Source organism: Strix uralensis, chromosome 4 (genome assembly GCF_047716275.1).
Source record: "Strix uralensis isolate ZFMK-TIS-50842 chromosome 4, bStrUra1, whole genome shotgun sequence".
NCBI classification, from domain to species: Eukaryota; Metazoa; Chordata; class Aves; order Strigiformes; family Strigidae; genus Strix; species Strix uralensis.
The window spans coordinates 72,568,048-72,856,405 of NC_133975.1; the positions used below are offsets into that span (position 1 = coordinate 72,568,048).

At 40.3% G+C, this 288,358-nt stretch overlaps 1 protein-coding gene across 1 annotated transcript; it reads left to right on the forward strand.

The window, feature by feature from the left end:
- The first annotated feature begins 10,414 nt into the window (after positions 1 to 10,414).
- Positions 10,415 to 161,891, forward strand: FAT4 (FAT atypical cadherin 4). Its single transcript, XM_074864950.1, has 17 exons — positions 10,415 to 15,700; positions 88,293 to 88,424; positions 92,799 to 93,060; positions 95,795 to 96,145; positions 100,417 to 101,339; positions 102,090 to 102,264; positions 118,946 to 119,126; positions 123,384 to 123,628; positions 126,469 to 130,818; positions 138,835 to 138,939; positions 141,055 to 141,362; positions 145,199 to 145,284; positions 146,692 to 146,871; positions 147,764 to 147,888; positions 149,023 to 149,240; positions 153,967 to 154,228; positions 158,443 to 161,891. Exons 1-17 carry the CDS (start codon positions 10,415 to 10,417, stop codon positions 160,317 to 160,319), a joined length of 15,066 nt encoding a protein of 5,021 aa, XP_074721051.1. The 3' UTR covers positions 160,320 to 161,891.
- Positions 161,892 to 288,358: the final 126,467 nt, after the last annotated feature.

A 288,358-nucleotide genomic window follows, 5' to 3' on the forward strand; every position in this document is an offset into this window, starting at 1 on the left:
GAAGTGGGAGCTCCTTCTGGATGATGCTTTCAGCTCTGCAGATCAGCAGTTCAGTGACTGGTGGAGGCAGCCCTTGAAAACATCTAAATTATGGTAATGTATGTCAAAAATTTTTCTAACCAGACCTTCTTAGCTTTTCTTGATTTATTCTCTAATTATGTCCATGCTGAAATAGCTAGCATTGTAGGCCAAATTTACACCAAAATTTTATTATTCTGATGTCCCAGTCACTTTGACATTAATGGCTTTACTGCTTCAAACACTGTATTTGAAATATCATGGGTACTTTATTTCTCTTCCTTGAACAAATGGCATTGTGACAAGAGAGTCAGTAAAACACAACTGAGAATCAGGAAGACTATCAGTAAAGCTGTTGGACTCCAAAGAACAGGTTTAACTTTCAGGTTTGTAGATTGGCAGAGCTGTTTTGCTGGATAATAGGCTGTATTTCTGACTTAAAGGCAGGTTTTTTTTTAAATGAAGACTGAGTAAAAGCTCAGCAGCTCCACGGTAACTGGTGTACTAAGCTGTATTACAGATTTACTGGATTCGAGACAAATAGTCTGTTTTCTCAGTATCTCACTGTCAGTAGTTGCATCCTATTACTAAACACATCAGATGAGAGAATGCCATCCAAAGAGTATGGTATACAGATGCTTGAAGGAGTAATGAGATGCATGCATTTACTTTCCTTCAAATAGATAACAAAGGCTACTCAAGAAAGGAAAATCTCTCTGAATGTTTATTACGAAAAAAAAGGTTGAAATTGAGCTTCTGGAGCATTAGCAAAATTAATTAGTAATTAGTTAACAATGATGTATGTTCATGGTCCAGGCAATAGTAGCTTGGTGTAGATTATGCTATATGCTACTACTCAGCTGAACTATACCATCTTGTGGGTTCCCAGGAAATTACAGTTTCAGTATCAAAATCATCTTTAGTAAGTTTGACAGTCTAAAATTGTTGAAAGCATTGCTGTTTTTTATGACTAAGTGGCATACTATGAACAGAACAGTATTAAAGCTTTACTGTAATTTGCACTTTCCATTTGACTTTCCAAGCCATAATGCTATCTATACATCCCATTTATTCCAGTATTTTCCAGTTATTTTACAAGCTTCTAACTTGATCTGTGGAAGTCTTATAGTGCAAATAGAAAAAGAGAATGTTGCAAACCTTCTGTTGCTATTTAGGCTTTTAAATCTTGTGACAAGGGAATCAGAACAACAAAAGTTAAAAGAAAGAAGTGAACAAAAAAGAAGCACTAGCAATAACTTTAGGAATCCCTTTCTCCTGTGCAGCTAAGGTGTCCTAAATATGTGTTGGAGCCAGAGATCCATTTTGTCTGGGAACTGTAGGATTTCTACTTGGGGTGGAGGGGAGAGAGTTGTGTGGTGTTTTCTGTTGTTGCTTTTTCTTTTCTGCTTCAGAAGCAATGGTAATCTTCTGCTCATTTGATGAGAATCTGACTTTGAGTGGGATAATTCTGAATTTAGCACCTGACTTGTAGAGGATGTCTTTAAAAATGGGTCAGCTGCTGACTTCAGCAGGGTTTCACCAACAGCCAGGCCACGAGCTATTAAAAAAACCCCAAACCCCCTTAATTTAAAACCAAAAATGCCACAGCCACAATATACAGTTAAGAGCACTGCTGAGTACTCTAACTGTTAAAAGAAAAAGAAAACATACTGTTGCAGACAGGTCTTGAAAAATAAAGCTACCAAGTTCAGACCAGTATATTCCTAGGCTATAAAACATGGCTGGAAAAACATTTTAATGTTTTTTTTCCAAGCACAGCGAGTCTATTAAGTGTGAAATATCAAAAGACCAATTCAGCTTTCATTAGTGTGACTGGGAAGGCAACAGAGAATTGAATCAGACTTGAAAGAGCTGACGCTTCTGTCCCTACCTGTGATGACATGATCCTCAGTAACACATTGCAACTATCTCAATCTAAATTCTTTAGTGTCAAAGCAAGTAAAACTTTCATGTTATGAGGATTAAACATGGCATATCAATAACAGGGCTCCATGATGTGCTACCTGTTTTGCTTTTTTTATTGACACGCTCTGCTTAGAGTGACATGTGAGCCCTAGCAAGCTCCTGTGCAGCCTTGGTAGATGACAAGTGGACAGCTGCATCAAGGGAAAGAAAAAATAACTGACTCCTGCCAGCTCTTTCTGTAACCAATTAAAAGGGGGTGTACATGTTGAAAACAATAATGCTGCCCATGTCTGCAGACAGTATTTCCCATATCCTATCAATTTCCAGAAAGATTTCCTTCATTGAGATCATAGCTCTGAGCCACATGACAGTGTTTATCAGAGGGTCCTGAGCAGGGCTGATTATGATGATGTGAGTCCCAGGGAGCCAACTCTCCCTCTCTTTTCCAGGAATAGTAACAATCACATATCTTCACATTTACAGACTTAAAAATGTCTTTCAACTGGTGACACGTGGCCCTTCCGAGATCCATGAATGATTCCTGAAAGTCCCCATGAAAGCCAATTGTGGAAAAGCAACCCTCTTGTCAGGAGATTGAAATTATCTGTGGTTATACTGCTGCCTTGCTTGCTCTTGGCTACAGGCTGACTTCTGCTATTTCTAACTCACCTGTCACCCTACATTGGTCACCTGTATTCAGACCTCTGGTTTTATGCAGAATAATAATGAAAAGGTTAGGTTCAATACCTACTGATTTAAATCAACTTTTTTCTGCCTTGGTGACTGCTAAACTGCATCTTGAGAAAAATGTATTATAATATTTCATTCCTATAACATCAAAAGAGGAAGCAATGGAGCAAATGTGTTTTCCACTGTATCTGCCCCTAACTGAAATACTAAGTGTTACAAACTTGAATGCAGTTAGTAAAAGGAGTCAGTGGAGAAAAAGCTTAGTAAAAGAACCAAGGAGGATTAGATTTACTCATTTATCAAGCAGATGCTGCACTCTCAAGAAAGAAATGCTTGGATGAGGCAGAGGAATAAGACAAATCAATTTTCAGATAAAAGCTAGGAAAATATTTGAGGAAATCAAGAAACTGAATGAGAAGCTGGTAAGAAAAGGTGGGAAATTCTTTTCCTTTACCACTGTATATGCAACAGAATACAATTAATAAAACCCACATTTGCCATCAGGTTTTGTAGTGGGAAATCCAGAATTTTATTAAAAGACTTAAAAATTCCAATTACTGTGCTAGCCTAGGGCCTGAAATAACATTTCTGGGGGGAAGCAGATTCCAAAATGTGCCTGTGATAAACCAGTCTGAAGCCTGCTCTCTTGGGCTGCTTTGAGGATGTTCACAATTCTCAAGCAATTTGGTCGTCATAGCACCTCCAATAAAGTCCTGCCAGAACATAGAAATATCACCTTGGAGGGGTTTTATAGGCCAATAAAACAAGCTGGCTTGGACTGGCATTGAGACATGGAATATAGGATTTAACAACAAATAAAGAATTATCAAATGTTGCTTTATGCGAGTGATGACAGGACTGGTCCCATGGTAAAAGCTCCTAGAAAAAAATCACACTAGACCACTGATGAGGAAAACATTTATTTTCTTCAAACACAAAAAAGAGAAATATAACAAAAAGCAATATTTAATATACAAGTTAAGAATTGTAGCTCTCATCTTGGCTGCTGTAAAATGATACAGCTATACGAAACACATGAAACCCTAGTGAGCTACATAACTGGAAATTTATTCTGTCCTGCCTGAAATAATTCCCTCCCCAAAACTGATGAATAAAATGAAATTAATGCCCCCACATAAAAGGAGTATAGACGATCGACCCCAAATGTGGACACCTATAAATGCAACTTCAAGCCTAACCTCAGTATCAAGTGCTAGTTTGGACGCCTATATTCTATTTTGAGATCATAAAATTAGGCTTATTGACTTTCTACTTAACACTAAGCCTATAAGGCAGTATAGCCTGAAGAAATGACTGATACATGCTGATATAAGCATGTGCTTTAAATTTTGACTGAGGTATAATTCTGCCAGGAAAACAAATATTTCTGTTAACTGCTTTCAATGATCTGAAAGATCTCCTCCATTCTTGGCAGCTGCTGTGGACTCACTGTATAATTTGTCTCTCTTCCTGGCATCTGATAGCTGGGTACAATAATGTCAGCAAAGCATTTATTCTGGATTCTGTGCATTAAAAAAAAAAGAACAATATTAGAATAATTCTTGGCTTCCAAGACCTGGAAAGCTCATTTTAAACAAATCCTTGAATACATCAATGAAATACTAAAAGGCAGTCAAATATTAATACTCTACATTTACACAGGCTGGAGAGGACAAACTGATTAGTCTGTTGTCCATCATACAATCACAGAAGGCTTCTGTAGTGTGCAAGCACAGAATTAAAGCAATGAATGCCAAGCTGGTTTGTAACATATTTAAAAATAGGATTTATTTAAGAAATCTAATAAAACAAATCTAATAAAAATTGAGTTTGATATTGGTTTTGTGAGTAGTGATACTAGGGTTCTTTACAGTATTTAATTTAATCCCATCTGAATCCTGATAAAATATCACCACTCAGAGAGCAGTTCAATACTAACAAGTGGACTGATAGACCTAAAAAAATGAGTTATGCTCATTCTGCTGAGGTGTTTTTAGTGGCTCTGCCAGGAACCACGTAGTCTCGGTCAAATACCATTCCAGATCTTTATCAATGGGCTAGAAGAGAATAAAATTAATTATGATAAAAACATCAGCTGACAGCAAAATGTGTGGTGTAGCAAAATAATAAGCCAGTTTTTCAGAGCAACTTGGATTGCTTTTTGACTGAGATACAGCACACACCTTATGAAAACATAAAAATGAGTGGTCATGTCCCCAGACAAGCTGCATTATTGGTTATCTTTACCTACTGGGAAGCTGAACTTGGACCAAAATGCATTTTAATATAGCATAAAGTTGTGTATATAGGACAAGGAGCATATCTCACATGGAGAGGGTAGATGTTAGTATATCTCTGGGACACACTAAGATTTTTAAAAAGATACCTGCCTAATTTCCTGACTACAAAGTTCCCCAGTGCGGTGCTGATGAGAAGTAAATGGATTCGATTGCTGCGCGTAGGAGTACAGGAATATCTTCCTGGAGCCGTGTGGTGACATTTCCTTTATATATCATCCTAGTGAAACTAGAAACTACTTCCTGGGAAGGCCTAGGCTGTCCTCTGAACAGCTTCCAGCTCCACCACATCCCTGTGCAGGAGAGATATTAGGCAGGTGAGAAGATCAAGTCCATCCTAAAAGGATTCTGACATCTCTTACTGTAAATGAAGCTGGGGTCTGTAGATGAGCATAGAATCATTTAGGTTGGAAAAGACTGTTAAGATCAAGTCCAACTGTAATGATGTAAGTGTGGGCAGGATTCCAGCTGCCTGCAAGGAATAATGAAAATGCCCAATGCCAAGTCCCACATTACTCAGGACTGCGGTGCGTTGAACAGGGCTTTTGTGGTCTCACCTTCAGCTCATCAAATACAAAACACAGAAACCTACCCACCAGATCTACTGAGTTCGTAACCAGTTCCTGTTCTGGCTGCAGAATAAAACTCTCTGCCTGTCATAATACCTGATTACAAGCCTGAGACTTCTTAGGACTGTGTGAGATAATAGGTACAAATCCAATTTTTGTTTAGCTTATACAGGAAGAAAATGTGCTCAAAAATTTTTTTCTTTCCTGTAAGGCTTTTAATTTCATTCCTCAGCCCTCCACTTGCTTCTCTACTTTCTGGGCCTTCCAGCACAACATTTCAGCAGCATCCTTGGCCACTTCAGGCAAAGCAGCATTGGAAACACATTAAAAATGACAGCCAGATGTGTTGATCTGTTGACACTGGACACTATGAGGTCACTATTAAGACTTTGCAGTGGAGTGTGAGCTCGATGGTGCTGGGATTAGGTTGGGTTTTTTTTATCTGGAGGTGAAAGCCTGGTGAAGTGTTGGGCTGTGTTATCAACAGAGCTGTAGGCAAGATGAAAAGTGCAAAATGACTTTTTCTTCACTTTATTTCTGTTCTTACAAGTTATGAGTGGTGGAATACTTCCTAACACAGCCTTAACTGTGTCTAAATTTATTTGTGATAAGCTAAAAGTGGTCAAAACTCTATCTACTTTTATGCTGATGTACCACCAGAGTAATTCTACTGACATGAGCAGAGCCTACTCTGGACTTAAGCTAATGCGATGTGAAGTAGAAGCTGGCGTAGGATGTCTGTCACAGTTTACTCATAGGCTCTAAGAACTGCAAAGAGGAAACAGAGCTATATGTAAAGTTTCCAGTGGGCTTCAGGGAAGAATTTGGAGAGTTTCCCTGAGTTTTAAGACCTCTCTTCTTTTTCTTCTCTCTCTTTATTACCTTCTTGCTAAGCAAAAAAAAAACCAAAAACTTTAAGTGCCCAGAATTTTAGTTTTTTGAAGCAACTCAGGTAGCACTTCCACTGGAGATGGTCACGGTTTCCACAAGCTTTAGTTCTGTAGCACCTTTCCTATGCCAACAAAATCACAGGGTGGTTTTAGTTTCAGTCTGAATAACAGGGGCAAACTCCGCTGGGGGTGATGATTTCTCTCCTGCTTCCTACCCCAGCAAGTTCCTCATAACTACACTTTCTCAGGGCAAGATGGGGAGTCCTCACCACAGCTGACGCTACTTTCATCTGAGCTGCTCAGTGAGACCTGGCCCCAGGGGAGCTGCTGACCATGACCCTGTGGCTGGCAAACAAGCTTTCCTTATTGACTTTTTTTCTTCTGTCCTGGCCTTTTTTATCACTGATATGTAGAAATATCGCAGTGTCTGTGACAGTCACATCCAAATCTTCATATTAACAAATTGTTCATCTTTCAGGAAGCAAAATTAGGGGCAGTGACAGAGGATAGAATGGATCCAAAGGATTTATCGCACTGTTCCACTAACTTGTTTGACATGCATCTTGTTGACAGTACCAGTGACAGCACAGGGAGGTTTGTGTCGGTTTATATCTACCATGGCTGCTCCAATTTCAATGGAATATTTTTTTCTTAGCCATTAAAATAACTTTTTTCAAAAATAAAAGAATGGAGTAGAATTGTTTATCTTAAAACATCCCCTAACTTTGGCTAAGTTTCAAATAGAAGCTCACATTAAAAATATAACACAGCTGCAATAAGAATGTTATAAAATTTTGTTGCCCAAAATTCTTTTGGTAACTGAAAATTGGCTGTAAAATTTTATATAATTTTCTGAAAACATTTTGATTTAAAAAAACCCCTTTCTGAATCCTATGAAATGGAATTTTGATATACTGAAACACTTCAGGAATTTAAGCGTTGTTTTTTTCTTTTGTGGGTGTCTTGTGTCCAGAAATACATCTAGGATAGCTTTACATTTTTGGATACAACAGGCTTAAGCAAATTCTGTCTCTGAAAAAACTTGCTGATATTTACAGTCATCATATTAGATCAGAGATATAACTCAAAATATTAAATTACAAGGCCTGTAAACCGACACATAGGTATTACTTGATTTATTATCATATGTGAGTTGCAAAATTTTGGAATGTATCATTTGTGTTAATATAATGCGAGGGGAACATCATAAGTCTGGCATCTGATATTGAGAGGCATTTTTTGTGAGTGTCTAGAATAGCATAAACCTGGTGCTTTAAAACCTGTTGTCTAGGCATTCTTCTGTTTTCTAGATATTCTCTTTTCCAGAACGTTATGCAATTTGCTTACCTCAGATGACCAGCACTTAAAAGACTGATGTTGAGTTTTCGTATATCTGAATTTGCATATTTTTGTAGTGACGTTTTAAATTTTGACGTCTGAGGAAGAGAGAAGAGCCCAGAGGAAAGTGCAAACTGGGCACAGAAAATCTTGAACAATACTAAAACAAGATTGTGTCTGTTCCACACATAAAATACTTGGTTAATGATTCATTGTGACCTATTCCTTAGTGAATGGACCAAAGTCCTTCCAGGGGGTGTCAGAATGCCCACCATGTTTCTCAGTGCTGTGTTTGCAACTTGGAGTTCAAATTTAGGTGGCAGATGTGAAAAATCCCCTGTAGTGAGAAAAACCTCTAGTGATTCAGCCATGGCAAATGCTTGAAGAGTTTTTCTAGCTGAGGCTGATGTTAATTTACGTTGGTAATCCTCCACCTCCACCCCATATCTTTTTTCTTTGTGAATACAGTATTACTGTTGTTTTCTGCTGATTCTAAACCCCTCATCTAAATGGGGGGCATTTTTGTGATATAAATAAAGCAGACACCTAGATACGCAGCGCTGCCTTTTGAGAAGACCAGCGAATTGCTCACTGCAGGCAAGAGTCAATGCACGCCTGTAGATGGAGTTAAATATCAAAGAACTGGTGCAGACCTTAACAGCTTTGTGTGATCCAGGCAGTCAGGACCGATGATCCCTTCTTAGTTTGTAGATAAATTTTCTGTCTCCTACTGAACCAGGCAGTGCAGGCCCTTTCTGGCATAAAAGTCCTACTCCAGGTCGGTAGCAGAACTGAAAAGTGCAGAACTAAACCCAGGCTGAGGGCAGCTGCTTCCAAGAGGAAAGGTCCCCTGCAATAGCTGCGCTGGCACGGGGTGGCCGTGCAGGGAGGAGTGCTGGGCACCAGGCTCCCCAACCACAGCGGCCCTCCCAGCTGGCTGCGGTGCCCACGGGCCGGGGTTGGGGCTAGCCGGGGGTGAGAGGTTCCATCGCCTGAAGGAAACAGGGGTTTGTAGGAGTTAATGGCCTGAAACACCTCTTTGAGTTAGATGACAATACCATCCAGGGACAGGAACCCCCGTTTCTTCCTTACTAACTGCTTCCAGTCCAGAGTCCTGCTAATGTTTATTTGATCTCCCTTTTTTCATCTTGTCCAGAACAGGGGGAACAAACCTCCTTTGACACCTTATCCTCACAGTTCTTCCAACTTCACGTTACTCATATGCTCTCGTTTCTTTTCACCTACCTTCTCTCTTTTCTTACTTTCCCATGTTGGAAAATCCACTGCCAGGTTCCTTAACTACCTCCCAAGGATAAATAAACTCTGTATTTGCCGATTTGTTACGTGGCTACACTGGATTTACCTTGTCAGCTTAATGGCTGCCTACAGCTTGGTCGACTGCTGTGTTTACATCCGTGCTTTCATTGAAACGTTAACAAACTCAAAATCAGACTTTTGCTACCGCCGGCCCGGGGGCCGTCCCTGCCCTCACGCTTGCCGGTGACCGCAGGCAGGCGGGATTGGGGCTTTCGGGATGAAGGAAGGGGGGGCTTGCGGGCGGGCATCTAGCCCAGACCCCATGCGATGCTCCTACACCCGTGCAGTGCTTTCCCCCTTCCCCGCCCCGCCCGGGGCACCGGGGAGCCCCCAGGCCCGGGGGCCGGGCCGGGCGGCGGCGGGACAGCAGGGGGCGCTCCCGGCCCGCGCGTGGAGCGGCGGCGGGGCCGGCGGGGGGGTTCGGGGAGGGGGGCGGCGGGGCCGGGGTCCCGTCCAGCACTGCCCTGCCGCCTGCTCTGCCCGCACTTGGGAAGTTTATCGCCGCAGAGCGCAGCATCTTCCCGGGGAATAACCTGTGTCGGCCGCCGCGCAGCCCTGAAGTACCGTAGAGAGCTGCTTTAAAAATAAGGCGCAGCGCCCGCCGCCACGTCCCTCGGCGTGCGGGGCAGGAGGCGCCGCCGCTCCGCTCCAGCCCGACCGGGGGTGTCCCCGCCGCACCCCGGGCAAGGCTAAGCCTGCCCTCCCGGGGCGGCCGGACGGGCACCCACAACACCCCCCCCTCCCCCGGTGGCAGGGGCCGGGGGAGCCCCCCCAGGTGCGCGGGGCGGCGGGGCCCCCGTCGGGGCGGGGCGGTGGGCGGGGCGGCGGTGGGCGGGGCGGCCAATGGGAGGCCGTGGGGGGAGCCGGCCCCGGGCGTCAAGAGGGAAGGGATCAATGAGCGCCGGGCAAAGTTGGGGCCGGGCGGCGGCGAGCGCCGCGGCCCAGGATTACAAACCCGGCGGCGCCCCGCATCGCCGGTGAGCGCCCGCGCCCGGGCATGGTGGCGGGGCGGCGGCCGCCGAGGAGCGGCGGAGCGCGGGGCCCCCGGCGGTAGCGACGGCGGCTGCTGAGCGGCGATGCGGCGCGGCGCCCCCGGCCGCCCCCCAGCCCCGGAGCGGCGGCGGGAGGAGCGGCGGCGGCAGCAGCAGCAGCGGAGCGCCCCGTGAGCGCGGCGCGCCGGCGGGTCTGCCCCCGTCTGCGGCGGGACAGGGCGAGCGGAGCCTCCGCGGGTGAGGAGAGAGAGGGAGGGAGGGAGGGAGGGAAGCGGGAGCGGTCGGGGCGGCTGCGGGGGGAGGTGGAGCCCCGGGGGGCGCCGCCGAGAGCAGCGGCGCCGGGCCCCCGCCTCGGGGCGCTGCCCCCCCGGGGCGCCATGGGCCGCCCCCCCGCCGTCCGCGGCGCCCCGCCGCTGTCGCTGCTGCTGCTGCTGTTGCTGCTGCCGCCGCCGCTGGGCGCCGCCGCGGAGCCCCGCCAGGTCTTCCAGGTGCTGGAGGAGCAGCCGCCCGGCACCTGGGTTGGCACCATCGCCACCCGCCCCGGCTTCACCTACCGCCTGAGCGAGCAGCACGCCCTCTTCTCCATCAACGCCACCTCGGGCGCCCTGCACACCCGCGCCACCATCGACCGCGAGAGCCTGGCCAGCGACGTGGTGGACCTGGTGGTGCTCTCCAGCCAGCCCACCTACCCCAGCGAGGTGCGGGTCCTGGTGCTTGACCTCAACGACAATGCGCCCGTCTTCCCCGACCCCTCTATCGTGGTGACTTTCAAGGAGGACACGGGTAGCGGGCGCCAGCTCATCCTGGACACGGCCACCGACGCCGACAGTGGCACTAACGGTGTGGACCACGGCTCCTATCGCATCGTGGCCGGCAACGAGGAGGGGCGTTTCCGTCTCAACATCACCCTCAACCCCAGCGGTGAAGGAGCTTTCTTGCACCTGGTTTCTCGGGGGGGGCTGGACCGGGAGGCCACCCCCACCTACCAGCTGTTAGTGCAAGTGGAGGACAAGGGCGAGCCCCGTCGGCGGGGGTACCTTCAGGTCAACGTCACCGTCCAGGACATCAATGACAACCCACCCATCTTCAGCCAGACTCTTTACCAGGCACGAGTGCCTGAGGATGCGCCTGTTGGGGCCAGCGTTCTCCAGGTGGCTGCAGCTGATGCTGATGAAGGCACCAATGCTGACATCCGCTACCGCCTGGAAGGAGGTGATGGCGGCGGTGGTGGGGAGGGGGCTGGCAGCCTCCCATTTGAGGTGGACCCTGAGAGCGGGGTGATCCGTATCCGGGAGCACTTGGACTATGAGATGCGACAGCAGTACTCGCTGACGGTGCAGGCCATGGACCGAGGGGTGCCGGCGCTGAGCGGCCGGGCTGAGGCCCTTATCCGCCTGCTCGACGTCAATGACAATGAGCCCCGCGTGAAGTTTCGCTATTTCCCGGCCACCTCCCGCTTTGCCTCGGTGGATGAGAACGCGGCCCCTGGCACAGTGGTGGCCCTGCTGACGGTGAGCGATGCCGACTCCCCTGCGGCCAACGGGAACATCTCTGTGTCGATCCTGGCGGGAAACGAGCAGCGGCACTTTGAGGTGCACAGCAGTAAGGTACCCAACCTCAGCCTTATAAAAGTAGCAGCTGCGTTGGACCGGGAGCGCATCCCAGCCTATAACCTTACGGTGGCGGTGGCGGATAACTATGGGGCCCCACCGCCGCCCCCGGGCTCCCCTACTCCTGGCCTTTCCCCCGATGGGACGGTGGTGGCTCCCGTGAGCCGCTCATCAGTAGCTAGCCTGGTGATCTTTGTGAATGATATTAACGACCACCCCCCCGTCTTTGGGCAGTCGGTCTACAGGGTGAACATCAGTGAGGAGGTTCCCCTGGGCAGCTATGTGCGGGGCCTGAGTGCCACGGACCGTGACTCGGGCCTCAACGCCAACCTCAAATACAGCATCGTCTCGGGCAATGAGCTTGGCTGGTTTCGCATCAGCGAGCACAGTGGGCTGGTCACCACGGCCGGCCCCGAGGGTGGCACCGCCGGGCATGCTGCAGGCACGTCCATCTCCAGCGGGCTGGACCGGGAGACTGCTTCTCAGGTGGTGCTCAACATCAGTGCCCGTGACCAGGGGGTGCAGCCCAAGTTCTCTTATGCGCAGCTGGTGGTGACCATCCTGGATGTCAATGACAACAAACCTCGCTTCAGTCAACCTGAGGGCTACCAGGTGTCCCTGGCTGAAAACTCCCCATCAGGAACTGAGCTGCTGGTCCTGAGCGCCACAGATGGGGACCTGGGGGACAATGGGACTGTCCGCTTCTCCTTGCAGGAAGCTGAGCCAGCGCTGGCGGTGGTTGGCCCTTCTTCCGTGAGCCCTCGCCGGATCTTTCGCTTGGATCCCGTGTTGGGCAAGCTCAGCACCATCTTGCAGCTGGACCGGGAGGAGCAGGCTCACTTCTCCTTGCAGGTCCTGGCCACTGATTTAGGCTCTCCTCCCCTTTCTTCAATAGCCCGAGTTAACGTGAGTCTCCTTGATGTGAATGACAATAGCCCTGTGTTTTACCCCGTTCAGTATTTTGCCCATATCCAAGAGAATGAGCCAGCCGGAACCTATGTGACCACAGTGTCTGCCACGGACCCTGATCTGGGACCCAATGGGACGGTCAAGTACAGCATCTCAGCTGGAGACACCTCCAGGTTTCAGGTCCATGGCCAGACAGGGGTCATTACAACAAAAATAGCCCTTGACAGGGAGGAGAAAACTGCTTACCAGTTGCAGATCGTGGCCACTGATGGTGGCCATCTTCAGTCGCAGAACCAAGCCATTGTCACCATCACTGTCCTGGATACCCAGGACAATCCACCTGTTTTCAGCCAGGGCATGTACAGTTTTGTTGTCTTTGAAAATGTTGCCTTAGGTTACCACGTAGGTACTGTTTTTGCTTCCACCATGGACCTCAACACCAACATCAGTTACCTTATTACGACAGGTGACCAAAGGGGCATGTTTGCCATCAACAGAGTGACGGGGCAGATCACCACGGCCAGTATTATTGACAGGGAGGAGCAAGCATTTTACCAGCTGAAGGTGGTTGCTAGTGGTGGGGCGATAACTGGAGACACTATGGTCAATATAACTGTCAAAGATTTAAATGACAATTCCCCACACTTTATTCATGCAGTTGAAAGTGTAAATGTGGTTGAAAACTGGAAAGCTGGGCATACCATATTCCAGGCCAAAGCTCTTGATCCTGATGAAGGTGTTAATGGTGTGGTCCTGTACAGCCTTAAGCAAAACCCAAAGGGCTTGTTTTCAATCAATGAACAAACAGGTGCCATAAGTTTAATAGGGCCCCTTGACATAAATGCTGGGTCGTACCAGGTTGAAATCCTGGCCTCGGATATGGGGGTGCCGCAGCTGTCCTCTAACTTCATACTGACTGTCTCTGTCCATGATGTAAATGATAACCCACCTGTGTTTGACCAGCTTTCGTATGAAATTACTATCTTGGAGTCAGAGCCTGTGAATTCTAGGTTCTTTAAGGTGCAGGCTTCCGACAAAGACTCAGGAGTGAACGGTGAAATAGCTTATAGCATAACTGAAGGGAATACTGGGGATGCCTTTGGCATATTCCCAGATGGTCAGCTATATATAAAGAGTGAACTGGACCGTGAACTTCAGGAAAGATATATTTTACTGGTTGTTGCCTCTGATAGAGCAGTAGAACCACTCAATGCTACTGTGAATGTTACCGTAATTCTGGAGGATGTAAATGATAATAGGCCCCTGTTCAACAGTACCAACTATGTATTTTATTTTGAAGAGGAGCAGAGAGGTGGATCATATGTAGGTAAAATAAATGCTGTAGATAAAGACTTTGGGCCAAACGGTGAAGTCAGGTATTCATTTGAACATATGCAGCCAGATTTTGAGCTGAACACGGTAACTGGGGAAATAAGAAGCACTCATCAGTTTGACAGAGAAGCTCTTATGAGACAAAGGGGAGCTGCAGTATTTAGTCTCACAGTAATAGCAACAGATCAAGGGTTGCCAAAGCCCCTAAAGGATCAGGCAACAGTACAAATCTACATGAAAGACATCAATGACAATGCCCCCAAATTTTTGAAAGATCTTTACCAAGCTACTATATCAGAATTGGCAGCAAATCTGACACAGGTTCTGAGAGTTTCCGCCTCAGATGTTGATGAAGGGGCTAATGGATTGATTCACTACTCTGTAATCAAAGGAAATGAGGAAAAACAGTTTGCAATAGATAGTAGCACAGGACAAGTGACTTTAGTAGGCAAACTAGATCATGAAGCTACTGCGTCGTATTCGCTTGTCATCCAAGCGGTAGACTCTGGAGCAGTTGCCCTCAGTTCAACTTGCATGTTGAGCATTGATGTATTGGATGAAAATGACAACAGTCCTTCCTTCCCTAAATCAACTTTGTTAGTGGATGTCTTGGAAAATATGAGAGTTGGTGAACTTGTGTCATCTGTCACTGCCACTGATTCTGATTCAGGTGACAATGCTGACCTCCACTATAGCATTACAGGGACAAACAATCACGGGACCTTTAGCATCAGTCCCAACACCGGTAGTATTTTTCTTGCAAAGAAACTGGATTTTGAAACACAATCTCTATATAAGCTAAATATAACAGCAAAAGACCAAGGAAGGCCACCACGGTCATCTACAATGTCAGTGGTAATACATGTCAGGGATTTTAATGACAACCCTCCTCATTTTCCTCCGGGGGACATCTTTAAATCTATTGTTGAGAACGTTCCTGTTGGTAGCTCTGTTGTTTCTGTGACTGCTCAGGATCCAGATGCAGATATTAATGGGCAGTTAACATATGCAATCATTCAACAGATGCCAAGGGGTAATCATTTCCGTATAGATGAAGTGAGAGGGACAATATTTACCAATGCTGAAATAGATCGTGAGTTTGCTAATCTCTTTGAGTTAACAGTCAAAGCCACCGATCAGGCTGTTCCTGTGGAGTCCAGACGATTTGCTTTGAAAAATGTGACCATTTTGGTGACGGATCAAAATGACAATGTTCCCGTGTTCATATCGCAAAATGCTCTTGCAGCTGACCCCTCGGTTGTGATCGGCTCGATCCTAACAACAATTATTGCTGCAGATCCTGACGAGGGTGCCAACGGAGAAGTGGAATATGAAATAGTTAATGGAGATACTGAAACCTTCATTGTGGATCGCTATAGTGGAGATTTAAGAGTAGCATCAGCTTTGGTGCCTTCTCAGCTTGTATACAATCTCATAGTTTCTGCCACAGATCTTGGCCCTGAAAGGAGAAAATCCACCACCGAGATGACTATAATTCTGCAAGGGATTGACGGGCCTGTTTTCACTCAGCCGAAATACATAACCATCTTAAAAGAAGGTGAACCTATTGGGACAAACGTGATATCTATCGAAGCGGCGAGTCCGCGGGGCTCTGAAGCTCAGGTGGAATATTACATCGTGTCTGTCCGATGTGAAGATAAGAGTCTCGGGCGCCTCTTCACCATTGGGCGCCATACTGGTGTCATCCAGACTGCTGCCATTTTGGACAGGGAGCAAGGAGCACGTCTCTACTTGGTGGATGTTTATGCCATTGAAAAGTCATCTGTTTTGCCCCGCACACAACGAGCAGAGGTAAAGCTTTTATTCAGTAATTATTTACCTGTTTGCTTTCTAAACGAGGCATTTTGTGCATTTGTTTTTAGCTGTTTTACAGGCGATAGTGCACAGCGAAAGACCTGAAAGCTAATTCAGATCTTCTGCTGTACAGAATTCTGCTGATTCATTAGTTGAACATAACCTTGCAGTTAGTATAGCTCAAACTGTTTTCCTCAAAGCTACCTCTAGAAATTTGAGAGAAATTTGTGCTTAAATTTGGTTACTGTAGGCACAATGTTGGTCAAATAAATTTTAGGTACTAAATACTTCAGGTGCTAAAAGCTTTAATCATCAGCATTTTTGAGTTTTGCATGCCTTCTCATTTTAGTAATCATTAATTAAGTCTTTTTATTCCTGCGTGAATTATAACTGAACTTCTTTCACTACAGTCATCATGTCAGTATTTGTCTGAGAACTGGCCAGAAAGGGATGGCTCTCTGAACAGCTCATCTTGTGTCTCAAGTCTTGGATGTGCTTGGTGTCCCTGCATGGTTAAGTCCCTCAGACAGGTCTCCTCATGCATCTCTAATTTAGGCTACTTCTTTACCCTCACTGATGAGTATGAAGATGGTCTTGTTTCTGTTCTTGAATGTGACAGATGATAAAAGTGTAACATTTTAGCTGGCAACCTTCCATATCACAAAAGCATTTGGCTTGACTGAAGGTCTCTAAATGTTCTCTGCATGACTAGCTTGACTAGGTGGAACACACGTTTGAAACATCATCTGTGAAGTACCAAATTTGTTCTGTCTGGTAACTGCGCCACAGAGCTGATTGTTCACACCATTCTTGCTGTCTTCTTCGGGAATACTGAGAAGCCTGGTGTGAAAGGGAGCCTTGTGTTTGTTTTAAGTTGCACCATCTTCTAGAGCTGCCTTCTGCACTTCACTGTGAGCCATTTAACTTGCTGTTCCTGGAAGTTTGGGGCTGGCACTGCTAACTGGGTCAACCAGCAGGGGATGCTGGTAGTGTGTAGTGGTTCAACCATTTCCCTCGCTCGCTGAACGTATTACCTCAATATTGCATAGCCCTATGCATCCCAGGCATTACCCCCAGCTATAATTCCTCTTGGGAATTATGTCTTAGTGGATACTGTGGTGGTTTGTTTTTTTTCTTTTTGATTTTAGCAGATGTGGTATTTCTAATTCTTTCTTGGCAGCTGTAGGTTTTTTTTCTTCATAGCCACTTTTTTTGTTGTTCTACTATAGTTTAAGTATGATGTGTTAGGTATGTAACCTCACTCTGCTGGCAGTGACTGATGCTCTACGAGGTAATTGTCAGGCAGGGAGTTTGAGCACTGTTCAGACTCAAAGATTTCTTAGCATGTATGAGAGAGCTCATCTTGTTGTGTGTGCTATGTGCTGTTGATTATCCTGTTTTGAAGAGCAGTAGGGTATTGGAAAATGACCTGTTCTAGTAGTGCTGCTGGTTTAAATAATTCATGCTATTTTTATGAGAAGATTCCTGTCATACTGGTCTTTGTACCCCTGCTAGTAATTTGTAAAAGATAAAGGTTTAATATTTTTTTTTAATTATTATTACATCATATTTTTTCTTGATGGACAGTTGTTTGGAGGTTTAAGCCTTTGTCAGTGGGTATTTGGATCACAATCCTTCAACTTTGAGTCTGCCCGCCTGACCAAAGAGTTTCCTGACTGGAGAAGGACTCATAGGAGGCCCTATGGTTGTAATAGTCTCACACGTTTTGAAAGTATTTAATATGAATATTTGGTGATCAGGGAAGAGAACAACCATTGAAACTTTAAACAAATTTTACATTGTTGAATACAAACCAATCCTGAAATCAAAAGCAAATGTTTTGTTCTGTAATGAACATTGAAAGTAATAGTTGGGACTAGGATTTCATATTACTGGTTGTATCCTTATAGCTTCTAAAATGCTTCTTGTCCCAAATGTAATTAGCTTACTGTGCTTCTTTAGAAATATATTACAAATTATAATCAGCTATCAACTTTAAAAAACATAACCATATGCAGTCTTTCTCTTGACTGATTAAATTTCTCTGGAATGGCTTTTGCTGTCCCACACTTGAACAAGAACTATTACAGTGACAGTCTTTGTGCAAGCTGACTGTCAGTGCATGCTTTTTTCCACGTTTCTTTTGGATGGCAAGTCTTCTTCATTTCGGTTTGATGTATGCAGCGCACACATTTTGGTTTTAGAGTCTGCTGCCAATCTTCTTTCATAAAAAAACCAGCCAATACCTGAGTAAGTGAACACTGTCTCTTATCTTTGGAAACCCACCTCAAAGCACACTCACGCTAAAGTCTTTGTGTATTAAGTTCAGAAGGTTTAATGTTTTATTCTAGTCCTGGTTTTTAAGGTGATGGCTTGAGTGGTGGTATAACCGGAACACTGATGAGGGATAGTGAATGTGCATGAACCTGCAGAATATCTAAAGCCACAAAACTTAAGTGTTCTTTTGCCCATAATGTCTTCAACTTTTTTTGGTGTATAAATGGCAAGATGAAGACTGACTGATTTTAGATTCCCCCTTGAGAAGTAAGTTGTAAAGCATTGATACAGGTGTGCAGACAAAGCCTAATAGGTCTGGTACCAATATACATGATAGTTTTCTGATTGGAGAAGCTGGATATGTTTTGTTTGGTTTTTGTTTGGTTTGGGTTGGTTTTTGTGAGGAAAAAGCTTGAGCATTGTGTATTTTCTTTCTTCCTTCTCTTATGAAGAGTATGTTGGGTTTTGTTTCTGAATATGGTTAAAGAAAAGGGAAAAACTGTAATAGGATATGCTTAACAACTTCTACATTCTTCTTCACTGCTTGCTGCGCCTTCTGCCCTGCTGCCAGACATCATCTTAATTGTGCCGTGGCATGCGAGTGAACCACTGAGCACTCAGAGCCACCCAGTGTTAAGCTTGCTGGCTGAGACTGATGAAGAGAGCAGCAGCAGCAAGAAAGTTAATAGATCTTTTGTCTAAGGTAGACTTTAGGCATAGTTTTGGGTGGCAGTTACCTGGTGTGAAATAGAGGTATTTACAGCTTCAGAACAGTGACTAGGCTTTGTCTAGCCAGCAGGCAGTATAAAAGAAGAACAGGCTTGTGTGAAACCACTTACTCTAGAAGTGAATCAATCCTTGTCCTTGGGAAATGGTGTGATAATATTTTTTTTCCTAAATGTTGTCATTAAGATCTACTTTTTTTTTTTTTTTTTAAGAGCAACTGTATTGAAAAGATCCACCCAGTGCTCCAACTGAAGAAGTCTCTTTCCAGTCTTTCTTCCTTGGGGTTTGCCCTATAGGATCAGACTACAGATCCATTGACTGTGTAGCTACCCAGGTTGTACGCTAGCCCTTTCTGAAGAGAGGGTCCGAGGGAAGAGCTGTGCAATAACAGGGCTGCGGTGAATGCCCTTCTGAATCCAAAGCAGCTGACATGCCTTGAAACTGAAGGGTTACATTATGTTTTCAGTAAAGCAACAGTGTTTAGAAAACAAAGAACAGTTTATTTACAGTTTGTGGATTTTTTTTTTTTTAGCACCAGGTTTCATATTTGTGTATGTTTCTGGGCTTGTTATTAGTATATGGAGAGAAAAGGCGGAGGGGGGGAAGTGTGTGTCTGAAAAGTGCAAGTTGTGAGGTTTATGCTCAAAGTACCAAATTCTTTGAAATTTGGAAAGAAAACCCAAGTGCTTCTTCCATTGTATTTTACAGCTAAGTGGTGTCATTTGGGAAGTCATTACTGAATTTGAAAGCTTTTTTTTTTTTACTTTGGACTTTTAGCCTATTTCTGTGTAATCTGCAGTGACAAGCCAGATGATTTGACATTGTGTGAACGTGTTCTGTGATCAGTCTTTGTTTCTTCCCTGTTGTATTAGTCATTAGGTGTTGCACTGTTCTCAGATAAGAAGAAAATAACATAGGTATCCTGAAGGCAGCCCTTCTGTTTGTCGTTTTGTGCCTCTTTACGTGTTTCTGCTGAGAGAAAAACCTCAGCAATTGCTTAGCTCCTTTCTCTTGTCTCTACAACGTAAATTCTCTTTTAATCTCTTAAGGCAGGGCTGAGGGTTTCACCATCATGATTTTATATTTAATACAGAATGACTAATGCATATTGGCATCACTTGAAAACCATGTGACTTTCATTCAATCCTCCCTCCCAAAACAATAATCGTATACTGTGGTATATTTTGGGTGGTCGTATGTTGTACCCTGTTTCTCGGCTGGCAATAATAATAGGAACCCAGGGACAATACCTCATGTTCTGTGCTTGTTACTAGGGATTAAATGGAATTAGAAGGGATCTCTAGTTTGCATGTTTAACCCTTCAATGGATGGCTTCCTTGAAAGGAGCAGTGGATTTGTTAGAGATCAGCAATGCTGACATATATATTATTTTTGACAAATGAGGTTTGTTTGGGACGTGAACTGCTCGTTCAGTTAAACATCTTTCATATGCTTTAAGTAGATTCATAGTTTCCAAGGAAGGGAGAGAAGGGTATAAATGAGGAAAGATTTAGTGATGGTATTGATTTGAAAATGGAAATACTTGGAGAGGCAGGTCCATGATCCTACTAGCACTTTTTACCTGTTGATGTTAACATGCTCTCAGAAGAGGAGTGATTGTCTTCATTTTCAGACAGGGAAACATGAGGCACTGAGTTTTCTTTTGCATTTGTACATTCTTAGCTGCTTCATGTGCTACACTTCATGACTGGCACTACTGGGAGGGAAGCTTGGACTTCCAAGTTGGGGGGACTTTTACCTCCCAAATCCATAGTCTAGGAAAAAAGTGTTCTTAATCAGGCAAGATACAGGGATTTTAGACAATGCTTAATGCTTGCGTAGTAAAGATACGGAAATTAATAAAGACAGGCAGAATGAATGGTCCTCTCCTCCTGGAAAGAAAATCATAGGACATTTTACCTTGGCTCAGTGGGATCTGCAGCCACGGCCATAAAACCATGATCGCAAGATGTAACTAGTTAATGTGGAGCTTTTTGACTCAGCCCAGCCTAGGTCCTGTGGCTTACCTAGCTCTGTGTCACTCCTGCACTCCGCAGGTCCTCGCTGGACCTAGGAGTGAGGTGGAGGTACTCAAAGACTGTCTCCTCCATTGCACATACCTGGTGCAGAGCTCTGGAAACCCGGACTAAGGAAGGGAAGATGCTGCTAAGCAGGAATGACAGAATACATTGCAGGAGAGGCTGCCTGAGCCATAGGAGCATGATGCATCCCTTGTGCTGTTTGGGCTGGATACCGCTTCAGGGATGTGGGGACAGACCTAACATCCCTGTGAGAGAAGGAAAGGGGTGGATTGGTGGGACAAAACATTGAAGGTGTTACTTCCCTAACCAAGCTGGCTAACGGTGAAGGGCTTTAAATTTAGTAAGAGAATTTGAAACCCGCTTCAGAGAAGTCTTATCTGCATGTCTCGTATTTACCAGTACAAATAAGAACAATGGGGTACTCCTTGTATTCATACTATTTATAAATTGTTTTATTCTTTAATGATACATGGCATATTAATTGTTGCTTGACAAAGGAAACTACTTATGAAATGTTTGAATAAACAATGAAAATCTTCCTTGTCTCAGCTCCAAAGCCAGTTTTTTTATTCCTAGTGCTGATATTGCTGATTCTGAGAAACGTGTAATTATTTAAGTTATTGCTGTCATTTGCACTGATCTGAAAAGGGATCTCAAAGCTCTCCTTGAGCTAGAGTGGGAGATGAATGTACCTTATGTTGAAAACTGTTCCAGACCCATTTGTGGGTTTAGGTTCAAAGTTGTCCTTTTTTCATCCTCTCCAATTTCTTCAATGATTCTGCCTTGGTACATTTTCTTAATATCTAGAATTTCTCATTTCTTTGCTATTTTAGCAGCCTCTGGGCATTTTTGCATGTGAGGTCACTTCATAATTTTTATGTTAAAAATCACTCGACTTTAAAAACAACATTCTTTATTATGGAAAATATTATTTTTCATGCGTCTCTAATGCAAACACTAGAAATAATAGCAAAAAACCAGAGCAAAATTTTCATGTGCTTGTTTTTGCTAAGTGTTAAATTCTTCATACAAATCTCTAAATGATTCTTGGGTTCTATTGATGTTAATAAGCGAGTCCTTTTCCATATAAAATGATATCCCCCCAGAGCTGCTGGAATACAGGTTTCTTTCCACATGTTAGTGTTAGGTAAAGCAATTGGTGGCTGTTCATTTAGGAGAACTGCAGAAGCTGGTCACCAAAGCCTTTCTGCCCTCTTGGTGTCTCCGGCTCTCACCACTAGCTTTACTGGGGTAGGACTACGTTGTCATTGGCTCCTGAAATCTTTGCTGTTGTCTTTTCCCATTTCCTGTGCATATCTTGAACCTCAAGACTGCATCTCATCGGAGTATGTTTGTACCCTTTTGACTGGTGAAGGAGACCCCAGACATTTCCATGGTCTCTTCTGAGTCTTTTTAGAGGTTGGATTTTGTTGAACCACCACTCCAAGAGCCACTTCCCACCCCTCCAATAACAAGGTGCCCATTTAATTTCTATCAAAGCAACCCCTTAGCATGACATAGTTCACTGGTATAGTTTGTTTTAACTGTGTCTAGACTAGGGAGTAGCATTACTGTTGTCAGTTTGGTTTCTTACCCATGTAATTGTGTCTGTGCAAAACCTGTGTGTAGACAAGCCCTAATACTCTTGGGTTTTAATTAGAAAATAAATTTATGGTGACTAAAATTGAAGTGAAACAAAGAGTTTTCCTAACATATTTTTGTAGTCAAGAAAAGTGATGCCAGATCAGTGTGGTACATCAGTACCATACTGATTTGTTTCAGTAAATTTATAGCCTTACTTCACTTTGCCAAGAATAATACCAGATATGTTAGAGAACTCTGTCTTTGTTTTACTACGATGTTTCTCTCTATTCTAATAAATCTTATTTTTAATTAGACACTTAGTCTAGACTGTCACCCAGGTTTGTGTTTGTAGTGATCTATTTTTGTTTATTTCCTGAGAGCAGTAACATACCAAAAAGACAGTAGAACAGATGGAAACTGATAGCTATGATTGCACTGTAAAAATACATATAGTCGCATTAGTTAATGCAAGAGAATTTCAAAGAGCCTATTATGAAGTGGTAATTTATGTGCCAACAGCTATGCAAAAAGTAATGAAAACAAGCGTTTGCCTCAGCATTTCATATTCTGCACATGCACACTGTTAATAGGCTGTTGCTTGTATTGATATAATGATCTTCCATTAGCGTATAAGGGTTCTACTATACTTAACGCAGCCATCCAGACATCCAGCTCTACAGACAGAAAGGCATGCTCATGGTGAAAACATTCAGCAGCCTCTGAGGCTTAGATGGAAGGAGCTTTGGGGGCTCCTTTTGGAGAAGAGCATCTTTTCATAGCACGTCACCTTCCCCCTCTCTACCTTGCGGCCTGGAGGTGGCATCCCCTGGCCAAGTTTGGGTTCCCTGCAGTGGCCAGGTGAGGGAAGGTAACTCCTAAGGGCCCCATGACGTTGATGTGGATCCTCTAATAGAGCTGAAACACAAAGAAAGGATTTTTCTCACAGATTTTCGAGTGAAACAAATGGGAATAGCTTTGAGATGTGCCATATGGCCAGTATGTGAAGTATCATCATTGTTAACGCAAAATCGTAACTTTCGTGTATCTGCATTTTCCAGTCTCGTGGCTAGCTATGCCCTTCTCAATACGCATGTACATGCCCTTGTCAAAATGATTATCTCTCCACGGATGTGCTTGGAAAACAACCGAACTGGATCAAGCAACTCTGTAGTTTTATCTGTAGGATCTGCCTGTACTGTTTTAATTTCTGATCAGGTACCTATCTGGACTGCTTCTAAGCAGGAGTCAAGCCCCAACTTGCCATTACAAGCAAAGTAGTGTGTAAAAGGCAAGGAAGCATGGCAGTGTGACTGTTTGAGTTAGTTTTTAGGAGATTCAGAAGGGAAATAAGGAGGACACACTTGTATCACAGGTACCATGGAAGAAACAAAGTAGGTGATGGGAGGTTCAGAGCAAAGTCATCATGTGTTGTGTTTGGTGTGGCACGCATGTGCCTGTGCTGCGTTGCAGTTGGCTGTTTTAATAATCGTAAGGGCATAAGAGAACACTAAAGCTGCTATTTCAAGGGTTGACATTGGTAGGTGTCTTCTGGGCCTCTGCTGCAGCATGGTAGGAGGTCAAGTGTTCCTGCCTCCCCTGAGAGCTGGGATTTTGTACCGGAGCTGTACCAGAGTGCCCAGCCTGCCGTGCCCTGCGTCTACTTGCATGTCATCTACTTGTTTTTTAATTCTGTATGAACAGCACTGATAAAACTGGTGAGCTGGAGACTTTGTGCCTTACAAGTAACTTTTGATTGATTTCCAAGCCCTTAGTTGGATATATCTTTTATGGGGCAGCTTATTAGTACAGAGCATAATGGTCACTGTCGCTGATGGGAACGAAGAGTGGATTTACAAGCTGTGCTATGAGAGTGACTGCTTTTGGAGGTCTCCATCATAGCTTCATGATCCATTCCTGTCCCCTCTCCTGGAGAGCGGAGCTCGACCAGTGCTGCGACTCCCGTGGGCACGTCCTGCCCTTTGGGAGCAGAGTCTGCAGTCCTGCCAGCAGCTTGCTGCCAGACGTCAGATGTGAAGCCTCTCAGGGCTGATTCATAGCTCTGCTCTGGTATTGCTGCTGATGTGAGCTTAACATCTACTATGAAGTGAAGAATGAACAAAAGATAACTTTTCACTCAGTGAGTTATGCTAGTGTGTGTTAGTTTTAGTTATAAAATAATTTTTTTTTTTTCCTTAAGGATTCCTTCGGAGGTATATTCAATTTTAATGCTTTTGAAACCTTTTCAAGATGTGTTCTTATCTAGAATATGAATGAGTAGAATACTAACTTAGAATTTTAAGCAAGCACTTCATATCTAGTCCTCTTTGGGGTTTTAGGCAAAAGTTTTATTTTTGATAGCTGCAACATTTCCTGAAAATCCAGGAGAAGACTATTAATTCTAAGAATGTGTATGTGATGTTTCACCTACCCAAATTGGTAGTCATCTTTTTAAGCTATGTTCAGAATTTATATCCTGCTCGGACCAAATTAATTTACATAGCATCCAACACTAGGTAGTACTGAAATAAAATCAACAATAACAATTGGCTATCCAAACAAGAATTTGATGTGTAGCATCCTGAAGCAGCTGAGGAGAGAAGAAACCAAGTTCACATCATGGAGCATATATGTATATTAAAATAGAAAAAGCACTACTTAAAGCTTTAAGCTAGAGGTGTGGGTTTGCCACAGGCACTGTGTATGGGGAGATATGTGATTATGTTTCCCTTGCAGTGTACTAGGAGATAAATTGTTCCTTGGAGAGCTAGAGAGAGAACTGAGTTGAGGGCTTTTCATGTCAACTCCTTGTTGCATCATTTTTGATAAATTAAGAGAATTCTACTGAAAATAGTTCAGAGGAATAAATAAGATGCCTGAGCTATGGTACACATCTGTAGTATATTTGCTTAAAGCTTGTATTTTCCATAGGGTTTTTCTTCTATCATATTGCACTTCAGGTTTCCTGGTGCTTTTTCCCGTTCTACGTTCTTTATTCTTTTCAATACAACAAATCTTTTTAATCCATCAAAATATCATGCTGTCTGAAATACGAAGACATGCTGCAATTTACAAAGCTGTTTAGAAACAGAAGGTGAACTCAGTAGTTTATTGCACTCCTATTCTTTGGAGACTTGCATTTTTGTTTGTGTGTATTTGAATGACTTTTTTTCTGAGCATGATTCTATTCCCTTTGAAAGTTGCGTAATAAAGTTTTTATGCCTGTCTGCTTTGAGAAAAGAATTTGAACCTTTATGATTTCAGTGAAAAAATTAATGAAAATCCAGATTTTAACCCCAGTAGGGTCATGTCAGATTGCCTGGAAACTGATTTATGGCGGTGCTGATCTTATGTAAAGTAGAGGTTTTCTTTCCACTGTTTTCTCTCTCCAACAGCACTCTTAACTCCTGCGCTTCTAGTTTAAGAGGAGTCAGCTTGTTTTATTTTATTTTTACGTATAAATTTCTTAACTCCAAATAATTCCTATGGTCAGCACTGAGAGTTGCATGGGTTTTTATCATCTGTTTATTTCTCCATGCCGTGTTATCAAGTGGGGTTGCAGTTACTCAGAATAAGGTTAAGTGATCGTGTTGAGATCGTAATTAATTAAACCTAAGCCCTGATACTTTATTATTTCAAGTCCTGCAACCGACAGACTGAGAACGCCGCTTGACCCGCGCGCTGGTGGAGAGGGGAGGAAGTGGGAGTGGACTTTTTCTTGCAGGGCAGGATGATATTGGGTAGGAGCAAGCTGTGCACATGCCTGCCAAAATGCTTGGATCAGACTAAAGGAACACAGATGGCTGAGGCTGATAAAGGTGTCTCTTATTGTTGTTGGTTTTTTTCTGCTCGGTACTGTTTTGAGTTTGTGTGTGAGAGGGGTAAGGGGAGAGGAAGACGACTACATGAATATGTTTATTTTAATACATTTTACAGTGTAGGAAAGGAGTTGTATAAATTCAATACTCCTGCTCGGTAGGACGCCAAAGGCTGGAGTTAAGCCCTCCTTTTAGGTTTCTGTAACAAATGAACAATAACGTGTCCTCAGGGATTTTTGTCCTGCTGTCCGACCTTCAGTTCTTATCTGCTAATAGAAAAATCCTGATGCATTGCTGAAAGTAATGCTAAAAATTGGACTAAGAAGCCTTAAAAGCATGTGGCTGCCCCTGCTCATAACCAGCCTCAATGCTAGCTCTCCTCCTGTGTTGCCACTTCGTGTCTCCGTGTTCCTCAGGTGGTTTGTTACCATGATTATTTGTTTATTACTGTGCTTTATGTGATGTGTGTGTATATATAAACATGTGTATATGATATGTATCAATAATATCTTGTCCTCCGAGGAGGTAGTGCCTAAGTCTGTCTGGAGTGTGTTTGACAGAAGAGGAAGCCAAGCCATCACAGGACAGGGACGTATAAGGGAGCTCGAAATGGAAGAGCAAGTCCCACAGACTCTTAGTCTGAGAAAAGTCCACTTCTTCTTAGCATTTGTTATTTATTGTTGTAGAAATTAAGTGGTTGCTGCTATCTAAAAATGGTATGTCTGAACTTTAAAGTTGCTTGCAGAAATAAATCATTGTCACCAGACATAGTGGTTGTTCCAAGTCTGTCGGATCTGTTACACCCATGAGCAACACCATCTATCAGGGCAGGGCTGAGGAGAAGGGAGTAGAAGCAAGACCTTTTTTCCTCCATCTATTTAAAGCAAAGTCTTAAACAGGCATTTTCATTAGAAGGTCTTAAGAAAGATTCATGTTTTGTAAATGATGGCAGTAACGTTCTCCTGCTCGTGACAGCTGGAAATTCGCAGGATGTTCTTGCTGCTGAGCAGGGATATCTTTTTCAATTCACGGTCATTAAGTTGAGATTGTAGTTGTTTTTCAAAGAAATGAATATATTAAAAATAATTGCAAAGCCATACTCCTAATGGTGTACTGTAAATAACTAAGACCAAACTTCATCCAAAACAGTGCTATTTTGGTCTTCTAAATACTCTTTCTCTCCTTCCTTAATCACCCCATATGTATATGTTTTTGAAACAGACATTGAAATACTATTTTTTTGATGCAGCAAAGCTGCCCGAAACTGGTGGAGAAAGACAACGTTTCATTCTGAGATTCAGTCCTAAAAAAATGGATGTGCTTTTTTGATGCCTTGAGGTCTCTCATGTGCAAACAGTCTCTTCTATAAATACACCATAATATGATTATTAATTGTGGCTACTACTATACAAATAGAAAAATAAATGCCGCCCAGCTACATTCCCTCTGAAAAAAAAAGCCCTTTGTGTAAGCAGGAAAATGCTACTTTTTTTTCCATGAAAATGTATCATTGTTATTACAGCTTTGGCTCTGTAAAGGACATATGAGCAGGAGAATCTGGAATTTATAAAAGAAATTATTACTAACAGTGGACTGGCTTTTCTTTGAGTTATGCTGATTTTCCATCACTGTAACTATATTTTATTTAATTAAATTACAATTTACATTGGTATAACCAAGTAGAAAATGAGGCCCCGAGTAAATAAGAAAGACCTTCTATTTGTGTAAATTAAAATCTATATTGAAAGTGACACAGGGTAAACACTAAACATCTAACAAAAAACGTGCCTTTGCCAAGGAAATAAGGAAATCAAGACGTTCTGCAGTCTATAATTAGGTACTTTACATGGATGTAGCTCCGTAAAAAGGAATATACGACAATGGCGTTAGCACAGTAAGCCAAGGAAAAGAACTAGTGATAAATTATAGCGCAAAGTGAGCTACAGGACAGCTTAACAGAGAGCAGTTTTGTAAGAGCCTATGCTGAGAAGTCAGTTAAACTCTAGAAAGTTCATTTGTAAATACACGCATTGCTCGTTGTTCATATAATTTAGAAATAAAGGTGAGATTTATCTAGGATTAATTTTGAGTGCTTTCTGTTGGGGCATAGTTTTTAAAAGACAAAAATTAGCTGCTTTATGCGACCTAAGTCAAGGGGTAGGTACTTGATCTTTACATAGGCTGGTAAAAAGAATGCAGAAGCCATCTAAAGTATTTTGGTGGGGGCATGCAAACAGCTTAAAAATTGTACACATATCACACCTATTCCACCTACTAATAGCTGCTTGCACTTAGGAAAATAAAAAAACAAGAGTTGTGTTGATATGTCCACCTACATAATCTTACAGGTTTTATCTTAATGAAAATATTATTTAAAGTAATATTTCCTGGGAACAAGAATGGTTCTTTATGGGGGATGATGTAGGCTTCAAAAATGTAGTTGGTGAGAAACTTGAGTGTGTGCATGCATAAAGACCTAACTACACAATCCTGTTGTCTTCACTCCTCTGGTTAGTTCCTTGGAGACCAGAAGGACTGCTAGTGTAAGGCTAACAGAATTTGACCTTCTGATGGCACCTCCCGATTTACTGGAAAATAGAATATTTCCTATGTAAGATAAAATGGGCTGCTCACTAAAATGGGAAATCCTTGGGAAATGTTTAAGTGCACACTGTGGGCAGGGACTTCACCAAAGGCAGTTTGAATTGAGCTACTCTCCTTTACTGCTGCCAGGACCAGCAGTCCTTTCAGTTGAAGTGGTGGTGAGTTTTGGAGTCACCTGCAAGCTCTCATCCCCTGCAAGTTTTCTCCCTCAGTATTTGCTTGATGTGGGGACTATAACGTTATGATTGAGGTATTTCTTCATTTGGCTATCCAGATGCACCTGGCACTTACGGATGGATTCAGAGCATGTAACTTTAGCTCTGTAAGACTAATAAGGCACTTGTCGAGGCTTTCATTATCTCCTCGGGGAAGGACAATAGATTCCCCCAGAGACTGTCTTTCAGAAGCAATCGAGGAGGGGAATGTGCCCATCTATCATGGGGCGGGAGACTCGCCTGCCCCAAGTGTCCACACTGGGACCTGTGTGTGCCTTGCTTAAAGTAAGCCACTGTGTTGAGATTTGGCTAAATTTGGGTAGTGAATCCCACAGTAGATGCAGGTTTCTGTCTACAACAGGAATTGTGACCAGCAAAGGCTTATAGCATGCTTGAGAGGGGGTTGGTGCTAAGCGGTCTGCCTTCCTATGGTCCCTAAGTTCACCTGCAGATGGAAGGGTAGGAAATAGACTGTGTAGTCAGTGGTTCATAAATGTTTAACCAAGTTTACATGGCAATCTTCTCTTTAGAAGAAATTCAGTTTATTAATGGTATTTTAATTTTCATTCAAGAAACTTGTATTGAAAAACAAGAATTACTTTTAGTAGGCTGAAATATACTGTCTTTCACCATCATTCCAAAATGTATTTTAATATAACAAATGCCTAGCTGTGTTATTTCTTCATTTAAAAATCAGAAGTCTGATGTTTAGAATACAGGATTCTGAAACAGAAACGGTGCATTAGATTTCCTTTGCAACTCCCACAGACGTTGATTAATTGGGACAGTCAGCATGGCTTGCTTTTAGAAGGAAAAAGCTTAATGATTAACTAAGTTCTTTACTGTCCCCCCCACTGAGCATATAAAATGCCTATAAAAGAACGTAGAAATGAGGCAGTTGGAGTTGTTGTTGTGCACAATTGCAACACAGCTGTATGTTTCAGAATATACTAAATATAGCCAGAAACATTAATTTCCATGTGATAGCTGTCAAGATCTGAATATAATAATGTATGCTCCAAGTCATTCGGTGTTTTTTGGAGAAAAAAGCTGCCATTCTCCCTGGGTTGTAGGTAAAGTAACACCTATAGTGAATGATTTACCAACACTTGTTTTCATGTGTGTTGCAACACCAGAATTGAAAACCAGGGGGTTGATAAGTTATTACCAGTTCTAAGCCAAATGACGTTGCCCTGGCTTGACGTTTCTAAATGTATAGTGAAAAGTAATGAGACTGGAGATGTGCCCTCTGTGAATGTGTGAATTTTTTCATTGGTGTCATCTGGGGAAATGACAAATTTGTCCTATAAATAAGGGAATGGTAAGGCACCCTGTCTAATACAGTTGGCAATGACTGTCATGTTCCACTTGTAATTCCATGTTGTTGGTGGCTGCCAGCAATGATTGCAGCATGCTGAAATGTGTAATTAAGCATCTCTTGAATGAAGCCTACGTAATATTCAGTATTTCTTTTACCTGGATCAAATTCAACTCTGTTGAAATTACATTTTCAAACTAGAGTAATGTATAAAATTTGGGCATATGCTTTTGCAAATCATGTTCTTGAGATCTGTTATACTGACATATTTATCTTCTTATTTGTTTCTCTAAATTGGGATTTGATTTTTATCTAATGGGGTAGTGGGATGACAGCTGAGCTTCTGTTGTGCTTTAGGAAATTATTTGCTTTTACATCATACAGATCTTCCAAATAATTTAAGAATGCCTCCTTCGCATAGGGGAGCCTGCAGAGGAGAGGTGCACTCAGGAGGGAGCAGGACAGTAAGAGGGTTGATGGATCTTGTATAAATTAGATTCAGCAGGAACAGCCCAATGTATGTAATAGATGCAAAGCTTTTGAAGATACCATGTGGGTCATCATGTTTTTTTTCTCCTGTTCCATAACATTAGTTGTATTTCTCTGTTCTTAACCTCTCTCAAGACACCTGTTTTACCTTCTGGAAATTGCTCTTTTGGGGAACAGTTTTTCTTGTAGTAGCTGATAGCGCTTTGTAAACTGCTGTGATTCCGCCCCCCCTCCCTTGTCATGTGAATAAGAATAGTAGGATATAGCTATATGATTCACCACAACTTTTAAAATACAGAAGCTTATGTAATGTTGTGGTACTCTTGAATCCCTTTAACAGATGTTATGTATAGACTTATGTGAAAGTTACAGCAGGGTAATTTCAATGTGGTGACTTTAATTTATATATTTTGAAAGACACACCCTTTGTAAAACTACTTTATAAATACGGGTTTACAGAGTCAATGCCTGTCAGTAGCTTCCAGCTCCATGTTCTCGTCTGAGTCCCCTGAAAGTCATTTTCCCTCTAAGTTATTAAACTCAACCAAGTTTCCTAAGTGCCTGCTTGCACACACTGAAGCATTTGAAATTTAGTTTTATTTTGATGGATGCTGGATTTAGGTATCTTACAGAATGTGAATAGTGTCGCCAGAAAAATTTACAACTTCAAGTCTAAGCCTAACATACAGTGTTTGTGTTACAGGCTGATAGGTTTTGTCCGGCTCCCCTGGCTTTGTAAAACATTGGTGGGATGATGGCATGGTGGTGTGATGGTCTGGTGGTCTCTCATCTCCAGGATTTACTTTCTTTTGAGGAACGTAACTTCTGCGCTAGGCTGGTTTGTGTTAATTTTTATCATGACAGTGGCTTTATTTTCTGAAAGTGGCCTGCATTGGACATTAATATCAAAGCTTTCAATGGGTTTGGAGCATCCAGGTATTTCCTAAGGACTTGGTTCCTTTCTGGTATGCCAGTTTTGGGTGGGAAGGTGTACCTCTGTAAGGCTGGGCCTTACTTTGCATGGGAAGGGCCCCCATACTGTATCCTTGACATAACTGGAGCCACAGAATAAGCCCACTTTCTTTAGAATCTTCTCTGTACTGAGCCTTCATCTATTTTTATTAGCTTTCTGTAAAATTCTGTTATCTGTCCTTACATCTTTTTTAATGAGACTTATGTTTTTCTTTATCAAACAGATAACCATGTTCTTCATTTTTAAAAATGTAAGTTTTGTGTTTAATAGCTATTATTTTGAAGCCAGGAATGTTGTAGTCAGGTTTTAACTGTGTCTTGGAACAAATCTGCCAAAAAATAGGAAAGTTATCTAAGGATCTAATTAGTAGTGCAACTGCTCCCTCATTTCAAATGCAGAGCAGCCTGGGTGGATAATGGGATACAAGAATGAGTGGAATAAAGAAATGCAGCTGGATTCCACAGCTCCGGGAGAAGTCAGGGTTATCCACAGCCAGGGCTCAGTGGTCACTGCAGATGAGCACTTGGCCGATTGCAAAGTGATCTTCCCCAGTCACAGAGAGCTCCTGGTTATTGAGTGCCCTGGCAGGGGAGGCGGATAAACACCCATGTCCCTCTTGCAGAATGTAGAGAAGCTTTGTTACATCATGTAGGAGAGCTGGAGAGGGGTGGTCAGGGCAAGGTGTGAGAAAGTGGGATGATATAGCATGTCACCTTCCCTAGGGAGAGAGGTGAAGTGGAGCCTCTCATCCAACTAACCATCATCACTCACTCTATTTTATTTTTTTTTTCCACCGCCTTTGTCCTGGCTTCAAATTCTGTAGTCCACATCTCCAAAGCATCATCCTGGGAGGAAGGTCAGGCAGGCCGTGTATTTACTCACTGCATGTCTGTACAGTGATGCTTGCCCCAAGGGCTCCCACCATTGCCTGCCTCTTGCTCTGAGTTTTGTGAACTTCTTACTAGAGGGTTGCCCAAAGTGAAGTCACTGTAAGGTAATTGCTTGTCTAAGAACTCAGGCCTTGGCTCAAGAGGATCACTTAAAAATAATAAGGTAACATATCTTTACTTTAGAAGACAGGTGCTGGTTTTTTCTTGCTATTGTATTCTAGTTTTCTCTGTCACTGATGGCACCCATGAGTACTTTTCTGTTAATTTCCAAATGCTAATTACGTGTGTGTGTGTTTATTTTACTGTGTAGTCATTTGTATTTATTGTTTTTATTTAACACGTCTTCCTACTGGCAGCAGTTTTTGATTTATTTCTGTGATTAATTCTTATCCCTTTGAAATACATGGAGCCTTTAAAAAAAAGAAAGAAATCCTAACAATAATAGTAGCATTCAAGCCCCTTTATCTTCATTTTGTTCCAGTGCAGTGGTGGATATTCCAAATTCTCCATGGTAATAGAGAAGTATTTCAGAAGCAAATATCTTGCCAGATCTTTGCATTTTCATTACAATTATTGCTAAGCAGAGAGTACTTTATCAGCCATAGGCTTTGTAGCACCAGAACATGGATGTTTAAAGCTGATGCAAATGAGCGTTTTCTTTTCATTGTGAGTTTACTGCTGAAGTAGTGCAATTTTTTAAGAACCAAAGATCTTTTCTTAGAAAACCTTCACTGGCATCTCCTTGGTAAGCAAGCAGCGCAAGGCATCCCTGTGGTTTCTTACAGGCAGAACAGAAAGATCTCCTTTACTCGGCCTGTTTTGTTACTCATGGATTATGTGCATTAGCTGTTATCCCATTATATGGTACATTCATAACTGTTCTGTTCAAGGTCTTAAGTAACCAGGTTGGGACTGTGTATAGTCCTGCTGACATGAAAAGAGCACAGACAAAAAAGACCTGAGTGTTTGGCTACTGCAAGGACAAGTAATTAACCAAAGATTTTTAGTTATTTTAATCAATTCAACATTTCTTTCTTTGTATATGCTTACCTGCCTGACTGCAAGTCTCAGGCAGGCATCTCCCCTGTTTGGTGTCATGTATCACATCCGGCCTCAGCCAAAAATGGGGAAATAATTTGTTGCTTCTGAAGGTTCTGCCTGATCTTACAGTGGCGCAAATAAGGTTTTCTTCTTATGCTGTAAATCTTATGGAAAAAAAAAAAAAGGTGGGAAGCTGCGGAGCTTCTCTGCCTTAATCAAAGACACAGTCAAGTTGTAGTAACAAGTACATTCCTTTTCCTACAATAACGTATTTTTGTTTTGTTTCGTTCTCTTATTTTAATACCATAACTGAGGTCCTACTTTGAACTGAATTTAGAATTAGCACTTGTAGCATTAAACCATTTTAATATCCATTTATTCTGCTTTGAGAATTTATGGGACAAACACACTACCCTTTGAAAAGAAATAATTTTGTTGTTTTAATCTAAGTTTTCTTAGAGCAAAAATAGTTCTTGATGTCTAAAGGGTAGGAACGAATGCAGCACTGTGCTTGACCGGAATTACTGAATACTTCAAATTAAGGATATTCATCAAGTAAACTCACAAAATAAGTGAGCTAATAAAAAATAGTATTTAAAGAGCTTTCATTTCCAGTGAGATTGCTTGTATGAGTCAGCTGAAAAACATTCACCTTTGTTCACTGACATTTAAGAAATTAAGTAGCTTGGAGCTACTCATTATGTTGTAGTTACTTAATACTTAACTACCATTGATGCATCTATAATACAGAGGATTAATTCAGGAGAAACTATATATGATAGCTAATTTGATATTTAAGACTTCCTTAATTGTTAAGCTAAATGATTATTAACAGAAACATAAAAAAATTAATCGTAATAATTAGTGTAGTAAACGCATCTCCCTTCCCTTTATGAATATGGTATAATATCTTATTAAAAATTTGTGCACCTACCAAGTTTTGCCTGCAAGGCAGTGGAGGTTTGTGAGACTTGGGCAGAAACTGAATCCAGACACTCAGTTATGACTGGGACAAGTATAATAATGCAAGGCAGAGTGCATGGAATTGTCTGCATTTGGATTAATTTAAGTGCTTTTTTTTTTTATTAGGCTGCTTTCTTCTCCAGGGTTTGATGTGCATTCCTAGCCGCATAGGAATTTGCATATTGGTGGGAAGAAGAAAATAATAAACTATTTAATGCAATTGTGAGAGTTGAGCCTAGATGAGAACATTGCAGTCAGGTCTGTCATGTCTGTGTGTCCCTGTATCAGTGAACTATATGCAATAATATATAAGTAAAGGAAAAGGAATTGTTTATCTCCTTAGAGGCTTCATACACTTACAAATTTTCATGTTGATAAACATTTCAATCCAAATAGTAGTATCAGCTGCGGAAGATCTTAGATATAGCAGCACACATGTATTTTGTAGAGGACAGCCAAGAAATGGATGTAATTGTCCTATCATCGCCCTTAAGAGATTTGTACGGCTCTGCTGCTGGAGTTTATGTCGCTACTATGCTTCTGAAGAGGATGACGTGTTCCTATGGATAACATACTGGTAACTCTTGAAGGTGGTATTGCTGTCTATTCCTTTTAATATTATCCTGATAGCTTTCTGTCATAGCCCAGGAAAATTAACAAAGAAGCAGAAAAAGGCTACTACAGGGAAGGATAAACTTCTGGTTAAGGTCTGCAATACTGGGCATCGATCCCAACACGGATGCTAAGGAGATTACTCAGTCTGTGCCATGACAGCTCATCCAGAATGTGTCGGAAATATTAATCACTTGTTATTTTAGATTAATGAACTTTACAAATTCATATTTGGCAGGTTTGGATAGATGTTGCTAATTTTTTCCCCGTATTTTGAGGTAAGACACACAGAAGTACACCCCATGGGGTGTTTATCTATACCAGTACTTGAAACCTCTGCATCTGCCCTGTTAGCTGGGGCCTGGTCACTAAACGTCAGAGAGCCCCAGTGTTGCCCATGGTCTAAAGGCAGTTTTTTTCCCCTCTGACTCTTAAACTGCTTTTCCCTGGTCCTTCTTAATGCTTGAGCACCTCCCTTTCATTTTCACAAATTCTGCCTTGCAGGTTCTCCACTTGTCTTTATTCACAGGCTCTCTTGGCAGTAGGAAAACTAACAGTTCTTATTAATTTCGATTCTTAATTTTGATTGATTCCAATTTTTATGAATTTTAACTGAGGAAAATATTAGTACTGAAGGATCCCTAAAGATTAGAGCTCTATCAGTTATATATTGTGCTGCTTTGCTGCTTGGTGTAGTTAAGGAGCTCACATCACTAGAATATAATCTCATTACTGAAAAGGAAAGCACTGGTGTGGTTAATCTGTGCCATGCTACTTTTGAAGCATAATAAAGGCTTTTGAATAAACAAACTAAATTGTGGCTACCATTTAGATCATCTTATTCAGTATTAAAAGCTACCTGCTTGTTACTGATACATATTGTTAACTTTTAAAAGTGTTAAATCCATATTACAGGATACTGTGCTATTACTAGACATCATTTATGACAGATTGTTCTTACACCCAGAAGACTATAAACAGGTATGAAAGACAGCAAACAAAAGCAAAAGTCAGTAACATGGATCAATGCTAACATGGTAAGTGTCATCAGCTGTAATGCCAGGGCTCTGTAACGCCTGAGTTTAGACACCTTTTGAGAAGAAATCTTTGAGAAAGATGTAGTCCTATGGTAGTGTTCACAGATTTTTATGTAGGTTTTTCCAGCAGCAGCAAGGTTTTATTTGCCAAAAGCAAAATGGTATTTGTCAGATGATTTTTGTGAAGGGGGATGTTTAGTTAGAGCAGGACATGGTATTTGTGGGTGCACAGCAGGTAGAGTTAAGTTCTGAGTTAAGACTGGGTAGGGCTAAGTCCAAAATGGTGTGGAACAGTAGATGAAAGTATGAAAGTATTATATATAGGTATATTCCTGCAATGCTGAATGCAGCTAGATAGGTAACAGTGAAGTTAGTTCTTGCAATGAAGACATGTAACTGCATCAGCTTCTGCGAATCAAAAGCATCAGTCTAGTGGGAACTTAGCATGTGCTTATCAACAGGAGATGCCCGTCTTCTCTTGTTTTCTGCACTACCGGAGTTCAAGTGTTCAAACAGGTATCTCCTCTAGTGATACAGCTTTATTTTGGTATGCAGAGTTTTTTTTCTAAGGTAGAAAAGTTTACTTCAGTAAAAACAAACAAACAAAAAACGAAAAAACAAACAAAATCAAAAATCCAACTGAGAAACAGTAGCAAAAATATTTCACTAGAAGCATTTAGAAGGACTTGAATAAACAAAATGGAAGGAAGGTACAGTAGCTAAGATTCAAAAGGATGGTGTTCTTGAGAAGAATCCTTGCTATATGAACTGAGAGAACTGACCAGAGGTGCAGGGAGTTGTATTGAGAGGAGCAGCAAGTTCTAAGCATGGAGCATCTCGTATAACTGGAGATAAAACTGAATCAGAGATGATGCCTGCCTGATAGGAGTGGTGCTGCCCCAGATGAATGAATATATTCAATGAGCTGTGATTCAGATAACCTTCTGATTAATGACAAGAGATGTCATGTGGCTGTAACTTATTTTTAGTGATTTGTCAATGGCTACCTGTGCCCTGGAACTGCTGATATGGATAAACAGTATATCTTAATGAAACTTCTTAGATATTTCTCCTCATCCCCGTGTTTCATTACATGTGGGGGTTAACTTCAAATTAATATTTCATATATTTAATTTAAAGTTCATCTTAAACTGTCAGAAATAAAAGCAAGTGCTTGGTTGTCCTTGTAGTATAATACTTCAAAGTCTTGGAGTTTTTTGTCTTACATGAGCCGTATCTTCCTGTTTCCAGAGACATAGTTCAGCTGTGTTCTTGTGAGCTGCATGGGAAATTACTCATTTCTTAGAGGCAATCAAGTTGTTCTTATTTAACTTGCTGTCGACAAGTGTTTTTTTTAAAAAGTAATGCTCTTAGAAGGTCATTCGACTTTTGAGGGTTATTCACTTTGTTAGCCCAAACACTAAAACTTGTGTCCTTGGGTTCTGATTAGTGACACTTTAATAAAGTCATTTGAAGTTCAGTAGACTGAATTTTCCACCTTTTCTAATGTTTCTATGGTCACAGGGAAGCGACCTGTATTCAATCTTTTAAATGCAAATCTTTTAAAAGTTACTGTGCAATTTTGTGTACCAGACTTCTTCATGGGTTACAAAAAGTGCCTTTTTAAAAAAAAAAAAAAAAAAATCGAACAGCTACAGCAGTGTCTTTTTCTTTTCTGTTTTCCTCCTCTCTTTCTTTCTGGTGATGTGACAGCAATTGACTAAACTCTTGGGTCTTTTGGGATAACAAAGGATTGAGAAAAATCTTAAAGGTTTTTACTGCTGCACTTTGTTTTTTGGCTGGGCCAGGGCAGACAAAGGCCTTTCCACTTGATTAGATAATAAGGCTAACGTGGGCTCTGAGTGAAAAATATCTTCGCCTTCTGCTCTTCTTTTTCCTCCAACCAAAAAAAAAAAGAGGGGGGTGGGGAAAGAAAAAACTATGCCTAATCAGCCACAATTAAATCTTTCATGGTGAACTCACTTTGGAGGAATTAATGCATTTTGTATTGCCTAACAACTCGAGTGAACATTAACAACACGTGAGAACTGGGGGGAAGAAAAATTATGGCTGTCTTTTTGGTTCTCAAGGAACAGGGAAGGGCAGGTCATTGACTTGATTTTCATGGGAAGATTGACTCTGGGGCGCTCGCATATCCAGGAGCGGAGCGAGGGGGTATTGACAGCTGGGGTTTAGGGAGGGAAGCGTGTGGGATCTGTGATTGCGCCATGGCTTGTTGGGGAAAAACAAGGGAAGATGGAAAACAAAGCCCAGAGAGGAAACAGTAGCTGCAGTGTCCCAGGGCTGAGGGGCTGCTTCTCCTTGGTGGTTGGATAAGTGCTGTGCTTAAACTCAAGTGGTTGTGGTAGAGAAATATTAGTATAATGAAAGGGACTGCCCTTAAGTGAGAAATAGTTTGCTCTTATTGAAGCTGAAGAAGTTGTACCAGGCTCCTTCATGCATACTGTGAAAGGGTACAGAAGATGCTCATTCAGCCCTTTCATCCTTCTCACTGCTGAAGAATGGATCATGCAAAAGAAATTTGGGAATCCAGATGTGTTTTCCTAAGATTTCCTAAGAAGTACTACAGGCTAAGAACAATAAGTGGTTTAATTATTATTTTAAAGATTTCTTTCTTCTTTCTTTCTTCTGACACCTGTTTTGTTCGTATTCTGTGATTAAAAATAATCTGAACACCGAGGTGTGCTCACATGGATCGTCAGTCCACTTATTTCCCCTTCACCTGCATGGGTCCTGGACTTTGTCTGACGTAGTCATCCAGACAGACCCTTATGCATGCCTGCAAACCCGGATATTTGTACAGTCTTCTCACCTCTTCTCCTCTAGGAAACATGCATGCCCCATCCTCTTCTCATTGTTCAACCCTACCGCCTCTGCCATGCACGTCCCAGACCTTTTCCTCCTCCCCCCTCCACTCATGCATGCTCATTCCCAAAATGGTCACAGCCCTATTCACTTGCCTGCAAGACCTCAAATCATCATTTGTCTCCTTTTACCCGATTAATCTGTTGTCTTTTTCATCCCTCCCTCTACCATCATTTCCCACTCTCACTGGATGCCAGCAGCTCTACCCCCAGCCAAGTTTCCTTCTATTGCAGTGGTATTTCCAACTTCTTCCCCAGAAAGATTTTGGTCCCTTTTGAGCATCACGAGCGGAATACAAGACTTATTCAAAGTAAATAAATTTTTCCTTTAAGGAGCCGACACTTGAAGTTGCAATATGTTCAAGCCTAATCTTGTGAGCTCTTAAAATAACTTAAACCAAAAAAGCAAATTGTATGTGGTTTTGCAAGTAAAGGAAACATGGCAAGAGCCAAAACAAATGAGTTTGGCCCTTAAATGCTACCTGAGAGAAGGCTCTTGCCAGTCCTTAAGACTTTTACCTTGGTGTCCAGGCTCTCATCTGGTCTCCGAGAGGTGGATACCCCCCATAGCAGCAAAGTGAACACCTCTCCTTGCTCAAGGTCTCACGCCTGGTTGTGCAGCCCAATCCTGAAGGTTTCACCACTCCATGAGGAAAAATCACCACCCAGAAGCTCAGAATAACTTTTTTTTTTTAAGTACTTAACCAGGTTTTGGCAACAAAAGCCTTTTCTGCTATGTCAAAAGTTTCTTCAGTTCATTCAACTAATTCAGGTCCTTTAGAACTGGGAAACTGATGGGAAGCTGGAAAAAATTGAGAAAGCTTACTTTCCTTATCCAAAAATAACGATGAGACTGTAAGAGAATGAGATCTGCTAATTGTGGGTTTCTGGAGAGCAGGGTGACAAGAGATGATGGCCGAGTTTTTCTTTCTAGTCTCCAAGGCCAGAGGAAGGGTGAGGAGGTAGCTAGTTCACTGCAGTCTGCGTTATAAGCTTTTGTCTGACTAGCAAATGGGGAACTGGATTTTTTTATTTCTCTGTATTTATCAGACCCTTTCTTAATGTGCATTGTGAGATTACCACAGTGTCAGTGGCTGTGACTTCACAGGTGACAACACAGTTAAGTACATCTTGGTAGTCTCATTTTATAGCCAAATTTTCATTAATTCTTTTGAATTGCCCATAGTGGGCTTGTTGGATATATATCAAGATATGCAAACGTAAGAAAGCTATTTGTTTTATTTAGGTGTATATATGATGTTCCTCTGGGATGTGCTACCTTATTTTTCTTTCATTGCAATACTTATTACTGTTTCGGGTTTTTTAATTGCTTTTTCATGAATTGCTTAGCTGGTCTTGTGCAAGTACTTTCTAAAATTTTTTTAAAAAACTCTTCTGAAATTCATCAGCTGAGTTTTCCTTTTTAGAAAGCTGGAGTTATTATTCACGCCTGTATCTCTTAAAACAATTTACACAGTTGCTCTGAATTGGAACTGTTCTCTGCAATGGCATATAACAGCTATCCAGAGCAAAGTCCACAGTTTTTGATGCTGACTGAAAGCAAACCAACCCACGCTCCCCAGCATCCAAAAAACCCTGGGGTTAGTGCTGCACAAAGATCACTATAGGAAGTGGCTGAGGTTTTTTTTACCACTGGCTTTTATCTGAATCCCTGCTTTGCTTGAGCTTTAGAAGTCAAATGAGCAGAAGAAATGCAATAGATGATTTGAGATGTGTGTGGGAAGAATGGAAGCTGAAAGATTGGCTTTCTGAAGGCTTCGCTCAGTTCCTGCCTTCCCAAAGAGACGGCGGGGAGGTTATTCTTCCTGACTGCATCTCTACAGCAAAATAATTGCCTTGAGGATGGCGCTGTGGAAAAACACTTATTTCAGATGATCTTTGTTTTAATGGAGGTTAAAAAAAAAAAAAAGGTAGAGGTAGGGAATTGTTTTGGATAAATTTAAGTGCTTTCTGGGTGATTTAATAATCATGAATGGCATCATTAAAATCAAACAGAAATGTGGATTCCTAGACACGATGGCTTTAACTAACACGCTGTGTTTCACACAGCGGCAGTTGTGAGTGCCGGAACATAGCTGTGCTTTGCGAACTCCTCAGACCAGATGGAAATGGGGGTCTCTTTATGCTTTTATGTGGTGGGGGGTGAAATCATGCAAATGGTGGAGGAAGATTGGGGTTTAGGAAGTCTCGGTGCACTGGAAGCTCAAGGCAACCTTGTGGGCACCAATGGGACTCGAACGCCAACTATGGCAGCAGGTGACTTCTGCTTGCCTGAGAGAGCTCTTACTGGGTATCTTCCAGTGGTCTGCTTGAAGACCTGGGAGCGCGTTGCACTCTCCCTAGCACCTGCCAGATCAAATGCTGTCCTCAGCTTAGCCCTACAGTGTCTTAATCAATTAGTCCTGGGAATCACTTCCAGCTGTAATTCATCTGATCTGTAATCTTATCACCTCACCCGGCAGATTATCCATTTTTAGCTGATTTGTGGGCCAGCAACCTGCACATCCCAGCAAGCTGATGCTGTCAGGTCACTCCTTCTTGTAGCATTTCTATAGCTGCCTCTTTCCTTTCTGGCAGCTCAGTGCCCCTCTAAACCAGGGAAAAGAATTGACTGAAAAGGAACATCAGGTCAGGAGAAGATGGCATTTGAGTGTTCAGAGAAAGCTATGTGTTATTGCTACTCACTCAAGCAAAAAAAAAAATCCGCTTTCACTGAATTCAGAGCTAGTGTATTAAGATGTCAAATCATGGTGCTATATGTTGTAGATGAATAAATGTAATGTAGTGACATTGCATTAAATACAGCAATATCTCTAAAGAACTGAAGGCACAAAAAATTAAAAATCCATTCTTGCTAATTAGTATTTCTGCAGGCAACTGCCATTTTAATTCCAAAGCTGTTTGATAGCATTAGGGCTGTTACCCAGGTTATTTCCTAAGTTGTAGCCCCTTTGAAGGTAAATGAAAAATTTCAGATCTGACCCATTGTGCATATTTAATGAAATTATTCCAGCAGGAGAACAGCGTGAAAAGTCATTCCCAGACATATGTCTTTATTTCTCAGGACGTCAATATGACTTCCAATTACTTGCCAACACCTTCATTTCTGTCCCAATACAAAAAGCAAGAGTGAAAGCATTTTCGTTGCCAGCCCCCAGGCTCTAGACCATACTGCTGGCCTTTCTGCACCCCACGCTTTCTGACTGTTTGGAAAGCCTGGGGTTTTTGTATTTCTACCCCTTTCTAACCTCTTGGGCCCTGAAAGGGTGGAATCTCTGATTTATCGCTTCCATTGTTTGTATTAATCTAAGCCTTGAGTAGATCTATTCTCTATCTTCAGCTTTTATTACTGATAGTTTTCCCAAGTTGCTTGGCACTTTTTTTTTTAGTGGCTCTGTGGTTGGATATTGCAGAAATGTGGTGTATTTTTAATTTTTTTGAGGTTAGTAAAAATCCCATTGCCATTGGTTGCAGTATGATTTCATGATCTTGAAAAGCAAGCTAATTCCCTGTGTAGTTTCTCAAATTTTTCTCTGTGCATTATTAGAATAAAGGCACATATTTCTACTTGCAATTTGGGATAGACAGTTTAGATGATGTAGTTCTTGTAAGTTAGCTTTTATTTAAAATGCATGAAACTGATTAAGTGGCTTGGCAACCAGTCAGAATGATTGCTTAACTGCTGCAACTTCACAGTAACTTTAAAAAGGAACACCAGCCAGTAATTTAGTGATATCATTGAGAAACATTCTTTCAAAGCAAGCAAAGACGTTATACACAAGGGACGGACATCATCCCTGCTTTGGGACATTGCTGGCTCATACATTCCTATATACTGCTTTGCTCCATGTTAAGCAAAAATGAATGTTGAGTGTTTTCTTTAATCTAGCGCAACCTTTCCTTTTGCTAATGCCATACAAGACATTAGAGCACATCCACCCTAGAATTGCAAACTCTTGCTTTGTGCTGTGTTAATTGGATTAAATTGTTACTGTTATCTCTTCAGGAAGAAGAGACAAGCTCTCTCTGGCAATGCTAGTCTGGGACAGCTTGTTTATATGGAGTGGCTGTGCTTTGTTGTGATCATAAGGAAGCTAACTAGCAATGCTGGCTTTCCAGTGAGGATATATCTTTCCACCTATAGAAAACAGTATGGATTATGATCCAGAAATCCCTACCATTCACAAGACGAGATGAACAGTAGCATGGGAAGATACAGGCACAGAGAAGTGAGTCACGAGTCTCACTCCAATGCTGTCCCCTAGGTTTGTATCATTTTTCATTTCTACTAACTTTTTTACTAAAGGCACTATGCAGACTGGTGGAGTGGGGTCCAGTATGAATTGGAGAACTTCTGTTGCAGTTGCAAAAGCCACCTCATAGTTCTGCAGTGTTGCTCTAATTGCCTACTGTTCGTATTCAAGACTAAAATGAATCAGTCAGGCTTGCACATAATTCCATGTTTGGTCCTAATGCAGTGGTTGCAGAGCTTGCCTATAAACCACACACACATTTATATCATGGGAAATGTATTTTCTTAGAATGGGAAGCTAAAACAATGGCTTGCTCTAATTTTCCTTGCAGAAAGGCTTAGTTGTGTAAATTGTCTCTTAGAAGCTGCTGTCTGGAGGAACACATCAGTGTATACCTGAAGTGGCTTTTAGGTCTTGCCCAGCACAATTCTCAGGTCTCGTTATTCCCATGAAGGTAAACTTGTGTAAAATTGGCACGAGCAAGCAGGCAAGAGTCAGGCTGCTTTGTCAAAGAGCTGCCTGCGGCGCAGCTGCATCCTGTGATTGACGTGGTCACATCCGGAGAGGATCAGTCCTGCTGCTTGGATCATCTTCTGTTTTCTGTCCACGGCATGTCTCATGCACTCTCCTCAGTGGGTGCTGTGGACCCTGAGTTGATGAAAGGCCTCATTGTCACCATGCCTGTCTTTAAATTATTTGGGAGATGAGGCTCCCACCAGCGTGCATGGTGGTCTTGTTTCCATGCCCTCTTCTCCCCCCTACAGTGGTGCACGTCTCTAACTCACATCTTCACTGGCCGCTTTATCCAGCAATGACTGGAAATACCAATTACTGGATAATTTGACTTCGCTTGAGGGAATAACAGATGAGACTTGTGTGTGTTAGGTTTAGCAATGCCACAGCTTTAGGGGAAGGAATGCCAATAGTTAGATGATCCATTTTAATGTGATTTCAGATCATGCTTGTTTTCGGATCAGGGCTTGCTTTCTCTGCATGACTTACAGCTCCATCCTTGCACAGGGCAGGGGTTTTCGGGGAGCGCAGAGTCAGGGCGTGTCTTTGCCCTCCCTGCCCAGCGGCCATGGAGGTGGCCACTGGTGGGGAGGCTTGCTGAATCCCTGGGAGTGGTACCCACCCTGGGAGCACTGGGGCTGGGGCTGAGGGCAGAGAGGAGCAACCGACCCCAAGGGGTTTGGAAAATCCCACCCAGGAGTTCCTGTAAGTCAAGCAGCTCTTCATGGTCCCGAGAGCAGGAGTCAGCCTGAATTCACGAGCAAGCCTGGTGTTTAACACGTTGGTATAATCCAACCCTCAAGCATTACCAAATGCCACTCGGTGTGGTTTTGGTCTGTGTGATGTGATGTGCACTTCCTTAAGTTACATGTAGCAAGGGCATTAAGATAACATTTATTTTTTTTCTTCCCCGTAAATGAAGGTGTTTCCTGAGAGAGTGCCAAAAAAATTCCCATTTGTTTGATAGGAAGTGTTTGTGATGTTAGAGAAATTACAGCTTTAAGCATTCAATGCTTGTCGAGAACAGTTTGCTCTTGAGATTTCTTAATAGTATAAACTGTTAAGACACACAAATGCCCTCAGTAATTACAAATTAAGAAAAATGCCCAAATCATGTAACTAGAAGACAATTTAGGCAGGAATCTGTTTCTTAAGACCAGTTCTTCCAGCTAATGATTTGCCTGTAGTCAGAGATATCAGGCAACCGCTACCAGGTGACAACATCCTGAGAGCTAAAGCTCTGTGGAAGGTTTTTTTCCATAGCATGGCAGATTGTATCTGCAGACTGCATTGCTAATGTATCAGTGTTGAACTGAGCCATGGGGTAATTTGTTCTGAAGAAAGATCTACCATGTAACTGAGACAGAAATGGGGAAAAAAGCTAGTTTAACAAACGACTTTTCATCGTCTCACAGGTCAAAAGTACTAACAGAATAATTGACTAAATATGGAGGTAAAAGATCTTTTATAGTCACTTATATCGCAGAAAAAAAATGTGATCATACAATCTTTTTATTAATTTGCATTTTAAAAAAAACCCCAGACAACAACTTGCTTTCAGTCCTGAGCAGCACTACTGTAATTCTTCTTTCCATTAGCAAAATTAAATCTTTTGACCCTTCCCCCAGCTAATGTTATTCCTCACATGGCGACATTCAAAAACCCATTGACAAGCTGCAAATGATGTGTGAAGCAAACTCCAGGATTAAGTTTATAATCTTTCCCCATGGGGAAAGAATTTGGAGGCAGGAATGAATTTGGGATAGTAAAACAAAAGGGCACAATTGAGATGGATCAGGAAAACTCATATTCATATTTAGCTAAATGAAAAATACCAGCCAGTCCTAGTTTATGTGGTATCCCAGGGGTTTTCCACACAGGTATGTAGAACGTTATTTTATAGCTCCTTCTCACAGGTTTTACTGCTCTCGCTAATGAGAAACTACATCTCTCTCTCTCTTCAGCTTTGCAGCTGGGATTTGAAAGCGTGATAAATAAAATATAAATGGTAGAAGGTGGAGGACTTATGTCCTGTGGATATGTTTGCATCTTGGGTTTCAAAAGGCATGTACCTTCCTCCTGGGGGGTTGTCATTTACTACTGAGTTTGTTGTTGGATGGGTGTGAATAGGCTTTGGGGGCCTTTAGACACTGTTAAATTGCAGATGTTAATGAAGTGACGGAGCTAGGGACCTCCTTCCCCACAGTAATCAAAGAAACAGCTAGTTCCTTCACATATCTATAAGATTATTTCCTTTCATCTGCCAGTATTAGTTTCTTTTGAAGTCGTTTAATCTTTGCTCCGTATAAATTGAGAAAAGTTATTCTAAGCAGCTCAGTGGGCAAAAGGGAGTCTTGTGACCGAGCATTCACAAAAAGAGGTCCGACCACAGGAGTTAACCCCTGTCACCCTGGCATCTGGCGCTCACCAAGGACGCTTCTAGTTAGTTGGCTGCTGCTGTCAGCTGGATGCCAGGGTGAGCTGTGCGCAGACAGAAATGTGGCTTTACTGGAAGTAGATTAAAAAAAAAAAAAAAAGAGAACCACAATATAAAGCAGTTTAGGGCTTGCCAATTCTGCCACTTCTTTAAAAAAAAAACCAAAAACAAACCAAAAAACCCCCCAAAACCCCAACTTCAGTTATAAATTCAGTAACAGGTATAAATTGGGCCTTGGGTAATTCCTAGGAAAACTGACAGATACTCTGAAGTAAAGTAAGCTTTACTTTAAGTAAAGCTTTAACTAAAGCTGGTGGGGTTAAAATGAAGTTCAGCCATGCCCATAAAGTGAGCAGTGCACTTCAGGCATAGAATCATAGAATGGTTTGGGTTGGAAGGGACATTTAAAAGTCATCTAGTCCAACTTTCTTGTAATGAGCAGGGACATCTTCAACTAGATCAGGTTGCTCAGAGACCGGTCCAGTGTGACCTTGAATGTTTCCAGGGATGGGGCATTTTCAGCCTCTCTGGGCAACCTGTTCCAGTGTGTCACCACCCTCATTGTAAAAAATTTCTTCCTAGACTAGATATAGTCTGAATCTACCCTCCTTTAGTTTAAAACCATTACCCCTTGTCCTATCACAACAGGCCCTACTAAAAAGTCTGTCCCCATCTTTCTTATAAGCCCCCTTTTAAATACTGAAAGGCCACAATAAGGTGCAGTGGTCTGACCAGAGCTGGCTTTCCAGTGCTGTTCTGTACACGCATGTTACTCAACAAAGGTTGACACTTGGGCTTTTGTGTTGTTTTTGTTTCCTGACAGCATATTTATGAGAAAGCAAAAGCATGATGACTTGTTAACAGTTGCCAAAAACGCAGAGAATTCCTATATAAAGCTGAGCTTCATCAGCAGGACAATACAACAGGACAAATTCCTCTTACCAAATTAAGATGTATGCTTGGAACGAGAGGTCAGGGCCTGTGTCATTACTCCGTCTGATGCTGCATGATCACCAATACAATAAATAACTGTCCATGGTTAGCTATGGAGCAGCAGTGCTCTCCCTTCTAGATTTCAGAGCCATGGATCGTGTTTTGTGTGTCTTCATTTTTAAGCAAAATATCAATTTTTTTCCTCTTTGGGTCGCTGCATGCTTTTGGCATTTCTGCTCCTTCTGCGTGGGTCACTTTTTTTTTAAGGAGGAACCATAGTTTGGAAAGACCAGAAATGTGCTCTTTCAGGAATTCAAGACAGAAGATATTTGGCAAGGTTTTTTGCTAGTTATCCTTTGGAAAGATGATAGTTCAAAAGTAAATATTAAGAAATAAATTCAGGATGAGGGAAAAAAAGTTTTGGTAATAACCAGTCTTTTTCATGTAAGAATGAAGTTGTTGGTATCATCTATCTTTCTAATTACAAAGCATGAGTTTGTCTTTGTGCTTCCACCCCTTCTCTTAACTCTCAGCACTCACAGCCTAGATCACAGGCATTCCTTCTGTGTCCACATCAGGGATGATGGAAGGAGGCAACAAATGATCTACAGCAACTAGCCAACTGAATTATGGAAAATATGCAGTCACACATTGTCTTCTGCCATTCCCCCAAGTACAGTAGAGTTCTTTGTAGCTGTCATGCCCCTCAGAAGATAGGGACTGGGCTCCATCCCTGTGAAGCCCAGCTGGCACCTTTGGAGCTGTTTGCTGCAGGCTGTGCAGGGAGGGTCCTTCCTCCCCCTCACCTCCAGAGGGTCCAGCCCTCCCTTCTTTCTTGGCCCCTTGGAGAAATGTGGGGCTGAGTGTTTCTGTGACCAACAGAGGTTTTTACAGTGTGAGGTCTTAGGATGATGTCTTACAATCTTTCCTTTAACTTGGTGTGTGTAAACAGTTTTACTTGCTGCCTTTCAGAGAAAGGAGCTTATATTTGAGTATCTGCTCTCATGAGTGTTACATCCTGAAACAAAACTGAATTATTGCAGAGCCTGATGGGTTTTTTCTCCCAAAAGAATTGAAGTGTCATCAGTTTTGATTCCTGGAGTGCTCCTTAAAAAAGTCAAGACATGTATGTGGAATCTTTGGAGACTATTATATTTGAAAATATGCTTTTCATAGACTCCTAGAATGGTTTGGGTTGGAAGGGACCTTAAAGATCATCTCGTTCCAACCCTTCCATGGGCAGCCACACCTTCCACTAGATCAGGTTGCTTGAAGCCTCATTCAGCCTGGCCTTGAACAGTTCCAGGGAGGGGGGGGGGGGGGGCATCCACAACTTCTGGGGTTTTTTTGTTCCTTTTTTTATCACTATGCTTTGTAAACACTCTTCATGGCTGAGATTTATTTTGTTAAATATTAAAATGTCTTCAGCAGTTGTAGGTAGTTCAGCATCTGTCTTTCTCAGTCCTTGACCCCTGGCATGCTGTGGCTGACTTCTGTCCCGAGGTGTCAGAGGTTGGTGGTTTCCAGTGACCTGATACCTGCCTGGTATCTCCAGATCGTAACCTGAAGGTGAAAGGTTGTGCGCTCCTCCCCGGCTGCCTGCTCTGTCTTGTCTTCTGTCAGCGATGCTGTTCTGTGGGGAGAAAGTGGTGACAACAGGTGATATTTTAAAGAGCTGAAATAAAACTGGACAGGAGAGAAACTACCCCAAAGTGGAATACCCTGAAGTGGGAAAACAGCTGAAAACTTGTGTTTTTATGTAGTAGTCTGGAGCAGCCTGGTCCTACACCCCAAATATTTTTCCTGTAGTCAGTATCAAGCCCTGAATGTGTTTTGGCCATGTTTACCAAACACCATGGTCAAAAAGTCTTGTGCCTGTAGAATAACATAGTTTTTGTTTGTATGTACTGTTGTGTTGGAAGGTTGTGTGTCATCCTGTGGCTTTGAGCTGCAATATCCATCAAGAACTTCCTTATTATTACTTAAACTCTTACACCAGAAAGCATGCACATTCCTAGGCTCTTTCGTTCAGGTTTTGGTGATGTTGCACCTGCTGCTATTGTCTAAGCCAGAAGATGGAGATGATGGTAAAAGCAGATGGAAGCTGTGGCCATCCGGAGACGTGGCAGCGACCAACTGTGAGATTCCCTCAAGCCTGGCCAAGAAGCTCATGCTGGATGTCTGGCCTTCTTGTTTTCAAAGAGGCTTTGTTTTTCCTTGCTGGTCCTTTTTTATAGTAGAAATAAAAGAGAAGATTACTGTTCTCTGTTGGGAGAAAGGAAGGGAAGAGGAGACATTTGTGCGGATCTTCTTTGGAGGTTATCTCAGATGGTTTTCAGATGATCATAGAAGGGGAGTGTGCCAAAAAGTTGAATCATTGCTACAGTGTCATACCAGAGCTTGAGTTTTCCAGAATACTTTTGTGTCGCACATAATGCCCACATCTTGGATGCTGAGTTCTGAAATGTTTCCTCGGTGATCCTGCGGTGCTTTGATGAGAAAAAGTCTTTTTGAATTACAGGGATTGGTTAGCTGTCTTTTAGAAAAATAAATTCCAAGTGGTCTTTGTTAACCACTGAATGATAGGTTATTGTGGCATAAAATAGAAGTTCACTTAGACTGCACATTTTTGTTCTGTAATCGGCAGGAGGAGGAAATGCTGATATGGGTGTATACATGGGAGGAAGATTTATCAAAGAAGCATACATTCACACACCCTCTCTTTTTTAAAGTTATGGTCAGTAAATGATAGGCTTCCTTCCCTTGTTTTTGAATGCCAAATAGATTTCTAACGAAATTATTTATATACACATCCCTTTTAAAAATATAAAGCATCACCAGGTCAGTGCAAGGCCTCAGCATACAGTTTAAAGTGGGAGATTAGGAAACGTCAGGCAAAACCTCCAGCCTTTCTTGTCAGCACAATTTCTCTCCAGAAGGAAAGATGGATAACGTGAATTTAACATTTTATTATCAATAGTTTGCATATCACTTTCTTGCTGCTTATTTTAATGTGTACTGATTGCAACAGACACTCCTTGCGGTTGGCCAGCTTAAATCTTACTGCTGTAACTTTGAGCATCCTTATGGCTTTTTTGCTGCTTCTGCATTGAGTAAGGCTCATTGTGTCAATGGCAGCAGAGTCGGGTGTGTACAAGCACGGCAGCTCGGTGCTGGTGGGGGGAGCGGGTGCTGTGGCACTGGCTGGTACCCACTCCCTTGCAGCACAAACAGGACTTTTCCTGCCTCCTCTATCATCATGGCACCTTGTGAGTTATAAGGTACCTTAGAGTTACTTTTTAAAATAATGCAAGCAAACACAGAAAAAGGAAAATTATTCAATCTGCAGTCTTCTGTATAGAAAGTTTGTGCTTCATTGCTAGACCTACTAGATGTATTCTATTTATATTGTTGAACTCACTGAAACAGTCAGGATGTAGGTTTCAAAGCAAATGAATGTGTATGTGTGCTTGCATAGCCTTCCTTCTTCAGGGACATTCTTCCTGTTTCCTTTTCAGTGTTTCTCCTAAAATTAGTTTCTTTCTGACAGTAAACACAATTGGGTATTTTTATATAAAATATTATGAGTAAAGGGGAAAAATATTACTGGTTTTAATAGTCTTGCTGTGGGTCTGAGTGATGCTGGTAGCAATTAATTAGTACCACTTGTTGTTTTACTTGGTGTTGTTTAAGCTGTAGAAACCAAGGGCATGCTTAACCATAAATGACCAAACCATCTCCTGAAAGGCTTTGTTTGTAACTGAGTTGAATGATCCGTAATTCCGCAGAAATGTTTCTTTCTTTAGACTTTGTCACCAATCTTTACATTTTAATGGATAACTGTAATTAGTTTTATGGTTACCATTTGTCTAAAGATTTAAAACTTCTTCTCTCCTCTCTTCTGCCCCTACCATGTGGTGGCCCTGCAGGGAAGGCGTCCTTGCCAAAGGCAGAAAGCCAGGCTCTCTGTGCCTGCTGCAGTGTGGCAGCAGCCTGTGGAGGATGAGCAGTGGGTGTTTGTTTGCAAGTGCAGGTCCCTCGGACGTCCTTCAACCAGCTCTGCATCACCCCTGAGGAGGGGACACCTCAAGCCCTGGTGCTTGTCACCCACACAGCTGGGATAGAAGGACTTTGGGGTCCTGAGCATCTTAAGACTCCCACTTGGATCCATTGTCTTAGAAATCACTTCGTTTAATATCCTTCATGGTTGCATACTTCACTACTCTGTTTTAAAATCTCCTTCTCTTTAAAAAATAAAAGGGTAGAAAAATGCGTGAAATAGAACAAAGCGACTGGCAGAAAACCCAGCGCAATGTTTGGGTTCGATCAAGCTGTATTTTGCTGTGCTGCAGCGGGAGCAGCAGAGGGAGCACAAGTTAACACATAATTCCTTTACCAAGAGCTGTACTGTCATCAGTGATGACATTTTGCTCGATGGATGAAGATCAAGAATGAAAAAAAAACCCAGCCTAGTGAGTTTGCCATATAGGACAGGAGGATAATGTCCTGTATCTTAAATATGGAGGGGTAGCAAATGAAAATGTATCCTAGTACAGCTCCTGTTTTAAATTCTAGGTTGTGCTCCCCAGGCAGCTGCAGGTTGAATGATGTCAGTACGATTTTGTGCCAGGGTGCAACCGAAAGAAGATTGATGCTGTGCAGTTTCAGAGGGCTGTGGTGCTGTCCTGTCTCATGGTATTCTCCTAATAGATCTGAAGCAGCAGATTAATAATTGTAGGTATCGAAAGAGAAAATGATGACGGCAAACAACTGGCCAAGTTATCTTTGGTGGGTGAGAACAGAGCCTTGAGCTGGTCAGGCTCTCGCAGCACACAGCAACCTGACCTGGCCTCCAAGCAGTATTTAACGTAGAGCTTCATTTGCCTTGAGTTTACAGTCATGCACAAAAAGAATATTTTCCTTGAAGTCCATTACGTCCTTTCAGACCTGGGCCGTGTGGGCTCTCTTCATCCACGCAGCCCTTGCCATCTTGACAGGGCAGGACCATGGGCTTTTGGAGCAGATTGCCATGACCAGTGTCACCGAAACATATTTGTCACTGTTGTCTTAACCCTTAGGCCTGCAATTTTGTCAGCTGTTTTTCCCATAATCAAAACTTTGGACAGGACTGAATTTCTTCCTGCCAGTCCCCAAAGCACAATCCCAAATAGGGTCAAAGAGGAGAGATATTTTTTTCTTTTTTCACCTCTGTGAGTTTTAATAAACACAATGCAAGCTTTAAGTATTTCCCTCAGATTAGAGATCACCAATAGCAAATCTTTGCTTTGTTAAATTATTCAACAGAAGTAAAAGTTATTGAAATGTGCACAGATAGATGGCTGGAGACCCAGAGCAATAACTTGAAAAAGCCCTGGCAGCACTAGGGAGAGGAACCATTTTTGGTCTCAGAGAGTAGAAAGAGTAGAAATTTATTTGTGCAGAAAAAATAAACTGCTGGAGTACTTTCACAAAATCACCCTTTCCACCTTGCTATTTTATTCAATGGTCTATTTTGTTTCCAAGGCCACCACTGACTGTACACTGGAGATAGTCATGGACCACTAAGAAACAAGAGGTTATCTGAGCAGGTCAGGCAGCAAGTCCATTGTGTTCCACTTGTTCAACACACAATTGCATAATGCTCAGAACTATCATGCAGAAGTTAGATGCACAGATGGTGGCCTTTATTATTCGTTACCTATGAAATTATTTACCAGCTCCACAGATTTTTAATGTAATTTGTTTGATAGCTGTTTTTAAATACTTTGAGAAAGTGGCTGGTTATTCTCCTAAGCATTGATTTTCATGTTTCAGAGAAGCTTTCCTGGTGTATCTTATTCATAGTTCTCCCTTGAATCTCCACAAGGATCAGCTAGACTCCGAGCATGGAAGCTGCTCTTCCCAAACCTCTGTAGGGTTTTCGGTGTGTCAGAGCACCAGTCTGCTGCCACCCAGGAGCCCGTCTCCCATGGTCATAAAGAGGAGATTAATAGATTAATAGCTTCAGGCTTCAAGACCAGAGAGACCACTGTGATGCCCAGCCTGATCCCCAGCTTTCATAGGCCACACAGCTCCTCTGATTATTAAAATACATCTCAGAGATATCTAATCTTTTCTAAAAGGTTATGTAACTCCAGAACAAGTAGGAAAACCTTTCCTGTTTTTACTGATTTCGGTGGTGGTTGTTTTTCTTATGGGCAGTCTCATAATAGGTTAGAACAAGGTGAGATGCAGTTACTGACTCATTTGCATGAAGAATCTGCTTATAAAAACATTTAAGGTCTAATACAAGACTTCTGGGATTATGTATCTGATACAAAACATGGTCATCTGTTGTAGTCTATCTTTTTAAATGACTCGCTTTCCTTTACCAGAAGCAGGGAACTAGAGATCAGAACCCACAGGTAGGTGTCACCATGGCCATCCTTGTTACCAGTGATGGATAGAAAGGTGACTTTATCCAGTGTTGGTACTTTACCCATCTAATACTCTTAAATGCAGTAGTTTTAAGGAAAACCTCCAGCTGCTGATATTGGAGAGGCGGATTTTTTTTTTCTCCTTTATAATGGTGTTGGCTATATTTCTGCCGTGAATATGAATATCATATATCGCATGCCTTGATTTAGCTTCAGCCAGCTGTTTTTTATTGAAGAACTGATCTTGTTTCACCAGCAGGAGAGCTCAGAAGTGATAGAAGTAGCACCCAAAGTGCAAAATACAGAGTCTAGTATCATCTGTAAACTTCCAGCACTGGCTGGTTTTGCTTCTAACCTTTCCCGTTTGTTTAATATAAAAGTTGGGCTTGTGGCATTTTTGTGCGAGTGAGCTGTGAAGGTAGTTCTCTTCATGTGTGCCTCTGTCTTACCAATATCCTGTGTGGGGAGAGAAAAATGTACATTTACAATGGAAAACCAAAATCATTGTAATTTGTGACTAAGTTATTTTTTGAGGTAGACAACGCAAAAAACAATATATGAGCACATCCGCCTGTGCAGATGTAAAAAAAATCAGAGCTTTGGGACTGGATTTACACAGACGTTTTCGCAATTGAAAGACCTCTCTGCAAATAATGAGGCAAAGACAATCGGGTTTGGCACTTCTCACTTTTTTCCATTCTTTTTCTCCCCCAAGGAGCAGGGTTTGGCCTCCAGAGCTCTGCTTATTGTCAATATTTAGCCATGTTCCTCCTAGTGCTGCTTCACTGGCGTTAAATGTTGGTAGGCTTGTCTCTCTGTCAAGTCCCTGGATGCAGGTAGTTAGCTGTCGCAAGAAACAGCGAAGAAGTGAACAGTTGCACACCTGGTAGATCCATTTTTTCATTTTCTTAGATCCAGAGAGTACTTTGCTTTGTCCTAATCCAGTATTCGGTCAGTAAATTCTGTTGAGGCATCGGTCCTGTTTCCGAAATAATTTTCCTTGGTCTTGAGGGACAGGCCATTAAGATGAGTGTAGGACTACTTGATCTATCAGAGCAGTATTTGAAACAGCATGTATCATGTCAGTTTAAAGAAAAGTAATATAAGGAGCTAGCAACCTGTTTCATCTCCAGAAGAGACAGAATGAGATGGTTCTCTACACAAATGATGAATCTGCACAGTAGAGCTCCCTGCCAGAAAGCACTGTGTGTGCTAAAAGTCAGCATGGGTTCAAGGGGATGTTGGACAGTGTATTGAAACCACACCTGGCTTGAGAGGTCCTTGAACTGAAAATGGCCGGAAGCTGGGGAAGTGTGGGGGGAATTATTCTTACATGCATCCTTGTGCTTTTTTTGTTTCCATGGTTTTAGACTTGCCTTTTCAGCCCCAAATTATGGGGGGAGAAAACCAAACAAACCCAAAACCCAGCAATAAAATGCATTTTACTTAAGAAAATTTTCTAGGCATGCTTTCATAAATCACATCGTTCATGAATAATAACTGTATGGAATTGAAGCTGGACTTTCACTTACAGCAGCATTGAAGGCCTGAGCAGGTGAGCCTTTGATCTGACGCAACATGATTGTTCTCATGCTGTTACACAGCAGTACAGGCAATTAAGAGGTAAGAGGGCGCCAGAAGAGGTACAACCTGACAAGACATTTAAATCAACTGCATTACTTTGAGAACATCTAGAGAGTAAACAAAAGGCCAAAGAGCTTTCGATCATCATAGCTATTTAAGATAAGAACCACGTCAGTGCTCTGTGAAGAGAATGTTCAGATAATTGTGTTGGACTGTGTGTTGAAACAATTTTCACACCTGTTAGTGGAGGAAGACCGTTTCTGTGCCCATCACCTAAATGACAGCAGACAAGAGAAGGGAAGACTGAGAGAGGAGATGTGCAAGCCCTCAGAAACATGGGTGGTTCCTGCAGCTCCATCTCTTTACTGGACAACAGAAAAAGCTATTTTTGGCTTGCTACATCAAGGGAGGGATTGCTTAGTCACTTGGACAACTTTTTAATAGCTTAGTTAGTATTGCCTTGTAAGGGCACGTCCAGGGAGTTTGTAAAATAGTTCTTAGTATATATTTCTTAGAGTGGTTGCAGAAGTCCCTGTCTGGGATACCACAGGTACAGTTGATCCTCCTTTTGGGCACAGGGATGAACCAACTAGTTGATTTCCAGATTTTTCCAGCCTTAGTTTTTTGTGTTTGTAATGCAGGACAGAAGAACTTGGCATTGTTTTCAGGACTGCTAATCCTAGCAGGGTTGAATAACTCAGACGTACCCAAATTTTGGGCCAACCTGAAATATAGTACAATTAATAAATAGCAATTCAAGCTGCAGTGCCCCAAAATAGGAACAAATGTATTCTGAGCTGGAAAATTAATTAAGGCATTTACAAATGGATTGCTGTCAATGGTAGGAATTTTTTGGATGGCAACTTACCTTTCTACCTACTGATAACTGTTAGTCCTATAAAAATTCTAGGTAGGTTTAAACAAAAAACTATTACAACATTTTTTTTTCCCTTTTCCTCTTCTCCAGTAGATTTGACAAGAAGCAATGACTCGCTTCCAACCATTTATCTTTCTGTAGCAAATATCTACCTGCGGTATTCTGGTGGTCTGTTAAGGTACACGCTTTCTCTTCAGCCCAGGGCATTGCATTGTTCTGGCAAGAACAAGGACTGCCAAAACCAATAGTGAGCTGAGATTTCAGGTTCATTTCTTATCAACTCTGACCTTCTTGATGTGCATCCCTTTTTCAGTTAAGAGGATGTGTTTCACAGTGTTAGGAAAGGCAGTGTTTTTCCGGCCCCTGTGTTCACTTCTGAATCTTTTTTGGCATAATTTCTGCTAATAATGAAAGCTTCACGCAAATATATATTTTGGTTTTAATTTACAATTCTTCAGCTGCTGCATAGTGGGTATGGAAAAAGGGTTTTGCCATTTGCGGCATTGTGTGGGGGTACGACAAAAATGCATTATTTCAAAAACATGGGCAGAAGCTGGTTAACTGGCTGCCTTTCTCAGAGCATCTTCTTGAATGTAAAAGACACCAAGGATTGCTAAAATATTAATGTACTGCCCTAACTCTGGGGAGGAGGATATATCACCCGAAGAGGTCAAATTGAGGATAAATAAATAAAGAACGCACATTCAGCCACTGCCATTAAGTAAAGGTTGAGTGAGCCACAGGTTTTATTCTAATGTGAAGTTTCTTATAAAATCTGTGAAGTCTAAGGTGGGTGATCTTTGATCTTTTGCTGTCAGGGTTTGGTCAATATTGTTTAAGGGCATTATGCCAATGTGTAGATTACAACTTTAACTCCATTGTGTCAATATTTGTTTTTAAAGCACATGAGTTTTGAAAATCCATGAAGGTATGTATACGTATGTTAGGTAAAGACAGCAAATAGATTTAAACCCCACCAAAAAAATTTCAAACCTGAGATAGTATTTAGTTATTCTTTTTTAATTGTATTTTAGTCTCTGTTTCTTTGATTAGAAGTGGAAGAGGCTATCTTCCATCATGTACTCTGTCACCTAAAAAAGTGTTAATAGTTTCAATCTTGATTAAACTAATAATTTGGAAGATTTGTATTTTTTTGAATGTTTTGTTACGGACGTAAGTGAAGTTGGAAATCTTAATGTCCTTTACAGGTAGTACGCCAAAATAGCTGAATACTGTTCTCTGAATTTTACAGATGATAATCTGTCTACCAGGGACAGATTTCATTAGGAAAGTGATGGGGGTAATTAGAATGAAGAACAGACTTACAGAAATGGGAGACATTTGTTACTAAGAGCCCTATAAAAATATTTCCTTCTGTAAACACAGCTGCCGTATGAAATGTTATTTTAAAATATATTGTAAGTGTCATATAAATGTCTAATTGACAGCTGAGATATTGCAGAATGTAATCTGTGTGTATAGGTCAGGAAAAGAAAGTGATAATTCAGTGACAAGATTGTTTTTGACACAGTAGTCACAAATTCAAACTTTATGTGTGCTTCTTGTTTACAGATTTAGATAATATGTACCTTTTCTTATGGGACTTAAATCTTCCAGGACATGCCTCCTCCTAACACTGGTTTCAGCTTCATTAAAAGCCTGTTTAAAACACTAGGTTAGTTGCTTGTTGAGGGGAGCAGAGCAGTGTATTTCCTTGCACTTTTATAGCCAGGCCTGGCATAAAAGCCTTCAGTTAGCCATGTGTAGATGGCAGCATTTACCTACTGTACTGTCTTCTTAAATGACTTAAGGTGATGGGGATGATTAGCTGTCAGTGCTGGAATAAATAATCTTTAAAAAAAACCAATTAGGATAAAAAACGATTTTGTCCCAACAACCAAAATAAATGGGGTAGGTGAGCGGGTGAAAGACACTTGCCCTGCTGATGGCCTCTTTATGTTTGCTAGAAAGACAGCAATCCTGCTAATGGGGATGGTGTTTTCTCTACAGGGAAAAAGTGAAAAGCACTGTCTTTGAGGATTCGGCTATTTGGGCTAAAAAAGGGCAGCACTGGGTGTTGGTGGGTCCTGATGAGAAGCACTGCCTTGGGACCTTGCCTCTTGTCCATCATGCCTGCAGCAGTGGCTTGCCTTTCCCAGAAACAGTGCTGCTGTTGGTTTGGATCTCATCTGGCTCTCTGTTGTTTTTCACTGTGAAAAATCTGTATGAGTGCTCTCCAAACTGTTTTCACCTATTTGAGGTTTGACTTTTTTATTAAATGTCTTATTTCTTGTTTTTCAAGTTTAACTGGAATAACAAATGAGAGTAATACAGAAATTCTTAGCGATCTCTCTGTAGGATTTCTCTTATTTAAAAGCATTTTAAGTAATGGTGTGCAGAAGGGTAAGACACACCCCACCCCCCCCACCCCCACCCCCAAAAGAAAAAAAACAAAACTAACAAACCAACAACCATTTTCATAAAGTCCAGCTTTTGGGCAAGTAAAATACAGTTTTACTGACATATAAATATAAAATACTGACATAGCACTTAGGGATATGGTGTAGTAGGCAACAGTCAGTGCTAGGTTAACGGTTGGACTAGATGATCTTCAAGGTCCCTTCCAACCTAGATGATTCTGTGATTCTGTGAAAATTTTTGAAAATTAAACTCCATATGGCACAGAATTTGAATGGCTGGAAAGCACCACACAAGGCAGCCCTCTTCATTTTGCAGCACTGGGAAGACTTAAAGGAAAATGTTCAAATCGTGTTGCTATTTGCTTTTGACATAGTTTATCCCTCAAATCTGTAACGTGCTTATAATCTGTTAAACTACTAGTAGTATTATTCTCATCACCTTGCACCAAGCAATCCATTGCAGGCAGCTCACGAGCAGGAGCTAGTGTGCTTCTGAACAGACGACTAGCTGGTGTGTGTGTGATGCTGTGAGGAATCCTCTGTGGTGGTTGTAGGGACACCCTTTACTCCAGTAGGCTGTAGGCTCAGCCTTAGCCTAGGACGACGCTTAGGTCAAATGTTGAAGCAACGTTCAGTGTGTGCTAGAGAGGATCACAGTTCAGTATTCTACCTTCTTCTGAAAACTCGGATTAAGATACATGCAGTACAGACTGCTTCTGCCCCAAGGAGTTTGCAGTATAAATAAAATAATCAGAGCAGAGTGCACTGGGGAAAGCAGAAAGGAAATACCTAAGATTGAAAAAAAAAAAAAATCTTCAAATTATTATTGTTGACTCATATTTCTGGCTATTATATTAAATATAAAACGAGATGAGAAAAAAACAATACCTGGAAACCCCACAGTGTCCAAAAGTAGGAGGAATCTCACTGTACAGGGTTTTAGTATTATAAGATTTTTATAAGAGTCCATGACTTTGCAAGTTCTGTTGCCATAAGGATTGGCAGTGAAGCATAGTAAAGTAATAAAAGGCCAAGGCGTGGAGCCAAATACTTCTGTTTGTAATTGTGGTGGTGATGTGCAGAGCAGCAGGAAGAGCAAATCGAATGCAGATGTTTTTTGTATGAAATCTTGACTTTTATTGGTGATAGTGCTCAAGGTGGTGTTGACACTGAAATATCCCTGAATAAAGGCTTGAGTGTAGTGTTTAAAAGGGATGCAGACGAGTATCTTGCACATCACAGATGGTGCCATGCTGCAGTGTGAAGCTTCATTTTGCTTGCCGTCTCAGTTTTCTCACTGAGGTCTCTACCGGGTTGGTCTTATCAACTGCTGGTAGTAACTGTTCAACTAAACTGTTACCTGAACTGGTACGGTATTGCAGGAGGGAGGGTTGGGAGAAACCTGCATGTTTTCCAGCACAGAGGCAGGACCTGGTGTGCCTTCGCTGGTCCTCACAGTGGCTTCTCCTGCAGGATCCTTCCTAGACTCTCCTCCCTTCTAATGCTGCAGCATTTCCTACTGTTGCTGACCTAAGTTGCTTTTATTACTGTTTAAGTCCTCTGATTTTTAGACATGCAGAACTATTTATTCTCTTTCTCTTCATGCTTTAAGGCTATTTCCATATCATTTCTCCCAGTCTTTTTCTAGACTGAATCTCAGTTCTTTCAATGTCATTCAGTTGATGGGTCACGTTTAATGGCTATGGTCATCGTTGCTCCTCCTTTCCGAGCACTTTCCTTTGGATCCACACTATTGCTGGATTTCTGTACTGCAGTTTGATCCGACTGCTGTAGCTAAGGTGAGCCTATGAGTAGCAGAACGGAAGAATTATTTCTCACTCCTGGTTTTATGCCCTAGCATGTTGTTTCCCTTTCCTACAGCTGGGGCACATTATTGGCTTGTGTTTGGATGGGAAGACCCCCTCTGATAGAAAGATGTGACATCTGTGGCTTTTCCCTATATTCACGCTCTTTCTCCATCGCTGCAGGAGATTAGGTCTGTTTTACACAGTTGGCTTTGTGTTGTTTATCTCCTTGTTGTCTTTTAGGTGCTTATGAACCTTTGGTTGTCCAGGTGGCATCTCTCTCCTTTTGCATTCCTCTAGAAAAAAGTCTACTTAAAATCTCATGCCAATGGGTTGGGTAATCTTTCCTCCTTCCCTCCCTCGCTTCTCCTTCAGGAGTGATCCATCATGACATGGAAACAATGCCGGGGCATAACTGCTCTCCAGAAGGGACATATTAAACAGCTCATACCTCTCATGTCAGAGGCGTGTGTTGGAAGGTCACTTATAAAACACCAGAATACATTGACTGCGCATAGCTCTCATGCTGCGTTGCCTGCAGCGTTGCCTGCTTACTCAGGAAGGATATTGAAGCATGCATGGAAAATTATGAGAAGATAGCAGTAAGAGAATAAGGCCAGTGAAGAAAGCCTAAGGGAGCTAGTTAATTTTTCAATGGTTAGAAGACAGACGCCTTAGCCGGTATTTAATCTGCCTAGTTATATACAGAGAGAGACATATGTATTAACAGCAGTGGAAAAAAAGTAGCAAGGTTAGGAAGGGACAGTGACCTGAGTCAACAGAAGGAAATAGATGGATTTTTGGAAAACTGTACCTTCTGCGGCACCACCACTGCCCCTAGCAGCTAAGAGGAGGGGATGAATTGTGGGTGAAGTTGGGAGTGATAACTCAGGTGATCTTTTCTTCTCCTTTCGCTAAGGAAGTGGCAGACCCTGCAAATCCCACATTCCAGTGTGCAAGTAGGTGAATACTCTGCCAAGGAAAGCAGTATTAGACTCTTCCCAAAGAAGTCAGATTTAATTAATATGGTTACATTAATACACCTATAGTCATGTTAACTCAACCCATTTGTAACTGTGCAGTTGCATTTTGAGCAAGCTACAAACAATGGAAGAGATCTCCCAGCATTTTCCAAAAAATGGGATATATTAGCAAGTAGAAGTTGCACCATGGAGGCATGTACCACTGCTGCTTCAGTAGGAGAAGAACACAGATAGTACAAATTACACGTCTAGCTAAATATTTGGACCTACTCCACTTGGTTCGCATGTACTTGGCAGAGCCAAGACTGAAACTGAGATAAAAGGTCTCATTTGCCAGCCCTGAAATAATCTCAATAGTGGGCACCCAGAGGGGGAGCAGCCATTCCCGCAGGATACCACTCTGCGTGGAGCTGGCTACAGGGAATAAACAGGTCGTTTCTGTTAGGTACTGAATATATTTTAACTTCTGTTTGAAATCATCTTTCTGAGACTTTATGAAGGTTTTGAGGTTATTCAGTAGCTTTCAGCTTTGAGGTATGTCACATTTCAAACTCCCACTCAAATTACTCAGTTATCCATCCCTCCTACTGAGATCCCCCTGCAGCTGGTCAAGGTTTGCTCTGAACTAAGTGTTAATTTGAAACCTTCAGAAACCTTCTTAAAATATCAGGGAGGGTTAATGCTGAGCTGACAGCTTTCTTTGGTTTAAAATGTGATGCTTTGCTTTTCCTGATCATAAACTTTTTGTTTTGAGGAGAGTTTTTACTAAAGTATATTTAACAGAACATTTTTATTAAATTCTTCATTTGTAAAACACCATTGCTAGCCAATGAATACTTATGAGGAAGGTCTCCAATGGAGATTTTTCTTTTGCTAGTACATTCCTGGAAGGTGGCTCTTCCACCTTCACACAAACCTTTTTGTATTTGAAAACATCTAAAGTCCAGTCCTACTACACATACCTTTTTTAAACTGAACTTTTGTGCGGTGGATCATTAGCTTAGTTCCATCAGTAAGTTCATACCCCCTATGTGAACTTAATATATTTTTCTCACTTGGCTTGAAGTTGTGAGGTGATCTCTGTCCCTGTTTGTAGGGTTACTGTTGACAGTGCTGAGAGGTGTATGCAAGCACATGCAAAGGCTTAAGAGCAGGTGCTGTAATTGCAGAGTTATGGATATACTAATTCTTGTTTTTAAGACGTGCATTGATAAATTGTTAGGAATTAAATTTGCCTCTTTTTTTTCTTAATTTTTAAACCATACCCTCTAAGCGCAGGTGTATTTTCCAGTAGGGTCTGCTGAAAGGATGGCTCACTCTAAAGCACTGCCCTGAATCCATTAGACTTTAAGGCTGTATCTGGTAGCAAATGCAGTAACAGCCTGCTTTTTTCTCTTGTGCATCAGCTCTGTGAAAGTTATCTAGGTTAGTGGAGCATTTGGCACTTGGCACACGTTACCTGGCCCTGTGCCAAATGAGACACACAACTTTTGTTGCTGTGGTGCATAAGTTGTACAAATAAGAGGATTTTTATGCCTACAGGAAAAAACATGTCAATTGAAATTCTTAATCACCTTTACTTAGTCACATTTTAGAGAAACAAGATGATATCATAGCCATTGTACAGTTAAACAATTCGAAGGGGCATGTGGTAAGGGTAAAATAAATCTTTTTAGTTAGCTTTATTTTGTTACATGGTTGCTGTTTTCGGTTTTGTAGCAGATGACTACCATAATGGACCACTTTATGGCATAGCTATTGAAGTCAATAGGATTAACATCAGCAGGAATTTTGATGTAATTTAATTATGATTTTAATACCAGGAAATAAGCTCAAGTTTGGAAGAAAAAAATTAAAGTGCTGCTCTGTTTCTATGTAGTCTGATGATATTATTTGTCAAACTGATTATCGAATTTGTGGTGTTAATAGATTTAGTCTTAACAAGATGCACACATGAATGTACCAAAAAAATCAGAGGAGCTGAGTTGTCTTTGTTCATAAATTAGCAAATTTGATAATCTATTATGATATAAAGTAAGTGTGGTACAGAAAGCTCAATTAGGAAGTACCAGTGAGGTCAATGACTGTACAGTATAAAAAGTAGTGCAGAATTTGATATGCTTTCTGTGATGATTTTACTAGTTCAGCAATGTATTTGTAATGTTATAGTTGTATGTTAAGTTAAAGAGCTAGAAATACTGGAAATCATGGTTTGCAGCACACTTTCTAAGTTTGCAAAGCACAAAGTTATTAAAACAACACTATATACTAAGCCCAAGAACTAAAAGTTTAAAGTTCATCAAGCTCTTACTGAGATACAGTGGATAAATATAATTCTGAAGCTACTTGCATACTCTTAATGATCTTTTATGCAAAGTAAGTTATGATAATATGTTTCATAAGCTGCTTTCTAATGCTGTTCTGATATCCAGGGTGTTTTACCAGGGACTGCTAGAAATGTAGGAAAAGACTTTTGTCTAACATTAATGGAAGAAGGATGTCTTTACATGTGTCAAACTACTTTAGGTAATTATCTGTCAGTAGAAAATTGATTTAGGATTCCTGTTTGCATTTCTACTGTTCATTAACTACGTGTTCATCAGCCTGAAAAATAAGGAATGAGAAGGAGTTGTGGCAGCAGATATGGTGCCAACAGGACTTTCACACCCTGGGTGTGTAGCTCGTATGTCCTGTGTGTGAGGACGTTCTGGGTGCCCAAGACCATGAAACTCTGCCCAAAGGGATGTCGGAGCAGTTGTACTCCTGGGGAGAGCTCGGTGGTCACCTCTGCTTGTTTGTGTCCCACCGTATGCCCCGGCGTGCCGTGCTGTGGCTGTGGGCTTGCAAAGTCCCACTGGGAAGCTTATTCTTCTTTGTGAGGTTTTTCTTTGTAAGATTTTTTTTCATTTGCTTGTTTTTCTCTAAGGGCTAAGATGGGAAAAGTTTTAAAACTGACATAGGGTATAATTATGATAGGCCTCAGTTGTGGCTTTGCCACTACACTACATGAAAGGTCTTGCTGTCTGAAGTCTGCGGATTGTGAGGGAAATGAAAGGAGTTTGCTTTGCCTGGGTCCCTGCAGCTCTGGGTCAGACCTATTTTACAGCTGTGCCTCTGTGGGCAGGATGGAGTCAGGAGGGGAGAAGCAGCCCTGCGGCACGAGGAGGCAGTTTGGAGCCGCTCTCCCATCCAAGCGTAATGTGGATATCAAGCCCAGAGAAACAGGACGATTCCATACACTTTTGTGGCCCCTTACACCAGGATGACAGAGCAGGATCTGAAATGCAATGTCTTCTGCCATATGCTGGCCAGAGTAGTCACAGAGGTGTGGTGGCATCACTTCAGTACATACAGAAAAGCTTTTTGGAAACCTCCTGCCTGCTGTGATCTGAAATTACTGCACAAAATCAGCAAGACTAATGCTGCTATTAGTTACAAAGAAGAGCAGGAGGAATAACATTAGCTGAAAGCAACTGGACAAAATAGTGAAAAAATCTTAAACCTGCTTCTCACCCATCTTTAACAATGTTCAAAGAAACAATTTTAGACAGGAAGAAAGTTAATTTCACTGGGTATTCAACTACTAAACATAAATACAGACATTGTTTATTCTAAATTCATACAAGCTGTTGTAATCATTAGTAATTTCAATGCTTGGCAAAGCACATACTCCCCCTTATTTTATAATACCTACTGAAACAAGTGGGTAGACAGTAAATTGCTTAAAGTACATTGCAAGTATTTGTTGGTTTTGATTCACTTTGTGGAAGTGAACTGTTTATAAACATTTTTTCTTGTTTGCCTTTATATAATGTCAACTTCCATATAGCTCTAGTAGTTCTGTATACTCTTTGCTGTAAGTGTGACCATATTGGTGATGACTAGCTATCAAGATAGATTTTCTCCTCCTATTTTCCACATTTATCCAGCAGTACTTCAACAGACTTTGAGATTTACTGTTAATTGGTAAATCAGATTTACTTCTTGTTTAGTTGCATTTATATATTGTTTGCACAAAATCAGGTGCTTTGGGTATTTGTTTTCTTTTCTAGTTGTACCACTGTGCATCCGTGATTCTCCAGTTTTTGGTCTTCATTAGAGAGATGCAAGGCAAATTTTCTTTGAAATGGAGAGAGTGGAAGAGCAATGTTTAACCATACTCTGCACAGTGTTTATAACCTCATTTAACTGACTATGACCAGATGTGTTTCTACATGACTTCATTTCCAGGTCCCGCATTTATTCTTCTTTTGAAGTTAGCTACAGCAGCTGAATTCTTCTCATAATAACATTAGGTGCAAGTATGCCAGTTAGAGGGGTATTATGCAGCTTTTCATTTGCAAGACTATTTTGTTCTCAGGGACTTGTCTTCACAAGTGGGAGGAGAAAGTTAGAGTTTCCTTCTCGGGGGGGAAAAAATGAAAGAAGATCTCTATTTCTCAACTTGTGAAGCATACAAGATTGTCTATTTACAAATATCTCTCGAGGATGAAGGTGTTCCATAAGGTTCTGGTCTGGATTTAACTTCTTGCAGTCTAAAGCCTATTTTCTTCTGAAGGTCATCCTTTTTAATAGGCAGGAAAGTGGTCCTCCAAGGCTAAAAGCAGTTTTCTCATATGAAGGACCTTGATTAAACATACAACATCCTCCCTGGTGTTTGGTGTTTCACTGTTCTGATTCGAGCCCTGAATCTACCCCAGCTGAGGAGCATGGACTCAAATGAGAAAGCTTGGCTACACCTACCACAGGCTGCAGGAAGCTGGCACATCCTATTGAATGTCAATTTACCCTGCATGTTGAATATAAGGAAATAGGTGTCACTGGAGATGGGAGAGGTGGTAAAACATTTCCTTTTTGCTGGTAATTTAAAAAGAAGGATAATTAGAATCATAGAATCATAGAATGGTTTAGGTCAGAAGGGACCTTAATGATCATCTAGTCCCAACCCCCCTGCCACGGGCAGGGACACCTTCCACTAGACCAGGTTGCTCAAAGCCCCATCCAACCTGGCCTTGAACACTGCCAGGGAGGGGGCAGCCACAACCTCCTTGGGCAACAAATTAATTAATTCTTAATTAATTAATTAATAGGCCAGATTTCATTCCCAGGGAATTCAAACTGCCACTGACTGAAGGAGATGCCACATTTTGTCAGTGCTCGAAGTGTAAAGTAGATAAATGTTGTTTTGTGTTGTGGTAGCTGGTTCTTCTTGGCTCCATTCGCTTTGTCATTGTCACTATATAAAATGGGTTAGAAAGCGTACTGCCCTGACCATTTGTGCAAGTGCAGCTGGATTGTCACCCCAGAATATTAGCAAGTCGCACCTGTTTTTTAGTAGTGGAGGAGACTGGCAGAGCGGTAACTTCTCATGAAAACTTTCCATTCACGCTGAAGCTTGTTTGTCAGCCTTGCTTTCAACAGTAAAAACCAGAGAAGAATATAAAATTATTTCAATAGAGTGTAAACGAGTAAGTTCAAATATGGCATGGCTGGGGTATTTTTCTGGTTCTGAAATTCCTAGATCATCAATATATGTAGCAGCACAGAAAATTAAGATAAAGCAACATCAAAGTCGAGCCTTCATTTTTGACCAGTGCATTGTGAGATGTGCCATTGCCTACACAAGAGTTTTATCTGAGGATGCTTGCCGATGCTTCAGTAGACTAAAGATGCAGGGATTCAGGAGGGTACATTGCTGTGTGCCAAGTGCTGGAAAAGTGAATTGTTAATGTCCCAGCTGCCTCCTGCCTGCTTCATATACCTCCTCAGATTCACATCAGTCTTTCCCAGCGGGAGAGAAACGCCAAGGGGGAGGGGAATTGTTCCAGTTGCAGTCAACTCAGATGAACTCAACTCAGGTAAACTTGTGAGCTGTGTATGCTAATGGATATTTTCTGTTTGCTTGGAGGTTCAAAGTTAAGTCAACCTCCAGAAGCGTTGCCAGTTTTTTTTCAAGCCACATGGTGAAGACCTTGGGACTGATGGACAAAAGGGCTGTAACAGAACTGAGCTTTACAGGAAACAAGACTGTGTGACTTAACTGTAACTTTTCAAATTAGCACATTCTTTCCTTACTATGAGAACTTTTTTCCCATGGATTCATTGTTTTGAAATAAATATCCATGACTTTTTTCTAGCAAATAGAAAGTTTTGGCTGAATAAAGTTATCCAGCTTCTCAGGCCCATCTTGACTCTCTTCTGAACATGAGCACCGAGTTGTGTGCTTGTGTACCTGGTAGCAGCCCAGACCTGGATGTCCATTATTTTTCTGTGCATGTTTCTGTAGGCTGTTACTAACAAGTTTGGAGTTTTACTGTGACCTTAAGAACATGGCTTAGCAAAAATGATTAAAACGGTGGCTGATTCCATTGCTCAGTGAAGTCCTCTCTGTTGCATCAAAGGGGTAATGGACTGTAAAATATAAATACCACAGCTAGAAGAAAGGAATAGGTTTTCTATAGCATTTATTAACATGAGGCAGACTGTAGGTTCTGGCGGTCTAGATGGGTGAACTGTAATGTTTCTTCTGGCCTTTCTCATTAATTTTGACAGATTTGAGGGGTTTGCTTTTCTGCACAAAGAGGTTTCAATTAACCCTTTTAACTTTCCTGCAATATAGGCTCATTTTAATTTATTCAGCAGTGTTTACCAAGTACATTAGTCTGTGCAACACATGCAAAGAAAGGCATTAACTTTGCTGGAATCTCTCAGGGTTTGTTTTGGGGTAACTGAAAACAGAATGTGAATCCAGTCATCAATCAGCATTGCTACAAATATTTCCCCTTCATTTCTTTTTACTGTTGTTATTTTAACCTGAATTACTGTAATCATAACCTGTAACTTTCTCCCTGAAGCATAGTGCAAATACTTACATTGTTTTGCATACCAACTCATGTTGGGGAATTACCATGGCCTGGTTGGAGAGCATGTGTGAATTACTGGGCTTCAAGAAGTAAGAAAGCTGTTGTGTGTTGTTTGGTGATGCCTGTCTAAGAAATATATGTTTGAAAAAGTGCACAGATAGTAGCTATCAGGAAGATGTTTTGAATGTACCAGCAATCTGTAATTCATCATTTTAAGAAATGTCTTCTTTTGAGACAAAATATAACATGTCAGCAAATGGCACACAGCAGCATGTGTGTCATTGACTTGTAAAGCATAAAGGAAAAGTAAAGATTCCTTTAAAAAGGCATTTAAATACTGTATTGAGAACTCCGTGAATAAGCAGATAGAAACCACAGAGCACGCTAATGTGTCTGAAGTTATGAGAAATTCCTATTATACTTAATATTTGTAAGTCAGGATGGTAACATAAATCCCTTTTTAATGTTAAATGTGTCCCACTCAGCAGATACTTGAAAACAACCTTAAGTATTTGTTTCTGTTGCAAAAAATAATTTGCTGGCTGCATGGTTAAGTCTCATTTCAATGAGTTTCTGGTCATTTGCACAGTTAGCCCATCCCATAGGTAATGATGAGAGGGCTGAAGACCTGGTTATGTATGACAATTTTACCGTATTTATTACAGTTTCAAAGCTTTCCGTTCTCTGCCTGTTTCATGATCAACTCGCCTTTATTGCTTGCTACCAAATGTAACAGTACTGTCGAACAGTACTGTGGAAAGAGAGCAGCACTTCTTAACGTCATTATCTACAGCTATCAAAAATCCCCCGGGGAAAGTTATTTTAAATTAAAATGAGCTGGAAGGTGAAGACATTAAGAGTTATGAATATAACTGTAATATAAGGTACAGTGTGGATGAGCGACAGGTTTTTACCAGCTTGGCAGGTGCTTAACTTTTGTTACACTGTACCTGCAGAGGAATTTACACCTTAGGACTTTCATTGTGTCCATTAGGTTTGAGCTAATTAACATACCTCTCCTAAGCATAAGAGCTGTCCTTGTCTCCAATAGAAATGTTGGTAACTCGATCAAATATGAGAACATCCAGTTTCTGAGAAACAGCAAAATTCCTTTAAAAGCTTGGTGGGTGTCGGCACGTTAAGGAGAGTGGTGGTACTTGTCAAAACTCTCCTTGAGTATCTAAAGTGAGATGCAGCTTGGTTTTAAAAAGCCAAACTGAAAGAAACTGCTGATAATTTGCCTTGTTCTGTACTAACTTCAACTGAATACCTACCACACATCCATCCAAAATTACTCACCAGACTTGTGCCAGACTATTCTGTGCAGTCTTAATATGCACAGGTACTTATAAAGTGTAGTTCATTAAAAGTTGATGCCAATTTTCCCTGATCATCAGTTTTGTTCTTCATCACACTTACCCATGTAAGTCTTATCCATTTATTCAGCTATTAAAGAAAAATGAGACTTTTATAGTATGTGGTATTAGCACATTATGAAATAATTGCTAGATACATCTGAAGTTATTATACCATCATTTGTCATTTTTATGTCAAATGATGGTATAATAAATTCAGATGTACATTTTAGTTCAATATCATGTTGAACATGGTATTGTCCTTTAGACGCTGAATTTGATTGGAATTTGTCTGTGAAGGAGGCAAATCCAACATTGGCTATATAAGTCTTAGAATTTCATATGGCATCTTGCTAGACAGGAGTCGTCCTTTTACTTCGACTGTTTTCAAGGCTCTCAGTATTACTGATGTATCTATAATTCAGGATTTATGGTTTTAAATGTCCGTTAAATGTCCAAGAATAAAGACAACAGGTGCGCTACTTGTTCTTTACTCTTTCAGGAGTTTAATAATTTCATTCAAATGTTTCAGGTTTTAATTCATCTGGTTTTGATGTCTAGGCTTGCCATATAGATCATGTTATAAGAGCAGTGGTTGTAAGTCGCTAAGTGCTGAATTCACAAGGAATTTTTGGAAATGCTCATGGTCTCCCCCACTTCTTTTTTTGTTCCATAACACAGTGGTAACAGGTAGCAGTGTCCTTACCTATGTTTAATCATTGCTACAAAGCAGAATGATTCAGATGCAAATGGAGATACAGGTTTAAGCTATTGTTTGGTTCCCGGTGGTATTAGTTCAGATGCTGGAATTTTGTTCAGGAAAGCACAAGTGAGTTAGTTCTCAGTGAGTTTTTGCTTTGACTTGCTTCTTCAAAGGGCATTTGTCCACATAAGAACTGAGTAAATTGTGGAAAAATGCTGTGGAACATTTAATGTATTCTGAACTTGTGTATGCCTGTATGGTACGTATTTACTTAATAAATAGCATAAAAGTGTAACAGTGTACACAAACTGGGTTTTTTTTGTTCTATATATAGAAAAGCTTGACAAACTTATGTCTGCTCAGTTTCATATGTATTTGGGGAATGGGGGGAACTGTAGCTAGATTATTTCACTGTTACAGTCATCACTGTAGCAATAGACAGTGACTAAACTTTGAGCCTATAGTAGTACATTTCCATGGTAGTTTTACAAATCTAAAGTTACTGTATGATTAATTTCTCATCTCTCTGCTGCTTGCAGACTGTGGATTTTCAAATTGCTGTAGTTCAGGATTCCAAAATGAGGATACTGTTTATCTTACCCTCCCTTGAAGTGTTTTCTGTATTAATAGCAGCTTCTGCTTCTCTGCTCTACAGTTTGGTCACAGAAATTACTGAAGGAATGACTTCATTATACACACGCTTTGGGGGGCTTTTGTGGGGCTGAGAGCAAGACGGAGATTTCTTGCGAGAGGTTTCCTTCCTTCCTTTGTCGTTACTGTCCATGCAGCTTTTGGATAATGTCACATTCTGACTGTGAAACTGAGGAAAGATGAGGGCTTAGGCCAGCAGCCAGATCTGCCATAAACAGCACTGTACCAGTCATATCACTTTATTTCTCTGTCCCTTATTTTTTTCCCCTGGAAGACAAAAACAGTAATCATTTTACTACTACAAAGATGCCTTTAATGACGTTTGAGAAGTCTGCTGGAAGTTTGTAGTAGGCAGCTATTGATAAATGCAAAAATTGTTGTTATTAATTTGTCACAAATGCTAATTGTGCTTTTCAAGGAGTATGTTTCTAGATAGCTATTTATATTTTCAGTTATAGAATATTTTTAAACAGAGCATCTGCATCTCTACTTCCTATGCAGTTACTTCTAGTAGAAGAAACAAATCCCTGTAAAGCACATTATAATGTCTTTGAGGCATAACGCTTCCCCAGTTGCCCTATCACCAACTGTTCATTATGAAGTTATATTTGTAATTATGTTGTCACAATTAGCACCATGAGCTAGTGGATGCTTCTGAGTTGTTGCCATTGTTTTAATTATTCAGAACTCTTTGGCTGCCTTGTTTTACTCCTTTTCACTGCTTGATTACTTTCTCAGAAAGCTTTCAGGATTATTACATTAGTACTTAGAAAATAATTTTTAATGTAAAAGTTTTCCTCTGGCATTCTTCTACATTATGCTGAGGGAAAAAAAAAAAAAAAAAAAAAGCTGTGTCATATTCTGTGGAAGTATAAAGTCAGGCAGAGATTTCAAAATTTTAGGTGGTGGTGGTGATACAGTACAAAAAGGAGGGGAAAATGCAGCATTATTTTCTAGACCTTTCCATGATGCCCAGGTTTGTTGCTGTAATTTTCTTACTAAGAGTCAATATATGACTTTCTTTGGTTTAATATATTAATTTTTGCCTACCCTCTGTTTCTGTTCTCCTACCCTTTAATATAATACAATAATTTCACTGTAAACCGTTCCAATTTTGTTCTCAAAATACTTTTTTCTTGATTGTTTATAAAGCTATTGAAATGCTTCAATTGTGAACATACAATGAATGATCATCCTCTAATCTGTTCCGTATGGATAGTGGGCAAGTTTGTACATCCAGTACGTAGAACTTCTTGATTCAGTTAAAACTAGCAAGACTGATGCTGTTGCAGTTTAACCTAGAAGATCACTTAGAAAAACTGCACATTTCTTAAAAATTGCATGCCACAGCATAAACACCCTATTGAAGACATGACATATATTATCACCTATGAGGAATGGAGAAGCAAAACAAAGGATAAATGCAAAGAAATTGAACTTAGGTTCAGTCTCCCAAAGAAAGAATTGTATCTTTCAGTTGTGTATTTAAGGGCCCTTAAACTCTGTGAAGAATTTCTGAATCTTTTATGGTTACATTTGAACATTCATTCTGGTTTGTTTTTTTTTTTTTTCCTGTGTATATCCCTCAGAAGGGAACTGGTGATTCTCAGCACTGCTAAAATTCTTCCCATACGTTTTTAAAAATCCAGAGGCTTGTAGTAATGACCAGTGGTGGTGAACTTTCAAAGGATCAAAGATTTAGCATGATCAGGATAATAACTGAAAAACCCAAGTGCTATAATGCAAGGGATAGCTGAGTTGCTTTAGTCAGGACATCAAACAGTGACCTGAGCAAGAAAAGTCTCTTTGGTTTCACATGTGCTGGAAATACCATGAGAACTGTTCTCTTGTGGTATTTCTGCTTCCTGCCACACTAAAATTAAGATATGCAGAAATGGCAGTATATTTCTTTCTTCTTTTTTTTTTTTTTTTTTTTCCCTTTAAAGTTTACTAAGATTATCAAAACTCAATGTTAGTTTTGACTTGATTGAAGGGAGGCTTTGGTTTGGTCATTCTTTGTCTGGACTAGTCCAACTGGCCTTCCTAACAGCTGAGTTTGTACTATAATTGTAAACTGCTGGTGCTATTTCTGACTCGGTAATCAGGGCTTGCTTAGGACCATCCACAGTAAAACCACATTCTTCTAATGTCCTTTGGGAGCAGGTGGCTGTGAAGCGTCCCCAGGTCAGTCATGGAGTGTCCCATAGGAGGGCTGCAGGACAGCGTGTACCACCAGGCAATAGCCTCTGTCCTCTTCTCCCAGGCAGCCTAGAATATTACTACACTACAGCTAGGAAAAAAGAAAAGCATATCAGTCAACCCCTTAAGGAAAGAATTAACTGCAGAAACTGTTAAATAAGTTCACTCTGCTCATGTGTTGTATATACGTATGTCTACAGTCTCTCTTTGCTCTTCCCTTAAGATGTCATCTTTGAACACATTGAAGTGAATGAGAGATTGGGTGTGGTGCAAGGTCATAGTTATTGGGGGAGGGAGCTGTAATATAGCACTTGGATATAGATATAGGATTTGGACTATTAAATGTTCTCGTTATTGACTGTAGTGGCCAGAGAGTGTAACTTCATAAGTTGATGTAGGTTCTACATATAATGAAAGATGTAGCAGATCTTTAGGAACCAATAAAAGTAAAATCTCTGAATTTATGATCAAATAAAACACTTCATATTCTTTATTAAGGAGGATGACTCTAAGAATCCCACATAAGCACACTGTTCCAGCTATTCCAGCTATTTCTGTGAATGCCTGCTTTCTTTTGCTTTATTTTCTTCTGTGTGCAAGCTCATATATATATTTACAGAAGTGATGAAATGGTAAGTTTGAAAGGTACCTCTTGGTTAGTCTGTGCTTGATTTTCTAAATTCTTCTATGTAAAATCCAAAATCCAACAGCTGAGTAAGAAAATTCAAAAATAAGTGTGGGAAGCTAAAATCGTTGTTGGCTGACATAAAAAAATATATAAACTGAGTTTCAGCCACCTTTCACATTCCCAGGACAAAAAAAAAAGTGTTATTCAGCTATTCAGAATATTTCTGGAGATCGAAGTTTGTAGTTATATGGAAATCTGAATCTTCCCAGTTTCATAAAGATCCAATACAGTTGTCCTTATTCAGCTTCAAGAAGGGTCTTTTTACAAAACCTTGTAGCTAGAAACAGCAAATTTTTCAGGAGAGATAATGTAGACCAGTTGAATGTTGTTGGGCAGAAAATGAAGTTTGGAGGCATGTGGGACTTTCTTTTTTCTCCAAGTATACTGCAGCAGTCTACTGTTAGCAAAAGGACTTTCCTGATAGTTGTAGTAGACGTGGTGTAGTCATGATTGACCAAAAGGATAACGGGGGTAAGATTTGCATGAAGATACAGCTGCCTAAACAAAGATTCTGATATATGGGAGAAGTGGATAAAGGAGGGCTGGTGTGCCCAGCAAACTGAAGTTCTTGGCTGTTTTGCTCAATTTTGATGAGTCAATGGGGAAAGCAGCATAACTATATATTTTGAAGATGCAGATTTGGGAAGAAAAGGGAAACAGAAGGATCTGCTTCTCCAAAGATAAGTTCCCCAAACTGCAGCCTTGCAGGGTTAACCTTTTTCTTCATTTGCAAGACCCTCAAAGAGCCTGGAAGGCCTTTGGGGTGGTAGCCAAGGAGTGGCAGTGGAGTCCAAGGGCTTACACTCACAAGCGCTCATCCCACCAATGTGCATTTTGATGTCCTTTTCCCAAGCTGACAGTACTCGTGGGGTTGTTGTATCCTCCAGGAGGAGGAGAGGGACCTCTCCAGCCAGTTCTCAGCTGCCTGACCCCATGGTGGAGCAATGCTCCTGCTGCCTTTGGTGACTCAGGGGACATAGCTCAGTCATGCTGTGCCAGTCTGGTTGAATGCATCTGTTCCAGTTTCGGAAGAGCAGAACAACTCTTGTCTATTTTCTGTCATAGCCATTGTAAAGCTGCCCATCATGGATACTTGGGGGCTGTTGCCTGGGTCCCACAAATAAAAAATGCCACATTTCTAAATGTCCCCTGATCTGATTAGGCTGGAGCCTTGTCTCATTCCTTGGCAAATATTCTTGAGACCAGAGATGAAGCTGGATGAATCTAAGTTGAATCTGTTTTAGCCTTCCTGGCACTAGTATTTGCCCCCAAGATGTTCCAGGGAATGTGCAATATTTTTTAAGTCCCATGTGGTTTATGTTTGTTTGAGCAGACCTGCAGTGGCTTTTGCAGCCATGCAGAAGAAAGGAAAGGCAGGGGAGTAAGAATCTGCAGTGTTATAGCCAGGCAGTGAGGATTTGCTGGCATTAAGCAAACTCGTCTTAACAAACCTCTTTGTGACCCTCTGAGTACCCAGAAACTTGCCCTGCTGGCAGTGGAGACCCCACCACCATAGCCTTGATGGTCATCTGGGTCTGTTGAAGGCAGCCACAATGAGAAGGTCCATCTGTGGCCACATAAAAAACTCTTTCTGGCCACAAGTGGCCTGTAGCCACAGGGAGGGAATGCAATGCTGCAGGAGCAGATGTGAAGCTGCTGCAGAAGACTGCAGTCTGCAAATAAGGTGAGGAGGGTGTTTCCCTGAAATTTGTAGGAGGGTACGAAAACATTTGAAGTTTCTAGCCCCACAGTTGCCTGCTAGCCACATGTTGATGCTGTGGGGGAAAAGCTTTTTAGGCGATTCTTGAAAATGTCCCTGTTCTTCTAAATGTGAAACTAGAATGTAACAGTTTGGCCTTGTGTGTTTTATTTGCTAAAATCTATTTAGACTCATATAGGATTTCTTCTCAGGTGCCGCTATAAAACACTCGTAACACTGCAAAACATCAGTCCTATATCTTTAATTCCCTTCCACTCACAGAAGAAAATCCTGTCATTTCTTAAGTGATTATAGCAATGTTTTTTCTACCACGGCTCTGGGTAGAGTGCTTTTCTTCTGCTGTTTGGGCTGCCGTCAGTGATGGAGTGGATTTATCCTATTGTCCTGGTGATTGAATGTGTCTTAAATGTCACACCTGTAAGTTTAATTAGGTGATTTATTTAATTTAGAGGTGTGACATTCCCATCCTTGAACTGCTGATGCTTACTTTTTCTGGTTTTATCCTTCTTTTTTTTTCTGGCATAGACAGAAATGTTCTTACCCATTCAATCCATTTCTTATTACATGGCAGTAGACCTCATTTAATTAAATACAAAGTTATAAACTAAATGGTTCCCAAATGTATAATGTTTTCAGTATTTAACCAAAAAAAAAAAAAAACCAAACAAAACCCAAACCGAAAAGAAAAACCTCACTAGCAAGTGTTTGCCAAGTGTTTGTATTGGTTTGGCAGGTATTTGGAAGAGGTTTTGTAACTAGAGGTACTGCTAGATATAGGAGAATTAATGTTTTTATGAGAAAATCACCCCTTTTATCTGGGGAAATGACATAGGACCACATGTGTGCACATGTCCCACCATCTGTGGGTAGGCAGTGAAAGGATGGGTGGAGGAGTTTTTCTGGTCCCTGCAGTGGCCAAGCAGTGCTGCTGACTCAGCGCTCAAGGGAGGGATGGAGCTGCTCTGCTCTCCCTGCCCTCCTCACCATGCACAGCACCCCGACGGCAGCGCAAGAAGCAATTGCACCCCTTAATATGTGCCATAGTAAAGTGGTCTTTCTGGTGCATGTAGCGGTCACTTAGTGCTAGCCCAGGCATGTGTTGGTCCCACTGGGTTGCCATTTTTGGGCAAACGTGGGAGAGGTCCTAGTATGTTAGTTGGTCCTATTGAAATGGAGTTCAAAATAACAGTTGAAGATTCAGTCTCTTTTTTAAACTGCATGAATATTGTCTGAGCTACACATGTTACTCATTTACCAGTACTGACAAAATAACCTGCATTTCATTATGGTTTTGGTGGTGAAGAGGGGGGAAAAAAACATGACTGCTTGTGGCAGTTCTTATCATTTTTATTCCTTGTACCACTTTGAAGTTTATCTCTCATTTATTGTGAAGTTGTATTATTTCGGGTTTCCATGTATATGGTTATATATGTTTTGATGTGTGTTTTAAAATCAGCATGCTGTTGCTTTCTTAAATTAGCCAAGATTTGAGTAGTGCATTCCTTAACCCAGTCTTAATTCCCTCTGTTGCATGTGAGACCGTGCTTCTTTGTAGAGAGCAATAAATGATGTAGCACTTAAACAATTACGTAAAAATATCAATTTCAGGAAGAGTGGGAATGGCAACGTGGCTTGCTTTGCCTTTAGAAAAACATTTTTTTCTGTTCTGGGTTTTCAAACAATGGAGTCAGCCCCCAAAGCCACTACTTGTGTTACTGCACCTCATCCTCAGTGTGCCTTTGCAGGTGTTTTGGGACTGGTAGCGGAGGTACCAATGTCCTGTCCTGGCTAGTTACCTTCTGCTGGGTCGGCAGAAGTAGTCGCCTTTGCCAGAGAAATGCTGTCAGTCATGGCTGTGTGCATGTAACACGCCTGAGCAATAAATAATTGGTAATTGCAACACAGCCTGAATTGTTATCTTTACTTGCATTTGAATATCTGACCCTTCCTTTCCCTGTGTCCTGGGGTTTGTAACACAGTATTGTGACAAATCTTTGCGTGGAGTGGCCTGACAGATCATCTGAACACGTGAATGGGAGTGGAGGGAGTCAGTCTGGGGAGTCCAGAGAGCATCTTCACTTCTGACTTCAGACCAGGGAGCCACTGAGCAGTGGGGGCAAGTGCCCAGGTCCAGAGCTTATTTCATTGATGGCTGTGTCGGGATACTGCTTGGGTCCCCTTCTGTGATGTATGGTATGCGTGCGAGGACTAAGTGCTGCAAATAACAGTTTCTGAAATTAATTTCTGTGTGCTGCTCTGGTGTTTATTCATCTGTTTCCCTGAGCATGTAGAGGGACACAACTTATCAGCTACACGTGTTTACCCATGGGCTCATAATGCCATTTCCTGTGTCACTGGTTTTAATGAATATTCTGCCCAGGTACTGATGGACCCCTAGCATAAATGGATAAATCATACTGCAAGTCTGCTAAAAGTAGCATTTGCAGTTCTCTCACAAGAACAAGCCGGTTCTTTCCAGTGGCGGTATCATCTGGACTTTGCCGTAAAGTTAGATGTAACCACAGTAGGTAACGTGTTTCCAGACAATGCCTTATTGTCTGCACAGGCGAGCACCAGCTGGACTCAGAGACCTTGCATACCTACTTAGAATCAAGATTAAATTACCAACCTTTTTGGCATTTTTATGTAAAACGTTCTTTATTATGGTCTTCTCATAGCTAAAGCATGAGTCACTTGCAAGCCATAATAGATTTTGGCTATACTGCGTGATGAAGTGTTCTGGATGCAGTGAAACATTTAATCAAGACTCCAGGCAGTGCAACTCCCAGTGGTCACCTTAACAAAAAAAAAAACCACCAAACCCAAAACAAAAAAAAAAAAAAGCAGAGAAGAAACAAATCATGGCACCTTTTCTCTGCAGCATTAAGATGAGTATTTGTTAGAGACAGCACAAGAAAGCGACATCTTTTTAAATAACGATGAAAGCAGATTTACATCTGATTTAGACTAGATATAAAGAAGAAATTTTTTATGATGAGGGTGGTGAAACACTGCTACAGGTTGCCCAGAGAGGTTGTAGGTGCCCCCTCCCTGGAAGCATTCAAGGTCAGGTTGGATGGGGCTCTGAGCAACCTGCTCTAGTTGAAGATGTCCCAGCTCATTGCAGGAGGGATTGGACTAGAAGCCTGGAACAGCTTTCACATTATCTCTTTCATTAAGGTGCTCTTGAGCTAGACATTGAAATTAAGTTTTGTGCCTTGGTTTTCTTCTGTGGAGAGATCCTAAAGACTAAGGTCTAAGTGTATGGCTGACACATCCGTTTGTTGCCTAACTGCTTGTCACTGTCACCTAAAATTAGGGACTTTGCCTGAAATGTACTAGAAGGAGCTTGGATTATATTCACTGCAGTGATTTTTTTCAAAAGTTGTACCCCGAAACTCAAAGGTCAAGTGACTGCTGCTGCCCCTGGACATTCAAACTTGTCTTTTTTTTTTTCCAAACAGTGCCTTTTTAGAGGTGGGTTTTTTTTCACATTTTCTCCCCAACTGCAATCTTCCCACTGTTAATAGTGGGATTCTTAACAACTTTGTATTTCTATTTAACAGGTTTGCTGGCCTGCAGCACAATAGACTAATGTGATTTTTATTGTACTAGCATGCACTGGGATTGTTTGCCTCCTGGAAAATGGGATATTCAGATGCCTTATTCAGCCTCTGTCTAAGCAAAAGCTATTGCCTCGTCCCAAGACATTTTCTTTATAAATGGGCTTTCCATCTTGTTGTGGAAATTGTAAATATTCATGGTCTGTAGTTCAGGTTTTCCACCTTCCTGAGCTTTGCTATTATTGGTTATTCAAGTAATTTTAGAACATAAGTGTTTATTTTTTGCCTCCACATTTACTGCTTCCCAGTATTTTAGTTAGAGAAAGGTGGGAAACTGGTTCAGGATAGCCTATGGGGTTTTATCATTATTAGAAACATTATTTTAGAAATTTTCTAGGAATATCAAGATTTTTTTTTAAAAAAAAAGGATTTTTCTTTTTTTCTTTCTTGAAATGTATTTTTGCTTGATTGTACTCTGATACTTAATCTTTCTGTTCCCTTGCTTTCACAGTTCGAAGGAAACACACACACACTGGTCCTGCAAACACTTAGTATAACTATAACTTCACTGTTGTGAGTAGCCAATATGATTACTCACCTCAATAAAAAAGGAATCTACACATACATGTGTGTTTTTTGGGATTAGCGAAGCATTGTTTGCTGGATGAACAAAAAGGTCAAAATGATGGAGGCAGGAAAAAAATGACTAGTGTTGGCCAGGTTTTTCAGTTAGTTACATGGATGTGATAAGTTAATAGTTGAATTTTTCTCTTTTATCATCATGAATACTCTTATTTAGAATACTTACCAAGGGATGGGTAATAGAATCCTTTCACTTTTATTCTGTTAAAATTGATAACGCACTGCCACGGTCTCCAGCAGAGAGGAATAAACTTATTTTTTTTAATATGAAGGATCATATTATGGCTTAAGCATAAACAAAAGTCTTCAGGACGATGTGTGCCAATGCTGCCTGTAGATTATTAGATGGTATCTCTTGAGAGAGGCAGTGAACAGCACGGCAGCAAGCAAAGGGAAGAAGAATGACTCAACAACATATAAATTGAAATAAAAGCTGCTGCCTTTCCACTCTGTTTGATCTTTAATCAAATAGCTGTAGTGTTTGAAGAAGTATCGAACGTGTGAGACATCTGGCAGTTCCTTTCTTCTTAGACTGTGTTCTCCGATCGAGCATGTGTAACATGGATAGGGTGCCTGCAAGCAAGAATTACTGCATGCATTTTGGGACTCCCAGTGAAACTTGCTGCTGCCACATGAGGTCATTCAAGTTTCCTGTGGCATCTTTTTTTCCCCTCATTTTCACTTGGTAGATGGGAGAACTTTAGAAAAGTATTTTGTCTATAAAGCCTCCTCACCTTGAAATAAAAGAAAAATAAATGTTAATAAGTGTAATAAAACAGAGGGATAGGTTTTGGCCAAATGAGCCTGTTGGTTTATAGAAGGTGTTACGATTGGATAGAATTTGGCACATTGCCTTCCAGTGCAATGTTTTATTTTACATACCTTTGTAGCTCATAAACCCAGTACGTTTGGTCACTAAAATAATTTCTTGTTCCAGAATAAAGCTCATGTTAAGCTTTTTATGTTGAGATGGAATTTGTCTAGCCTGTACAGTAATAATTGTCCTGGGTACTAGTATTTTTGAAGTGAATTGGTTCTTTTGCTCTAAGAAATGAAACTTCGTCTTTCAGCAACTCTTTCTTAATTCAACAATTTTTAATAAGCATAAGAATAGATTATTCAAATGCAAACTCATATTCATTTTGGTTAACCAAAGAAACTTTTTTTTCTTGGTTTCCATCATAATTGAGTTTCTCTTTGTCCCCCCAGAATAAATTGTTTTCAGATCCATGTACAAAGTATGAAGCTATTGACAAAGACTTTACACTACTCTTTGTAAAGAGACTGTTTCACATAGACGCCTCATAAATGCCATCAGTTAATTCAAAGAGGGTATTTTCCACTTTCTTCAAAGTAAAGACAACATTTTGAAACAACAGTGATTTTCCCAGTGACTTCCTGTGTTCAGGTTCATGCCCTAAATGCTTAAAGATATACTGTATTCTTTATGAGGTGAGGTCCTGGTATGATTGATTCCTTATATCTGCTAAGACTTGAGATTTGTCTGAATAGGGAAAAGAACTCTTATTTCCTTACATCTAAGTTTAAAGTAAATTGAGACAAAACTGTTTGAGGTGAGTGCTGCCTTGCCTAAATCTGTTCTGAATTTGGTTTTGGAGAAAAAACACAAGAGACTAATTTGAACAGCAAATAAGTATCTTAACAAGATCAAGGTAATTAATACTCCCTCTGCTTTGAAAATGTCCGCAACAGCAGGCTGCAGCAATCAAATTGTAGCAGATGAGGATGGGTTGACCATGTGTAATAGTGGCAGGGGCATGGCATTATTGTGGGAATGTTATTAAGACTGCAGAATGAGAAACTTGATTCAGACATGAGGAAATTTGTGGTATTGTTTGACTCGCTACTTTTGCTAATCTCTGTGATTTGTTGTAAGCCTGTATTTTTGCATCTTAGTTTAATATAGGTTGAATCAAACATAAAACAAACACACAACCAAACCAAATAAACAAACCCACCCAAAGATAGTTTGCATAGAAATTGATATGTAAAATTATTGTGTTTATTTTATAAGGCATAGTAAATAAGCAACACATTTTTCTGCAGAATAAACTGTGAGGGAAAGCATTAATTTTTAGTCTTTTTTCTGGACACATTAAATGTGTGAGGGAAAAGCATTATACTAGAATTTGTACAAAAGTAGAGTAATTTTGTGGAGATTTGCACACACATGCATGTGGATAGAACAAAGCTTTCTGCTTTTTTCATTTCCCCTTGAACAAATAAAGCAAGGCAATATTTTGAATCTATTCATCGGTTTTCCATCACAGCCTTAGCAGATTTAGAAGTGTCTTTGACTATTTATGTTCCCATGGCTTCTGCAGAAATTCAAGGCTGTTCAGAGGAGCAAAGCCCACATAAGTGCCTGGACCACCAAAGAGAGCAAATTGAAGGATTAAAAGGTGCAAACATGTGGGCAAACATGCTTCACTACCTGTGCTGCTGCTGTATTTTTTTATGTTTGAGTCCTCTGAGTGACAGTAGGCAGTTTTGGGTCCTATATTAAAGGTACTGTTAATATAAATGGGAACTGAGGATTTGTCAGATGGAAAATTGTGAAAGTGGTCGAAGACTCGCCATAGTGCAGTACTTCAGGCAGTACAAGGAAAGCTCTCAAGTGACTGGTTTGTGTCCCTGGCTTGCTTTCTAGAGTCACTCCGACTGATGGGTTTGAGGTCAGGCAAGAATATTCCCCATGTTGGACAGATTTGGAGAAGGGGGTGGTGGTTATCCCTTTCCATGTAGCCTGGGCATGTTGCTTCCTGCAGTCATACAGGCATCACCTAATGGTTCCTTCCTGTTCCAGGGACCGAGGTTTGGACAAATCCCTTAAGCTCCCTTTTTTCCTTCCTGTGGCAGACGCAGGAGGAAACATGGCAACGCGTGATGAAGAAAAGGCTGAGGTCCTTAACGCCTTCTTTGCCTCAGTCTTTAATAACAAGACTAGTTGTATTGAGGGAATCCAGCCTCCCCAGCCAGAAGAAAGAGACTGGGAGAATGACCCCCCCGCATTCCAGGAAGAGTTAGTCAGTGACCTACTGCATCACATAGACACACACAAATCTATGGGACCAGATGGGATACACCCGAGGGTGCTGAAGGAGCTGGCTGGGGTGCTCGCCAAACCGCTTTCCATCATTTACCAGCAGTCCTGGCTGACCGGGGAGGTCCCGACAGAGTGGAAATTGGCCAGTGTGACGCCCATCTATAAGAAGGGTCGGAAGGATGATCTGGGAGATAACAGGCCTGTCAGCTTGACTTCGGTGCCCGGGAAGCTGATGGAGCAGCTCATCCTGAGTACCATCATACAACACGTGCGGGACAACCAGATGATCAGGCCCAGTCAGCATGGGTTTATGAAAGGCAGGTCCTGCTTGACAGATCTGATCTCCTTCTACAACAGGGTGACCCACTTATTGGATGAGGGAAAGGCTGTGGATGTTGTCCACCTTGACTGGTGACCTTTGTGTAAATGGTGCCTTTGACACCGTTTCCCACAGCATTCTCCTGGCAAAACTGGCTGCTCATGGCTTGAATGGGCATATCGTTCACTAGGTAAAAAACTGGCTGGATGGCCGGGCCCAAAGAGTTGTGGTGAACAGAGTTAAATCCAGTTGGCGGCTGGTCACGAGTGGTGTCCCCCAGGGCTCAGTTTTGGGGCCACTCCTGTTTAACATCTTTATTGATGACCCAGACGAGGGTATAGAGTACACCCTCAGTAGGTTTGCAGATGACACCAAGTTGGGTGGGAGTGTTGATCGGCTCGAGGGTAGGGAGGCTCTGCAGAGAGATCTGGACAGGCTGGAGCGATGGGCTAAGGCCAACTGTAGGAGCTTCAATAAGGCCAAATGCCGGGTGCTGCACTTGGGCCACAACAACCCCCAGCAGTGCTACAGGCTTGGGGAGGAGTGGCTGGAGAGCTGCCAGTCAGAGAGGGACCTGGGGGTGTTGATTGACAGCCGGCTGAACATGAGCCAGCAGTGTGCCCAGGTGGCCAAGAAGGCCAATGGCATCCTGGCTTGTATCAGAAATAGCGTGGCCAGCAGGGACAGGGAGGTGATCTTACCCCTGTACTCGGCACTGGTGAGGCCGCACCTTGATTACTGTGTTCAATTTTGGGCCCCTCACTACAAAAAGGACATTGAATTACTCGAGCGTGTCCAGAGAGGGGCAACGAAGCTGGTGAAGGGTCTGGAGCACATGTCGTACGAGGAGTGGCTGAGGGAACTGGGGTTGTTTAGTCTGGAGAAGAGGAGGCTGAGGGGAGACCTCATCGCCCTCTACAACTACCTGAAAGGAGGTTGCAGAGAGCTGGGGATGAGCCTCTTTAACCAAGTAACAAGCGATAGGACAAGAGGTAATGGCCTCAAGTTGCACCAGGGAAGGTTTAGACTGGATATTAGGAAGCATTTCTTTACAGAACGGGTTGTTAGGCTTTGGAATGGGCTACCCAGAGAGGTGGTGGAGTCCCCATCCCTGGAGTGTTTAAGAGTTGCATTGACATAGCGCTGAGGGATATGGTGGAGTTGAGAACGGTCAGTGTTAGGCTAATGGTTGGACTAGATGATCTTCAAGGTCTTTTCCAACCTAGATGATTCTGTGATATTTAAGGTTTTGAGGCCTTTGGTTTCCTAGATATTTATTCTTTTATTTACTGTTGTTGCTGGTGAGTGTTTTGCCATTGGTGCAATCTGAGAGCACAGCACATGTTCTGTAGACCCTTCTGAACACGATGCCCACAGTACAGATGGTTGGTAATACTGCCATGACCATCTTGTCTTGTATTCATTCAGTCTGAGGCAGAATTGCACATAATTATTAATTGGTAGCATATGATATTAATCAAACTGTGTATTTCAGGAATCTTTGACACACACTGATATCTTTATGCGAATGTAATGTGGGATCAGAAAGATAGAGGCAGTTGGTTGGGGAGACACTTAGTTTAGATGTTTGATTAAAGCTTTATGAATTTTTTTCTTTTTCCTCACCAGCAAAGATGTGATAAGACATGCTGAAATCTTCCAGTGCCCTGTGGCAATGAAAGACGTTGTGGTTGTGGTTGTCCTGTGAGCTTCTGCTTGGGGTCAGAACTTCTGAAATTAATTTATGAACTTCTGAATAGAAGACTGAACATTGAATTTATACATGAACTCATTCAGTTTATTTATTTTCTTAAATGAGGCCATTGGCATAAAACTTAACAGACTGTTTTGTTTTGGGGAAAATGTGAAGGTTTTTCCCAAGTCTTTCTCAGACATGTATTACTTGAGTGAAATTTCTGCAAACGGGCACATCCCAGGATCTTATTCCTTAGGTTTGCAGTACTGTGTGTAAGCTGAAGTCATAAGTTATAGCAGAAGTAAAAAGGTAGCTTTACACAGGAATGCTCATTAGACTTGGCCAACAGTGAATTATGAAGCAATATGCATTATCTAAGCCCTGTGGATAAATACTAAATCATGGTGTAAATGCTCTTTAAAAATACTATGGTTTCTTTCTAAAAATTTCTCTTCCTTATTTGAGAATTTCTTATTTTTCCACCATCTAAAGCACATCTTTGGTATAAAATACAGTGTCTTTGTTTACTTGTGAGCTGATTTTTCAGGATAAAATTACTTCCTCTATTATTCTCCTTTTTTTTCAGTTGTCCAGAATCTGCCTTTATAATTAATTTTTGTCCCACAAAACTTAGCCATCTGTATTCTTGAATTCTGACTATTTTGCATTATGCAAGCTGTAGGCAATGCACAGCTCCTAACCCAAAACCCCAGAAGTTGTCATATATTTTTCATATGATTTTTTCAAAGGGCAATCTCTCATCATGAAAATGGGTTCTGGTGGTGAAATGTCGCCTGCAGCTGAAACATTAGCTGTACATGACATAAATGGTATGAATAAATAAATTGCTGAGCTGTGCAGCTGCTTTACCTTGAAACCATATCTGGGGAAATGCTATACTTTGAGCAGAAGAGCATACATAGTTTGCAGTGCCAGTTCAGAAAGTGGGACCTGCTTGTCAAGGATAGCTGGCAAAACCCTTCGACTGTCATTTCTACTGAGTCTCTCCCATTTCTGTGATTAATTGTCACCTAGATGCAGCACTCACCATGAAAACCAACATAGGCTGTTTTATTCTCTGAAAGTTTGTGTCTGGTTAGTTGTTAAATCATTGCTTGTGATGCCCCGGTCAGCGCTGCTTGTGCTTCTGTTGTCAGGGATTTAAATTTGACAATAAAACCTCCTGGGCTAATCTGTCTCAGGCTATGGTGTTTTATGTACCATTTGTGAATGGTCAAAGGAATTAAATATGGTATAAATAATGGCCTCCTGCAAAAGGCCATGTAGGGCCTATAGGACCAGTATTTTGTCTGCACTTTCAGCATATATGTCTACAATATTAATGTAATATTTCCTCTGCTTTTAAAGACACTTAATTTCTCTTTAATGCTGTGGAAAAGTTCTGACAGGCTGACACTGACAGTAGCCTACTGTGGGCATAAATATTGAACCCAAACTGAAAAAAATAATAAGAGAAAAAAGCTAACTTGAAGTGACTGAGGATGGCTTAGACCCCCCAGGTGGAAGGTGTCTCCCTGTGTGGTGTATATACTGACCAGAGACTAATGTAGCCATAATGTTCGCAATGGTCTAGATCTATCCACCCTCTGAAGAAATCCTGTTGGAGGAAAAATGCTTATCAGGGAAACAGCTGAGCTCCTTGCAGCCTTCTCTGCATTAGAAGCATCCTCTGAGACAGAAGAGACATATGTGTTAGGATCAAATATAATCCCAGAATACAGCAATTTATATTTTTGGGGATCTTTGATGAAGAACAGTAGCACAACACACCAAATCCGTTCCATCACGAAGTCTAGCACTGGTGGAAACGTTAGGGTTTCTGAAGCAGTTGCCTTGGGAGGACAGAAGAATGGAACATCCTTCAGGATGTGGTCTCAGGAAGCCCACAGAGGACTGATGACCCTAGGGTGCAGCCACTGAGAGCTCGGGGAAAGATGCAGCGAGTGAGCCTGGGTAACTCAGTTGTTCTGTGAGCGCAGTCATGACTCTGTCATTAAAGTGCTTCTCTTTGAGATCGTCCTGGTGATCCAGTCAGAATGACTTGACAATTGGTGGCCTGTGTGAAAACAGAATGAAAAAAGAAAGTATTATGGCAGTTGAAATAGTAGAAATCGTAGACTTAAGATCACCAGAAGTGTCTGTGTTGATTATATCCAGAGCAGCCTAACCCATATATTTTCAACTAAGTGCAGGGAGATCCCTTGTGGATAATGACATGATAGGTACTATAGTGTAAATAGTATTTTGTCTGTCAATCTAGGTATCTTCTTAAAGTCATCCATACCTTTGCCTCCCTTCTTGTGCAACAGCCCTATCTACCTTTCTCTGTTCCTTGATAAGCAATAAAGACAGACTTCCTTCAGCTACTCAGTTTTCTCATTAGTGGGTCTTCAGAGTTTGGCCATTTAATATTTTGGGTCCAAAACAGCCCTTTTTTTTCATGATAAATGGCAAACAGCTGTGTCCTCTCTTTCTTTTTTTGGACTATTTCATGCCGTACATGGCAACAAGGGAAAACGGAGCTCTGCTGCTTTTTGAATTAGCATCAGCAGGGCAGCAATCTTGCTTATGAAAAACTAGGTGTAAATAACACACAACAACTATTCAGAAACTATCAAGGTGCCGGGTTGGATGGGGCTTTGAGCAACCTGGTCTAGTGGAAGGTGCCCATGGCAGGGGGGTTGGAACTAGATGGTCTTTAAGGTCCCTTCCAACCCAAACCATTCTATGACTCTCTGATCATTACTACTTGGAAAAACATACAAATATTACATGTGAAAAGAACGTTTGTTTAGGAGTGCATAGGCAAGGAAAGTAGATGCTAGTGGGTGCTTCTAAAGTAACGTTTATGTTTGCAGTTAGTGGAGAGCTTTGAGAGAGAGGAAAACATTTAAAAAAATAAAAATACAATGCAAGGGTGTTTTTTCCTCCCTCAGAACGGAGAGTTGCCAATATATAAACATTTCAGAGAGAATTTTGCACCACCTCATCTTTATGTCAGGCAGCATTTAATGGTTGAATGATCTCCTGCCCCGGGACTTGGCAGCTATCCTCCAGGGGCTGACTTTGAGGATTACAATGACAGTCTATCAGTGGATCTTTTCCAATATAAACTAGACTAGGACCATTTAAAATCAGTTGCTATCAACAAGTCAAATTAACTTTATTTATGTTAGAGGCTTTCCTATGAGTATTTTATAACAATGTGGAATTTTAATATCCGGAGGGGCTTTTCCTGTTGTTGGTGTGATTTGGGAATGTTCTAATTCATGTGATTAAGAACAATTTACCTGATTTTTTTCAAAATTGTGTGATTTGTAACATTCAGGTCCAGTCAGCATCTAACTCACAGTGCTCATACAACTTTTTCTGATCCCTGCTTTTCACAGGTGGAAATAACACTTCAGGATATCAATGACAACCCACCAGTATTCCCCACAGATATGCTTGATCTGACTGTAGAAGAGAATATAGGAGATGGATCTAAAATATTGCAGCTGACAGCCATGGATGCTGATGAGGTAGGAGCATGGGTTTGTATTGGAATATCTGTACATAAAATGCTATTCTGGAAATACGTGTTTTTACCTGTTCCCTATGTGAGAGCTTGGCCTTGGGAGTCATTGTGGTCATGCTTTAAATTGCGTTTGGCCCATTCACAAAACTGCGTTCAGTATCTTGGAGTCACACAGAGGCAAACACACAAGCAAGACAAATACTCTGTTACTTGAAGGCTGCTCATTGGTTTGTATATAATGAGATAATGCTTTCCTAACATCTCTTAATGAGCAGTTCCACTCATGGCAAAAAATGCCTCACAATTTGGTTTTAGATGGTCTTGTTGTTATCAGTCTCATCATATACCATACCCGATGACATGGCGAAGGTGCTGGACTGCTCAGCCTGTGATAAAAATTGATTGACATTCAGTTTAAGACCACAGCTTGAGATCTAAACTAACTTTGAAGAGATGTTGTAGTTGAACCCAATTTCAAAGTGTACGATAAAATGAATGTGAAGCAAACCTTGGAGAACAAGAAAACTTTTGATAATGCCTGCTTGAGCTTTGACGAGAACTACTTAATATCAATATTATCCTTTCCTAAAGCAGGCTTTATTTCACCAAAAACAGGGGAAAAGAAATAATGCTAAAATATGTGCTCTGCACATGAACCTGTTTGCAAATAGTTTTGCCCACTTAGATTCATGACTGTGAGGATGCTGTAACTAAGGAACTATTAAGAAATTAGCAAAAGCCTTTGAGCAACTGATGTTAAACAGTTGGCCAGTCAGCCTAGTGAGGGATATTGCAATCTTGTTGTATGCATCAGGCAAATATATCCACATATGATTTGATGTATTCATTTCTCTTGGAAAGTAAGTTATGAGAATGTTAATCATGTTGTTTCATTCACTTGAACTGATACTTTCCACTGGGGAAAAGGCCTAAAAAGAGAATATGAGCATGCATATGTTGTCATTAAAGTATAGGGTTACACTTGACAACAATGAGCAATTCTTGCATTCAAATAATATGGTAATTCAATCTCCTCAAGAGAATTGTATTTCTGGCCTTTTTTATGTTAGCTTGGTTAGTTGTCCTGTGGTTGTTAATTGATGTATTTAATCTTACTGCTACAGAGGGAACCACTGGAACACCCCCAAGAATGGTACAAATGTGATGACGAACTTTTTGTTCTTCCTTTTATTTTCTGGTAGCAGCCTGACATACAGACAAAAAATAGAATTTTGGAAAGGTGCATATCTGTGACAAAAACTCTAGCTATTTGTCTTCAGATTCAGAAGAGGTAAATATTGAACTACCACTCTCTGTTGTGATATGGCAGATAACTAAGATTTTAGCAATATTTTATGCTCCAGCCTCTTTTTGATCATTCTTAAACTGCACCTAATATGTTATCCATTCTGAAGCACTGAATCTAGTGGGAACTGATTTGTTACTTTAAACAGAAATCAGTCAATCTTTTTATAAAAAGGGATTATTTCAATTTCCCTACCAGAACATTTGTAACTCAAGCCCTTACAAAGAGTCTAAGGTTTTTTAGCAATGTGCAGTTTAGGGCCGAGGTGCTTACCTTTTTTTTTCTTCCCCCCTGCACCCACCCCCCACTTTGAAGTTGAGAGCACAGTGGATGTTTCTTGGTTTTTCATATAATATTCCTTCCTGTGACATTACGCTTTTCTGGCTTCTTTCTTTGCACGTGCAACCTATATATGCAGCTTAGTAAAACAGCATGCTGCCTTTTCTACATGCACAGATGCTTTCAGAATCAAAAGTTTTAGCTTCAGAAGAGTGACAGAACCCTTAAAACTCATGGCTGTGGTGTACAAGAACCCCTCTTACAAATATTTTAAAATGCTAGTATGAAGGCTGCAAATTTGAAACCCTTGTCTGTTATAATAAGGACATTGTAGAGATCTGAGAAAAGATGGAAAGATGTTTTCTAGGTGCTAAGTGGTGTACCAAAGGCTTTGAAAATTACAACAGCTTCTAGCACTTTGCAACTTTTAAAAGTCAATTTGTCAATGTGAAATTTCCATGCAGCTTTTTAATAGTTTTTTTTATCTGTATTTTGTTTTGCTTCTCACCTAACTTGTGTAAAGTTACTACTTCGATTAAACCAGTATCACATGTGGATGTAGTTTTAGCTGTGCTCTATTAGGAGGACACTGGCTAGTCAAACAAGCAGTGAAGAATGTGGTCACCTCTGAAATCTTAAATTCTCATCAGATGTTTTTGCTAAGCCACACAATTGGAGGAAGGCGTGTGATGTCTCCCAGGTACACCTGAGCACACAGATGCTGTGTACACTGAAGCACTGCATGCAGCTCTTCAGGACTGGGCACTTGTACAAGCTTGTTTTCTTTCTAAATTTCATGTTATCGGTTAGCTCAGTCTGACTCTTTGAAATAAGGTTCCAGAGAAAATGTTTGGCACGAGGTGCTCTCATAAGGTCATGCTTGTCTCTCATCTCACATATACGAGCGAGTGTTTATCTCTGTTAATCTGCTTTTTTAGGCAAGAGTGTTTGAAACAGCTATAGAATTTCTTTCTCCCTGATCTCTTTAATCTGTTGTTCACCACAGAAATGGCACTCATGTGCCAGTGGCAGGTTTCAGCTGTGAAAGCTGCCTTCTAGTACTTAAAGGGGGTCTACAGGAAAGCTGGGGAGGGACTGCAGTGATAGGACAAGGGGTAACGGTTTAAAACTGACAGAGGGTAAATTCAGACTAGATATAAGGAAGAAATTCTTTCCTGTGAGGATGATGAGGCACTGGAACATGTTGCCCAGAGAAGCTGTGGCTGCCCCCTCCCTGGCAGTGTTCCAGGCCAGGTTGGACGGGGCTTTGAGCAACCTGGTCTAGTGGAAGGTGTCCCTGCCCATGGCAGGGGGGGTGGGACTAGATGATCTTTAAAGTCCCTTTCAACCCAAACCATTCTATGATTCTGTGAGAGCTGAACTCTGGCCTGGCACCAGGGGAGGACATGGTAAATATCTGCTTGCCCACCAAAATGCATTGCCAGGCGTAGTCAGCACATGGGTACTTGTGTCTGATGTTGGAGGTTACCAAACCTTCAGTGCCCTTAAGCCTGTCTTGGGAAAAGAAGGACATGACCACAGGATCTTAGATCTCTTTCTGTTTTCCCTTAAAGACCAATGGCAATCTGCTAAGAAGCAAAATTTATAGCTGAGTACTGGCTTTTGGGGGAAATATTGGCCAAGCTGGTGCTGCACGCTCTAGCCAGCCACTTGCAGCCCCTGGACCACCCTCTGGCTGCAGCATCACTCTGCACAATCCATTCCCAGGAGGTGGATGAAAACAGAGCTCAGGTAGCATCCCTTTTTCTAGGAAACCTTAGAGCTAAGACCTATATGGCAGATCAATTTTCTTGTTAATAATAAATTATACAAACTGGATGCAGGTGGCTTTTCTCAGTGTTTGTGACAGGGTAGAGCTGATGCAAAACGTACTGTATCAATATTTTTTGAATGGAAGTTTCCGTATTTTTTTCCTAAGCTTTATTTTCAACCCTTAAAGGGGAAAAAAATAAAGGTGATAATTTTTCTATGTAACGTTACTTTTCCTTAATTTTCCTTTTAACCAAAATGCTCAAAGTCCATATGAATCCTTTTTTTTTCCAAGGACAAATGAGATACTTTGACCCAAAAGAAAATGCTTTTGCCTTCCAGCACAACTCAAGAGATCAGAACTGTGATTTTAATGACACATGATTTGTCACTTTGGGGCTGTTTATTTACAGCAGTAAATGTATTTCCATGCAGAAACTGGCCTTTGAGGGGCTGATGCAAGTACGGCTCCCATGAGTTTCTCCTGAGTGGGAGCTGCAGCTCTTGCCATGCGTGCTGACTGGTGGAGCTGCCAGGTGGCCACCCCTGCTCCTCCTTCCTTGCCTCCCTCCCTCTCCTCTTCCCTCCATCCCACCTCCAGACAGTGAGAAAGGCAGAGCTGATCCCACTGTCAGGGATTTAATTTAACCTTTGAACGTAAAACAAGAAGAATAAACAGTGATCCCTGTTAAGAGGAAAGACGTTACACTACTCAGTGATGCTGTCTTGAAATTAAAAAAGGTATCAGAGCTTTATGGTATTGACTGGATGCAATCCTTTTATGAACACTGGATCAAAAAGTATCTGGGTAATCTCGTCATTTCACGTCTCATAAAATGTGTGCGTATGCATCTTTACTGGGGGACTGAAGCAGGGATTGGGCAGGAAGGCTGTTTATTAAAGGAAACTGTTCTGAAAAATATTTGCCAAGTGCAGTTACTGGAACGATTCTTGTCTTACTGAAAATTATGATGTGGTTTTCCTGGCAAATAACTTGATTTGACCACTTCTGTTTTTACTTAGGGAGCCAATGCCCTCGTCACATACACTATTATTAGTGGTGCGGATGATAGCTTCCACATTGACCCCGAGTCAGGAGACCTGATAGCCACCAAGCGCCTGGACCGGGAGCGCCGCTCCAAGTACTCCTTGCTGGTTCGTGCTGATGACGGCCTGCAGTCCTCAGACATGAGAATAAACATCACTGTTAGCGATGTTAATGACCATATCCCCAAATTCTCCAAGCCAGTGTATTCCTTCGACATCCCAGAAGATGCCACTCCAGGTAAATGGGAAATGGCCCTAAAAGTGACTGAATTTTTTCTTTTTGTCAATCCATAGGGATTTGAGGGGGAAGGGGAAGCAGACCTGTCTGACTTGGCCAGGGCTGAAGGTGTCTATCGGATGGGGTGGAGAAACGGAAGGTTTCACATCATGCTGAAAGTCTGTTTGCTAGGAATTCTGTACCGCTAGGAAATATGTATCACTAGCGAGGTCAAATTTCTTTTCAGTGGGAAATAGAGAAATGGTTGCCACTCAAATAAATCCTGGATGTGGAATAGGAATGATGCCTGTATCCTGATGGAAGCCTCTGAGAGTGACTACTTAAAAAATAGCAAACAGAAAAGGAGGAGGAGGAGCAACTTACAGGATACAAACAGTATAACCTATCATGAAGATGTAATGGTGATGCTAGTACTGATTTAGTGAGCTATCTTCAGTGAATATGACTTACAGTACTTAATTCAAGTGGAGGATCACAAAATGGGTGATCATTGAGCAGCCAGTAATACACCGATTCCTTAATATAATATTCCCTACATGCACTTAGTTACTAACCCTAACATCATATTTCCTTGATCTTATCTTTGACTTCTGTTTTTGACAAGGTTTTTGTAGAAAATCTAACCTTTTGATAATTAATTCTGGTTCCTAAATATGATCACCAATGTCTTAAGTTGTTGTTTTCTCCTTTTAAAGCTTGTTTCATATGCAAGAGTGTTTTGATGTTTAAAAGTTAGGTTGTAAGCTAGAAAATATTTAGACCAAACAAAAGTGTTCAAAAACTGTGCTATATTATATGTCTCCAGATGAGAAATTAGTATTACTTGCAATAAAAAGTTTCCAGTATTTTATAAAAGCAGTATCAGCTGGTATTAGTAACTGAAGCATCTCAGAAGCTTGTTCTAAAACATGAATAAACAACGGAGATGCAAATGACATGGTGATAGCTTTCAAGCTTTTATTAGGGCTTTGACTTATAAGTGTGTGAGGCTCAGACAGGGACAACCAAGACTACACCCATGCCTCCAACTTTTGCACTCTGTCCCACAGTCACAGTCCCAGAATTCAGTGGTGTTTTGCCTTAAGGGATTACAGTGCAATCAGCTGCGCCTCAGGAATCCGATCTGGAAGTAACTGAGACATCTGCATATGACAGGGTGGTTTGGTTGCTGATCCCCAGCTATGCTTTTCTCTCTTGTTGCTCAGAGTCTTGAGGCTCAGTCTGTTTTAGCAGGAACAACCCAGGAAATGGTGAGCATAATTCCCTCCACATTAAGATGAGGCTTCTCTCTTTACTCATTGGTGGGGTATACATTTGTGCCTTACACCCAGCTCAGCAGTGATGGATGCTGAAGGAAGGAACAGGCTGATTTTGTACTTGAAGTGCTGAAGCATCTCCTGTTTCATTCTCCAGTGGTCCCGGAGCAGTTGGCAGTCTCATCCAGAGGGGAAGTGCTGCGAGATTGCCTCTTTGGAGCTCTCCACGCTATCCCAGCGAATAATTCCCATTCCCCTTGCAGTCTGGCAGCTGGGATTGGGAATTTACCTTCCCTGGTCCTCAGCGAGGTTCTCTACTGAGCTTCCCTGACCCCGCCATGCTGCAGACTCGTGGGAGGGCTGATATTCCCATCCAGCTTTGGGACAGCCCTCTTCACCAATTAACACGCAATCAGAAATGTCAAAGTGTGAGGTAATCAAATGGATGTAAAAGATACCAGCCTGTTCAGTTGGAGGGTGGTGAGACACTGGCACAGGTTGCCCAGAGAAGCTGTGGCTGCCCCCTCCCTGGCAGTGTTCAAGGTCAGGTTGGACGGGGCTTTGAGCAACCTGGTCTAGTGAAAGGTGTCCCTGCCCATGGCAGGGGGATTGGGACCTAGATGATCTTTAAGGTCCCTTCCAACCCAAACCATTCTAGGATTTTATAATTAAAGGAAGTTATAGCACTATTCTTCATTCTGATGATAAGCAGTTTTCATTGTCACATTGCTCGAAAATAGTTAACTCTGCTGCAACGCATGTAATTCATCTGGTTCCATGGAAAAGAAATTAAATGATTTATTTTCTTGGAAATGAGCTGATCCTAATTATAATTAGTGTTCCAAATACTAAAAAGTGACACTTAATTTCCAAACTTTAATAAGATAGGTCAGTCGTGCAAATGCAGCTATGCAGAAATGAAAACAATGGCACAAATTCACAAGGAGTTGAGTTTCAGAAAACAGTGAAGAACAGACCCCTATAAGGTTTCTAGTTTTCTAACCGCAGTTACCCTGTGAAGGCACTTTTTCAAAAAGCAGAGCTGGGATATTTGGTATGTACTGACATTTAGGTTTCTGCATTTAGAAAGAAATATCTAGGTTTCAGAACTCATATTTGTCTGGGGGAAGAGAGGGTCCTTTGAGACGTGGAAAGACAATACCTATCAGGAGGAAAGGTATTTTTGCCCCAGCTGATACCTAATCTGGACATCTTCCCGTTTAAAGATAAAAACAAATGTTCCTGGCCATTTCTTGGGGGTTTTTAGTAGCCCTTTAAAGTAAACATCATACTGAATACTGTTCCTTTCAGCTTTGAAAAACCTTTCATAGTAGTTAGTCATACAATATTGAGGCTTGAATTTCTACCAGAGGATACCCCTTATTCTACAGAGCTGCCTGATGGTGAGCTGGCTCTGACCATACCAGTGATCTGCCTTTTGCAAGTGACTGATTTTGCGATCCTGTTGTGCTGTGCAGGTTCTTTAGTGGCAGCCATTCTAGCCACTGATGACGACTCCGGTATCAACGGGGAAATCACGTACACCGTAAGTGAAGATGATGAAGAGGGTGTCTTCTTCCTGAACCCCGTTACCGGAGTCTTCAACCTGACTCGCTCGCTGGACTACGAAGTACAGCAGTATTACATTCTTACCGTCCGTGCAGAAGATGGGGGAGGCCAATTCACCACCATCAGAGTGTACTTCAATATACTGGACATCAACGATAACCCACCAGTGTTCAGCACGACCTCATACAGCACATCTTTGATGGAGAACCTGGCTCCAGGATCCGCTATTCTCAACTTCAGCGTCACTGATGTGGATGATGGTAGGCGTTTCCTCATGTCCTGTATCTCTGATGATAAATATGTATTTCGCCTTAGCAACATATTAGAAGATGTAATAGAAAGGGCAAATTAGGGCTATCCTTCGGATACCATCGAATGCTTAAATTCACTGCATACTGTGTAAATAGAAGTAATTTTTCTCATATTTCACATTAGGTTTAAGCAGGTGGTTTCTTCCTTATTTTTATTTGTGATAAATAAAAAATACAGTCAAATACTGCTTTTAACTGCTGTTGTGGAAATGAGTTGCAGAGCCGTATTTTACCTAGAGTAGGTTACAGCAGTTGAACACCATGATTTCCCCCCCTGGTGCTTAGGTTGCACATTTAAATTAGACCTAAATGTTCTTTCAGATTTTTTTTTTCTTAAAGTTTATAATATATTCTAAATGAGGTTCTGGCAATGAGACATCATCTGCTATCATCTTATATGTACTCTAACTTTTAAGTGTATCATGAAAAGAATTGTCATCTACAGGGTATTGATAGTGGAGGTTAAAAAACTGATTAAAAGATATCATGGGAAAATTTCCCATTAAAATAAGCTTTAATCTTGGGATTATTTATGGCATCTAGAAGGTGTTAATGTATTGGAGTGTAAAAGATACAATCTTTATAGCTTGCTTACTCATTTTGTGATACAGTTTATGTCCAAGAAAGAATTAATTATAGAACATGGCCATAAAATACATAAAAATCGTTCCATAGTGTACTGCATTTTCTTAAGTGTCCACAGGCATTAGTCAGTGTGACTTAATACAAAATTATTCATAACACTCGTAGTGACTTTCTAGGTGAAGGTTATTTTTGTGACATGTTAAGCAACCTTGTCTCCTCTCAACTAGACACTGGATCAGCAAAGGCCATAGAAATGTCTTACACTGAAATGTGTGCTTCAAGCGCAGTGCACCTATATGCTTCGAGGAGTCCCAGTCTATGCACCTAAAATGACTGATCTGATCAAGATTATTCAGTAAAGCAGTTCTTCCTCATGAAATGCTGAGTTGTTGAACTCAAACATTTTTGTGGGAACATAAATTTTGTGCTGATGGATAGAACTTTCCATGGTAAAAATTGCGCAACTGGTTTTGAAATCAAACTGAGAAAGCGAGCAAGAAGAGATTCCATAAAATAAGCCAACAAGTCGGAAATTATAACTTGGTGACATTGGCTATTCTTGCATGGATCTCTCTTTCACCACTCTCATTAAAACTTTTATTTTATGTAAACTAACTATAAATTGGAGGAGGAACTTGTCCTTGCATCATGCGTATCCAGGGAAGGGATTGTTCCTTCAGACCTGTAGATAAATGGGTTGGGTCTAAACTATCTTCTCTTTTATTTCTCATTTTCCTGTTGGGAGTACAATGCTTGATTTCAAATCTTTTTGGAAGTTAATTTCACTTAACCATTATGAGTCTGTTTTCCTTTTCTCTTGCACCTCATATATTAATTTCCATCTGCGTGCAGTGGACGTGAACTATATCATAGCATTGACATATCGTTTTACATTCATCATGCACTCAATTATCAAGGAAGCAAATGAGTATTCGAGGAACAATGCAATGAAAAGTCAGATATCTTGCCTTTTATATTTTCTGGCACACTTACTTTTCTAACAGGCTAGATTTAAAGTCAATAGGGCAGAAATTTCATTCCAAGAGCATGCCAGGTTGAGTTCCCCCATAGGACTGTAACTTCAGCAAATGTTATGATCTATTGGTGTTTCTGTTTCAAGACCAAACTTGTTATCCTGTTTTGTGTTATATTTATCTAGAGTACAAAAATAGCTAGTACTATACTCCTCTGCATGTGGCTCACAGATAATGCACTCAATGCACACTAATATAATTTTGTTGATTATTTATGTTATATGATCCCATAGTTTGAAGGAGATCTGGAAAGACATTGTTTTATAATGAGGTATGCCTGTTGGTTTAGGATAGACACTGATAAAAGACAAAAACATCGTGATAGTTAAACTGCTCCCATTTTCATTTTGTTGTTCAACACACCCCTTGGGAAACAGTAGCTGTTTATCTCAGCTTGGACAGTTTCATATACAGATGCATAGTAAATATCAGCTACAGCTCTCGGTTATTTACAGAGCCTTAAAGACATTCATTTTGAGATTCAGATTGTAATTTTTTTCACATCAAATTAACAGTAAAAAATCTTGTAGTAAAGCACACGCTTGTCTATTTGTTAAAAAGTATGGCAAGATATTCCTCCAAGCAAAAACTGGTGGGTTTCTGAGATAGGCTCTACAGGTATTTACAGAAGGGGGGGGGGGGGGGGGGGAAGTCAGATTTTTTTAAAGTAAATAAATAAAAATAGAAACAAGATGCTTAAAAGAACATCATCATGAAGTTGGTGGTCCCATGTCTGAGCTCTCACTCAGAGTATTATCAGATTAACCCTCAGATTAAATAAATACAAAGCTCAACAAAGAGGATGCCCCTACATTTTTCATAAGAAAAGCCCAGCTCCAAACCTGGGGAGGGGGGAGTGAACGAGGGCACAATGCCAGCTTGGCATGCTGTGTTTTGAAAAGAATAGTTCATTAAGTGGCAGTCCTGGCTCCACTGATATTTAGGCAACTCTTCTTCTGCTTCACAATTTAATCTATATAAGCATTAGCAGCATCGAAACCTATGAGAATACAGGACAAGGAATGAAAAGGTACATGGAGGTGAGGTAAAAAAGAAGCAGTAAGTTTTATAGGAACAAACACCACCAGAGAAAACACTGGCGGGGGGGGGGGCGGGGAAAGAGTATTTTTAAAGTAATCTTCTTCTGTAAAATCTAATTCCTGCTCATCTCCAAAGTCAATTGACGAAAATATTGAATTGCGAGAAAGTACTTTACTGAAATCAGAAGACTTTCTTCCATATAATTAGTCATTTGAAAATACAGCTGAACAAAAAATAGACTTGCATTAAACTTTCACAGTGCTTCACTTGATCAAAGAAATGTAGAAACACTAATATTTGGCATATAAATGTATTACTGTCTTTAATTGCATTAAAATATTTTGTCTTTCATGTTTGGTTCTATTTATTGTATAATTAAGTTCCTACAAGAGAATAAGAGAGAGGGAAAGATGCCAATTAGAGTAGCTGCTGGGAGAAAGACAAGTAAGACTAGAGTTCCTAAGTCTGAGCATAATCAACAGCAGAGATTAATAAATCTAATGCAGGAATAATTTTATTATCAAAGCAATTCAGTCGGAGGAAAAAGAGCTACTGAGTAAAAATGACAAAACGCACAGCAAAGTAATCAGCTACTTAAGCAGACAGCTTGGTTTCTTGCATGAAAAAGCAAGTTTGAGGGGTAAATTAGTAGTGATCAGTCTGCTGATCTACTAATCCTAAATCACAGTCTTTATGACCCAAAACAAGAAAACAAAATTTTCAAAATTAATTAAAATAGGGGTAAGATACATACACACACCCATACACATATATATATGAGAGAAGACTCATTTCAATTAGGTGTTCCCAAAAATTAGTTGTTCAGAGTGAACTCTCAAGTTGAAGCAGTTACATACATTTGTTTCCTGTGTGGCATATTTAAGGTCATTTCACAGCCTTGTCACGACTCAGAATGCGTTTCCTTTACCAGAATTATAAATCTCTCCCTTGACCATAATTGCTAGTTATGTTTTGATCATAAGATGAGGGCTGTTCATCTGATATTTTGGAATACCATGCCGTATATGGGAAGGATACCTCTCCCTAGTATTCACTCTTGGCTTGCTCCGCTAGGCTTGGGAGTTTCTGGTTGTGGTTTTTTTTAATTGCGTAGAAGAATTCATGAAATAATTACATTAATAATAATGTTGCTTAGTTGAACTGGGGAAAATGGAGGAAAAACAGCTGTTCAGTGAGCAGCAGAACTATTGAGTCTTGGTTTCTGAAGGAAAATCCTTCAAAACCTTTACGCATGTTGCCACTATGCAGCTCCTGCTGAATGAAATGCAGAGATAAGCTCTGCTGGCCGTTCCCTCGGCGGCTGCTCCAGTTAACATCCTTCCTTCTCTCTCTCTTCAACTCTTGTCAGAAAATAATTATTTCAAAGGCTTCTGCTCCACTGTGAAACTTGGCTGAAATTAGCTGATGGATTCAAAACTGGTGAACAGACAGCACAATCGTACAGTCCTCATTTCCATAGGAAATGAGGCCAGAAACATTTATATCTAGGTCGGTGAGCTGAAGTCATGTTCTCTACCTTCATTCTCCCTTCCCTACCAGGCTCCAACTCACAGCTTTCCTTCAGCATCGCGTCCGGGGACAGCGCGGGGCAGTTTGGCATCGACAACAGTGGAGTGCTGAGCATCAGGCAGCCTTTGGACCGGGAAAGCCAGTCCTTCTACAGCCTCGTCGTGCAAGTCCATGACATGGCTCTTCTCCCGGCCTCCAGGTACACGAGCACAGCCCAAGTTTCAATTATTCTGCTGGATGTGAATGACAGCCCTCCAAGCTTTATCTCCCCAAAGCTGACCTACGTCCCAGAAAACACGCCAGTAGATACGATTGTGTTCAAAGCGCAAGCAACCGATCCCGACAGCGGTCCAAACAGCTACATTGAATACAGTCTGCTCCGGCCTCTGGGAAACAAATTCAGCATTGGCACAATTGATGGCGAAGTGAGGCTTACCGGGGAGCTTGACAGAGAAGCTGTGTCCAACTACACCTTGACTGTGATAGCCACAGACAAGGGCCAGCCATCCCTTTCTTCATCTACAGATGTGGTGGTTATAGTCCTGGACATTAATGACAATAACCCGCTTTTTGCCCAAAAGCTTTATAAAGTAGAGGTGGGGGAAAATACTTTGACAGGGACGGATTTAATCCAGGTGTTTGCTACAGATGGAGATGAAGGTACAAATGGGCAGGTCCGCTATGCCATCGTGAGCGGAGATGCCAATAATGAGTTTCGGATTGATTCTGTGACAGGGGTGATAACAGTTGCCAAGCCTTTGGACAGAGAGAAAAAGCCCTCCTATACATTGACTGTTCAGTCAGCTGACCGTGGGAGCAGCCCAAGGACCGATACCACAACAGTCAGTATTATTCTGAAGGATGTAAATGATTATATTCCCACATTTGAACTTTCTCCCTACTCCGTGAACGTCCCTGAGAATTTGGAAACACTCCCAAAAGTTATTCTTCAGGTGAGTACATTCAGCAAATAAATATTTATCTCCTACAATTATTAGCATGCCTCAATAAATGGTATTAATGTATAGTGTCTTTCCTCCAAAATTAAAAAGGAGCAAGACAATTGAGAAGTTGCCTCTTGGCTGTAGTCTAGGATGCAGTGGTTGTTGACTTGTTTTCCTTTTTGTTTGTTTGGGTGGGTGGGGGGTTGCCTTTTTTTGCCAAAAGTTTATATTATGCTTTGTAGTTTTGTTTGTGTTTTTCCAACCTATCTTCCTGCCCAGACTGGGACTTTAAGAGTTTTCTCTATCTCTCATCTCAGTCTCGACTTCCATGCAACAGATCTCTCAATCTGATCATTGCCTACATGGGATGAGGCTCTGTGCCAAACATTGAAAGAGCATTAGATGGATTCAGCTGGCAGGACATGCAATGATTGCTTTGATACAGAGCTCAGCCTATACCAGATCATCCATGGTTTTCACTGAGCCCAAATGCAGTCTTTACTGTATTTATGCTTGAGAAAAATAAGTAATCAACTATTTAATATTTTCATACTATGCTTTAAGTCCATCACCACTGTGTTAAGTCATTTTTACAATTACAGCTAATTTATACTAGACCTTAAAGTATTTGGATTAATTCAATACATTAATTTGGATTATTGTCATAGAGAATATTTTCTCTATCCCAATAAAATTTTACAGACCTTGCACTCATCAATTCTTGATATTTCTTCCCAAGTATTTGCATTGCTTTTGTAGGTTGTAGCAAGGGATGATGATCAAGGCCTAAACAGCAAGCTTACTTATGTGCTGGTAGCTGGAAATGAAGAAGGGGCCTTTACTCTCTCAGCCAGTGGAGAGCTGCGCTTGGTGCAGAGCCTGGACCGGGAGACAAAGGAGCAGTACATACTACTGATCACAGCTGCTGATGCAGGTAAAGCAAATGGGCAGTCTCTTCTGGTGAGATCTTGTTGTCACTGGAAAGCACTGCATTCTGGACAGAAAATATTTTCATGATGGTCTGAAACTTTAGTGGATGGGGATTGGTACCCAAGCTTCTGTTCAGATCTCTGTGGGGAGAGCTGGGCTTACTTGATGTTGAAGGGGGTTTGGTTTTGGGAAATCAGGATTTTATCCTATGTCTAGTTGTCTGATATTAGTAGGACTCACTACAGATTTAGATAGGTTGATTTTTGCCCTGCAGTAGTAAGTGGTCCTATCTAGGTCATAAGAGCCTCATGCATGGCAATTAAAAAACCAATATAAATGGCAATAAAACCCAATATAATGTTTTCATCAGAAATGTGCAAACAGGTCAAGACAATGGCCAGAAAATAGATATGGACTACTCATTTAATCTTACCGAAATCTTACCCCTGAAAATTAATGACAATTTACATTTCAACATTTTAATTTTCTGCTTTGCTCAGCATCCAGTCATACATTTGCTCCAGAATCCCAAATGCATTCCAAGTTCTGTCAGTTTATAACAGGACATGTCTTGTTATGAAGATTAATTACACTTTCACTTGAGGTGTCTGAGCACAAAAGTTTGGTTTCAGGTTTTGGTAGGAATATTAGTAACATTAGAACATCCTGCATCATATTCTGGGCTGATCTCTGGTCCCCCACAGCCCAATGGATTTAATTTACTGCAGAATTTGTTCTTACCTTCTAATAATAAAAATAGAAGCAAACCCAACTTGTTGACAAGTGGTTACGATTTTGTTTTCTGACATATTGCGTGCAGTATCCTGTGTCAGTGACAATATCTATGGCTTATATTTTCCTATTGCAGCAGTGCTCAGGTATTTCACAGTCTGAACACAGCTGAAGCTGTGAAACACAATTTTAGGACTTGATGTATCATTTGTCTTGAACTTTGGCTAGAGATACTGTATGCTTTGTATTTTTTACGCTGTCTTTCCATTACTCTGTGGCCTGTAAACTGCTCACTTGTGAGCTGAACTTGCTTGGTCTCAAACGTCCTTATGTTCCTTCAGAAGCTGAGGCTGGATATGTAAGGGAAGGCAGATCCTTGTATGTTAACTCTACTAGTCCAGGTTGGCAGGAGTCAGTTAGAACTGTACAGAACTTATTAGCTCTACATACAAAATACCTGAAGACTGAACTGATAAGGCATGTCACACAGCCAACAATTATTGTCCTTCTTGGAAAAAGGAGGGGAGCAAGAAGTCAGTTGTACCCCAAGCCTAGCACCATGTGTCAGCCAAAAGTTTGACAAGAGCACAATCTTTTCCTTGACTTGGGTTCCTAAAAAATATGAAATCCTGGAGATTTACCTAACCATACCAAATGAAAATATTTACTTGTGTTGGGAGAAGTCTGAGTTTCAGATAATACAGGGGAGACTTTAATACATGATGTGTGCATGGGGCCTTTGCTGACAAGAACAGCAGCATGTTTTATTACCTCCTATGTTTAAACATGTAGATATTATGCTGATTAAACACTGTTTGGTTTTTTTAATTTGCTATGTTCTTATAAAGCTAACTCACACGTTATTATTCCTTTCTATCATTGTTAAAAGGTACTAGCCAAAGTGTTCAAAAGCAGATGTTGAGTAATAACTTTAAATTTAACTGTTCTACTGTGATTAAGTTTATAATCTGACTAATCCACAATTAGTGTGATTTGGTATAGTTTTCAACCAGCCAGGTGAATAACGTTAGATAACATCTTCTGGTTAGACTGAAGACTTGCTCTAAGTTTATGCCATCAAAGAATACATTTAAAACTATGTTAGTCATGATTTTTCTAAACTAAAACATCACAGGAAAGTGTCCAGCTTCAGTAGAAGTCAATGCCAGAACTTCCCTTGATTTCATGGAAACAGGATGTGGACCATAGTCATAATAGATACTTTAAGTACTTTAAATGTATTACGTACTTAAGAAATTCTAGGGGATTCCTGTTATGTTTGAATTAGTCATACTGAGTTCAAGCAGTCTAGATGGTACAGAACACTCTGGCATACAGTTCATTGGAGACCTCTTAAAAAGCCATGTTTATCACAGTAATGTGGAACAAACAGACCAAGTTACGGACTCTGAGATTTCTGTCGAGCTACATCTCAAATTTTATATTACTATGAATTGCATTATCATACACAGAATGCACATGTACTTCTATAGACATTTGGCAGCTGAGTTAGAAAAGTATTATGTGGGAGGAAGCCCTTAAAAGAGTTGCAACTTATCAGAAGAATGTATTTTTAAAAAATAAAATATTTTTTAAAATATACAAAACATTACAAAAGCTACCGGTATGGGTATGTGATGGATAGCCAAGTGGTTACACACTGACCTTTGCTAGTCAGTGCCTTCTTCATTAAATAAGGTCGTTTTGGCTGTACTAGCAGAAAGATGGCAATGACACAATCTTGAAATGGCTAAGAGAAGTGTTTTAAGTATAATGTTCTTGAGCAACTGCTAAACGTTTATAAAAGAAACTCTCACAGGCATGTCCAGGTCTTTGCCTAATGTTAACTATTTCTTTAGAGTGTCTGAGTTTGTATTTGTTTGATAATGCTTAGAAAGAAGGTTTTTGCATAGATACAATTCAACCAGAAACACACATGCAAACCAGGTAGTGCTCCTCTGTAGGAAAGCAGTGCCTGCCAAAATGCTGAAGAAAGCAGACTTGTCTGAAATCATCCACATCCATATTATCTTTGAAAATAAGTCAAGTATTATACTTTGCACTTTGCATTTGGCTTTTATTAGCTGTAATAAACAGTCTTTCGGATTGTCTTTAGCAGCCTAAGGCACAGTCTTGCCATATATGGTGCATCTTATTCAGTTTTTTTTTTTTACAGATAAAAATCATGGTAGACATCCAGATGCAGTTAACTCTGGAAATGTCTGGGTAGCACATAAAGGGCAAAATTCTGTCTGTCCAATCCACTTCCCATTTTTCTTGGGGTCTGCATCTCAGTTTTTATAGGCAACACTGACTGGTTTAAAATATGCAAAGACAATATCCGGCTCCTATAGAAGTCTATGCCAACTCTTCCCTTTCTTTCAAGGAAGCAGACACAATACATACTAGAAGCACCTTTAAACATAGGAACTGATGGATTCCCAACTTGGTTTTGGCTGTCTTCCTGATCTCTCTATACATAATCAAGGATTTCTTAGTTTTATGTTTATTATCACTTCATGAACTTGTGCCCGTGGTTCTTATAGTGTTACCCTAGCCTGTGTCTGGGGAAGTTGATGGAAGGATTTTTAATTTTTCATTATTTTTAACTAGAGATGTCAGTCCAGTGTACTGAAAACAATCCGTGGCCTCAGAAGGGGCTTTGGTAGTGGCTGTTATTTCATCCTCAGTACCTTATGGGTTTTATAGCACGTATTGGCAGCATGTACACTGAGTCCATTTGTAGCAAGTGAAGGATTAGGACATTGAGAAGCAGCAGTCCGTGTAGCATCGAGCTGGCAGGGCTGCATGGGATGCTGGCCTAGAAATCTCTGTGCTTTGTCACACCGTGCAGGCGTGCTCTTCCAGAGCCCAGATCTCAGTCCTGGGCACATAGAAAGAGTTGTTAAGAGTTGAGCTGCTCATAAGCATGCTGGGTGGGTCAGATGGGGACCACTGGTGGGACCACATGTACCAGCAATGGAAATTTGGGCAGTTGTTGAAAAAATGCTTTCCCAAGCAAGAGCTCCCTTCAGGCCTAGAGAAGTCAGTCATGATATATGCATTGTCCTGGCTCTGGCCCAACTATTCCTTGGCCTTGCCTGCTAATCCTCCACCCAGTCCTCAGGGTAGATCTTGGACCAGCAGAGAGTCTTCCTTCTGCTCTGGGGAATGGAAAAGACTGATAAAATATTTTCTGGCACTTGGCTCAGTGATTTGTGGCCATGTAGCTTGCTTCATGCCCAGTTTCCACAAGACAGTCTGCACAAAGGTTCTTGATTTCAACCTTGTTTTATCATCACCCCTCCCTCACTTCTGCACTTCCACCCTGCTCTAACTACTGCTGGGTCTCAAATACTAGACTGCCACTCTAGGCAGTGGGGATTTACAAAGATACACACAGCATCCATCGCTAGGAACATTCGGCATCTTCCAGAGCTGTACACCTGTAGCTTTGATCAAGAAATAAAACATAATTCAACCCCAAAGTTCAGCCATTCCGATTTAGAACCCCTCTTGCAGCACAAGCTGTAAGACCAGAGTGCATGAATTATAAATATAATGACAGGCAAACTGATGGACTGTGGAATAACATGATAGTGTTTAGATTGCAGATGCTCCTCTAAAATGTCTGCTAACATAAATGCCAAGAAACCTACATGCAGCTATTTGAATGTGTCTTTATGGGTCTGTTTCTACCACATAAATCATTTGTTTTGCTTCGCTATACCCTTCTTCATGGCAAAATGGTTGGGAAAAGAGACTTTCTAAATTTTTTTTTTCACCCCATCTGGTGGGATGCAGCGCTGAGTAAACATTCAGCTCTGGCAGCATGACAAGAACTAGTGCAGCCGCTTTTATCATCCCTGTCTTTAACTCTTTGGGCAATTTTCTGGAGCAAATGTTAGCATTCCAACAGTCCTCCTCTTTTTATTTATTGGTTGCAGGGATGTCGAGTAGCACATCTGCAAACCTGCTAGCTGCTCAGGACTACTGTTTAAATAAACTGCAACAACCATCTCTTGATTTGGTTGGTCAGAATGGCACATTGCCATAATAAAACCAAAATCAAAATGTGATGTTTCTAATTAGAAGCTGTGTTCCTGTGGGGTTTTTTAATTATTTTTTTTAAAAATAGTCTATTTACTGATTTAGATAAATAGTTCTGAAAGAAATGAATCAGTGGACTGATTATTATATTTAGTTAGCTGTTCTTTGTATACATCCCTGTCCTGTATGAAAAACAACCATATGTTTTTTCTTTAGAAAATGTTGGCCCCTGACTTATGCATTCTTTCCTTCAAGAATGCAGGAGGGCAACCTAGCAGAGAGGTTACATCCTCCTCAGGAATTCTCTTTTGAGATAGACTTTTGGTTCCTTTCAATCCTAAAATCAAATTAAGTCTGACAATGTAGTTGTATTGCTTTTTAACACATGTGAAGATATTTCCCAGTTTAGTGTGACAAGTAAAGGACAACTGTATTTTCTAGTAATGCTAAGAAAGAGTCTTGGAGGTTAACATTGTGTGAGATTTATGTGACTGGGCTAAAACACATTTATACTCAGGCTGTTTTGTTAGCATAGACTGTATTTTTACTTAACAGGCAGTCTGCAGTCTGAAAAGATGTTGCCTGAAAAGAATGAGTTATATTTTTAAAACAAATTCAGCTATTTTTAAATCTTGTTGCTGTCAAAACAAACAAGCAACTCACAAGTTTCACTTAGAAATGTCTTGTTTTCCATGCTTTCTGTGCTATGTCTAAATATATACACATCACTTCAGGCTTCAGTGAGCTAAATGAAGCTGACGTATGCTTACCTTGGTGCTTAGCAGTTTACATAATGATTATTCTCTTCTATGGTTTTCTGTTATGCCACAGCTGTTCCAAAATGCATATTGTTTTCTGTCCCAGCTTCATTTATTTCCTTGCCCTTATGGAAGCTCTTCCTCATGTCAATGCTGTCTCCTTAAGTCTAGTTTTACTGCTTTAGTATTGTACTAGTTTTATTTTTTTTCTCGTTTAACACTGGTTCTAAAACTATCATTTTAGTAGTTTTGCATGATTTTTAATGTATTTATAAATCACACAGAGGGAGAACTGAAATGGTGTCAGACTTATCAGTGAGTTCATAATGTTCATTTTGTCTTACCATCATCTAAACTCAGGAGAGAAGGGAATTGAGAGTGGCTTTTTTGTATTTGTGGGAAGTTAATAGCAGGATCTTACCCTTTCACAAAGCCTAGAAACTGTTAGCACTTTTTAATTTTTCTCTGGAAGACGAAAGCTCAAAAAGCTATTTAGGAAGCAGGTTTATGGCAAAGTCAATCCAATGTCCCCTAGAGAGTAATTGTCAAGGAAGAGAGCATATCAATGTCTATATGTTGTGATACATTTACTTCCCAAATGAGATGAGGGCTTTAGCCCATCCTTTCAGAGGACCATCCCACGAGATGTGCAGTCCAGCCCCAGAATACCATTTGAGGGATTTAGCCTTCTATTTGGAGTTAAACCTTCATTATTAGATCACTATTTTCAAAATTGTTCAGCGAGAGCCTCTGGGCTAAATCCAAGCATCTGTGTTCTCTGGGGTGCGGTGTGGGCAAGACGTATATTCAGGTTGGCAAAGGGCTCAGGCTGGCCAGTAAAGTTGAAATATCTGTGAAAACAAAGTTTTTCATTCAGTTTAAAATCATGGACAGAACTTCAGTTTTGAAACCAACTCAGGCTGATGGTGGATTTTATCTGGATAAGACAAGCAGAGTTAGAAATACATGTTAACGATGTTTATTCTCTATAGTTCAGACAAACTTGTGGACTTTTAGAGAAGTCCTCAATTTAAGTGCATTCCTGTCCATTCGGATATTTATGTGTGTAATTCCCTTTCTGCTCTCTGTTGGGATCATGGAGAATCCAGCGAGTAATTGACGGGCTTATTTAGGGTGGGGTAAACTGCTTCTAGCTGAGGTTTGTAGGTGAGCTGTTCTCCTTTTCACTGTATTCAACAAAAGAAGAAGGGAAATTATTTTAAATAATCTTAAGATCTTCTCATTTGCTGTTATTAATGTATATATAAAATCGACCAGTTACTAAACTAGAGCCTTAAGATGTATTATTCTTTAGAAACAGGTCTTCAGAGATTTTGCATTGACAGAGACAGAGGCAAGGATGTTCAGAAATTGGGGTGTTGGAAGAGAGCCAGCTATGGCAGAACTGACATGGGAGGGGGGCATCAAGTACAGTGTGTGCATGTTTGTGCTTTGCAATATAATAACCTGCAGTCTAGCTGCACAAAAATACAGTAATGTTACTTAGGTCCAAGTGGTGTTGAGGAGCACTCCATAGGTTCTACTTCAGTATGGGTGTTTTGTTGTTTTTTTTGTTTCTAACAGACAAGGAGAATCCTAATGAGGTTAATGTATTTCTAGTCTAGAGTCTTGGAAAGTGTAAGATAAGATGTAGTAACACAGCCAAAAGTTTTAATCTCTCTATGGACATTCTTGGAATTACAGTTGAAAAAATCAAGTTTTATTAGGTAACTAAATCTTTTGCCTCTTTGCATCCCTCATAAGTAAAAGAAATCCAGACTACTGGTAGAAAGTTCATTGTTCATTAAGAATTGTCTGTTTCAAGGAACATAATTTTATGCCACCTAAAAAGATTGAGTGTAGGTGATGGTCTTTTTTATTCTATCAAGTTACCTCATTACTAATGAGGTAAAGAGAAATATAGGAATATCCAGAAATTCAATGTTGTTTCTCATCATTCAGAGTTTCTTCCAAGAACCTTGTAAAAATAACAAAGGAAAAAAATAGAAATAAAGGGCTACAAATACCAACTTTGCCAGGGATGCTTGTGCCATGAACTGTCAAAGCTGGTACCTGCTCCTTCTTAAAGGATTAATCTAATAAAAAGCAATTAGGATCATCTTTAATGCAGGATTACAGATTTATCTGATTAAAGTCTGAAATATTTTCAGTCATAAATTATAAAAGTATCTATGGTAAACTGAGATCAACTGTACTGTATGGAAGACGTAGTTCAAAGAAGTTCTTACTGGTCTTTTTCAAGTAGCTTATCTGCTTGGTAGGGATATTTTTTCTCCTTTATTTCTGTCCACTTTGGGATGGAAATTTCCATTGCACGGTTGGGAAAACGTCCTTTCTTGCTTTGGTTGAAATACCATTGTTTTCTCAAGTTGTGTGATTATATCTTGTGTTAATTTCTTAAATGTCACCCCATGTTCACAAAAGACTTGTGGGCACTTACCATAATATGTAGCAAATATGAATGGGATGCAGTCTCTTTAGGGGCCTGCTTAAATTAGTGTGAAGTTCATTAAATGAGCCAGTTATTGTCCTGATCCTCAGTCTCATCTCACTTGCATGGTCTTAAGACCTACTTCTCCTCTCAGCCCTACCTCAGTTGCAGTACTTTATTGAATGTATATTGGACAGTCAGTTAGGCACTGTTACCAGTAAACACTTTAGTGTGAACATATGTGATGAAAGTGATGAAAAAGTGAAAATTGAACATAGGAAATACACCAGGGCAGTTCAATTTTCATTGAGTTTTGCCACGGTACAGGAAAACATTGTGCAGTGTTGATCTAAATGAATGAAAATGTGACTTAGATCTTTAAGCTGTCTTCACTGTTGTCCTGCCTTTTTTTGCCTTTTTTTTTTTTTTTTTTTTTTTGCTTTACTATTATTTCTTAACTTTTTGGTACTAGTTTGAGGGGAAAAAAAGCAGGTGTATCTCTTTGAAAAAAGTTTCAGGTAGATGTATTTAAACTGGAAAACAAGCTAGAATGTAATGCTTAATGTGTAGGATTTAGTAGATGATTGAAAATTTCAAAGAAGAAAGAATTGTCAGTTTGTAAATTTTCAGGCTGTTACACTTCCTCTCTTATCCCTTCATCCATCTTGTGATTGTTAGTTTGGAAGTTTTAAATGAAAATTAATTTTAAATTATTGTCCTTCTGCTTACATCACTTTTATATGAAATTCTACTTCAAATGTGCTAATGAGTTCACTGAATGTAATCTGTTTTGCAGAAGAACAAGATGAATAGAGTAGTCATTATGCTATGTAATTTCTCAGCCTTCGAGAAATAATATTTTTCCAGTCTTGGTGATCTTAAACCATTTTTTAAATTAAACGTTACACCTTATAAATTGAAAGTCTGCTAGCTCATTCTTCCAATACAAAGCTACAATTTCTGGAAGCCTTAATTGTGAGGATAAAACAAGTAAAACATGCACATATGGCCTGAACACTTATCCTGCTGGTTAATCTTCACTATTTATACAGAGTGTTTTTAAAGCATAATTCAAAATCATGCGTTACAGGAATTTCGCTGTGGGATATTCAGGAGTCACAAGCAGTCAAAAATTGCCTTAGTCAGCAGTCCTTGCAGGAGCCAGCTTCTCTATTTTTTCTGTTTACAGCAATAACTTATAACAAGGAGAAATAATTTGGTGCTTTTAGGAAAATATTTTTTTAAATGTCTCTGCCTTTCTTTTAAGTTGCAGTTCCACTTTCTTTAAATTTTACTTTGGTCACCAGAGGCCTTGGCAGTGCACATGGTCATGCCTGCCCTCCCAGAATCACCTGCAGTTGTGGGCACCCTTACGACCAGTCATTTGCCAGGTTTTCTTATGACCATTATATTCAGCTGTGAGAAGTTTTCCGTAAAAATTCATTTCTGAAACATATTTGGAAGAAGGCAACTTCTTGCTCTGGAAATAAATGCAGTCCTGGCTAAGAAACCTGCGATACCTGCACAAGTCTTTTCTGAGCACTGTCTCCAATGACTTGTACCTTTGTTGTTAACAGATCACAAGCATATGTCAAGGGGTTTATGACACATGGGACTAATGCTTGTGGCTTTTGTGGAAGGAGAATGAAATCTGACAGTCACAAGTCACTATCTCCTTATGTCAGCAACCCTGTATCCAGCTTACGCTGTGGGCAGTGGATAAGGACTCTTTCAGCCTTTCATTCATATATTTTGAAATTTGCTAAACAAAAGCATCAATGGGGAAAAATGCTAAACTGGGGGAATATATGCCATTTTTCAGTTTATAATAATGTACGTGTGTATGTGTAGAAGGAGATTGTTACATGGAACAGCTTAAAGTTATGCTAAATATATACTATACTTTTGCTTTATTGCATGTGTTTTGTTCTCGGTCTCAGTAGGTCCAGCTCTGTAACAGTGCAACAGCTTTTTTTTCCTGAGTAATCAGCTACTTGTTCTGATGAGCAGATCAGAGTTAAAAAACAGGGATAGGGAAATTTATATACACCAGAGGACTTAAAACCATCTCTGTACGTGCATACAAGTCCCACCCTTTCAACAGCATATTAAATGTAATATTGCCCCTGTTGTGAAACTGCAAAGCTTAGTGAATTTGTAGGATGCAGTCAGTCAGGAATTTTGATAGAAAACTATTCAAATTTTAAAATCGTGAATAAAATCAGAGGAGAGATTCCCATCTTGCATCACTATTAGCAACAAGGATTCCTTTTGCACTGTCAAAACATGTATGGGTATGTGTGTTTGTGCATGTGCATCAGCCTAAGCGTGGCTGGACATGTCATTGCTTGAGCAAGGTCAGACTCTGTCTAGTGATTATATTTTTTGGACTTTTGATGGCTTATGTTCCCAAATTTATGTCTGTTAGCTTCTTTAGGGTGGTAGATGAGGGAGGATGTTGAGGTTTCTAATATCTGATGCAATGCAGAAAAATTGTTTTTTCAAGTAAAAGTTCTCTTAAGCCAGCTTTGGGAACAACTACTATTTTGTACCTAACAATGAGAAAAACGCAGGTTTGACATGCTCAGAAATTTGGAATATCTGGGTTCCTGCATGGTCTCATTCACCAGTCATCTGTTGAACTGAATGAGAGTAGGGCTAGCTTCTAAGCTTTTTATTATGTTTGTTTATTAACTGCTTATTTCAGCTTTTATCTCAAAGTATACTAGGTTCACCATTTTTTTAAGACTAAGTATGGAAGCCTGTAGTGAAAAACTGAGTAAGAGGAAAATAAAACACAATCAACATATCCGGCCAGGACAAATATTTGTGGTGCAATCTTGTATATATAACTACTTATTTTTCTTATTTCACATATGCACTTTCGTTTGTGTTCCCGGTAAATAAGTTAATTTAAGGTCGTCCACATTTCAAATCAAGCTTCGTGTGCACTAGAAATCGAAAGCATAATACAAGTTAGTTGCATTTTAACTTTCTCTAGCTCTATATTTATTTTAAAACTGGCCAGTTATGTGAGGCTCAGCACACTCTGTCTGCATTTAAATGCATTTAGAAAGATTGGCTGCTTTAATGTGAGAAGGGCCTTGTTTACTTGAGTGAAAAAGTTAATGCTCTGTAATAACACATACAACTTCTTGTCCTGGGACTCATTCACTGAGTGTTTGACTGGAGAAGTGAAATCCGCTTTGTTGCAAAGCAACACATTTCAGTAAAGCAAAAATTCCATTTCTGTTAAATCGCTTTCCAATATTCAGCATAATGATGTGTTTAATTTACCACAAAACATGGTAAACTGCCTGCAGTATGAGTTTTGATTAGTCATTTAGATTCATTTTATTTAATTTTAATCCTTTTTTTCATTTTACTGAAATGTATCTGTAGGTTTTTTTGCTTAAGTTTATTGTCAGTTTTCTAGCAGTTAATTTTGATATTTTAATGCTGGCAAAAACTTTTTGAGTTCCTGGTTTCTGAAAGGAATGATAGTATTACTATCTGCTGTGCTAACCATGGCACAGACAGGACCCAAAAGCCATTAAAGCTTCAAACAATATGTGGATAACGTGTTGAACACATTCTCCTGTTTCTAATTTATACTGTGAGCCATACAGTACCACACAGCCGAGATAATTTCCAATAGCATCATCTTTTCCTGAGCTTTCTTGAAGAACTTAAATGGCTTTGCAAGTTTCCTTCAGTTGTTTTCTTTTACCACTCCAGTCCACTAAGTACTCTGATCATTCCTCACTTGTGCTGGTGTCCAGCTGTGGTGTAGAGAGTTGAACGTATACTGGAGCAGATGGTGCCATGTGGTTGGGGATTACATAGAGCCAAGACAGTTTACCTTCTCCGTTCCACAGGGCATGGGTGAATAAAGATAGGAGGTGGTGCTCCCTTCTTCTAAGGGTGCATGAGTAGACCAAGGCTGAAAGTGAAAGCAGTCTTTAGGTGCATCCCTTGTGGATCGTAAGCATTAGCACAAATTAGGGGAATGAGTGATTTATGATGAGTTCACGCAGAAATGCGTATTGTCTTCTCTTTGCTGGTTATCCTGCATTTGAGAAGTAGAAATTGTCAGGTTAAATGATATTTCTCCCCAGTGTCACCTTCCTGCATTTAGTTTCCTTTTTTTTACGTGCGTGGCTGCACATATCCAATATTTTTTGTCACCCTTCTCTTGGATGGCGGTAGGAAGAAGTTGAGAGGGCTTGTTATAACTTCTAAGCTGACACATTTCCAGTATTGTACTTTTGTGAAGATCAGCCTCAACAAGCACTGGTGAATGGCGTGGAAAACCAGCCAGTCCCACTTTGCTAGGAGAAGAGACGTCCTGCCCACCCCACAGTCCTCCATGGCTGTTTCTTCATGTCACTTCTTCAGAGGTCCCATGCAGAGAAGGGAGCCACAGCCCAGTACTGGTCAAGCCCGAGGTGGCCTCTTGTAACCTCCCCCTGTAACTTAGCCTCCACTGTGGGCCTCCAAGAAGCAGGCTCCCAAGGTCTGCTCCTTCTCTTCATCCCCAGACACATGTTTACTTGCAGATGTAAGCAAAAAGCTTCAATTTTTGGAAGAACATCCGTGGGAAGCAATTTTCTTCCTGAACTCAGCGTTACTATTTTGACACTATCCCAGGTTAATCTTTATTTCAACAATGATGTGTGGACATTTGTGGGACTGTCTGCTTAATGTATATGTACAGCTGTCACCTAGAAAATAAACTGTTCAGTTCACAGAAACAGACCACAGCACACAGAGATGGGAAATTAATAATAATAATAATAACAACAAAATAATAATAATATATTCAACATGGATATCCTAAGTGTCTGTGAGACATGGTATTTTGGGATTTGAAAAAAACCTAGTAGTAGTAGAGCACTAGAGAAATGCTCTAAATAAAAGGTGTCTGACAAAGAAACAGTTGTTGTTTCTGCTCAAAAATAGTTCAGACTACTATGAAAAATTGGTAGACATTTTAGTGCAAGTTCACTAAGGGAAAAGTGTATGTTTGTTTGTGGCTTTAGCCCTCAGGGCTGTTTGTAGGAGTAGTCAGAGGCTTGTGTGGCTGTGTTCAGCAATTTTATATAGGTTGTAACATGTCTGGTTTATTAAAAACAGTTTGGGGGCATCTTGAGTGTTTGGCTAATATTGCAGAATTTACACAAAATTTACTATACTTATTTATGCAAAATGTTTAGTGCAGAACAAGAAAGAGATGATGCTCTAGCTAATAAGAATAACTGACTTGGGGAAGATTTGCTATCGAAGCAAAACTAAAAAATCTGGGAACTCAGCCTGACCATGGAAACTACTTCTCTCACCACAAGTATGACATGTACATTTTATGAAACCTACTTATTACCAGGGGCCAAATTCTGTGGTCCTTATGCAAGCACAACTTTCACTGAAAGTTCACTAAGGACGGTAGAATTTGGCCCCAAGCTATTTCTTTTCCATAGAAAATTACTTCATTTGTAATTTCCTCTTCTTATATTTCTCAGTAACTGCAGAAATGTGATCTGGTCATTTAAATTCAAGTGAATAAAAGATTTGAGGACTCTCTGTGAAATTGCAACTTTATCTTTCAGTGTAATAGAATAAAGGAGTAAATTTGTGGACGTGAAGTTTTACTTAGAGGAAAAACACATATTTGGATAACTACAGAGACAGGAAACCAATGTAAATACGTGAGTTTTTCCATCTAAGTAAAATGAGAAAGATTTGAGGTTTTGAACTGAAGAGCAGTGACTTGGGATGTTACAAACAGCTGAATTAATACTGGACTTCTGGGACATTTCTGCAAGCACAATGCAACCACAAGCTAACTCTGAATGAGATCTGGGTTACTTCCATTACCCTAGCTAATCTTATTAGTATGGTGCTCAACCTTGGCTGGTATATTCACTTCTCTGAGGCTAATATAAATATGTCCATATTGTGCTACACAGTGCCTTGTAGACGCATCCGATGGGGAAATGGAGTTAGAGAATAACTGCGTGGAATATATAGGGGGCTGAGGCGAGGGCTGGGATTCAACCCTTAGAGCATTTGTTTGGTACTCTGCAAATTCAGATTCCTCAGAGAGGAAAGGTGTCTGGGGCTGGCTGGAGTCAAATGGCTGAGTCACAAGCTGCTGCTATCAGTGTAATCCTGAGCAGGAAAGTATCCATAGGCCATAAGCAGCTATTACATCTGGCATCCCTTTTGACCGTTTCCATTATGTGACCAAAGATTTAATAGCCACGCAGGAGAAAGGACAAATCCATTGCAGTGTTTTGCTGTTAGGATATGTCCACGCAGTACTTAGTCAGCAGATGTGAACACATTCTTCCCATTCTCCTCTCTTCCCCCGTTCTGTGAGTGTAGGTAGCACGGCACTGAGCCCGAGCTCAGTGCTCCCAACTGGGACAGGGCCAGCCTGCAGAGCTGCGCTGGAGCTAGTCCCGTCGCCCCAGCACTGGGTTACCTCTAAAGGCGCTGCCACTGCAGTTCATTTTTGTCAATAAACCAACAGCATCAGCTCTTTGTGTTAGCAAATACATTTAAAACAATGAATTTCAGGTTTTAGCTGCAAGTTAGCTTTCTTTTCCAGGCTGAATTGTGTCACTGATGCTCTTTGAATGTGACTTACCCAAGATTAATTTCTAAATTATGTATAAATTGTTTAATCACCTGTGAAACTTAACAACTTTCAACTTTTCATTTCATTAGCTGCGAGATGAATGTCGATTAAATGTGTTTGGAAGACCAGAGCTTGATGACACATGCAGCAAACACTGCTGAGGACTCTGTTTCATTTAATGCAGTAATAATAAACACTCCACAGGCAATATTTCAGCAATCAAGAGCGCTTTTGCAGTCTTTTCTATCTATATGCATTTGGCTAAATGACAAAATTGGGGGCGGGGGGGTGGAAAAAGGGTAAAAAATGAGTCAGACATTGCCTTAATGTAACCTTCCTGGCTGAAAGTATATTAATTGGCAAAATGAATTACCTCAGACTAGAGCAGAGAAAGGCCTCCATTGTGCATGACCGTGGCGTGAAACCTATACTCTAGCTCACATGTTCTTTTCTCGTCATCGTGATCCATCCCATCCGATCAGCAGGCTTCAAAGTTGGCCTTGCGAGATTTATGGCACCTTTCAGTTGGAAGCTCTTTTGTTCAGTCCGTTGTGCATTAAGCCAAGTTACTTTGAAATATTTTGCAGTGAAAAACCTCCCTCCTGTGCAGAAGCTGCTCCCAGCTTCTTCCCGCGATGCAGCGTGGTACTTCTTCAACCTGCAAGGGTTAACGTGGGAAAATGGGTCATTATTTCTTCTCTTATACAAGAGCTTGGTGTCTGGAGCCCTTGACAGCACCACATGAGGCCCAAGAGCAGAGCCTGTCTCCTTCCCAGCCCTAAGGTTGAGGTCCAGCAATAACCTCGGGTAGCAGCGACCTGATCATCTGCCAGGTTGGAAGGACTAGGGCGGTCACATGGGGGCTGCCTGTGTTTCATCAAATGACAGTTCCGTGTAATATGCTTGCCTTGCAGCAAGTACTCGAACCAGTCCCTGGCCCAAAGTATTTCATTATCATCACTTTTCTCAGTCCAGCAAATATTGAATTGTTGTATCTGTTTGAGATTGAAGGGGAAAGTGATGCAATCTTGGGTAAAACAGGCATGGTCATCATCTGTCTTTTGAGTAAAAGGGGCCATAACTCGTGTTTTATGCTCCACTATCACTCTTTCCTTCTCTGTTTGGCTAAAAGAAAGGAGCGATCCCATTTTTTTCAGGGACCCTCAGCAAAGAATTTGGTTAGAAGAAGATGTCATGCTGATTCTTGCCTGAAAAGAAGTGTAATAGTCTGGCAAAACTCACATAAACTTGTAAAACTCTTCATTGTCTTTTTTTGGATTTGACAAAGGAGAAGCTAAAGAGAATAAATACTGACAGATTGCACATGAATAAACATGCTATTTCTCACTTGTTTCTGCTCATCAGTGTTAAGTGTTAGAATCACAAGGAGGATGAAGGCTGTAGGTTAAATAAGTTCAGTCCCATTTCCTGTAAGCCAATATCCCATCTGAGTGAGCATTATTTGCTGCTATAGATGGTTGCTTCTACAGTGAAATTGAGTCTGAATGGGGCTGGAGGATGTGCAACCTTCTCACCCACTCAGAGAAGGTCTCCCCAGGTCAGGGGTGCGACCGGCAATGGAAAAGCCACACGGAAAGCTGGGGTTTGCCACTGTTTCCACTCTATTTGTTCTGTGGATAAATAAATTGAGGGCTGGAGTCTTAACGGCTGTCAGTGCGCCACCTTTGAATGTCTTCTTATAGAGAAATAATAAGTCAACCACATGTTCAAATTGGTCCTAATTGTTACAGGAAGGCTTCTGAGCAGTTCCAAGACCATCTTTTTCCACTGAGCATGTATTACAAAATATTTCTGGAATTAGGTGGAGCAAGAAAAATAACAACTTCTTTCTTTTTTTTTTTTTTCACAACTTGTACTTTATGTTGAGATGCCTTTGAAACAAATCTGACCCTGTCCTGTATGTTGACTTGGCTTTCTTGCTCTGTGAACTGTGACATGCTCAAGCGCTAGGCTTTAAATTGGGGATGGCAGACCTTGGATTAGCATGGTGGTATTTGTAACCTCTAGCATTTTGTATCCCATTTTCCTGTAGGATCTCCTGCCCTCACTGGCACTGGAACCATTGCTGTCACAGTGGATGATGTCAATGACAATGTCCCCACATTTGCCTTTAACATGTATTCTGCCACTGTTCCAGAGGATGCTCCTACAGGGACAGATATTTTGCTCGTAAACTCCTCAGATGCTGATGCTTCTACAAATGCTGTTATTAGGTAGGTCATTTACTGTTGCTGTACATAATATCACTTCATACCTTGCCTGAAGATTTTTTTTACCTCAGTGTCCATCACAAACATATCATGAAGCTGTAAGACACAAAAGGACAGCTGTATATGTGTAGCTAAATTGTTTCGGCAAATACGTCTTTTTTTTTTGTTCCTTATAGGCTTTTAGAATTATGCTAAGGACAAGTAGAGTTGCAGTGTTATTTTAATTTTTTACTAAGTGAAAAGCAAATGAGTTTAACTTGCACCTGAGTGTAATTGTTAACAGGCTAAACTTATATTCCTCAATTAGAGGAATCCATCTAGAGGTAGATGAATTAAAAAAATAAAAAGAAATCTTAAAACTTGTAATAATATCATAAATGGATTAAGCACTTCAGCTTGCACTCTTTATATATACATTCTGTGCATAAATAAATATGATATAGGCTGTGAATGATCATCATTACTGACTGCCATCAGCTTGTGTAGCCTTTGGAAAGGCTTTCGCCTTCTATTTAGCATAGCTTTTAGAGTTGAGGCCTTGTAATGAAGAATACAGTTAATAGATACAATACAAATCTTTTAAAATGTATTCCTTAAGAAGCTAGAAACCATTGTTCTTGGAGGCTGACAAACTTCTTAAATATTAATTGAAGGAGTTTTCAGGAAGGGATTGGTGGGAATGTACTTTTCAAACGTCATTAATGAATTTGCTACAAAAGCTGAATGGGTTAAATAATTTTTTTTTTCATTTACATTCAAATGAAACCTCTCACCCTAAAAAAAGTACAGAATGCATTTTGCAACTATAGTCTTCTTTAAACTTTAATTTTTAAACTAGGCAAATCTAGAAATCAGTATCAGTTTTTTGCATAAAAATATCCAAACTAGTGGATAGTGTTAATTTTGTGATAGCATATATATATATATATATATATATATATTTGGGGAAGGCTTCAGTATCTTATTTTGAACCTGAAGTGGCTTTTCAAACCTAACTGTAGTTTAGATGACTGCTTATGCAGACTTGGATGCATTTATAATAAACTAGCCGAGCAGGTACCATGTCACTCAACCTGCTAACACACATGTTAGAGGAGACACTGCAGTCACTGAACAGTCAACAGAAATCACCACCTGCCTTGCTCCTGTGTTCATGTCTTTTCACATAAGAAGCAATTTTGACTGAAAGCCAACATGTTCCTTGAGTAAATTTATGGTCAATTAATGTCTTCAGTTTAGAATGAAAATTAGACAAGGTGAGGTGTAAAGTTTATCCCATTCAGAAAACCAGTAAAAAATTAGAATTTGGCATTTTTGCTTTAAATGCCAAGTGGGCTGAACACTGGCCATTGCCAGTTTCACAGACAAGAGTAATGAAGATGCTGAGTGGCAGTGGCAAGCTGAAGATTATCCACTGAGGACTGATTTATTGCGACTGGAATACAAAGCACATTTGTATTAGTTACTAATTGGAAGGACACGTAGGTAATCTCATCACATTTAACTATTGTGACTGCAAACACCTGTAACTCTGTTTCCAAACTTAGAAAATGGGATATAAAATAGCTTCTTTATTTAGTTTTGTTAGTTCACCTCAGTTCATTCTTCAAAGTGCATAAGAATATTGCTGTGGTTGTCACTTTTTTAAAAAAAGGAAGTAAAATAGAACTATGTCATGGCAAAGCAATGGTCTATAAAATACTGTAATATTTTCTTTCCAAGTAGCTAGAAGCCAAAAATAGAAACTTGATATTTTTGCATCTTTAAATATTTGAAAAGCATCCAAAATTTTCATTTATTAAATTGTGAAACAATGAAGCTTTTAATTCTATTCACTCTTACTCTAAGAAACTATTTCTGCAAGCTCCTTTAGGAAAAAGAATTCCATACAAAGCATGAATGATTGTAATGATTGCATCCCATAATCAGAAATTGTCAGGGTGCTCTCACGTTTCTTTAGCATGGTTGAATGGCTTTAATATCTCTGCCATTAGTCTTTGTCATTCACTTGGTACCTCACAGTAAAATAATTGATAAAAATATTTTTTTCTTTCATAAGTAGCTATTTAAAATTGTTTTCAAGTTTTGTTTTACACTTTTTAGACTTAGGAACATACTTTGTTTTTCTTGGACAGAATTAGTCTAGATTCAGCATTTAGAGTAATGAAAATCTTAAAATATGACTGGTATTACAAAACTGGCAAAAGCCAGAAGGACCAGAACACGTAAGGTCTTCTTGTCAAAGGTGCTGAGCACTCAGAACTCCTTCTCCAAAAATGGTATGTAAAATCCTCTGCTAAATGTTCATGTAAAGTAAAAAATGGTCTGTGTTATGCAAGCAGTAGATAATCTTCTGCAAAACTGTTACATGTCTATACATGCCAACTGGTTTTCTCTTATTTGTGGTGATAACCTGTGAAGTCATTAAAGGAGGCTGATGAGGTTGTTAATGGTAATGCACACTTGAGCAGTCTTGTTAAAGATAATATAAATAAGGGTGGTCAGCACAGAGTAGTCAAAAGGCCAGATTTCAAGCACTTCAGTCAAATTCCTTTTATGCCAGCTGTCACCATTAAAGTTTTGGGGGATTTGGGGTTGGGGTTTTTTTTTGGCTTGCGTTTGGAATTTTATTGTAACTATGCTGAGACACTTACATTGTCCAGTTGGTTTGCATGCAGTTGTACTCAGATATATCTCAGAATATCCTATGGCAAATGTAATTTGTCTTTATTCTGGTTTGGTTTTTTTTAAAAAAAAGGTTTTCATGGCACCTTCCCACTGCTAAAGCTTAAGCCATTCTATATATATGGAAATACAGAAGAGAAAGTCTTTCTCTTCTGCAACACTTCACACAGGGTTAAAACATTGCAAATCACTGATGAAATTCGCCCGTGCTGCTAGTATTTAGCGAGATTTAAGTGGTGCTTTAGGCTTTGTGCACATTCTTTCCACCCTAGATGCACATTGCTACGGCTGGAGAATAATTACGTATGGCCATCATATTATATCATAGTTAAGCAATTAAAGCATGCTCATGGCATTCTGTAGAGATTAATGACTGAACAGGAGAAGTTGTCACAGCTTATTACACAGGCTGGCTATCAATCCTCTAGGTAAAGCTTCTGGCTTGTGTTATTATTTCTGTCATAACCTGTTCTAATTTTAAAAAAAAAGAAGATAGGATTACTCTCTTCCATAAAAGCCATTTTTCTTCTGAATCTTTTGTAGAATTGTATACTTCAAAAACGCTGCTACTGTGCTGTACAAGGCTTCTCTGAAGAAGCAATGCTATAATCACAGCTGTGTTGGTTTTTGTCAGGGTTATAATATTTAATATGGGAATTGTTCATTTTAGCCAGTTTTTGTTTCCTTTCTTTTGTAGAAAACCCATTACCTGAATTAATAAAAAATGTAATATTAACCAATTACCTTTAAAAATACAGCCTTTAAATTACCTTTAAAAAGTACAGAACTTAAAAATTCTGTACAAACACAAGCTGCGTAAGCATTCAAAGAGAAAGGACACATTCACTGTGCTACTAAGCCAGAGGTAGCCTGTACAACGCATTGCAGTAAGCACACTGTCAATTCTTACTAAATGACATTTTTGCACACACACACGGATATACACGTACATACACATCAATCAAGGGTTGAATTGTGGTCCTAATTAGTCTTTATTAATGTAGCTCTGTGGTTACTAATTTGCTATGAACTACTATGAATTAACATTGAAATCTTGAATAGCAACACTTGGCTCAGTATCAGGTAATAATATGAATTATAAATCTTCATATTATTTTGTAAAATTGTCATCCTTTTATTTCAGAAAATAGTATTTTTTCTAATTATATTCTGCAGATTCAGTTAAGAGGTATGTCAGCCTTTTAGAAAAACACTTAATGCATTAGCCCAGGGAAATCAGTACTAGAGGATGCCTCCAGTAGCCAATTTTGAGAGTATGTCCAACTGTATCTTCAAATGTACAAAGGCTCAGTCTGTTCCTCATTTATTAGAAATAATCTGTGTTAAGCAACTATGCTTGGAAATCCCCAGAAATGTCATTTATGACAGGTCTCAAAATATGGAAGAGAAAAAAGTGAAGACAGATGGATAGTCAGAAGAAAATCTGCATGTTGATACCCATCAGCGTGATGGTCTGAAGAGTATAGAAAATTGTTATTATCTTAAGGCAGCAGGCTGCCTTATGAAATACCAACTGAATTTTTCTTACTTGTTTTTTCTTTCCAAAAGCTATAGGCTTACTGGTGGCAATTCGCAATTCACAATCAACCCATCAACAGGACAAATCATCACCAGTGCTCTCCTCGATCGAGAGGCAAGGGAGAACTACACTTTGGTGGTGGTGGCGAGCGATGGGGGCTTCCCTGGGGCTCTCTCCAGTTCCACTAGCGTGCTTGTCTCTGTCGCTGATGTGAACGACAACCCGCCCAAATTTCAACACCATCCCTATGTCACCCACGTCCCATCACCTACCACTTCAGGTAACCCAATCAGTGGCAGCGCTTGGGATACTTCAGACTGCATAAACATCTTAATAAAATGGAAAGCTGTGCCACAAGAAATGTTTCTAAGATGTTCCTTTGCAGCTGTTTTCCAGGTTTTGTTATCTTTGTGTTGCATGGGAATGAATAACTGCAAGGCTCAGTATGTCACCCTAATTTAGCAACTTTTTTTAGTTTGTTCCTTCCATCCAAATTCTGTTATTTTCCTGCAGTTATGTAAAGAAGACATAGTGTAAATGAGCACCCACTCAAACAAGTGATTAAATTATTTTGCCAGGGTGAGGAAGGCAATGGTCTCTTTTTTCCCCTGAAAGTCTCCTCCTGCATGTAGATGTTCTTTTTCTACCTTGAGCAATTCTGAAAGAGGATTTTGTCAACCTCTTCCAAAAAGGCTGTGTCTATATCAGATGTTAATTATGTTGCCTTTCCTTGAGCCAAGTGGTAAAGTAAAATAAAATAAAAAGCCAAGCAACAACCTTCCTTTTGAGGTTGCTACACCCAAATTAAAGTGACTTCACTCAGTGCAGGAATTAATTTCTGATTCAGGTTATGTTTTAAAAAGCCTGATAAATAAATATATTAGAAATGTGTAAGTCCAAAATACTAATATTTGCAGAATTGGCGTTGCAAGGGGAAAGAAAGGGGAATATGTGGATTTGCATGAGGATGGAGAGAATTTACTGAAAAATTCTGCTATTTTGAGATCTTTTTTCCATTATTTCAAATGGACTAATACCAGAACATCTACTATCTCAAAACAGTATAAAAGGATTTTATAATATGATCACTATATTACCACGGATTCACCAGACTGCAATCGGAGTGGTTGGCTGTGGAGCTCAGCAACGCTGAGTGTTTTCACATGCATACACATACATGGATATGTGATGCCTACAGAGAGGATTCCAAGACAAATGGTTTACAAAACAAATTTTCCTTTAAAAGAACAAAAAAAAAGGGCTTATTTCCATGTCTTGGGTTTTCTCTCTAAATTTTAAACAATTGCAAATACTTCTCCTTTTTATGGAAGAATGAATTTGTTTACATTTCTTCCCTGTTTCCAGAACAGCATTATGAAATTATTTTATTATTGCACAATCTGTATGTATTCTGACTAGGGTACAGTGCCTATGCATGGCTCTTTTTGAGGTGTTTCTTTAAATGTGTTTATGAGGCGTACACATAGGTTTAACTAATGTTTTCTGGCAATATCTTTTTGGATGCTTTTTGTATGAAACCTGTTAGAACTGGAAACATGCAGAAAACCAAAACTATGTTTACTCTGTTTTTAACTTAGCAAAAACCTAGGGATGCATACACTTTTTTATCTGCAACTTCCTCAGTTGATAGTTCATTTTCATTTAAAAGGAAATGTTAGTATCTTTCCACATTATTTTGAAAGGCTGTTGACAATGATTTTACTAGCAGGCATGGTGTCCGTTAATAAAAAAAACCCAACAATTTTTATTGCAGTCCAATGTAGAGTCTGAATTAGCTTTTCCAAAAGAAAAAACAAACCCTCGTAACTTGATCAAGGCTTTTGCTTTTATTCCAATCACAGAATATCTAGTGTACATTTTGAAAGAAAAAGCTTAATTTCCTTGTTATTTTTTAATCAAGATTAAAAGAGCGAACTAGTAATAATAATTAATAGTATAATTTGCTTAACTGAAGCAAAAATCTTCATTTTTTCCTGTCCCATTTCTCACAAGGGTTTGAATACTGTTGTTGTCTAAAGATTCCTCTCCCTGGAGTACGGCTCATTGCACATGACAAATAATGACATGAAATACAGTTTTAAGGGGACACTGTCAAAGTCATTCTTGCCTATAAATGATTTTGCCTTAAGAGGTTGAAAACAACATGATTTTTATACAGGAGTGGGTATTTTCTAAATTTCATTACCAGTAAAACATCAACAGGGTGTTCTGCAAATTGATTGGACAGTGTCAAATTTGAAAGACGTGCCATGCATTAGATCTCTAAACTCCGGTGCAAAAGAACACTCTGGATTCTCTGTGCAGATAGGCAAATATATAGGTTAATGCAAATGGTGCCTGTATAGTCAAGCTCATTGTGAAACATAAATTCAGAAGACCTGAAACGTAATATATTCATGTTATTGCACTAGTGTGCAATAGTTTTGTATTTCTGTGTGATTTTAGCCCTGTCTTAGAGGACCAGCATGCTTTTAAAAATATAGCCCCATTAATTACTGTCCTCAGAATACTCTTACAAAATCAGAAACAAGAGGCTATTCGGGACAAAGGGGCAGCATCTGGGAATAGGAAGAAAAGGGGCTACAAGGGAAAGTGGGTGTGTAGTGTAAATGTCCATGGGTGCTGGCTGTTCTCTTAGGTAACCTTAATAGTCATTGAATTTCAGAGGGTTTTTTTTCATGGATAAGTAAACTATGAGTAATTAAAAAAACAAAAATCAAAGTAACATTCAATCTTATTAGATTCATGGCTTTCATAATGTTAATGTTCTAGAAATGGGATGCTAGACTTCCAAAAAGTTTCAGGTCCATCTTCCAGTGCAGATGTATGTGTAGCCTCTGACATCAGGACATGCATTTCTCTGAATGCAGTGACCTACTGTTCAGACCCACATTTTCTGGGCTGCATGAGCATCTTGTGGGCTCACAAACTCACCTACCCCTTGTTGAATTTATCATCTTGTGAAAAAAGCAGTTCACTTTCAGAGCAGTGTAAGGAAGAACATACTGCTCCAGGACAGGCTTCTGAGTGAAAAGCTGGCATCACGTTTCCACGCAATTGGTGCATTCATTAAAGAACTAACTTTGTTCTCCATTTCAGGCTCGTTTGTGTTTGCTGTGACCGTCACCGATGCGGATGCTGGCTCCAACGCTGAGCTCCATTATTCCCTCATGGGGAAAAACTCTGAGAAATTCCACATTGATCCATCAAGGGGGGCAATCCTGGCTGCGAACCCGCTGGCAGGAGAGTCTGAAGTCACCATTTCTGTTCATGTGAGGGACGGCGGCCGATATCCCAAGACAGACTCTACAACTGTCACTGTGAGGTTTGTGAACAGAGCAGAATTTCCTCGTGTTCAGGCAGATCAGGAGACCTTCACGTTTCCTGAAAACCAAGCAGTCGGTACGCTTGTCACTACCGTCTCTGGATCTTCAGCCAGAGGAGGCTCCTTGTCTTACTACATCGCCAGTGGTAACCTGGGCAGCACCTTCCTGGTCGACCAGGCGACAGGACAGATTTCTGTCGGGCGGGCTTTAGATTTCGAAGCCATACAGAAATACGTGGTTTGGATCGAGGCCAGAGATACAGGCTTTCCTCCCTTTTCCTCATATAAGAAACTGGAAGTAACGGTGATAGATGTCAATGATAACGCGCCAGAGTTTGAGCAAGATCCCTTCATTGCAGAAATAGTGGAGAACCTGTCCCCGCGGAAGATACTGACAGTGGCTGCTGTTGACAGGGATAGTGGCCTAAACGGACAGCTAAATTATGAAATAATTGAGGGCAATACAGAAAATAGTTTCAGTATCAATCGAGCCACTGGTGAGATCAGAAGTGTCAGGCCCTTGGACAGAGAGAAATTGTCTCGATACATACTAACCATAAAGGCTTCAGATAAAGGCACCCCACTCCAGAGCACGACCGTCAAAGTTATCATTAATATTTTAGATGAAAATGACAATGCTCCAAGGTTTTCTCAGATATTCAGTGCTTCCGTGCCTGAAAATGCACCTCTGGGTTTTACGGTAACCCGAGTCACGACGTCAGATGAAGACATTGGGGTGAACGCAGTCAGCAGGTACTCCATAAGGGATACAAGTCTCCCATTTACCATAAATCCCAGCACTGGGGACATCACCATCAGCAGACCACTAAACAGGGAGGACACAGACCGCTACAGAATCAGGGTCTCTGCTCATGACTCCGGGTGGACAGTGAGCACAGATGTCACCATATTTGTCATGGATGTCAACGACAATGCCCCACGATTTACAAAGCCATCCTATTATCTGGAGTGTCCTGAGCTTCCTGGGATTGGTTTGAAGGTCACCCAGGTTTCAGCCACCGATCCTGATGAAGGATCAAACGGCCAAGTCTTCTACTTCATAAAATCCCAGTCTGAGTTCTTCCGAATTAATGCAACCACAGGGGAAATTTTCAACAAGCAGTATTTAAGGTACCAAAACTCCAGCGGTTCAAGCAATGTCAACATTAATAGGCACAGCTTCATTGTTACTTCTTCAGACCGAGGCAGTCCTCCATTAATGAGCGAGACAACTGTCACCATTAACATAGTAGACAGCAATGACAACGCACCACTATTCCTCGCTCATAAATATTTTACTCCTGTTACTAAGAACGTGAGGGTTGGCACAAACTTAATTAAAGTTACTGCAGTGGATGACAAAGACTTTGGCTTGAATTCTGAAGTGGAGTACTTTATCTCTGATGAAAGCAAAACTAATAAATTCAGACTGGACAGGAGTACAGGCTGGATTTCTGTGTCGTCTTCTCTAATGGCTGATCTGAACAAAAACTTTCTGTTTAATGTGAAAGCAAAGGATAAAGGCAATCCTCCACTCTCATCTGAGGTAGCTGTTGAAATAGTAGTAACAGAGGAGAATTACCATACACCTGAGTTTTCTCAAAGCCGTATGAGCGTTACTATCCCAGAGAGTCATTCTGTTGGAACAGTGATCAGGACAGTTTCAGCCCGAGACAGAGACGCCGCTATGAATGGATTAATCAGATACAATATTTCCTCTGGAAATGAGGCTGGCGTCTTTGCTATTAATACAACTACTGGTACACTAACACTATCAAAACCACTTGATTTTGAGTTACGCCAAAAGCATGAGCTAGTTGTTACTGCCACGGATGGAGGGTGGGTGTCCAGAACAGGCTACTGCACTGTCACTGTTAATGTCGTTGATGTGAATGATAATTCTCCAGCATTCAGCCCTGAGGACTACTTTCCCAACGTGTTAGAAAATGCCCCCAGTGGGACAACTGTTATTCGTTTAAATGCCACTGATGCTGACTCTGGACCTAATGCTGTGATTGCATATGCTATTCAGTCCTCAGATAGTGACCTCTTTGTCATTGACCCCAATACAGGAACGATCACCACCCAGGGATTTTTAGATTATGAAACAAAACAAAGTTACCATTTAACGGTAAAGGCTTTTAATGTTCCAGATGAAGAGAGGTGCAGCTTTGCTAGTGTCAACATCCAGTTAGAAGGGACAAATGAATATGTACCCCGTTTTGTGTCCAAGCTTTATTATTTTGAGGTTTCTGAGGCAGCCTCCAAAGGTACCATTGTAGGTGAAGTTTTTGCAAGTGATCGTGATATGGGAACTGATGGAGAAGTCCACTACCTTATCTTTGGCAACAGCAGAAAGAAAGGCTTCCAGATAGATGAGAAAAGTGGACAGATCTACGTTTCAGGACCTCTTGACAGAGAAAAAGAAGAACGAATCTCTTTGAAAGTGCTTGCAAAAAATGTTGGGAGCATTCGTGGTGCAGATATAGATGAAGTAACTGTTAATATCACTATATTGGATGCCAACGATCCTCCCGTTTTTACCTTAGGAACCTACAATATACGAATCAGCGAGGGTGTTCCTCCAGGCACCCATGTCACGTTCGTGAGTGCCTTTGATTCAGATTCTGTCCCTAGCTGGAGCAGATTTTCTTATTTCATTGGGTCTGGCAACAACAACAGCGCCTTTTCCATCAACCCACAGACAGGACAGGTGACAGTCACTGCAGAGCTGGATCGAGAAACATTGCCTGTGTACAACCTGTCTGTGCTGGCCATCGATTCAGGAACGCCATCTGCTACCGGAAGTGCCTCTTTGTTGGTAACTTTGGAAGATATCAATGACAATGGCCCCACCTTGTCCACCAGCCAAGGAGAAGTAATGGAGAATAATCGCGCAGGAACTCTTGTGATGACGCTTCAATCATCAGATCCTGATCTCCCTCCTAACCAAGGTCCCTTTACATATTACTTGCTCAGCACTGGCCCCGCAACCAGCTACTTCAGCCTTAGTACCGCTGGTGTGCTAACAACGACGAGAGAGATCGACAGGGAGCAAATCAGCGATTTCTACCTGTCAGTGATTACGAGAGACTCTGGCATTCCTCAGATGTCTTCCACAGGAACTGTGCAGATCAAGGTAATAGACCAAAATGACAACCCATCTCAGCCCAGAACGGTAGAAATCTTTGTTCACTATTACGGCAACCTCTTCCCAGGTGGAATTTTGGGCAACGTAAAGCCGCAGGATCCAGATGTGCTAGACAGCTTCCAGTGCTCCCTTACCTCAGGAGTCACCAGCCTCTTCAGCATTCCTGGGGGTACCTGCGAGCTGCACTCGCAGGCGAGGTCCACAGATGGCACGTTTGACTTGGCCGTCCTCAGCAACGATGGGTTACACAGTGCCGTCACCAGCAGTGTCCGGATTTTCTTCGCGGGCTTTGGCAATGCCACCATTGACAACAGCATCCTCCTCCGCCTGAGCACCCACAGCGTGCGGGATTTCCTGACAAATCACTACCTCCACTTCTTACGCATCGCCAGCTCCCAGCTGACAGGGCTGGGCACTGCTGTCCAGCTCTACGGGCTGTATGAGGAGAGCAACCACACCTTCCTGATGGCGGCTGTCAAACGCGGCAACAACCAGTATGTGAATCCCAGTGGTGTGGCCACCTTCTTCGAGAGCATCAAAGATGTCCTCTTTCGCCAGAGCGGGGTGCGGATCGAGGCTGTGGACCATGACTGGTGCCTGCAGAGCCCCTGCCAGAACGGAGGGAGCTGCCTGAGGAGGTTGGCAGTGAGCACTGCTCTGAAGAGCCATGAGAGCGTCCCCGTCATCATCATGGCCAACGAACCCCTCCGGCCCTTCGTGTGCAGGTGCATGCCAGGGTATGACGGGAGTCTATGTGAGACAGACATCGATGAATGCCTCCCTTCCCCCTGCCACAATGATGGGACTTGCCACAACTTGGTGGGCGGCTTCTCGTGCAGTTGCCCAGAGGGCTTCACTGGCATGGCCTGCGAGAGGGACGTCAACGAGTGCCTTTCCAACCCATGCAAAAATGGTGCCGCCTGCCAGAACTTCCCAGGAAGCTTCAACTGTGTTTGTAAAACCGGGTATACAGGTACGCTTTTACTTCTCTATATCTTACAGTCCAGAAGAGATGGAAAGAGGGCGGAAATGTGCCTTTTTAGCACAAGGTTGTCTGAATATGAGCATCCCCAATAGGTGAAGAGGTCATACAAAATGAGGTATTTGTAGTTACAAAAACTCAGAAGACCAGGTGCTCACAGTATTATTTTATTTTAGCTCTGTCCTCAGGCAAATCTCACTTACCTGATTTGCACTAAAACAGAAAGATTTTTACAAGAGCTATTTTAATTTATTAAACATGTAGAAACTATTTCCAATGCTCAAGTATGATTTTTCTGCTCTTGATACTGTTACGCATATTGTGGTAGCATTGCAAGTCGGCTAAGAGTGTGCCAAGCAAGAAAATCGGCCTCTGCCCCAAATTGCTTACAGTCATACAAGACAGAAAACAGATGAAGGATATGGGAAAAAGCAGAATTCGGGCTGAATGATCAAGCATGTTTGTTCTGTATTTTGTCCCTTTGTCATTTATTTTTTTAACAACAGAAATGTCTGCAGTATTCCTACCTCTTCTGAGTATTTTTTTCTCTAATATTTATTACAATTCAAAAATAGCAGCACTTCATCCCCAGAAAAGTAGGCTGATGTTTGCTTCTGTCATGATATTTAAGGAAGGTCCGAACAATTTTAATGGTTGCTTATGGTGACTTTTTACAGACCTCGTGAAAGATTCTAACCAGAGAAGATTAGGTAAAGCTTTCATTACCTTTTCTAAGAAGTATTTCTGTATCGCAGATCCCCCAGGGCAGCCCAGGCCGACACAACCACGCTCATTATGGTGTGGGTATTCAGGCTTGCCACCGCTGCCACCAAAACTTATTGGTAACCAGGGGAATGATCAGGGGGTTGATTGTTCTTTTGTTTTTTCTTTAACCAGATTAGTACAGGAGTTGTGATACACTTACTGCAAATGAGAAGGTTAATCAATTTTGAAATAAAGGTTTAACTACTTCATTTAAAGCACAGCTACAACAGTGGATACGTATTCAGTGCGAAGGGTCTGTTGATGTAAGAGACACTGGTGTGATCTTTTGTGTGAACCTCACAAATGTACTACTGAGCCTCAGATCAGGAGCAATTATTGTTAACTGACAAGCAGCTCTAATTAAGTTACCAATCCAGGATTTTATTTCACGTTGTATTAGTACATCAAATTATTTTGCCAGGAGCACGGCAAAATAATTCTAGGGCAGCTATCCCCTGTAACTCTTTATGTCATTAGCACCAGAGATTACATGGGCATATGTTTGCTGTTGCAACGAAGCAAAACACATTAACTCTAGCAGCATACTAGAGTATATGCCTCTAGCCTGTAATTTGAATCATTGAAGCTAATTTTTTTCTGGTTTTAAAGCTCATATCTTAATGTTCAGCCCTTATGTCAGCTAAAAATAGAGCTCTGCATGTGACAAGCTCGACAAAAGAAGATTTTAACTAAGAAAATGCAATGAGAGACTCTTAGAGTTTGAAGTGTTGGATTTCTTTCACACCATGAATTAAATGTGGCATCTGATACGAGCTTTCTTAAACTCCTTGTCAACACAAATAACTTTAAAATAGACTACTACTGAGGCAGACATTTCTATTTGGGAGTCAGATCTTTTTAAATCAGTTGGCCATTGCAGAATCAAGAATTATTTAAGTGTCTGGAGATTGATCGATCAAGACAGAAAACAAATGGCACCAAAGAAAGTAATTAAAAACCAAAACATCTTTGGAGTTGAATATCAGCAGACCTTATTAGATAAGATCACAATTAATATTCAGTATATTTAGACATTTTATGTCTGCAAAAGCATATTTGAAATTCTGCAAATTTAATATTCAATAGGTTCTGCAAACAAATGTCAGAATACAGATTGTTTGAGAATGCTTGACATAGAGACTATTATGTTATTATTACACTGCCAACAGAAAGAGAACACAGCTGCTTGGGTGTTTAATCCTGATTCATATATGATTAAAGATTGCCATAGTGAATGTAAAAATAAAGCCTGAAACTGTTTCTTTGTGAATGTAAACCTTGAGTGCCTCAGCAAAAAAAGAGACATCCAAAATAGTGGATTTCTAATTCAGTTTACCATATACATAACTTTGCTCCTTCTTTTGGAATGAAAATACAGTCTCATAATTGAATTTGCATGCTTGGTAAAAAAATAATATTTACATGGTACTGCATACATCTAGAAATTAGTATTTTCTGAGATGAACTCTCTGTTCACTGTAAATTAGAGTACACGAGCTGTAGACCTTTATAATGGTCTACCTGAAAACTGAGAGTTTTACTTTTCCTTGATTTATTATGTTTTGTCAGCTGCATTTCACATCATCATACTGCAAAGGTAATGTAGTTCTTTTCACGGAATGGGATTATAAAGACTGATTACCTCAGAGCAACATCATTAGGGTTTAAACAATCTGTTATAATTACATCTCTTAATGATGATCAGATTTTGTATTTAAAATAATCACTTTCTGGAGGGAATATACTTTGTGATTTACAGTAGTTGTCTGCCCTTCCTTTGAACCCTTCATTTCCTGTTTTCCAGGACTCATTAAGATGAAGGAATGTAGGTTTGTGAAATTGTTTCAAATGCAAGATTAAAACATTAGAACAACCACTTTAAAAGATGGACACAGAGAACCACAAAAAATAAAACTCTCAAATCAGCTGAAATCTAACCCAAGAGCATTCAGCCGGTATCTGTTCCTGTTACATTTTTCAATTAAAAAAAAAAATGCTCAGGAAGTTAGGTTTTTGCATAAGCCCCTGCATGTGATATCATCAGCTTGAGGCGATGAATGATAAATGCTGAATGCTGTCTGTTGTCAATTGTTCAGCATATTCCTCATTTTCATGGTCTTCAGAAAAAAGACCTTTCTGACACAGAAATGAATACCCCAGATCTTTCAATATTTCAGCTGAGAAGAGATCGATAAATTCAACTAACTACAATGTTCACCTGAGCTGGAGAGTTACTGGGGTGGCTCTGGTTTGGACTCTCCCTGGTTCCCAAAACACTGGCTGAGATGTTTGCTTCCCCTCGCTGGATTTGGTACCCTGAAACACTAATCAAACATATATGATTAGCCTAATTCCTTATGCTGTCCAAATAAAATTATTCCCCAGCTGAGAAGTGCAGAGTAGTCCGAATGTGTGAAAATGGTTCTTGAAAATTGGCTTGTGTAAGCCATGAAAACTCATATATATCATCATTTTTCAAGGCACATTACTTAGGTGGGATAAAGGTCTATCAGAACACTACTTTTAAATTCATGTTGTAAAACTTAAATCAGCAGACTGTTGTGGAAAACGACCTCTGAAAACCAAAACTACTCTAGTTTTTTGAGGTTAAGATCAGTGGCATTTTCTGGAAAGCAATAGAAGTGAGCACTTATATTTAGATACAAGCATACTGTCTTAGGCAGAATGGCAAAAACAATGGGTTTGCAAGCTATGTTTTGTTTTCCCAAATCTAAATCTTTAGTACGCACTTTATTGTGTCTGTAACCCATGAAACTGGCAGACCATCAGGGTGGACTTGAACAAATACGCTCTTTTATTAAGGTACTGGAAATCTGGCATTAGCATGGTGCAAGGGAGATAACTGAAAGTGGTAGGACAACCTGCTGCCATCTTGGATGGCTCTACTTGCTAAAAGAATAAGGTGTTAAAAAAGTCTAAGTTTAGTAGAAGTTTCAGAACCACGTACAATGGGACTGGTATCACAGCAATACATCTGGAAGAATCACCATAGTGAAGAAAAGACAAGAGAAAGACCCTGCTGGGTAAAGCCCTGAGCAACCTGATATAACTTTGAAGGTTGCCATGCTTTCAATGGGGTTTAGACATCATGACATCCAAGGTCCCTCCAGCCTAACTTTTTCCATTATTTCTGCAGAGGTCTAGAAAGATCCACTTCTGCCAATCAAGTGTGAGCAATAACAATAGAGGGGAAAAAATAGGAGCACAGGAGGAACATGGTTTGGATGAAAAGGGAAGAGTAAGAAGGTGCAGTATGAACACTGGCGGACCATCCAAAAAACAGGAGTTGATAGAAACTCTCTGGATCTCGGCAGAGTAACCAATGCAGGCTGCCAATAATAGCTTGAAATATGGAGACCTTTCCTTAGAAGATGGATGAGGAATGCATGAGAGTTTCTGTCTCAGAGGAGTCTAATGAGGGACTGACCAAAGATCTGAAGGTAGCGGGAAACTTGGATGAATTGATGAAGTTCAGGATTCTGCAGAAAAGAGGGAATGAGGCCTTGTAGAAACAACTGTTTTCAGAAGAAACTGATGTAAGGTACTTGGTCGGTAAGATTGCCTGGAGGGATACACACTGGAGAAGAAATTCAGGAAAGTTGGAATCTTTTAGAGGAAAGAAAAAGTATAACTAAAAATTATCTTAAAACAGGAAAAAAAAATGGATGTCTTTAAGACTTTTAGGTTGTCATACCACGATTTTTTTTTTTAACTGAAAATGAGTTATATACTAAATAAAAACAAGTTGCTATTCTTTTAGTAGTTACACAGCATTATATTACAGTGTTTACCTACTTATTTATCAGTTTGTAGTTTAGAAATCTCATCATCTGTTTACTGGGTTTTTCTAATGAAGAAAATTACTTTGCTTTATCAAAGTAATTTTTTTAAAATCCGTGTACAGAACAACCATAGTGATAAACTAGAATAGTATTCTCAAGTTATAATTTTGTCCTGTTGATATCTGGGTGAAGGACTCTTGCTTTCTAGGATAAGCATGATGTGGTGGGTTGACCCTGGCTGGACACCAGGTGTCCACCAAAGGCGCTCTATCACTCCCCTCCTCAGCTGGACGGGGAAGAGAAAATACAACAAAAGGCTTGTAGGTCAGGATAAGGACAGGGAGAGATCATTCACCAATTATCATCACAGGCAAAACAGACTCCACTTGGGAAAATTAGTTTAATTTATTACTAATCAAAATCAGATAGGATAATGAGAAAATAAAAACTAAATCTTAGAACACCTTCCCCCCACCCCTCCATTCTTCCTGGGCTTAACTTTGCTCCTGATTTCTCTACCCCCTCCTCCCCAGCAGTGCAGGAGAACCAGGAATAGGGGTTGCAGTCAGTTCATCACCCGTTGTCTCTGCCCATGGGAGACAGTCCTCTACAAACTTCTCCAACATGAGTCCTTCTCATGGGCTACAGTTCTCCACAAACTGCTCCAGTGTATGTCCCTCCCACGGGGTGCCATCCTTCAGGAACAGATGGCTCCAATGTGGGTCCCCCACGGGGTCACAAGTCCCACCAGCAAACCTGCTCCAGTGTGGGCTCCTCTCTCCGTGGGGCCACACGTCCTGCCAGGAGCCTGCTCCAGTGTGGGCCTCCCACGGGGTCACAGCCTCCTTTAGGCATCCCCCTGCTCTGGCGTGGGGCCCTCCCTGGGCTGCAGGTGGGTCTCTGCCCCACCACTAACCTCCATGGGTGCAGGGCACAGCTGCCTCACCATGGGCTGCACCATGGGCTGCAGGGGAATCTCTGCTCTGGCGCCTGAATCACCTCCTCTCCCTTCTTCGTCACTGACCTTGGTGTCTGCAGAGTGGTTTCTCTCACATATTCTCACTCCTCTTTCCAGCTGCAATTGCTGCTGTGCAGGTTTTTTTCTCCCCATTCTTAACTGTGTTATCCCAGAGGCGCTACCACCGTTGCTGATGGGCTTGGCCTTGGCCAGCAGCGGGTCCAACTTGTAGCCGGCTGGTGTTGGCTCTGTCGGACATGGGGGAAGCTGCTAGCGCCTTCTCACAGGAGCCACCCCTGTAGCCCCCTTGCTACCAAAACCTTGCCACGCAAACCCAATACACATGCATTTAAAGAAGAAAAATAAGCTTCATAGACATCTTTTGTTGGATCGTTATTCTAAATGTAAATAGACACATTTTTCCCAGGTCTTTAGCACTTCACTGAATGGAAAAGAATAGCTGAAATTTCTTCTTCATTTTAAATAAATACTAGTTTAATAGCTCTGATGAATTGTTAAATCAGAGTATTCATCTTCTCCTGTGTCAAAACAGTCAGAATAAATGCAAACACACTTTTATTAGTTTCATGAATTATTCAAACCATTGTTAAATATGAAGAAGATGTTGTTATTCGCTGGTTAAAATATGTGCAGCTAAAATAAACATCCATATTCTGTTGCTGACTCAGCAAATATGTCAGCTGTAATGTTAGCTGAGAAAAAGAAGAGTATTTAGTTAGATTGAATTGCAGAAAACTGAGTAAGCCTTATTAGCTACACTTGTTTTTTGTGAAAACTAAGAAACATCATTGAGCTGTTTTAAGCATCTCTGCCTCACTTTTGCTACGTGTTCTCGGTAAGTCAAAGATCTGTACTATGTGACATAATTTTAAAATAAAGAAAACGGCAAAATCTAACATAGAAAGTTAGCTCATCCTTCAGTCATGCCCATTAGAGAATAAAATATAAATAAATACCCCCAAAGCATAATTAGATTCAGACACTGGAAATGTTTCCTGGATTTATGGTGAATCTACAAGTTACGTATTAACCACAGGAATTCTCCAGTGCTCCATTTCCATCCTGCTTGCAGTCACACATGGAGGGCTGCTGCTCACACGGAAGAACTGCCTTCAAACTTTAGGTTAAACAGAAAACTAGAGGGAGAAAAAGATGTTTTCTTAATTTGGCAACTCAAGTTCTGAAATTCTGAAAAAGCTAGCAGCATTAATATAGCACAGTCCCAATTTTCTACAGTTTTAGGGACCAGCATAAGGTCTAAGGACTGCATATTGTGCATTGCTGTCATGTGACATGTAAGAATTGTAACATGTATGTGACATATAAGAATGGACACCCTTTATGCAAGTTCATGTTGTACTTTTAACTTAAGTGCATATTATATTTAAATGGTGTAAGGAATAAAATGATTCATTATCAGTGCAATAAGAAGCATTATATATTAACCTTCATTATGTACATATCCTGACCTAGATGAGGTTCAAGGAGAGGTTTGAAAGAGCGTAGTTGATTTTGCCAGTTTTTGTAGAGAAACATGAGGGACAAAAATTATTATACTTTCAAGTTTTTGCTGAGCAGGCAGCAAAGGCTGGCACTGCTGGCAGAAGGAAGGCAGGTACCAAGAGTGGTGTATAGTGGAAGTGTTGCTAAACTGATAAAAGCTAAGCAATGAAAAACTTAGAAGTTAAGACAATACTTTTGTAATGTTTCCATATTAAAAAAAAAAAAAATCTTTTGTACAAAGAATCCCCTTGTCAGTATTTGGCATCTGTTAAAATCTTCACTTTTTCTCTTGGTCCCCTTCCTTGTTGAAATGAATTATGTGATTTCAGTTTATTCTCTGGTGAATAATATTTACCACAGGTGACAGTGTCTGCTTAGAAAAGGACTGTATCCAGGGTAACTTGTTTTAGCTCCAGAGGACTGTGGTCCCTCTGAGTCAGGAAAGAGGTTGTAATTGATGAGAAAAAATAAGAAAAATCATATAAGTACAATAGCAGTCTGTGTTCAGCATGCCGTGTTCATACAGGGTCCAGGAAGGGTTGTCTCTATCTCCTTCACATGAATGAGTACATTGCATTCAATAGGGGGAAAAAAAAAATTTTTTTTTTTTTGTTCAGCATCTCCTTTCATGATCTCTCTTTTATGGACACCAGTTAATAAAAAATAGAAAAAAAAAAAACAAACCACTAATACCTAGATGAGATAATTACAATGAGACACTTGAAAAGTAAAGTTAATTTCTCTGGGCTGCATATTTGCCTGTGTCAGGGCTGGGAGCAGCCCAGCATCGTGTCTGTGTTTCCTCTCTCCATCCCAAGCTTCAACTGGTCCCTGGCACCCTCTCTCCTGGCTATGCTGTCAGCATTGGTTCATAAGCTTGTTACCTAAATACCAGCCTGTCTTTCCTATTGACCTGAATACTCTGACCTGAAAATTGCTTTTATTCCCTAATTGCAGGGAAAACATGTGACACCACTGTCAATTACTGTGAGTGCAACCCCTGTTTCAATGGCGGATCCTGCCAAAGCGGAGTGGAGGGATATTACTGCCACTGCCCCTTCGGTGAGTACTTCCCTTTCCCTATTAATATTTCTCCAGTCTCTATTTATTTTTGCCTGCATAATACCAAGGATATGTATATGAATTCCAGTCCATGGGCAGGTGTTGGTCATCTCCTGTCCCCATCCTCTGCATTTTCCCCAGCTACAAGAGGGAGAAGCCAATATTTCTGCCAGCAAGGCAGGAGATGGAAGCACGTGGCATAATGTGGGGGGGTCACTGTGGCTGCTGGGGGCGGGGCATGCCAAGGGTGCAGAGCAGTGCTTGCTCTCCTGCCTAATAACAGACACTTTTAGGAGAGCTGAAGAGTAAGACCACTGTAAATAACATCAGTATTCTTACATCCAACGCACTTGCAAAGTTAAATTAGAAAAAGGGGCTTTGGGATGATGTTGAGCAGAGAGGGCTTGGTTTTCTTTTGAGAAATTTGCATAATTTGTCAAAATATCTATAAAGCAAGAATTAGAGAGCACCTCCATCTTTCTCCAAGTGAGGAGCACCTCCTTTAATAGGACAGGCTGAGAGAGTTGGGGTTATTCAGCCTGGAGAAGAAGGCTCCGGGGAGACCTTATAGCAGCCTTCCAGTACTTAAAGGGGGCTACAGTAAAGATGGGGAGGGACTCTTTATCAGGGGGTGTAGGGATAGGATGAGTGGTAACGGTTTTAAACCAACAGAAGGTAGATTTAGATGAGATATGAGGAAGAAATTCTTTCCTGTGAGGGTGGTGAGACACTGGCACAGGTTGCCCAGAGAAGCTGTGGCTGCCCCCTCCCTGGCAGTGTTCAAGGCCAGGTTGGACGGGGCTTTGAGCAACCTGGTCTAGTGGAAGGTGTCCCCTGCCCGTGGCAGGGGGGTTGGGACTAGATGATCTTTAAGGTCCCTTCCAACCCAAAGTATTCAACGATGGTGATGATGATGATGATTAGATATTGGCACTGTTATATTTAATAGATTTGGTTAAGAGAACCTGACTGAACCAAACCAGCTTTGTTAGCCCACACCAGTACTTGTCCACTGTACAATTTATTGTATGTTAATAAAGTTTTGAGTTCCAAAACCAGAGTACTATTCCAGAATCAGAGAAGCATGTACTAGTGCCAAAACAGTTTAATAATTATTAAAATTTAATTATCCCAAATTGAGCTTGTGGAATGAACCCAATAAAGACATAAAACAACAGAGTTATTTTAAAGTATCATGATATAATTGCATCAAGATTGCTTCTGAATGCAGATCAATCCAGAATTGTCATTGTTCATATAGAAAAGCATGAGAGTAAATGCAACAGATTAATCAAAAAACAGATAAACCTGAGAAATCAGTAACAGTGTTTTAAATCTCAAATGTTTGAAAACCCTCACACAAAAGTGTGGTTCTCAATACGCATTTGTAACTACTTCTGAATACAGTTTCTACTAACATGTGGAATAACTTCTTTATTCTGTTTTATTTCCTTTGTTTTACGCTTCCTTGGAGTTTATTAATTTCCTGTACAGTCATAGTCCATTGTAAATGTAACTAATATTCATAAATTAAATTTTTTCTCATTGTCGCTGCAGTAAAAACAATCAAGGGAAATTATGTGGCAGACATCTGAAAAGAAATATGTAGAATGCACCAAAATATTCAGATCAATAAAAACATAAGAAGACATAATAATTTAATCACACATATGCTTGTATCATAAGTATAAAAAATGAACCACCAATTGAGAAACAGTTCAGATAACAGCTATAAGGAGAAAAATAAACTGAAGTTGCAATTTATTTTCATAACTGGATTAACAAATGCCTGATGATAATTAACAACCATATCTGACATAGCTGTCAAATGTGCTTTTTATTGTTTTCTAAAGAAACCATAGAGCTCAATGAAGTGTACTTTGTTTTTCAGTAGATGTAACTGTCACTTGTAACTGAATTTATAAGTTTAAATATATATACTTCAACACCCACCAGTGGGTAATAGGATTCTTCTGTTCAAGTTGCATATTTTTAATCATACATTAGAGGTTTCTTAAAGAGCCTGTGTACCATAGCCATGTCTAGAGCACATCAATATTTCGTTTCTGCAAGAATGCACAGTGAGGAAAAAAGTATTTACTTTTCATTTTTCAGGTGTTTTTGGGAATCATTGTGAACTGAACAGTTATGGATTTGAAGAGCTGTCTTATATGGAGTTTCCCAGTATGGATCCAAACAATAATTACATCTATATAAAGTTTGCCACTATAAAAAGTAATGCCTTAATGTTGTATAACTACGATAACCAAACTGGAGAGCGAGCAGAATTTCTGGCACTGGAAATAGCAGAAGAGAGGCTGAGATTCTCCTACAATCTTGGCAGTGGCACATACAAGCTTACCACAACTAAGAAGGTGTCTGATGGACAATTTCACACAGTTATTGCCCGGAGGGCTGGAATGGTAAGAAATGCTAAAATGAGAATTTAAGACAAGTTCAGCCAAGTCACTTTGGCTTCCACGTGAACTCAGAGGAACATATAATTAGTAACATTGTGTTTGCTAGCAGAACCTCCAACTTTGGAAAAAACCTTCCTTGTTTCTGTCTTACTCCAACTGACTCAAAGATCTATAATGGTTTGTTTAGTATGATGACGATAAAGAATAATTAAAAAAACATGTGTAATGCCCTGTACTCTAAATGTGAAAAATGAGAGCCAGGAATAATTAATGAAATAAATTACTACACATGAGGCTAATTAACTGATGCAGATTACAGGATTGATTATCAGGGAAGGCTAATTAACCATAGCAATTACAAAAAGCCTCAGAATAATTTTTCTCAACATTTGGAAAATAGAAGCAGACAAACTTAAAATTCCAGAAGTCCCTGACCACCTTGAGCTAGTTCAGAGATTTTACCAATCTCATCAGACTGGAAGCCTGCTTTTTTCTGTAGCATACATGTTAAAAGTTCAAAGGTGCTACACTGAGAGGGTTTTCCTGGGGGAAGGAGGGAGGTTACCTTTTTTTTTGTCCCCCAGAAAGCATCTGAGGGGAGGAATTCTGCCAAAAACAGGACTGGGACAACTGATTGCCATATGCCTGGTACTCTGACCCCTCACCTGCCTTCATTTTTTTTCCAGTAAATGTTTTCTATTCCTCTTCTCTCATTTTTTAATAATATTTCTAAAGCAGAACATAAACCAAATGCTCTTTGAGTTCAGGCCAAGCTTTTTGATTCCACAGTGTTTGAGTTAGAAATGAAACCGAATCTATTTGCCATACATAATCAGTAACTATTGCCCAACAGCTCCCTTCTCAGGCAGAAATGGCCAGCATACATGGAATCCCTTATTCTTCCCATGTTTGAAATTAAAGTCGTATAAGAATAATATATGGCTGGGGCTCCACATTTTGTTTTATATATTTCAAGCCAGAAGTAGGGAATAAAAGAATAAACTGTTCTACCCAGTGTGGCTCCCTGAGTCCTTGTAGAGGTTTCCCATCATGAACTGCTGCAGAAGGCAGTGCTGCTGAGATACAGCCCTTTGATATTTTTAAGCTGCTCTGTTCAAAGTGCCCTACTGAAGAGCTTCAGGTCCAGGGTGAGATGTCCATAGGCACAAATGTCCCGAGAGCAGCAGAGGGATGTGTTACCTTATGGTCTGGGGTTCTTTATAGGACTAGGGTGTCTCCTGACCTTCCTGAACGGTGCTTTTTTCTTCTCTCTTAGAAAGTCTTGAGCCTGAATCTGCATTTCAGTTGCATAGTGCAAGACCTGATTTCTCCATTTACTGAAGGGGGGATGGTTTAGTCTTCAGCTAGCTTTGCAAATCCATTTTGTGTGTGTGTGTGTTCATAGAAGTTACACATCCAAATAAGATGAAGGATAATTGTGATGTTGATGACTTTGTTTTAACGTGCCTTAATATCAACTACTTAATAATTTGCATCACAGCTTCCAAACGGTAAAGCCCAAAAGTGCACCTAAATCTTGCAAGACACCAGGTTCCCATTTTAGCAACTAAATTAATGTGGTATTTCTAATGATAAGATTTAAGTGGCTGAGTATAGGAGCACACATTAAAAATTGCAACAAATAAACAAAATACACGGAAGAAAAAATAGAGCAGGAAAATGTTCTACTTGTAAATATGCCAGAGGGCTAGACTATAGAAGAAGAGATAACATTAAAAGGACTATTTACAGAAAAATTCAGTTATAAATGCTTCAGGCGGAAAGCAAACATTTAAGACAACCTATACCTTTGTATGATTTTTTTTTTTTTTTTAATGTTTAAACCTTCTCGGTAATGTCAGCTGTTTACAAACACAGTATGTGAAAAGAATCGCCTTTGTCTTAGATATTTCTGCTCTAGGAAAAATGTCTCCCAGGTGTCCAAAAACTGTATAAAATAGCCTCCCTTCAGGATTTCAAATCTGTCATTTCCTACAGCACAGTGGGATTTTATCGGAAACTGGTAAAATCATTAAGTTGTCAGTCCTGAGCTATTGCAGAGTGACAGGATAGAAAGTCTCATAATGCGGCAAGGTAACTGTAGAGTAATGCTTAAGTAACAAGCAGGAACATTTGACTAACATTAGAAAATAAATTGTATGAACTCTGGTCCAAGTAAAATATATTCTCAAATATCTAGCCCTTCAAGCTGGGGTTGTAGCTTGGCTTTCACAGCGCATAGCGATGTAAGTTAGGGAGATTACTCTGATTGAGCTAAGAACAAAAAACTCATTTCATTTTTTGTTGTTCGTATTCTGAAGGAAAATATGTATGCGTGTGATGGCATACAGACCAGCCAGCTTATTATTCTTTCTATGAATTGTTTCATTTATACAGGGCTATAATCTACTTTGAAACTGCAGACTGACGTTTCTCAGGAGAAGCAGTTTGCTCATTATGTATGGAAAGAAATTCAAGATAAGCTTTCATGAATAACAAAAAATTAAACAATTTAGACGTATTGTAGGGCATGGTTTAGGGCTAAGAGCTATGCATTTATTTGGTCAATACAATGCATCAGCTCACAGTATGTATTTGGAAATAGCATGGACAATCTGGGGGGGTTTCAACAAGATGTTGTTGGTGAATGTAGTTGCAGGCAGGGAAAAAAACCATTGCAGAGTAATGACATACTGATAGCTATTGCTGTTTGCTCAGCTCCTGTAGAGTAATCTAAATCAAAGTATAGACCAAGGCATTTTTAAAAGTGACGTTTGATTTAAATTTGCTGTAAAACTGTACCACACATCTAGTTGGAACGTGAGAAGCTGATACGTACAGTTTGGAGATTATGTTTATTTTTCTGAAAATTTGTTTTAAGGAATAACTAACCTTCAGGTTTGTTTTTTTTTTTTTTCCAGCGCATCTGTTATTAATAAATCGCTGTGGGGAAAATTCTTTGCTAAATAAGGAATAAAATAAAAACTCCTTTTTAAATCAGCAGGAATTATTTCATTATTTTAGTGAAAGCTTTGGTTAGAGTTTTAGAGATTACAGATAAAAGTGCCATGATTCACTTTAGTGTAAATGACTGAGATGGGTAATGAGGCAACCCCGTTGTCTGGGGCTTGGTGGCTTGGAGATAATAATAAAGAGGAAGACTGCTCTAAGTGCTAGTGACACCTGGTACTTCTCTGAATGTCAGCTTGTTCCCACTGTAGGTATCCATATGTTCACCATTATCAACGTGGAGCAAACCTCCCTTATGACATATCAGCCTAAGTGTTGCCTTAATCAGGTCTACTTGGTTACTCTTTGAGTATTATTGAGTGGTTGGTTACTATTTTTAACTAGTGATCTCAGTGTTTGTACTCCCAGCTTTTGTAACATGCTTTTTATCAAGTTCAAGCAATATGTTTAATGTCATGGTCAAGCCCCTGAAGAAATGCCCTTTGTGTTTGGAGGGAGCAGCTCTGTGTTCAGATCAAGAGTAGGATATAGTATGAGCCAAAATAGCTGCAGTTTCAAGAAGTAAAGCAAACAAACACAAAACAAACCCTACCCAAATCTGAAAATTTAGTGTTTAACTGATTCTCTGTATGAAGCGGTCAATTAGCTCACTCTCTGTTCATATCCACATCTTGGTATTCACTATATTGATGCAGTATGTAGTTGATCGGTGGCTCTGGGGCACCCTGCAATCCTGAGTGACGTAGTAATATACAAATACTCCATTCTAGCCAAGTCCTTGATATAATATGTTTAATCTTAAATATTTAATGTGCTTGGGGACTACAAGCTTGTAATATTTGGCATATTTGTGTGTGTGGCTTTTGCAGGCAGCATCACTGACAGTGGATTCCTGCTCTGAGGATCAGGAGCCAGGCTACTGCACTGTTAGCAATGTTGCTGTTTCTACTGACTGGTAAATAATTCTTCATTTTGTGGGGGTTTTTTTGGAGTAAAATGAAAAGTAAAATGAAAATCACCCTCTAAAACCAGAGAAATTTGGAGTACATGCCCTTAGCGCAGCCTCAGGCAAGGGATAGATACTTCAACTGCACTCCTTCAGAGGCATGCAAAGGCAAGGCTCCCAAGTGTCATTTTCTCCCATCTTTGCAGAAGCAAATTAAATTTTTTACATGTACTGCTACTTTCTAACTCAGGCTAAATTTCTGCGTGGAGTTTATTCATAACAAGGAGTTTATTCAGAAATCCCCAGTTCTCAGCTCTGTCCCCAGGCTCTGGTTGGCACACAAGAAATGTATGGCCATGAGTAGCCTGCACTGTAGTGCAAACAGGGATAAGACTTACTGCCTAATGCTATGAGATTTCACTTCATAATCTAGAAAGAGTTAACAAATCAGAATATCAGATGCTCATAATTACTGACAACTTGTAAATCTTAGTTAGACAGTAAAACACAAATGTATTTGATATAATCAACTGGCTCTTAAATATACAGCACTACTCTTTGACAGTTAAAAGTTCTACAATATTTAGTACTACAGATCTTTAGCAACTCCTTTTACATTTTGAATCGTATCTATCTTGCCAAAACCAGGCTCAGACCCAAAATTTGACTACTCTAGTAGCACCTATATTTCACTCCAGTGTTCAGTTTTGGGCTTTGATCTGGGGTCTTTATTTATTTATTTATGTAAACTGCACCTCTCATTTCCTATAAAGGTGTAATAAATAGCATCACCTGATCACTGCTTTCTTTAAAAAAAATAAAATTGAGTAATTACTTTGACATTATTTTCAGTAATTTCCGGATGTCATCTTTCACAGTTTTAATTTCTTAAACATTGGCCAGTACAGAGAACAAACCTTATTTATCATGTTTACTGTGACTAACTTAGAAGCCTTTCTGTCACATCATTAGATCCTCTTTGGAGATAAAATAATTTTAATCCCAACAACTTTGGGTAATTTCTTACAATAATCACAATCATATTTCCTGTCACACGTGGTTTCTCCACTAGCGAAGGTGTTATATCTTTGTAAAATAATGAATCCATCTTCCAGCTATTTAAATATCATCTAAAATTTAAATAATTGAGTAAAAAACCTTATTCATTATGATATCAAGCATGCTGCTCAGTCAAGTGAATAGAACATTTAACATGTAATAACTGAGTGTGAATTTAGAGTCATACCTATTATAACGGTTAGTTCAAATGCTACTGATCTCCCCTTCTAAATGTAAAATGTAAAGTTTGGAGGAGGAATTTTAGCCACAAACCGTAGCTGGTGGCTACAGTTCCTGTGTTGTCATTGCTATGTTAATGTCTGATAGTGATAAATTACTTTTCTGACTCTCTTATAGGACTCTCGATGTACAACCAAATCGAGTTACTGTTGGTGGCATCAGGTCTGTAGAGCCCATCCTTCAAAGGAGAGGACAGGTGGAAAGCCATGATTTTGTGGGCTGTATAATGGAGTTTGCAGTCAACGGACGTCCCCTGGAGCCCAGCCAGGCTTTGGCAGCTCAAGGAATCTTAGATCAGTATGTCTGCTATATATGGTATTAAATGGACAGCGTTTACAACAAAGGAAGCTGTCATGAAAGTCAGACACTATTCCATTCAGACACTATCAGATAGTTCTTATAAAAAAATTACTGTAGAATTTATTGTAAAGTGTGAAAAATGTATGAAGAAAGTGAATTTGGATGAAAGGTTCACAAAAGATTACAGCGGCTTCAAAAAAGCAACATCATTACATTTCTATTGCCAATTAATATTAACTTGCTTTGCAGGCTGAAATAGAGGAGCCCTGTTACTGGGTTTCTTCATAAATTCCACCTGGGTTTGACTGTACTCATGCTGTTTGCTAACCCTCTACTCCCTCTTATTTCTTTTTAATCCGCAATGTCTGTTCTATCACTTTGCCTCTCAAGTATCACTGAATTTCCCTCATATCCTCCGAGCAGTCTTTCAGAAATGATGTACTATCTGATTCTATTGGTTTTTCCATCTCAGTATTTGAAGTCACAGTTGTAGCAATAATGTCAGTCTTTCGTCCAAATTTGCTATCTCACCCTTCCTCCTTCAACCCCCAAGTTTGTGCTGTTCGTTGTGATATGAAGTCTCTGGAGGTCTGTAGCATAAAAAGCACCTGAAAGAGTTTCTTCTTCTCTTGCGTAACAGATAATAGGAGTTTCACTGCCTCTGTATTCCTTTCTCTTTCGTAAGACTGTTATAACTTGATGCTGAAAATTGGAATCTGTTTAGAAACATGAGCTGTTTATGGGGAAGAGCCTCTCAATTTTTGCATCCCTGGAGGGAAGAAAGGGAGTATCGTTCAAATGCAAGATGCTTCCCAGCACATTTACTCCGCTTATTTGTGCGCACATTCTTCTGCATCTACTTTTCTGATTGGTTCCTGATTTGTTTCAGGTGTCCCAGACTAGAAGGCGCTTGCACGACCAGCCCCTGCCAACATGGTGGCACCTGTGTTGATCACTGGTCATGGCAGCAGTGTCACTGCAAAGATGGACTGACGGGAAAGCACTGTGAAAAATGTATGGAGGGGCTTTTACTGTCTTTCTCTTTAATGTACACCTAAGTATGGTTTAACCAAATGCCATTAAGAGTTTATTTTCAGGCGCATGGGATAATGAATTTTATAAAATAATGAAAACAAGCAGCATGCTTGCCCCTTAAATAATTTTGAAGGAAAGTGTCCACAATGGACTATTGCCCTTTCATGACCTAAAAATAGCAACAAGTTACATATATTTGTTTTCTAGTTTGTATATCACATTTCAGGTAACTTGCACTCATTTAAAACGACTGCTTCCCAACAATGTATAATCAGTAACTAAAGTAAAGCTATCCTGTAGGAGGGATTTGTCTGCAATGGAGAGGTAAGAGGGTAAGGGAAAACCCTTCCCTTCGCATAAACATTGTGTGCATATGCTTATGGCTTCTCCAAACTGTAGGCCTTTTTATCAAACGACCATCAGATTATATGCAAGAAAATATGGTAAATGTAAATGAAAGCAAGCCATTTACACTCTGGGGTTATTAACTCGCATATGGATAGCTCTGTAAATCAGTACAGAATTGTCTAGGAGAGCAAAGTGATTTATTTTCATGTAGTTGTAGTATAATGACTGAGCTTTGTTTTCTTACATGTCCCATTATTGTTTAGCTGATTTATATGCTTTTATTGCGCTGGTTTACAAAAGAATTTAGCCATAATTTTAACAGCATTTGGTAGTCAATGTTCTGCCATTTTTTATTCTTTTTTTTATGTCATAACAAATAGAAAGTCATTATCTCTGCCCTGAAGAGCTTAGAGTTCAATATATCATGAAACCCTGTTTGCAGTAATGGAAACAGTAACATCCCTGGGAAGGAATTACAGTTCTGAGAGCCAAATTTTTTTCCCTACTCCCTCACTTGTTCCCTAGCGAGTTTTAATTTACTATTGACTGATAGCAGCAGTAAATTACTAGCACACTCCCACTTGCAAACACATATTCTGGTTCAAACCAAAGAATAGAGGGGCTGAAACTGCCATTTGCTCCTGCTCTCCCCCCTGACCTGCTCTGAACTTGATCTCTGCTCTGAAAGAAAATGGTCGTTATTAGGCAGATGATCACTATAGCTGTAACGAGCTGCATACTCAGTACTTTCCCGTCCTGTCCCAGATATTACTGCTGACACTGCCTTATCGCTAGAAGGCAAAGGACGACTTGACTACCACATGAGCCCAAACAAGAAGCGAGAATACGTGATGAGACACGGCACTCGAGGCGCCGGCCCAGGACCCCCGAAAGCAGACCGCTTGGAAGTGAAGTTCAGGACGAGAAGCGAGAACGGCATTTTAGTTCACGTCCAGGAAAGCAGCAACTTCACTACTGTGAAGGTAAGATTATAGCTAATGCTGAGTTTGATTTGATTGGACTGCCTCATGCATAGTGATCAAAATCACATTTTTCCATTACTCTTGCTGTTTCCTTTATAAAATATTAGGTCTTTAACTGAGGCTAGGCACTGCTCCAGTATCATTCATCTTCTCAACAATTCCCTTGCTATTTGCCAAGGTATCAGAATATCTTGATGGTTTTGTATCTAATCAGTTTTGTCTAGACTCCAAATAATGACTGTTTTAAGGCAGCAAGAACAGTATCATTGCCATTTTTGTTGTCATCATTAAGTTACACTCTACAGAACAAATCGTTTCATTATTGGCCTTTTATCTTCTGCTTTTTCGGGCCTCGAACCCAGGCCCTCCTTAAGCTTGCCAAAAAGTTTTCATTAAATCCTACTAGCGTGGCTCATGCTTATCAAACTAGGAAGTGAGGGATAACTTGAATTCATGAGGTTACCCGTAGACCAATGTCAATATCAAATTATTTTGGGATACGTAGCTGAATTAATGCTTCAAATGCCACACAGTTTTGTTTCTTTCCCAAAGAGTTTATTGCTACAGAAGTTACCTTTCTCAAGAGAAAGCGATGGTTCAGTTCCTGGCTATGACTCAGTCCATTTACTCATAACTCTAAATGAGTACAGCAGTGATGTTGGCAAGCCCCTTTATTGGGTTGGTGTAAGCTCCAAGTTTCCTTGACTGCTGTAAGGCTTTCCAAGTTTTTTTCCCTGACTTTTAAAGAAACTCATACAGAAATTCTCACTTTCTAAGCTTCAGCCCCATGGATATTCTCCACCTGCCTGATCAGAGGTACAGAGCTTTCCTAACACACCGGCTGCGTTTAAGAAGCAAGTCTGCATTTCTTCCCTGGTGTATGCTTTTACCACATCATTTGATAGGAAGTTTCTGCCTCAGTCATATTAGCAGATAACATCTCATTATTCTGGGTTCTGGAGACAAAAGAACAAGTACTACCTTTTTCTCTCTAGTAGAATTTGCTAGGTCAGCTCTACAAGCATTATTTAAAAAAAAAAAAAAAAAGGAGGAGAGTTGCCTTTCCTGGCTGAAAGCACTAGTGGTCTGTTTATGCAAACACTCTTATTATTGTTAATATTGGTGAAGTTATACAAGCAAGCAGTGGGTGTCAAGTCCCAGACCCCGCTGTGCAAGGGCAAAGTGAGGAGGTTTGCCTAGTAACAAATGCAGCAGTTTAAGGAAGGAGAGGTAACATCACTGTACCAATTATTGCCAAAAAGTTCCCAGATGATGCTACTTAATAAAACTGTAGTAATTTAACTGTAATTAGTACAGTATGGCTTCTACGCCGCTGCCCATACCCGGAGTAGGTATCACAACGAGCAGTTCCATCAGCAGTAGCCCAAGATGTTGGTGAAGCCTACCCACACGTAGGTTTCCCTGGCACCTCAGTCCACTCCTGGTGCTGAAGATAAGCTTTAGGAACTGCTGTTTACAACTCTCTTGTCAGTCTTCAAAACAGACAATTTTGTAACTTGATTTTTTGTTCTTTTAATATGCTTGTCATCCAAAGTGTAAGCATTCAGAGAAAACCTGCCATGTGTTTTTTAATATTAAACTGTGCTAGGGAAAATCTACAAGTCCTGTGGCTACTTTCATGCCTCCACATTTTTCCTCTTTTAGTTAACTGGTTTTGATGTAGCTGGAATTGGGGTTAAATTAGAGAAATGGTAATAATTAAGACCCACTGAGATTGCGAGCAGCTGATTTACTAAATGATAGATGTAAACTCCCTCAAAGAACCCCAGAGAGGTCTTTATAATGTAAAGGGATCCTTAATCCAGAAAAGATACAAAACCTAGCAGATGAAATTAAACAATGGTCAAATTCAGATGGAAAATGTCTCCCCCCAACCCCACAAAAAGGAAGAGGGTAGGGGATTCCTTATTGCTAAAGCTCTTTGTCACAGCTTATTTTCCTACAAATAATACACATTGCAACTAATTCAATTAGAAGTAATGGGATAAATACAGCAGGTTAAAGGTGAAATTGCCTGCCCTGTTTTAGCTGAAAATCTCATCTGAAATCAGATTAAAATAGCATAAATGTAGCTCTAAGATCTATGAATTGTACGGGTAGAGAATGTGGATTACATGTTACCTATATGAGCTAACGTATGCATATGTGAGGGTGGTGAGACACTGGCACAGGTTGCCCAGAGAAGCTGTGGCTGCCCCCTCCCTGGCAGTGTTCAAGGCCAGGTTGGACGGGGCTTTGAGCAACCTGGTCTAGTGGAAGGTGTCCCTGCCCATGGCAGGAGGGTTGGGACTAGATGATCTTTAAGGTCTCTTCCAACCCAAACCATTCTGTGATTCTATGCACATATCAAGTTGCAGGAATAAATCAGACCATAACTCTTTTAAATGATATCTCATCCAGTGGGCTATAAATCTGTAAAGTCTAGTGCTCAAATTTAAAACAAATAAGAAGCAATTTGTTCAGTAAAGGAGACTCAGAATGTTAGTAAAGTTGAATCATCCTTGCAGTTAGGAATATGTTTGCTTTTTTAGTGGTTCATTCTTTTCATTATATTCTACTTGTCAGTTCTCTGCCATTTAAATAAAACCCAGAAATGGGTGTTACTCAATATTGTCAGCATCAGCATTTGTTTCAAATTTAGAAATATGTTGTGCTTCAAGGAACTGAGAAGGACATTTCTTACTTTTTCCTGGTTGAAGAAGTCATGGACCGGTCTTGTCTCTGGAAATTTTGTTTTCCAAATGCCACTAGTATATTATTTATGAGTCTGTTAGCATTAGTCACATGCAATTTTAAAGAAACAGAAATAGAGCTAGAGAGTCATGAATCTATGGAAAATATCAGTTGCTGACAGGTAATTAATTCTACAATTCCTCTCTAGTGTGGAATGAAAAGTTACAATTGTGTCCTTAGTCTTCCCATAAGCTTAGAGGATATTGTCTGATATGGTATATTTCTTTTCATTGACATAAAGACCAAAATACAAGGCAGTATTTTCATGGAGCATAAAAGGCAAAATAAGACTAACAAACCAATTACAGGTTACAGGCATAAATATATGTATATATCCAGCCCAGTTGATCTTCTTCTAAATACTTTTGATTGTGGCAAATGGTGTTTAATATGCTATAATACTCTGTGTGACTGCATTTCCAAATGTGGGATTTTCTTTGGGCTATGTGATAGTTCAGCTGTATGCCACCTGTGTTTGCCAGTAACAAAAGCATCCTATGTCTGAGGGGCAGCTTTATCAGAGTCCCTCAAACAATACATTTTCAAATACCCCAAATTACTGCATTTATAAATGAAGTGCGTGCACATATTAACCATTGTATTTCTTGATCCAAATGGAATACGTGCTAGATACATTTAGTTCAGGCTGCTGCCAAGACATGAGCGTGGTCTTACAGCCATATTAAAGCTGATCTGTATGAACAAAGTCCTCAGCTTGCATCACTAAAGAAGTAAATCCAGAGCATTTAACAGTTTCTGGAAACGAGAGCAGCATTCTTTCAGCCGGTGTGTCACCTCACAGTTCTTCCCAGGTGAACGTTATTTTTCCTGGAACAAAGCATGCAAGGCTTAGAGAGCTTTCAACAAACCTGGGACTTCGACCTTTCCTGGACTATGCATGTGCACGTTCTGCACGCTCGTGTTACACATCATGGACCAACCAAGCTGTGGAGAGGAACACGGGAGGGAAAATAGTCATCTTATTCCACATGTATGACCAAACATGCAGAGCATGGAAGGAAACTTGCAACAAGTTGCAGAGCCACCCTATATGAGCAGTACACAAGTCTGTACGCCCTTACAAAGTCAGCTGACATACCCAACTTCTATGCAGTATTTGAGAAGCTGGCATGTTTGGAGGTTGGGGTCTTTTTAAACTCCTGTATCTTAAATGCAGAATTTGCACTGATCTCATTCTGGGATCATTTAATATTGAGCTAATAAGAGGTTCGAAATCCTGCATCTCATGATTCAGTAGAATTGCAAGGCGTCATTCCTAGAGGAAAAGCCAAAAAATTTTTCATGGACTTTAATAGAACCTTTTTTTCCTAACAGCTCACAAGTTTAAAAGCAGTTTGCTCAAGTATGCACCACTTGAAAATTCACGCAAAATAATACACTTTGCAACTCTTCAGAAAGCTTTCTAAAATACAACTATTTTGTTGTCTCTGCAAAATGCAAATTAGCAGAAAAAACGGGTATGAAATGGGAATCTTGATCAAGTCCTGCCATGCCATATGTATTTCTACTGTGTCATAATGAAAACTAGATGCAAGTTTTTGGGGCAAGGACAACATCTGTTTACTCTGAAAAGCATTTTCCACACTTCCATTGAAGCAGGAGGAAGAATTATTCTTTTTTTGGTTAAAATGCTTTGTCATGTGCATGCCCTGTTGCTGGCCTCTCAATAAGTTTTTCTCTGATGAGATTAGCCAGGGAATGAGTGGATGGCAGCTCTCAGTTTTCTTCAGATGCAATCAAGTATTTAATCACAGCCAAGTTTTTCATGCTAAATAATTAATTTTTAGTAAAAAACAATTATTTGGGAAAAAATACACCCAGGCTTCCTATTGCAACTGAAGCCATGTATTACTGTAGCTGTACTGAATAGGCATCACATTGGTTATGCGTGTGTAGGAGTGGTTATGTGTATATCATTTTAAAATTATGCATTTTGTATTCTTCTGATCAGATAAAAGGTGGGAAAGTGCATTACATATCTGATGCTGGAATTGCTGGGAAAGTGGAAAGAAATATCCCAGAAGTGTACGCTGCAGATGGTCAGTGGCATTCGGTACTCATTGAGAAGAACGGGTCTGCTACTATCCTGTCGGTCGACAAGAGTCATAGCCGAGATATTCTCCATGCCACGCAAGACTTTGGTGGACTAAATGTTCTTACAATTTCTTTGGGAGGAATCCCATCAAGCCAACCCTTCAAGAGCACAGTTGCAGGTGATTTTTCTTAATTTTTTTAAATAGCGCACATAAGCACATTTGGACGAAGGGTCTCTGTTTGCTTAAAGGTTGCAGAAAGTACTGTAATTCTTTATCAGTAATTAGTATACTTCCATCCTTTGCCAGAAAAACTGCAGTTTGAATGAGTAAGGATTGCAGACTTTGTTCCTTCAATGCACATTGCAGCCCTGTTGTTTCCAAAAGCAGGCACTCCATCTGCAGGGCTTTTTGGAGGTGGGGGGCGGGTTTGCTTGCTTGTCTGTAAAGTAGTGGTTATAATTTTGTTATGCTAACAGAGTAGAAAGGATCTATTCTTTACCTGGGTCAGAATCTGGAAAATCAAGGTAAATCTTTTACTTGGGAAAAAATGCTAAATGAGAACTTTGTCTCTGTAGGGGTTTGGTAAGCACTGCAGGATTTAGCCTGTTATTAATATGATTAAAATATTTTCTGAAACTCCAACTTCCTTCTGCTTTATCCTGCTGTCAAATGAAGAATAGGATTTATTTCTGAGCAACAGGAACCAAGGACAATAAGGAACCACCCTCTGACCGACATCTAGCTGTTAAGAAGTAAATCAGTCTCCCTTAAAGAGTTGAAGCAACTGTCTTAGACCCTGGCGAAAGAAGTAGATAACGTATATTTGATATCATTCCCCCAGTGATAAGTAAAGATGGAAATGATTTTTAGCTACAAACTGTGAGATACTCCAGACAATGAAGGCATAGGTTTCACAGAGTGTTTATATTGAAAAATCTTCCTGACTTCAAGAATTGTGACCAGATAAAGTATCTTTGAGTGAAGCAAATTCACACTTCACATTTGTGTATTGTGAGTTTGTATGAAATGTGGTACAAAATCATATGGATGCTTACTAACCTTTACCCTTTTTACATATATGTTTTATGAGCAGCATATGCATGGAAAAGTCAGAGGCTTTTAGGAAAGCTGGAACAAAGAAAATTGAGGACACTAACTTCTCACCACTGCCTGATGCTGTGGCAGACAAATTAGGAATGTCTGGCTTCCATTAGGAATACACAATCCAAAATCTCTTATTCATATGATTTTATTTTATTTTATTTTAATATTGGATTACATTGTGTACAACATACCAAGGATTTACAAAGGGGAGGTATAAAACTCTGCGTGAACTCAGAGTCAAAAATATCTGCAGTACTGTTAAAGGCAGACAAATGCGGGTGACGCTTTCAGGGCTGTGAAGCTGGTATATCCAGTAACATTTTCAAACGTGGGTGAACCCGACAAAATCCCAATTGCTGTTTATCACATCGGGGACCACCAAGCATGCGGCAAGGTAATCGTCCATTTTGCTTGGGCTCCCACCTGAACCTAAATCCTCAATTTCCTCTTTATTTGGTAATGTAAAAACAGGAGAAAATGAAAATATAAGTAATGCTGAAAGAAAACACATCTCTTTCAGAATGGAAATAATACAGAAATAGCATGCTTGCAAAATTTAGAAGGCTCTTTCATGTACTTTTACACCACAACTTGCATCATTCAGTGAAGGGTATTTGATGTTGATACGCACTCATATTTCATTTCTGACATCAGAGGGCGTTCAAATTTTAAAACAACATACTTTGAAGATTATAAATCTGTAGTATCACCTCATACAACTTGAGTATGTTTGCTATTTCATGACAGAGTAAATATTCATAACATTTATCTCTGTGCTACCTGTTTTTACAGAGATTTCCACAATTATTCACAAAGTTACCATTCATAGTGGCTGTTCTTCCATTCCAGCAATATGTTTGCAGAACTGAACCTTTCTCTGACACTACTAATGCATGGAAAATTTGCTTCTGTTTATTGTTTCACCCAAGAGCGACGCTTCAGAACTGAGTAGTGGCACTTTCCTTCTCCTTACTGATTATTTTTATTGATAATAGCCAATAAATCTAGTCTAGAATAATATCCTCCTGTAATTCTGGCACCATACACAGCATCCCAAGGAGAACCCATCAGAAGTTAAGGAGAAATGAACACATTTACTACATCAACCGTGCATGTGGACACTAAGAACATAACTTAGAAACACATCTCTGCGTACCATTTTGTCACAGCTCCGAGTGGAGGTCAGCATAAGGTTGCACTATCCTAAAACACTTGCAGAAAGGATTAAGTCTGGGGAGCACAGACAATTATTAGGCTGGCAAAAGGCTGGATTTTCCTGTCACCTCGCACACAACCACTGCACAAAGGCTGAGGATAATCCCATCTCCCTGGGCTCTCTCAGCACTGAAACTCAGCGTCACCACTGACACGGTAGCCCTACAACCAAGCTATGGGAAGTTTGGGAAAAGGTTGCTCGAGATTCAGAGGCATAAAAGTATTGCCAAGATTTTAGGAGACAGTAAGACAGGAGGCTTAGCTGAAGCATGATAGACAACTTCAGCTCAGAATAGGGGAAACGGGAAAGCACACAAGCAAAAGGGAATGGAAGTTAATGTTTTCTGCTAGCGCAGCCAAGCCAGCTGTGCACAGGTTCCTCTCTGTGGATGATAAGAAGTTTTAGAAATATGGGAAAATTAGGAAACAAAAACATTTAAGTATATTGAATGAAGTCATTAGAAGGAATATTTGTTCAAATCCATTTTAAAGACATCAAATACTACTAGAATAGCTGTTTCCCTATGTTAACCCTTTGAATTCTTGGCTTATTTATTGACAACGGAGCCTTTCATTTAACTTCAGTGAAATGGGTCTATAAATTGAAAATTGAGTCAATCTAACAATATATTTTTTAAAAAAATATAATATTTCTGCAAAATCCAACCATTTGCTCATTGCTTAGTATTTTGGCGAATTAATTTTGCTTCAAGGGGAAACTACATTATAATAAAGATCTGAGAATATATCTTTCAGACTTCTTTAGATGAGTCTGTAAGATAAACACACTACAATCACAAAAGTATCCATTTATATTGCAAACCTCAGATCTAATCTGTTCAGTGAGTGGCAGAATTGAGACTATGTGTGAGCAACCTGTTTTTACCCAAAATTTTTTTTTTCGTTTAATTTTATATTACATTTCTTCCTCGATTTGAACTTTACTCCCAGTATCTAAGCTTGAGGTAGATACTTCCTAATCAGACAGTAGTTCCTTCTCCTGCGCAGCCTATAGAATTCTTTAAAGCCAGATCAACATTACAAATTCTATTTAGGCTTCTGCTTACAATTGCCTGTTTTTTTCAGATTTAATGAAAGCAATGGGAGTGCAAAATGTCTTACAGGCCTTCTAGAAAACATGATATGTTTAATTTCAGCATCTTAATTGCAGGTTTTGGTACATTTTATTCACTCACCTACGAATATTTTCGTTGCTTTGAAATCTTAGCATTGAAGTTAAAAACTGGTCTGTTTCTGAATTCTTACTTGGCAGACTTAAAAGAACCAAGATATCTTGGTATCATTTATATAAGTGCCAAGAGAAATTACTTAATTACTTTCTTATCTTTAATCTCCATTTCTATGCACTTAGATGTGAAAATCATCAGTTTTAAAAGGTGCATGTATAGAAGTTATGTCAGAAGCTCCAGGCATGACCAGCCTTTACTTAATATTGTTCTGCTTAAAAGTAGATTTCAGTTCCTATCTAATATGAACCCAAAAAAATTATCAAAAGTTTATGAACAAAGTAGTCATTACAATGTAAAAGGAAGCACCAAAATATTCCTTACACCTGAGCCTAAATAATTCAGTGCAGATTGTCAGATACTGAAACATCTGTGAATGGACCATCCTTCTAGTGAAATAAGTGAAGTTACTCAGATATTGTACTGTTATGTGGTTAATATTGCAGATATTTTTACATTAATCACAGCGCAAGGTAAAAATGTGGGGAAGCAATCATAAGCTCAGTACATGTAAGATTCAGTCATGAAAATATGGAGGCTTCACATGCATAACTAACAGTGTGATTGACCTCGCAGACTGCTTAAAACCACATCATGAAATAAGGCCATCGCCTCCATCGTAGCATTGGGTTTTCCATTTTGTTGCTTCTGTGTTTGTTTCCCCTTTCATTTCAGGGGGCAAGAGGCACACAGCAAATCTTGTCATCTGCTGATCCAAAACGTTTCCCCTTTAGCCTGACATTGATGCTCAGAGTGTCTTTGGCCTCCCTTGACAGTGCATACTCAGCCTTCAGGTCCTGACGTGACTGTTGCTTTTCCTCCTAGGCTTCGATGGCTGCATTTCCTACATCAAGTACGGCGGGGAGAGCCTTCCCTTCGCTGGCAAGCACAGCCTCGCCACTCTCTCCAAAACGGACCCCTCGGTGAAGATCGGCTGCCGTGGCCCCAACGTCTGCGCCAGCAGTCCCTGCTGGGGCGAGTTGATGTGCATCAACCAGTGGTACGCCTACCAGTGCGTCCCACCAGGCGCCTGTGCCTCCAGCCCCTGCCAAAACGGGGGCAGCTGTGAGCCTGGGGTGCACGCCGGCTTCACCTGCAGCTGCCCCGAGGCATATGCGGGACGGACGTGTGAGGCAGTGGTGGCCTGCCTGGGGGTCTCATGCGCCCCAGGCCACGAGTGTAGAGCAGGGATCAATGGTGGCCACATCTGCCTCCCATCCCCGCACCCCGCCGAGCTGTCCCTGCCCCTCTGGGCCGTGCCAGCTATCGTGGGCAGCTGTGCGACGGTCCTGGCGCTGCTGGTCCTCAGCCTCATCCTCTGCAACCAGTGTCGAGGAAAGAAGTCAAAAGCCCCAAAAGAGGAGAAGAAAACAAAGGAGAAGAAGAAAAAAGGGAGCGAGAACGTGGCGTTTGATGACCCTGACAATATCCCACCCTATGGCGATGACATGACCGTCAGGAAGCAGCCTGAAGGGAACCCAAAACCCGATATCATCGAAAGAGAAAACCCATATCTCATCTATGACGAAACCGACATCCCGCATGCCACAGAGACAATCCCCAGCGCCCCGCTGGCTTCCCCCGAGCCCGAGATCGAGCACTACGACATTGACAATGCCAGTAGCATTGCCCCCTCGGACGCCGACATCGTCCAGCACTACAAGCAGTTTCGGAGCCACACACCCAAGTTCTCCATCCAGAGGCACAGCCCGCTGGGCTTTGCACGGCAGTCCCCCATGCCCCTGGGAGCCAGCAGCTTGACCTACCAGCCCGCCTACGGGCAGGGCTTGAGGACAACCTCTTTAAGCCATTCGGCATGTCCTACTCCCAACCCCCTGTCTCGGCACAGCCCCGCACCCTTCTCCAAATCATCAACTTTCTACAGGCACAGTCCGGCAAGGGAGCTGCACCTCGCCATAAGGGAAGGGAGCCCGCTGGAGATGCACAATGATGTCTGCCAGCCTGGCATTTTTAACTACGCCACTCGGCTGGGGAGGAGAAGTAAGAGTCCACAGACCATGGCGAGCCATGGTTCCCGACCGGGAAGCCGCCTGAAGCAGCCCATCGGGCAGATCCCTCTGGAGACTGCTCCTCCTGTGGGGCTGTCCATCGAAGAGGTGGAGAGACTGAACACCCCTCGCCCCAGAAACCCCAGCATCTGCAGCGCAGACCATGGCCGGTCCTCTTCTGAGGAGGACTGCAGAAGGCCTCTGTCCCGGACGAGGAACCCAGCCGATGGTATTCCTGCGCCTGAGTCCTCCTCCGACAGTGACTCCCACGAGTCCTTCACCTGCTCGGAGATGGAGTACGACAGAGATAAGCCCATAGCGTACACCTCCAGGATGCCCAAGTTATCCCAGGTCAATGAGTCCGATGCAGATGACGAGGACAACTACGGCACCAGGCTGAAGCCCCGGCGGTACCCTGGCCGCCGAGGTGAGGGGGGGCCAGTGGGGGCACAGGCGACCACTGCGAGCGTTGGGGAGAGCTCCCTTCCCGTGAAGCTGGGGCAGCAAGCGGGAAGCTTCAACTGGGACAACCTCTTGAACTGGGGCCCGGGCTTTGGGCATTATGTGGATGTTTTTAAAGATTTGGCATCACTTCCTGAAAAAACAGCAGCAGCAGCAGCAGCGAGTGAAGACAGCAAAGGTGGTACAACAAAACCTGCTTCCAAGGACGGGGAAGCAGAACAGTATGTATAGGCTTTATCTTCTGGTATTGCCACTGCAAAGCCACGGGGACCAGTCCAACCATTATATGGTTGTAGAAAAGCAAAGGTCAGCATTTGAACCCCAGGCCAGTTTGGATAGAGGAGACTTTAAAAATAATAACCATTATGCTGCTGAAAGAGACTTAAAACATTTTTAATTTAATTATGCTTGGATGAATTTATTTCTCCTGCATGCATTGTATTTGAAAACAAGATATTCGGCGTGCAGCCTTTGAAAAGGGTTTCCTATTTACCATTGTTTGGTTTGTGATTCTTAAATTAATAATGCTTTGTTCTGAAAATGATCTAATTTTTTTTTTTTAATTGTGAAGGATGTGCATATTGTCTCCAGCTACTAACATGTTTTATGATGCAAGAGTATTGAGGATTTAATTTTCCTTAAGAAGTGCATGGAAGAAGGATGGTGAATGAAGGAATTACAGTAGTAAGGTGTCTCAGAAAACGTAGTTACCATGTCCTGCAGTTGCTCACATGTAACTTTATGGATTAAATCAGCTTGAATAATTGCTGGCAACAGTGCTGTAAGTCTTATTCCATACAAGAGGTGCTAGAAGCAGCTCAAGCCAGTCAGCACTTTAGGAGTTTTTTTTATTTTCAACTTCTTTGTTTGTTTGGGGTTTTTTCCCTTTTTTTTTTCCTTTTTTTTTTGTTTTGTTTTGTTTTTTGACAAAGTTGTGTGAGAGCTTCTGAATCTCTATGAAATATTTGGGGATGCTTAATCCTGGTCCCTGCCTGCCCCCTTCAGTGCTTTGAGTGGGAGGGGAGTGATTGGCAATTGTCAGCCCCAGCCCAGCCAAGTAGCCTGGCACCTGGCAGCGCCACAATCAACGGGAGCGAGGGAAAAACCCCTCAGTTTCCACATCTCTTGGCCTCTTATCTCGGCTGTGCTGCTGCTGCGGTCTGTGCTTCTCCCTAGATTTCATTTTCCCATCTGTACTACAGGAGAGGTAGGAAAAACACTTACCTACCTCACAGGGGTGTTGTGAGGACTAATTAGTTAACTCGTCTAAAGTGCTTAGACATTATAAAGCACTATAATAAGTATTATCATTATTATTATTAAAGCACTGCCTAGCCTTTGTGACCTTGGAGTGGCATTTTCTGCATTATATGATTTTCTATGATGGAAACTTTGAAGAATTATTTATTGTATAGAAAATTACTGCACTCTAGCATTTTGGAGCGGATATGAGGGGAAACTACTTGTAGATTCATTAATGTAGCTTACTGTTTGTCCCAAATTCCCTAAAGTTTTAGGTAAAGTAGAACCTCACAAATTCTTTACATCTTCATGCAGATCTGATGAACCTATTGTACTGTGTAAAAACTTCAATTTTTTTTTTTTTTACCTAAGCTGTGTTTTTATATCAATATTTTCCTATGCTGAATAGTTTTCTTACTTTCAGGGAAGGTAAGAAAAATACTTTTTTTACATTTGTTACTTATGTAACATCCATATTTTTCACATTTTGATAAAATTGTAACATACTGTATGCTTTCTACCTGTAAATGCCAATAATAGAATTAAAATATTTATTTAAAATCTTTAGTGTGTGTTATTGGAAACCTTTCGTCTTTTCTCTCTCTCTAATTTCCACTCCTTGGTCTTCACTTTTCCTAGCTTTTTATTCAGAAAATAGGCTTTAAGAAGCAAGGTGATGATGTAAAATTACACATTTGGAGTTAATTCACAGCGAAGGCAGCACTAGTATCACTGTGGAAATTAATCTCTCTGCAGAGGGGCAGCACAAGCCCAGTACATGTCTTGAATTCCCACTGAGTCCAGTGTGGTTGTCCCTTACAAAGGGATGAATTTCACCAAGGGTGCAAGATGCATTCAGCATATCCCTCGGGTATTTTATGAGTGACCTTGATATGATCAAAGAACAGCAGGCTTCACCTATCTCAGGAAGATGGAGAAGAGATAGCATTGTGAGGTTGTTGAGCCTAAGATAATGTCCAAAATTACCAAACCTACTGTCAGATTTCTAGTAATACAAGAAAACCATAATTTAGGCCATAGGGGTTTATTAGTAGCAACTGGTATTACATTTGTTATCCAAGACTTCTACCTCTGCTCAAAGTTGAAGCTTTCCATTACATAGATAGTTAGGAGTGTGAGAACAAGAACTTTCTTTAATAAAGCAGCAGTTGAACAATAAATAACTGCATTCTTGTATATTTATAAAAGAGTAAATCAAACTGAGACAACTTGTTGGAGAATGCAAAGAGTGAAAAAGTTAAGACTGCAGGCAAGAGGTGAGTTCTGAGGTTACACTCTGAATTAGTGGTATTTTGTTTAAAGAACTTAGAAAAATAATAACAATTTGGGTTGGTTTTTTTTTTCTGTTACTCGTTTGTTTTAGAGTTTTTTGGTCAACGTGTCTAGAAACCAGCAATGAGGAACTGACTTTTTTCATCCTGCCCCACAATAGTGAAAAGATAATGGGCCAAAGTAGCCCACATTTGTATGTAAGTAGTTTCATCTGAAATAACAAGAGATCCACAAATTATTTTGGAGTTTGAGAAGCTGCTGTAATTAAATATCTGTTAAAAAGCTGTATGTTTAGTTTAAATATTATCCCTTAATACAAACTGTACCACATCCAAGCAGTGATTTTAGTAACACATGAAAACTTTAACAAATGAAATCTTTTAAATGTAACACCAAACATATTGAGAACTGCATTATGCCAGTTAAACATTCTGAGGTTATCAAAAAGTTTTGTTAAAGGAAAATAATATGCAATGTGGACTTACACAAAATTTATGTCATAACTTTAATGCAGTTTACACTTTATCTAGTTATAGTGCATTTCTCTAAATTTTGACAGTTTCTATGATAGACAAAAGCATATTTTACTGATTTCCTTGTTTCCCTGTTTCTGAAAAACACAGAGATGTTTTTGACACTTAAACATAGTGATCCATTTCTGCCTTTTTTTAATTCTTTCATGATGAGGATCAGAAAAGGGGTCCAAGTGAATCATGTGAAACAATAACCCAGAATTAATATTAGAATCGTGAGGAATGAGCTGCATAATTCCCCTGGTTCATCATGGGAACTTCACGGTCCTGTTTCAAGATCTGGGACATATTATAAGTCACAAATATGTGGAAAGGAAAACAGTCTGCACTGCTCACTTCAGTGCACAGGAGCCTCCAAACAGCTCGTGTCAGCAATTTGACTTAGTGACCTATCTTTCTGCTAGAGACTTGTGGAGAGACAATTGTGCTTCTTCCCTGTGGGACAAGGGAGGGAACTGTGCTACTGTCCACCTTCTAAAGGGCTACAGCTGAATTGTCATTGCCATCTCAGATGGGGTTGTTTTCTTCTCATGACTAATCAGATGAAAATAGACAGGGATATGGCAGATTTACCCAGCATTCTCTCGTATACCTATGATATGGAAAATACATGAGTTTTGAAATACTGTAATTTCTGTTAGGGGGATAAATTATTGAAAGAAGTGAAATCTAGATTTGTCTGATTCAAGACCTTCCACTATTTTACATTAAAGTTATATATTTTAAAACCCACAAAATTAATAGACACACTACATTAAAAAGTAACATAAAGTCCCACATTCTAGTGAAAACATCCCCATCAACAAGCAGACTATGAGTCTACACTGCAGACCACAACCTGTGTCAAAGAGTATCAGTTATCAGTGCTAAATCCAGCTGGAACCACTTTACTCCGGTCTGGAAATGAGATGGCTTGGGGTAGGAAGGGGGTGCGGGATCTTGCTGATGCCTTCAAAAACAGAAGATGGAGCCAGATACTCCTCAGAGGTGCACAGCAAAAGGACTACAGCCACCAGTGGCCATAAGGTAAATTCCCATTGGATAGGATGGAAACTATTCGGGCAACGGGAGCCGTTAGGTGCTAGAAGAGGTTGCCCAGCAGTGTTGTGGCATCCATGTGCCTGGAAATATTCAAAACTTGCTTGGACAACGTACCGTTGAACCCCATCTAACTTCATAAATGGCCTTTCTTTGAGTGGGACATTGGACCACATGACCTCCAGCAGTCTCTCCCAGCCTGAATGATGTGATTCCAGGTATGTCCAGCACCCTCCATTTCTCCTACTTGTTGTTACAAAGTAGGAATTGTTGTAGAACGAAATGGGTAAGACGTGCTGGCCTAGGGCACCGTTCCTCTAGCACGGATACATTTGAAGATCTTTCCATCAGAGTCACAAAAGAGGAGTGCAAGGAGCACCTTTAGCCAGTATCAGCAAATTAATATAGCTTTACTACAGCAATTTACTCTAGTTCAGTTATTTCTTCTGTGTAACGTTGATTGCATTTAATTTTTGCTAGCCAGCTCCGAAGTGCCCATGAGATGATGCATTGTGTGCTTTTACTGACCACCTCCTGTGCCACTTTGAGAGTACTGGTTTTTTTTATTGTATTGTAGGTTGTATTTCTGACGCATAAAATTCCAATGATAATATAATCCTTCAGTGTATGTATTTAATTTTAAAATGTTGCCATGTAAAGGGCACTTTCTTAACTGAAATCTGTAAGAGAGTCCTAATTAATATTTTCTGTTGTGGATCTTCTTTTGAAATTTGGGAAGGAGTGTAAGGAGCAAAGGATGATTAAGAAAAAAGGCTGCTATTTTTTGAAGTAGGACTGAGGAAAGAAAAAAGTTTAAAGGTTGATCTCTCTGCTTTCTCATGGTAGTATTTTACTGTTCAACCTTTTATCCTTTTTCATGCCCATCTACATATTCATTCAACAATCTCCTGCTCTGTGAAGTCAGTGCTTTTTTCATCCCAATGTGCTCAGTTTGGTTTTCTGTAAATAGCACTTAATGAGGATGACTGACAGCATACATTCAACTTGTCAGTGAGCATCACCGCCTCTCTTTTTTGAAAATTTGGATATTTGTACTCAATTCGTCTTTCCCATATTTTGTATGAACCTCACATTTCATTCAGTCAAGACTTACAAGAGCTTTTTCCAGCAAACAAATCCAGTTGGCGGCTTAGTCATTTTTACAGCCTTTTCTTTTTTCCACTGACTTCCAGGTTTCATCATCCTTCTGTACTGAGATGATCAGCAACAGATAGAGTGTTTCTAAGTTGGATTTTGTGGTCAAAAGTACCTTTATCTCTGGCCTTCACAAAGTAAATTCTCAACAGGATTGCTCTTCCATTTTATGGCCACGTGTATTTCATTTAGGAGCGTGTACATAAAATAAATAAAAAATTGCATTGTAATAGTAGCAGGCGAATTTCTCAACAACTTCTAAACATAAGGGGAAGAGTCTACAAAAGCAGTGCCAGAAAGTTTGGCAACCTGCTAAAACAAAACCGCAGGGCATTTCAGTTGATTGCGTTCTCCTTTGGGAAGAAAATAACGACAAGCATGTCTACCGCTAATGATGAAAACTGCTTGAGATCTAACCAGCTAATGATGAGACGCCCTCAGTAGAGACTGCGTAGAAGCCATCTTCTGTGCAGTACCTGTCAGACCTGGCCACCTTGCAGGCCTCAGCTGGGATCTGCTTCTGACAGCACCCAAGGCCCAAAGCTCTTACAGCGTGCTTCGAGTTTTTCAAGACCCTTAGCTGAGAGCAAGTTCAAAAGTAATACTGTCTTTTGTCTCAGACCAAAGTGAAGGGCTAGTATCCAGGGGCCGCTCCGAAGTAATTCTAGATGAATGATCAAAATCTGTTCCTCTTAATTTGCCATTTACTGGTGGGAAAGAAAAAGGCTCTCAACCTGTGATTCCAAGGAAATATTTTGTTTTGGGGGATGGATGCAATTTTCAGAAGTTCCCACCAACTTGGCTCGAGCTCCTCAAGCTCTTTTTCAGCTGACAACTTGCGAAGTGCTGGTTATGGGAAGACCCTGCACAGTACCTTATGCCAGTCAAACAGTGGCATGCTCTGCCTGTTCTTTGTGGTTGTTATGGATCATACTGTGGCTGCTTGCAGCTCTAAATCATCCCGTATCTCACACAATCTTCCTGCTTCTCTGCTTTCAGCACAGGACAAAACGAGGATCCAGCAAGGTGTTGCCTTCCCCCCTCCCTTACAACTGGAAAGCACAACTAGCAATAGATGGAGAATGAGTAGAAATGGCTCCTCCTACCCACCAGTAAACAGGAATGCTAAAGTAAATGTATTTAACTTTGATTTAAATCTTTTGAGAGGGAGCCTTTTCAGGGAGTCATCAGTGTCAGCTAGAAGAAAATGAAGACGAAAGCCCCACCTCTGAAAATTTGTTTCAGTTGGCACAAATCAACAGCATACTGATTAAAAGCCAAAATCATTACAGTCTCTCTAGACTTCTGCCTGAGCCCCAAGAATGATGTGTGATATTTCAAATAACTCACATCATGTCTCAAGAGAAGAAAGTGAGATGGCTTGGGGTGGAAATCATAAAGCACTAGCCACTGAAGATCAGAAACTTCAGTGTGAAAAGATGTGCAGTCTGAAAAGTCAGGAGTAAAAGAAAAGATTGAGGGAGCAGCAGCAGAACACAGAAAGCTGTGATGGAATGAAAATTTTATATATTTTTCCAAAGGGCCTCCACCCTCATCAAAAATCCTCATTGCCACAATCAGCATATGCAAGGAAACAGTTCAGGTGTGTGTGATCAGCAACAATTGTGTAGCCTGAAAAAAAAAAGTCAACAGAAACTCTATTCACAAAGGAGGATAGGTTTATGCACACGTGTAAGCTGATGCATACACATAGCAACATATGTATGTAGACATTCATGAACATGCTTCCATATGGCAATTAATACCTTGCAAATTCCCTGGCAAGACTTCATGATTGGAAAACAGATTAGCAACCTCTTTCCCCCAGTAACAAAAAAACAAGCCACTGTTCTGTATGCACATTCTCTTAAAATACTGTGACTCTTTGTGCAGCCCGTCAGACAAGGAGTAGGGAAAATAAACAGGTCCCTGTCTTCCCATTTGTTGGTTTATTTCCCCTGAGTCTCTTAAAAGCCAGAGTCTGATTTAGTAATTAGTGTCTGCTCTTGCATATCTTGTGCAATTAGCTAAACTAGCAAATTAGGGAATAAGAAAGAAACATTAATATAAAAGCCAAACATTAATATAAAAGAACATATACCAGATGAGAAATGGATATTGTTAAGTCATTCAAAAAGCATACTTTGGTGTAATGATCTAGAATACTTTCAAATATGCATTGTAATTTCCTTTAAAATACAACTCCTTCTTAATAATGTAAGTCTTTATTAAAACAGTTTGTTAAACCTTGGCAAAGACAATGACAGCATCATTTTATAAGAATTCCTTGTCGTTTGTAGAAAGCTAAGTGAGAACTGGAACGGTTTGTCTCTTAAAACAATTGCTAGTAAGCATTAAAAAGCAAAAGAACAATTTTTTACAACTTTTTTACACCTTTAGAATTCATTGCAGTGATCAAAACAGACTGGACTTTGTAGAGCTGCATAACACCATGTGGCAGAGCATACCATTTTGTAATGATGTGAAGATAAGGCCAATGACACCTGCCTGCTTTGTAGAAGGGGGTTACAGTTGACAAGACACATTATTAGGAACAAGGCTACTACACTGTAGTGCCAGAAGCAGGATGCTAGTTTTGAGAAAGAGTGGTGAGCTCTGATACAGAAACCTGCCCTCAGCCTCAGGACACTTGGACCAGGCTCAGATCCCAAATGCAGCCAGGACAGCATTTGTGAACTTCTATGAACTTCAGAACAGCCTGTGAACTTCTGCCTAAATATTTATTTACAAGGGAGAAAATGCTTCTGCAATGGGACATTGATTTGCATTTCAGTCTGAATGCATTACTGTCACCAAGAAAAAGGATAGGCAAAAGCTTGTCATCTTCTCAGTGTTCCTGTCACTTTTCTTGTTTTTGATGTTCTCCTTCAAAAGCTTTTTGGCTGAACAGGTGAACAAATACTAATTTGGGAGGGCAGGAAAGAAGCATGTTTTCTAATGATGGCTGCAGAAGTGATGACAATCAATAGCAAGTATTCCTTTTCTTTAGGAAATTCGATTCGAATGTCTTCTGAAGGAAGTGAGGAGGCTATGAGGACAGTCAAAGACAGTTCTTGGCTGTCATATGCCTCTGTGCCAGAACTGCGTGACCTGAGAACATGTTCCCCTTCCTAGAGCCAAGACCATGTCAGGACACATAACCATCTCTCCAGTTGTACACTAATTTTCCAGTGTGTGGGCTGGAAAGGGGTCACCATGCCTGCTGGTTAGATACTGACCCATCTGACCCATCACAGAAGCAGAGTAGTACCCTGACAGCCTGACACTGCTACACTAACAGGTACCACCTCAGAGATACCACTGTATGGTTTCATCTGACTGATGTTCTGGTTTTCAATTAGAATGTATATAGGCAACATTGACTGGAAACTAGATTTTGTTTCAGATTTAATCAAAGCTGAAAGCACTTACAAGTAACAGCATGTAAGAATGCAATCCTTTAAAAGCCAAAAATTAATGTATCTATCTAATCTACAGGTGTACACCAATGTTTCAGCAATTGTATTATGAAATTGCATAAAACTCTGGCTTCCCAGAAATGCCACAGGAAAGCCAAATAACCAGATTATTTTATCCATATCAAATATACTTCTATTAAAATTACCCACAGAGTCTACAGTGCACTGGCTGCACTAACAGCACCACCCAATCACTCAAAGCACAGCAAGTAGTAAACAGATTCTGATGGAAAAAATAGGTCCCAGAGGATGACAGTTGTTCCCTACTTCTCCTGAGGGACATCACTCTTGGTAAGTGCTAGTGATGCTCAAAACTTGTAGCCTCAGTTTTATTAGGAAATTACTTTTCAGCTAGGGCAAATCATGTACTATGGGTGTCATCCGGGGCTTTTCTAATCCTGTTATGTTTATGGGTTTGATCCATTTTTTTTCTCAAAGAAGTGTGCAACTCGAGTCATGTGAAAAAGGTATGAAGTATTCTCATTACTTCAACTTAACTGATTTTTGTGACTGAAGTTTTTAAATGCAGTAAGTAGTACTTTATTATGAGGGAAATTATATTAATTTCTATGCACTTTGACTTCTTTTCCTAGTGTTAGTAAAGAGTCTGTTGTTGCTTTCTGTTTTGTACCCCATTTGGTTTTCTCAATATTAGTTTTGTTGACCTGTTCTTAGCATTAAAATCTACATCAGTTTTTTTATTAAGCTAACACTGTGGATGGCAATGCATACAAAACCTTTCAATACTGCTCAGCAGTTTGCAGTGAAGGAGTTCCTTCTTTTTCATTGATTTGTGCACACTTACTGAATAATTGCATCTGACAAGGTTCTGAAGCTTTGTCAAAGTTTCCTTTGCCTTCTGATTTTGGTTTGCTTCTGTTTTAAGATGTCCTTGGATGTTTGTCACAGGAAATGAACTTGGCTGTTTGTTTTGTTTTCAGTGACATTCAATACTCTGAAGAAAGAAGTTGAGTATGACAAGTCTGAAATTGTGTCAATTTTTCTTTTTCCATAGCTAGACATGTACATATCTAACTGTTCTGCTCCTGTAGTACACTATGTCCTGGATTTTTAATACAACTCCTCTGTAGCTAGTTTAGGAATCTAGGATTGCGGGTTTTGTTACATTTATAAATGAACTTTATGACTTTTTTAGAGCACTGAGAGTTTTTAATCTGGCAAATGTCAGTGACAAGCGAAAAGCTGTGGTATAAGTAAGAGAACCTTTTCCAGTTTGACTCATCAGCATTTCTCTGCCCTTTGGCAGGAGACACTGTCACTTTGTGAAAAACAAAGCTGCAGAGTCTATAGTGCCTGAAAAACAAAGGTAATGAGGAAAATCATTGAGTTCATACACAACAAGCACCAGGTTATGAAGCTAAAATCTGCCCTTAATAAATGTTTTTAATAAGATCAAATAGTGCAATTCCTGGTTTTAACTGCCTCATGCTGTTTTTTGCTCTGACAGTTGGATAATCCTGGTTCAAAACTGGCCCTTCTTTGGTGAAAGCAAGGGTACTTTACTGATACTGGCAGTTGAAGAGCTGACTCTTCATGGTTAGTTAAGAAGAGCAGCACAGGTCCCCAAACATCTGTGAGTAGATCTCTGTGCCCTCAGCGACATGCATGTACAGTTCTGAATTGGCCAGTCTGGGTAAGGTACATTAGCCACATTAGATGCTACTCCTATAGCTATATATGGGCTGGCTTCCTACCGATGCACTGAGATGCCGGCTGCCCAAAGTGTTGAATCAAATGTGTAAACACTCCATGCTAGCAATTACCATGGCACAGTTCACACACCGCAGGCGTTTCCCTGCTAATTAACCAGTGCCATTATCAACACAGGCCAGTTCACCATTGGCCACAGTAATTAGAGCATCCCTGTGTTAACCGGTAGTTGTGCCCTCGCAGACACTGACAGCATGTGTGGGTCTCTGTGGTTACAGGCTGCTGTATTTCAGAATTAACACAGTAAAGTTTCAGTGGTACTTTTGAAGGAGTGAGTCAGAAAAGGCTTCACCTGGCAACACGTGGGCTCACGAGTAAGAGAAACAGCACACCAAGCTGTTTGAAATTTGCATTTCAAACCCGTGTACTGACACACGTGATAAGTGCTGTTTTGGACAAGATGCTCCAGCTCCTTAAAAAGGTAGATGACTGACAAACATTAGTCATCCATAAATTATATCATTTTTCACTGGCAAGGGGGATATATGGATGAAGAACTTGTTTGTTCTACGCTGCTGCATGTCTGTTGACTACCATGGCATGACAGTATCCCTGAGGGGATGAAAAAACAGATTTGAAGCAAACAAGGCTGCCACCTATGAACCTCTTTTGCTACCTAAAAAAGCTTTTGCTTCTCTAATAATAATTATTTATTAGACTTCTTCCACATCTTTGACTTAAAAATATAATATGAAAGACATCAAGGGATGAGGCAGACAGAGCCTCAGCTCTGGGTCTGATGTCTGGCTCGTGTGATATTTGCTGTCTGATAACACTTCCATAGCTCCGTTGAATTGCCTCCTTAGTTGCGTAAGTATAAGGAAAATATTAATCCTCCCCCCCCACCCCCAGCTCTGCTCTGTATTTTATACACCTACAGCTGTAGGCCATCTGCTGAGACAGAAGATTCTACATAAATAAGATGTTAATGTAAAAAAATGTTATTTACATTACCTAAAATGAGAACTGTTAGGGAAACGTCCAAGAGGCTGTGTATCTTTCCTGTGACAGCTGGATGGAGGTTCCTAAACAAAAAGCAGCAGGCAACCTAATGTTTTCAAGGGGTCCTTTACATTTTTGTAAACTCTAAAAGTTCTGTGGAAAAAAACTTTTAAGGTTCCTTTTCCACAGCCCTTTATGGTCTTAATTGCTCCATTGTACTTACCTTTCTTCTTGTTCTAGTGGGTTTTTTCCCCTGTTTATTGAGGCTTAAAAAAATCATTGGGAGGGTCACACACATCTTCCAGATGACGTCCCATACCGGACAAAACCCACATGGAAAAGAGAAATCTTTGTCCACCTTTGAAAGGCACCAGGGTTCAGCTTCCAGTGTGAGCTTTTTCTTTTGCTTTTCTTTCTTCCAGACCCAATTTGATGCCAAAATAGTCAACTATCACACAGATCTGTTTTGTGTTTAATCTTTTTACTTGGTCCCAGGTAAAGCCTTGTTATGATCAGCACTGTGCTGTACATCCAGGGATTTGGGCCATACAACCCCATTTTCAGAAGACGCAGGTTACCTGAACATCAATTTTAACAAGGTTATGCAGATCCCACTGCCAGCCAAAGGATCTCAGCCAACTCCCCAGCTATGGGATCATTAAAGGCAACAGCTTCTGAGTTTTCACAGCCAGCACTGAGTTGTGAGGGTGTGAAAGTCAAGCAGCTCTGTATTGCCACAGCTGCAGCTGCACCAAAGAAGCTGCACCGCTCTTTTGCTGCAGAAACCCGTATCACAGTGACCTCAGTTTTCGGGGTCCCCTTTTCTTGATTGCACTGATCTAGACACGGGTGACATGCAAGGAGTCCCCTATTGATTATAATCACTTCTGTTACAGAGAAAGCAGTCTCTAAGTTTGCCAGACTTCAGTGCTGATACGGCAAGAGCAGTCAGCAGGGAAAAACATGCCATGTCAGCAGTATAACATGAACAAATAAAACCATCAAATTATTTGTGGTTGGATGTTTGTTTCATGACTCTTTTGTCACTCAGCCACCCTTCTCTTCATCATGTTTTTTTCTTTCCTGCTAAACCACTTTGACACATTTTCCACTCTATACGTCACCAAAGATTGCTGCCCTGGGAGCGGCTGTGGTAGGACACATTCCTTCCCCTTTATCCCTGATTTCTGACATTTATAGTGAGTGAACGGCCCTTCAGAGTGTGACCGGGTGCTCCTGGAGCTCAGGGATCACCTCACTGCTCCCTGGCATCTCTTCTGCTGAGGATGTAAACTAGCACTCCATATCTACTTGCTCACTACAGAATTAAAGCAAAATAAAAAGATAGGCACAGGCAAAGCTGTGAGGTCTCCTGTTGGTGGTGTAAGTTGTGAGTGTCTGGTGAGACCATGCTATGTTGCAAGGACGGTTTTTTGCTCATATGAAGTCTGATCATTTCCAAATTATGGTGATCCCAAATGTTTAGATCTTTAAACTTCCATGAAGTATGTTGGCGTTTTAGGTTATTCTTAACAGTTTGAGTCCAGCCACCAGTTATCTAGAGCCTCTGTGATGCTTTTGAGCCAATGCAGGACTTTTTATGTTTGCAGCCCACTTGGAGCCAATTTACACGACCACAGCTCTGTTTCCTAGCTGGCTTCCCAGAAACTAATCAAGCAGAAGAGAACCAAACCTGGCTTCTTGTATGACCCCAGGTATTCACTGCAGCTTGCAGAATGGAATCAGCAGGGCTCCTCGTGACCATCAGTGCCCACACCAAGAGTGCCCAGAGCCATATCCAATCTCAAAGCGGTGTAAGGGACACCAGTTTGGTGAAAAGAGGCAGGCTTTATTAGTGTGAGAGCCACAGCACAGCAGGGACTTTGCTGCTGGATGTAACCCAAGTGACCAGAGTGGAACAAGAAGAAAAATAAAGGAGAAGGGAGGCTGCTACACGGTAAGGCAGTAAAACTACCTGATGGCCAGAGGTGCACACACACAGAGACTCCACAGGGATCTTGCTCAGTACAAGATCCCGACACGATGTTCTTGCTCTGAATGTTTCCTGCTGTTGGTTTGGCTCCCGGGCTAAGAGCTGCTGCAGGCTACTTCCCTCCTGCCTTGGCAATGGGCTAAGGGCATTGCTTTTATAGGCTCATTCAGTCCTACAATAAAGAGTGAGCCTTCCAGGTAAATGGCAGAAAGCTTATGAGCTCTAAAAGCAGTTTCTCAGCAGCTTTGGGTTTGATAGCAGATGGCCCATACTTTGGACAGGTTTGTCTTTAAAATGCTATAAACAGCAAATTAATTCCTCAGCCATGTTTTAGAGTCATTAAGTATTTTAGTGTTTGTTATTTACTCACTGTGCGCACTTATGAGATATCTACTATCCTGAAATCCGAGCACACAGCATCAAATTGTGTCACTTTGGAAGGACTTCCAGCATTGGCCTCCTTTCCTTGCATTGAGTGACAGCAAACTGCTTGTCTTCAGATGCTTTAAGGAACTTGTGTTTATGGTAGTTGCTGATCCTAGTTTTAATGTTTTCACCAGGCCTGTGCTGAAAGACACACCATGTTTAGCAAATGTCTCTTTTGGACTCTCAGTCTTGCAGAACAGGCTAATGAATTTGTGTACTGCTTTTCATTTGTTGCTATTTCTCCAGCAGCTGTTACGAAAAGAACGCTGTCAAATGCTGCACTCCAAGCTTGCATGCATAAGAAAGCATGGATGTGCAAAATGGACTTTATTTTTTAAAAAATCAGATGCCATTGCTTTTTACCTTAATGAAATTCTGATTATTCCACAAACCAGTCATGGCAGCATGTGGCTCTTTCCAGTGTGCTGCAGCTCTAACCCACATCACACACCCAGGCTCTTGGGCACAGAAATCAGAGATGCATGCACAGGACAGGTTTTTATACCGGCATTTAGGTGCTGAGAGACCCTCCTTAGGATAAGAGTAGCCACGAAGATTTGTAGGCTGAAATGGAAACACACAAGAACTGATTGTGAGAGCCCTCACTTGTCAGGTGAGTGATAAAGCGTTTTGGGTTGCCCTTAAACCCTAGGGAGTGGGGCTTTGTTCTGTGTTTTGGGTTGCAGTTAAACCCCATAGAGTTCTTTGTTATGCGTTTTGGGTTGCCGTTAAACCCCAGAAAGTTGTTCTGTTCTCCTCTCACAGACATTCGAACCTGTAATTTACGGAGAGCTAGTTAACTGTATTAATAATTTTTTATTTTTGGTGGTTAGTTGTTTATTTGAGAGCATCCATAACAATTAGCGTAGTCGGCAGGATGTCGATAGAGGAGTTATTACAGAAATACAGTGGTGCCCCTTCTCCCCCAGAGATACAATGGGTGAAGGAGAGGTCGTTTGATCCAGTGGAAGTTGTGAGAAAGTTGGAACAAAGCCGGGGAAGTTGGTGGAATAGTGGAAGTGAAGGACAAATGTGCGCCATTTTAGGTGCCTGCTTGATTCCGGCACAGGATTACTTTGTAGCAGCGGAGAGAGATGCCTTAGAGGAGCGGTTGGAAACCGATCATTTAAAGACAGAATTATTATGAGAAAGAGAGAGAAGGCACGTATTAGAAAAAAAATTTGAAATTATGCTGGCATGAGCAAAAAAGCCCCCTAGTGTTGTTCAGATTCGAAAGTTAATTACAAGTGTAGATCTTGAGGAGTGGGATGGAGATATTTGGGGAGAGTCTGATGGAAGTGGCTCGGAGGAAATAAAGGAGTTGGAGGAAAGACATGTGCGACCTCTCATTAAAACAGAAAGGCATACAGGTCCACAAGGTGGTAACCCCCCGAACCTCCGTCCGTACAACCCCCTGGACGGGACGCAAGCTTAGTGATCTTCAGGATAAATATTCGCATAAACCGGGTGAAACTGAAACAGAGTATTTGTGGAGAGTTTCTTTAACGGGGGGGGGGTGGGGGTGGGGGGGATCGAATTCTGGAATTCTGTTGAGTGATGACGAGGCGGGAGGTTTCTGGGGTCCCGGAGTGTTTTTAAGTGACGGACCAGCAGGTAACCAGTCGATAACATCTCGAGTGGCTTACTGGGCTGGGGGTGTGGACCCGGAGGAGAGGGGGGAACCTGTTACCATTAAAGTAAAGGGACTGTCGGAGCTGGCAGAGGGAGTACAAAAGGCGGCTTGTATTCAGGTGACTTATGAGAGGGGGCGGTGCGGAATCCCGCTTGCTGTGCCGGTGGATCCCAGCCACCTTAGACCTCTTATTAGAGGGCTCCCGGGTGCTTTAAAGATCCATGTCCAGTCCCTCAGAGAAAGGGTGCAAAGAGCTATTGAATGCGACCAGCGAAACCCCCCCCCAGCCTTCATGTACACATGTTAACGTGGGCAGAAGTGTTACATGATCTGGTTACTTACGGGCGAGAAATGGGCTGGACTGACCCGGGGGGGGGTGAAGACAGAAGCTGGAGAGTTCGGCAAGTCAGTCGGAAACCACCCCCCCCCCCCCACCCCCCCCCCCCCGAGCAGCGTCCTCGTAGAGGGTTTAAACGCCCCGGGATAAGTCAGGTCGATTTTACCATTCAGGAAGGAATCATCTTTGGTACTGGGGGTACCCCGGGCAATATTACATGGGCAATCTGCTAGTAACATCTCGAAGTTGGTGCAATTGCTGGAGGGCAGAACTCGAGAACAAAGGAAAAATATTAGGGTTTGATGTTCTGGCAGGTAAACAGTGGTGTTTACCACACGGCAGTGTGGAGTTTTGGAGTTAGGCGGTCGGAAGTTACCTGTGTCTCTCAATATCCATTGCCAACTGCTGTCAAACAGGGTATTTTTGAGGTGATTCATGATACTGGAAAAATATTATAAATCTTACACATTCCCCTTAGAAGTCTCCGGTGTGGCCAGTCCTCAAACCAAACAAAAGGTGGCAATTAACAGTCGATTATGGGCGGCTAAATGCCCGTCCAGGCCTTTTGTCAGCTGCAGGGCCGGGCCGGGCTGGGCTGGGCGTGGCCCTGCAGGAGCCGCCCGCCAGGTCTGGGACGGGCTCTTTGTGGTTTCTTTGTCAGGAGCAAGAGATGGCTTTGCTCCCACGTGGGACGGCGGGCAATTTACATTTGCATGTCTTTCACCGACAATTGCTTGCTATGCACTGGCTCAAAAGCTCGCTAAAACCACGCCGGGAGAAGGGGTTAAGATCTCTGGACACCCCCCCCCCCCCCCCGCCCCCCGCTGTGGCAGTCGGGCAATGAGAAACTGCGAGGAAGCGCTGTGTGCAGTGAGATCATTATTGCCACACACGGCTGGTAGAGAAGGAAACACCCAAATCAATTTAATCAGGTAACAGGAGCCACTTTACTGCCGGGGTGGTCCAGGAGTGGGCACACAAGGCATCAAGTGGGTGTTTCATACACCATATTACCCTCAAGCTAATGGCATGGTTGAGCGAATTAATGGCTTGATCAAGAGACATGCCAATGTTTCACAACCTAACTGGGATATAAGGTTGGCACAAGCGGTTTTTATTGTTAATAACCACTAGGGACATTATGTGAACCCAAAAATACGAGCATTTTGTCCTGTGGGATTATCAGGTGATGATGCTCCTATATTTGACAATCATAAGGGCCAGTTGCCCCTGAGAGTATATACAGGCCAACCTGTCATGGTGAAGCTGCACTCAGTTGGCTTTGTGCCTATGACCTTGGTAAAATCTAGGGGGTTTGCGCACCCCATACTATCCTCAGGCTAATGGGCATAGCTGACATGCTTGGGAAGCCTTAGGGAAAGGTGGAAGAACTCACCATATTAGTGCCCAATAGATAATCCCTGATTTTTAACTTAATGACTGGGTTCTGATCCAAGGCCTAGTTCTGGTTTTTTGTTAGGCTCTTGGAGGAACAGATGACTTCGACATCCTGCTTGGCCATGGGGATCCATGTGGACAATCAAGACTTGGATGACAACGTGGTGGCAAATGAATCCTGTGAAATTGGCAGCATTCAGAAGAATGTGATTGGACTTGGTGCTATTGTGTTAATGTCACTTTAGGTCAAAAAATGAAGAAAGTGGCAAGAGACTTGAGGCAATTGTTGCTATATTGGGAATTGATTGATTAATTGGATATGTTTGAATCTTCCTTGTTGGAATGGTTAATCAGCTTCCTTCAATTTTGAATAATACATTGTATGGTTGGAGGGTTGTTTTTTTTAAGATTTGATTGGATAATCATCTAGGGATGACAATCCACAACGAGTATGGAGACTCACCAGGACCGCACTCCCTTTTAACCTTGGAGGCAAGATGTGACTGCACCACCACTTCAAGGAAACCAGCCAAATCATGACTGCAGTCACAGGGGTGGATTGTGGCAGGTGCATCCGTCCAGTGAAAGCAGAGCTTCTTGGCTGCTGAGGTGTGGCAGCTCCTGACCGCCTTTGTTCTCAGGGCTTCGCGGTAGTTGGGGCCTTTGGCCAATAGGAGCCGCTATTGCCTAGAGGTCAGATTCGGCCTGGGTATATATAAATGGAGTCCCCTGGGGGAGCCGGTTGGAGCTCGTCCCCTGGAGCAGCACGCTGCAGTCGGGGACTCTCGCCTCGGGTCAGGACGCTGCCCAAGGAAACTCCTCGAGGTGCCTTGGGTCGGGACACTGCCCTGAGCAGGTCCTCGAGGTTGAGAGCCCTCACTTGTCAGGTGATAAAGCGTTTTGGGTTGCCCTTAAACCCTAGGGAGTGGGGCTTTGTTCTGTGTTTTGGGTTGCCCTTAAACCCTAGAAAGTTGTTCTGTTCTCTCACAGACATTCGAACCTGTAGTTTACGGAGAGCTAGTTAACTGTATTAATAATTTTTATTTTTGGTGGTTGGTTGTTTATTTGAGAGCATCTGTAACACTGATACTGGGTTAAGTGGTAGGATGCAGCTCAAAACATTGAAACTTTCCTTTCTTCAAGTTACGCGCAGAAGTACTGCAGTAGATTTCATTAATATACCTAATGAGTTAGCTTTTCCCTGGGCCAGTGGGATTTGGGGTCAAGAATCAAGAACAAAGAGAAAAATATACATAAGCTATGTTTTACACGATAATGCTCTGGTCACCCACTAACCAAAAATGCTGAAATAGCTAAGTAAATGAATTTGTCTGATGCAGAACCGCATGAAAGACTGTCTTAAGGAGCTCCCCACTGCAGACTTGCCACTCTCTGTTTTTTTCCCTAAGGACACCAGCTGTGGTTTATCCTCTCCTCCCCTCCTTTCCCACTTAAAAAGTGCTACATTCTCGCTGAATCTCCATTCCCAAAGCAAAGAGAATCGTTAGTTACCAACACTTAAAAACTACCAAATCTTCCTCGGCTGAACCTCATCTCAGTAATACATGGGGAGGATGTACCACCCTTTGCAGAGCCAGTCTCACATAAAAGAACTCAGGCTATAGGGCCCTATCAAGGCAACCTTCTGGTTCCTCCTCAAATAAAGGATTAGCCTCCAAACTTTGTGCTCCAAATCCCGGATATAAGCAGTGATATGTGGGCAGCATTTACACTCATTTCCTAGTTCCACAGTCTGCAAAGAAATGGGGTAATTGATCTACATTGTTCTATCTTCCCAGTTTTGGATGAATTTTTCTACTTGTTTACACTGCACTTCTTTTAGCAGTTTGTGATCTGTATATGGCTGATCAATTATAGCTAGAAGCTGTAAATCTGGGAAAAACTGCAGAGAAAATGTAGCACTTACCAAAGCGCTGAGGGAGGCACACCCAAACAGAAATTTAACCCTCTCTTATCTGTAGAAGATCCTCATGGTGCTCAGCATTGCTTAACTGGGCAATGAGGAAAAAGTTGTGTTGGGAAGAGACTGCGTTTCTCTTTATGACCATTCCCCACTCCCCCGCCTTGCTAATTAAAGGCAGATTTATTTGGCTTCATTGATGGTAACAGGGGATAGAGCTGCATGGGGGTATGTGAATTTTGTGAGAGCTTTGTCACTTCTAAAGGACTGATAGCACAAGTGTTGCTTTGCACACTTGTGTCAAGGCACGTAAGGCTTTGGGAAGAAATCTCCTATGTGTTTTGAGAACAATACTGTTCATAATAACATCCATTCAGCATTTCATGCCATGGAGTACAATTATATGCTTCTCTGGTGTGCAGGTTCAATGCTGTTAATCACAAAATGTTCCACATTGTCTCTGGTTTTGATGGTTTTAGCTGGGAGAGCTGTTGCATTTGGCTAATGACACTTCTGCCTTGCTTGGAGGGATCGTTCTTTAAATAGCAGATAGAAAGGGACCATCAAAAAAGCAGGTTTGATTGCACACTCTGTTGTGCTGAAAGAAGAAGGTCCTGTGCTGGCCTCTTCTGTTGCAACCCGGTGTGAGCGGCCACGATGGACCTTGGCTCTTGAGCAAAACCAGGACCTACTGGCTCTCAAAACACTGATTTCAGCCTATCAATTTTACACTTGTTAAAACCAAGCTCAGAGCTCCCATTTACTCAGATGATATATCAGAGTGCACAACTACAAGGAGGCAATGATTGCTGTCTTTCCCACATTAGCCCTGTGCTCTGCCTGTATGGCTCCTATACAGCGTTACATAAAGCAGGGCCCTTTTGTGTCTTACCAGTTATATAGTTCCTTGTGTAAACTTTTTGTATAAAATAAAAAAATGAAACCAGCATTTAGGGATTCCAAAATATGGTGTTATCAAGACCTAATTACTTTTCATTTGCTTTCATAATAATGGAAAGCATAGCAGAGCGTTGTCATAGTGGCTCATTTCTATAATCGCTGTTGGAAGAGTCTGCTGGCATTTATATTGTGAATGAGTCCATTGAAAAAAAGATAGACTTATTATGGATTAATGGGGAGCAAACATTCGACCTTACAATAGCAAAAAAATCGCAATATTATCCTTGCTATCTGCACATTGTCTTTACAAGAGCACTTTTCTTTGTGTTGCTGGGTGGTTCTTTTTTTGGAGGGGAAGGGTTGTTTTTAATACTCAATGATAAGAAGACCCTGAAAAAATAAATAAGCTTGCTGGGATTGGGGGTGGGTGAGTGTGGGACTGCCCTCAGCAAACCATTATGTTTCCAAAGCTTTACTGTTTCAACAGCCTGACTCTGGAGTCATGACTCTATGTTTATTATTGTATTATCATTGTATATATTGACAGTCTGACCACTAGCATCATTCCACAAAATGCTGGTGAGAGAAAACAGTAATGAACCATCCAAAACAGTACTTGCTGAAGCTATTTTTGTCTGTCAAGGAACTAACAAACTGCAGTGAGTTTGTTCATATGGCCCCTTTCTTTCCCTTTTTTTCCTTCTGTTTTGTGGCTTTCTCCTCTCCTGCCCCCTTATTTTTTTTACCCGTGTGGCATCTGTTGGCATCACACCAGGCCACAGATTTGGTTTCATTTTTCAGGGAGGGAGATAATCAAGCTAAAACCTCATCCCAAATTCACCAACAGATTTGATAATGGTCTGAGCTGGTGGCAGGATGGGAACAGAAGCTTGAGAGCCATTGCTTTCAAATTCCCAGTACTAAATTATAGTCAGGCCACCACTGAGACTGCATAAATTAGCTGTCCCAATTTAATCATCTATAATAGCTTCAACACAATTTCTGTATGGCCTTCAGAAAGGTGAGGCAAAACATACCTTTGGTTCTGGGTTGATGCTGCATCACTCAGCTTTTCCTCTACCTCCCTACCACTCCCTCCTTATGGCTTTCCAGACTAACAGACCCTTTTTTTTTTTTTTTTTTTGCACCCTTTTGTTTCCCTTCTTGACTAATTACAGTCAGATTCTGGGCTAGTCAGATTACCAAATCAAAGTGCCTTGCATTTCTATTGTCTTGAAATACAAACAAGGGTGAAGAAATGCTTTTCAGAGAGACAAACTGGTATTAGCACTGAGTGAAGGGAACAATCTCGCACCTATCCAGCCATCAGCGGTTTGGAAAATGTGTTTGCATGTTTTCTTCTAAGGTTGAGTTACTTGAATGCCATGAATGATGCAAGGTGACATTGACTCTAGCTGTCCCCCAGCTGATAGCATGGCTTGCTAGGTGTCCCCTAGCTGAGCAGCATCTGGGTGTGGTGGGCAGGGGCAATGGGGCTGGGGCTGCAGAGCCACGCTGGTACTCTTGGCCATGAAGAGGCAAAGAACAGCAGTGCTGGTTTGTGAAATTCACCTCAGGCTTGTAGTCTCATATGGAAAAATATGCCTTAATAGAAGGGAGTAATTGGCAGAAAATAAGGGAGAGGGACAACTCAGCCCGATTCTCTGTTCTCATTAGTTTTAAATTAGTGGAACACCATTGGATTCACAGGAGTTATTTCTGATTTACACTGAGATCAGAATCATACACAAAACATATTGAAACCTTTCATTTTTACAGTTGTGTGATGGTTCTGTGAAAATAGCCCAGATACTGCTGTATTGTGCTGGACTACCAAGAGGCCAGCACCCAGCAGTGCATCATCCAGCACCCTGGTACGCCGCCCACAAAAGAGAAGCAAAGCACGGCAACATTTTGTCACCAGCCTCGCATCGTGCAAAACTCCACTGGTGTGCTGGGTACTACCATCAAGCATATAATGCCTTTTTCATAGAGGTATGGAAAATCCATTAGCAGAATTAATCTCTGCTTTGAGAGGTGACCTCTCCAGAAGAAAAAATGCTCGTTCAGTTAAATACTGTTTGCTGATAAGTAGTTTATGATGGTGCTGAAGGCCGGCATTGCCATGATTATTTATACCGTGTTATAGTGTATCTGCTACAGAGAAACTGCATTGACGGTGCTCCAAGCCTTATTTCTCAAAATGAAATTTTCACTCAGCAGCCAAGCTTGTTTTTTTAATTAATAACATTTAAAGTTCCAGAGGCTTAGTTTCTCCCTACAACTTTTCTTTCAATACTATTTACACTGAAGAGATTCATTGACTTCTTTCAGTCCGTACCAGTTAAACATAATTTAACATTACCGAGGTTTGCTGTTCCTTGATTTTTTTTTTTTCTAATACTTCAGTTACACTGATTGTGTTTTAATCAGATAGGAAATCAGCAGAGTCTGGAGGAGGCAGGAGAACTGAAACCTGAGAAAGTCAGTGTGTTACAGCAAGTCAGGCAGAGTCAGCATGCTCCGTGGTGCCTCCGAAATCTATCTGCTCTCTGCTGACAGCTGAATTTTCATAGTGTGGACTTTGCTCAGGTTTATATGTGCACTTCTGTAGTTTTGAGTGGCTCAGACTGCGCTATCTCAGAGGTAACCAGGAGCAGAATCTGATTTGCAAATTAAACTTAACGGTGAAACCAAAATAATGACTCCATAGTGAAGTCATTAACATCATTCAAAAGCCTTTAATACGCTATGAGTAAAATCTGGGCTGTTCTGCTTCTGTGCTCATTCAGTATCATCAGAAGAAATGAGCTGATTTATAAGAAATAAGTGATGTATTATTTAAAAACAGAATACCAAATGTTGTTCTTATATTTCAAAAACCTGTTTTTGCTAAATAGGTGAATATATTATAGAAACAAATAACTGTACGTTTACCTATCTGTATATACATTCTGTACAGGCATGGGCTTGCTTCTTGACCATTTGCAGTGATTTAAGGTTCTGGCGAGACAGCATTACTGAAATGCAGCAAGAAAATCTGTGTTTCAGTAAGGCCCAAAGCTGTTGGGCCTTTCTAAGCAGAATGAGGTCTTAAAAGTAGCAGAAATCCTTCATGAAAGCATGCTCCCAAACTTACCTTTTAAGGAAGTTTATGATTCAGATAAGACTGGAAAGAATTTCCTAACTTTCAAGCACTTACCATTTCTATAAACAAACTGAACACCTAAACTTTTGATAAATTACTCAAGAGTTTACCCACTGCACACTGATATTCAGATGCAGTGCCAATGTCTTCTGCAGTTAGGGTCTGGTAAAGGCAGCGGGCAGAAAGATGTGCTGCAGTAATTTCATGACCTGAACCATAGTTATTCATTTTGGTGTATCCCGTTGTATTTCTACCACAGCTTCTAACCACACAGCTATGATTCAGCTGGGAAAATAGAGGGTTTGTTTGCAGTGACATTTTGGGTAGCCTGAAAGCTGTCTTTCCCGGCCTCAGCTGCATGAGCTCATTCACAGCCTGCCTCAGCATTTGCGATACAGCTGTTCACCGTATGCGTCCTGACCCTTGAGCAGATCTGCTGTTTCACTGAGTTTGGCTTCTCTTTCTAGGCTTGTCTTTGTCAATCAAAATTAGAGATGTGAAACATAATATAATGATGTTATAGCCTAATAAGAATGAAAAAAAGCAGGAAATCAGAGCTAGGATTTGGTCTGGTTGTTCCTGGTGGAGGGGCTCTGGTTTTGGGGGGTTACGGATGGACTGGGACACTAGTGCCTTATGTCTTCAATATTGCTTACCTTTCCAGGCAGAAATCTCAGACTTATGGGTTTTAGTGAGTTAATGTACATGAGATTGATGATAATGTTAAAATTGATGCTTAATTTCAGTTTGGACTGAGAGTCCTTACTGACTAATTTGGAAGGAAGGGAAGCTTGTAATTAATCAGTCTGAAGGCAGTGAAACATTTAATGAGGGCCACACTTACAAGGTGTGATCATAAATCAAGCCTTAGCTTAGCAGTGCCATCCCTGCACTCCGGGGAGGTGCATGGGTATTTGGCTGACTCCAGCTCCAAAGGCAAAGTACCGAGCGACATCTTTACCTGGCTTTTGGGTTCAAGTGGTCGTATTCTGCAATGCCTCCAGGATTACGTCCTCTTGCACAGGGCGGCTTAGGCATTTTCCCAAGCTTGTGTGGCAAGCTTGAGATCATACTCAAACTATATATTAAAGGATGGTGTGTATGTATGAGGAATAAAGCTTTTAACCATGTGGAAAGTCCCTGCTTTGGAGTATCTATTCTGTAGTAGGATCAGAATGGTTGTGTAACATAGTGTTTGGTGGCCATTTCACAAATATTAAAGTGGGTTTGCTAGAAAAGTGATTTGCTAGGAAGGCAGATGTAATTCCTGCTTATGGTGTCATATATACTTTCAGCTGGGCACACTTCTGAGGGGAAAAAAAATCCTGAGTGAAGATTTCAGGGGATTTTCAAAGGATGGCCCAACCCATTAGCATCAATTCAGCTACTGATGCTTTGATCTTCTGCAGAGGGGATCAGGCAAAGCAAGCAGGCAAAGAGGGTTAAAGGAGGAGAGAAGAAGAGACAAAACCTGTCAACAGTCCAAATGCTCCTAATGCTTATGCAATGTGTATGGTGGTAATTGCCTTTCTTGCTTCCAAGCCAGCTCATCATCTTCTTCGAGGTTTTTCACAGGTCAGTGTAAAACATTTTTCTGTAAATCCCAAGCCTAACAAAAATAATCCTTTATTGTTTAGCACTTAGTGCTAAAGTGGGTCACCAATTCTAAACAGAAAAAATTTACTGTAACCTGTAGGGGAAATCAAAAGCACATCCCACATCAAATCTAGTAAGAGTCACTGAAGTACATAGGTAGATCTGGGAACATATTTTTCTGGTAATTAAAAGTCAGTTTAGCAGTCGTTGGATGGAAGTTTCTGTGCTTGTCAACTTCAAAATGGTCTGAGATCACACTGAAGATTACTTACTGTTAAGCAAACTCAGATTAGCTGTGTCCTTCTGCCCTGGAAGACAAGGCACTGTGGCAATACAGACAAAAAGAAAGATGCTTCCCTCATGGGAGATATTCAATAAGTAATTCATTCATAATATCAAAAATCTTAATCAGATTTAGATATTTGATGCCTGATTCCAGAAACTGAGTTGCTGCTGAATGTTTTGAGCACCTGACAATTAGAAAAAGTATGTGGCAAATTCTTTCCTTCTGTGACTCTAGCAAGCCTATTAATTTCAGCAACGCCAGGCTGGCTTATGCTACGTGTATGTATAACTACATGGGACCTCCTCAAACTATGAGATGAGCTGATGAGTATATCATAAGGCTGAATTATGATATTATGACTATACTCATATGACTTATGAGTATATCATAAGGCTGATATACTCTTAAAATTTTTTATCATGTGCAGCTCTGTTTTAAAAGCAGTTTGGTTTTTTTACTACTGTTGTTTCTTTACGGTGAGCAAATGTAATGTGAAAATTGCTGGAAGACGTTAAATGTGGACCTTCAGACTATCACTCTGACAGACACTTTGGTAACAGCACAGGCACATTCTGATATTGCTTAAGTGTTGTTTGTCCTTTTTTGTACTCTGTTCTAATTCTTGTTTCCCCCTTAATGGTCAAATAACATTGGTCTAATTAAAATCAGGCAAATATTTTGTATCATGTGTAATAGGTAATATAAAGTACATATGTAATGATTTAACTAAACATCTAAGCTTTGGATAAAGAAGAGTTTTCATCTGGCATTAACTTCCCAGTAGACGGAGACCAACGACTGTTGCCAGTCCTGTCGGAGCTTGCTGATAGATGCTGCATGGGTAGTGCTGGCCTTTCTATAGGAATTATTCAAGCACAGTAAACTCAAGATTTTTTTTTTCTTTTTTTTGGTAGCTTTCATTTGCATGGGAAAATTATCCTCAATGATAACAGAAGAAGATAGAACAACAGCAAATTTTTGTGGTACTTCTGTGAGAGTGTCCCAATCTAATCTCCATTTGGTTATGGTAGTTGGATTAGTATGAAACATTAGCAAATTGGGTCTCTGGCCTCACAAAACCAAACACAAATATTTAACCTGGCAAAGGATTTTTCAGTAACAATCCCCCAAAAGTCTAAGAGAAAATAAGCCTTGAAATACTTTTAAACTGATAAAATACTCTTGTGCCAGGCTTCAGCCACTGTTCAAGAATAGCAGAGAGGAATTCTCTCCAGCCAGGGATATCTATTCAGAAACAGAGATAAAAGTGTTTTATTCCATTATGAATGTTGAGAAAGAGCCCGCGTAAATTCCTACTTTTTCTCTTCAGAATTTGAGAGGTTAAAAGTAAATGCAGGTAGTTTTCTGTAGCTCTGGCCGTATCCAGTGTACCCAAGTTTTAAAACAGTGCAGTGAGAGATGACTAAGTCAGTCAGTGGCCACCAACTGGAGGAGTGGGCAAAGGGAGAGCTATTTTACTGCTGAAAGAACAGTACTAATACTTCTATTCCCTCCAAGGTTTATGACTGTAAACCACAGCATAAAAATATAAATCCCTTCCCCTTGTTTTCCAAATTTATGTATCAGTGGTGTTTTTCCTGTTTTGTTTTTAAACATCTGTTTGCTGCTATTTCTATTTTTCTTGGTTTATTAAACAGAATCATTTACAAAACACAATGGCAGCACTTTAAAAACTTAGAAAATACGCACACACAAACGCGCTCTTATATGCGTTGGCAGGTTATAACAGATATGTGAAATTCATTCTCAGAAGTTATTACTGATATAAAGGATCTGACAGGAATTGAGAAAGTATTTATGTAAATTCACATCTGCATTATGCAGGATTAAAAAGTAATGTAGGATTAAAAAGAGAAAAAGAATAGAAATCTTCATGCTCTGTGGCATAAGCCAACTTGTTAATTCACAGTTCTTTCCCTTGGGGACCTTTTTTTCCCCTTGTATTCTCTTTTTGAGACTCCTCCCACTGGCTAGTATCTGAGAGAAAGGATAAAGTGGATCACTACTCTGAATCAGTATGGAAATTTCTGTGCATATATTTAAGATGTTTCTCCCACTCTCCACTCTCCTGACTTGGATGATAGTGGGAGAGCCTACATCAGGAATCAGCACTAGCAAGAGTTTCCCAGAGTCTGGTCCCATTCATTACACTTCCTAAGGCACTGGTTTTTTATATTAGGAATTGAAAACACTAGTTTAATGTTAGAGGAAGGAATGATTTCCTTAGATGCTTTTTTTTTTTTTGGGGGGGGGGGGTGTCTTTTAAAAATGTAGACACATAAGCTGTTAAAAAAATCACTACTGTGAAATAAAACCTTTAACTTTTCTTAATTGGAATAATTTGCATAGACAGTATTTGGCAACTCCAAAGATAATTAATTGTGATTTTCTTTGATTACATGTTTTCTTCTCCTCTAAAACTGCGGTCTGCACATAGACTCTACTCTCAGTCATCTCCCATTCCTGCTTTTCTGGCTGGGGAGGGATGCGAGTCAGGCAGCACAGCATCAGCCCCTCAACAAAAAACCCTCAGACACCTCTGGTAGAGGGAGGACAGCCTCTCTGCAGCCTGAAGCAGATCCCTCAAGGCAATACAGATTTTCATGAATGAGTCTCCCCCTCTCAAATTCATCATCCACTTGCCCTAGAGCACTTGTACCAGCTCAGTGAAGGGGACAGCCGGGTGGAAACAAGTGTTGGGGACTTTCCTGTGAACTGCGTGAGCCCTCCAATAGCTTCATACTAAAGCAGCAGAAAAATATAGTTACCAAGAGCCCAGTTCTGTAAAGGAAAACATCTCTTTTTATTAAAAACTATGGACTTTTAACCCAGACTGAACAGAGTTTTAGAAGTTTAATTTGACTTGCAGGGACTGTAAATTGCATGGTCTTGTATTTAACCAAGGCTCCAGTCCTTAATTTTCAATCTACCTGAAATTATGCTCACAAGCATGACCAGTCACTCTGGTCCTAAGACACATTGATTTTTAATTATGACCAGTTAGGAACTGCCGTTTCAGATCACTTCTCCCTATCTCCTCAGCCTGTGCCTCCCACACATCCACCCCCACATGGTTGCTAATTGCACCTTCATTGAAGTTTTGTTTCTTTTTACCCAGACTAATTCATAGAATCATGGAACCACAGAATGGTTTGGGTTGGATGGGACCTTAAAGATCATCTAGTTCCAACCTCCCTGCCATGGTCAGGGACACCTTCCATTAGACCAGGTTGCTCAAAGCCCCGTCCAACTTGGCCTTGAACACTACCAGGGAGGAGGCAGCCACAGTTTCTATGGGAAACCTGTGTCAGTGCCTCACCACCCTCACAGAAAAGAATTTCTTCCTTATATCTAATCTGAATCTACCCTCTTTCAGTTTAAAACTGTTACCCCTCATCCTATCCCTATACCCCCTGATAGAGAGTCCCTCCCCAGCTTTCCTGTAGCCCCCTTTAAGTACTGGAAGGCCGCTATAAGGTCTCCCTGGAGCCTTCTCTTCTCCAGGCTGAACACCCCCAACTCTCTCAGCCTGTCCTCATAAGGGAGGTGCTCCAGTCCCCTGATCATCTTCGTGGCCTCCTCTGGACCTGCTTGAGCAGGTCCCTGTCCTCCTTATGTTGGTGGTCCCAGAGCTGGACACATTACACCAGGTGGGGTCGCATGAGAGCAGAGTAGAGGGGGAGAATCCCCTCCCTTGATCTGCTGGCCACACTGGATGCAGCCCAGGATGTGGTTGGCTTTCTGGACTGTGAGCACCCATTGCTGGCTCACAGTCGGTTTTCCATCCGCTAATACCCCCAAGTCCTTCTCCACAGGGCTGCTCTCAATCCACTCATCACCCAGCCTGTATTTGTGCTTGGGATTGCCCCAACCCATCTGCAAGACCTTGCACTTGGCCTTGTTGAACTTCATGAGGTTTGCATGGGCCCATCTCTCCAGCCTGTCAAGGTCCCTCTGGATGACATCCCTTCCCTCCAGTGTGTCAACTGCACTGCACAGCTTGGTGTTGTTGGCAAACTTGCTGAGGGTGCACTCAATCCCACTGTCCACGTTGCCAACAAAGATGTTAAACAACATTGGTCCCAGTATCGACCCCTGAGGAGCACCACTTGTCACTGCTCTCCACTTGGATATCAAGCCATTGACTGCAACTCTGAGTGTGACCATCCAGCCAATTCCTTATCTACTGGGTGGTCCATCCATCAAATCCATGTCTCTCCAATTTAGAGACAAGGATGTCATGTGGGATAGTGTCAAAAGCTTTGCACAAGTCCAGGTAGATGATGTCAGTTTGTTCTTCCCTTATCTACCAACGCTGTAACCCTGTTGTAGAAGGCCACCAAATTGGTCAGGCACAACTTGTTATTAGTGAAGCCATGTTGGCTGTCACCAATCACCTCCTTATTTTCCATGTGCCCTAGCATAGTTTCCAGGAGGATCCACTCCATGATCTTGCCAGGCACAGAGGTGAGACTGACTGGCTATAGTTCCCTGGGTCTTCTTTTTTTCCTTTTTAAAAATGGGGGTTATGTTTCCCCTTTTACAGTCAGCAGGCACTTCACCAGACTGCCATGACTTCTCATGGCAGATAGTGGCTTAGGTACTTCATCCACCAGTTCCCTCGGGACCTGCAGATACATCTCATCAGGTCCCATGGACTTGTGCAGCTTCAGGTTCCTTAGATGGTCTCGAACCTGACTTTCTCCTACAGTGGGTGGTTCTTCATTTTCCCAGTCCCTGCCTTTGCCTTCTGTATCTTGAGCGATGTGGCTGGAGCCCTTGCTGGTGAAGGCTGAGGCAAAAAAGTCATCAAGTACCTCAGCCTTCTCCACATCCCAGGTAAACAAGCCTCCTGTTTTCTTCTGGAGAGGGCCCACATTTTCCCTAGTCTTTATCACTGACACCCACAGAAGCTTTTCATGTTGCTCTTGATGCCCCTGGCCAGATTTAATTCTATCAGAGCTTTGGCCTTCCTAACCTGATCCCTGGCTACTTAGACAGTTTCTCTGTGTTCCTCCAAGGCTACCTCCCCTTGCTTCCACCCTCTTTAGGCTTCCTTTTTGTGTTTGAGCTTATCCAGGAGCTCCTTGTTCATCCATGCAGGCTTCCTGGCATTCTTACCTGACTTGCTCTTTGTCAGAATGCACCACTCCTGAGCTTGGAGGAGGTGATCCTTGAATATTAACCAGCTTTCTTGGGCCCCTCTTTCCTCCAGGGCTTTATCCCATGCTACTCTGCCGAGCAGATCCCTAAAGAGGCCAGTCTGCTCTCTTGAAGTTCCGGGTAGCAAGCTTGCTGTACTCCCTCCTCGCTGCCCTAAGGTTCTTGAACTCCACCATTTTGTGGTCACTGCAGCCAAGGCTGCCCTTGAGCTTCATACTCCCCACCAGCCTCTATTTGTGGGTGAGAACAAGGTCCAGCATAGCACTTCTTCTCTTTGGCTCCTCTATCACTTGGAGAAGGAAGTTATCATCAATGCATTCCAGTAACCTCCTGGATTGCTTGTGCCCTGCTGTGTTGTCCCTCCAACAGATATTGGGGTAGTTGAAGTCCCTCATGAGGATCAGGGCTTGGGAACATCTGTCTGTAGAGGGCCTCATCCACCCGATCTTCCTGGTCAGGTGGCCTGCAGCAGACCCCCACTATAACATCTCCTGTCTCTGCCCTCCCTTTAATCATGACCCATAAGTTCTTAGTTGACTCCTTACCCATCCCCAGGCAGAGCTCCGTGCGCTTCAGCTGGTCACTGACATAGAGGGCAACAACCCCTCCTCATCTCCCCTGCCTGTCCTTCCTTAAGGAGTCTGTATCGTTCCATGCCAACACTCCAGTCATAGGAGCCATCCCACCATGATGCCAATAACGCTGTAGCCCTGCAGGCATGCGCATGCCTGTAGCTCCTCTTGTTTATTCCCTGTGCTATGTGCATTTGCATAGAGGCATAATTGCACCTTCAGTGAATCAGAGCAACAAGCTGAGTGGCCAAGCTGCTCAGTAGCAAACGCATTTTCCCAGGAGGAGGGAATCGGTGGATCCAATTAATTTTCAATACTAAAAAAAATACTGGAGTAAGGGATCAAAACCTAAATTTGCCCTCCAGGCATGACACCTGCTTTATGGAGCTGCACTCCATCCTCTGGTTGCATAAATAATTTCAGGTAAAGTGGAAAGTCTTTTTTCTGTCCCAAATTCCAGTGGCTCAGTGTGAAAGCACTGCTGTCAGATAAACTCTTGGTGCTAAGCTTAGAAGGCTTTGGGAAGAGTATTTCAACACACGGTTTGTGATAGCTGGTGATGTACATGTTCAGCTGACTCCTGAAAATCTGTCATCGATTGCACCATTGCTGCTGATTGTGAAGGACCAGATTTGAAGGGCTGGTTGGAGACTTTGAGTTCTGTGTTACTAAAATCAGGGGGTCTAGGAAAGAAAGGTAAATTTATCTAGATGTTTCATATGCTAGATGGGAGCTTCTTGGTTAATGGGGGAAAGGGAAAGTGGGCACAGCTACCTTATTTTTACCCACCTTGACTTTATTCATCCCTCTAAGGCAGCCCAAGCCTATGATTGTAACAGGATGGAAATATCTTTGTACCTTAATGAATAAAGGATTTTGAGTCCTGGACAGATGTCAGGATGCTCAAGTGTTGGTACGTGGCATGGCCAAATTTAAAACTAGTCTTTGCAGTTAGGTGTAGACAGACATGAATCCTTCTGCTGACACTTACAGCCAGCTGGACCCCTGCCACCTCCTGCCCAGACATTGCAGGTTGTGCCAGTGCCGTGGTGTGCCTGAGTTGATGTCAGAGAAGGGGATATGTTATTGTGAGGGATGAGAAACCAGGCCTGCAAGAAACTAAGAAAAACAGCCTGAGAAAGCAAAAGTTGAGGCTGATAGAAGAAATTAGTACACTGTGGGTAGTTAATAAATGTTTGGACTTGGAGTCTTGTTGTCCGCTCCATTGGGGATTTGTGAATCTGAGTCACTTGTCTCCTTCGTCTGAGCAGGACGTGACAGTTATCCCAGGCACTGCATTCATGTCTGGCTCTTAACATCAGAACTGGCCACATAGAGCCAGTTTTGAGCTCAGGCAGAGCAAAGTTGTGCACAAAGGCAGTGCCTCCCAAGGTGGGGGCTCTCCCTATACCCTGTTCGAGCATAGCCTGGTGCCGGGGCTCCAGGGGGTCCCAAAGGAGACATCGCCTGAGCTGGTTAGTTGATCACCACTTGCAAGGCTTTGCAAGGTCTGCACAGGGTGAGGAGATGTTGCCCTGCCAAAGGAATACAGTTGTGCAAGTACCAGGCAGGGAGTTTCTGAGAACAGAGTTCTGGGGTTGGCAGCAATGAAGTACCTCACTTCTTGTGCAGGACTTTTTCAAAACATCTGTAATAGAGATATCAGAACAAGGTAGATGCTACAAGCAACTGAAGGCAGTTTTGTCATTTTGAGGCCTTAGTGCTAAGGAAAGCAGCATAAACTCTGAATGGTATCTTACTTCCAGTTTCTGTCTTCCCTTTTAGTGCTGTCCAGGTATGCATGGCTTATCTAAGGAAGTGGTGGGTCAAATTCCTTTACAAGCAGGATCTGGCAGAGACAGGGTTAAAAAATGGTCCCTTCCCAGGGAAACTCCCTTTGCAACAACTGTCTGTGGCAGGGAGAGGAGTCACCTGCAGCCCATCCACTGGGGAGGTGGTGATGAAGACCAGTGGCTCTTCTGAGCAGTGTGAGAAAGCCACACCTCCACGGAAGGTACACAGCTGAGCCAGGAGGACCTCAGAAGAGGAATGCTCATGCTTAGGCTTCTGTAAGGAATGAAGCATTTATTATCATTATTACTGCTACTATAATATCTTTTGCTTTTCTCTGCATTAGTAATTTTCTGAACTCTGGCATTTTTTTCTCCTGATTTCTTCCCTCTCTTTTAGAATTCTTTTTTGTTGCTTGTGACAGGTTAATAAAAAAGGATTTTTACCTCCTGTAATTTGGACAAGGGGATATTTGAAAGGGAGCATAACTCTCTAGGCTTGCTTGGTGGTTGACTTAAGCTAAGCTTGTTTTTAATCTTAGTTACTAAAGTTGGTGTGTTTTTATCAGTCCAAACAAAAGAGCTGATAAGGCACTGCATTGAAATCACTAGGATAGTAGTTTACAAGCATATACCTTGCTCTGTGTTTCCTTCTGACAGCTGTAAATAACAGATAACCTACTTCTTCAAATTCAGCTAAGCTTTTAAAAATCATGCAGATTTTATGTCTGACTCTGCATATTGCAGTTCATCTCTATATCTTTAGACTAATGACTGTCTTGGACTTGAACAAAGCATTTAAATTCTCTGGAAATTTAGCTGTCATTCAGAGTTGTAGGTGGGGGCCATACCTATCTAACCCTCCTGTAGTAACGAATTGTAGCAGCTGAAATATTCCTGTTTGATCCCAGCCCCATTTCTCCCTGTGGGGGTCAGGGAAGGTCTGTGTATATGTGACCTGTGGGTAGTTTCTCTTGTGTTTCGGCCAATCTCATGGAGTGAGTTAGATGCATCAGACACTTGCTTCAAAGTCAGCACCTTGAAGCATGTCTGAGGAATAACATTGTGGAGACAACAACGTGCAAGGCTTGCTTTGACTACTGTTGTAGCAGTAGTACTAGCTGTACCTATTCTGCTATTAAGGGCTGTTGTAGTTGCCAGCACTATTATTCCCTAGCTTGGAGAGAGCTAAGCCATCCAAATGCTGTTTGGGTAGACAAGTAGTAAAAAACTAAACCCAAGGAAATGTTTGTCTGCCTTTCCTATTGCAAATAGCATTGCCAGTCTCAGACAAAGGACTGCTCTAGAAGAAGGAAACTAAACGTTTACTGATGTTGATTAGTTTCTATAAAGATTTAAGAAATCTGTTTATATGTGGGCTGGTTGTGATATCATTTTGTCTGATGTCTGGGAAGCATTAAGACTTCTTTAATGTGCTTATTCAGACATTAAGGTCTGAGAGGTGAACAGAGAAGGCACCACATTGCTTCATCACATCAGTCAGAAAATTCACAAAAAAAGCACCAGGCCACATAGTCTAGATTCAAGAAGAACAGCAGACTTTGAAGGAGGGCAAAACCTTATTTGTGGCTTTCTTTCCAGGCAGGAGCCTTTGAGCAAACTTGTGTAACATGCCTGCTGAGCAGAGCAAGGGAGCAGAAAGCTGTGCTCTGCAGTGCTTGGTGAGCTGCTGTCTGTCTGCCTCCCTTCCACTCCTAATCCACCAGGCTGCTGCGGAAGGGGTTTTAAAACCAGTCCTTTACGACGGGACAGCTCTTCTTCCCCAGGAGGCAGTCGCTGAGCTGGCAGAGCAGCTTGCTCAGGAGGAGGGTCCCTGGGGGGAGCAAGGTGTGTGCCTCCTACCCAGACCTCCCTCGATTGCTGCCGGGGAGAGTGACAGCCGAGGTCAGCTGCCACAGCCACAGGGCAGGCAGCTTGCAGAAATAATAATGCTGTTTCTTAGAGTAGGTATAAAAGTCTGGGAGAGTCTCAAGGTTCATATTTGTAAAGAGTATGAGCTGAAGTATGTGTTTTACCCAGGAGAGTGAAGGCAGACATGAGAAGGGCTGCAGGAGGTAAGGCTTAGCTCAAGGTGAGGTTTTGATTAGCTCAGTATCAGGTCAGAGCATGGGATCACTTGCTTTCCTGAGTTGAGAGCCAGACATACCGCTCAACACAACGGGGCACAGGACCATGCTGAAAGGAGGCAATGGTCACAGCATGGGTGAGAGAAGAAACAGGAGATCCAGGGAGGAATGAGAATATATGGACATGGTAGACTACAAAATGGAGTCTGATGGTGAGATTTTTAAAATTGACTTGCTGGAGTAATTTACTGTTTACAGATGCTGGGGGCAATTAGATGGCTCTGGTTTGTTCAGAAGGTAGAGTTAATGTTTCAACACTCAAAGTATCAAACCAATATGAAACCCTAGCCAATACTGATGCAATAAATCAAGATCAATAGAAACTGATGAAGTTCAAGAAAGTGTTTAAGAGCACCAAGTACCATCTTCTATGAACGCTAATGGATGTTGTCCCAAACAACCCGCAGAAGGCTACGCTAGGTTGTGATTAAAACTGAAGATGCTCCTCCTACAAACCTAAGAATGTGGTTTCTGCTGTGGTATATGAGGGAAACATTCTTCCCACATGATTGGGATCAGAAGCTGATTGTTATTCTGTAAAGTAGAATCTGCTTGGTTTCCTAAGTCTTACTTCAGGTTTGTTTGTTGGTGTCTGTTTATTATATGGGTTACCTTTCAAAACTGTAACATGAAAGCTAGGATGAAAATGCAAATCATTGTTGTGGGGACCCCTAACAATCTAAACCACACTCTACCTCCAATGCCTGTCTGTAATATCTCCTTTGTTACATGATCATGTAATCCTCTTTCATGTAGCATCCTGTTCAGCATCTCTCCCTTATGAATTTCAGGTAAGCAATAGCGTGAAGAAAGAATAATAACCTATTAGATATGGAAAATGCAGTGTCAGTATTTGGGAAATTTGAGACATAAGGATTGGATTTGGAGGGGAAAAAAGGTGATCGAAGGAAGCTTAGGGCCTGAATGCTTATAAAATGCTGGCTCGATGTCTACTGAGCTCTTAATTAAATCCTGATCCCTTCTAGCCTTATGCAGATGGTTAAGTGTCACTGAAGCCAAAAGGTTTTAAGAAGACTCTGTTCAGCACATGACTTCTAGCATTGCTCAAATTGCTGCCTGAGTTGCATAAGTTACATGTTATTAGTAAGGCTTTGAACAATTACATATTTTGATAGTTTCATTGTTTAAAGGGTTCTTCAGTGTCATGATGAGATTTATATCCTGTGGGGGGAAAAACACCTTATTCAAATTGACACCTTACGTCTCCAGTGGAGTGTAGATATGGGAGGGACAAAATGAAGAATGAGAAAGTTTGGTTTTTTTTCTTTTGTGGTTACAGAATCAAGAACATACTGAGTACTTAAATCAAAAGTCCAATGCTAGTTTGCAGATAGTAAGCAACCAACAAACAGAAATTAGCGATACCACAACATCACTGGTATTTTAAGTCTGCAATAATAATTGTGAGACTTTGAAACTGATAAATGTATAGTAATGACCTTTAAGACTATAATTACTGTAGAGTTTAGTTCAGCCTTTATTTTGCTTCTCTCCCTCATTTACTGCTTTTACATCCGTTATTTAGCCTGTTTGTTGGAAATGATTTGTGTGTTTTTAAGTCTGATACATGTGTTTTTAATGTATTGGGAAGATAAAACACTATCTTTTGTCAATCAAGTTAGAGGCTGTGGCCAAGTTTTTGCAGAACAGAAATGAGTCCCCTATTCTTCTGGGAGAATCCTTTTATTGTTACTTCATGTCCAGATTTGAGTTAGTATAAAGACACATACCTTTTCTTCTTTCCAACCTCCTCTTTCTGAGGGAAAGGATTGTTGTTGGTATTTTTCTTCTTCCTGGGGCCTTAGACTTGAAAGAATGCAGAGAGAGATTCAGGGATCAAACCAAAAAGGGTCATTATATGAAGAAGACTTCTGCTCTTCTTGAGCAGAGGGACGACTCTGATGACAATACCGTTGTTTCTGAATTATATCTGGTATTTTACTGAGCACGTTTGCATTCTACGTGCTCCTACTAAAATACTGTTGCAAATATTTAAGCTGTATGTGCAATAAATGCACAACACAATCATGGATAATTTGAAGGAAATATGCTTGACTGACTCGAACTGCAGTAACATCTTTTAGTGGTTCCCATGCAGACTAGATTTCTGTATTTTTTTTACTTTGATTCTGCATGTGCTTTTGCTTTGTATATATTTGCTTATTTGGATCAAACACTCCTATGCATTGATGTAAAAAACACTAAAGGCTCAGCATCAGTGCTATGCAGAGCAAATACCCTGCTCCGAGATTTGGACGTTATCAGTTCTCAATGACAAGTTAGGTGAGCATGGACAATTCCCATAATTTTGTTCAGTCTCCTTCAGTAATGCCTATTTTTTCTTTCTTGGATGCTATTTATTCAGACCACGGCTACTCTTGCTGTTAGTATGAGCTGGTCAGCACTTCCAAGGTCTCTGTAATATAAATAATATTCATGCTTGTCCCAAAGCATTGTAGACTTCACTGGATACTTATACAATTGCAAAGTTCATTGCTCTAATAACAAGCTAGTGGTTCCTTACCTCATGAAAGTGCATATTCATCGTGATCTTTACATTCAAAGTATTTTACCAGACAAGTCTTTCAAGACTGGTTTTTATTATTTTTTTTTTCTTAAAATGGTATATTGGGAAAACAATGTTTTATAACCCTAGTGCATAATCTCCAAAACAGTATATTCATAGGACAAATGCCAATAAGCTAGAATGTTACACAAACAAGAATGTTATAAATTACGTGTGGACTATTTACATAAAAACTTCAGTTTGAGAATTTACACAATAATTCATTTTTAAGTATTTTACAACATATTCAGTAGAAAAGAGGAAGGTAACAGAATTAAACCATTTCTTTTGTAACTCGGAAGTTTAGAAAGGAAGACTTATGAGATGGGCAGTCAAATTTTGCATAGTCATGAACAATAAACCCTAAAGTTACTACAGCTGTAGTTATTTGACAGAAAAGATCCTTCAGCTACCATAAGCCAGTAACACTAGTTGTCTAGTTGTCACTGTAAACAGATGTTTATGCATTAAACACCAGTGACTAGAGGAAGTAATTTTGTAGGGTATTGGGTATTTCTTGCTTAATACTAGTGGGTTTATATATGTACAGTAGAAGGAAAGAAATCTTATTCCCCTTTCTGATAATAATACTTGCACAACTAAAGTCGGATCTCTGCTGTTAATGTTTCTCAAGACTGGGAAAGTTGAAGAGCAAGGAACTGGGACGTGAAGACTGTCCCCATTGCTGCCTGCCTTGCTCCTGTCAGAGTCTGAACTCCACCAGTCCTGTAATGTCTCTGACAAAGCCTCTTTCATCACGGTGGGCATTTTAACAGGATACTTAGTTTTAACTGATTCTTTCCTTTGCACCCGCTGAAGTGGAAATTTTGACACAATTTATAATCATTCTCTTAGTTTTAAACAAAAATCTGAAGGGGTTAAACCACATGGACAAAAGACCACAGGCTGAAGTTTAGGATCTGAGTTTTCCTAATGAATGAAGAATGTTTCTTGATTTCAGTTCTGTTAGTGCTTAATATGTCTTTCAACAGAAAATATAATAATGTATATTACAGCTGAAATATAAAACCACCTTTGTATATAAAATAGAGATGCTATTTGTTTATCCTCTGTTGTTTTCTCTCCCCTGACATAGCAAGTTTAAGCAGGTTACAATAAAACAAGTAGAATTATGATCTACTTAATCCTGCTATGTCGGGGGAGAGAAAAGAACAAAGTTTCTTATTGCAATGCTTTCATTTATGATGAAAACTTCAAAACTTGTGATGATCTGACAAGTTAAAAACCTCATTTTTCTTCAACTAAGTAGCCACAACAACCCAACAAAATGTGAATCTAAATGCTTCAGTCAGATATGCTGCTTGAATATTTTCAGAGGGAAACGCCATCTTCTTTCTCTCTTTTACAATACAGCCTTTCTCTATTCCCTCTTTCTTTGTTTAACCTGCAAAACCCCAGAAACTTCAGAGACTTAATATTCTGCTATTTCCCAGCACTCATGGTGTTAAGTGGTCTGAAGTACTGCATCCATCTTAATACCCACAAGAACTATCTTTAGCACCTGGCACTCCTAAAGGAGTAATATGTTCTTGGACACTGCTCCTATTCAACACAGTTTTCACAGATTCAATAAGAAATGTAGAAATGCATTTTTAAGACAACTCTTTATATTGAGGCCAAATCTAGCCTATATTTTAGCAAAAACCTTTCTGGAATCTCCCTTATACAGGAACAGGTGATTCGCGAATTTGCCAGCTGTATAGTTTCTAGCCTGATTTTAGGCTTCCATTTTTTTCATGGTGACCAGCTTATACATTCAGTCGCATTCAATAATTTTTGGTTTTGTAACTTGAAAACAATATGCTTCAGAGCAACATCTCACTTCAGTTTGTTTATTTGGAGATAACACTGATGTTTGTGAACAGCACTTCAAACAAATTAGGGTAAATGAATTCTAATATTCAGAAGCATTTCTTTGGTTTGGCTCTTTAAAAGGAGAGTTTTGTTTGTTCTTCTTTTGTTTCTTCTGTCGCCTTTGTCAGAATTAAATGCACAAATATAGTAGCGTCAGTGAATCTGCAGCTGTATAAAGCTAACATTTTGTGCTACACGATAGGTTTTTTGTGTCTATATATAAAATTTTATATATGTAAAGAAAGTGAAATTAACAAATTGTTTTGAACATGTGACTGACTAAAAATTGATGTTTGTCTGTTTACACACAACCGGTTTGATCCTGCAGGTGTTTAGGTTTATGTATGTCAAGCTGACTGGAAAACTCATGTGAGCTGACTCCTGGTGAAGGCATGTGTAAGAAGAAAAGGCCAATTGAACTCAACAGTACACTTTCTGTAATGTTAGACAGAATTGATAGTCTAGTGATCCCTCATCACATTTTTCTTCCAAAATGAAACCTGATTTTGGCCACTCTTTTGTAGCATGCCATTTTGATTTACTGTACAAAGTGCTTGAACTGTTGGATATGACCATAAAGCTTTTTACCTTAGTTTCAGGTTTTAAATTTTATCTCAGTAATAAGCACCTACATTTCTTTACAAGTGAATGAGACTGTCTGACTATAAATCATAGCAATTGTTTTTGCTTCCTTAGTAGATGAGTGGACTTCAGTTTCTTGCACATAGATCAAGTGCAGGGGTAGGACGAGAGAGAAAAAAGTTTACTTGAGTCTCAGATATAAATACAAAGTCATCCTCTTCAGGATAAACTTTAGTCAGGGTTAATCCAAATTTAAATTTAAGTCTGGCTTTTGCCAGCAGTTCAGTGCAGTTTTAAGTATAGCAATCATAAATAAAATTTCAAAATAACAAATCAGATTGAGTGACATCTCTCTTAGTTTGTTCCTTGGAGTTCATTGTCCTGGCTCTGATGAAGTAACACCTCTTTGAACAGACCAATATGTTTCTTTTAAAGTGGTAAGCATACATAGGTACAGCTGTATTTAATTAAATCCCTGTTGGCACACCTTTGTGTGCAATGTCTGAACCCTGGCTGGGGTGAAATCTTATGGTATTGGAAGCCTCAATGGAGCTCTGTCTGAAGAGGTCTGGTGTGAGGACATCTATGTTTGATTTACCATATTTCTGGATTTTCTTTTTCTTCTGAGCTATGTGTTCTTTGTCCAAGATTTTTTGGTGTTTTACGGCTGTGTCAGTCAGTCTAATAAAAAGATACTGTATCTTCTTACTAATGATTCCTCTGCTATGCCCTTAGACCATTACAGCTGCAATAATACTGCTGCTATTAAAATCTTTGCATTAATCTCTTTTGTTGTTGTCTTAGTTTTTCTGTGAAAGGAATTAGAGTTTATTCTAGAAAGTATCATTTTCTTCAGGAAAGTGGTAATTCTGTGGATACATAGTAACTTGTTATCATTTTATGCAGATTTAACACTTTTTTTTTTACCCTTTTGGGAAAGGCTAATGAATTTCATACTAATTTATGCAAGCAAAAGTAGTTCTTCTTTTAGAAATGTTAATGAAAAAATTCTAGTATGGATGCAGTTTAAATGATTTCCTGATCTTTGCATTTTAAGATCCTATGAACCTGATAAATGCAGCACTATACTACCTTATCATCTTACATTAAAAAAAAGCATTCACCCTTGATTTTGAAAGAGGAATTCTTCTGTCTGCAATAAAAAATATCAGTTCAGTGGATATTAATGTACTTGCAGTTTGGTTTTCCTAGATGAGTATTAGTTGCAGTTGAGATGGCCTTCACAATGAAATCCTACCAAAAAATTACCATGTTTTTATAATGTTCAGAGTGTTTGTGCTAAGCACACAAAGATTGACAGATAAATCTCTCTGCTCTGCTGCTTAGAAGTTGAACTAAGGAGGCCAGATAAAAGTGCCAGACTTCTGGCTGTGGCTTCTCTAGATACTGAGTCTTCTAAAGAGTCTCCTACAGAGTGAAGGCCCTGTTAAATCCCAACACTGGTAGTTTATCCTCATTGCCTCCATGTCACTATTAATATTTTAGCTCCTTGTTGGCATGTAGGTTTTATTTGAAGAACTTTTTATCCTTTTAAGTTAGCTTTTTGGTTGTTGTTCTGCTCTTGTTTGCATTTTTTAATTTAAAAACTCTAAATCCAAATGTTGTTTTAAATGCTGGAATGTCTAAAGGGAACAGTAAAAGTGCATGTGTATATTCTTCTTTCTCCTTCTCCATCAAATATCTACATAATCATAACTTAGTAAACTGTTAATTTCTTAATATTGCTCTTAGACAATTCAAGTGAACTTGATTGGCTACTCAAGGAACTTATATGTTTGGAGGTTTTTGATTCCAAAGCAAAACTTCACCTTAAATAAATAGCTTCAAAGCCAAAGGTCTTACATGGATATTGATCAAAGATAGTGTTTCTTCAACTTGACCATTCTTGTTTTTTTCAGCAGTGCACATACAGGAGGGAAGGATGCATAAATTTAAGGAAAAAACCTAAAACCCTGTCTAATTGAAATTTGGCGCCATCCTAAGATTCTTAATATCTGATGGATGACCGGTAATTGTGGAGCGCTTTATCAAAAGCTCCAAAACAAAATATGCTGAGTTAAACAGCAGTATTAGCAAATCAACCAGATATTTGCATATGCTTTCATTACCGTGGTTAGACATTCCTGCGTGAAGCTCAACAATTTGACTTACGCTTTCAGCTTCCTCCCCCTGTTTTGTCTTTTGAGCCTTACTAATAGCATCTATCTCCTTCAGAAAGAAACTCCATTTGTTTTATCCCTTCCTATTGGCTATATACTGTGAAATACAAGTCTATTGAGTTAAAATCATAGATCCAGGCAAAAAAGAGATGGTCAGAAACCCTTTAAAACAAGTTATAAATTTTTAACTCTACAAAGTTAAAGCTTGTAAGAGCATTTACTACAATATTAAACAAGTGCAACAGATACTGTCTCTGTTCCAGCTATCCTAAAGCTCATCCTAAAAGGATCTGAAGCAGTAATTTTGACATTGAAAGTCAGAGTTCAGGTTTTCTAAATGCGTGCTGTTGAGCACAGGGGTCACTAGCAGAGCTCCAGATGTTGGTGTGTTTTGGGGCAAGAGGGGGGCAGTTTAAAGTTAATCTTTGCTCTCGTCAGCAGATCTGCTCCCTCTCTCCTCTGGGTGGCTAAAATCTGAGTTTTGTTTGCCCTGGCCTCATGGTGGGATGGTTCAGCATGCTGAAATGATTTTCTGCTGCTACAATGACATGAAAAAACTGGAGGAATCCAAGCACAAGAGCTGACACCTAGTATACTGAGTGTGTGACACCACTATGACAAACAAACTTTGGGTAACACAAGGTTTCAAAGTACTTTCAAATACATCAGAGATTTGCCTGAATTCTCTTATGTAACACAGAAGATACCATAAACAGACTTTCTGTTTGGCTATAATTTCAGAGTAGCCAGATTTACACTTTGATGTATTCACTGTCGGAGACCATAGCTCTCCTGCTAGAAAGATGTCTATTACACTCTCGGATTACCAGCAGAGAGCAGATTAGATGGTAGGCTTTTTTCTTGCACAAAAAAGAGAAACAGCAAGAAACTGCAAGATGGTCCTTTCTTATCACAGTTTGCAGTGAGGAAAGAATAGATCAGTGTGTCAGGCTATTACTTAGCTGTGGTGTGACTGATGATAGAGGGCTGTTGCTTCTTGTAAGGCTGTGAAGGCTTCCATGTCTGCATAAATAACACACAGCAAAAAAAAAACAAGTCAGTTGGCTGGAGTGGTGGGTATTAAAAAGAATCTTGAATGGTTAGCTTGTTTAATAGAAACAAATGTTAAATACAATTATTATTTTTCCTTTAGGTTTTCAAGTCCATGCTGATGGAGTCTATCAGCCACTAATGTCATACAAACTGTAGTCACAGAGTAATCATATACAGAAGTGATATTTAGACAGCCAGGCTGAACTATAATTCAATAGAGAGGCAAGCTTTGAACTTTTGGTATTCCATATGAACTGCCCATAATACATGTTTTTTAGTGGCTTGCTCTTATTTCAAGCTTTCTCTTTTTTAGTTTCCTTCCTCTCCCTTCCTGCTCCTATCAAAACCATTTAGATGCTATGTTTTTACCTGCATTATTTGGACCTGTGGAAAAATATGACTAAATACAGCTTAGGTCTCATTTTTTAAAATACACTGAGTTCAACATAACATTTTATTTCCTCCTCGTACTTGATCAGACTTTGGTTGTACTTTAGACACTTAACTTATTTATGCCTTAATGATGTAACTCAGTTTTGGTGAGAAACACCCTGTGACCACTGCAATCTTGTCTGCTGCTCAATCCGGCCACCACTAGTGATCCTCTCCAGCAAGTTCCTTGTCCGTTTCCCTCAGAGAGAGAGCATGCCTTCCTACCCACCTAGCATGACCAGTGGCAGTAGTTGGACGTGCAGTGCTTTGAGCACATGAGAGTCACAGCAATGGGAACCTGGACATCTCATCGCTGCTTCAGTTCACAACTTGTAGTTACAGACACTTATTGTAATCTCCTCTGGTGATAAGCAGGATTATCTTCACTGATGGCATTCAGCAAAACACTGCTTTCCTTCCTATTACTCCTGCCAGCTCAAAGAAGGAAAGAGGTATTCAGGAGAAGCAGCACTGAAGGATGCCTGTAGAGACAGGCAGAGGAAAGTATCATACAAGAACCATATGTTTCCACTCTTACTTGCTGCTCCCTAACTAGTCAACAATAAATATTGTGAGGGGTATGCTGCTTTGTGGGAATTAAGGCTGTGTCTACACAGTAAGACTGTGCCTGTTTCCTCAGACATCCGAGCAGGGGACGTATGTGGTCCCGCTCACATTTTGTGTGGCGTTGGTTCACTGCAAAGGGCTGCATCAGATCCATTTGGACATAGTCCTGTGTTTCCTGGCATTGCACACAGCCTTGGAGACAGTTTCATCCCAGCAGATCCCAAAACGCTCTGGCTTTTGTCCTTGCCCTTCAGTAAGATGAAGTGCTGGATTAAATTCCCATGTTGCTCATGCAACATGTTGCTTTCTCCTCTACCATTCTTTCTCATGTGGGCTCCTTTACTCATTTTATGTGGATGCTGAAAGTAATGGCCCCTGTTGGTGAAGGACTAGTACCCGTATCACTTAGGCTGTTAATGCTGGGATGATTAAGTGAGCAGCACCTAGCTGATCATATTATTTAACTGGTCTCCCAGCCACCCAAGACTGTACCCTGGTGTAATTAACTTGTTAAAAGGAAGATACATCATTTTATGATTTGAAGATCCCGAGCAAGTTTCTAAACATGGCATCACAGCAAATGTATACATCTTGCAAGACTAAGAGTATTCAGCTGCAACCTTTATGAATCTGTTTAATTAGCATCATTGGAAAAAAATGCTATAAATTCACTGTGGAGGGATGCATCTGTACATATGTTATCACAATTATTTTCTTTTTAGCAGGGAAATTAGTAAGCTCAGACTGTTATGGACAACTTAATTTGTCTGGGCATGTGATATTCATGAGGAACAGATAAAAGAAAAGATTTAATAGTTTCAGTCCTTGGCAGTATATTTTGTTCCAGTAACCACACAGAATTTAAGCTGTTTGTGTTAAACTTGAACAAAGCTAAATAGAAGAAAAGAGAGATCATGCTGATTTTCACAGCCAGTCAGAAAAATCTTTTTGGAAACTTACAAAAGGATGACATATTCCCTGCCCCAGAAAACTTTCTTTAGGATGAGTAGGCTCCCATTTTGTGGGGTTCCTCTGAGGTTGTTCAGAGCGAGAGGGTATCTTTCTTCTTGATCAGTCAAGTGGTTGCCAGGTACCGAATGCCAGATACTCCAAAGCAAACAGGATTATTTTTATTATTATTGTTAGAGTTATTTAGAAGAAATAGTGCAATGTCGGACATGATTCCAACTATGAACACACAAACTGGCACTCTGGTACCTCCTGCAATCTGGGTTTCCTGCAAGTTGCTTTATAAACATTTTGCTACCATCTTTTGTGCAAGTATTAGATGAATTCCCAAAGTCAATCTTTCTGGTGCATCAATCATGTTGCATCTTTTGCCAAGTATTTTAATCAGACTGAGCACAAGTTATCTGCTAGTGAAGCAGAGAGAATAATAATTTGTGAAGGTATTGGAACCACTAGACTGTAACTTAAAGGGTGCATTAGGACTTATGGACGTACCAGAGTATAGAGGAAGAATATGTGAGAGCAATATTCTGGACAATCAGAATAGAAAAAATAGTTGAGCAATAAGTTCATGCCGTCTTGAAACACCTTTACTTTGATAGCTGGATGTGGCCAACCACACAGGAAGGAATAGTCCGAGCAGCTCTTTTTCTCACTTACTTTGTCTGACTTCCTTGGCTCTGCTATATGTGTGACAAAATTAACATTTTGTGCCAAAAGGAATGGAGGAGAGGTTTTACAGTAACCCTATGATCGACCTAGTATGTAAAGGGGGGATAAAGACCTGAGTCGGTCTTGATCTGTCCTATCCTTCCTATTGGCAACCTACTTATTCTACCTTGTCAGAGATGAAAAAGCCATGAACCATGGCAGAGATCCAGGTGAAGGATTTCCTGCAAAGAAAAAGAAATTAGTGGACAAATGTAATATTCAGTCAAGTGTTGGTAAAGAAATATGTTGAGAGTTTGCTAAACTTCTCCTCAGCTCCCATGCACTATTAAAGTCACTTGAAATTAATAACTTTTCAGTACTGGCTGGCAGCTGAAGAACTTCTATAAAGATGAATTAACTAAGAAATGAGGGAATAGCTCGCATCAGAACATAATGGCATTATAATTTGCACAAGAACATTAGTCAGAGAGGAAATTATTACTAAATGCTACAAAAGAGTCCTATAACAAAGGAATCTTATGGGAGGAAATGTTCAGAGTTTTTTATGGTCTGTTCTCTATTTCAGTGCCTGATGTAACAACTAGCTCTAATATGCATAGTCAAGGTCATTCAGTGGAACTTGAGCCAGCAGCCATTTGTTCCAGCAGTCCCTCTATTTCTTCTCAGGTCTTACGGAATTCCTGAAAGATTTTCTTCCCATTGTTTAACAGAGGCTGTGTGAGGTCTAGGAGTTGTCTCCTATTCTTTTCTTTTTATTGCCTTCTTTATAATTTCTCATTCTCTGTTTTCATTACCCCTACACAATTCATTTTCTCCCACAGATGCTATATGTGAGTTCTCCATGTCCCGAGAGGATAAAAGCTGTAGCTATAGGTGCAAAAATGTTGTCTTTATTTTCAGTTTTATGCATCTTCCAGATAGTATTGCTCCTGTTTGAATTTCTCTAGTGTGCTCCAAAATCAGACTAACTTTCTTTAGCTGGGAAATTTTCTCAAGCCAAGAAAGCTGGCTAGAAGTCGTGATGTATTTTGCCTCCTACTTGTGTGTCTCCACACTTGTGAGGTCTTACAGTGTTTTGTGAGTTGTAATATTTGGAGTGTAGTTTAGGATGATTCAGCATTATCATCTTGGTTAGAAAAGCTGAACCTTCAGGCTGCATCGTCTCATGTAAAACATGAATCCCTGAGGTTTATACTCGTGAATTTTATAAAAATTCCTCTTAGATGTGTCACTGCCACTTATTGGAGGCATCTGAACACACCAGTATGTCATCTTGGAAAGCTGCCACAGATCCTAAAACCAGACCAGCAGTTGTAAATTTAGTCTAGAGTTGGGTTCTTCCTTTGGCAGGATGCAGGGAGCGAGAAGAGACTCGAGCACTGCAGCCAGTCCTGTCCTAGGGGAAATGGGAACGCAGCTCTTAGCTACATGGCGGGTGAGGTGACAGCAGTGAGCACTGCCTAGCTGTGGCTATCAGGATCTGCAAAGGGTTACAGCAGGCAGTTAGTCTGAATTCACACACCCTGTATCTGCCTATGTAGGTGTACACTAATTTAAAGAAGCAATATTTCTAAGTGGTTCAAGTTACTTGGATCAAATGAATTAATCCAAATTCTTTCACAGAATGGATTGCACTCAAATAAATCTGTTTGCTCAGCAAAATATCTATTTTAATTACTAGTTGCTATGATTACATATTGCCAGTGTTTTCCTGGTTATTTCCTGATTATAACATAGCTCTGTTTGAGCTAAATTAAAGTGTGACATTTTCAATGTGGAGTTTGGAGTCTTAGCTAGAAAAATTATTAAAACTTTTCAGATTTAATCAGATCAACCCGATCCTTAATCCAGAATTTAAAAACAGATAATCCTTTGTTTCATTTTCACTTTCCCTCAGAAATGGCTGTGTAATGAAGGGATCTTTCAAGCCCCTGACATTGCAAGCAACTACATATGGAAAATAGGTAGTTTATAAAAAGTCTCTCTCCCATCTCCAAAAATTAACTACACCTGTTCTTATTCAGCAAGGTAAGTGCCATTAAATCAGGAAATTGTTTATGATAAAACCAAAGAAAGTGTGAGTGAAAATGTAAACACAATGAAGACTTGGTGGTGCCAAAATTAAAGCTTATATTACACCAGCTGATAGCTAGCTGGAAGTCAGAAATATGATACATTAAAATAAACAGTTTGAGATTAATCTTCAGCTATCTGGCAGAGCATGAATTAAAGCAAATTTCAAATAATGTCAACATCAGTTTAATTCTCCTTCCCTTACACCCTCTTCCATTCCCCAGCCTTATACACATGTTTTCAGTTGATTCACAAGATAGGGGATGGACTTTCAGCTGCTAGCCGGTGGACCCACTTTCACATGCCGAGACGTGTGGGAGCACAATATTTTAACAGGAAATTCCCCAGGTCATCTGGAAAAGGAGCGTGACTCTCCATCATTTGCCAGCCGTGCTGCTTTCAGAATAGATCACTGCGAGACCTTGGAGTTGTTCATGTTTGTTATTTATATCAATTTCTATAAAAAAGTCATCTGATGTTTGAAAATCAGGTTTGTCTTAAGGCTCTCATTACTGGATGTCACCTACAAGAGAACTTTTTGGTTTTGTTGCACAGAGCTGCATGCCAAGCAAAATTGAGTAGTGTTTGGATTTAATATTGGAGCAAGGGCAGATCATACAGAAAATAAAAAACACTCCCCTGTTGTGCAAGATATACTTATATGGCTCTGTTCACTTGAAAATCTGTTCTCGTTGATCTTAGTCTGACTCTCTGCAGGGTTTCCTTGGTCAAGGAGGCTAAAATTGATTCAAGACCCAAAGCTCTTCAGCTCAGTGTTGACAAAACCTAGAATCCAACGTCCTTGTGTCAACACGCTCTGACTTTCTTGGATCTTCAAACCACATTTTGCTGTATGACCAAAAATGGAAGGTGGATCACAATGAGAAACATATGGCTGGGAATGGAATTTTAAACTGGAGGAGAAGAAAGGAGGAGGAGGAGGATGGAGATTGAGAGGAAAAGAGCAGAGGAAAGTAGAAAATGAAAAGAGAAATTAAATTTAGGCTACTCTATTAGGAAGAAGAAAAACAACACTCTAAACTCTTCTGGTGACCTTACATGGGAACCTCATAGAGCTTTGTTTTTATGACTTCTCCCTCTTGCATTTATTTCCTTTCACTGTTATTTCTATAATGTGCTAGACATTAGATTTGGGGATAAGCTGGAGAGCTACAAATTTTGAATTATTTACCTGCTTTCCAGGGTATTCCAAAAGGGTGTGCAATATGTTTGAGTATAAAGGCAAAAGCAGCTTTTTAAATTAAGAAGTTTGGCTATGACTCCATAGTTCAAGGCTATTCACAGAAATGTCTGAAACAAAACCTCATCCAATTTCTTCATAATCGGAGCTGACTGAAGGGCAACAACAGTTCTGCTATGTGGCAACTTGTGAGGTCCAGAAATTTGGTTTTGCTCAAACATGGCTTTATCTATTGGGAATTTAAAAATGTCCACTTTTCATTCTGACATGGAACAAAGTTTGGGGCTTTTTGTTTGTTTTTGCAAAATACCAACGTATTTTTACAGGGAAGGGAAACGGACTTTCAGCGAGCTGTGCTTCATAAGGCTTAGTTACAAGAAAGGACAATGCATGGGCAGTATCCCTTACAGCGCCTGCCTGTACACGCAAGGTGCCCCCAGCTGTTCCTGAAGACAGTGTTGACCCTTGCTGGTGGCTGCAGAGGGGTTCCTCAGATGGCTCCCACCAAACCCACTGCCCTTTGGCCTTGGTGGATCTCCGCAGCGTGACCGAGAAGTCCTGCCAAACAGACATGAGATGCCGAACGCAGCCAAGCATAAATCAGGTTGGAGAAGGAGAAAACACATGGGCTGCAAGCCACCCACCCTGTAAGGACCGTAAGGTCTGCTGATCACCCTCAGGAGCTGGGAAACCAGCCAGCAGTGAAATGACTGTGGCTAGGGGCAAAGGTAGGGTGGCTGCAAGGAACCAAGTGATGCCCTCTGTGGTCACACCGCTGAATTCCCATGCAGTCCTGGTGTCTGCAGACTGACTGGTGCCTGCTCGCGGGAGGCTGACAGTGGGCTGGCGTCGCAGTGACGTATGAGACGCAGTGGGGTGAGGGGTAAAGGGACTTGTCTGAGAGGCACTCTCGGAGGAGCTGACTGTCTTCTGTAGGTACAGGTTTCAGCTGGGGCTGCCGCTGCTGTATGGGGACACCTCTTGGGCAGGGGCACTGATTTCAAAAATTGCATTTTTGGTCAGGGTGCAGGAAAGTCATATCTTACAGCATCTAAAACCGCACAAGGTGCCCTGTGACTAGACAAATAAATTATCCTGTGCTATTCATTCAGAGCTGAGAAAGATCTCTTTGTATCATATATAGCTACTCTTATCATGTGTTACATAGTCTCCTTATTTTCATAAGGACCATAGAAACCAGGACTCTCCTGGCTGGATTGAGGCATTATGTCTTTTGCTGTAGCTTTCCAAACTGCATCATACAAAGAAAAAGGGAACAACAATACCAAATAAGAGATGCACATGATTCATACCAAATTCTGTGTTTCTAAAAATGATGATGCAGTGGAGATGCTACAATTGTGCTGTTTCAGACCTAATAACACTTGATAGCTAAAATCATGCCCCTTATTTTGGCAGCGTTCCCTGAGAACATTGTAGGAACAGTGGCTTGGAGGTAGCATTTTAAATGCAGTGGCTGCTGCTGGACCTTGCTTCTAAATTCACTATATGCCAACCCTGCTCTTGTCTAAATTGTTAATGAAGTTCCCATTGATTGCACTGAGTGGTAATAATTGAGCTGATTGTAAGTAATTCTTGGTATGTCAGCTGAGATTTTAGGGGTAGAACAGAAAATCAGGTTACTACTGACAGGTGTTTCTTTACATGATCTTGACAGTGTAAAGAGATTTTTATACAGATAAACAGCGTGGTTGAACACTGATGTAAGCATCAATCTGTGCTAAGATTTCTAATAGGAAACAAGATTATATCTTTAATGAGTAGCCATACTAGATGCAATAAACACACTTTAGATTTTGATTTATAAAATTAACTTGGCCAAGGTTATGTGGATGTTAACTGTTTTATACAAATGGATCTTGGAGCATTCTGAATTTGTTTGTTTTTAAAAAATAAAATAACTCATCTGTTTTGGACAGCCTATTAAATACTACAAAGTACAGACTGTGTTAAAAATAGCATAAGCTAAACATTGATGGTTTTTAATAAACCAGACTTAAACGCTGAGAGTTTAATAAAGCGGATACTTAAGACAAGCATAATGAAAGGTGAAGGTCTGTTTTCTTTTTATTCCATTTCTTAACCTCTACTCTTCAATCCTATGTTTGGTTTGGGGTTTAAAATAAATTATTCTCTTAAATGAAGTAATAAGAGAACTAGAGTGAGGAGCTGACCTGTGCAAAGAAATTTATTGCAGAGAAACTACCAGGCGGGTAGAAAAAAGTTCCTATATTAACTACAAAACAGTAAGTGCTAAGACTTTAATAACTTTATTGCAATGAAAATGTTTTTCATAGAGTCAAAACAGATTAGTTGCAAGAAAAAATATTTAGTTCTTCTACTTGAAGCCAAATGGTGCAAATTTCAGTTAATCTAAATAGATTTATGGCTCTCATCATAGTCTGTTCCCTCTGATGATTTGGCACCTTTTTTCTGTAACCAAACACCTTGAGACTGTACTTAGATGAGAGAGAAAAGCGATCGTGCGTGCCCTGCTGCCCTTTCATAGCCTCATGTCTCTCATCTCCCTCTGGTTTCTTACGAGCTCGGGTCAGTGTGACTGTGATGCACTTGCACGTTTCTAAGCACTGGTTTGGAGGAGGTGTGTGTAAATCGCTGCCTCTTCTTCCCAACTTCTACAATTTGAGGAGATATTTGACTTCAGATTTTGTGATGGATTGCCCCATTTTGCATTAGTAATTTTTGCAGCTGCTCCTGATTGTTTTGCCAGCACTGCCAGGCCTCAGTAAATGCGGAGAATTTCCTCCAAAGCTTCTGTCCGTATTGAAAACAGCCTTGTGCTCTGAATATTTCAAGCAGAATTGTTTCTGGCAAAAAAAGCAGTTTCAACATAAAGTGAAGTAGAAAGGAATAATTTTCAGTTTTCATTTTACTGATTCCTGAAATAAATACAAAGAGGGACATACACACATGAAACTAAACTTATTTGTATGTAAGCAGTGTCAAAAAGGGTTTATTAGTCATATAGCAATATTAAGGTATTGTGTAAAGCAACTTTTCTTTGGAGAAAAGGTATTGGAAAGTCATGAAGGCTGTAAACAATTTAAATTTGACAAGTAAAGGAAAAGGAAAAGTTTTTTTAGTTTGTGTACTTGTATGTAGATGAGCACTAATGTTTATTTATGACCTCTATCAATTTTATCGGGAGGGACCTCTGTATATCACAGTTTTACAAGTTACAATTTGCATCTATTAGATGATAGCACTGTAGTAATATATTACTTTAACAGTATACTTCTTGTATTTTTTTTTCTCTGATTCACTCATTATATCTAAGGATAAAAATGAAAGTTTTCCTAATGATGACATTCAAATTAGGACCACTGGCATTAATGGAAGGAGTTCATTACAGTGGACTCAGGTGACTGTGAGCTGGTGACTGGAAAAGATGTTTAAGAGATGTGTGGGTTTTGCTTTATTGAAGAGAAATTTTAGATTTTGAGTTTCTTTTCCAAGTTTTAGAATGTTGTGTTGCTAAAAGAGGGATATCAGTATAGGTAGGAAAGAGAATAACTCTGCTGACAAAAGTGTTAGTGAGATTAATTAACAATGTTTCCCAGAACCATTTTCTAATCAACACATTATTTAGGGATTCTCTTGAGCTTTCTCCTACTCAGTCTATTTTTCAGATAAAACATTCCTGATGAAAACAAATCAGCAAATTCTATAAGCTTTATGTGTCATTCCCTAAATAGGATCTCCTTTATGTGAGTTTAAAAGTTACAGATATACGTTAAAGAAAAGATTCATACATCCTTGTTGGTAATGCAGTCCATATGTCTTGAGATTTTCAGTTGTTTTTGTTTTCCTGCAAGTAGGTATATAACTCCCTCCTTAGCTATCCCACACAAGCTTAGGATTCAATGGCTGATGATCTGAGAATAAAGCTTAATCAAGCTTTTGAAAAAAGATAGGCAACAATTTGAAAAGCATTTGCTTTTAGTTATAGTGGTGTCAGTACTATATTTGACTGAAACTTGCATTCTTTTTTTCCTCTGTGTGTGGAAAACCATTTTCCTATGCTCCTACTGTTAACAATATGCTCCAACTCTCTCAATATTTTAAGTAGGAAAATGTGTTGTCTGAGAGATTATATTGTCTTTCCTGAGACATTTCACCTGTTCACTGTGTTATTCTGAATTCATGAAAATAATTTACAGTTGCCATTTTCATGAAACAGAAAGAGAACCTCATTTTAAGAAAGATAAACATGCCTGTCAGGCTGACACAGATTGGAGAAGGGATGAAAACCTCCTCTTGACAGACGAGGTGAGCACGGGTGGACAATTCCCAGAAAGTGCGGCCCTGCTCTGAGCTGTGAAGCAGAAATCAACTTGCCTTTTCTTTAGCACTGTATTGAGAAGAAAAAGAAAAAACTTTCATGTTTTTGCAGCCATGATCTTGATGGGTAACTCTGGGAAATTCTGGTTACAAGGCAGCAGCAGTTTGGGGAGTTTTGTTTCGGTTTTTTATTCACTGCGACAACAATCTTAATGCATTAGGGAGTGGGCCTTGTTGGAGAGGGGGACTTTTTGGAACTGTGAAAATGTGAAAGCCCTGTATAATATCACTGTATTGGTTCAGACACCACTTCTGACAAGACTAACTGTGATAACATGCAGAGATGAATTTCAAGTGACTGTTTATACAAGATAATCTCATCCCAGAACATCAGAAGAACATGACCCCCTCCCCAGCCATGCACGCCTTCCCGGCCTCGTCCCAGTGGGACCTCACGTATAATTTCATGTAAGCCTTGCTCTCTGCTGGGTGGATCAGTTATTTCTGCCACTTCAGCTGCAACTCCTGAATTTGTCATGTGGCACATTAAATAATTCCACTCCTGATCCCAAAGTGGTTAACTATTGAGAAGACTCAATGCAGAACTGTAGATACTCTGAGAAATCAAATACCTTCCCAACTTCTCTGCACATGTGGAAAAATTAAGATGCTTTTGACTGTGTACTCACTGCATTTTTAGCTCCTTGCTTGCTCTACCAGTGCTACTCTCCCATGTCCTCTTTGTGGACCATGTGAGATGCCATGTCCAGAGTGGTATCACACAATATCCTTTTATGAACCTCGTCAATGACTTCTCCTATTCTCACATGTGTGTCATGTTCAGTACTCATAACCAAGGCCCCTTCCACCTTGGCTGTCCTTCTTTCAGACCCCTACTCTGCAATTTCTGCGTGTCCACATTTGTCCCTGCAAGGACCGTGGCTGTACTCAGTGGGCATCTCCAGGAGGAGCTGCCATAGGGGATCTGAGACCTGAGTGTGGCACAAGCACGCTTACCCCTGTGCCTGAGTTAGGGACGACCTGCACAGAGACCGATGGCTCTTTGTGGCAGTCCTGACAGCAAGGAAGTTGTGAGCTAGGTTGGAGGGGATGCAGCATGTACAACGGAGGGTGTGTGAATCTGAGGATGCTCAAATATTCCCCCTCCAGGCTGCTACAGACAGGATATAAATGTCTGCTGTGTCTTCATGTTATGGGACTGGGGGATCGCAGTGGCAGCCTTGGTCAGATTAATTATAACTGAAGTCATACATCTGTATTTTCTGGATTATTTTTATTTAAATATCTTTTATTTAAGTTTATTCTACCTGGAAATACTACATAAATATTGTCACACTGATTCTTCTATGGTGGTTCATATAACAACTTATGCATATCATACCACATAAATTGTACATTGGTTGCATGAGGAATCCTGATCCTTCAGTTGTTGAAAAGGATGCAATTGGTTTGATCTAATTTAGGTATTTTGAATCTTTCTCTTGAGGTGTTTTTACACAGTCAAGACTGAGAAGCTGAGTTATTTTCTTCCTAGTAGTATGAGAAACTTACAGTAAAACATCTGTTTAGTTCTGGGTTTTTTCAACAAAAAATGTGTCTTAATATTTAATGCCTTTGTAAAGAAATTGGTCATCCAGCAAAATATGGAAGGAGATATTGCAAATTCAGACTTATGAAATGCCTTACACCTTTCGAAGGACTGCTCTGAGCTGCTCTAAGAGCTCCTGGGAAAGAAACACAATGGCCGTTCACTGCAGCCACACATTTCCTTGATTGTGACACTGGGACGCTTTATTCGTACAGCTGGACTGTAGCTCCGGAGGTGGTGGAGCGCACAGCTGTGCTGACTCAACACCGGCGTGAGAGCCCAGCTGTGACGGTCACACTGTGTTTGCAGTTTCCTCCCTGCTGCCAGGGGGGAGTTGTCACCTGGCAGGGTGGCGTGGATGCCTTTCCCTCCCCACAGCACCAGTCCTGGGCAGGGGCATCTGAAAGCCTCCAGAAAGTCCTAGGATTTTCCATCCATTCACATGGGAGGGTGTCAGTATCCTGTAACAGGGTGGACCGGACAGGCTCCTGAGGCCCCGCGTAATGATGCTTGGAGAGGCTGGAGGCAGCTCCAAAGAAGGTTGCGCGCAGATGCTACCTTGGGGCCCAAAAGCAGTAATGTCACGTAGGCACCACGATGGGCTTGGGTCAGGAAGCACAGCCATACCCAGCAAGCACAGCCGTACCCTTTCCAGCTCACACCTTTGGACCTGCAGAAAGGCATCGCACACAGTATGCATACACTTTGGTAGGCCTATGTTTTATATGCCATCATTGGTACACTTGGCTCTCTGGCTCCTTTAGTTTTCTTCTCTGTCTGCCTCCTTCCTTCAATCCTCTGTTTTCTTTTCATTTTTTTTTTTTTGTCTAGGCTAGGTTTGTGGTGGGCATAATGGAATGAGTTAAAAGGTGCCAAATTAAATTAGTTCACAAATTTGGAAGAAAGCCAGTCAGGAAATAGCAACTGCTTTTATAAGAAAGCGTGAGAGAGGGAGGGGGAGAGAGAGAGGGCAGGATCTGTCTGCCTGTGTGCATGTGCAAAAGTAAACCCTCTGCCCAAAACCAAAGTCCAGTGATATAAATGTTTTGGATCGATGCATCACATTTGTGAGTGATTTCTAATACTTCTTCCTGGAAAAATCCCTTGTTTGTTCCTAGAAACAGCCAGATGTACAGAACTCATTGGGAATAGGATTAATTTCTGTGTTGATATTTTGTATGTTTAGAGGTTATGTTGCTATGCTGATCTGTGAATGAGCTACCATCTATACCTTAGTAACTTGATGTAAGAGTGCACGGTAGAAAATAAGTGCAATGTATTCAGCCCACTAACTACATAGTAATGGTCTACATTGGTTTAGTTGTCCTCTGAGCTTACTAATGCAGCAGCCATGAGGAAATCTTTCCAGCTACAGCTTGCTTTTACTTTACAAGTTGATCTCATTTCATTTGCTCATGTGACTTCCAGCAAAGTTAAATCTGTGGAGGCTTCCTCTCACTTCATTTCATCCTGAACTCAAAATAGTCAAAAACCTTTTACATGGCTTGCAACAGAAAACAGCCATGGTGGCTTTCAACCAATTACATCATGATTATGCAGTAATCTGTGTTTTCTCTGTGTTCAAAAATGTATTTTTTGCCACAAGTGCCTGTTATAGTAGATTTATGGAAGAAAAAGGGGCACACTTTCTGCTTTGTAAACTGAATATTTTATTATATTAAGGGCTTGCCAAAGTTCCAAAGTTCTCCTAATATATTTTGTGTCAAACTGTTGTGGGAAATAGTACAAAATGGAATACATTTCTTACTTTCTCATGATTAGTAATCTCTGAAGAAAAGTACAGACTGTAGTCCACCAGCTTATTCTTGGTGCAACACTAAGCATCTATATGAGGTTATAACTCTTGGGTAAATTTACTGTGCCTCTTTAATTCTCCATTATCAATGGCACACAATGTACTGAAATACTTTGCTTGAAATATTGAAATTTTGGTTATTAAATGTGTTTTGAGTCATTTGCATATATGTACCTCTACTGAAGGTCAGAGTTCTTCACAATGGCTACGTTGCACATTTATTTATTCTACATTTATAAAATATATAAGATATGCCACATAGTAGATATATTATACATCTTGCAGTAGTGTAAAGTATAAAGCTAGAAGCCAGGAGAAACTAAATAAATTACTTGAAAAAGCCAGAGAACAACTGTGCAGTGTTAACAATAAAAATCAGGAACTGTGATCTTGGACCTTTATTCTAACCATTAAGCAGTAGTTTTCAATTGCACATTGGCATTTTATAAAGGCACGTTGTTTTGGAGAGGAAATGCGTAATGAATCTGCATGGAGGAAGTCTTCTTCAGCTTCCCAAATCTGAAATACTTTGATTGAAAGTATCATAGGACCACAGCTCCTTTAGGCAGTTGATAATGTGATAAAGGCAAGAAAATTAATAGGTGGGAAAAACCAGTATGTCTTCAATATGGGAATAAATGGTAGCCAAAACAGTAGTTATCTTGCTGCTCTCTCCTGCCCATGCTCTTTTCCAGCTTTCAGCATCCTGGTGGCATTTGTCACTGACCATAAGAAAAAAAGAAAAGGTTGCTTTCCTTATATGAAACTGTAAATGTTTGCTAAGGCTGAGATGAGGGTAAAGGGTAATTGACTTTGCTCATCTTCGGTCATAGTATAATGAATGAAGCGACAAATTTCAGGTATATTTGCAGTTAATCTTGTAGTTGAAAGTAGGGATGCATGAAGGTCACTCAGTCCCAGAAACTGACTTCTAGACTGGCTGAGCAGTAAAGTGCAGATTGCTGAAAAGCCTCTTTGCTCTGAAAATAGAGAGGGTCCTAAATAAAATATTGACAATTGACTGGACAGAGGAGCACTTCTTCCACTAAGAGGAGAGATCAGAGCATCCTTCAACAGAGAAGTACTTCTGGAGTTCAGTATGGGGATCTGACACTACTGGGTTTACTTTAGATCTTGGCTTTCTGCACGTATTTCTCCTCATCTTCCTTCTCAGTCACTTTTATTCTTCATGTGTGAAGATCACTAATAGAACTAAATGCTTAATAATTTTGTAACTCTAACTAAGCCTCTGGCCTAGCACTTATTTATGATGATTGCAGCTAAAATCCTTTAATGAATGACTCCAGAGCTCATAGTTCCTGTACTTAAACAGGAAGGACTCATAAAACAGGCTGTGTAAAGATATCAAATCTTTCATGTGTTTGCGAACTGAGACCCTTTTCATTTACTTGGCTTTGAAACATCATTTACCTGTTTCACACAGCTGAATGACCAAATTCTGGGCACTTTGAGATGCTTTTCTGTTAACAGCACCTTCCCTCACTCAGATCAAAATGATAAAAGTAATTCATCTGTCCTACATGGCATTGATAAGTTGTTTGTTTAGCCACAGCAAAGTAATGTTTTGTGAACAGCATCTTGTGTTCCAGGTTTTCTTTTCACCATGGTACCACTGTGTCTATTTAAATGCACTTATCCAGAGGCGCTGGCTGTTTTGCAGTGTACATCACCAATCTCATAAGTGATTCTAAATTGACCAAGAGATGTATCAGAGCATCTTGCTTCATGTAGATCCCTTGAAAATATCCTACTAGAGAATAAAAATCAGATAAAAATATGATGTATCATGCATAGTGCCTTTCTGAGAGGAAAATGAGCCCTGAGTTTTTGAGACTGGGAGATAGATTGCATTTCATTTGAATGAGTGGTTTGCCTTGTTACTTAAATAGACAGCCTTGGGAAAACCTCATATTCTGAGCTTTATTTCAAGTTCAAGTTAATTATTCATATGATTATTTTTCTTTCCTAGGTACTACCTTTCTCCATTTCATAGTCTGACAATAAGTAATATATCTAACATGCCTGTACTTTTGGACAAAGGAAAACACACTCAACAGTGAACTTATTTTGTGTATGGCAATCAAAGTTCAATAAATATAAAGTATTAATCTGTTTTTCATTTATACAAGCACAAAAATGTATTTAAGAAAATTCAGTTTCCTTTATATTTTACACTCTTTAAACTCCAACTTGGCTTTAGTGACTTTTTTTTCCAACTTAAAACCTTGTTTGCCAAGATTCAAACTGAGTGAATTTTTATTGCACAGTTATAAACCATTGAGGGGGGAGAATTATATAATGGAAAAAAGTTGAAATAGCCTTAACTCTAAAAGTGCAAATAGCATAGAGCACCCATTAGAGAGAAAAAAGGTCATCACTAATATTTTCATCGACACATTCCTATAATGCTTTAAAATGCACCCAGGGTGCATTTCACAGGTGGAATCAATGAACATAATTAAGGAGTAATGACCAATGGGGAGGGCATTTCCTGACAGCTAATGACTAGTTTGGGTAAAAGATATGGTGAAACCACCAAGCCTGAGTTTCACAGGTCATTAACTGCCAGGAAATGCCAAACTGGAAGGTCATCATTACAAATGCAAGCTGTGAAAATCCAAAGATATAAATAGAAGTAATTAATATTTTTATATATTGAAAATGTAGCTATGGAACTGTTCATTGTATCTGATACATGTTATGGGACAGGCCTTCTCTTTGTTGGCTGCAGATGGCTCAGCCATGGGAGTCAAGTGAAAGGGAAGCGTGATGTTAGCTGCCCCATGAGTGCACTTGAGACTTTGCTCATGGTCATCATGAACAAAGATATACATCAGATGAAGACATTAAGCACAGGAAAATAAATATGCTACATTTATTATTAGGCTCAGCATTAATTATGAGCAGAAAGATCATGTTAAAATATCTAGTCTAAAGGTCAACTTCCAGTCTTGAAGTCAGGCTTAAGTATTATTTATCAGCACCCTGTTTATGCTTTTCTCCATTCTACTGATTCCCCATCTGACTCTCCTTTCACCAAACTTAGCAGGTACAGGTGGTGGGTGCAAGCAGAATGAGGACATTTTGGAGAAGAGACAGAGGAATATTGGGGTCCTGATGATGTTCAGGGTGTGGTGCTTTGACTCTGGTGGCCAGATGAGCATCCTGATGCTCCTAGCTATACAAGAGGAGGAAGAGGGGCAAAAATATCCAGGGAGATGTCAGCTTTATAATAACCACCCAGGAAAAGCTGGAAAATATTTGCTATCTGCTAACAATGGTTTGGTTATGCTTCCAAATTTTTCTTTATGCGCTTGACAGCTGCCAAGTAACAACACCGGTTGTTACTTTGCATAGTGGGATGCAGGTCTCAGTGATTATTTGTCCCAGCAGAGCACAGCCTCCAGTATTTTTCAGCATAACCTGTATGGTCAAATCTTTGACTAGTTCAATGATTTAAGCTGAAATACCATCTGGCAGCAATATAAAGTCCAGTGCAGTCACTGAGCCTGGTGAGAGGTGAAATGGAAGTGTAGGAAAAGATCAGTAAAAACATATGACTGGGAAAATAAAAGTTCTGTATCAGCAATAGTAGCAGCATACTGCTGCTGTCAAAATACTGTCAGGGTCAGTCTAAGAAATTCTATGGTATGTCTTCTTGGTTCCCTCTTATGGTTAGGTTTTATGAGGGTACTGTTCATGAAAGAAAACACATAGTTTTGAGGAAAAGAACCAGGGTTCTCCTATCTTAGGAAACTTTTTCTTTGGTGGAAGATGACTACTGCCATTTACAAATGCATAAGAACGAAGGGGAGCAAATAACATTCATTATAATTCTCTTGAACCAACAATTGGAGTCTTGTTTAAAAGTCAAGTATCTAGCAGTACATGAATTAACTTGACAGAATTAGGAAAATACTATGGAAACTGGAAAATGTACTACATAAAACTGACTCTGTTTTCCCAATTCATACTCCAGTGCATTTGTATAATTTTTATACATAAATGAAGCATTGTGTAATCTGCATAAATCATTTATAAGTACTGGGAGCTGTGGTATCTAGAGCATGAAGTGTATGGAGCCAGAGAAAAAGCTCAGAAGAAACAGTATAATGCTAATGTGATGACTGAGAAGTAACCACATATTTTAACTGTCTGTAAAATAGAAAAATGTTAACTGTTACACAAGAGGCATAATTATTATAGTTCAGCTTTTTCACAGCTTTTGAGGACAGTATATATATCTTCATGATTTTGTGTAAATATGTGCATCAATCTATGCACCAATTTAAGAGCAAACAAAACTTTTGACCTTTTTATTTTAACGTCTATTTTTTATTATTATTATCACTCTATGAATGGGGCGACAAAATGTTCTCATCTCATGTAGTTTCACGTGATTTTTTTTTTAACATTTGATCTTTAACTTGGTGAAATTCCATTTGTAATATGTCTTTCCCGTGAACATTATTTAAATTAATTTCTTCCTTCAGGTTTTACAGACATATGTTTTAAAAACAAGTTTCCTAATGCTTGCTGTGTTCTGAAAGACAGTGGTCAGGACAATAGGAGCCTTAGGTTTTATTCTCTAAGTAAAGAAATCCTGTAGAAGCCTCAGATGTTGAGCATGTTCAGAAAACAAATATCCAAAGTCTCCATACTCAATACCTGGGAAAAAACCTCACAGCAAACTCTCTCAAGATACAATACACAAAACCTTTTCCTTATTCAACAAAAATCTCCTAATTTTAAATAATGTAGTCTTTACTTGTCTGCCATTGTTCAGTAATTTTGAATAACTTATTTGTTACAAAACTCATTTTTTGCCAGGACAATCAAATACTATGAAAGTAAAAAATCTAAATAGACATACAACAATCTCACATAACAACAGGATGGATCCTCAGTAAATTTCAACATGAAAATATCCAGAAGCATAAAATAAGTTGATATTCAGTAAATCAAACCAGTTTTGCATATTGCAGGAAGAGTGAGACAAAGAGTTTGAAAAAAAAGAATAAAATGGCTTTAAAAGAAGGGTCTGAACAGCAGAAAGGAGAAAAGATGGTTAAGGGAGAAATTAGTTACATTTCTATTAAAGGCCAGCCAGAATGGAGAAGGAATAATCAGTTCATAAGGTTTACTAACCAATTATCCTGTTTGAGCCCTTTCAGATGGTCCCACATAATACCTCATTTTTTTCTTTTTCCTTGGTTAACTGCAGGCCACTCTTCATAGACTGCAGTTCCTTGTGTCTGACGTCCACAGTATGAGCAGTGGTCCAGATCTCCAGCACAAAACAACAGAATAACAGTTTGCATGGGTAAGTAAATACGGATACCCAAGCTGAATTTCCTTCAAGTGAGCCGACTTGTGAATTTTGTTCTGGCACCATTATGGTGCTTTAGTCTCTAGTATGGGTCACCAAAGGGTTCCCTCTTGGGTTTCAAGAACAAGCTCATTCAAAAACCCTGTCTTCCGGATATCTTCATAGTACATGCAAAGACCAACTACTTTCCTCAGCTTTTGGCAAAGTATGAAGTACCACTATTCATTTCCAGGCCAGGGATATTTGAAACTTAGTTGTTAAACCCCTAATAAAAAGCTTTCTCTTGAAAAATATGGCATATTGATCCAAATTGTAATTCATATTTGTCCATTAAGCATGATTCCAAGATCATCATTTCAGTGCTCTGTCATAACTGTAAAAAGCTGCGTCACTGTGATGAAACTCTCACTAGATTTTCCTAGGGTGTAGATATGAACCTGGCTTTCTCACTTGCTCCTTTTTAAGAGCATAAGGAAAAAGGAAACTAATTTCACTGACTGATTTAGAGTTATATTTTCCACAGTAGACAGCTGCTGAAAAAGCAACAACTCACCCATTCGCTGACACAGGTATCAGATTAATCAAAGAGTTGTATTATTTTTCCTCAGCATAAGGGTACACAGTCTCTGTCTCCAAGAATTAGATGGGTCAAAAAACCTTTTTCTAGTTAAGCTTTTTGGTTGGAAATGGGATTACCATAGGACAGAGTGGTCCTACAGCAAGTAGGCAAAAACTTCAAAGGCAAAGTTCTCATTAGAGGTTTGGCAAGTAGAACATGAGAAGCCTCTGCCAAGTGTCCTATGTCCAACAGTGCCTAGCATCCTACGCAGAATGAAGTCCAGCGAAACTTATGATACCTTAATGAGCTAAAGAGGCCGTAAAAAAGTAGTGTTTATAACATGATGTTGTGCCAGAGACCAAAATGAATCTACTTGTGTTCTCTCTGTGCAAAGGATAAAGAGGGGATTCATGGCAAAGAAATAAAAGAAATTACCTCAGGCTTACAAGATATTTTTTTTTGTTTGAAACTTTTTTATATGCCTTATCAATTAATTATCATAAAGTAATGTTTATCTTTGTTGTATTTCAGTGGCAGCTCTGGCTTCTTATGATTTCTTTCCAAAGTAAATGTTTGAACCTTTTTAACTGAAATTACAGAATATACCATTTCCATTAAAAAACAAAGTTGTACAAGTCATGTAAACAGCTTTTACAGACTCCATAGTCACCTATCTATGTTTCTGTAAGCGGACCCAAGGACACAGAGCTCTGCCAGAGCAAAAAATTTAATGGGTGATTTTAGCTGGCGACTGGCACCATCAGCGAGGTGCCAGTGGCCAGGCACCCTGGGTCCCAGCTCACACCTCCGCTCCAGCAGCCAGTGGTGGGGGGGGGGTCCCCAGCATGCACCCATTCTCACCTGAAGCTGCTGTCCATGCAACAAGTCTGGGTCTGCTTCCACCCTTGGCCGAAGTTGATGGGAATGATTTTTGTCACTTTGGAGTGTGTTAAGATACTCAATGTGAAAATTTTCATTAATACTCTGAAAGCCCCATTGAGAAAACACACATTCTCTCTAGGCACTGAGGTAGCCTGTTATCCCGGGAATTTCCTTTTCTTTTTAACAGTGTTTTAAATATATTTTTATATTTATTACTTTATATTTTATATATAGTAATTTTTAGTATTTATTTATACCTATTTCTGTTATGTGACATCACATACAAAAAACCCTAGGAACACAAATGTTTTTCTTCAACAGCAATCTATTTGTAGGAATATAGCTTGTATATGTGATTTAATATGTATACACATATACTTGTTATACCATCTGACCACTGTTTAGCTGTCATTCATAATGTCAGCAACATGCTATGTCTTGAACTCCAGCTTACTGAGCCTCTAAAGCAGATCACTAAAAGCCGCATGCTTACACAGAGGAGGAAGTTGCTATACTATCTTGGAGTTTTTATTATGAGAGAGCATAAATTTTAAAACTCTGAATGTCTTTTTGATTTATTGGTCTAAGACTAAGATGTTCACAATGGTTTTAAAGCTTTCTGTGGGAGGATCTAATGTCTATGTAGAAAAGACCAATTCAAGCAAATCACCTTTACTGCTGTTAACTCATGTAGGTCCAGAAGGTAGCATGCAGCTTTCAAAACCAGCTGGTGGTTTAAATCAATATCCTTCTACCAGATCACTTTTTTGCATCAAGGGAACTCTGACAGAAAAGCACAGTGGATGCTTGTGCCTCAGAAGTCACCTCAAAGTGAATCTTGAATTATCTGGTAAAATCTCTCAGATAGATTTTGTCTGGCTAGGGTTGATTTACTTTGATGGAACTGTATTTTGAAACACACTGTATAAGCTATGCTCCAGTGGGAAACACAAATATATACCTTCTTAAAATGCATTCACGGTATTTTGAAGTAGAGTTGTAAGGACACGTTAAAAGGACTTGACAACTGTGTCCCATCTCTGCTTCCCCTTCTCTTCCTGTTAATGCAATGCTAAAGGTCTGAAACCCTGAGCTTGCCACTTCCTTCAGGAGGATTAATTGTCCCACTGCAAGGGAAGTTGAAAAAAAAAAATCTTTTGTTGCTGTTTTGTGCACTTTGTATTACTTAAATTGCAAAACTGGTTTTATGCTGCTTGTATGGAAGCTCTTGCCCCACTGAAACAATGTCTATTCTGACTTCACCAGCTTAGTTTAGTTGATTGCTACAGACCTTTCCCTAATTTTCCTCTTCCATTCATTCCTAGTGCCCAACCAATAGCTTTAGGAAAAAAGGTCCATTACTTTTCTTGTCCTTTTAATTAAAAACTTCTGCCGGATGAGTGTCACTGCTAAGAAATGTATCATGGGCATTTGTCTGTATAGACACTCACAAATGCTTATTATTATGTCAAAAAGTTATCAGGGCAACTACTGAGCAGTGTTGCCCTTTTGAGTCCAAAAATTCATTTACTGACATAAGATGCATCATTGCTGCATCAGATGTCACTCTCCTTGCTAAAGATTCCTGCCTCAAAGGGCTTTGCTTGGGATTTGCTCTGAGGAGTCACCAGTGCCATGCAGGCAAACATTTCCATAGGGCACACGAATCACAAGAGGACAAAACTCTGGTGGTCTAAGTCTGTTTAAAGCCTTAGGTCAGAGTTTCCATCTATAAACATTCTCTTGTATGTTTATGTTTTTACACAGCTTGATTTATTGGAGGTGAAAACCACTGTATACTAACTTTAACTGATTAATTATTGTTGATAGTAGAATATGCTCATCAGCAATAACTCAGATGATCAATGCATAACACCATATTATTAAGTTCATGTGCATGATGAGCTCTTTGGTTAAATGTGAAAAAAGTCGTCATGGATTTTCTCACCTTTTGAAAAAAGATCAATTTCATAATTACAATGTTGCTGTTTTAAAACATATGTGTCCAGAACAGATGAAATGTCTCTATTAAATTTCTGTCTGGGTGAAATAACAGATCTCTGTTACACTCAATGGGTGTTTGTAGGTTTTCAGTGTGAAAAGAACTTCATATGGGGAGCTGGGAGTCATTCCTGGCTCTTCACTCTAGACAGACATAGCTTGTGTTTAGGGTAAGACATTTAAACTTTGGGCTGTAGTCACAATAAATAGCAGTAAAATAATACTTTACTTATGCTTGTAAAGCACAATAAAAGCTCATTTTCTTTTTAAAGTGAAATATATTGATATATAGCAAGATAGTTTTCATACATGTACACTTAAAGCATACCTCTGTGTACAAGGCAGTTCATAAATATGCTACTGCAAGAACTATTAAGTGAGCTGTATGATTTGGTCCCAGCTGAGTGCTTTATTCCCAAAACAAAAGGAGTTTGCACAGCTGCTGGTCAGACACAGAAGGTATCCACAGATCTGCCTTATGCTCACTGCAGCCCTTGTATCCTTCGTCTCTCCTGCCCTAGGGCGAGAAAACGACTTTGTGTGGCACTGACATCCAGTGTGATCTTGCAAAGCTGAATTTTTCAGTAGCAGCACTTTAGGAAAGGCAGTACATCTTCCACTAAAACCACATTTTTTTCCTTTTTTTTGTATACCAAAGTTTAGTAATTTTTTTCTGTGGTCTTGCCTTATCGTTGCTTGCTACTAGAGCAGCACAAGCAAGAGCTGTAGCCTTTTTGAGAGGTTTCTCTTTCATTTCCGTATCTATGGCATGAACTGCTCATATTTTGTAAATTATTCAATGTGTCCTAAAATAAATTTTTTAAATCCAACTCCTTTTTTTCTCATAAGCCAGATTCACTTCCTTCATCTGCAGAGATTTCTAAGCTTGTAGCTAACTTGAAATGTGGAGCAGAGAGTACCATTGTTGCTCTTCAGTCCTACACAGTTCAAGCTAAGCTCCAAGTACATAAATGTAATGAAGTGATAATACAGGGATGAAAAGATTTCTTTGGGTGTATCTAGCAACCCAGTGTTTTCTAGTAAAAATAAGATCAGCAGAAAATGTTGCTTTGAAAATCAGTAATTGTTTTTTAATTGTTAACCTCCTTTTTTTTTTTTTTATCCATTTGTAGGCAAAAGTATGTGTTAGTTATTTTATGATGTGTGATCTGATCACAGGTACAAACAGTTTATGGCACTGCAATCATACATAGGAACCATCCAACATCAAAAAGCAAACAGCCTCTCTGACTTTTACTGTTACACTATTCAGAAGAAATTTAGTTCCTGGACCTGAAGTAGCAAGCAGGCATGAAATGTGATATTGTTTAACGGTGAATTTCAAACCTTTCACAGGGGGAATCCAAGAGAAAAAATGACCTCTGAGCAGCCAGAAATCACTGGCTGCTGACTGCTGACATCTGTACTTCTGGTGATGCTCTGAAATTCCTGACATATGAGGTTGAGCAAACAGAGTCAATTAATAAACCAAACATCATAACTCTGGATTTCAGCTCAGTTTTTTTATATTAAAAATAGTAAGCAGAAAGCTTCAGCATGGCAACTGCTTTTGAAGAGAACACATTTTGCTTTGATATTACTCCAGTCCTGGTTCAGCTCTATGTTTGAATTGGTTAATACCTCCAGATTCAACCTTTCATGCCATGGTGAGGAAGTCTTCCCTTGCTGACCTGATCTCTCATTCTTTCAGTGCAAGATTTTCTCAGTCTCGAGATGTTCTTTACTAACAACCCAGAAGTTCAAGTCTCAGATCAAGAAGTCCATTTCTTTTGTTCATGACTTTCATTTGCATACTCAGATCGCTACAGGGAAATCCAGTATATAACCATCATTTTCCACTTTCTGCTACAAAGTTTTTATCTTTCTGCATTTGTTTTTATGGTAGAATAGTTTCTGGTTTGAATTTTATCTAGCATAAAAACTGCCTAAAGGAGCAGACCTAGATACTAGTCTATTATTCCTTTCAGATTTTGGCTGAAACTGAAACATGGAGGAAAACCAATTGTCCTCCTTTTTCCTGTTCTAAAAGATAAGTGTGACATGAAGCACATGCCTCTCTTAAATGCTCTCGCATGTGCCTAGCATTTTAGGTCAGTAAACCCAGCTCTGGAACACGGCTGAGGCAAGCATTATGGATTAAGGATTTGTCATGAGGGCCAGATTCCAGGCAGAAGTTTCTTTGTTCCTCCAGAAAGGTTTATTCACACACATTACTCCTCTTTTTATGTCTCTGCTTTTCTGTGCTTAGCCACTAGATAGTAACAGGACGCAGCCGTGCTTCCCCACGCACTTCATCCCTTCCAATGAGAACGTTCAAAGGATGTAGATATGGGTGTACATGTCAAGTCTCCCTTGGCAGATGGGAGAAAGTCACTGCTTCTGTGTTTCTAGGACTCCCAGCCACCCAGAACTCTTTGTTGTCTTTTACACACATACATTGACCTCAGCAGGCATCCGAGCTTTGAGTTGTAGCACCTAGAAGCACTTCCCATCAGTGGAGGTGCTAAACTTGTTCTTGGCAACATTGCTTTGGGCCATTTCTCAGCTTGGGCCCAGTCAGCCATGTGTCACACCATGTAACACCTCGTTATGGGCTGAGTGACAAAACAGCTTGTGTGATACCAAACTCACTGACTGTTCTGAGACAGCAGCAAAGAGGTGGTACCCAGTGCAGCCAGACTAAAGAAATTTTTTTTTTTTTTTTAAAAAAAGGTAGGGAACTCCACACTACTATTCCAGTTAGCTGGTACTTCACGCCTTGAAAGCAAGCTGTGCATGTGCTGAAAAAACTCTTTCATACTTCAGCCACTCCCTTCACATTTTAAATTTCTGTTGTTTTACTATGCCTCAGTGGAAACCTCTGTCTTCTAGGAGAAGCTGAGTAAGAGTTTATATTTTTTGTGGCCTCTTGGAAAGCAGCCAGTTCTCATCTGAAGTGAATTGTATTATCTAAGAAGCATCTGTCTGGATACCATTTGCATTTTTCATTTGTTACCTGCCTAAGAATACCAGGAATAGGTGCACCAGACATTCATATATGCAATTAACAGTTAATCAACTAACAGTTGATCCAAGCTTTTCCAGAGAAGATCCGCACAAAGTAGCCCATGATTTCAGCCAGCTAAGGCAAATTAACAGCCGAAACTTCTTACGTGGCTTTTCAATTACATCCACTTTCTGCTGCTTCATTTTCAAGCACCCCATTCTCTTTTTCTTCTGCTGGTGTGATTTTTGTCCCTGGAAGTGAAGTGGCAATGGCTGCATGAGTCTGATTCAAGGAGCAGAGAGCGCCAGGGCAAGAGAGCTGGGAATGCTTGGCTGAAGACAGGCTTAGCTTTGCCTTCCAGTGCCTCCACTCCTGGGAATTTTCTGTTACTAAATAATACTCTTAATGAGATTTAAGTCTCCCATAAAAATGATTAAATTAACTCTGTCGAAAGACTGTTTTCCTTTCTGACAGTAAGATGGGAGATTAATGATCAATTGATTACCTCTTCCTTTCTCTCATCCCTTTAAAAAAAAATATAGATTTAAAAGGATATGAGAGAGGTGAGAAATGAAAATTATAGAAAGGCTGGGGCCTTGCTATATGTCTGAAGAGTCTCAAGCACAGCCTGTGGCTCACCATAGGAAAAGCTGAGTGGCCGGTGTTGGCAGTCAGAGCCTTACACACTTCCTTATGGTTTGGCTTCCTCTTCCCCCCATATTTTTGTCTTTCTTCAGCCTTGACATCTACATCATTTTTATTTGTCCATTACTGACACGTCAGTCAAAATTTTCTTCTCGTTTCAGTCCCCCAAACTGCTGGGAGGTGGTTGAGGATGCCGGAGGCAGGGACTTGTACAGCCTTCTCCAGGCAGAGAGTTTGGAGAGTAAATAATCCTGGGTGAACCAGTCCTAGAGGGATTGAAAGGGAGAAATCTCACACATGGACAAGGAAAATGAAATAAAGTAATCTGAAAGAAAGTGTCTGGCTTAAGGCTGAGTGACAGTTTAACACCCAGGCAATGAAATAAGTTTTCTAACTACAGAGAAGATGTGTGCCTCCACATAAAGCATAACCAGCGTGCTGACCTCCTTGTCCTAGGAGAAACAGCCCAGTAGGAGAAACAACGGAGCAGTCCAGTAGATATAAGCCATCAGGGTTACGTGTTGACAACAGTTTCATTTTATGTCAATGAGACCAAACAGTGGAATTTAAGTTGCAACATGGATACCCTGGGAGCTGAACTAAGCCTCCACATTTAGAATAGGTCACAAAAACTGTCTTGGGGCAAAATTCCACATTTAGTTTAAAAACTCCTATTATGGACAACATTGGAGCTGACCTGGACATGAGACTTGGTTTTTATCCACTGCTCCAGCTTGACTCCTTCTTATTGAAGATTCTGAACAGCCCTTTCCGTTGCACTTCTCTGCTGTGCACAAAGTAGGACTCAATACCATGATCAGTGAAAAAGGGCAAATGTACCTAACTGATATGCTCTTCTCTATGCGCTCACTGTTTGGTGAGTGGGAAAATATTTGCAGAGATGGGGGAAGTCATAGTAACAGGAAAGCAGCAAATATAGTGGGCAATTATCCTCCACACTTGCCTTATTGCAATATTGAGCCTAGTGTCACTAAAACTGGAAAAAAAAGAAGTAAGAAATACTGAAGAACTGTTAGTTTGTGATATAGCTTTTCTAACTGTCTGGAAAGAAATCAGGGTACATGGCAGAAGTTTTGCTTCCTGAGTAGGGAGGGGTGTTAGGAGAGAGAGGAAGCAACTCAGACCAGAGAATTTATCTCCTGGTTTCAGGCTCTATAAAACTGAAGACCTAGCTCCACAGAAGGCAGCGGGCACGTCCAGCAGGTCTTTGGTAGGGCTTAGTAGCCAAACATAAAATTCCAACCTTCAAAATGCAGACATGACTGCTTAACAGTCCTATAAACCTCTGCAATCTAGACATGCTTTGGTCTTAGAAGCTCAAGTTCTGATTTCGCCTTGCAAGTATTTGATGCTTGTGTTCTTTAAATTATCCTGCCTGACTGTGTGTGCAAATATATACATACATATATGGGTACATCTACCATATTAGACTTCACGTGAAATATAGCAACGCTAACTGTTTTCTTTTAAAACATGTCCCAAAAAGAGGTGGAAGTGGTACCCTACTAATACCTTTTACCCCATGGTGAAATGTTCCCTGCTTCTACACTGTAGCTACGAGGTTCAGTGTAGAAAGTTGTACTTTAAGGAGGCTCTTGTAAGTAGTGAGCAGCTGCACAGAGGTTCACGTTAGAGGGTGTAGAGCAGGTGGAATTCAGGTACCAAAGGAAGAATTTCTCCTCTCTGATTTTTGAATGTTACATAGGAGAAGAAGTAAATAACCCAAGAAAAATAGCCAGGTGTGGAATAGTGAGGCAATGGAAAGCACCACCAGAGCAGAGGGAGGATGAGCTAAAAGGATTCAGCTGTGCTTCACTTTACATTAACAATTACAGCTACCAACAGAATGAAAACAACTTCCTAATTGTAGCATCTTCTGGAACACTTGGATTAGATCTAGGCATTTTCTGTTCTATATTTAGTAGATAAAAGGAGAAAATTGAGCTTCAAACAGGGACTAAAGCTGAGGATAAGTTTCTCTAGCCTAGGTACTGTCCTAATATTGAAGCAAAACTTCTTTTCTCTCTTAGTGACTGACACCTTTAATGAAACATAGGTTATTATTTTACCTTCAGGACCTAAGAATGTCTTTCCATATGCCTACTAGAATAAGTGGAAGGAAATATGGCCCCTGTTCTGTGCTTTGCTATGATTTCTGGTGGAGAGTTTCTGGTCTATAAATTCAAAAATAAGTAGTTTGGAGTAAGGAGATCATCCATATGCCTGCATTACCAATCTGGAAAAATCAAGAGCTCCAGAGATGACAGAGGCCACCACCTTAGGTGCAGAGCAAAAGCTGTTCATGTGTTTCTTAATCTGTTGCAATGTTTATCAGAACAGGCTTGCATTATCAGTGGTCCTATCACAGCTGAAGGCATTGTTTCTTTCTTCTGTGTTTTAAGATGCACAGGTCCTTGAGATGTAGAGTTTAAATCTTGCTCACATCCTCAGTATTTCATGTTGAAAAGCTTTAGGCACTTGCCTGTTCTGTTGCTCTAGCATGCTATATTGAGGTAGCACACCTTAGATCATTTGGTTTTAAGGGTCACAACCTGAGGCAAGTTGCTCACATAGTATATCTATATGCTTATAGTATATAGGAGGCATGGATGCTTAAGTGAAGGCTACGAATCTTTATGTGGTGGCCAGACTGCTCTAAGTTTAGTACAGTGACAGACAAAATTACTGTATACACCTAGATCCCAATTCTGCAACATCTGCCTGCTCTGCTTAGCTAGAAACTTTTTCCTCCATGGGGAGAAGATGATGAATTGTATGATTTTGAACTGGTAAGAAATATTAAAGAATAGGGGTCCTTTTTTGCCTTTTAAAAAAAAAATATTTGGCCCTGAGGTTTTTTATATGTTTACTCTGGCCCTAACGTAAAGGAGGCAAATGAAATTCATTTCTGAGAGGAAATAATGTTACTTCTGCTTAGAAGAAAGGAAGTTACATACAATCCAAAAAGCTTTCTAGAAGCTAAATAACTACAGTCTTAATGGACAGGTCTTGCTTCTGGTCATTTAGGAGAAACCTTTAATAATGCTGTTCTTTGAAGAATCTTCTGTATAATTTTATTATCACAGTTGGGATTGCCTACTGATTATTTTTAGCTGTCCTTTGAAGAGCTCCTATCTCTCTCCCATGCCATTTCCTACGGTTGGGGAATTGCCTCATGGAGTGAACATATGAGTTCTGACACTCTAATTTAATAAATGAATACAGATGCTGCAGGTACCTTTGCCAGCTGTTCTCTGGAGGTATCTCCTGAAAAAAAAATAAAGTCAAGGCTAATTCTGATTGTCCTTGTACCAATCATCTAGTGGCATAAGTCCATCAAAACCAGTCAATTCATTTCACTGATAGAGTCCAGAATATAAACAGTAGTGTATTGCTTGCTTTTACTATTTCTGATAGGAAAGGTATGTTCTTGTATGAAATATAAAATGACTGATGATTGGAGTTACTGACCAAAATGCCTGGGTATGTTATTCTTATCAGTAACTTGCAAATTTAATGTTTAAAAACTGAAGGTAAATTTAATTTAGCCTAATTAATACTTCTGAATTTCTCTGTGAATAAAGGAAGACAGTAGGTATGGTATATTTAATAGTACCTCAGTTATTGCTGGCATTTTTAGATACTTATTTCCTAGAAAGTTCACGTCCTCTTCCTGCTAATGTCTGGTTTGCCCCAAGATGTTGGCTCTTTCAGTTATTTAACATACAAGGTCTGATTTCTAATCATGGGCTTGCCAGAACGCAGTGTTTGCCTGGGCAGGCAGTTAGTTCTGCCTATAACCAGCCCTTCGCGTGTAACGGTTACCCTCTGAAATGGCAGTAATGGCAAAGGCACAGAAATAGCTTTGTGTGTACACCTCTGAAAACATACCAACACTCTGAACAATGGACAACTGTATTTATTGCAGGTTTTCTTCAACCTGCCTGGAGCTGGCTGAGTGAGCAGAGGTGCCAAGTGGCACCACACTTCACATGTAAGTCAGCCTTGGGTGTAAGACCTGGGAATAAGGCATGTCGTTTTGCTCTCTAGCAGTCTACTGGGCTTCAAATAAACAGAGAGGAATAAATCACATATAAATCTTTTGGAACTATCTAAATATTAAGGTTTTAGCTCCTTCAGTTCTTGTATTGTTTTTTTATTCTACTTCTATATTTTGAAATACATACTTAAACCATATACGTTTCTAATTAATCTGGGTGAGTGATGCCAAACTGGCTGGCACACAGTGCTGTTGCACAGCAGAGGACACTGTCCCCTCTGGTCCCCACTGCTCTTCCTCTTCCTCGTCCTGGCCCTGCAGCTGGGGAGGATGAGCTGTCCTGAGGTCAGCTTCTTGGTATGAAACACACAGGCACACAATGACTGGTAGGAGCTCTGTATCTGGTCATACAGGTAAAACCCATTAGAGGAAACTCTCTTAGCTGGAATCCTGCAAGAGGTGAGCCCCACCATTCGTTGTCTCACATGGTAGCAGTAGCATATACTTAAGCATATACTTTAATTTAGAAGGACTTCCCAGAACAGCCTCCTTCTCAAGTGAATATTTCTACAGATGATGTAGACTTGTCACAGTATTTTCTGTTTATCTAGAGCTGAAAAGAGGGTGTATTAAATTACTTGGTAGCAGCTAGGATATATGGTTCCATTTTGTCTTTATTAAATCACATGCCGAGGAAAGTTTAAACCAGTTGAGCAAAACAGTGAATCAAAGTTCAGAGCTGTTGCAAACTCCACTGATTTCAGCTGAGTTATATCACTTTCACCAGGGTTGAATTATTTGTGAAAGCAAACCCTTCAAGGCTATTATTGTGGTAAAAGGAATGGAATCCCACATTATTTTATGTATGATATTGTATCTGTTTTTTTCTACTTCAAGTCCTGCTCTTTACAAAAGTCTTCAGTTTAATTGGCTTCAAAGAAGAATTTGCCCACATTTAAGTTATCAAAACTTTAAGCAGAGCAGATAGGAGTAAAGCCAATTGTTTAAACTTTATTTTTAGTGGACCAAAATGATGAGAATGTAAAAGGCAAAAAGATTAACCCAAACTCTCTAACATTTTAATGTCTCAAAAAACAAGATTAGGACTTTGAAAAACATCCAAGTAATAAATCCACAGAACCAAAACAGACAATTTTAATAAGTTTATTACAAAGAAACACAGGAGCTGATGGGCACAGATGCTAAGCTAAGTTGCAAAAACTTTAGCAGTCTTTCATGTTGTGGACTTTTAAAAATAAAGTGGTCAGGTGTAATAAGCTGATGATATATTTTGATCCTCTGATGCCAAAGCTGGGTGAAGTGCTGGGGGAGGGGTAAAAGAGGGTTAATGCAGCTGAGGCAGAGTCCCATGTGTGGGAGAGATGCCCATGGGGCAGGGAATGGAGCAGAGGTCCTGGAGAGATGCCCCACCTGTGAGGGGCCACACCCTCACTGGCCCCTCTCATGCTGCCAATGGAGAGTGTGCCTCTCAATGAAATGCAACTACTACTCTCAGACACAAATCTAGTCACAAGTGTAAACATCCTGAACTTTATTAAGATCCTTTTCAGCAGATCTGTTCCTGGGCTTTGTTCAAAATCATAGCTGGGGGGAGTAACTTTTATTCCTCTATAGCCTTGCAGATTTACTGAAAAACAGAGGAAGTTATTCTAATTCTTCTGAATACCAATAGAGACGTTTACAAACGTTGAATAAGCTATTCTTTTGCAAATCCACTGGAGACTAAATTAAGTCTGATGCACTCACCAGGGAAAATAAATTCAGCTTTACTCTGGAATTTCTGGTTGCATCTCAGGACTGACAGAAAGTAATGCTCTAGAAATCAGCAATTTTGACATGGTAATGAATGGCAGATAGGAATAGTTTCAAGTGTAATAATTACTCCCAAGGCACCACATTTGCAGTCACTTTTCAGAGCAGAATTATGTTTTATATATTTTCTTTTATCAGGCCTGGATGTGGTAGATCTTTTGCTTTCCTGTTTTCCCTCAAACCACAGATCTCTACATTCATTTCATGTAATGAAACAAAAAGAATCAGATGCGTTCCATCTCTTTCTTGCAGCCTTTCATTGTACTTCTTGCTGCCTCTAAGAATCTGGCCATGAGACTCATAGATAGACAAAGGAGCTGTGTCCTTTTTCCTGTGGTTGCAAGCAATGAATGACAAAGGATATTTCTTTTTATCCTTCTTCCTAATCCTCTTCCCATTTCTTCCTTTGTCATGTTCACATTTATTTGGGGAAGTAACTAGATGGAAGAGCTTAAAAATGAGGGACCTGTTCAGACCCAAGTGAGACATCACTGAACATGGCATCACATTTTCCTATAAATTTATATTTAGCCTCTGTACTTGAATATCCCACTTAAGTTATATGGGTAGCACAAACTGACAAAGGTGTTAACTGATTGATTGGCGCAGCGGAGTAACTTCTATTTCATCCATGTCCTCCATCAGCTCTACATTTTCCATGTAGCTGGGCTGCCAATTCTCACACCTAAAGGGTGAGTCCTATTTTGTCTTGCTTGAGCAAAATTCCATTGGTGTTTCCAAACTTATGCTTGCACCCAGGCATTTCCTAGCTTGCCGGGCAAGGTACTGGAAGGTGAAGGAGATCCCGCATGGCACAGTCTCATTTGCCAATTATTCTTGGAGGTGCTTCTCTCAGCTTTTCCAGGTAATCCCAGTGCTCCTTGACTGTCATAGCCTTCTGACTGCTTGGTTTCATCTCCATTTAGTTCCTACAGTTCTTCTTATAGCAACAGTGATGGCTATAACTGTTTTTATAGCAACAGCTGACATGTCTCCAGCGTTATTGGGATCTCCTGCATGGGTTATTTCCACACACTGCTGCCAGCAGAGTGTTTTGGATAATGTTTTCATGATCAAAGTTATTCAGTGCAAATCCTGGAGGCATCTGGTATTACCTGCACCTGAGGTGCCTTAGAGCTGACAGATGAAAATATAAATCCAATACTGTGATGGAGCTGAGGAAAAGAATGGTTCCAAAGGAAGAGGAGGATATTCTGTCTGCTCTGGTTTGGTTTTGCAGTACTGAAGTGGTACGGTTTGGAGTAGGCACAGTTCTTCACTGGTCATCCATGGGTATAGCATACGGTCACAGATTATTAAATTAGAATCTCTGGGCTCGGTGTTTGTGAAATTAATTTTCCACCCCAGCAGCTCAGCCGTTCTGGGGACATGCCTGTGTATCCCATCACAGTTTTATGCTGCAGTGACAGCAGGGAAGGCACACATCAGGATTGCTGTTGCGCCATCCACTCAGCTTCTACTCATTGATTTGGGTAGAAGAAATAGAGCTGATCAGTCAGAGGAAGGATGCAATGGGCCAGAGTGCTTGTAATTTTGTCTGCCCCCATCAGACAGAGAAATCTGAGATACAAAACTGTAGGGTGCAAAGACTTAAAGAGTTTGGCAAAGCCTGGAAAAGACAGAGAGGCCAATACATGACTGCTACGTTGTAGCTTTAAGTGGTTTTCAAGTATTGATGGAATTAAGAGGGGGAAAACATACTTCCAGATTTTTTTTATAGTATCTGAGAAGCACAGGATAAGAATTCTGATTCTTTTATCCCCAATTTTGGTCTTTTCTCCTGTGCACTGAGAGGCAACTTTTGCTTAGAATTATCAGCCCTGCACATGTGTTTTTCCAAGAATGAGCTCCTATAGAGACTGTAACACTGTACGATATATACATGCAAAAACCATTTCTAAAATGGATTTTCCAGGTGCAAATTCGATCATCTGTTTAGCCAGGTGTGAGAATCTATCAGCTGTGCATGCAGGTGTCAATGCTTGAAAAATGATCCAGTTTACTCCTGTGTAAAGAGTTTGCACAGGGGTCTGTGTCACTTAAGTCTGTCTTAGGCTGCATTTTGAGGATTTAAGTGGAATTTGAATGGTGCTTTCTGTGCTGAAGGCCCTCTGCATAGGGCAAATTCTTCATAAAGTGTATGCACAGATGGGCAAATTTGGCGTCCTGTAAGTGAGGCTGGGCTGCAGGCCCAAATCGATAATCTTGCCCCAGATGTGTCTCCTCCTAAAATGTGTCCAGCTCTTGTCAGTCTCATTAGAGAGGGGGGTTTTGGCTGGCTTGCCTTTTTTTGAGTGAAAACATAGCATTTCTCAGTGTATTATCAATGTTCCCGAACTCAAATATTTAATAACCCCTGCTATCTAATACCTGACTTGGCTTTGCATTAGAAACAATTGCTTGCAAAGTGTTTATCTATTGAGTGAGAAAGATTAAAAGAAAATATAAAGTTCTTCATATACTATTTTTGGGCAACAAAATGACCTTGCTGCTATTTTAAATATTTCAGTATAATTTATATTAGCTATAATACCATCAATAAGGCTGCTTGAAAATTAAGTGTCATTCTTGGCTTGAGACACTGGGTGTGTTGTGGGACTGAATGCCATGTGCCAGAAAAAAAATTAAAACCAAAACCGTGGTCAAGTAGCTAAATTTATGGAGAGAGCAAGCAACATGGGCCTGAATAACACAGCTACTTAGGACAAACAGCAATGCCTCCATATGCAGAAACCTTAAAGTTCCCCCCAACCCTCAGAGCTGCTAAGCCATGGTGGGGAGAACAGCAGCAAGCTGACAAAGCTGTAGCTGGTGGTGATGCCGTCATCCTCCAGCTAGGCAAAGCAGGGAAAACTCTGGGGAGTGGACAGGAACTTGCTGGTATTTATGTCCCCAAGTGTTGAAATACAGTGATCATTTCCTCTCTAAGGGAAGGCTAAAACGCCCAGCTCAGCCTTTCACTGATTTCTACAGTGAAAGAACCCAGGTAGTTCTTGCCTCTACTTCTTCCTGTGCAAGCCAGTTTTCCTCCAATGCGAAGGACATTAAGTATGCTGTGCCAGACGAGGCCCCTCTAAGGCATTAATGTTTCCTTATCTCTGCTGGAAATCCCTCCCCTGTTACATCCCAGGAGACCGTTTTGCCTTTTTCACAGCTGTATCACACTGATGGTTTCACGATCCTCCTGTGCTCTGCTAAGACGATGTGAATATTGTGGGATTTGGCAGTGCTTCCTGGCTTCTGGGTCCAAGTGCAGGTCCTGGACACATCCCAGCTCTGTGCTGGGATGGGATCTGAATGTGCACTTGAGGCCTTTTCCTCCTACCTGTCCATACCATAGTTTCCATGGAACTAAATGCAGAAATGCTGGCCAAAAGAGAGCCTCAGCACAGTACGTTTTGGCCAGGTCTCCTGTCTAGATAATTGGTGAACAGGATCTTGGAAAATGCCGCAGTTTATATCAGTTGTTTAGCCACAGCCATATATACCATATCTTTCTTTAAAATTTTTCCTCAGGTGTTTACAACATACTCCCCTCTCAGCTGATCCTATCTGACATCTCCTTTTTTCTCTTACTACACCTGCATGACATAAGAATATTTTGTCATTGCTTCTTCTACAGAGCAGCAAAATCCTATCTTTTCCCTCCATTTAATCTATTTATCTCCTGGGCATCTCCTATTCTGATTGTGACCTTCTCTTTTCTGACACTTCCTGAAGAACCATCTGCTAAAATTATTCTTGTACTTTCATGTAACCACTTTGCTCCACATTTTAAATAAATCTACTAGCTCTTTATTCACACACTATCAGATTTCAGCAACTTCTGTTGCTTAGTATGCAATCTAGACTGACATTATATAGCTGACTGCCTTCCTTACTTCCTTACAGTCACCTCTTCATAATCCTCTACAGGTGGCAGTCTGCTTGAAATGATTTCTAAATCTAGTCCGTTCACTTATTCCCCTCTCTTTTAAGAGCATCAACAGAATATCTTACTATTTTTGTAGTATCTTGAAAAACAGGCAGTGAGGACACTAGGAAATACAGTGGCACTGCTAAAATGTTCATGTTCTCAATGAGCAAATTGATCTGTTTGAGCTGATCCATTTACACACTTAATGTGTCAAGTCTAAAATTAGGATATAAATCCTTTGAGAGATGTATTGCATCATATTTGGAAGTGAGATATGTTTGGTTTCCAAAGGATCATTCTAACAGGCATATCTAATCACTTATAAATGTCTGCTGGTAATGACAGTTGTTCTCTTGCAGACTTATCCCATCAAGCCATAATTCTGTTTTTTTTCAAACAATCTCAGAAACAATCTGGTTTTGTAGCATTGCAGTTGTGTGTATTTTTGCTGAGTTGGTGAACCTCTTTAACTTTTTAGTATGCACAAAAGACCCATGACACTGAGATTTATGGCAGAAGCCAATAAAAAATACCTCTTGTGGTATGCAAAATATTCAGAGTGGTTAGGAAAATAATAGCCTCATTCTATATGGGGCAAACTGGTATTAATAAGTTAAAATTCCCTCAAAGAAATCTTTAAATTAAATAGTAGTATTACATTTTACCTTCAGAAACAGTCTGAGAAATACTTTTCCCTTATGTTCACATATTTGCTATCATAAAGACTTGTGAAATACTGCAGGAAAATTTCCAGGACGCTTCAGACATGTGGAACTAAGACAGCATGTAAAAAAATCTCATACCAAAGCTCTGGACTCATGGCATCACCAACCCGCTCAGACACTCAAGAGTAAGATCTGAGCTGTGCTGTCATGACATCACAGAGTTTTTTCCCCATTAACTTGAATCCCTCAAGACATTTTACTTCTCTAAAACTTTCTCTAGTGCGAGTGAACATGCAGATTACCAATACCCTGTAAAAAGGTCTTGTATCAAAACTCCCATTAAAGTCAATGGGAGTCCTGTGGCTAACTTGTCCATATAATGCACTTAAAGTCTGGGCTGAATGGCTAACCGCTTAATATTATATATGTAGGTCTTTCAAGAGCATTTTTTAAAACAAAGCAACAATATTTTGCTGGGAACATAAGAACTTCAACACACTAGGCTTTTTCTTTCTCTTTCAATGATCCCGCCTGGATCAAGCAGGCAACACTAGAGGGGTCTCAAACTCACACTGCTTGAAGGACTTAATTGCCCTAGGGGACAGAAAACAGAATCCAGCTACAAAGTTTTGGTCTCCATCCCAGATACTTAGTCTATTAAATGAGTCAGGAGGTTACGACTGAAAAGAAATAAGCCCTGCAGCAGAAGTGTATTTTGCAATCTGCTCTCTTTGGAAAGGTGCTGACGCAGAGTCAGACCGCCAGTGTCAGGAGATGTACTGATTGCTATTGAACCAGATGGGTAGGGGCAGGGGGGAAAGGAGGGGGGAAACGGGCATTTGTAGGGTTGTTGAAGAGGGCAAAAGTTGTGCTTTTCTACACCTTTAGATATTTACTCCCCCACCCCCTCCATTAACACAGTTTCAGCAAGATGTGACTTGAGGCAATAACACTTTCTTAATGACACAGGCTATTGAGTTTCTGTGTGATGTGGCTGAGGAGCTGGGAGGTCTAGTAGCTGGGAGCAAAGGTCTAGGAGCCGCTCAGTCACTTTGTCACTTGGGGCAAGTTACTTGACCTTTCTGCATGTGCTTGAGCCATGTCAGATACAGAAAGTGGCTTGACACCAGAATCTCATGCAATACCAGAAACCTAACCTGAAATAAACTTCCTTTAGTTCACTGAAGAGGTCATCTGTATAATCTTGAAATGTGACCCATGTCAGCTGGGTGACATACTGAAAAAGTCATCAGTCCACCTTCCAAAGTCCGCCCTATCTCTATATTTGCATAGAAAATTAAGTGTTAATAAGACACAAGCAGTGTTTGTGGGCGTAGAGTAGGTAACTGAATTGTGACTCAGCATTTGTAATTACTGTAATTCCTGGTACCTAAAATCTGGTGACCTATAACCATGTAAATCTAAAATTGGATGCCATTTCTTTGTGAAGCTGGAAAAAGTACATAATTAAGAAGCCTTCTTTCAGTTCACTGTCATTATTAGACTGCATCAGCAGATAGTAGAACTATTCTGAAACAAAGTATTGGAGCATCTGAATAATTCATAGGCATAAAAATATTGCAGTTCTTGTTTCTCTTTGCTTCCTTAGGTAGTAGAGGAAATCATACAATCCCCAAATATAATTTCTGCTTGCAGCGCTTTCCCTCTGGTCTCACTGAAAGGGATATTTACATGCTTGAGCTTGTAGCTGAAATTGCTCAGAGGAATCAAAGAGAAATTGTTTAAGGCCGCTGACTAGGTAGAAATAACTCTTGTAATTTCATGGACATCTTTGTGAGAAAGGAACGGATATTAGTGTTTTTCACCTTGAATTACCAAGTGCTAATTTAGGAAAAAAGGCAAATAACAAGGATTAAAGAATTTCCTAAGAGAAAAAGGAAATTCATTAAATCTTTGGACTGGGGAAATAAAGTCTACTTCCTAAGGTCTATACTAGATACACTGCTCAATTTAAAAGTAATTTTCTCTTATTATTCACACAGAATGCATGCTTGGTGTTCACTGTGAGGAGCACAGTCGAATGGTTGAGTTGATTAATGTACTTGCTGCACCCAAATCCCTTAAAATCAAAACCCCTTATACTCAAATACGCATGAAGAGCATACTATTTCAGTGTTTGAAACTGGTTCCATATGAATATGAATATGCTCATGTGTCAGCCTTACACAGTTAGGCTGATTTTAAACATGCAGCTCTTCTCCATTGGGGTTGCAACTGGAGCAGGGGAGATCATGCTAAAATACCTGTGCTGCTATAGTGCAAATAAACGTACTATGTGTATGTTTTAAAAACCACATGAAAAGGGAAAAGCCAAAGTTTGTCTTAATTTTTAATTAATGCAAAAAAAAAAGTTGTTTTTTCCCCAGGTGTTTACTTTGGGTCTTATTCACTTATGTCAGTACAGCCTCCTTCTTGCGTTTCATTACAATAAACGCACTGTAGTCATGCTTTGCAGTTGTAAAATGTAGAGCTGCCTTGACCTGTTTGATCACAGAATCTGTTCTCCTGCTTCCTGCAGAAGCTTTTGCAGCTCTGCTGCTCCTGTCATCTGCTGCCCCTAGTTTGGTGACTGCACTTAGTAAAACCTAAACTTAATAATGGGGCCATCTAATCAGCACTGTGAGTTAAAGAATGTGAGATGCTCATGCAACTTTGCTTTAAACATATGGCATTTTCCATGAGCTTAAATAGTCAGCAATTATGTGCAACTGAAGAACAGAGGTACTGTATACCTTACAGTTACATAAAGCACTGCCTGTTTTATTTTTAAGTAATGACCCCCATGCTTCTTTTTTTGGGTTTAAACTCTTTGTAAAGATTGGAAAATTGTGTGGGTGATGTTTTCAAATTGCCTGAAGGCTCATAAAGAATAAGTGCCTGGGGTATTTCTGCACACAGCACATAGGTCACTAGAGGAGGTGTGTGTTGGGTAATCAATGGTTTTCATACCTAAATATTTGTTCCTTAGACCAAGAAGAGATCACAAGATCAGCTAGTACAGACTTGTAAAACACACCATTATGCATATGTCAAGTATTCTGTGTCAAGACCAAAGACTTCAGTTAGTCTGTATATTAGTGCTCAAAAGCACAAAACATGACTCCGCAGGCAAAGACCCCACTGGGAGGATGATTATATGGCTAGATGGATCCTCTGGAGGGATTCCTCCCACCCTTGTGCTGTAGAGAAAGCTGAAAGCCAGAAATGTCTCCCCGCCATTGGCTGGTGGGAGAATTTCTTCCATCCTCCAAATAGGTAGAGCCCTGAGAATGATGTACTAAATGTTCAGCAAACCAAGGGATTTCTCTGTGCTGTCAGAAAGCCCTGTCCCCTGGGCTCAGCACCTTGTCTTCTGCTGCTGTCAGTCTCTGATGCTGGAGAAGGAAGAACAAAGCAGACTTATTCCTCAAACAAAACCAATTCTGCTTGACCTCAGTAGAGAGTCTTCATGAACAGGATTCAATTACAGTTGTTGCATGAATGTGTAGCTATTAAATGTGATAGTGCATTGCAAGCAAAGATACTTTTCATAGGGAAAGTGAACAAAGGTGATAAATGTAAAGGTCTTGTCCCAGTCTTAACACATACATAGGCTGAAGAAATTCTCCTGAAAACAGATCAAAGCATGCTTTAGCAAGTTTATCTGATCTGATGTCAAAGCTCACCCATCTCCTCAGTAAGCGATTCTAATGTTTAACCTTCACAGCTTTGAAGGTGTCTATTTCAAGGTTGCACTAGTCTAACTTTAGCTCCCAGCCACTGTAGTGCTTAAATAGAAAAGTCTTAACAGCCTTCACCACCAAACACCTCATCCATGCATATTACGCTGTCAAGGCATTTCTAGCCTTTCTTTCATTGCTTAGAGTAAGCTGGGATCCTTTGGTCTCACCTCAAAAAAATCTCTGTTCCGGTTCTGAAATCTCTCAATTCTCACCTGAACATGAGGTTTTGCAAGATGCCCTATCACTTAAAGTCTCACTACTATTCCTTTTTTTAAAATACATTTACGGAAAAGAAGCCACATTTTCTGAACCTTTGGACCGGGAGCTCATGTGGAGGTAATTATCCATGATGACCTGTAAATCTTCTTCTGAGTCATAACTTCACAAGACAGTCCACCATTTCATAAATGCAATCTGTCTCCCCATTTCCCAAGTGCATTACATTGCATTTGGTTGATTCAATAGGTTGTGTTTTTAATATGTGATCATATAACCCAGTGAGCTAAACTGTTCCGAGTGGTAATCTGTACTCTTCTTTTGCTACCCCACTAATCTTTTTATCAGTTGCAAGTTTTGCCAGGAATGACTTTAGAACACTTGTATAAAATTTCTGAATAACAGACATCGGCTATTAGGTTTTGACAAGGCTCTAAAAGAATTTAGTACCTTTATTGAATCTGTTGTGATATCTTCTGATGGATACTTCTCACTACCAATGACATTCAAGGTACATTAAGGATCCAGGTTTCCACAGAAAAACTATGGGTGAAACAGGGGTGAGTCTTCCAACTAGGAGCCTGTGGTTAACAGGAGGGAGGGGAAGAAGACTATATTTGTATGTGTATATTCATGTGCTTTCTTTGGATGAAATTTGTTTTGCTCTTTGATGACTCAAAACTGAATCAAAGGTAGGAAAAGTGGATGTGCAAAGAGCATTTGTCATTTTTGTCTTTTCTATGTGTACGGAGAGGAATTGGCCTTTAGACCTCAGTTTACCATCACCTTAAGCAGTCCTCTGAATGCTGAGCAGTGGTGTAGCTGACTGTATAGGCATACTTCCCCACCTCTTAAAGTGGATGACTATCAGGATAATTTCATTTTCTGCCTTGCATACTCAAGGGCTTTCAAAGTGTACAAAACTGTTTCAAACGCAGAAAAACAAATTTAGTTTTTCAGCTCCCATACTCAAAGTCTGAAGTTCTGCTGCACAAGTATTTTTCAGTTTTCCTTTTAAAAACCTGTGATGAGTTTACTTTCTTCCGCAATTGAAAGAATGAAAGGAATTTAACATTATTTTAATCTTTTCCTTACTCAGGTAATGGAATGTAAAGTATGAAAAAAAAAAAAAATCTGCTACCCAGAATACTGAATAAGATTTCTAGGAATGGATTAAACAGAAGAGTGAAATATATTGTAGCCCTCAATTTAATCAGTTGCAATTGGATTACTGTGATAATGTGCATCAAGATCTGAGTATCTACAGAGTTCAAGGCCAAAATGTCACATATCACCTCACTGCCTGCTTCCTTTCCTCACTGTGGCCTAGTGAAAGTTAACATTACTTTTATATCAATTGTTTCACCCTTTGTTGCAGTCATTTGCCAGGGGTGCTTGCCTGCCTTCTGCTGCCTGGTGGTGTGCGTGGCAGGAGGCAGCCGCAGCCGTGTCCCAGCTGGGCGTGTGGGTGATGTATGGACTGATGGAGCAGCATGTGCCGTACAGCCTGCGGGGTCACAGAAGCAGTGCTGCAGCCTGGAGGGTGCGTCAGGGCAGCAAGGAAAAGCAGGAATAGTGTTCCTACTTGCAGCATTAAATTCAACACTTGGAAGATTCAGTGCTGTTAGCCGACAGAAAATAGTAAATGTTGGAAAATACTTCTGCAGCCAGACAGGGTGTCTAAATGCATGTTTGTCTCCAGACTGGTGATGAATGTATTTTAAACGAGGGAAACTTTTGGGACTGTAACCTTTTTTAGCTTACTGTAAAAATGTCCAGTTTACTGGGCTTTCTAATGACTTTAATACATTTTGACTATTAAAATTGTAACTTAGGTGAAGAGTATAAGGCTTTTTCTGGTCTAGTGGGCTTACTTTCTGTTCCATGGACATTATAAATAACAATTCAAAAAGGCTTTTTTTCTTCAGCACTCATTAGAAATGGAGGTAGAACTTATCAGCAATCACCAGGAAAAGTATGGCTAATTGTCTGTTTTGTGTGTTTTCTGGAAACGATGCAAATATCACACATCAGTTGGAATTAGCTCCTTAAAAACACAATGTACACAGTGAAATTTGTTGGACGCAATAGTTTAATAGTAAAGAGATGTGCAGGAAAAGCCCGTTGAAAGTAGTTTGGTATCCAAGCAGAACTGATGACTAACAGCTGTCAGGTGACCATGTGGGGAAGGATTAATTTTCTGTCTTGGTTATCTCGCTCCAGAAACTGCTTCCCAAAGACTCAGGGAAGGAGACACAGAAGGGCACATGATGAGGGAAAAAAACGGGAAAGGGGCAAAAATAGAGCAGTCAAATATTGTATCTGTGGTCCTTATGTGAGTCATATGTCAAGCCAGATACTATACAAAAGTCTTCCAGCCCAGTGCCTTGGTCAGCTGGGCAAAGCTGCCTGCCTGCCCACCAATTCTAGGAGCAGGTTCGCTTTCATTTCACTCAGTGAGGTAGTTACTGAGTCTGCAATAACTAAAGGATTACATGGGTATTTGACTGAATATTGGAAAAGGGTCTCTGCAACCAAGTGGAGGAGGTACTTAATTTGTTTAAAAACAAAAGCTCATATTCTGAGGGAATCTACAGCACAGTCTGTGTGAAGCCCTAATTCCCCAATCCATCTGTGCTTCCACCAGTATAGAGAATTACTGACCCTAGCAATGCCCCAGATGGCAGATCAGGATTCAGAAAAGGATTGCTTATTTTATTAACTCTAGCTACCTGGGGGGAGGGTCTAAGCCCACCATTTCAGATTGAGGACGCAGAGAATATAATATGACATTTAAATCCAATTAAAATATCTTTTACAAGAAATCACAACAGAATAATGCTTCTAATATCTTTTTCTTTCAATGTGGCTGCTGTGGATGAAGCATGTGTGTAAAGCTGAAGGAATGAGTCCTGCCTCACAAATGGAAGATGAATTAACAAATTTTGCAACTAGGAAGCGGGGGGAAGAAGGCTGTTTCTTTACTGATGTTTATCTGGGAGCTAAGAGTTTCCATGAAGTCTAATTCTCAGGGTCTAATTTAAATGCCTGTTCTTTCTGTATAGTTATTGGAGACAAAGACTTCTGCATATGGACTTGTAGTGCTCTGAGGAGGACTTTTTGATTGACTAGGGAACATCAGTTCCCAGTAAGGATTCTCATGAGATATGAAAAGCTCGAGAGTCTGAATATCTGGCAAGGTCTTTCAAAGTCTTCCATTCCGTTTTTAGAAAGAAGAGCTACCTAGAAATCATGTACACCTGAGATTAGGGGTCTCATTTACTACAACAAACACAAAGCTTATTTTGTCTGCCAGCAGTATATGGAATATCATATCTGCAACTGTGTAATGAAACACTATGGTACATCTAGAAAGTAATCTTTCCACATATGAACCTGCTTTTCTCTGCTTTTAATGATTTTATTTTCCAGTAATCAGAAAACTGTGTGAATCACTGATGTGAATTTCACAGTTTTGCCATTGACAAGACACATACAAAGCTGTTTCATCAGGCTAAAAAAGATTTGCTGTTCCCTGACAATGTGTTTGGAAAATAATGTAAAGCAAATGCTTTCTTCTTTTTTTTTTTTTTTAAATTGTTTTGGTAGCAGAAGGGAAAACAATTTGTATGATGCAAGTCATAATTTGTGGTCTTCATGAAAGTGAGTTTTGAGTAAGAAGAATATGCGGACACACCGTGTCTTCTAAAGTCAATAAAGGGACACAAAGATTAGAAATTTTAAAAATTTTTTAAAAAAGGAAGCATGTAAGATAAAATTTGTTGTAAAGCTGTACTTTCCATTTGATAGCTTCTGAAATTAACCCATGGTATTTTCACAATATAGTTTAAAATGATCCAGGCTGTGTTTAGTTTACAACATACAAAGGCACTTACAAAAACTACTGGGATTGAATAGGGGAGTACTTGTTTACCCATCCAACAAAACCAAAGCACGATAGAGATGTTAGCAATAAAATCATTAAAATATCTGTCATTTTATGAGGGGAAATACCAGTGACGGGATGAAGAATTGCAATGAGACAATCTCATTACTGAGGGGTTTTTTTTAAATAACATATGTAATCTTCATCTTACTGTGATTTTTGCCTGATATACTTGCTCTAGAACCATGTACTTCAGGGATGAGTGACATCTGGTAGAAACAAGCACCCTGTATTAAGATTGATTGTGACCAGTCAAAACAAGGCAGATTGGACAATGTAAATCTCTTTAATGATTACAAGTTCAGCTGATGCAGGATGGGTGCCAAATGTTAGTATTGTGCTCAATGAATACTTTAGTGTAGTATTTGCCTGATGGATCCCACAAGAAAGACATATGAAGCAAACAAAACTGATGCACTTTGGCCTCCCTTTACTTTCACGGCACATGGTTACTTCTGCTGGAAAGGTTTTATCTTAGTTTACTCTCTCAGCAGAAAACAGACTCTTTTAGCTGAAGCTTTCCTTGCTTATTGAAAACAACTGTGCTGAATTTAAGCAGAAAGTCAGAGTTTAACTCCCTCATGCTGTTTCATACCTCTTTGTCTGCTGTCATAGCTATATGAACAACAGCATTTTAGTTGGGCTTGACAGCCCCCAGAAGAGCAGACACGATGGAAATCACAGAAGATCTTTTGAGACCCCTGGTGAGAGGGAACTGTTTGGAAAGTTAGAGACCTGCACATGTTTTTTGTATGCACTCTTTTCATATATGGAGCATGGAGGAGAAGGAGGCTGTAAGTTAAGCTATAAGTGAGGAGATACCGTATGTGCAGGCATCACAGCAGAACTTTCGGTTGGACCCCTTGAGACTGGGACATGCATCCAGAGTGCTGTGCATGCAGAAATGTCCCTAGGCTGGGACGTATTCAATGGTTCAAGAAAAAAATATTTCAGATGAAACAGTCAGTAAATTTTAGGCAGTCAAAAGGTGTTCAAACCTTGCTTGCATAATGCAGTGTGCTCTTTTTCATTGATGATAACAGGGACTGTTTTAAGACTGTCATAATAGCCATATGCCGGGAGAACACGGCATTTGAAGGAGGTATTACTGGGAATAGTAGGATGAAACTGAGCAACAGGACATGTAGGCTAACAGAAGGAAAAAATAATAAATCTGTTTTGTTAAGTGAACTGTGAATAATCTGCTGAGGAATATATTGGAAATTTTATCCCTTGAGTCACTAGAGCTATATAAAGCTCTTGAATGTGTTTATGGGGAAGCATCACCATGCTGGCACGAAAGTGACTTGCCAGTAATTTTCTGGTTGTAGTCGTTCTTCATGTCTGAAAGACTGCTTCAGGTCTAAAATGGGAAACATTGGTTCATATTTTTTTCTTTTTACTTGCATATTTAACTTAGTTTTGACATTAGGCTCTGAAGTAGCTGCTGGTATGAAGTGGGCTGTTTCAGGGAAAGCTTGCACCCAGGACAATGTGCAGAGCCCACTGGGAGATGGTGCATAGGTCTGGCTGCTTGCATGAGATCTGTCCCCTTCCTTGCTGAAATGATGGGACTTCAGTTCTCTCATGAGAAAACCATGCCACGATCTGGTCTGGATTATCAGAAAATATGTTTAAAAAGTGCTTTCCTTCTTTTGCTGGGCAAGGAGGGAAGAGGGTCCAGGTCCTTCTGGGGAGAGAAAGGGAGGGAGAGCTCTCCTGCGAGGATGGCCGGCAGGGGCAGGGACAGGTCAGCAGCTGTTCTTGGGTAATGGCAGTGCTTCCAGCCGTGCCCATAACCCCTGTCCCTCGGCCATTGTATTTCTGACCCAAATAACCCTTAAGCCCAACTCGGCAATGACAAAGAGTCAAATGACACCAACAGTGTAATAGCATACTGGCTGGTCAAAAGCAGCATCAGTTTTGATCCTGAACTACTCATTAAGTCGACTTTGGGATTGCATTCAAAAACTTTGTAAGAAAACATTAACTGTTAGGATGTAAAGGGGCTGGGCATGTATCTTTCTGGACAAAGATATCAGGAAGAAAAAAAGTAGTGGTGGGTCCCAGGGATCAGAGTTTAAACAACTTGAAGAAGTTTGAGCAATTCATTCTGAGACACACCAAATGAAAAGAGAATGTAGAATTAATTAAGAGTATGCAACTCTTAAACAACCCTTGAAGGAGAAGAACACACAAGGAAAATATTTGCCTGTATGAGCTTATTTGATGATTTGATATTTCATCTCCTGACCACTACTGAAAACTGAGCTGTCAGCACTGACTGTCAAGCATTGTTCCTGGGTGCTAATGAGCATACCAGAGCCAAACATTTTATACATAATTTTGAATGTATTTTCCCACATGAATTATTTTATGTTTGTCTAAAATGATTCACTTCATTTAAAAAAGCAGCACAGTTTCTTCCAAAATCCCCATGAGAGTGCAGAACAAGGCGTGATATAGATTACAGAGGTTTCTGAAATCAAATATTCTCCTTAACCATGGGTACAAGAAACCTCGCAACAGGCACTTACGAAATCATAAACCAGGATGACAAATGTATTCTTTAGCAGGTAGTGGTTCTATTTTTCCACAAAATAGGAGGACATATAGCTCTTTTGAGTTGCTGTTTTATTAGTATTGTTGTTCTTAGCCTTACCTAAAACAATATGGATATTCTTATCATGTACACCAATGTCTAATCCAGATAAATGAGATAAACATGTCGTGTTTCCATTCTGAATTCATGACTTCTTTATTTAATCATGCATTCTTTATTGTTGAATGATACCTCAGGAAAGCTTCAACTACAGGGAAAGGTCTTTCCAAGTAGTTTATATTTAGTCATTACTGAAATCACCTATTAGGAGTTATTCAGGAATTGTTTTCTTGTCTTGGGAAAGATGAAATGATCTGTGGCTCTCTGAATCCATCCTGTTCTTCTGCGGTGTATGCAGAGAGATTGCAGGTAGAAGGGATTGTGGTGGGTATGAGGAATATGGGAACATTATGAATGGTACTAATTCTACTCCCCAAAAGTTAAACAAAGGAGAGCTGTCTCAGTGAAAACCTGCAGTCACCTAAAGAGGAACAAAGACAAAGGCTGTAATTGCACAACTGAGCTATGCTGATAAAGCTACCTTTCAAAAACAGGCTTGGATATTTTTTTTTCTCCACCAGTGAAATCTCTGGAAAGCCCTAAATAATTGACTGTTCAGGAGCCAGCAACTGAAATAGAAGTTGGAAATGCTGTTTGCACAGGTGGCTGGCCTACTGGGAGACTAAATGCTTACCCTCTTGCCCATATCAATTATTCTGAGACTCTGTCTGTTTAATGTCTGCCAGTTTTGATAACACCAGAATCCTTTTAGAAAATTGCTGATGCAACATTTATCATGCTACCTTTATGGTACTGAATTTTTTTTTTTTTCTTGTTTTCCTTTTAGCAAGGATATAGTGAGCAAAGGTACTGCAGGAGCTGCCAGGACAGTAAAGTATCAAGCCAATTAAACAACTACCCCAAATTTCCAGGAGTCTAAAAGTAAACAAGTTGAGAGACCCTGTGGGGATCTAGATTGGTTTACTTTAAAAGTGTGGTATGGGCTTCTGTACAAACAATGAAATTCAAACATTCATCCTTGCAGTTGCCAAGGGACTTACCTGTCTTTTGAAAAAGCCTGACTTATATGAAACTTTGCCGTCTGGTCCAGACACCACAGCAAGTCTCGTACCACACACCAAGATTTGCTTAAAATGAAAGCTGCAACTTTTATTAGCTCGTCCCTGTGCAAAGCAATGACCGGGATAAATCCTGTGAGATTTCCCCAAATAAGCAGATGCTGGGACCAGAGCAGTCCTTAAAAGGAGGCAATGCCTCATCTTTCCACAGAGATCCATCCAAGCTACAAGTGGAAAGTCCCCTTTGGAGCAGATTGAGACTTTTGATGGCATCGCACATCTTCTGCACTGTGTGGTTCTCTTCAAGCCCCGACTTCCTAAGTCAAATGTTTGTGAGAAAAGCAGATCTACTTAAGAAAGAAAAACAATATGCAACAATAAATTGCTCGCTCTCCTCTCTAAGGAGGAAAGCCAGAAAAAAACCCCAAATGCTAATTTGTGACCTTAGTGCCAAAAATGTAAAGATTTTTGGTCCTGATTCCTGATTGCAAAACACTTGGATTGCCAATTCTGTGCAATTCAGAGCAGCAATAGGGAATCAAGCAAATGCCACCCACCAAGTGTTTGGACTCAGCAGCAGCTCTGTTCCTCTTGTTACCTCAGTTAACCTAGACCTGCTCCCTACCCAAACTGTTTGTTTAACCTAAAGAATAATAACGATCCAGTGCTGCCAATTTGTCATGTGGGGAAAGTTATTCAGTCCATTTTAAAGAGCTCGTGGGCCAAAGCATAGGAGAAAGTGTGAAAGCTAGCAGTGAGAAACAGGAAAGCCCCAGTAAGGAGAAATGGTGGCAAAAAACTGCTATAAAAGTCTGTGAACATCTCAAAGGAGAAACCTAAGTTGCCATTTTGAGGTGTACGAGTCTTACCAGTCATCTTAGCCCTGATAGATGAGGGTGTTTCGTATAAGGAGTCACATGCACCAGGACATGGGGTGGTGATTAATATTGTCTGCCTCTGGATGCACCTCTGGCAGTGGGTCATGGGTAAGGGACCTCAGAGTTAGGGCTGACACAGGAGACAGTGTTGCTTCTCAAGGGTCTTTACACCGAAGCTTGTCCTATTGCCATTGCAGTGCACTGGTTTCTCTTGCTCCTTACCCTGACCCCAAATGCCTGTTTGCTTGGCTATGCAGAGTTAGAACTAGTCTGTTGGGCTGGAGAAAATGTATGAGCAAAGGGAATAGGTGGAAAGCATGGGTGAGGAGCAGAGAAACCCTGCATAATTAAAAAGGGCTTAAAAATACTTTGAGGGTGGTTACTTTCCTTACAAGATGAAACTGAAACAATGCTGGAAGTTTCTGAGGCTGTTGATGTGATCCCAGCATACAGAGACAACTAGAAATGTAGAGAATATTTTTCAACCCAAACCCATATTATTCAAGTAGAGTCAAAGTGGAAAAATCTGGGGACTGTGGTAAACCAGTTAATGTATTGACAGGTAATCTTCCCCATTAATGGGTAACTTAGAGGAGATTATCTTCTACAAATACATCGCATTTAGGAGTTTACAGTAATTTCATGGACAGTTATTCTTTCCTCTTTGTTCAGATTCAATGTTAATGAGAATTTGATGAGACTTTTGAAAGATATAGGGTGCTAGCAACATCATAAAATTCAGTTGCATACTAATGGCTGTAGAGGGGAACCCAGCCTCTGCTGATGCTAATTTTGCATCCTGCCTAAGTATGTGGTCTTTGCTTTTAGACAGAAAGTATAAAGGAGCTCAAATGGTAATGTTTTCCCTATAACATTTTGTTTTCAAGCCAACTCCCTTTTCACAAGGACCCATCCTTAACAGGCTGTCATCAGGCTCATGCAAGGTAGTACTGAGAGGCCACCTACCTCAGTGACTAATCTTTTTCTTTTGGACAGAGCTGAGTGTGTGGTTTCCAGGTCAGACAAAGTGCATCCCCCAAGGAGAATGATTCGACTTATGAATTTCCTGTACTTTCGTATTGTCTAGCGGTGTCTGGGACCTAATGTCAATGCTGTGCCTAGTTATCATCAATCCACAAACTATATTTTTTAAAGGCCAAAAAGTCCTCTTGGAGAGCGTTATTTGGTTCAAATTTCTGCAGCAAACATTGTCTCTGGTCCGTGATTGTCTGGGTAGCGATGACTTTTCTCTGTGTAGATCACGTATTAAAGTTCACCCTGTAATCAAATGAAATGAGAATAATGTCCTCCAACATTTCTCTGGGTTAGTGGGTTCTATGCAGTCAGCAGTGACTCAGTGGCAACTGGTCATTTCTTATCATTATCATCCAATTGCTCTGCAAAAGTAAAGCACATTCAGCAAGTAGGCAAAATGGCCAAGAGCTGAAAGAGGAGCACCCATTTTCCTTTCAAAGTTCACTCTCGTGATACGTTAATGGGCTAAGCTGGCATTATCAATGCCTCTGAGATGTTTCATGGAGAAAATTGACCCTGCTGTCTTGGAGGCCTGAGACGAAGAGCCAAAAGGAAATTTTATTTCCAGTTATGCTTGTGGACACAGATGCTTAAATACAAACTGGAAAAAACATGCATGGCCACAGACAATCTAAGATGATGTTGTAAAATAACAATTAATTTCTTGATGTCAGAACTGGATATATACAGAAACATTGCCAGTGCTTAATGTGTGTGATCCTGGAGAATGAAACGGAGAAAGAACAAAGTCCTCCATGTGTGTCTGTCTATAAGTTTATAAACATGCATATATGGTACAAAATACTGAAAAAAAAATCACTTCATGTATACATGTTATATACAGTATGTCGGTTTGTAACAGACGTATTGTGATAATGATGTCTGCATGACAAATTGCAGGGTCATTTGATAAACTGAGCCCTCCTGTGTTAAAGGGCACTCACTTTTGACCTCTTCACCTACACAATGTTTTTGTGCGAGGACACTCCTTGAGACACTCAAACCTATGAGCCTCTGTCTAACAACAGCTGCCTTTGAAAAATAACCAAAACATTGCCCCCTCTCACACAAGGTCTTTATTTAAGATAAATATATTGTTCCAAATTGGAGTCTGCTTGCAGTAGTTGGTGCTGGGTTTATTACAGGTTTCAGATCAAACAAACCACTGCTTTCAATGATAGGAATTTGTTGTATCCTGATCTGGTTCTTGTCCACATAGTTTGGGTCTCTCCATGATCTTTCTTGCAATCTCAGTTGTCATTCTAAAGGTCTGTGCAGAGGTGCTTCTAATTACTGGGGTACTATCTGGAAAGGAGGAGGCATTTATGTCAGCTGTACATGTTTTTCTATTTCTGAAGTCTGTTCACATGGTTTTGTGGTACAGGACTTCACAAAAGAGGCATGGAGAACAAGAGCCTATAAAACGTATTTTGAGTTCTCTAAAGAACATCCAAAACATGGCTTCTATAAAATAAGTGACAAACATAGAACACAGAGCGATCTCATTCTCTATGCAGTTTTACTGGCAGTTGTTTAGGTCAGCTTGTACAATTTCCTTGTGGATGGCTACTCTTCAGAGTAACTTCACTGCTTCTGCCCATAAGTCTTTCTAGGCTGTTCTCACAGGCTACAGTATGTAAAGTACCCACTTAGAGCTGTATGGTTTTGAGGTTATGCTCTCTAGAATAGTCAAACAGAGGCTTTCACTGGAAAGGTCTTAGAAAATCCAGCTATTGAAAAACATGTGGTTCAGGTGATAGGCACAGTAAAAATTGTAACTTACCCATGAGTTCCACAGGCTCACAAAATGCACTGCAAGGAATACAAAACCTTGAGGTCTTCTGTGTTTTCATCAATCACATCCTTATAGTCTCCCCCATTACTTCCTTTTGTCACAGTTATGCATCTCCAATGCTGTAATAATTAGCAGTTCTAGTGAACAAGGATGAATTGATGGAAGAAGGTGTATTTGTTCATGCCACACTGTTTGGTGATCATTATCCTAACTGTTTCTTAATTAGATTTGATGAGTTGTAGCAGTTATATTTGAATTTTCACCTCTGAAAGGACTATCAGGAAACTGCCCTGTTAGTCTTGCAAATAAGGACTTGTCATGTACTTTTTTTTAATACTGTTGAGGTCTGACTACACTTTCCTTATATTTTATCCACTTTGGGGTCATGTATTATACATTCTCTAAATAGTGAATTCCTGGGACTTGATTCTTCCATGGATTAAAGCATAACACATTTACAATAAGCTTTTAAATCTCAGTATCAAAGACAGTTTTTACTTGTAATATGCTTTAATGTAGGAAGTGCCAGACTGGAATGGATAACCAGTGGTCCATCCACCTTTCCACATTTTTTAATGGTAAGAAGTGAGCTCCTTTCATGCCTCCTCACACAGCTTGGCATCAGCTCTTTAAAAGCCTGTCACAACAATGAAGGTTTGATTTTTATAATTCACAAAAGTACCTTTTTTTATGAAATTGCCCAACATGCCCTGCACAGAAGCAGCAGCTACAGACAGTGGTAAGGAAATGTCTATTAAATTTGTGGTAATTGTGACTAAAATCCAAGGCCAGTCATACTGCCTCTGAAAATAAATATTATGCAACATTTTATAATGTCCTTTATAATGTAGATATTCTTCATCTCATGCAGGTTCTGCTAGGCCTATTTGAAATTACCTGGGACAGGCAGGAGAACCCAAAAAGCCTTTCCTACAGCCTGAATCACCACTCTTCCACAACTAAACTACATGGAGAGGCATTTTCTCTTATGGGTGTGCATATCTAGCATAGCTGAGGCCCTTCCTGCTGTTCTCTAGCCCCTACAGAGCTGCAAAGGCTTCATGGGGTAGGTACTGGAGCAACAAATCTTTGAAGATCTTTTCTTGTACAGCACATTGACTCTGCCTAACAGAGGTTGCTTGTAGCATCAGGAGAGTGAGGACTGATTTTCAAAACGAGATGTCATGGCAGTTGTGAAATATTATCTTTCATCCTGACAGAAATACACAAACAGTGACTGTCATTTTTCTTCAGCATCCATTATGTGCTTGGTTAACCTTGTTTTCACAGACACGGAGAAAATTAAGCAGCTGTCTACTCATTTATGCATCCCCTAATTGCACATGCAGCTGAAGTAGCTGTCACCCGAAATTCAAAAACTGTATTCCTAGAGCATTTCTAGAAGCATTTCTAATGAGCAGTTCTGATGCTGATCACTTAACTAGCACAAAGACAGAAGCGTGACCATGACGTTTGTGCAAACACATTTGGCTCTGCCACTTTTTAATTAGTGACTGGAAGCATGGCTTGCCAAATTCTGGGCCCTGCCTGTGAAGAGGCAGTTTTTTAAGTTCATAATCCAGTCGTGTGGGCTGTTAAGCACTTGCTGCTTTGTGATTACCTACTGAAAGCTTGCAAGTCTTCAAGTTTTCTCCGTCCACATCTAGTTGAACCAAAATGTCTTGTCAGGCAGCTGAGGAAAATGAAAGCAGTGTGAGGAAGGCACTGCAACAGTCTCATCTCTTCTGTCCTTCCATGAAAATGTTACCTTTTAATTTGGCAGGAGTCACAGCCAGTGTTATGTCAGCTAAAGCCCTTTTGACATTTCAGCAAATAAAAATGATTTAGTGTCATTTCCTTATACTTTATTGGAACTTAGAATATCAACCATATACTGTATAGAGCTTACTGTCTAATGTACACAAAATGCAGAAAACAAAACTAAGCCTGTAGTGTAAACCCATTTCTACATGCACATGTGCTATTTGTAGATTCTAAATTAATTTTCTGCTAGAAAGGTTAAGAAAAGCATGCACAACATTCCCAAACTGCTTACATTACAGCACTGTCTGTAGAAAAGAGTTTGAGGAAGAAAAGGGATCTGCTCTTCAACTTTCATTCTTTAAGAATGTCATAGCCAGTTGAAGAATAAGCAGTGAAATGAGAAGACATTGAATCAGACATTTTCTGAAACCTTACTTTTTACAATTCTTTTGACATGTCTTCTTGAGAGACTTTGAAGGACTTTGGAGTTGTCACGGTGATTTGTGGATGCCAAAAAAGTCAGAAAACCTTAGGGATAAAATCTCAGAACAAATGTTTTTATTTCTGCGCTGTGGTATGGTCAATGCAGAATAATTAATGTTTGTGAGGCTCCTGAAGAACAAAGTATGCATTATGGGCCATACTCATGGAGTAGCTTTCTTTTACTCTGTTTCACAGTGTCTGAATAACTCACCCAGCTGAAACTATAAAGCAAACTAAGCCGCTGGGAAACACAGTGCAGCCAGGCTGTTGATACAAGCAATCAGTGAAGAAAACTATGTAAAATAAATTTTTGCTCTGAACTGAAGGAAATTATACAAGAATTTGAGTCTGGAAACATGTGAATATGTCTTCATTTATTGCTTTTCTTGCAGGCCTGGGGTCATGAATACCAAGCACAATGGGAAAAGTTCTGAAGTTTCTGTAACTAAAAGCTTCCAAAAAGTGCATTGGAAACCAAACTAAATGCAATAGCTTCAGAGAAACAAGAGTTGGCAGCATCTAAGAGACCAGATGTCTCTTAGAAGATCTTTTGCAAGCATCTAGAATAGTTGGTCAGATAAAGAAGTTCAGGGGAACAGAAATGCATCCTTAAAGAGAACTTGCAAAAGTATGGAAAATTTAAGGACTGGCCTGTTAGGTAGAAACTGTTGAGGCCTAAATTGCTATAGATAATGGCTGATGTTTAGTCTGCAAAACTAAACAGATCAGAGGAAGCAGTAAGCAACTAGGAAGGGAAAGAAAAGGAAGAACTCTTAAGTCACTGCTCACAAACCACTGGAACCAGAAATCCTAGCCTGGCAGCTTCCAGCTCTAATTTTCAGTTTGTTGGCCTTTTCTTTATGCAATGTTTCTGTTATTGTGATTTATAAATAGAAACCAGCCAGGCCCAAAGTGTTCTGAGCAAAGGTTTCATAATCTTGACATTTTGTCTTTGTATGTTACTTTTACAGAGGGAGGGACTAGTAAAAAAGGGTTTTTTTAAAAAGTGAGGTGTATTTTGAATTCTATTTTCTAGCCTGCCTTCCTTCCCTGTTTAGCCAAGGAAGAGTCCTTTCTTGATTAATTAATGTGTCACAAAACCCCTCGAATCCATAAAATCTTAGGATTGCTATGGAGAGAGTAGAGCTGATGCATTTCAGAGCTAAACGCATTGCATCCAGGCTACAATATGTGTTTTGTTCTGTCAACACCGACTACATCATATGCAACAGCTCCGCTTGCCTTAGAAAAGACTGCAAACCCAGCATGAGTGCACCAGACGTAGTGTGGATCTAGCACCTGCAAAACAGGGCTGTGCTGAGAGAGCAGCTTTCACAGGTCTGTGCAATGGATGGCTTTATCTTGCCATCCATCTCTTTGCAGCATTGCTGGTGTGTGATGCACAAAGCTCTGCTGCCTCTTGAAGAATGAAGGGAAAAGGGATGTGGGAAGTGGCAAATGAAGGAGAAAGGGAGCCTTAAAAGCCATGCAGGCTTCGCATAATTTTGAAAACTTCAGTGTTGAGCAGCCATACTATCTATAGGGTCTTGCCTTCTTAAGTTTGCCAGGAATTTGTAACAGAAAAAGAAACACACTACTACAGGAGACACTTTGTCAGAAAGACTCCATCCTTTTATGAGAAACTTTTTTGTATGAGCATAATCTATTAAACTGTCTGTAATCTGACCACTGTGATCTTTTCTACCCCTTGTGAATAAATTTTTGAGCTGCTTTTTTTTTTGTTTGCCTCCCTTTAAGGGACAAATGAGTTCATGAACTTCATCGATAAACAAGATTGCTTCTATCTGGACTTTTGTTTTCCTTTCAAGAGTTTTGCTGAGACATCTGTGGTTGAATCTTCATTATTTTGGACGTATACTATTCAAACTATTCCTTTTTCCTAACTCCTAATATGGCAAAGCCATTCCTACTCAGTAATGCTCATAAACATTTGCATAAAGTGAATTGTGTACTTGAATTGGGGCCTCCAACATATCCTGTTTGATATACTAGACCTCATAAAAACAAAGGAAAGACAGTCACAATTTGTGCCCGTCTGGAAGTGAAGTGCTTCTCTGCTTCACTCACATAAGGATCACAGTCTCACAGAGAGCATAACATCTGGGTACTGCCTGCTTTTGAACCAGCCATGACAGAGGAGGAATTCTTTTCTAATGCAATTAAGCATTAAGTGTGAGAAAACCATATCTATAAAATATAAATAGCTTCTGAAGAGTCCAAAGCATTTTTGGCTCCCATGCTAATCAGAAACCTGGCAGGGCTCTTTTCTACTTTGTCTTCCTCTCTGCTTGCTCTTTGTCTCTCAGCAAATGCTGAACACTTCAAGGTGTGAAATGCAAAAAAGCAAGGGCACATGGCTATTCAGTCCTGTATCCTGTCTCCAGCAATGCTTCTGCTGGGAGCACAAGGAGAAGTATAAGAATGGAAAGTGGATGGAGTGATAGGCTGTTGATATGAAATGCATATGTAGTTTCTGAAATTTCACTGCCTGTAGTCCAAACTCCATCAAAGCTAGAAGTGTGAAGCATGACTGAGAAGATTTAAATTTTGCTTGGTTGATTAATGAGTAAGTAAGAAATGCCTGTGAAAGGGAAAGGACCTACAAAGTTGCCTTTTTTTTTCCTAGCAAATATGGGTGCAGAAGCACTTAGGCTAGGTCAGTGTACTTTCCATTAAACTCTCAACAGTTAAAGTGTATACACTTCTTAGGGTAAGAACTACAATACATGGCTTTGGTCTTCCTACTGAGTGTGCTACAAGGCCATATTAACTCTTACTCTCTCTTCTGGCCCTGCAAAGCTGTCTGTCTTGTGATGAAAAGCTGCTCAATAGGAAGGTGAAGAAACCCCTGTTTTTGCAGCAGCAAATTTCTTGCATCTGGAAGTCTGATATGAGTTTGAACAGCATCAAGCAGAGGATCTTCAATATGCTGTGCAATTGCTACAGCCTTTGCCTTGAAATGTACCCATCTCCATCCAAAACTATCTTCTTATCCATTGCTGAAGTGGATGGATTGTCAAATAGGTTGTGAATCTTTGACAGAAATTAATTTAATACATTGAGCCACCTCACTCCTGTTCAAAGATACCAGTATTAGGGGAAGCTGCTATCTGAGACGTGCCCTTGTTCATCTGCTCCTTTTTGGCCACCTGCAAGAGCTGGTTCCTCTGCGTACCATCTGAAGTACCACCCTCTCTATCTTCTCACTGGTGAGTCACCAGTGCCAAACTCCAGGTTATCCAGCCCTTTTTAGAGAATAGGGACTTATACAGGAAAGGCAAACTCTGAATGGCTTATCTAAGAGTAAATCATACAAAGTCTGTGTTGGGGTGGAGAATTGAGCCTAGATTTCTGCAAATCAGGTTATACCACTGGACCGTCCTGCCTTTATACACACGGACATAAAGGATGATCTTAAACAGTAAAATTATTTGGCTTATACCAAAGGAAACAAATAATCTCAAATTGTATTTCTTGTACAATGTGCAACAATAAACATGAGGAAATACTAAATTCCTTTCATTAAGGATTAACTACGTAAATGTGATCTATCACAAAGATTCAGTGAGGACAGTAGTGCTTTATGAAGAACTGAATCATCTAGGTCAGGGGGTTTTTTACTATTATTTTTTTAAAGAAAACAAACAATAGCAAGGTGGCCAGCCAGAAAGCCTAGGGGAATCATTCACATTCAAGGTGTTAGTATTAAAAGGCACGATAGGAAGCAGATGTGCAGAAAAACAAAATAAAACTGCAGGCAGGAAGGAGTACCTCAGGCTATAGCTGTTCCTACTGTACTAGTTAACGAGAACTCCACAAGGAATTATTTATTTAATTACAGCTCATAGGCAACATGCTAGTTTATCTTTTATAAATGATGCATTAGAATTCTGTGTAGGAAATGTAGGCTTTTGCATAGTTCAACATGTAATGAGGAGGAGGAGAATACCTTTGATATTAAAGAAAATCAGTCTGCATATGGCATGCTGGCCACTGTACAAAGTAATACAGAATTTATTATCCTGATATTATTTTTGCCTGGCATTCACAAAGCAAGAAACTGGATGACCTGAAAAAAGTTTTTTTGGTGACCCTATCACTAGGCACAAGGAAAGGGCTTATCCAATTTTATGAGAATTTTGCTCAGTATGAATACATGATATTGCTTTGGCTGTGCCCATCTAGCCGAAGAAATAGTTTGGTAGGTCAGGGTTTGCCCCTAGGCTGCACGTTAGGTGTGTGCTGTGGAGTGACCCAACATCCTTCTTCCCAGCTGTCCAGAGAAGAGCCAAATGATGTGTGGCAACGTACTTCATGACACAAGGTATGCACCTGGTTCTGGGAGCACAAGGATGGGCTCCAGGTGCCACTGCTCCCCCCAGGTGAATAGGGACCCCAGCAATTGCCCACAAAGCTGGCAACTCTCGTCCTGGATCCATGAGCAGCTTTGTCTTGCCCTGTGCTTTGTAAGTTTAACTGCTAGTGCTGAATTAGGGCTACCCTAATTAAATTTCTATGTCTAAGCATTATAGCAAATATGGCAGATTCTAGGTTAAGATATACTGAAATTACTGTCAGACCTGACAGAATACTTTGAGTGAGATTTCAGGTCATTCCCAAGCTTATATGAATCAGCAGTTGTTGTTGAAATAGAACCACATCCTTGACTTTCAGGCTGAAGAATGAAGGTTAAATCCAGGTTTGTAAGACAGCTAGTTATTTTAGAGGCTGTGCCCATCTTCAGATGACCAAAAAAAAAAAAAAATTTTGGTTTGCAATGATATTATAGGAAAGTTAACCCAGAGATTTTCCATAGTTTCTGCTCCTTTCACTGGCCTGATCCAAAAAAGGAACAGTGAAAAAAAGAGTAAGCCTGGTGCTATTAAATGGTCTCCTGAATGCAAAAGATGCCTTTAGGAACATTGAAGAAAAATTATGTATAGCTCCTGTGTGTCAGGGCTCAAATTTTTCCAAAAACTTTATTGTTTAACCGGATGTGTCAGAAACTAAACTGGGTGCAATTTAATGCCAAGAAACTGATGGTAAAGAGCATCTAGCACTATATATCACTGAGAAATCATTCCAGAGGGGATAAAGATATGCAACAATAGGAGGAAAAAAAGGAAAGTTTCCCTATAAAATGGGCTTTAGAAGCACTTTTCTGTTATTTCATGAAAAATGCATCTTAGTAAAAGATTATGGGTTCTCAGTATGAATAAGTATAAAGAAGAAAAAGAGGTATATTAGATAGCTTATGTTACCATGCAGTGTGTCACATCACTAGCATACTGTTGGGCTTGTATCTGGGAGGGCACTTGTGACAGTTAAAAGTATTTATCTACAGGTTTTGGGCAATTAAGAAGGTCCCATATTGATGCATGTATTGGATTTTTTTTTTTTCTCATGTGCAGACAGACTTCAGAGCACGGTTAAGAGATTTCTGTGTCAGGATTATTCTGACATTTGCTCCACATGAGATGGAAAATAGCCAATCTGGAAAAGCTGAAGGGAAGAAACATCCTTCCAGGTGGGAGGTGTTTGGGGCCTTACAGAGGCTTCTGTCCTAGTGATTCACTTTGTTCCCTTAACATAGGAAGGAGAGGGGACAGCTCAGACCGACTCATCTTATTTGTCACTCTAATTAAGTATTTGTTGCCTGGGTAGAGTGCCACTCAAATTGCCCCTTGGGCATTTTTTGAGTGCACTGCTCTGGGTGGGGGAGTTGGCTGCTCTACTGCCCTTCTACACATTCCACAACCTCTGGACATGTAAGTTGTTTATATAATTCTATACATGCAGTCTGGAATCGATTTTGGCACCAACAAACCAGATTTTAGTTTGTCATCAGCCTCATGCTAATATGTGTGTGTACAAATTTAGAAATATAAATATATATTGGCAAGCTATGAAGCCGTCTAAAGTGACTGCAAAGTCCTTGTCAGTTCTGACTGATGTATGGAATGCGGAATTGCTCTCTTGCCGTCCTCTTGCTCTGACTACACACTGTATGTACATAACAGTATCAATCTTTTTTGTCTTCTCTAATATTCCTCTGTTCTTCAGGGTTCATTAGTATCCCTGCAATACACCAGACTAAGATACTAATGACAGCGCATGGGCCAGTGCCATACTGGTTTGGAGAGAAGGGATGAATGCAGGGGAGAAAAACATAGTCAGCACGTAGTTCTGTGTTTAATTTTCTCATCATGCCCCAGCTTGCTCTTGTCTGAATTTGCCAAAATATCTTCCAGATATTAGACTGCAAATTTCAGTTGCTCAGGCTTTCTCTAGAGACGTCTGTTAATTGTAATCCTGGCTAGGTCTAAAAAGCTACAAGCTTTTACTTTAGTTTTCTAGTAGTGGTTCACTGGTCCCTTATTTGAAAGACATAAATCAGAAAATGTCTAGGAATCACAGTCAGATAGAGCCAACATCCACAGCTATACCACACTGCATGCAGAATCACAAAGGAAGAAAATTTCATGAGCTGGGGTTCACGTTTAGTGGTCAGGAATGTGATCTTTTCTATTGTTAATTAAGTCAATGTCACTATCTATACTTCTTGATTCTCACATAGGTCCTTTCAGGCTGAACAAGCCCCAGATAAATTCTCAGGAACACAGAATAAATGTATAGTATGGAGAGCTGTAACTGAACAGTATACTTTATAGACCACAATGTCATACTGGAGATAATTACCATTTTGGCTAACTACATTAGGACAACATCCTTTTCTGTGTTTATTTTTTGTTGTTGTTTTTAATTATGTTTATTTAGAAGAGAAAGGATCCGAAATGCTATTTCCATTACTAAAAGTTAGACATTGTAATCCGCAAATATGCACCTAGACAGACAGCCTAATTTTGTAAGGTTTTCAAAAATCAGACAGTAAACTGCCTCCTCTGAATAGGTGACTAATTAAGAACTGAATTAGGATCGCTATGTTGTTGTTTATAACTTAGTCTTACAGATCCCTCCTGGAAACCAAAGTGAAGTACAAAGAACGAAGTTCCCAAGCTCCAGAAGCCAAGACAGCTGACACTCTCTGTTGATGTTGTAATATACAGTTCAGCTGGTGGTAATGAGTGGGGTGATATATATTTCTCCCTTTGCTTAAACTGACTAAATGAATTAGGGTTTAAACTGTATATTTGCTCAGGAATTTCATTTAATTCTCCTCTCATCACAGCACAACATTTAAACATAAAATAAAATAGTAAACTCAATTTTTCCAAGTCTATAGCTTGTTGACATTGAACCTCACACAGTTCTTACACTGTCTGCTTGGGCCGACATGGCGCTATTAGATCAACAATACCAGCTGGTTTTTTAATTCTCTTGGGAGCCAAAATTTAAATAAAGCTAAATATTAGGTCTGTGCTTAGATCTATTTTATAAATATTGTCATTAATTTAGGAGACATTTGTTTTGGGGGTTTTTTACATTTAATTTTTATTGTTGATCTTTACAATCTTGTGTTTGTCATTGGTTTTTAAGGTACTCATAATAAGTGTTTTGTGTATCATACTTTTGTAATGCAATTTTTCTATCATGGTTAGAAGTTTCTAATAGGCTTTGGGGTTTGTTTGCTTTGCCTCTGTCGTAACTTTAATTACAGGTCCACATACTTTATGTCACTGAGTGTGTCAGAAAGAGCAGGGGGCTGAGACCTGGTAGCATTTGGAATCACTTGCCCCCTTCTGGGTGTCTTGGTTATGGCTTTTGACCCCAAAAATCTCTGTGATCTGAAATGTCATTAGCTCTCCAGCAAGCAGCAAAGTTACCAGGAACTGAATGCAGTTTCTACTTTTTCTGTATGATCCAGCTCCTTTCTGCTGCTTCATACCACAGTTGGAGAAACTGTGGGTATTCCAGGCTTTGCCTTGGTGAAACCCACTCACTGTAGTGGTCCTCTACTTACCAGATCCATATGTATGTCTGAACAACAGTGAGCTACTCATTGTTATGCTCAGAGCTGATACAGGCTGATGATCTGCGTCAGAGAGTGCAGAGTGAGTGTACAGCTAAAATTATCAATGATGAATACCTAGACAACATTTTAAGTGTCAAAACTGGGCTCCTATAGGCAGTTTTCACACCAAGAGAGTAACATAACAGTTTTTAAAACAGAGTAAATTAAACTTGTTGATATATGTCTTGTATGCTTAACCTGTGGAAGGTATCAAGGTGGGACAAATCAAAATATCTCACTACTGTATCACTGAGGTGAGAGCTTGGCAGGGCTCTGTGACCAGTCTGGCAGGGCACTGCCGTGTAAGTGCTGTCCAGAACGTTAACTTACCCAGAGGTTGGGAAACTCACATAAACACAGCATTTGGATCTCACCAGCAGAGTACCGTTACAGGATAGCTTCATTTTGGTGCCTATCTGTGCCTGTATAACATAAACTCATCCCATGAACAGATTGCCTTCTGTTTTATCTTCCTTTTTCTTTCCCTTGGTTCACTAGCGATGTTCTGGGGCAGAGCTGACACCTCTCTTCACCTGTACGAAATTGCTTGGATAACCATGGTATGTTTTCTCTCAGTGGTAGGCATTGTAGTTCAGTATGAGGACATGTGAGGGAAGAAACAAAGCATAATACGTAAGCATAATGGTTATTTGATAAAAGTAAATTGGTTTTATGCATGAAGATGCCACAGCATTAATTAGAATTTACAGCCAGAGGACAAGATGTTTTCATAACGCAGCTGATAAAGTGTCTAGCGTTATTTGTCCTTTAACACAGAGCTCACATATTGTATATGGATTTGCCATGCACGCTCACTGTATTCCTTTCGCAGCATTATATCAGGCCATCCAGATCCCAGAGAAACCACAGCAGTGCCTTCCTGCCATTGTGTACCAGGAAGGGCCGGCCGAGCACCCGCGTCCCGGGACTTGCAATTTCCCTCCTTTTGGCTCTGGGATGTGTTATTTTTAAACAGACAGAGTAACGGGAACAGTAACTGCTCCTCTGCAGCATAGGAACAACCGCTGAGCTGTGGGGCCAGCTGGTCCCAGCATCCCCACCGCAGCATCCCCGAGCTTGCAGGTCACGGTGGGCTGGTACCAATGTCTGCTTCAGTTAGTGATGGAGGAGAGGGACACTGTCAGCATCACCCGGCCTGTCGCCTGTTTGTGTTCATTGTTTGCCAGCAGACAGGTTTTGGTGGACAAGGAGACAGAGACAGATCAGGTGCACACCTCCTCTCCTTGCCGTCCCGATACGCTCACCCACAGCCTGTAGAGCGGCAGCGCTTGCAGTGAATATAAATTAAGCTGCATATTTGTGTAGGTCTAAAACTTAAATACTTTTTTATGCTTACAGCATTATCTGAATGCTATTAAGTGTAATACAATGTACTTATTTTACTAAAAGTGAAAAACGAAGCCCACCTTTATGACAGAGCTCTTCAAGAGTGAACACCTGAAGCCAGTTGCATTAAGACCCTTCTGTGTGAATCAGTGTAAAAAGTCAGAAGCAAAATTAATTATTCAGTCCTTGCATCCCTTCACATGTCCTTTGGTCCAACTTCACATGCCACAGTGAACTACTATCCCCAAAGCTCAAATACTGTCTGTCTGTGCTGTTTCCTGGAAGATTAAGCTATCATTTTGGGGTGGGAGGTTATAATTTGCAGGACTTCACCAGAGATAACTGGGGTTTGTTTGTTTCTGCATAGAATGGGAACATGGATAAGATTTAACAGTAGAAAATAGTGTAATTTCCAAAGTATTAAGGAGGACAGAAGACAGTAGGTTGAGAAGAGATGGTGATATACTAGACCTGATTCTCCCACCACTTATACCAGTGTAAATCCATGGGAATTGTACTTATATTGATTCTCTATCAAATGCAGAGAGGCCCATCATCCTTAAAAAAACTATGAAATAGTGGGAGAAAAAAATGTCAGGACATGAAAGGGCACCAAAAAAAGAGATGTAAAGGGTTTTATATAGAAGAAAAAAGTTGAGAAATAAAAACTGCTTGTTGGATGATTTGAAATATCAAATGCCTCAGTTTATACACATTGATTAAAAGGAGAATTACATTTAGCATGCCCCAGATACTGATGAGACTCATCTGGGAGTTAGTGATGTGCTTCACCACGTAAAGCAAATATGAAAAGAACTTGATTTCAGACTTTTGTAGCAAATTGGAAAAATAAAGGATGTTCTGCTAGTAATTTGACTGGCTGCCAAACAGTTCTTGAATATGTGCAGCATTTCACAATCCAATTACAGAAATGGGATTATCAAGTTCATTTTTGTTTATGTTATTAAAAATAGAAGAACTGAAAATGAATGGGTGTCTTATTACATTTTATTATATAAAATAATGAATAAAATAACTAGAGGACATTCTGAATAAATTCTATTACAGAAAAACATAATTGCCCACTGATGCTCAGTGTCAGACAACATTTCTTTGTGTTCAGATGTTTTCATGCCATTTTTCACGAGTGTTTAAAGTATAAAAAGGGATATAATAGTAACAGAACTGTTTTAACCAGGTTTCTCCCTAGAGGTATGTGTTAGAAGGAAATTTTTGCCACCCCTCTCCATGCAGAGTGTAGTGAAAGCCCCTCAGCCAGATACGGTGGGTCTCTGGCCAGGAGCTCCACATTCCTGTCTCAGAGAAGCACCTACAATGTTGTGGACAGTATGGAAAACAAATGTCGAATCATTAATTTGTTACTCGGTCAGGCTGTTAGGGTAAAAGCATTTCATGTCCTGAATCTTTTGTTTTTCAAATTCTTTCACTCGCAGCCTATTGTATGTCAGATTGGTAGAAAGAGGTTCCAAAGTGCTTTGGCAAAGATTGCTAGAAACACTGTTTTGAGATTTTAAAAATCTCATCTAGAAACACCATTGTCTTGCTGAGCTGCCTAGAGCGGGTTTTTGAGGCTCCAGCATTATACATTCATGTTTTTGTGATGCTTAACTTTTGGAAAAAGAAGCAGAAAATATCTGTCTAATGAATAACATTCAAGATTTAAAGACATCTCAGATCAGACATTGCAATTAAATCTTTAGCCTGAAAAATCTGTGCTAAGCCTCTGAGCAGTATCAGCAACAACAGGAAAAGGCTTTTCCGCTGTTTACCTCCATCATTTTAACTTGGAAAAGGGTTTTACTGGTGAAGCTGAAGCAGAATTTAACACTGCAGGCTGGAGCAAAAAGGTTGTCATGAAGGTGGGCTGATGAATCAGACGATTTATCTCAGCTGAGGATTTGGCTCCTAATACATTGTTAGTTTAACAGAGACATATTAAAATAATAAAAGACAGTGAATCAACAGTCTTCGCAGCAAACCAAGTAGCTTTGGCTACAGAAAATTCAATCCCCATAAGTTCTCTTTCTTCAAACATTTGGCCATCAGCTCTGTCTGCTATGTCTTTTTGAGTTTCCTCTTTCTAATTGTGAGCAAATTAGTGCATGGAGCTAATTCCACGTGTCCCAGCCAGTGTCGCATAGCAGCGACTCAGGGTACACCAGAGGCAAGCACTGCTCTGCAGAACTGCACCAGCTGATGCAGCCGGGGAAGACAAGCTGCTGTGAAGAGGATGCTCTTCTCTGCCTGTGAGATGCTTCCCTCCTTCTTACTCCCCCGGAATAGTGTCATTTAACCTAATAAGTGCCTTTTCCTATAGAAATTGCCTTCTTTCTATTGCAGGAGTAATCTGCAAGTAAAGAGGGAGATCTGTCAGGCAGTAGACACTGGCAGCATGAGCAGAGAGCTACCTCAGGTACCTCAGTGCTCCGCTGTCGCTGTCTGAAGGCTGTCTTCGAACTGATGGTTATACCTTTTGCTTAGTATGATTTGTCCTGACAACCAAGGGGGAAAAAAAGTTACCAATGCTTTTAAATGGTAGGTAGTAAAGGTATGTAGGTCTTGGGAGAAAAAGTTCTCAATTAGTATTTGGAAGTAACAGAAATTTACTACAGATGTATTGGAAACATGGGAGTATATGCTTATAATCAGAATTTTTCTCTCTATTTCCGCTTTTTTTGGTTTATACATAATGATTGGGTTCTGCTTTTGAAACAGAAATAAATAGCTGTGGGTGCAATTAATGACATTTTTGTGAAAAAAAAAAAAGAAAAATAAGCTAATTTTACAACAAAAAATCATGAGTGTCCCCTTTTACTCTATTATTTTCAGCAGCTAATCAGTTTTAAGGAAAACATCTTTGATGGATAGGATAAACTAGCTGGCAGCTAAAACTGGAGGAAGTTGACAATGAATACATTTGTTGGGGAGAGTCATCTGTTCTGTAGCTCTTTAGCCAGTGACCATTTGTGTTACATCAGATCTGGTAATATTGTTAAGCTGTTCTGCTGAGTGTATTGAAGTCGATTCATGAACACTGCATGTGGAGATACTTGTTCATGTTAACCAGAGAGAAACATTATGTTCACTGTTGCTTTAACTTAAATCCATGTGTCCTGACCCACGAAAGTAAACTTAAATATGGCCTGTATTTAAAACAGCAAAACTATGTGTATGTGTGTATTTTTATGCATATATTGTACAGGAAAAATGTAGGGATTATGAATGCCAACCCCAGGTATTATAGTGGTTTATGGAGCCATAGTATTACATATATTTAAGAAAGCCTGTGTGGGAATTATCTTCGTACATGTTTCTGAAGTCAACTAAAATAATTTTAATAGTAATGACAATAGATTTTCTCTGGCTGTCCCCCTGAGATATTTCTGTTACTAAAGGACAGATGAGCCTTATATATAGCCTCTCCTCCTCACCCATGGTTTCATCTTTTTTTTGATCTTTTTTTTCCCCAAAAAAAGTAATTTATTCTGAATTTATGTGAACTATGAGTTTTAGTTATGGGTAATGAATGAAGTGGAGGGGGGAAGGAACCAAGTGTTGCTTTTCCATCATTTTTTCATATATTTAAATTTTTAAAGAAAATCAAAACATTGTCTTATAAGGTACAGATAAAGAAGAGGAAAGTTAATACAGGATTCTCCTGAAAACAGAAAGTTTTGTTACAGATTTCCTTGCAGTTTGCTACTTTGCAGAAGAAAAGATATCTTAAATATGAAACAAAAAAAAAAAAAGGAGAAAAGAGAAATGTAGTTAAGCACTCTCCAATATTTTTTGTTTTCATATGTAAACAGAGGACAGGTGATACTCAGACTTAACTGTGACTAATGAAAGTAGAAGTATCATCCCTTTGTCTCACCTAAACAAAACTGTTTGTGGAGCATGGTGAGCCAGGTTACTGAGTTCTCATGATGCTATTTAATTTAAATTAAAGTATTATTGGCAGAGGAATACCACAGGAAGAGCTGTTTAGAAGAATCTGCCCCATGTAATGCAAGACTTGTTGATATATGTTACTCTTCAACTAATGAAAAAGCTAGTAAATGCTGTCAGAGATCACTGTTTTTCCAACCCAGCCCTAAACCCTACACCCACGCGGGCCAGCAGCAATGGAGGGACCAGCCATCCCCACAGAATCCCTTGACCCACATTATCAAACAGGGCTGTAATATCTAAATAAACCTGCATTTGAATGCCTGCCAGCTAATGTTAGAGACCATTTACATGGTTTTATCAGTTCAGCCTGTGGGCTGCACGTGCCAGACGGGAATGAAGCAGCGAGTGAGTGCTCACACAGTGAGCAGTCGAAGAGGTGTGATGGCTGCTGCAGCTCTCTGGAGGACACTAAGTGCATTCAATATGCTACAGAGCCAGGGGATTAATTTTGGGATTTATCGTTTTTGCAGTGACGAGAGAATGCAGGAGGGAAATGATGAGCAGAAAAAAACAGAGCAATTAAAGTCATAGGACTGCAAATATATGAAATATGGCTGCGATGTCCAGCCTGTACCTTTCCCCAAATAAATAAAACTGACTTCCAAGTATGAGGCGGGAGCCAAGAAGTTGTGGAGAGGGTAAAAAAAAAAAAAAAGCCTCCCTTCCATCTGGGCACAGGATTTATATCCATAATCTCTGAGGAAACCAAATAAAAGAAGGATGCATTTTTCATCTCTCTCCCGCCCTGTGAACTGTAATTGTGGTAGAGGTTCCTACCCACTTTCACGTGGGAACGGAAAGCAAGTTCCACCAAAGAGTGAGGAGCCTTGTCTTCTCTATTCCGCGGAGACGAGAAATGATGGAACCAGTAAAGCCCCATCAGGTTTCTTTATTTCTGTCGGAATGTGGGAACTGGAGCTTTTAGGTATTATGAAATCTCAGCTCCTTCTATCCGATGAACTTAGAAGAATTTATTGCAAGAAGAGATGATATTGAGGTTCAGTTTTATTTGTATTCAAAGATCTGGTTTTGAACTTGGCAGAACAAATTTTTGCAGGGTTTGGCTGTTCTTGCAGGACCTAATCCAAAGCCCATTGAAGTCAGGATGAATCTCTCCCTAGACTCCAGTGAATTTTGGGTCAGACCCCTACAGTAACATTGATTCTGATGGTTGCAGAGGTTGAGATTTTATTACTGTAATCTACATAAAATATGCCTGGTTTTCATTTTAGATATTTCCCTCTTCCTTTTGCATAAAGAAATATTTTTTTTCTGGGACAAACATTTATTTATCACTATACAAAATTATGAAATACATCATAATTATTGTTATATGAAGTTATGGGGAATTCCACGAAAGACTGGACTGAAAGATCTGTCCATTTCTCTCATTTAATTTTCTCGTGTCTTTTGATGTTTATTACATTTTTATATTATAAGACATGCAGTTTTTAATTTCTTTTCCAGATGAAGATTATCTCCTGAAATGGAAAATAACATGAACAGAGCCTACAACAGACTTCATCCAAGTTAGAATCCTAATTCTGCATATAATTCTGGATATAGTTTTATTGACATTAACATGGATACATATAACTCCCAATGCACAGCTATCATGCATTCATTGAAGATAAATTAGGGTCTGTCAAGCCATTTTGAGGTCATTTCAGAGTCTACACTGAATCAGAAAAGACCATGGCAAAGATCACAAGCAAGTGGTCCTTACTTTGTCCGAAAATTAGTCCCCTTCTGCAACACTAACAGGCTTCTTCTGCCCCATAGTAATTGCTGGGTACAGGCACATTTGTTTTCAAGGAGCTCTGTGAGGCAAAGCACAAGGAGAACTCAATTATGGCAAACCAAGCAACTGCTCAACAAGCCTAACTTATTCCTTTAAGAAGCTGGCCCATGTAATCGGCCTCACACCCAAATGCATCATTTCTTGACACAGGTGAGCAGAGGTGTGCAAAGTCCTCAGAAAGCTGCAGGTTTTGAGGCTTGAGGCATTTATAAGTTTGACTCTGTGTTGGATGTCATAATTTCTATTTCCATGCTTTCATTTCTATCACCTCTCCTGCTCTTGTCCTCATATTCAGTATGTTCATCCTTACATAGCAAGATCTTTAATATGTTATATTTTTCCTATATAATACTCAAATGTTCTATTTCTCCTCTCATTTTTTAAATTCAGTGAGTTATAAGGCAAAATAACATTTTACTGTTTAGTTTAATAACAACTTACAGCTCAACTTTTACAAATTCTGATTTAACCTGATCTCCAAAAAAGTGTTTTGTCTGATTAGTCTTTTTTTTCTTCTTCTTTTGCATATTTTTTTTAAATTTCTGTATTTGACAGTTAATTATCAAGGCAGAACTCTACTACAAGATTTATTCCTTTTTATTGGAATATAAACATAAAATGTTTTCTGTATTTTGGTTTTAAATGTGCTTAAGCCACGTTCAAATCCCTGTGCTTTCTACTCAGGTAACTCCAGTAAGCAGTGCTTTAAAAGTTTCAAGATTTGCAATTTCAAAACTGAAATCATTAAATGGGGAACTCTGAGGGGAGTGGAGGGTGTGGAAATGACACATGTTCATTAGTGTTGTAGTCTCAAAATCTGTATAACACAAATAATAGGTAGAAATATTCCATTTCTGGAAGTTGTACTTTTCAGACAATGTGGTATGACAAATTTGCGTAGATGAAATTACCATGTTTTTAGTATTTAGGTAACAAATGGGGGGTGATTTTTATACCAAATACCTAATCCCCAAGGTTACTTTCAGATGGAAGAGAAACACAGAATTAGTGTTGTGGAGCTCAAGGAGTGATGGATGATGCTGTTATAAATTCAGATCACCCAGCCCTTGATTTATTCAGGAATTTTCAAGAGTATGGCAATATATATTTCTAATTTCCACTGAGGATGAATCTGGTGAAAGGAAAGAGAAATTATTTGCTAAAATATAAGCTGGAATCAGGTACTGGATGCCAATATTAACACTCTTAAAGAAGAGTTGTTTCCTGAATTAGACTACAGTGCAAGCAGGACTTTCGGCAGTGAATTGCCAGAGCTGCTGACAGACGCAGCCCCACAACAGGAGGGCTGGTGTGTTTGATTAAAAGATGGTGATGAGAGCTTTCACTGCCAGTCCTGCCAGAGCCCCTGCCGTCCCTGCAGCCTCCCCCTCATGTCTCCCATGTTGGGCAGCAGCCTCCCAGCAGAGGAGACAGCAACTTCCACAGGCAGGCAAAGAGACTGTGCATATTTCTCTATCCCTTCTGTTTCCTCATAGGTTTAGGGAAAAAAAATTATGAATTACAGCTGCATCAATAAGGAAAATGACAGTCACTTTGATGGGGTGGGGGGGGAAGGTGTTCAATTAGCTCAGAGCTTTACATTTCAAGCAAGGAAAAAAGGGCAGCTGTGTTATAGACAGTATGCACAGCTGAATATCAACCATTATTCTCAGCTCCAAATACAATAATCTGAGCATGAATAGCACTTTTCATCTGAGAAGCTGAAGTGGCTTGCAGATATTAACAAATTACCTCCCTCACTGATAGAGACAGGAAGCGTTATTATTGCATTTGAGATTTGGGGAAGATTGAGATACCAAGAAATTAGTTTGTTCAAGATGGCAGGGGGAATCAATGGCAGAGCAGAATAAAAGCTGAGAGGACTTTGTGTGTCTTGTTCAATCCTTGCTGCTTCTCTGAAAGTGTTTTCAGAGAAAAAGCATTCTTTCCTATTCTCTCACAGCACATCTTTGATTAAATAAAAAAAATACTTTTTCACACATCACACTGTAATAAGGGTCATGTGAGGTATAGGATGACCCTTGCTGGCCAGCAGATGAAGGTTTTTTTCAATGTATGTTCTGGACTGTACGTTATAGGCGTTTACAACTTTGTAAAGTGAGTACAAAATGAGCATAAGGCACTGTGACTACAGCATTTTCACTTATTACTCAATGAGGTGGAAGGCAAGGTCAAGCTCTTTTAGAATTACAGTCGTTTTTTAGAAATTGCTTTATTTTTTATTGCTGCTGTGAGGTATACCAATAAAGCCAACCTAAGCACACAAGAATTTCAACTCTGTACCTACCCTAAAATCCTTAAATTTGCTTCAAATTCTCACTCATAAGGAACATAAAGCCTACACCATGGTGAACTTTCTAGACTGCTGTAGGGTACTATTATGCTTCTCTCAGACCCGGTCAGCTGAGGGCCCTGTGACTGATTTCTCAGTATAAAGTAAAGAAAATAGCCAGTGACAGGACTCGGCTCAACCTGCCTTGGTTTGGGGAGAAAGACTAGAAAAACAGAAAGCTGGGGAGGGAACAGCCTGTTGTTGTCAGTGTTTAAAAGGCAGAGGTTATGGCTAGCCTTTGTGCCGAAGCCTCAGGTACACAGCTTGATGTTTCTTTTAAAAATTTCTAAACAGACAAGGGCAGTGCATTGGTCTAAATTTCTGGCCCACCTGTTTCTGATAGGTAGTTTCTGATAGCATCCATGAGCAAATGTTAATTACCACATATGTATTTACATATATATGTATGTAGGCACATATATATAAAAATATACATATGCACAGACATGTGTGTATAAGGATTTTCTAGTCTTTCAAGTCCAAACTTGGTGTCTGTTTGCACTAAGATTTAACGAACAATAGGTCTGTGCTTTGCAAGAATGTTGCCTTCATAAAACTTATGTGTTAAATGAAATTTAGCTCGTTAATTTTATTTCCATTTACAGTGCAGAGAAAGGTGGTGGAAAAATCCAAATAGGTTGGGAAAATACGCATTTCCAAACTTTGAGAATCTGTTTACCGACTGTGGGGAGTATAAAATAACATGCATTTATTGAAAAGGTCTTGATGGAGTCTTTTTGAAAGCCTATGCCTGAAATAGTCTCTGTATTTAAGAACCAGAGCACTTCGTGATTTGCTTCCTCAGGATGGAGCCTATCATACCTCCCAACAGCAATGTATTTTTGCAGAGGGAAAGAAATGTTAAATACTATGACTGCTAGACTGGGAACTTAGTTCAGCTAACATCAGGTTTACGACCTAGAATGGCGGTAAATGGCCAAACCCGATCAACACCCCATTAATCTAAGGATGATCAAGTAACATTGTATTTGGCAAAGCCACAAATAACCATGTAATAACTTTGTAATTCTATGGTAATTTCTTACACATGGTTATTGATGCCCTGTAAAATAGTGTGTTACCAATAATCCCATATTACCTCTCTGCTCTTAAATATAAGGTCACTGACAGACCATGACTGTTTAATGTACTTTCAGTCTCAAACAGAAATCTTATACAATGGTTATAAAAATGAACCTTAGCGGGTGACCCTCTTTGCTCTTCTTTAATTTTTTTTTCCTCAGAACATATCACATATACATCAGTGGGACTCTAGATAGTTTGTGGGGTATTAGACGTAATTTATATTTAGCCCTTTCTTTCCACTTTTCACCTACCTATAATTAGGGTTTTTAACAAAGGTTTGGATTGCATAGACTGTACCCGCTTTCAAGGGTAGAGACCAAGGACCTAGTTAGGGAGACAAGACTCCTGTACTAGGATTCAAACCACCCCAAAACCAATCAAATATGAAGTACTGTGCCATTCAGCTTTGGCTTATTTTGAGTGTCAGTCACTGATGAGTTAGAATGGATGCTCCCGTTCTCACCTCCTATTGTAAAAACACCTAGTAACCAGCTGAGTGCCAGAAAGACCTGTCAGAACAGGGGAAGCAGGCACAGAGACTTGCCTATGAGATAAGCTAGTGTGCTGCTAGGTTTGTGTCTCTCAGCCTTGGACCTTATTAGACTTCAAACAACTGTAATTTTTAATATAAAACTTTCTCTTCTACCTGTGTGCAGAGAAACCTCTATTCCTCCACAAATTGCTATTTTTCTATGGAAGAATTTTTATGTCTTTCTATGTAGTGGATCTCAGTCATACTCTATATTTTTTTCCTTCATTCTTGTTAGAAAAGGTTGAAAGAAGAGGTGAATTCTAACTTTAATTCTTGGTCTTAAATACTGTTAAAATTACAAAACATTTGGAACTGAATTTACGTTGTATTTCAGGGCTAACCCTCTTGTCTTGATAAACCAGACATTGGAAAATATGTATCTGGAGTTAAATTTGACTTTGGCAATTTATATGTAGCTCTAATTAGGAATATCAAGTGAATTAGCAATATGGCCACAGAAAGCTCAGTCTTGAGCTATTAAAATGGATGTGGAGTTTTGCCATTGACTGCAAGGAGAGCAAGATCAGGCAAGAAACACACTTTGTTCCCACAGCTGGGGCAGGTCTGACAATGTCCTGGGCACTTCAGAGCAACTACCCCTGCTCAGCATCCCCTAGGCTTCGACCTTTAAGAAATCGACAGTCTGAGGCAAGGAAATGCTTGCACACTTTAAAATCTCATTTTCTTCCTTCACTTACATATGGTTCTGAGATTGTGAACATTATTTTTATGTCTGTAATTCATCAGGTCTGGTATGTTTTGTACAGCAGGGCAGCAAAATTTAATTGCAGTTGTTATCAGTCCTGCACAGAGGAGATGTGTAACTGGGGTTTTATAAGAAAGCTTCTTTTATAAGAAGCTATTGAGGACAACTCCGGGTCAGCCTTTTTAGAAAAATCGAACACCTAAAGAAGTGCTACAAGATGGAAGATGAATCCCAAGAAAAGTAACCTTCCTCTACACACAAACGAAAGCACTTAGTCCTGCCAACAGGATCCTCATGTAAACATCATGAGCTGTCCCTGCACTGCAACCCCATGGAGTGGAGTGCTTAATGATTCACTTGCAAGAGGGACTCATTTGCAGGATTGGGCCCCCAGCAACTTCATATTATCTTTGGCCTGTGTGGAATTACCATATGACTAGGATTCCTTTCACCAACTGTGATTGTCAGGTAAACAGATTGGGGAAAACAGAGCCATCTGTGCCTAGAAATAGCAGAGAGTTCCCCTGGCCTATACACCCGCTGGTAGCCACATGTACTGGCCTGTGCTGGGTGCTAATGAATAAGAGCAATGTCTCAGTCTCTGGTTTGACACGATGTTCTTCAAAATACACTTCTGAATTTAATTAGTTTTTAGAAGTCTGTTTATGTATTCTGTATACAGCTGTGAAGCACAAGGAATCACGAGGGTTCTGTGACCTTTTGTTGCTCCTTGCAGTGTTTTCTCTGATGCTGCTTTTGAGCCATTCCTTTCACCCCATCATGTTATCATGTGCATTGTTCACATCCCTTAAAGACACAGTTTGGGATGCAAACGTTATTTGCATGTCTTTCAAGATCTTCTGTATCTTCTGTACCAATAAGAAAATCATAAAACTACTTTCCAGGTTGCTGACTGGGACGTAGCTGGTGTTTTCCATGGCATAGAAAACCCTGTTGACCCTCAGAGCTGTTGGCAGCATTCATTCTTTGCACAGACCTTCATTAAACAGCTTTTGACTTGGGCACTGGTAGACCAGAGGACATCACACAGCCTGTAAACTCTGCTTCTAAAATACTGTCCTGCAGTCACTGGCCCTGTGCTAGGCCAGTCTGTCTGTACACTACCATTTGGAGCTGCATGCTTAAAGCTTGCTGTGGCTGCTGGTCCCTTTGCAGAGTGAGAGGAAGGCACCTTTCTCAGTTTAGGCTCAGCGCATAAATGGCTGCTGCCAGTATGTGCCTACCTGGCAATCCCTGGCAAGAGGAATTCTAAATCTGAGGGAGACCTAAGAAAGCCAAGTTAAAAATCCCCCCAGAATCCACAAACACTCTCTAATAGTGGCCAGCAGCATTTGCATATGGAAGAAGTTAGAAATGGCACAGATCTACTGCCACACTCCCCAGGGATATCTCGGGTCCACTCACTGGCAGCAGTGCCCAGAAAATACTGCAAACACTTTTGCATAAGGGATTTTTTGATTTTATTTAGGTATTTTGATCCTTTTTCTGTTTGCTCAAAGTTGCAACTAGGTAGCCCAGGTTCCTTTCCACTGCACTTGCGTACCCAGAACTGAATGCTGGTGCATCGTTACTGTCAATGGCTGCATCCATAGCCATGGTACATGGGGCACAGCAGAACACTTCAAGAGGTGAGCATTTCAGTTTTGTGATAAGCCAATACATGTTTCAGTTCCTTAAGGAGACTTTGGGAAAGGCTTTTCAGTTCTTTCGTGCTCTAAATCCTGTAATTTTACTTCTCCTTCCTGAGATGTCCAGACCAGAATTAATCCTTCAAATTATTCTCTCACTTCAGTATTTTTACATCTCCAGACAAGAAATAGATATGGTATCATGCAATTTCTCACCAACCAATAACTGCTATCTAACATGAGATTAAGCATTAATTTCTCTAGCAACCCTTACATTTGAAGGTAGAAAGAAAAAAGCCACAGAACTTATGAATAAATTCAGAAATGGTGACCATTGCCCTCCCTCCTAAGCCCTGTGCCAGGAAGCCCAGGGGAGAGGTTAGGGATTCAGATGGAAGTCTGAGGGCTCAGAATAGAGTCACTGAGGTCATTCTCCTGGGCAGAGACCAGAATACTGGAAGTGTACTTAGTGGGCTCTTGGCCTAAAAAAAGTTGGAGTGACAGAATGGATTGTTAAAATTTCTATAGAACTACTTTGCTTATATTTCAAGTTATTCTGTTTAATAATTACTTGGCATTGAACACATTTTACTCTGACTATTTAAGGAAAAACACCATTTTTGTTACTTCAAAAAAGCATAAGAGGCTTCAGGCAGAACACTATCACCAGATAAGAAGGTCAAGAATCAAATAAATCTTTCAAGTGACCAGCCATATTCCAGAAATAAAACCATTATTAGAAAGAAACTGTGCTAAATGGAGACTCTTTCAGACTTTGACTTTCACATTTGTATATTACAAATTCTAAGCACCCTTCTTATTATTCAGATGTTGACTGTCTAGTTGGTGTTGACCCTGTGGTCCTTGTTCATCATTTCCATTTGGGCTACAAAGCACCCTTTACATGTAGTCATTTAATTTTCAGGAATGTCCTAATGTAAGAGATACCATATAAAGCCAGATGTAATTGTGCCCTGGGTTCAGAGGACTTTCACAGGCTGTGTTGGAGAAAACAAAATGGCACTTATCTTCAGCTACTGTGTTCAAGTTCACCCACTAGTACTTGGAGCTATAGAAATTGAGAGTGAACCTCAAGGCTGCTCTAATCTGTATTTGATCTGCAATGTACACTAATAAGGAGCATAAGAAAGCAGGTGTAAATTCTGGTCTCTTGCAAGCATAGATTCTGCCTCACTTTGGATAAAACTATTATATAAAAACAATGTTCTTGTGAAGTTAAATCATGATCTTTCAGAGCATGAAGATGTGATTCCTCTAACTTTTTTTTTAATTGTTCCTTATTTACGGAGTCAAGAAGAGTGTATTAAACTTATAGTTACTTGCAATTTTTATTAAGGGATTGGATAAAGAGATTCTGTATAGCTCAATATTACACATCAAGCTTTTGAACATGCAAAGAAGATGCAATGTTAAAAACCTACTTTTTACGCTGTCAGGCTTATAGAGACATTTGGATTTACTAAGTCCATTTGCATGTCTGATAGTCAGTAGGATCATTTACTGGTATGATTACTACTGGCAGCAGCACTCACTGTTTTTTCAGCAGTTTCCATCCCTCTTCCATGATAATCCCTGGTCCTGTCACTGAAAAATAGCCTTCTCCCATATAGAATAATAGCTGCTCACCTCTCATAAAATGTATAATGTGTATTCTGTTTGGTGATTAGCTGAAAATTGTAAAATATACATTTTCAAAATTGTGTTTAATGAGGAGGGGAAATAACCATAAATGTGTTGTTTATGTTTGTAAGCCACCTTATACTCTGAGGGGTATACCTGCACATAAGAATGTAGAAAAGGTTCTTAGCCCCATGGGATTTAAAATTAGCTTCCAGACACTTGCAAACAGTGAAGTGCTAATTTAAAGCCTTTTGATGTGGCACAATTCACTTCAATATGCGGAGGCGAGCATGGAAAGAGAAAGCGCCAGCCCCCTTGGAAGAGACTGCGTTCCAGCACCAACAACGCCTTCATTGTTCTCCTGCCCAGAGAGGCTGGAAGCAGTGGTGACCCCGAAGCAGTCCCTTTGGAACAGGAAAACTGCTTTGCAATAATAATTATTCCTTGAGTTCAAAAGACTAAGCCTTCCCCTGAAAGAAATAAAATGATTACAAATTCACGCAACAGCTGGTTGAAGTTGAATGAAGATGTCAATTACGCAGATAAGGAAGAAAGAAATGGTGCCTTAAAATGCTTCAAAGGAATGGCTACGTATAAATGTGTTTGGGTTTTGTAAAAATAGATCTACAGTCCTATGATCAGCCCAATTAATGTGTCTCTTTTGTATGCCATTCCTTCCTTAAATGCTTTCAGTTACTTGAATAACCACAGATTTCTCTGAATGAATAAACTCTCCTGTTACCTTTTCAAAGTGTCTGAAAGCTTGATCTAAAACATTACTTGATCCTCTCTATCTTTCTCAGCCAAATCAGTTGTTCACAGACCTATCAGTGTGTTGTGCTTACTGTATGAACAGCAAGAATAGGCTCATCCACCATCTTCCCTGAGGAAAAGGAACTACTTATTTATTCTGTTATATAATAGACCTTCCCTCATGTCATTAAAGGGATGGTCCATGCTCCTCTTAGTGGATACAAAACTTGCCTGAAAAACTCAGGATACAACTGAAACTTGAAATAAAGGAGAGCTTTCTGACTGCAATTAAAAAAAAAAAAAAAAAAAAAAAAGAGTAAAAGGTTGGTGGGTTTTTTTTCCCCTTATAAGACTTTGAGAAGTGACTACCATGAATGTGCGAAGGGTATATTTCCAGGAAGAATTAAAATTGATCTTGTGTTTCTTACCAGTGCTCACACCTCTGAGTGTGGCAAAGTTACTATGCAGAATCCAGTGAATCATCAGTGCTTATGCACTCAGGATAAAGCTCTTCATGAGAAAAAGGAAAAGTAACTTTTGAGGCTATTTAGACAAAGTGTTCCACATATTAACACTCTTTCCTTTATCTGGATGGGCTTTGTCTGTGTCACAGAATGAGGTTAATAGCAGGCTCCCCCTAAGACCATGCAGTCACTCAAGGGTGAGCAATTTTGTATTAGTAAATTTCCAAGTGTAAAGCTCAAGCAAACGTGAGTGGTATATGATATCCAAAGGAAACCGGGTTCTCAGTGTCGCTACAAGGATGATTTTTTGTGGAAGAGAACTGGCTTTGTGCAGTCTCACATCTTCCAGCTCAGGTAAAGAGAAGGGCTGTGCATTGAATAAATATATGGACTAATTGTAGGATTCTCTGCAGCCCTGAATTCTCAAATAAGAAACCAACCTGCAAATCCTGCACTTCATTACCAGCTGGCAAAGGGAAAAAGATCCTGTCATCTAATGTAATGCAGTTGTTAGTTTGTATTCTGTCAAGTGACCAGTTTTAATTTGTTCTTAATGCATTTTCACAGACAAATGATCTTGCTTATGAAATCCCTTTCTAGAGAGAACCTATTTACCTTCTATTGGCTATGTATGTATTTTATTGACTCAGACATTTGCTTTTAAAAGTGTGTTGCTGGCAAATGTTTAAGTGCCTTTTAGAATTTTTTTCCTCTTTTTGGCTACTACACCTCTTTATATAAAAGTAATTCCCAAAAAGGATGACTGTGCAGTTCCAAGCTGTACTTGCATTCAACTTCAGTATAGATATGAGAAAAAAAAAAAAAAAAAAAAGATAAGAGGTTAAAGCTCAGGACCTTTGGGAGTCATGATTTCTCCAGGACTCACCAAGCCAACTGTTACCACTGTCTTTTATCATCTCAAATTGCTCATGTTTTCCTTGGTGCACAAGATTTTGGTGTCACCATAGAATTGCTAATGAACAGATTCTCATCACTTAAAAGGCACAAAAGTGTGATGGAGCAGCAGAGCCAACTGCCTTCTCTGAGTTCAGTCCTGTGGTGCATAACATATCTGTGAAGCACTGAGTTTGTGAGGCTGATAGCAAACATGTAATCCTTCAAATGGTTATGTCTTCACAGCCCTAATATCAGGATTTGTTTGTTAGGGTTTTTTTTCCCAAAATGAGCTATGAATACTACATGCTTTTCTGGGCTGGTACCTATCTTCAGCCCTCAGGGCTATAACCGTCACTGTCATCACTCAACAGACAGTATCTTTCTTGGATAATATTCATCTACTCCCTGCCAGGAAAATAACTTTTTGAATTTCAGTCATCCTGTCATTGGTCTTGTGGAGTATCTGTTCCCGAAAGAAACTGTAGACTAAAGAAACTATGAAGGAGATCCAAACTTCATACCCAACAAATGATAATTTAGGTAAAATAGGTGATGCTTTCTCATTTTTCCCCTCCTTCTTTTGTACACTTATCTTCTTATAAGGATGCTAAATATCAGAAGTACTATATGCTCAAGCCTTGCTAGCATAGCATGACTTATGAAATTCCTAAAATATTTCTGAAATATTACCCGCACTGACACTCAAGGAAGTTTTGCACACGTATGGTCTTTAGCTGATGTAGAAAATAAGATCAGTGTGAAGGCAGAGCTGGGTGTATGGAAAATAAATTAATCTGGAAAATGAAGAGAATAGAGTACCCTTTTGTGTTTGTTATGTGCTGGAAATACTATTAGAATACCTGAATTAGAATATCTGACTCTACTGAGTGCTGTTATCTTAAGAAAACTAACACTTTGACTCAGAGTAGATGGTGGTGATGCAATAGTAATTCTTGATTGGGTTCATGCTACTATTTGTGTATACATGATAGCAATTTTCTTTTTGTATGCATGGCACATTCCTAAACTGTAATTGCTAGACCTTCCAAGTTTCTATAGCTGCCAAATCCCCCACTGTGACTCTAGCAGTGTTTTGCATTAGCTGTACTGAACAGTAAATATTATAAAGAAAATAACCATCAGTAAGTATTCTGTTAATGCATTTAAACCACTAACCCCCTGAAATTACTTTTGACCAGTTGTATATGGCCCCAGATTTCAAGGCCATTTATGAAAGAAGTTAATCTATCTTTTGTTGTTGTAGTCATTACTTCTAGTGTACCAGGCATTGCAAGATGTGATAGCTTTTTTATCTTCTTGTACCATATCTGCAATATTTTAAATGTTAACATCTATCCTTTGTTGTTTAGCGCATTGAATATTGAAACTGCACTTACAACATTGAAACCTCCAAAATACAATACAAAAGAGAAAAAATGCTTCCTGTTGAATAAAATAAGAACAACAGAAATCTGTTGACATAGTCACCACTGAAAGAATACACTGCATAAAAGGAAGTTCAGCAAAATGAATGGGCACCAATACTTGGCAGCATCCCAGATTTTAAAATTAAACTCTAACTTAATTTTCTTTGGAAAGAATGGAGAGATAAAACTAAAGTTATTGTTCTTGCAGTTAGGAACACTGCACCTCTTACATGCTCTTAAAACGTCAAAAATCCCATTTGACGAATGAATATTTCTTGTAACACTTTCTTTTTAATAAGGAGACAGCATGTACAGCATTAGTTTAATGGACTGTTTCTATTTTTAATTATTTAGGGATGAGTTCTAAATGCTCGAATAAATTACAGAGGCATGAATAATTGTCCAGAATTTGAAATAAAGCTACCTCAGGTGCAAATAAAGTTTAAGAATTACTGAAAAGAAAACCGCTGTCTAAAAAGGTATGAAATGTAGGATTTCTTCAGAATTCCTAATAAGACTAAGGTGACCTAGGAAAGGTCAAAAGACTGTGATACCGAACACCAAAGGCCTCATGATGATCAGCTACTGCGAAACTGAATAATTTTGACTGAGGAAGTCATGGTGAGTGTTGGGGATTGTTAAACTAATCTATATGTGCATGAGTAATGGAAGTGGTATTGGTTAAGATCAGGCAATGTGTTTTTAGGTTTTGAAGTACAAACTAAATTTGGTCACTGAAAATGACTTTTTTCTGTGCTCTTTAAATCAGCTCTTTACAGAGATTAGGAAGTATTCTGTGGATATACAAAATGAGCTTGGAAATACTATTTTGGATTAGGAAGACTGATTTGGTAATGACAGAGCTTGCTGAGGATCAGAGAAGTGGTTTTAGTAATGAAGAAGGGCTTGGGGGTTGAAGAAGGAATACAGATCAGTATAGGTATACTGAAAGGAGGAGAAAAACTTGAGAAGGATTAGACCTGCACAATGGGAAGAGAGTTACATCTGTGGAGCTGTTTTCAACATGGTCAGTAAATGTCCAGTGAAATGCCTATCTGAGCATGCACAGCACTTTCCTTTCAATGATATGGACTCCACCTTACCAGTTAGCAGCAGAGAACACACTTGCTGTAGAGCTTGCAGTTCAGGAAGGGTCTGTAGTTCTCATGCTTGAAACAGAAAGGTTGGAAGAGGCAGTTTGCCAAGAACAAGAAAGAACGGTGCTCTTACTCACCTCCTAGGCACTAAATGGAAGTTTTAATTCATCTATTGGACCTTCTTGCAACAGGCAGACTATAGCAGGGTTTGCTATGCCTCTGTTTCTAAAACACTTTTTCTGGAATGTAATTTTTGTCCCATAAAAAAAACAACAAACAAAACAACCTACAACTTTTCCCAGTTGACTGTGGTATAGGAACATGTGGAAGCCAGATCCTCCACTGCGCAAAAGGCAGAAAGCAAGAAGAGTTGTTTATTTATTGGACTGTATTTGGAACAACAAATCTTAGTGAATACATAGAGAGGCAGAGCATCCATGATACTGGATACTTGTTTTCCTCAACTGTGAATTTGTTCCTATCTTCTGAAATTACATTTCTTTCCTGCTGGGTTGAAACAGCAAGGAATGGAACTGAACCATCAGTTCAAGTGAGAAATGGTTCACAGTTCAGCTGGGAATTGGCAATCGTCAGTTTAATACTCTCTTTCAAGACACACTGAGTTTAGGAGAGCTACTTACTTCATATTTATGTAATGCCCTGCTAGCACTACACTGTTTCAACAAATCAAGCCAGTTAAGTGTTCTGTTTGTAGGCTGAGGATGACAGATTCCACAAAAGAATATATAAATAATTAGCATCATCCAGGCACAGAGCATGGCAGTGGTGGCTCTCTCTCCTTGCTCTTTTATGTGAGCTCTGTGTTGAACAAGTGTATCATTTACTTTTAATGAAATGTTGTGCTGCCTCACGTAAGTGGTGTGCCAAGTGACTGTAGGCAAAGCGTATGGTAAAAATGCTGTGCTTTGTCAGCTCAAACTCTCTCTCGCTCTCTTTTAAAACAATGTTACATCTTTAATTTATTACCACTTTTCTGTGCTCTGGGAAAGCTCCTGTGAATGCAGGCGTCAGTTTCCAGGCACAGTTCCTGCTGCCGCTGGATGCTGCAAAGGAGTTTGCTTTATAAGGTGAGCTCAAGCACTGCTGTGAATGTCTCAAGGTCTGTCTTCATCTGCTTGGGGGTCAAGAAAGTGTAAGCTTTCCCCTGCCATTTGTGTCTCGGATCCCCTCGTGTTACATCTCAGGGAGATTCTCTCTGAGACTGTTGTCCATTTGTGCCAGCTACAGCACCACTGTTTTCTGCATTCTGCATAGGATTTAGGCTTGATTAATCAGTCTGACAATTCTTTATCTGGAATGAATTCCAGGATGGCAGTGAGACTTTACATTCCAGTATCTGCTGATAATGGTATACCATTTGAAAAGAAAATGGCAAGGTTACATTTAAAGATTATAGCAGAGCCTGACTAAAAAATTAAGCTTCTGAAACACATTACAAATATTTGTGGTTTGCAAAGTAGCAAGAAAAAGACAGAACTGCCATTTAAGAAAACATTTATAATGCAACTGGATGACTCTGTGACAGATTAGACATTTTCATCCTGGAAGAAAACATCACTAGCTGGCCAGAATTAAGTAAAGATGAGGAAATCTTTTCCATATACGGAAGTGTTACGCTTTGTGTGAAGTTCAAGTGTTAACTCAGATATGATTTAAGGTGGCTCTGATTTCATGCAAATATCATGTGGTAAGGGACAGGAATTTTTAAAATTGTGAAGTTAAAATTATATGAAACTTTGGAAAATGACACACCGGCTTTATTCCTTGTCCTTTTTTTTTTTTTTTTTTTCCCAATACCTACAGCTACACTAAAACATACTTTTTGTTTTGACAAAAGCAGGTTTGCTTAGTGCAAAATTTTAATATTTTGATTACTTGGCTCAAGTGCTGAAGTTCATTTGACTTCATAAATTTCTTCCTGATGTAGTGGTCATGAGCTTTTCACAACTTGGAGCACTACATCAAAATAATGAATGCAGCTAAATTATTTTATGGTATTAACCAGCTAAGTCTGCCTTTTGCCATTATGCTCAGAGGGGCAGTAGTGTGTGTGTGAACACCAGGGATGTCAGAGCGTATAACTGAGTGGAGCTGTGATAACCTGATCCTGGAGAAGGCAAAGTCAGAAGCTCATTCTGGAGTACTGGAATATGATCTTTCTGCTTGGTGTTCTGGCTTGTGGTCTAAAAGGACAAGCACAAATAAGTTTGGGTCCTTTTACATGGTTCATTTTCGTGTTAAACATCACACAAAGTGGATCAGTTAATGCTTGCATTCATATGTATAGGCAAGTATTTAAATATGCAGTCGGAGAGCTTTACTGTAGATGTTCTCCCCACATACCCAACACAACTAACTTTTTTCCTCTCTGCAAAAGCAGTGCCCTTTATGGTCTGTTCCACTTCTTTACATGTTCATCTTTCAGAAAAAGTCAGACAGTTTCAGATTTGAGTACAGTCCTCAAATCAAAGGCACCTTTGGACTCTGGAAAGCACAAAGATATTTCTGCAGTTTCACAGCCATGTCAGTGAATTCACAGACACTGAGGACATTCACTAAGCTTAAATATACCTTTTTAATTGTGTCATCAATAAAAGGTCAGAAGAAGTCTTTATAAGGCAGAGTGTTGCTATGAAAATTTCTGGTTTGCTCATTGGAGAGGAAAGGTGTATAAGTGGATGCACCATAAGCCTCCCCTTTAGCAGACTGTGAAGAACTATTAAAGAAAAACCTTGACTTTTATACTTCATGTTTATTCCATCAGAAAATCTTGAAGAGATATTATGGGGGAGTCTAGGAATCTGTATAGACCTTCTCTCAAAATGAAAATGAGAGAGAGGAAGATTACACAAGCACATACACACCCCAGTATAGTAGTTAAGAGGCATTTTGGAAGTCTGAAATGGACATAAAAAATAACTTTTTCCTCACATACAACAAATTCCTAGAAATGGCTTGTGGATACTAAAGTGCATTGTGAACCTCACAAAGTGGAGACGTGTCTGGGGTAAGCTTCTTGGGAATCCAGGAGAGCATCTTCAAAGATACTGTCCCATGTAGGAGTCAGCAACAGCAGCTGACTTCATGGGAGCAGAACTGCCCCATGCCTGACACACTGAAGAGTGCTAGGAAAAGTTGTGTCAGTTCCTAAGACAGTGTATATATGATCACTTAACAAAAGTGATAGCACCTATTATTCAAATAGCAAGTGCTAGTCTGTACAGGTATTAGAACTATATGCATTTTCCTGTCTGTGTAATAAAAGAGATTCGATACTGCCCTCAGTACTGGCAGACAGGAACCAAAATGCTGACATATCCTTAGTGGCAAAAAACCAAGCACACTGTTTCCAGTGTCCTCACTATACATTCACTCTCTGTTCTTGATCATACTCAAATTTCTGACAA

Excerpts from the sequence above, each read along its gene's own strand:
- FAT4 (XM_074864950.1), top strand. The coding sequence starts at position 10,415 with ATGGGCCGCCCCCCCGCCGTCCGCGGCGCCCCGCCGCTGTCGCTGCTG. Across the intron at positions 88,425-92,798 it reads CAGCCATGGATGCTGATGAG|GGAGCCAATGCCCTCGTCAC; the intron begins GTAGGAGCATGG and ends GTTTTTACTTAG. Across the intron at positions 96,146-100,416 it reads CGTCACTGATGTGGATGATG|GCTCCAACTCACAGCTTTCC; the intron begins GTAGGCGTTTCC and ends CTTCCCTACCAG.